The sequence below is a fragment of the Neopsephotus bourkii genome, unplaced genomic scaffold (genome assembly GCF_033783945.1).
Source record: "Neopsephotus bourkii isolate Nb327-2 ecotype Australia unplaced genomic scaffold, CSIRO-AGI_Nbou_v1 NB_196, whole genome shotgun sequence".
In the NCBI taxonomy this organism is placed as follows: Eukaryota; Metazoa; Chordata; class Aves; order Psittaciformes; family Psittacidae; genus Neopsephotus; species Neopsephotus bourkii.
In genome coordinates, this window is record NW_026900709.1 from 4,113,969 (window position 1) to 4,402,326 (window position 288,358).

General features: G+C 42.8%; 1 protein-coding gene and 2 long non-coding RNA genes across 5 annotated transcripts; 2 read left to right on the plus strand and 1 right to left on the minus strand.

Moving 5' to 3' along the window:
* Positions 1 to 5,250: 5,250 nt before the first annotated feature.
* LOC133224281 (uncharacterized) lies at positions 5,251 to 8,946 on the minus strand. Its single transcript, XR_009728822.1, has 3 exons — positions 8,815 to 8,946; positions 6,391 to 6,548; positions 5,251 to 5,433 (listed from the first exon to the last, which is right to left on the minus strand). It is a non-coding gene; the product is annotated as an uncharacterized LOC133224281 (long non-coding RNA).
* A 4,590-nt stretch (positions 8,947 to 13,536) lies between these two features.
* Positions 13,537 to 217,266, plus strand: PLCL1 (phospholipase C like 1 (inactive)). Of its 3 annotated transcripts, none has more exons than XM_061377410.1 (6): positions 13,537 to 13,998; positions 174,012 to 176,483; positions 178,616 to 178,819; positions 188,695 to 188,770; positions 192,481 to 192,590; positions 215,528 to 217,266. In XM_061377410.1, the coding sequence occupies exons 1-6, from the start codon at positions 13,726 to 13,728 to the stop codon at positions 215,708 to 215,710; spliced, it is 3,318 nt and encodes a 1,105-aa protein (XP_061233394.1). In that variant the 5' UTR covers positions 13,537 to 13,725; the 3' UTR covers positions 215,711 to 217,266. The 3 variants fall into 3 exon arrangements, with proteins under 3 accessions (XP_061233394.1, XP_061233408.1, XP_061233400.1); XM_061377416.1 differs by lacking the exon at positions 13,537 to 13,998 and adding an exon at positions 144,376 to 144,520; XM_061377424.1 differs by lacking the exons at positions 192,481 to 192,590; positions 215,528 to 217,266 and adding an exon at positions 188,876 to 189,519.
* A 30,409-nt stretch (positions 217,267 to 247,675) lies between these two features.
* Positions 247,676 to 256,654, plus strand: LOC133225100 (uncharacterized). The gene is made up of 3 exons (XR_009729024.1): positions 247,676 to 247,982; positions 250,763 to 251,546; positions 253,834 to 256,654. It is a non-coding gene; the product is annotated as an uncharacterized LOC133225100 (long non-coding RNA).
* The last annotated feature ends 31,704 nt before the right edge of the window (positions 256,655 to 288,358 follow it).

The following is a 288,358-nucleotide window of genomic DNA, read 5'->3' on the forward strand; positions in this document are numbered from 1 at the left end:
ATGGCCTTAGGGGTGTAATTCGGGGTCAGCCAGAGGGCTAGAAAACACCTTTGTGACCACTCAGAATATTCCGACTTTTTTCAGCCCTTGCCAACTGGAGGAGAAGCACCAATAGTAACACCCGTGTCAGCTGTACTTCTGTGGTCACTTAATGAACAGCATTACAACCTGTTCCTGTTCCTTACTTCCATCCTGTTTGCAAATGCAGATTGCCCTGAAAATAGCTCTGCTGATAAACAGGTCTGGAAAAAACGAGCGATCCAAATGTCAAGCTCATAATCAATGTAGTTACAAGGTACAGCCTGAAAAAACTCCTTGATTTGACAAAAGCAAGAGCTGGAATGCAGACGGATGTGTGCTGGGAGAACCACCCCAGTGGGAAAGCTGTTTTCAAAGTAATCAAACATTCACAGGTTTAGTAACAGTAGCTCAATGCTGAGATGCAATGTTAGGTTCACTGTAGGGTCAATTTATCACTGGCTACTCTCCTGGTTTACTTTTTTGGGTACTTTAAATACTTCAAAGATTATTTTGATGTCTACAGTAAAATATGTTTAGTTGAACTAAGATCTTTGTGTCTTGCTTAAGTTTGCTCTGTGCAAGTTATATTGACCCAGCCTAACCCCACAGCACTTCTGAAATGACATCATTTAAGTCTCAGTGAGCACAGGCAAGGGCACAGACCTGGAGTCCTTACAGGACCCTACACTGCTCTGCACTTCTCTGGTGTTGCTTCAACATCTACCAGCTTCCACAACATTACTGTGACCACAGGGAATAAGATCACCTCCAAAAAACTAAAATAATTTCTAATAATTCTCTGCTGGTATTATACAGCAATATAATGCTTAAGTCTTAGGAGTGATTTTTATAGCTGGCTGCGAAAACTGTATAAAAGGCAATTTTAGCAGAGCTGATGATATTTTTTAGAAACAGTTATTTTGCAAGATTAAAGAACTCTGCTGAATTGCATTCATTGACTTCTATGAATATTTATCAGAGAGCAACAAAGCTTACCCTAAGAACAGCACTACGTTTTAATAATGTGAAAGGCAGAACAGGCCAAGCCTTTCACATGCTTCATAGCTTGATTTGGGGAATTCTAAGTCAGAACAGCTGAAAGAAGACAGAAACATTCAGAAACATGAAAGTGTATTTTACATAGCCTTAATGGTTAGATCTTCTACATTACACCTCCTCCTCAAGACAAAAAACCCCCCACCAAATCTAAATTTGGGATATTTACATTTAAAATAAGGCAATAGTGACAAAAATAGGCCTTTTTCAAAGAAATGAGAAAGATTGAGCTATTTTTGATTCTGATACTTTAAAACCTGAAAACCTTAAAATCCAACACATCTATAAATTTAAGATCATTGTCAGAGCTGGCAAAAATATGTTGCTATGCATACAGGATTTAAATATTACAACAAAAGTTGCTGGGCAGCCCTAGCAGTTTGTGGCTGCCTCATTAAGGGAACAGTATCCTGGCTGACAGAGCCACTCTCAAAGGAAGTCAGGAGTGTGCGTGTTTTTCCTGACTCTGCATGTCAGCAATATACACAGCATGCAATGATCTCTCCTACTGTTCTCTCCCACAAATTAAAAGGCAGTGCTGGACAAAGACAAGAGTCTGACTGTGCTGGTTCCTGTAGGCTCTTGCCTTTTGTCCTTTTTTATAGGATCAGAAGAAGTCTGAAGGTTAAGTGAGGAAAGATAAACTGGAAAAAGCAAAAGAGAAAAACGGAGGGAAAAAAATTACTTGGGAGGAGAAAACAGGAAAGGAATTCTCTAGGCAGAAAAAGACAAGGACAATTTTAAGAGTAATACATGGGCCTGGCAACAGAATGCTGTTTCACTGATTCCCTGACCTTGGAAAATACATGCTACCTTTTTTTGTTTGTAGGACTTATCTGTAGATAATAATGCTAGCTTTCCTCCCAGCATTTTCAGATCCTTTCATGGAAATATGAGCATTCATAGATCTTTGCCAGTGGTCAGACAGGGAGAGCCAGACTGTACCTGATGACAGATTACTTCCTGCTCTCAATTTCATAAAAATGTCTCTAGGGATGTTACTAAAAGATTGACTTCTGCCTCTGTTGTACAGACTACAACTGTATTTAAAATAATATCTATAATTTATGAAGGTGTACACAGTGATTTCTCTTGTGAATGGATTCTCTACACCTTGAGCCTTAACCAGAACAAATCAGAAAGCTAAGAGCTTTTATGTATTCAAGGACTTTGAAGAGACCTTCGGAGAGTTAGCAGTGCTTAGAGCCATATGATGGTGGTGACCTAAGGAGCAAAAAAATTATGGTCAGTGCCATGTGAAAAATGCAGGAAATTACTTATTTCTGAGAGGTTTTCCATTTACTTAAATGGGTGTGCATATTTCTCCAGTACGTTTCCATCTTACAGGCCTTTTTCCACATTATTCCTCTTGTTGGGTTAGGTGGGCAAATCTCCTTTCTAGATGAGCCATGACTCCTCAGCCCATCCCAATTTCCACCATTCTCTCTGTTCTTTGTGTCTACCTGCTGAGAATACTCTTGCTCACTTCCTCTTGTCTCTGTCACCCTTTCCTCATAATGGCTGTACTTGTACCCACTACCCCATTAACCCTTGCAGTTAACTTACAGGCAAGGTACTGGGTACTGAGGGTACTGCAGGACTCTATAATACTCTTGGGAGGGCTCTCACAGGTATATGAGTGTATGGGTGCTTCAAGGGGTACTGTGTTCATTGGGGAGGTACTGGGTAGCACAGGGGTCTATTTGGAGCACTGCAGGGAACTTGGGGGCTCTAGTGGAGTCTGGGGGGTTCTTAGGGCTGAGTACTGGGGTGGGTGAATGGGGTGCACACAGCTTCCCATGGCTGCATCAGGCGGAGCTGTTCTACTCCTATCCAAGTTCCACATTTTCCCCACCCTCGGCAATGGATAAGCCAGAGGAAAAAAAGACTTGAATGGGAAGTACATTGCATTACTCTCCCAATGCTGTTTTCACAGGGTTTTGTTACTACATAATGAAAGCATCCTCATTCAGTCCATCCTTGCAAATCATTAACATTATTAGGGATGATTTCTAGTCAAAATGTGTCAGGGCAATGAGTGATTTCTTTCAGATTTGAAGATACAATTAGATTTTATAGCTTAGTTTAAAAAAACTTATTTTCCGAAAGTAACGGTTGGCATGACATAGATTATTGGAACTAAATTGCTACATAAGACTGACTTGTTTTGTGTCTCGCTTTACAGTTCAGAGTATATATGCTTTATTTATAATGGCATCTGTGTGCATTTTGTTTTACATGTGCTTAAGCAGGAAAAAACTCTGTGGAAACTGCTGCATGAAAGTTCCATTGCTGATGGAACTTGTCACAAGTAAAAGATGAAAGATACTATTCAAAGTAACAGAACTGGAAAAGTACTTAGAAATGTAGTACCGTCTGAGTGAAATTGTAAAGCTTATCAGTACTTAATAAGTGTCCCTAGCAAATAGAAGAATTGTATTACAATCCCTTGTAAATCTGATAATGTGGTTATTGATAGGAAATACTAAATAGGTCTACTGAGAAATCTGATTCCTTTATGTATTATAAAAACATAGTCCTCTGCAAAACACTACAGATAAGTGTTCCATGGAAATATTAATAGACCTCCATTTTGGTGAGTGAAGAGAAAATTATTAGACTCCTCATTAACTTAGTGTGGCAGCCTTTACTGGCTTTGCCTCTCATTTTTCCCCCTACTATGTCTTCTTTAGTCAAACAAAAATTTAATGATTATGCTGAGTTTGATAAAATTTAGGGTTTTGATATTCTTTGCAGCTGTCATAATATTATATTTTACATGTTTCACTGAACTAAATATAAAAGTCTGCAGACAGAAATAAATGAGTAGAAAAGACTATAAGCAATGAAACACAGGTGGGAAAAAATAAAGTAATAGGCTTTGCTTGCTCTGAAAGTATAGCACTACATGGATATAAGTGCAATTTAATAATACCTATATGCTGCCATGATGTTAAAGGCTCTTTGTAAGGTAAACAGGTTCTTTCTTTCCCAATTAATTTGACTGTCATCTAAGAAAATGGCTCTGGGTTCTAATCTCTCATGGTTTAAATCCAGTCAGCCATAAATCAGCCACGCAGTCTCTCTCTCACTCCCCCCCTTTTCTTCCCCCTGCTCTCAGAGGGATGGGAAGAGAATCAAAAGAATGTAACTCCCACAGGTTGAGATAAGAACAGTTTAGTAACTAAGGTATAACATAAATCGCTACCGCTACCACCAATAATAATAAAGGAAATAACAAGGGAAGGGAACACAATACCACCCACTGACTGATAATACCCAGCCTGACCGAGCACCGACCGATACCGGGTGAACCCTGCAGTGAACTAGCCCTTCCAGGTAACTGCCCCCAGTTCTACATCCTGGGCATGATGTGCCGTAGTATGGAATACCTCTTTGGCTAGTTTGGGTCAGTTGTCCTGTCTGCTTCCTCCCTGCTTCCCCTCCTCCCTGGCAGAGCATGAGGCTCAGAAAGTCCTTGGTCAGCCTAAACATTTGAGCAGTAACTAAAAACATCGGTGTTATCAGCACTGTTCCCAGGCTGAAAGTCAAAAACACACCACTGCACCAGCTACTAAGAAGGAGAAAAAATGACTGCTACTGCTGAACCCAGGACATACTACTACCTTCGACAACTTGATTCTTCAAATGTCATTATATGTATAGCTATTGATTCCAAATTAAAAAATAAAAAAGGAAGTTGAGAAGAATCTCACTGAAGATAGGATGTTGCTTATCTATTCCACATGCTTGGGTAAATTTTAGATGTTGTATTTTTATTTATTGTATTTTAGGTCCAGTAGTCCCCAAAGCTTTTCTCTCTATTAACTTCAGTGATTTGAAGTAGAATAGCATGCAAACACAGTAAAAGAACCAAGCCATTCTAATGTTGCCCATTGCAATGTTTTTGTTTCTTTTTTCATGCACATGGTAATTTACTCCATACACACAGTTTTTCAGATTCACACAAGACAGCTATTTATGTTTTAATGGTTGTCTCATTTATGGGGGAATACTTGTGTATATCCCTACACATTTCTGTTGCTTCTCTAGCTAGTATCTGCTACTCAAAACTTGTAAAGTGAAAAAGAAGTATAACACGATTGCTATTGCTTAGAAACACTATTCTGAGTGGTTGAACGTAGTAAAATCACTTGGTTTTGTTCTTTCCCACAATGTACTGTATAGAATTGCATGGAGCAGTATAACAACGTACCATCTACCTTTCTCCTGCGAGTGAAGAGCCTCTATAGCTGCAGCCCCAACTGGCATCAATTTAGAATGGTTATGAAGATACCAAATATATTGAGAAGTGTTGTCTTCTCCAGTGTTTTCCTTCCTCCCTCACATGAGTACCTAATAGGAGTCAAAAGAGAACTGAAGTAGGATGAAGGCAGCCAAGTACAGGAAGAAAAGTTTATGCTCGGTCTTATATGCATTATGGTTTGATTTGCTTTCCATGTCAGTTGATTAAAATAAATATGGAATTTAATGGTAAAAAGGAAAATTGCAAATGTAAAATACTGGTTGCAGAGATGAAAGCACTGTGTTTCACAGCCTCAGACTTTGGTATCCTTTTTTAGGTACTGACACTGGTTTCTGATACTTACCAGAGAAATAAGCCTTGCAAACTTCAATGGACAACACTTCATAATAACCTACTTGTGTAATGAAATAGTGTATTTCATCTGGAGGTTTGAAATAGCTATACAATGAAGGCCCCTTCCTCTGAAAATTTCTATTATTTAAATATTATCGAATATGTAGGAAGAACAAGAACTCAAACCTGTGATTTTTAAAAAGATTTGTGAATCATTGCCTTCTTAGCGCTAAATTTATTTTTATGTAACATGAAGAGATTTTTCCATATGTTTCCATATGTTAGAGATGTTTCCATATGTTAGAATCTAGCTTTATAAGGTAACTTATCTTGCCTGTGTGAATGATTAGAGGATTCTCCTTTATCTTATAATTGTTATTACTTTTTTTGCTAAATTCGCAATTCACTTTTTTCCTGCATATACAGAATTTGTGAGCTCTGAGATATTATTTACCTTTTGCCTTCCATTCAAATCAAAGGTTTCTATGTATTTGGACCAATAGGTAATTTAATTTTTTATTATTATTATTTGTAGTGTCTTATAGGAAGTAATTAAACTATTCTATGATTCTATGATTTTGGCCACTACAGACCCACAGATTTACAAAACGAGACATCATTCTTCCTTTCATTTTCCCTGTCATCCCCCAAATCACAAACCTTTGAGAAGTGCTGCTCAAGTGCGGTTCACTGAGCCTCATTATGCTTAATACCTGCTCATAAAAACACTTCTTGGCATCTCTGGACATCACAATTGCAGAGCACATATGGCTAAAATCCTGCTGAATTTTAACAGCAGCATAGCCTGGAGTGTTAAATGCATTTCAGTTTTTCACCTTCCCAAATCTTGCCACTGAATCTGACACTACATCTGTGATGAGATGAAGAGAGGGTAACTGGTTAGAATTAGAGGATTCTTCCAAACCATAATGTAAATACCTGTCTTTCTAAGTTTGTCCAACACAGGTGGAATTTTTCACTTTTATTGTGGATTTGTTTATAAATCTCTGCATTTGGGCATAAAACTCTCCTGGCCTTTTATTTGCAGAATGCTTCACTTTCGCTAATCCTGTTGATACAGTGGGAGTTAGTGTAGGCTACGAATTTTAACTACCAGCTTATTTAACCCCACTCAGAAAAGATACAAACAGTGCTTAACAATGCTTTCAATTTATGCACATTAGTACTCCCACAGTGGCAAATTTCAAGAAAATAAGCTTACATAGTTTAGTCGTTAGCCTTTCTTTTCCACGACCTCAGAATATCTTCTAACCTGACATTAAGGAGTAAGAGATTTTGCAATAAAAGATTAAACATCCTCCATCCCTAATGGAAAGTATTTTGAATCTTCTTAAAATTCTGTTCAATTAATGCCAGAGGGATCCAAGTAATTTTGAGGATTGCATTTAATCATAATTAGAGACATTTTAATCTTTTTTTTTTTTTTTTTTTAATTTGAGATGACTTTTCCTAATCAATTCAGAGAGATGGGCTAAATTTGCATGCATGCGAAACAACAAGACATAAATGTTTGTAGCAGGTTTTCAAACCTATCTACTTAACTGCATGTAAGGTTGTATTTAGAAGTGGTATCGGGACTAGGACAAAGTCTGCTTATAACTTTAGTTCCCATACAAAAAGGCTACATTTTACATGGTACCTGTTCTCTGCTCGCATCTATTACCTCTTTAAGCCAGTGTAGAAGCTCTCAAAAACATTGCTGGGAAACACTGCTCTGACTTTTTTTCATAGGAAACCAGCTTTCTTTAAAATGAATCAGGTATGGGTATAGCTCTTCACACTCTTTCTTTGGGTAGCCAGTCAGGCACAGATAGCAATGTACTGCTAACACTGACATACTTTGGGTGTATCTGGTGGGGGTTACTTGGACTGAACTAAGGCTTTTCCCAAGTAACCCCCCCACAAAATGCCTATGGTATGGACATCATGCTCTCAGGACCAATGCTCTGCCTATAGAGATCTACTCCTATTAGATTATTTGATACTTTTTCCATTGTCAGGAGCCCCCATATATAATTCACAAGTAGTCTTTTCTCCTGATGGAGGGGGCTAGTGCATATAGCCTCAGTGGTCCAGGCTGCACCTGATTAATTTGTTTATAACCCAACCTAATTAAGCAATGAAAAATCTTTCAGAGAGCACACATTAAGAAGGAGGTTGCATGTCTGATTATCAGTCAGAATAGCCTACATCCCATGCTTGGTATACGACCAGGTTTCCTCCGAAGCTTTTAACTGCCTGAAAGGTAGCAACAACTACAATTAGATTTCTATGCATGTGTCACAGCCAAAGAAATACTAAGAGGAACAATCAGAGGAGTTAAGAAAAGCTATGTGAAAATAATGGTCATTGGTAAATGTTCTCATTAAGTAGAATTACCACCTACCTTAAACAAGAGCCATTATTATTAAGTATAATTAGACTTGAATAAGAACTCATATTTAAGACTCCCCCAAATCCTCACAATAATTTCTGTTATAATATACAAAATATGCCTTCTCTTCCCTCCCCCAAACTTGAGCAAGTAGCGACTAAGCATGGGAACTTGAGATAGCTTCACTAGTTGCACAAATTCTATGTATCACAGTATCACAGTATGTTAGAGATTGGAAGGGACCTCAGAAGATCATCTAGTCCAATCCCCCTGCCGGAGCAGGAACACCTAGATAAGGTTAAATGTATGTTTTGCCTAGGTTGTAGCACTACTTCTGAGATTATCTGATGCTATTAAAAACCTTATTTTCAATTATTTAACTTCCTGAACTTTGATCACTTTGGCCAAAAATTTGGAGACAGGTGTATGACTCATGTTGTGACTCTTCATGTAGGGGAAATGAATTGTCAAGCATCTACCCTTGAAAATCAGACTAGGAAAAAAAGCATGCTTTGATTATTTACAAATCCAAACCAACATGTAACATTTTACCATCCTTCCCTAGAAAAAACTGATTTACCTGACACTGAATTTGGTATACGAATCACTTCCTTATCAGGGGGGTGTTCTTTCCTGCCTACAAAATTTGTTTCAAATACTGCTACTTGTTATGCTTCTGAAAAATTTGTTCACAGAATCTCTGTATCTCAGATTTTACTCCTCTGTTCATGCCAAGCATTACCTAGCCCGAGATCCGTTCAGTCTTCTCTGCAGCTGTGGAGCAGTTTTGCTGTATCATTGTCAAAGTCAGCCAGCAGAGCCATGAGCAGTGATGTTCTCCTTCCTCCTTGCAGTGACCATCACTATGCCCAGGCTGGGTTGAAGGAAACTCAGTTGAATGCACAGTGGCAAGAGCTGAGCCTGCTGGAGAGGGAGCAAATGGGTAAGGCAAGTCCATAGCAGGAGCAATGAAAGAAGTACTGCGAGTGGTGGCAAAAATGCCACAGCCATTCTGGCAAGGGTGTCCAGCAGTCCTCTGAGGTCTCCTGTGCTGAGTGGTCCATGGCAGCTGGCGAGCAACAGATAGAAGTAGGAACTGGGAGGATCCAGTTAGGAGGAGGGAGAAGAGACTTAAGCGCCAGAACACCTTGCTACAGCTTGGAGGAAGGTGAGAAGAACTGGGATAGGACTCAAGGTGAGGAAAGTGGTCTCATTCAGAGGTCTCATGCAGTGAGAGAAGCCCTACTATAGCATTTTACATGACTGCAATGTTTGCACCAAAGGATGTTAAACTGCACTGAGACCATGAACCTTCACTCTGGTGTTGGCTAATTTTTGGGTGTCTCTTTGCAGTGTTACTATTTTATTTTTTTTTTATGCACTGACCTCCATATAGAGGTCAATACATTCCACTCCAAGGCCTGTGTCTTTATAGCAAAAAGCGGCTGTAAAACAGGATTAAACATGACCTAACAGATCCTGATTTTACCCTTTCTCATACTTAATTGGTGTATCTGTTAAGGCAAACAACACTGCTAAAATAAAGGATTGTTCCTTGGAGGTAAAAATTGGCAGGAATCTTCCATAACCAGAGTGTTCTAATTACTAAAAACACATAAATAGCCTGGAAGTACTATCAGACAGAGAAAAGAATTCATCAGTGACTTCAGCTGGAACAAGAACATCATTAAGATAGAGGCATATCACAAAAGTACTTCTCACTAAGTTAAAGAAGACACAACACTTATACTATCTAAAAAAACCATAAGATGCCTAAGTTCAGTTAGGTTCATTCCACAAAGGAGGGAAGAAAGAATTAGCAAAAAAAATTAGGAGGCATTGACTCAAGCAGTGTAAATATTTTTTTTAAATCTAACAAAAATTGAAAACACACTGTATGTTTTAAATGAAAGATTATGAACTTTTGACTATATTTGCTTTATCCTGACTTAAATTTGCTGGGGTTCTTCCCAGTCTAAAAACTTTGTAATAGTTTTGTAGGCAAAATATGATTTGTGGTTGTCTTGCCAAAACCCGAGTGAAGCTTAGCAACGAGTGTATCCTTGTGTGAATAAATTATATCATTACTATGTGGGATTTTTTGTTGTTTTATAATACCATACTGAGGACATAATAGCACAAACAGACACAATAACCACCGACACTTAAAAAAATCATTACTTTTAAAATTACCTCATTTAATTTAAAGAATTTTCTCATCATTGCTTTGCAAGTTTCATCAATTTGAAAATGAATTATGATTTGCTATCATTGTGAATGCATACTTGAAGAAATTGCAACTTCTTCCCTATTGTTCTTTCCCAGTCTTGCACATTAGATATTCCTGACATAGGAAAAGATGTCAGTTTTCACACTTCATCAACCATGGTCAATTGGTACAGGAGCACCACTTTCAGCTCCCAGCAGAACACTTAATTTTAAAAGCTTCCCAAAATGCACTGTCTAGGTGGAAACTACTGGCTTATGTAAGCTATACTGCAGCACAGCTCCAAGACTACAGTATTTTAATCTGTTTTATGATACAAAATACACCCACCAAGGAACAGTTGGGTGCCTCGAGGATGGAGTAAGTTGAGTGTACAAAAAAGCACATTAGACAGTGCAGGCATTTGCTGACTCATATGTTAAGGCAAACACAAATAGATGTGTTTTTTGAATCTATCATCTTGCCTTTCTTAGCTTGAGTGAATTCCTTGACTGTTCTGGAAAATCTGTCCCTGTCATTAAATACATTCATCACCAAGCAACCTTAATTCTTTTTAACTTTCTATGCAAGCATTTTAGTGTAAATCTTCCTCTTGTTAACTTTTTTTTTTTTAATTAGGTGTCAAGTTGTATCAAACCAAATTGCTCTTTTCCTTCATAATTCGTGGTTCTCCACATTTACAAACAGAAGCATATCAATATAGATACATCAGAAGCATCCATACATGTGTAGTCATAAATATAGTACTAAAAATTAGTCAACCTTTTATTCTCTTCTGGAGAGAAGTGTAACTAAACTCTCTCTTAGCTGTACCATGCATAATTATAAAACCTGTGCATTTTGTGAACAAAACAAATATTATTCGTGTTTCCTGGAGGCTTGATGCTTATGAAACTTGAAATCTGTAGCTTCCTTATAGACCCTTTCAGTTAATGGCTTCACATGTCAAGGTTGTAATTTAAGGTGAGAATTAAATGATCTTAATTTTTTTTTATTTCAGCAGCCAAATGCATTTAATGACAAAAAACTAATTTGAAATGTTTAAGACATTTAATCTTTAACTATAACATCTTTAGTATGTTATATGCATGTGCCACTGCAACATGCTACAAATAGTTTCTAGGGGATGCAGCATATTCCAGCAATGAGGGTACTTCGCTGTTCCCAAATAATTAAACTGGCGATTAAACTTCATACGATTTCACAAAATATATTAAAAAGCTGCAACATATTTCTACATGATGTATACTCTCTAATAATATATGGCATGGTAATTACCTTTCCTGTTGTCTTTAAATTAGTCTTCTTAGGTCAGGCTGTGTGACAGTATGTAGAGATACAGCTAAAAGCTTTTATTAGTTCTTCCTCCCCTCCTTTTGTTGCAATAACTTAATATCTTGTACTCTCTCTTGTACAATGCAGGCTGGGGTTGAGTCCTCTATTCTCTTACCAGTCTTTTCTTTCCAGTATTTTTTAAGGTGAATGTTTCTTCGATGCAATATTAGTTATTTTCTGGTCTTTTTAACTGAAAAAAACCCTCCCAACAAGAAAACTGTTGTATACATGTTTCATGACATTGCTTACATCAAATTTAGATGGAAGCTCATGGGAAAAAGAAAGTTCATTGTTATTTAGATCTGTCTCTCAATCAGCTTTTTTTTTTTTGAGTTGAATATGGTAAGTGCCTCTGTAACCTTGACAGAAGTTCTGGGATTTGGTATGGAATTGTATTATACATTGTGTATATATAGAAAAATTCACATCCTTTAAGTGGCAGTTATATCCTGTAGCTAGGCATTTGATAGTTGCTAATGACTGGCTGGGGTAAGGAGGTTCTTACTCTTTCCTATTTAATGATTGACTGCCAACAGGTGCCCAACACCTTCATTGTGAAATTACTTTAGAAACCAAACAGAAAGGAATTTTTCCACTAAGTCTTACTGCCTTTAAAGCCGGTAGCTAATTTTGAGTAGACTTATGCCTCCAGTGACTATTAGCACGCCCAGCCCTATCCCTCTTATTTTCCATCCTTCAATATAATCCGTGTTTCTCAGCTGCCTTTCCTGCTTTCCCTTCCCCACACTTTTACCCTTACTGCAGTCCCCTCTACCCCATCTTTCCCGAGATGCTCGCGTAGATAACCTCATTATAACGAAACCCCACCTGGAGAGCTGTGAAGTGCAGCACCACGCTCGCACTCACTCTTGACGGCTCACCACAGCTCATGGCCTGGCTGCCGGGAGAAAGATAACCCTTACTGGACGGCTCCTCCCGCCTCCCGCCCGGGACCGCGCTGCTGGGCCGGGTATTCCGGCCCGGCCGCTTCGTGCCGCCAGGGGGCGGTGTTGGCTCTGTAACGGCGGGCGCAGCGCACCGGCCACCTGGAGGGGCTCGGAGCTGAGGGGCGCGGCGGTGCAAGCGCTGCCCCGGGCCGGCGGCCGTGAGGGGAGCGCCCTGAGAGGAGCAGGTGGCCAAGCCGCAGCCCGCCTTGTTTCGGGTTCATTTTCAAGCGCCGGAGGGTCCCAATGTGAGTCCTCGCTGCCTTTTGTGAGGCGCCCCTCACGCCTCATCCCGCTCTGCTGGCCCACCCGCAGCAATCGGGGCCTGGGCGCGGACTCCTCCCCCTCCGCCAGCAGCCCTGGGGGGCAGCGCTCACTCGTAACCGCGCGCTGCCAGCCCGGCACCGTCCCTTCGTCTCCTCGGCTGCGCTCCCAATGCGAGTACCTCCAGGGGAACACCGCGGTTGCGCGGGCTTGAAGCGGGGTTAACCTAGTCCCCTTTTCCTCACAGGCTGTTTCAGCCCTGACAGGGGTGCTGCCTCAAAATGCGCGAAGCATTGACTCGGCTGTCCCGGCACGCACACGCGCTCCCCACAGACGGGAGGGTGAGAGGAAGAACAAAACGGTCCCTCCCGCTCCCTTTCTCTCGGCGCCGCGGTGGATGCCATCAAGTCCCACAGCTCGCCCTGCTCGCTCACCCCCAGCCCTACCTGCCCCTCAGCCGCTCGCCGCCGCGCACCGCCCAGAACGCCCATCCAGGCGTCCCGCGGACACGCCCCTCACGAAGCCCATTGGGCAGCCCGGCGCCCCTCGGGGGGCCGCGGCAGCGCTGAGTGGCTCAGCGCCCCGTCCGTCACCGCCGCCTGTCAAAACACGCCCGACCGCTGTCACAACACAGCGGTGCCGCCGCCGCGGCGGCACTTCCTGCGCTCGCCGCTCGCGCGGCGCTTTCCCGCGGCCGCTCCGTTCTCCGTGTCCCCTGCACCGGGGGTGCTGCGGAGTCTGTGGGGAACGAGCATGGCTCCACCGGAGAAAGTTGCCGCCGCCGTAGTGCTGTGAGGGGAGCGCCGCCGGACGCCGTCCGTGTGCGTGTCCTCCCACCCCGCCTTCACAGCGCCTGGAGAAGTTGACACCGCTCGGCGGGGCGATGGCAGAGGCTGCTAGCAGCAGAGAGCAACCGGCAGCCGGCCGGGCTCCCCCTGACGCCGCTCATCGTGCCGAGGAGGAGTCCGAGTCGGCTTCGCTGGACGCCCCGGCGGCAGCCGCAGGCAGGAGGCGGGAGCGCCGCAGCGGTGTCTCGGCCGTCGGTACCGCCGAGCGCTTCCCCGGCGGCAGCCTGGGGCTGCCGGCAGCATCCGACCCTGATACCTCCCTGCTGGAAGCGGCCAAGGCCACCCCACGGAGGAGCAGCATCATCAAGGTGAGGGTGGGACGCCCCGGCCGCGAAGTTTCCGCTGGTCCCGTCGCCGGGTTGCCCCGGCTGAGGTCGCCCTCTGGGCTCCGCGGTGCGGCTGTGGCCGGCAGGGCGGGAGCCGGGCTGGGCGGGGGTGTGGAGGGTGGCGCGCAGGGCGGTGCGCAGCTGCCCTGCCGGCACAGAATAGGGGCGACGGGGCTGCGGCGTTGTCTCCCCGGAGCCCTTCGGGAGAAAGGGGCGTCTCCTGATCGAGTGGTTCCTAGAGGGGGTCGCGGAGCAGGTCCTGGAGGTGGTGTGTGGCGGGGAGCTGCGCCTGCCACTGCTGAGGGGTGCCGAGGTCCCTTCCGCATCCCTGAGTGCCCCGTGAATTTCGCAGCGGGGCAGTTCCCCGCAGAGTTGTGAAGTTTTTTGTGTAGCAGCTCGTAGCTGCTCTTACTTAATATTCATGAGGCACCTGGAGGCAGAATGAATTGCTTCTACTGTGATGGTTTTCTTTGCTCTTGAGCTGCAAAATATGCAGTGTCACAAATTAACAGAAGGCGTGTTAGGAGGCTGACTGTGGTACAGATTGCTGTGGAGCAGCGCCGTGTGCTTAACACCCTTTATGTGACATTAACAGGTCGGGCGTGATCTTAAAAGCCTGTGCCTTTGTTATAAGCTGCTGAAGAAAATGGCTTTATGATTGTATTTATCTGTGGGCTTTTTGTTTGTTTGCTTGTTTGTTATTTGCTTGGTTCTTCTTCCAGTTTAATTTTTAAGAACAAGCTACTTGGTTTCCAATCAAATGGCATCTCCTTGCAGGTACCGTAGACTAATTACTAGTTTCTGGGGAGATGATGAATGAAGTCTCCTGGGCAAACTTAATTTAACATATGGTCACACGTGATCCTCATGTAGTGATTTGCACTTGGAAGGCACCGGGAGAGCTGTGGAAAAGAAGCTTTCACTTCTGCAAATGTGTGAAGGTACTGGGCAGAGCTCTAGCTCAAGGCAAGAAGCAAAGAACACATGCTTAGCTCTCAAAGCTTAGTATCTCCATTCAAAGGAGGAATAGATAAACGAAATATTTGTGTTTTGCATTTTAAAGCTTTACTGTTCAGAGGGGACAGAGGTAGTTAAGTGCAAAAGAGCCTTCAGGATCCTTCTTAAGTTTCACCTTGAGATATTAACCCAGTAAGCCCAACAAAGCATTGAAGTGTTGTTTTAGTCTCCTAAAGGCATCCATTGGGTGTGATGCATCTGCAACTTCCAATCTGAAGTTACCTAAATGCATAAATGCTTTACTGAATCAGGACCAAAGTTCTGTAAGTGTCCTGGTACAGAATGGCATTTTTCTCTTGGAATTGTGTGAAGGTTTAAAAAATTGAAAATACACTATCTTGGATTTAAATTAAAGAACATTGTTTTTACAGATTATGCCAGTTTTAAGTTGTAATGACTGGGTAGCATTTTTACTACAGGTTGATGATTTAGCAATACTGGTGAGAGTGATAATGATCTGTCTTACAAGTGGAGGAAATTTCTTGAAATACATTCTGAGATGATGTTTCTCAGCAGAGAGATTTCTGATAGAGATAAGGAAGTATTAATGTGATCTAAGGAGCTGGCCTTATCTGAAATACTGGATAAACTCAGTTTCCTGTGCTTAGGAATGGTGTATTCAAACTGGAGCACATTCGAAGAAGGGTAACTAGGATGGGCTTATAAGGTCAATGAATTGAATACTGTATGAGGGAAAATTTGATTTCTAGGACAGCATTGCCTTTAGAATTAAGGATGCCTATGAAGACATCCTGTCTGAAAACTAGAGCATTATTCTGATCACTGTAAGGGTCTGGAATGGTTTTATGATAGAAATGGAATGAAAAATACTATAATTCATCTTAAATTTAGTTGCTAAACTGATGAATTAGATTAGATAGCATGGTTGTGTCTGATATCAAGTATTTAAACTTGAGGATTTGCAGGCTACACATCTCTAAGACATGCTGTTGGGACCCCATGCAGAGCATTATGTTTATTTTCCCACAAGGTTGTCTTGGTGGCGTATAAAAGTCTTCTGAATCACAATTCTCTTCTGGCATTATTCCATTGGAATGGAAATACTTTTAACTTGAAATAGGAATTAAATAATTTGTCTGCATCTTTCAGGAACTTCTGATGTCCTGGGAAATGTTCATCAGGTGTTGAATGCAAATTTCAGATGGAATTAAGGTTACCCCCCCCCCCAACTTATTTTACCTTCTTTTTTCCAGGACTTTTATGTTGCAGGAATTCTGTTTAAGCATTGTATGCTTTTCAGGAGAATGAATTTTACAGTGTGTATTTTACTCTAAAAGGTCTATATGGTCATATAAATGTATAGTTGGAATAGTATTCCATTGCTTTCTTTAAGCTGATATTAGCAGCTGAAACAGGGGGTTTAGAAAAGCCAGCTAAGTTGTTCAGTGAGGGCAGGCTCTTACTCTGCAGGAATTGAGTGCTCTTGCCCTATTTTCCCTTTTCTCTACCAATTATTTAAAGGTGTCCTTTAAGCATGAGTGGTCTCACTGAATTAGCAAAAATTTGAAACTCTGTAGATTTAGATGATCAAAGGAAATTTCTAACAGCATTTTTTCCTATCTGTCTTCTAGAGCTCTGCACGTTTCAAGGTTAGCATCTGAGAAGGCAATTCCAGTGGAAGCCAGACTTGCTTATGTTGGAGTGTTTTGGCATCCACAGTATAACTGTGAAGTAAAAAGCACTGAACAGGGACTTGCTTTAAAAACCTTTCCTGCAGCAAATTACATTTGGTGTACACAGCAAGTAAAATATGAACCCTTCTAGATAATCTTCAGTGCATTCGTGTGCTCTATATTTGGCTTTAGAAACAAGAGAACTCATTTATGTAAAAAGAACAAAATGTAGCTGCAATATTTTTATTCCCCTTTTGCTTTGCTAATGTTCCCAGCTTTGTAGATTGAGGTAAATTTGAAATAACATTAATGAGAAATAGTTGTATCTGCCTTTGTGCTATACAAATTTCCCCTAATACATGTGCGTTAGTTTTTAGGGGGCGTTTTTGTTTTGTTTTATTTCTCTTTTTTTTTTTTTTTTTAATGCAAGGGAAGAGATGAGTTGTTTTACTAGAGAACTGGAGCAAGAAAGGAGTTTTGCTACGAGGAGCTTGAAGTCAGTGAAGTACAATGGCTGGGAGACGAAGTTAAAGGTCAAGAGAGTGTAGAACCTGACCCGTTTTTGAAGAACTATGCATTGGGTAAATTATTTGCCAAGTGTTTTCATTTTCTCTTCTTGTGAGCAATCCATTGCCAGTTGTTTACAAATAAAGTGTTAATTCCAACCACTTTTAGGTGAGGAGAACTGAAGACAGTACTCAACAAACTGGTTTTCTTTTTTTTACATGTAGTGCATTTCAAGCCTTCCTGTGTGGGGTTCTAAACAGAGTTGACTGATGCTGTTTTCCTTCTGGCATGTTCCTTTTGACATTGCCATCTAGAAGCATTTTAATGAAGGGGTAGGAAGGCTGTGTAATTTGTTATGTAATGCCTACTGAAATATTTTGTAACTTTTAACCAAAATATTTCCCTGTCAGTTGTTCCCAGGCTTCTCTCTCTGCTTTGGTTGCATGTAATACAAACTTTTGGGACCATGTGGGTTTTTCCTTCCTGGATCTTTGTGCCAAGATACTGTTGCAGATAACGCAGCTCTGCATTATGTCAGTAGCAGCAGATCATCCCCATGAAGTGAACTTGAACTGCAGAGTCAGACTTTAACTTCAGTCACTGTAGAGCCATGAGACTGTTCACTGAAGCTCTTCCAAAGGCTATTTGCTTCTGTTTCATGTGCAGGTTTTTTTCTTTCAAAGCCAGTTGAGTTGTCCTTGCTTGTCATATACAACTAGTCTAAGAACTGCAAGAATAAGGGGTTTACAGTTGAATTCATCAGTGTAAGTGTATCAAGAGATCCTGCTGTCTTGTTCCAAGAATTTGTATTTATCCTACTGACATTTTTAGCTTTAAAAAACCCAAACCTACAACAAAAAAAGAATGAGGCTTAGTTTCTTTCAGCTTGTGTTCTGCAATGTGGTGACAGAATTTAAGTATTTTTAATAGATGGTACATCTTTCTATGCAACATGACTATTTAAGACTTTTTTCAGAATAGAGTTTTTTTTCATGACTGTAATGATTCTTCAGTAAATATTACTTAGCTTTTTGCTATGAAAGCTTACATTTAGATACTTGCTGCTTAATAATCTAAACCTATGACTATCTAAGACTCATTAAAGCTGACTAATTGTTAGCCTAATGGTGATTTTACCACAACTGCATTCTTTGGCATATTCATAAGTACCATAGGAAAAGGAAAATATTTAGGTAGAGAAGACATGAAAGAACACAATAGAGTGTAAAAAGGTATAGAGAAAGGCAAGAATTACATGCTTAGCCATGGAAAAACTGCTACAAAATGAGGTATCATCAGATTGGTCTGGAAAAATGAATCTAGCAGGTGATATTTTAATGTATGTAAATTCCAAACATTGTGGAGAGAGAAACAGGGAACTGATACCCTGTTTCACAGAATGTGAAGTGGGAAAACCCAGGGATAGTTATATAGCAGCAGGTTTAAAATAAATGAAAGCATCTTCTGACGCAGCATGGGATTGAATCATGCATTTAACAGCTACAGAAAGCTATGGCAGTCAGAAATGCAAATGGGATCAAGCAGGTTCAAAATGGCAGATTGATAGAGGAGAGTTTCACAATGCGCCGAAAGCATCTGGCTTAGAAAGCCCCTGAACTACAAGTGGTTGAACACTGGGAAACTACAGCAGAGGATTGATCACTTTGTACTTTACTGCTTATGTGCTCCCTGTGCATATACTGCTGTAGCTGGGATACCAGTGTAGATTGACCTTTATTTAACCTGGTATCTATTTGTTACGAAAAACTTAATACACCATTAAGAGACAGAGAAGACTGTTTTCCATTCTTGCTAGTGTAAAAATTCCTCAGAAGTGAGAACAATCTTCTGTGTTAATTACCTAGATTTTTTTTTTTTTTGCCAACTTTACCTAAGAGAAGCATTTTAGAGCTATTTTTTAGATTGCTGTGGCATAGCTGTTTGTAGCCTATAATATTTTTGTCACACTGCAGGATATTCCATACACTGCTTTTGCAAATAAATTCTATCCAATAGTATCCCTGAAGATGGACAGTTTTTCTATGGAACTGTTGGGTTTAGCACAAAGATATTTTCTTCTGGAGGGCAGTAAGCATTTTAGACTGGGGTTTCACTGCATCTCTTCACTGAAAACAACTCTAACATTGGAAGGTCCAGTGTGGCTGTGTCTAAGATGATAATATTGTAGTAGGGAAGATTTAGGTCTTATGGAATCTTTTTGTGTCAAGCTATCAATAATAATAGTCTGTAGTAGTGCAGACCACAATCCACTGAAGACTTGCACATATAAAATGCGTTTCAGGTGCTGTATTTAGGGATATGGGTGCTATGAAGTTGTCCTGAAGGCTCGCCTAGCTTCTTATGCCTTTCAGAGATGTAAGTTTTGCTGGAAAAGCTTCTTACAGAGATTTTTCTCTTGTACAGGTCCAGAGTCACTTACACTTGCTGCTGAGCATTCTAATATGCACCTCACACACAAGTCAATCTATAATAGGTGAAGTTTTTTTCCATTCATTTTCTTGGTATTTTCCATGTTTAATTTAGGCTTTCTGTTTTTGATGGTTGGATTTGCCACAAATACAATAATTCTGATTTCTAGCCATTGTTCCACTCAAGTAGAAGGTTTATTTAAGTTAATTTCTGCTCAAGGAGAACTTGGGGCCTGGCTGAAAGTCTCTTAAAAATCAGTGGGAGCCTTTACACTGACTTCTGTAAACTTTAATTAGTACTTCCAAAAAACACCCCATCCCAAAGCAACAAACCCCAACAACTTATTTCCAGGACAAACTGCTTCTATTAAAGTTTATAGCAAATTTGTTTGTTATGCTGGCTGCTAAATGTGGAGTAATTATCTTGTCGATTGGTTCCAAAGAGCATATAATGTAACATATGACTAGTGGTTTCATTATCCATCTCTACCCACAAGCTTAATAGCATTGTGTTTGTGGTATCTTTCCCTGCAGGACCATAATAGTAAAGATTATTTGAATATATTCCAATGACATTACCTAAACGTGACCTCTTTCAAACTGGTGAGGCAATAACCTCTCTGTAGGTTACCAGCAAGCCCTGTCATCTGCAAACAAGTTCTGGCAAGTCTTTTCAGGAAGTTATTTGATGTTTTTTAAGTAAGAGGTAGGAGCTGTTATGGTCAGTAATAAGAGATGGAGTTGGTGATACAGGTTGGTTTGTTCTTCAATTTGTTATGTGTACGAAGACTACTGTACAGAAGTACAAAACAATTAAAAATAATGTTCTTTTGGAGTGGTGGTGCTGTGGGGTGGAGCAGTGATGGAGGAATGCTTTCTACTGTTTTCCACATATGTTAAGCAGCTGTTAATAAAACTTAAGTTTCCATATCTGTACAGAGCTGCAAATCTCGTTTCTTATGATACTATTTTATTAATATTGTAGTTCCACTGATATCAACGCCATCTGTAACAAAAATGTTTTATTTGAGTTACTACTATGGGCTGGGTTTTTTTCTGACCTTCCCCACAGTAGATGTGAAAATGCAGCAGTTACTGTAGAACCAACAATACATCCTCTGTGGTGAAACATTTCGTGATCATGCTTGTAAACCTTATCAACATAGTCTTTATTTTCTTTCCAGAATGCACCTGGTAGGTGTACTTTTTGGTAATTGGTAATCACCTTGGTGATTTCTCTAAGAAATTGGGAATGACGATTAATGTAACTTTTCATTACCATGTATTCTAGCCTGTTTGTTTTTCCTTTAGCCAATGTAACTGGGAGGCTTTGACATACATGACAGTTCAGGAACTACTCAGACTTGATTAAAAAGTTCGGTTCTGCAAAAGGCGAAATGCCAAGTACTAACAAAATTGGTATCTTTGTATGTACTATTTACAATCAAAGCTTTGTTCTTAAATCTTTGTGTTATAAACGTTTTTGGTTTTGAAGCCTATTTATGTAGAATACTGTCTACTAGGAGAATCTCTTTGTGTCAAATTTGCAGGTTTAGTGATTATTGAGCCCCTTCATGAAGCGTGTTTAAATTACTGAGATTATCTGGGTTGGAACTAGATGATCTTACTGTCTTTTCCAGCCCTAACTATTCTATGATTATTGTAATGACTTCATTTGGTCATGGTTCAATGTTAACATAAGTATTTATCAAGTTGAAAGTGTCTGACCATTAAGGTTATGTGCAAGCCGTAATTTAAAAAAAACCCCAAACAACAAAACAAAACTGGGATCAAACTGAGACAAAATATTCTTGTTCCAGAGCCAGCGATCTCGACAAAATTAGTTTGGGGATTATTTTGGGCAGTATGTGTCAAGTAATGTTATTGTGACATGCTCATTTAAAAGTACATCGAAGTCTAAAAGGTAGCCGACACCCAAGTATTACTACTTTGCTACTGTACTGGGAGGATTTTGAAAAGTATCCCAGCTTGAAATGTATACTGTGAAGGCTTGATTCTCCTCCTGAGTTGCAATGCTCAGGGGAGTACTAACACTCACACCATGTCTTGGATAATCCTAGCAAAACCAACTACAAAAAACGTTAATTATATTAATACTTTATTACCCTCAGATGTTCTCCATCCTGCTGGACTTCATCCCTCTGGTTGACCTATGTCATGCTGCTTTGGTGCTTTTTCAAGTAGCAAAAGGAGTGTGTCTTTGCTGCCCAGTACTTTGTTCAGAGGTTCATACAAAGTGAAAATGAGTTTGACTACTGCAAAGTTGTTATGTATTGATTTGCATGGGTGTAAGTGACTACAGAAGCAGCAGGGTGATGGATCATTAGGAGTCCAAAATCATCTTTCTTCACTGGAAGTTTGTTTTGGTAAGAGATACATCTCGTGAATGGACAGCAAGAATCTCTGTTTGATATCTATTCAGTATGAAGAAGGCTAATTAATTACATACCTTTCAAATAAGCCTAGAACTGGCTGAACAGTAGTGCTTAGGATTTATTATTTTATGGTCTTTTGGGTTATGTTGAGCAGTGATCTTGCAGCACAACTTGGATCAAATTTCCTGTATTGTAAGCATAGTATGTTAATGCATTAAACAGTTTTGATGGATTGCTGACCTGTTTTGGTTGTAAGCTACAAAAAGTTTTTATCTTACTTAGCTTTTCAGATAGTTTGGGGGGCAAACAAAACAACAACAACAAAAAAGGAGTTGCTTAAATAAAACGCAGGGTGCATTTGTGGTTTGAGAGAAGCCTCCTGCTTATGCAAACATGGCCATATCCATCTTGTTTCTGTGCCCACTGCTGCACAAAACACTCTGTGTTTTGTGTTGTTGTCCTAGAAAACATATCTGCTTAAAAAAAAGCCAAACCAGCCAAAACCAAAAGAGCAACCAACAAAAGAAAAACTTCTGCCAGGAGTGTTGATGAGAGAGACCCCGTGAATTTAAGAAATGCTTTAACAGTGGATACTACTGCAAGGTCATTACATTTGAAGGAGTATGTGTGCTGTAGTAACTGCACAAGAATGTTAGGTACACTGTGCTTGTGAGAAAAAGATAGGAAATAAGTAGCAATGAGAAGTTAAACTCCTTGATCAGGAATCAGATGCTGCAGCTCAAGTAATTGGGAAAGCCACGGGGTAGAGCAGGGTGAGAGCATGTCTAGAAACTCAAGTGAAATTCAGAAAATTGGATTATCCATAATCCAAGCACTGCTGTGAGGAGAGGCTGTCATGGGGAGCAGGTGAACCTGAATAAAACTGGGGAGCCTGGCTGGGAGCAGGGGAATCACGAGTCAGCTGAGAGGGCACAAGCAGGGTGGGAACATGGCTAAGGGCAGTCACCAGGGCTCATTAAGAGCATGGAACACAGCCATGGGGGTCTATTTGCAGACCCAGCACTGAGCTCCCTGATGGGAAAAGTCATTCAAGGCAGAAAACCAACAGTTTGTTGCAGGAGCTGAACTGCTGTGATAAATTAGCCTTTTGGGCATGTACAGGCATAGAGGTGGGTGGGTTTTTAAGGGGTACGGAGGCTGAATGACAAAATGTTCTGGGGAGAGGGAAGGTGCCTGCAGGAGGGTGCAGGGTAGCTGCTAGGAGGCCAAAGGGTTGGTTTTTTTGCCACAAGCGCTTATGGCAGCTCTGGTGGAGGGATCAAGAGGAAGATGAGTGAGGGATGCCTTCGTCCTCCTCTTGCCAGCTTGGTGATTGAGTCTTATTTCTTGTATCCCTCTCTTCCTGAGTGAATCTTGCCACCCATTCTGGGGCAACTCCAAAGCCATTTATGCATCTCCTTTTAAGCTTTCCCCATCCCCACAGTGTTTAGGCAAACTTTACCATGGTAAGTTAATGTCAAAGTGTTCTAATTGCATTTTTGTTGTGAGGATGTATTTTTGAGAGAATAGGTATTTGTGGTGGATTCTGTCAGTTTTAGCCCACTATTGCTATTTGCGTAACAGAATAAATGCATTCCATTTTACTTAACATGAGATTTTTCTCTCAAGACACTTTCAAAATACAGTATAGGCAACTCACTGTAAATACAGATGAGTTCTGGTTTCTCGCATTAAATTGCTTTATGAGCTTGTACTTTGGTTTGGAAGAGCCGTGTGATTTCATTTTTTTGTTCTTTTTTAACAATTTTCATAAGTACCTGGTTAGAAGTTGCCTTTTGCTCAGCTCAAGTGACTGCTCATCTCTTCAAGGCTAGGGCTATCAGAAGAGAGCACTAGGAATGATTTACTGTAAGATCCATTTTTCCAAATGAGATTACGTAGGAGCTTATTAAATTAACAAATGTAATAGTTTAATAAATGAATGATACTCCATTGGAATATGACACATCTCCAGGCTGCCTCATACAAATACTGTAATAAAAAATTCTCACTGGCTAAAAAATAGGCAGTGGAATTCATCCAAGATATGGAAAAAAGACTCTGTGGAAATGCTTTGTGTTCTGCAGTAGATGGAGCCCAGTCTGGATACTGCCTTCGGTGGGAATGCTGTGCATGAGATCTGAGGTCTGTCCTCACACTCAAGCCTTGACACTGGGCTAAAGACAGGTTTGTTCTAGGAAATAATGTATGGGTATATCCTGAAGGAAGTCTTGTCTTCCAGTGTTATGTAAAATTTGTTATACTTGCCTATGATTTGGAAATGCAAGTCGTAGTATTCCCATAGCTTGTGAATTTCCTTCTCAGAGTGTTGTAATTCACAGTGGCAGTTGCTCCCTAAAGCAGTGCAGATTTTGAGTGTAAACATAGATCTGCAGTCTCTGAAATCAGTGGCATTTCTCCCATTGCCATCAGTGGAGGAAGGGTTGGGTTGAACACAAATAGCCAGTCACTGAACCCTGTTATTTTCCTTCAAGATTTTCTTTTCCAGGCTGCTAAGGACTTAAAATGTTGCTAATTTTGGTATGCTGATCCTACTTTGAGCTAGGTGAGGTTTGTTTGGCAAAAATGTATTGCTTTAAACCTGAACAGACGAATGAATTTTAGGGGATCGCTTTCAGATAACATTTGCTTTATTAAAAACACTAAGAGTAAGTTGCTATTAGACCTGAGGGGAAAATAAGATAGAGACAACTTAATAAACAAATGCACTTTCTGTAGGTTATTTGCTTGGCAGTGCTGTCATAGGGTCTGTGTTCTGAGTATCTATTAACAATTCAGATTCAATTGGTTTTATTTTTTGCTACATCTTTACAGATGAGAGGGAAGCACCTTGATGCACAGTGGCAAGATAAACAAATCTGACGGACAGGAATAGTGCTTTGAAGTAGTTCATTTCAATGGACTGATCCAAATCTCATTGAGATCAGAGCCTGTTTGTAGACTTGAGAACATTCTCCCAGTATCCTTGGTCACCATGGAGGAGGGTTCTCTGCAACACTACCTCCTGACTTTGAAGTCTTGTCTTTTTTTTTTTTTTTTAACCATTATAATTGCTTACTTTATGTTATATTCTTGTCCTGAGCATAATTACACAGAGCAGTCCAAGGGCTCAGGAGTCTTTCTGAAGAGCAGCTAGGTTGCAGTAGTACAGGGGAGAGCAAGTAAGTTTTTTTGCCTAGGAGACTGAAATGTGATCGTGCTTTGCCTAGGCTCACTAGGTGTGCGGGGAAGGCATGGGGAGCTGGTAAAGTTTAAGTGACAGGGGAAAAAAACCCACTTAATTTAATGAAAATTATTCAAGGCCAGGTTAGACAGAGCCTTAGGTGATACGGTTTAGTGCGAGGTGTACCTGCCCATGGCGGGGGGTTGGAACTTGATGATCTTAAGGTCCTTTCCAACCTAAATCATTCTATGATCTTATGAAAGCTGGGGCTTTTCAGCCTGGAGAAGGGAGGGCTGCTTGGAGAGCTCAGAGCAGCCTTCCAGTATCTGAAGGGGTCTACAAGGATACCAGAGAGGGGCTCTTCATCTGGGACTGTAGCAACAGGACAAGGGGTAATGGGTTAAAATTTAAACAGGGGAAGCTCAGGTTAGATATAAGGAAGTTCTTTACTGTGAGAATGGTGAGGCACTGGAACATGCTGCCCAAAGAAGTGGTGAATGCTCCATCCCTGGCTGTGTTCAAGGCCAGGGTCGACAGAGCCTTGGGAGACATGGTCTAGTGTGAGACATTCCTGCCCATGGCAGGGAGATTAGAACGAGGTTATCTTAAGGTCCTTTCCAACCCAAGCCATTCTGTGGTTCTGTAAAATGGGGTTAATACCCTCATTTGGTCAACGTCAGGTTTGTAAGTACCTTTCACTGTAACAATGTACCATGTGCTGTGAAATGCTGACATACAAGCACTAGTGGTGGAATCCTGTGGCTGTTGGAGAGTCAGTAGGAGGATTCCCCCTTTGCCTGAAGAACTTGCCTTCCTGAGGGCTAATGCCCAGGCTCATGTTTGGATATGACCTGATGCTGGATGGATGATCCCATTTGGCAAGAAGAGGTGGGACTGAAAGTGTGTTAAGCAGAGCAGCAGTGTTAAACAGGTACTGGGAAGCTACACCTTTTTGGTGCATGCTTATGGCAATGCCTATGATGTGTTGAGAAGAGGGCAATTTTGCTTTTCAGAGAATCAGGACTTATTTTGTATAAAGTAAAAACCCTGCAGCTTAAAAGTACATTCATATCCTATAGCAGTACCTTGCCTTCCAAACAGGAGAGGATCACACGTTTTTCTTCACTTTCTTAAGAAAATTGGCATATAGCTGGTGCCTGGCTTCCATATATCACTTCTCTGCAAAAAGGAATTGCGTATTTCCTTCAGACCAGCTTCTAACTTCTCCAAAGATACTCAGCTCTCAGCTTGAATAAGCTGTACTGTATCCTCCTGCATTTGGCATCGTTTTTAGAAATTTGAGGGCTTGAAAGGAACAGTGTGGGCACAGTGTTCCATTCACTGTGTGAGGAAAGATCCACTTTCTAACATCAAAAGGTTGCAGCATTTTCTGTCTTATTTGAAGAGTCTTGAGGCAAAAGACATGACCCTGCTGAAATGTACCATTTAAGTGGTATAGATGTGGTATAATCCAGAACTTACTTTGAAATGCCATTTACTTTGTTTACCTATCTGTACACCTACTCATGGACTGCAGGATGTCTCTGACTTGTGTTGTGGCATATCGGAGCCAGGAACCCATATTGCACAGTCCTCCAAATATCACTCGAGGAAAACACCAAAGTGTTTACATGTCTGGATATCTATATGTTCTAAAGAACATAGTGCTGCTTGCTCAGTTTGTTATCCTCCCATCCATATACTCATGTATATATTGCATATACTTTGCATGCCAATAGAAATTTAAAGAACATATTAAATTAACTTTTTAGACTAAATCTTGTATTATTACAAAAGTTTAGCAGTGGCAAATGGTAATGTTGTTTCCTTCAGTAAACCCAAGAGCTAAACTTGGTAATTATTGCAAAATACAACTTGTTTGCAGAAGGAAAAAAATACTATTTTAATTCAGCATTACAGCAGAGATATATGTATTAGAAGGCAAAGTGCGGTTTATACTGCCATATAAGTTGCCTACATTGCAAGTACTTTTTGTTATCGCCTACTCTTTTTGGCCTTTTGTTAATGCAAGTTGCAATGGTTTATCCAAAAGGGTTTTTTAAAATAAATTGTGTTTAGACAAGTCTCAATTTTCTTAAACTGACAGTCATGAGGAGTTACCTGAAATTCAAGCTGGGACTGATGCAGAGGGTTGACCAATGTACAGGGGGGTTGGAGGAATTCGATTGCTTAAGCAAAGGTATTGTCTGTACCTATCATGCCTACTAAGCAGAACAAAAGCACTAGCTATTGATAAGGAAAAGCAGACACTTGGTTCTATTGACAAGGAAGAGCAGACACCTGATTCTACCGATAAGCACCTATTGATAGGGAAAAGCAGACCCCTGAATCTGTTAAGGGGGAGAAGCACATGGTGATGGCTGGGACCAAACCCTAAGGCCATACGTGAAGACTAAAAGGTGAAAAGTTCAAGAAGAGGAAGACTCATTTACTTCATCTTGAAGACCCCTACCCACAGGAGGAAGACTCATTTACTTCATCTTGAGACCCCTGCCCATGACCAGAGGGGGCACTGCGCAGGCGCAAAGGACCTTCTAGCTCACTGAAATACGAAGCGGGGATAGGACACAAATATGTATAGGCGTATGGTGCAACCTGATAAATGTAGAGGGAAACAACACTGGGGCACGCATGACTTTGAGGAATTATCCCCGTGCGTCTCAGCACTGAATAAAAAGCATACCTACTTTACAACTTTAACGAGTTGTGGAGTCAATCCGTGCATCAGGACTGGGTTGTGTATAGCAATTTGCATTAGTTCTTAATTAAAATAAGTTTCTGTGTGAACAAAGACCATCAAGACAGATGAAAACAAGTGTCAGAATGATCAGAGAATGCAAAAGGGCCAACACTGCATGCAGGGGGTAGTGGGTTTGTTGGAAAACTGGTCTGCTTACCCTCAGCCTGAGCTGAGGGTATCAGCAAAAATCTGCTGTTTGCGATTCTAAGGAGAGAGATGCGGATGGTTTTGTGCTGCTGTGGCAAACTGCAATACAGAGCACGGCCTTGTGCCAGCAGAATTGCTCGCACAGAGGTGTTGTAGGCTGGAGTTTTCATTTATTCTTATTTAGGCCTGTTGCATCAAAGTAGGATTTGATTCATACTGTAGTTAGGTAGAGAAGAATATTCATGAGCCTTTGGCAAAACTCTTGGTATCAGAAGTGAATGTTATCTTCATGAATGCTGAACACTGGCAGTTGTAGATGGATGGCATGTGTCAGGATAGGACCAGTGAATGCCCCTGTGGAAAAATGCCTGTTCCTTGCAGTTTGGACAATGGAAATTGTTCTTTAGTCTTCTTGGCTGTGTATATACAATGTCAACTATACTGCTGAATTAGTAAAACAATGCATGACTGTTGGGGGGTGTGTGTGTGAGTTTTGTTTGGTTTTAGTGGTTGCTTGTCATGCCTGTCTGAATTTTAATGGCTGTTCAAAGTGCATTTTCTCTTCAAGAACTTTATACCTTTCTAGTTACGAATTGATATCTGAATCCATGGGCAGTGTTTGGGTATAACATTGCTTTACCCCTTTGGGTTTACTCCAGTAAAATAATTAATGGATGAATGAAAATATGGAGGTAAATGATACCTAAGAATAATATTGTAGAAAAGATGTAAACATGCTGTGTGTTTTTATAACTTCATATCACCAGTTATATCTCAGTTAGGGGTCTTGGCTGCTCACTGATCTGTACACCAGATTTAGCTCTGTTATAAAACTTGAAAGTTTCCTCCCTCTTCCATGTTCTTGAAAATGCTGTGGGGTTTGTTTGTTTTGAGTTTGTGTGGTTGGTTTTGTTGGTTGGCTGTTTTTGGTAGTGTTTTGCCACTGAATGTACAACGTGTGTTTTGGTCTCTGTATGAAAAGTTTTATTACATCAAGAAAGTATTTGGGGCACTCAGCTGTATTGGTACTGGCCGTTCAACTGCAATTATGATTTTTAAATCCCTTCTAGAAAAGCTGACTTTATGAGCATTTAAGATGCCAGACATCAGGAAAGGGATTAAGCATCCTTCTGGAAGGACATGAGATGGCTGGACACATTATAGAGCTCTTAAATGAGCTTCTAATGATGTTATATGAGCCACTAACAACCAAAGAATGACAAGCTTTTCTCTTTTTCTGTGATGATTTAGTGATCAATAGCAGTAAAATAATCCAGGCAATGCACTAGGGAGAATTGCTGTTCTTCTCAAGTGGTTGTTTAACTTTTAAGATAAGCTTAGTGGTGTTTCTACTGATAGTCATGATTAATGATTCCTTTGCTGTTGACTGCACTAGGGGTTTTTTCTTCCTAGTTCCTATACTACATGAGAAGTTTGCCACTGCCTTTTCCAGCCATGCTCAACTGCTTAATTAAGTGACTCATTATGATGATGGATTTGTATTTGGTGTTACAAATGTGAGTGCTTTCTTTCCTGGAGACTCTACTGTTTTGTTCTGAGAGGTGTGAAAAGCAAGAAGAAAAGTTGAACTGACAAATAACTGCAGCTAGAAGCAAAGCCTTAGAGGAGAACAGCATGGGAAATAACTCCCTTCTCCTGCTCCTGTATGTTTTGCCGTAGTGTGCTTTCTGTGGAAGGGCTGTTTGGCCACAGAAGAAAGCAGGGTTTGCTGAGAGTTAACGGCAGGGACCTTTCCCTTGTAATCCTATATAAATATTCTGCTGGAAAAGATGCTGCCTGTATAATTACTGTAGTGTGTGCTTGGAGCCAAAACACAGGGAGATACAGGATGCTATTAGAGTGTCTATTAATGTAGACTACAGAGGTTGCGATGGACATGCAAAATCTTTCTGTTGGACTGGAGCACAGGAAGGGGGAAATGTGTCATGGATCCAGTTCAAATTTTTGAATAACATTTCTTCTGTATTTTTTTTTTTATTGTAAGCAAGGATAATCTGTGTGTGAAAGCTTCAGCCTGTTTAGCCATACTTTGTCCATTGTGTGAAGCCAGTGTCTGGCGTTCAAAGTCAGGAATAGGTCATTGAATGTGCCTGCCAGCCCAGGGGAACAGGCTGGATGTGTAGAGCAGAGAAGCAGTGGAGAAACTTGCAGTGTGACTTAGCAGGGCCTTGACACTAAGTATTTCTAACCCTTGCCAGAGGTTGCCAGCCGTTTTAGAATAGCTGCTTCACCTCATTTTGTGGCCAGATACTTCTGCTCTTTCCTATTTTTTCAATTTTATCTTACCACTTAAAAATAGAACAGTTTATTTTATTGCAAAGCAAATGGCCATCAGTTAATGGTGAAGATCATTAATTGCAATGTCAAGTTAAAAAACAGACATCTGCAACCTTTTGCCCACATAGGGTTTTTTGTTTTGTTTTGTTTTTTTTCCTTGTATGTTGGAATTAAATCACTGGCACTTTGAAGCTGTTGGGAATGTGGTGACTGTCTTCCAAATAGCTGATGAAGCCACAGCAGTGCTGATCAACCTGTGAATTTTGACTTGGATTCTTGATTTTATTTCTTTTTTCATTCACTATCCACCATAACCTAGTTACTGCGAGCTCTGCACCTTAATTTTGATCCACAGCCTTGCCTACACTGGGAAATACTTGGGAAATGGAACACAAATTGGCTAAAGGTGTGAAAACAACACATAAAAGTCCAGATTAAATTCCATTTGGTGGCTGTTAGGAAAAACAGTGCTTTTAGTTTACCATTACTGCAATTCTCTGCTAGCAGAGGCTCAATTCTCAATAACGTATGTTTTGACTTCATGCGTTCAGCTAGTAGGTCTTATTTCTGTGCTGTGCCTGAGTAGTTCAAAGTTAAGTATTGTTCTTCCAAAGTATTGAACTTCTAAGTTCTTCCAGTGCTTTTATGGTTCTGCCTGAGACCACCTTGCCCCACAGTTACAATATCAGGGTTTGCCAAAACTCATGGGAGTGATTCACTGTGGTGCTAGTGAGAGCAGCAATATTAGGTTGTCAGCAGACTTGTTGCAGTATTGGTCTGGGGTTTTTTTGTGTTTTTTTTTTTTAATCATGCTTTTTAAAATTTGTGTTTTATTTGAGAAAAGTAGGGAACTGTTATTACTCTTTCTATAGGAGGCTCGCCCAGACCAGTGTTCCCAGGATTTCAGAATACAGAATGATAGTTTCTGCATGGAAACTAACTTTGTGTTATATAGGAATTACTCTGTCAATTCCTTTTACCCCTATAGTACTCTTTAAACCTATATTATTTTTCTTGCCATAATAATGTAGCACTGAGTCTTTAGTTCAAGTGTGTAACAATAATTTGAGAGATGTAAACCTCTTGCTTTGCCTTTTTGGGAAGGAATACCAGGTGTTGGACAAAGAAAATAAAATGCTTTCTGTGCATTTAACTTTAAGATTGATGGTAAAAGAAATACAGGCAGACACTCTAATTTTAACCTTTACAAGGACAAGAAGCAGCACAAAGAGAGTGTTTTGTTTTGGGTTTTTTTAATAAGCTTCTTCCCAAAAGGCAGCATGGTTACAACACTGAAGAAGGTTGGAGAAAGAAATAAGAAGGCACAGAAAAGGCAGCAAAGAGATTCATTTATTGGATGAGAAAGGAGTGTCTGTGATGAAAGAACATCACTCTCCAGAAGGATGAGACTTTTAAACACCTGTATTAGAAGATAAATTGAATTATTGTTTTCCTCTCCATCCAGCATCACATTTTTCTCTCTTGTATTTGCCAACAGTGTGGTTAAAGAGGATGCAGTGTCTCTTGTGCTGGCTTGCTTGGCTGCAGACCCAGCCTGTCATGGCCAGTCTCCCTGCTGGCCATGGCTGTCCAATCCGTGTGACTGGAGGGAGAAGAGCATTGCTCCCTTCAGAATTGCTTTTACTGAAACTGATGTTAACACCTTTGTCACAAATATGACAAGTACTGCTTGTGTGACAAATTGTTAGTTACTCTTGCAGCAAGAGTTGGTTTTAAATCTTAGTGTACTTAATGTCTTGTATCTTTCCGTAAGTGATTCTTCCTTTCTGAATATAAGGATGGAGGATATATATATATACACATACACCTCTCTCCCAACTAACATGAAAAGCTGAGGAGTCTTGGATACTGATCCTAGTTAGTATTCAGTATTCATGTTTTTCTGACCTATGTCCTGAAGCTATTTAGGTTTCTTACTTTTCCAGACTGAATCCCTTTATCCCCAGAAGTTTCCTTTTTCAGTGGAATAATGACATTTTCTCAGCTTCTTTGTTCTCCACTCTTTCTGTGAAGTCAGTTACTGGAAATACTTTTGGCAAGGCTGAAGCAAGTTTCACCTTGGGATTTGGTCAGCTCTGCTGGAATCTGTATGTTCTTGCCAGGTTGGATACCTTCCCTTTGGCCTTCCTCCCCTCCTTCTGGAGTTGCTGGATACAGTGTGGCAGGGTGACAATCCAGGCAGTTCATAAATAACTCTTGAGAGAGGCCTTGCTACAAACTTAATTTCTTGGCATTTGGGGAATCCTTTACATGGAGAACCAATCCTCTTCCTGTCCCATGGTTTTCATTCTATTTATCCAGTCTTAATTGCTCAGTTCGCTGCTTTTAAAGGAAGCCTCCCCCTCCCCTTTACTTTTTTAGTTATTATAATGCCAGTGTAAAATCCCCCTGTCTCTGATGGAAGAAGGCTTCTGTGGATGGGCTTAAAACCACCCAAGGAAAGGATGGAACTGAGGGGAAAAAGACATTTCACACACACAGTCTTGACTGGCAGTTTCTTAAATGAAGACCTCCGGCTGCAGTGTAGGGAATCAGAAATGCAGCAGTTTCATTCTTTTCTGCTTCCATTCCCTTTGAATTTGCCAGCACTGTTAATACCCCATTATTTTGGAAAGAAGCCTCCAAATTGTGTTATTTTATGGGTCCCGTAAATTGTAATTTCTGACTATTAAGAAAAATACTGGGTTGAAAATATTTTCAGTTTTAAATTACCCATACTTAAATGGATGAGGAGAATAAGTGAAGGATACAGGTAGTGTGATGCTAATGGGTTTTGTAGGAAAAACAATGGCAAGAACTGCAGTGATTTGAACAATGTAATGGGTTATTTGAATAACGTGTTTGACAAGTGATAAAAAAATCTCAAGCTGCAGTTTTTAGGAGGGGAAGTAAACTTTCCTAATAGGTCTACTTTGGGTACAGATTGAAAGGGATTTCAGAATCATCTCTTCTTCAGCCAAGCAAAGATAGTGTTCCTTAGGGGCTACTGTTACCAAAAGTCAGCAAGTTATTACTCTACTTAAAGTTTGTGTAGTTCTGTTTTATTTTTCATATATATCTTGTTTTATAAGCTTACAACCGTGGGAATGGAAATCTGCTGTCTGTGAAATAGCTATTCCTGATGCTTTTGCAAAATACTTTGACATATGTGTTTCTATAGAAAAGGTGGATTGCTTTCTCAAAACTCTCGAGACTTGCAGGGTGGTGAAACCTCCTCCTCCCATAAGAGAGACAGACCATCAAGAGAAATATGCTTGGTGTAGGGCAACAATTGACTGTTATTGTGAATGCTGCATATTATGTACTGGATATAAATGTATATATTGCCAGAATATACAGATTATGAATTGGTAACCTGTATGAGAGGGTCTGATAATCTAAATAAGATCTCATTGAAAAATCATCTCATTAAAAGGTGTAATTACCAGGTGTATGAAAAGCACTGGGAGGACTCTGAGTTAGTGTAGTCCAGGTTTCAGTGGGGTTTGAATGCTGAAGTGACACTTCCATTGCATGAACTGCTTGATGAAATAACTATAGAAATAACTATGAATTGTATTATTTCATGGGTGTAAGTTTACTTCAGACCCATTACTGCTGTGATCCTGTCAACCCACCATTTTCCTGCTATGTTATCAGCAAGACCCTTAATAATGGCAAGTGAAGTGTACATGTAATTAATTACAGGACAGTGGTTGAACATTGCTGTGAGCCAGATTGTGCATGGGCCCCCTGGAGAGAGGAAGGATTCAGTACAGCGCTTTTCCTTGTATTGCTCCTTCCCACAGCATATATGGGAGAAATACACAGTCTGGCTGCTCTGCCTGAAGCCTCTAGAACATACAAAAGGGGGAATGAAGCACCACACAATGCACTGTGCTTACCTTATCTTCTCATCTGGACTTGTTTGTAGCAGAAGTGTTGACCAGGGCCCATAGAACTAAGCACTGAAACATTTTTACTTAACAACCTAATTATCTGTATTTATCACCTTGCTTTGCAGGTTTATTTCAGGTATAGATGGCCTTCAGTAGCAAGTCATCCCTTATATGGAGGCAGTAAACCAGCATGCAGAGATGTTTAAGCCTACATGCATTTGCAGCACATGTTCTATTTTCCTAAATAAATTAAACCCCAGGTCTGGAGGCTATCATTTGGTGTGAGTAGTAGTCAGAATTGAAAATTCTGCAGTTGAGCCTGGTTTAATTTCTTCCTCACACTCATTCTCCTGAATGTTTCTGGATGTAAAAGCTCTGATTTCTTTTTTAAAAGGTGAAGAAATACAAGCAAAAATAGCTGCCTCCCCAAAACACTCCCCCAAGTCTATTCCAGTAGTGACATGTAACTAGTAAAAATACCAAGTAAATCTCCCAGTTCCTTTTTCCTTTGAAGATGCAAATGGTGTAGGTTTGAGTTTAGAGCATATAAAAAAAGTTTTAGCTGCTAGTTTAATTTGACAGAGCCATAACTGTCACTTCTTATGAAGATGAGTTATTCATAACTAACTTCCTATTGCTATTTTTTGCCATCAATGCATTGTTTAAGACCAAGAAATGTTCAAGTCCTATCTGTAATTTCTGATTACCAATTGATAATCTATTTTTTTTTAGGTGGCCACTAGAAAAATTCAGGTAATTTTTCTGAAGGCTTTCATTTTGGGAACTGTGTTTTCTCATTTCTAATTACTGTACTGGGACCATGTAAGGAAAAAGCTGTGCAAGATGTGTATTGCTTAACATTGTAAGCAGGACTTGCTTGCCAAAGTGCAGTTGCTAACACTATGACTGTCCTTGTGAACTCACTGCTGATGCACAGAGGCGGATGCTGTGGAGCTTGTAACTTCTGGCAGAGTCCCTGTGGCTCCCCACTTGGGTGGGGATGCTGTCTAGGGAGCTCTGCTCTCCCTGCTGTAGCGGGATAGTCAGCCCTGCTGGGTGGGAGGGGGTATGGCAGGGAGTTGAGGGTAACTGAGGAGCAAGTTGGGGCTCTCAGGCAAAGGCAGTTGCAGTTGTAAGCAAAGAAGGATGTGGAGGCTGAGGATGTTGCTGTGGGGTATGAGGCAAGGCATACAGGACACTTGGCTGTGTGCATTCCTCAAAGTTTTTTGTTCTGCACAATGACTTAAGTGCCTTCCACCTCTAATTTTTTGGAGGATGTTTATTCAAAAGTGTCACTTCTTATCTTTCTCACACTAATTTATTTTGCAGTGCCTTATAATGACTATCCCAATTGCCTTCATTTTCTTCTTGCTATGGAGCTGCTATGTTTGGCCTCGCCACAGTTTATGCTCTGAAGAGGCCTTTTACTCACTGTCCCTCCAGATGCTCTGTTTTACGATAGCTATTTTCTGATGATCAAAGCCTTTGAATAGTTGAATCTGTAAATATTTTTATTGCATCTTTGTTAAGCAAGATATTACTGCAGAACATTTTATGGGAGTCTTTGAATTCTAACTAAAGGAAGCTAGCATGCTTTCCCTTTTAGCCTGGGAGCTACAAAATTTTGGATGTCAAATGTACTTCCTACTGTAAAGCAATATCAGAAAGCAATGTACTGCTTTCCTTACTAGTGTGACCATTAATTTAACCAAGGGGGGTGGTTCAGAACAAACGTTGTCCCTTGGGTTAGTTTATTGGTAATTCCTTTCCTGTCCAATAGAAACCGGTTAGTTTATTGGTAATTCCTTTCCTGTCCAATAGAAACCATTGGGTCATATTAAGTTTAGATGCAACTAACAGTTGTCTTATACAGTTACAATTTGGGTAAAATGTATTTTAGCTTATTATTTCATAAGAAGGTATTTTAAAAATCTGAGTAACTGAAAACACAAAATGTTTTATTTCTCCATTTACCTTGTAAAAATCAGTGGAAACTAAGGGCTTTGTTTTATTCAGCTCTGCTTTTAGAGAGGTTGAAGAGGCCAGCTTTTCTTGTGCTGGGTGGGACCTTCCTCTAAATACTGTCTCAGTGATTCTTCCAAGGCCTAGAGAACTCTCAAAGCTGATGGATGAATTATTATTTCCTTTTCCTTTCTTAGTTTTGTCAATTTTGTTCTGGAAGTAGGAAGTAGGGATAACAGCAGGCTTGGTTACAAATGAAATCCTTCAGGCTTTTCATGGGTGGTGTTTGTATTAAAATACTCATATTTAGCAAAACCTTGGTTTTGGGCTCTTAATCCAAGAAAGATGTTTAAATAATTAGTTGGGCCTTATGCGAGTGCTTTAACAAAATGTTTGTGTGCTTTGATCAAGATAAATTAGAGATCGGGTTTAAAGGATTCTCTGGCATCAGTGAAGGATAACTTCTAACTATAGCTACCTATAGCAGATGTATAGGTAACTAGCTGTGGAAGAAACTGCTGGAACCTCTCATTGTAATATGCTTCTGATGGGCTTTTAGTCTCCTTTTCACTTTCTCAACAGTGGTAAAGCTAACAGGTTAAAGGTGTGAAACAATATAAGGTAGCAAAGACCTCACTGCATTGCAGATAATTGTAGGCCCTTCTGTAGTAGCAATGTCTAGGCTTGGAAAGAAAGCTAAGCCTGGGCTACTAAATTGTGTTATTATTACATAAGTTTCTATAAAAGTCAATCTGAAGGATGAATTTGGACCAGATAAACCTTTCTGGGGAGGCAACTATATTATAAAAAGAAGGTGATACATTCTCCCAAATGGTACTTCTCTGCTGAAAAATGTTGGTCCCACATAGATTTAGAATTTGTCACGGCTGTGCATGTGAAGAAGAAAACATTGTCATTGAGACACAGAGGTGTTTGTAAATACAAAAATAGCTCATAAATACTTTTATTCCTACCCAAGCAATTCATGTAATATAAACTGAAGCTTAGTGTGTTCTAATATGGAGTGATACAATAAGGACTAGAGCACTTTGAGAAATGAGAGTTTTATCTCTTGGATTATTCATTCTAATCGTGGCAATGGACTTTTAAAGCACCACTTGTGAATGCGTGGGTCTGTTCTTTGCTCTCAGTGTCAACCAGACAACCTCTGACTGAATTTGTGATGTAAATTGCTATGGAAGAGAACTGAGCCAGACAGTGCCTTCCTTTATCCACTGCAAACTTGTGCATGGGGCTTCACAGATATTATCAGAGGCAGCTTTTAAGGTAACAGAGACACAGGGCATTGGAACATGCCCACATGGACCCTTAATGTCACCTTTAGGTTGCTTACATCTCAAGTGTCTTTGGGCAGTTTGACTGATAGATTCTAATGTTGGATTAGAAACAGTTGGTAAGCCTGTGGCTCTTGTGTCGTGATGGATCATATTGAAAGAAGAGTCCTCTCTGCCAGTGTTAAAAAAAAAAGGTCTTTGTGCAGATACTGCATACTCGGTGGTGTTTGAATACAGATCTTATCCTTGTGTGCTGCATCCTCTGTTAACATTTGTAAAGATCGTGTTTACATATGTCACCTTTGAAAATCTCATGTCACTATTGCTAGAGGCTAATGAAGTCAACTTCGATGTATGCAGTCAGTAGCAAACACTGTGGATTCAGTAAAGCTGGTTTATGCTGGTCTGTTACAATCTTCCCTGTGATCTAAAGCCTCTATATATATAAAAAAGAAGTGAAAGGACTGCCCCTGTTGTGTGCAGTTCCTTTCAGAAAGGGGAAATAGCAAAGATGGGACCAACTTCTTTTCTATTTGTCATAGTGGGAATGAAAAATCTTTGCACTTGTTTTATAAAACTATATTGCGATTCCAATTTATTATTACAGTATTATTAAAGTTGGACTTGATGATCTTAAAGGTTTTTTCCAGCCCAAATGATTCTGTGGTTCTATTTAGACCTATCTTTGTGAAACTAACTTTTTGAGTTGGCAATTTTCTTGATTGGTCGAAAAAGTCACTGTATGTTGGGCAAATATGTACAGAAAATGCCATGGAAAGGATAAAGCTATACGTGCTTTCATGCAGGCTTACCGACTTGATCTTGCATGTATTTGGCAAGAAGCCTGTTTTTCTTGAGGTTAAAAGTACATTATATGCTCCATCAGATTATGAGTTATTCTCAGAATAAAAACCACAACACTTTGTGTGAATTTAGCTACATACAGCAGACATTCAGCAGTGAAGCTGTTCTGTATGTGTGGTGATTATTTAGGACGTGCAATAACTAAAGAAAGGGTGTGAGATTGATCTGCCCTACACAAACGTACCTTTAAAGCCCAATGTATTTAGATGTAACCCGAGCAGCTGCATTTGTTTAGCCCTTTCTTGATATTGACACAAACAAGTGACATAACAGAAAACAGAAATGTGAAATGTTGTATGATCTAAAATTGTCTTTGACATCACTTGGGTCAGGACTTTGCTTGGAGTCTCTGTGTTGTGAGCCCAGGTGTAGCAGATCATCTGTTAGTGATTCTTCACACATCTGAAGTCAAATGGCTCCTCAGTATGAGACTAAATGAATGAATGTGAAGAGACTTGATCAGCACTGCAGAAATTGGTGCTCTGGATACACAGACTGCATAGGTACCTTGGGCCCAGCTTTCAGGGTGTACTTGGGCCTCTTGCTCTTTCACTGAATGAAAAGACAAGCAGAAGACATTCGCTGTAATTTTGGGTGGCGGTGGAAGGGTGTGTTACCTTTAGCCTTTTAATGAGGCTTTGCAACAGGCAAGAGATGTAAGAGAAGTAACTTTTTCTTTACAAATAACAAATTACAGAAATTTACAAATAACTAATTACAAAAAAATGCTTCAGTCTTAGCTGTTTTCCACTGAGTGTTAGTGGTCTGAAGTGTGGAATAGGCTTGGTAAGGATATTCAGGCTTATGAAAAGTTACTTTGCTCGTTGAAAAGAAAAAAGTTTCTAAATCTGTTTCACTGCACACTCTGTAGCCTGCAGACAGCTTTTAAGCTCACGATTTAGTATTGAATTTGAAAAATTCAGAGTCATTCCTGGGAAAGGAGTGTAATTTTGTGGGCAATAACTTGATTTTGTGAAGAAGTGGTATAGCTTTTAACAATAAGCAGCAGGTTGGAATTTGAATTAAAGGAAAATCTATTTGAGGACTGAACTATTTTGCTCATCTCCATATCAATTGCCATTGCATGTCTTTGTCCAATTTTCATACAAATAGGATAAAAAGGGTGAAGTACTGCAAGAGCAGCAGTTCTGCAGCTCATCAGAAAATGGGAGTACCAGGCAGATGTCAGTAGATTTCACAAAGTAGATTTCTTCTTTAGCCTCAAATCAGGGGATTCATCACAATACAGAAGCTGTACCTGGGTGCATGCTTCAGCACCTGACCTTCAGCATTGCTGAGGTCACTGACTAGCACAGATGTCAAAACCTGAATGGTAACCCACCACAGCAGATGCACTGCTGATAAGGATATTGCATAATACCTGGAGAAAATGATTTTCATTGATGTTAATAATTATGGTGATAGGAAAATTGTTGACTAGAGTTTAGCAGTAGCTGCCAGAAAGCGTGATTTGTAGCTTTCTCTCCATTTGTGGGAACTGTAAAATAAACTGGCTTGTATGCAAGGCTTGTGGTTCAGCAGCTAAGTTACTGTAGTGCTAGCAGGGAAGACCTGCTAGAAACTGCCAGTAGCTCTTGAGAAAGCTCAAGGTTTCATATATGTTGCAAAGCTAAGGAGAGATGCCCGTAAAACTGTTATTTATGGAACATGCAGTTAATCCTAATACTTCTGTTCCTCAGGCTGTCCTCCAGACGTACCAGTGGGGGAGCAAATCATTCTTGTCTCTTACAGGTCAAGGAGAACGTGCTGGGCTATACCCTGGTGAGAAGAATGGTGGCTTGACTTTCTGTTATCCTCCAGCTCGGTCTCTATGGGTCCAAGAGAGAAAAGTCACTGGAGCTTAAGACTGCTCAGAAAGAGCCATGTCTGAAATTGAGAAGACTCTCTGGCTTTAGTTTCTGTTACCCTCCTGCTCTTTTTGCTGGACCTCCCAGCTCAGGAGGTGACCTGTGGCTGTCCTAATGCAGAGGAGTGTTCTACGTGAACAGTTTCTGCCATAGTGCAAACCTGATCATAGAGTGACCACAGTATTGATAATAAGTGATAATTCCAGGCTTTGCCTGCCTGCTCCATGCACGTTTGCAAATAATCCACTTCTGCAGCAGGATTTGGATGCGTCCACAGAGAGACTATTTGTTTTTAACAACATAAATACAAAGAATTGAACACCTTTTGCTATTATAACAGCTTTAAGTCTACAATCCATTATGGAAAGTTTATTTGCTACTTTTATCATGTTTCCAGAGCAAATTGACAATTAAAAATTAAAGCTGACACAGTAAATCCTGCTCTGTGACAAGCTTGCAAAATTCCACTCTCCCACTCAGCAACAGTGAGTAATGGGTTTTGGTAGGTGTGTGATACATCATTAGGGATGTTTTTTTTCCCTTTACTATCACTGTAGGGGTGTGCTCTGAGCTTGGATCAGTAAGTTTTTCTACCTTTCAGTAGATGTTGCTTTACTGTTAGTTATAATTCTTACTTAAGAGAACCTGCTTTTTTATGGCATTAATTACAGCAGTCAGGGCCCCTTTGTTTAGTGTTATTAATTTCCACTGGCAAAGGCTTTATTTCCCTTGTCTGATTTTAGATATGGTTTTTGCTATCACAGGTATATGAACCAGTTCAAAGTTACAGCCTCTGAAGAGTGCTTTGCTTTGCCTCTGGCTGGGTAAGTCAGAACAGGTGGTGCACGGCCACAGACAACCTGTTCAGTGCTTCATCCTCAAGTATTAGGAAACCCTATCTTTATCTTCTCTTGGACGAAAGGAAGAGTTCAGTGACTGCCATGCCAGCCTGAACCTCTTGAAGGTTTGGTTGAAGAAAATGCCTAATGTATTGGACTTTTGCAGAGATCCTACTGCTGTGGGTGTGCAACTGTTCCTGTAGGCAGATATTTATGGTCTGCAGCTATAGGACCAAATTGCAGCAGGCACCCTTGACTGCAGAGCTATCCTCCTGTGGGAAATGTGCTGACGTAGGCACCATGTATGCTGGGCACTATTTGGCAAAGTGTTGTGCTGTGTTCTTTCACTGGGTATGGTATGTCATGTTCTGCCTTGCTCTTTCTCTTCTGCTCACCCAGGTGCAGGTGCTTTCCCACACTTGACCCTGTTTTCTTTGGTTAACCTAGTTGCTGTATAGTGCTAATGTAGCCAGCAGTGGAGCTGGTGAGATGCTGCCATGGCAGGGAACAGAGGGAAGAGAGCTTTTACAGATGTTCTCATTCCTTTTGGAGTTATGGGAGGTGATATATATAAAAGCCAATGGGGCGTTTATAACAAGGAGCCCTTCTTGCAGTACTGTATGTTACAACGAAGGCTATCTCCAGAAAAGCATTTTCATGCATTCTATTGTGTTTACAGGACATACCAAAGATTAAGTAACAGGAGTAGTGGAATGTGGTTATTTCAACATAATACTAGTCTTTAATGGTAAGTCAGAAGGATATTATTATGATAGAAGCTACAGCTGTGATTAAGATTTCACGGAAACCACTTTGATAACACTGTCAGCAGTTGCTGGTGCTGCTGGATGAGAGTTTGGTGCAGACTGCATAGTGAAGGAAAAATGGTAGGGGAGTTGCTTCTCATTTGCCATTAGATTCATTCAGCCAAAAAGCTCTTACCATTTTATTTCAGATCTGGAAGCAGATATATCTGCAACAGATTTCATACAAGGACCCTTGCTGTCATTAGGCTTTTGTGCAATATTTCCTTTTACATGTGTATGTGCAGACTGTTTCGTTGAACATCATGGCAAGAGTTTAGGAATCAAAATTTATAGTACAAATTAAATACATTTTGGGAAGCTGACACTTGAAATGGAAATAGTGGAGGAAAATGAACATATTGAACCACCCACTTACTGCTTACTCACTCTGTTTCTTGACACACTCAGCTTCTGCTGGGTTTGCTACAGCATAAGGATTAAGAGGGCTGATTCTTCCCTTCCTTGTCCCTTGCATTGCTGTTCATGCTTGGAGAGAATATTGTTTCATGTTGATGATCTTGGAAGACTGCAGGGAAGGGTGATTGTTGGAGGTGGACTCCTCTTTGCGTTTTCTGGCCGTGGGTAGGTATCAGTTGTGTAACATGAATAACCAGGGAGTTCTTTAGCTCTTGTCTGTATGCCTGATAAACTTTTTTCCAACAGAAACAAATGTCAGAAAGAGAAGAAAGCTCCAGGGCCTGATTCTTACAAAGTTTCTAAAAGTGACTGCCTGCATGTCCACTAATATGGGAAAAGACAACTTTCAAGAGCAGCCACATACGCTTTTTACATTGAAACTACAAGTTAAGGTGAGCTAAATTGGTACATCACTCCTCATCTAATAGTACATTACATGCAAAAAACTTTGAAATGTACTTTGGGTAAGGTTGCCAAGTCAGGCACTTGAAGTGTAGATCCTTGGGTGCAGTTAGGTTTTTTGAAGATTCTCCTGGCCTCTCCTCAAATACTGCAAGGCAACGTTTTTTTTCCTAGCTTTGGTCTTGGAACTGCTGTATTATTTTGATACTTCCAAATTTTTCTCTTCTTTAAAGGCAGGCACCTGATATGGAAAACTTGAGCTCAGAGAGCTGAGAGCTGGCAAGCAACTGAGAAAAGGCAGGTTCTTGTTGATGAGCAAAATTAGCAATAGACGGTTTCATCAGTTTGGCCTTCAATGTGCATGACTTCTGAACATACAGCTCAAAGAGAGCTAAAAACATTTCCTCAACACTCTATATTTAGGCAGCATTTACCTAACAGCAGTCTAATCTGCTAAAAAAATCTATATGACAGTTTCAAGAAAGTTAGCATCCGTTTGTTTTCTCTTTCGTTTTGCTCACAGCATGTGTAGGTCAGGCTGATACCCTTCGATTCTCACTTTCATGAGTAAGGTAATTGCATTGATATCATAAAGCTTTTACATAATGAAAAGAGTAGGAAATAAAAGGCATCTATGTCCCACTCTGAAAAGCCCCTCCATCATCTCAGCATTAGGAAATGAACTGTGCCTCCATTCAGTCTTGTTGTCTCTGAAAAACTGTTTTCTACTGAAGTTATAAGGGTGAGCAGTGTAGCAATTTGGCTCCCATTCATACGTGATTTTGCTATTCCTATACAGATTGCTATTCTGTTGGCAGCCAACTGGAGAAAACTTCTCTGTGTGAAAGAAAACATGTTGTCATGGTTGTAAAGTCATCTTGGTCTTCTAGCCCTTTTCTGGGAGCTATGGCTCTGCCACCAACAAGCTCTGGTTTACTGGGTCAAATGAATGTAGAGCTGCAAATGCAGCATCACTGGGAAGCTGGGTTGCTCTGGTGGCAGTGAGAATCAGAATGATACATAGGCACAGTTCAGTTCTCTGTTCACAGTAGAGAGTGTTGCTCTGTAGAGTGGTCTTCCCCTTAAAGATAGAGTTGTTTCTTTTTATGGTTTGGTATCAAAAATAAGACTCTTATACAGTTCCTTGTCCCTACCCACTCAGCATATCCCAAGGGTAATGTATTTTCACAAGTACAGATTGTTCAGGTGAAATAGAGGTAAAGTTCTTAGAGAATTTTCAGAACCTATAGCAGAGGTAACTAACATGAAGACAATGAATCTTCTTAGCATTATCACCTTTCCACAAACTTAAGCAGCTTGGAATAAAAAATAAGGGAGACTGCATTAACTTTTTCCCTCTTCTCAAAGCCCGAATGGTTTGGTTAAAAACCCTGACAACTTTGGCCAATATTTCTTCACCTAGATAAATGCTGTGCTTTGTTGGACTTGAATGAAACAACAGCTTCCTGTGGGTGCATCAATGTTAGCTTTTCAGCTCAAGGCAGGAGTGAGTGTGTTCTTGAATATAGCCCTCTGATTGGGTGTGCCCTGTTACTGAGCCTTGGATCTCACTGCAGAGTGGTTTGAGGGAGTGCCTCCTTGTCTGGAGAGGCTGGGGGTGCACAGGATGTTGTGCTCCCAGTTGAGCGTCCAGCCTGGGGCCAGGTTAGAGCTAGTCCCAGCAAAGCCCTTGCTGTGTGTATGTGGGGTGGGAGGTCAAGGCCTCAACACCAACTGTTTTGCTCTTCAAACCCATTCCAGTTGGACCATGCTGCTTTGCTGATGTACAGACAGCTTATGTTTGCATGTCTAAAGGGTTTTAAAGATTGGCAGAACTAAAAGAGTCAAGTGTGTACAACACGTAAAGGAAAACCTTCAAATGATGCTTGTGGTAGTGTTTTGGTTTTGTGTGTATAATTATTTGCAAGAAGCTATTTTTGCTTTTCAGCATAGATGCTTTGTAATAATTATTGGTATTTTAAGGAATTAAATTGCACTTTCACTAGTAATAAAAATCTAAGTAATTTGCCAGAGTGCTGCTGAACAGCTCATTTTTCAGACTTAGTCATTTAAGTGTAATGTAGCTATTGGTTCTTCAATTAAGAAGCCTGAGTTATGCGAAGTTTTGTTTTAAAATGGTGTTTATTAATAGATTGGGTTGCTCTCTTTGACTTAATGCAACTGATTAGGCTGGCTTTAGGCTGTTAACAAAGAAGACAAAACTATTTTGGATTGCAGTACTGCTTGAAGAGATCTGAGACAAGTCATGCAAAGTTAAGGATACCTTGGGGACTTTAATGCTTTTCAGGATATGGCTGTTGTGTAGTAGTGTCTTGAAAAGAATCACCACCAGGAAACCCAAAATACTGGGAGCTTTACTCCATACCGAAGTTCAGTAAGGAAAGGATAATCAGGTGTTGAACTTCCTGGCTTGGGAATTGGTCCCTGGGTCCTGGGCAGTCACCAAGGTCTGAACTGGAGCAACTGTGTGAGCTTAGTTTGACTATGAAGATTTCCACATAGAAGTGTTTCATTTGCTGTCCTCACTGCAGGAGCTCTGGGGAAATACATGCCACCCTCTCCTCTGCTTGAGGCATCAGTAGGATTTTGCATGGTCAGTTGTGTCAGTATCAGACTGCCTTGCTGTAGCTGAGGCTGGGCAGCCGGGTATGTCAAAGCAGCTGCTGAGACAGGGCTTGAGGATAAACCCTGTCCCTGTGCTGCACCTTGCAAGGCAGCTAGGAGCACTGAGAGCCTCTCTTTTACAGGCTATAGTTCTGCCCACCCCAACAAGCCTTGAAGACAGTAGTAGGGTGTTGCCTTGTCTGGATATGTGCTTTCTCCACTGGCCTTTTCTTTCCTGATAAGAGGGGACCCCCCCCCCCCATTAATTCCACTCTTCTGCTGCTCTTCCTTTTAAAACCTAGTTGTACTCCTACCTCCATGCCCTATGTCTTCAGACTGTTTCTTAGGTAGTGACTAGTTAACTGATTAAGAGATTCATGAGGTGGCTGCAATAGTCTGTTTTGTGATGTGTAAGAAATATATTTTCAGTGTCAGGGGACTCCTGCATGTACCTGAGGTCATGTGCCAAAGGAGGAGAAGGAGGTGGATGGTGAAGTGAGGAAAAACCATCCCAAAAATCTAAATGAAGAGAGCTTGATTTTTCTTGTATGTAAGGGGGGAGGTAACTAACTGCTTTGTGCAGATAGCAGATGGTCTATTAGGTACTTTTGTTCATTCTGCAATGCTTCATCATCACAGTAGATTTTAAATAAGAATTTGTTATAGTGGCTTAAGTGCTAACATGGCATAAACCTGTCTTTTGGTAATATTCATTCTGCTGAGTTACTGGTACATGCTGGCGAGAAAGCTTTTTAGTCAAGTACTTTCTGAGTGACCTTGATGGAGGGGAAAAAGAGCCTTTAAGAGACCTATTTACTTTTACTGTTCTTGGCCTGTCTTACTACTTTCTTACCCTTTAAAAGTGCTGGGATAGAAACAAATTGGCATATTGCAGTGTATTGTCAGGGGACATACATAACCAAAAAGAAATAAAAAGGTAAAACGTCTAAGTTATTCCCTCTGATTTTTGTGGCTTTTCTTGCAATCACTTAGTCTCATTTGAAAATATTTTTCCTGCCTGCAAGCTGTGTGAAAAATCCATACGGAGGAATGGAAATTGATTAATGCTCCTCAGGGGAACAGTTCTGGCTATGAACTAACTATTGTCAAATGTAGAATGTAAACAAACTGCAAATTTAAGCTTTCCAACTGCCTAATCGTTCTTTGATGGTAGTATTGGAAGAAAATGTGATAATCACTGAGAGCATTCCCAAAAGAGGTGGGAGTTTGAAGTCGATACAGCACTGTCTCCTATCAGTGCTGCACTAGAATCCTGTTTTCTTACTCCGCCAGGTTATATATTACACCGTGGTTATTATAAAGTTGGTAGGATGCTGCATGGCCTGGGAGAATTTACTGGGGTAGTGCTGCTGCTTTCTCCTGGGAACAGCAGAGTTCAGGTCTTCCTGCATCTTCATAAGGACTTGGTAGTGGCTAGTAGGCTGGGTGTACTCCAGGGATCTAAAATGTAATGTAGTTATACTTCAGTAGTGTTTGGAGGGAGGGAGTGAGCTTTGCTCCATCCTTACAGCAATGTGGAATTGTGGACAGGCCACCAGAGCTCTGTGCAAATGTGTTCCTGTGTCTGGCACCAGCTCTGCCAGCTTTTGGACATGATGAGGGCTTCCTAACACAGCAGCACACCTGCTCTTGTTTGATCTTTGGATTCTTCTCAGCTGTGAAGGCTGAAGTATTAGTATTTTGCTTGTTTGCAGCCTGGCAGAGGGAGCACGGCGATTGAAGCGTGGTGGTTTAGGACTGGCTCCAACCTGAGTGCAATAACTGTCCTTAATAGTTTTTTGTGGTTTTGTTCAGGATGTCTGAGGTAAGACCATGGTTAAACCCCAGTCAGAGATCCATAGAAAGCATTTCCAGCTCTGTTTGTCAAATCAGTTCTGTTCCCTTTCAGTTCTAGTTTTGCTTCCTTTCTTGAGGGCAGCAAACACACCAAAGGAGAATGATGAACAGTCCTTCCCTGGAGCTGCTATTTTCTTCCTTGGGTCATTTGGCAGAGAAGATGTATTGACCAAGTGGTGGATACTTGCAGAAGTACCTTGAAGCCAGTGGGGCTCAGGAAACAGCAGCTGTGAGATGGTGTTGGCTTCTGAGCTTCTGCCTACCTGACTGTGTACCCCAGACACCATATTGGCTCTAGCACAAGGATTAACCTTAGAGTGGAGACTGTTGGGCTGATGGTGGAAGCATCACAGAGTTTGGATGTGCAGAAGCACTGCCACATGAAGTTCCACAGCATGGTACTGATGTGCCCACTGGGTGAACCTGTATCATCAATTAAGTTGTTTGTTGAAAATATCTCTTAAAGCAACTCTTAAGACAAAATGCAGCTGTCATGTATGTATTCCTAAGGAGCAAAGTAATCACTGTATGCTTATGAGGTGCTGTTTCTCTCTTCAATTTAAGTTGAACTGTGAAGGACAAAGAAAGCTTTTGCTTGGGGTGTGATTGTTTGGTGCTTTTTTCATCTTGCGTAAAGGAAATACCATTTGTAAACATTTCTTTTTTGTTCCATTAAAAAATATAAATACAAAAGAAACAGCGTGGCACTGTCACTTCTGCACTCGTGACTTCATCCCATACATGCAAAGGACAGGATTCAAATCTGTATTGCTTTATTAATTACAGTGGAGGCAGTCAGCAGGAGCTGATCTGGACCGTTCTTGGTGGTGAGGAAGATGAATGGAAACTGAGAATCCTTTTGTGGTTTCTTTGCTCCTCAGAATTGTAGAGGCTGTTTGAATACTGAGTGCTTCCTAATGACTTCTGCCTTTCCCATTCTTCCTCCTAGGATTTAAAATATTTAACTTGCTGAAAGACTTCGGTTTGAAATCCTCTAAGTGGGAAAGCACTGATTGTTGAGTGAGTTCAAGTGTAAAATTGGTTGTAAGTACTCGTGGGGGACCAGTGCAATGGAGCTGAACATTCACTGAAAATGAGAGTATTCAGAATACATTTGGTGTTTGATATTCACTGCTGGTTTCTAAGAGCACAGCCAGTAAATATTGAATCCAAAGGCCATTTAAGTCAATCAAAATGATCTCCTTGTGATTAATTTGGGATGGATTTTGAATGAATTTCTTCTTCGAAGGTACTTTACCTGAAATTTCTATTGTAAGATGCAGATCACTTTTGCTTGGCTGTTTTATGAACATGATTGGTGTAGTGGTTTTACATGGCTGAGGTGAATCAGACTCAGATATGTATCTTAACCACTAATTAATATAAGCTATGGGAATCTGTAATTAAGTAATTTTGATTGTCACAAAAGAACAGGTTAAAGTGCATTCTTTTTTCTTCTTTTTTTTCTTCATTTACACATATTTAAAATAACTTTCTAAGAAGCTTAAAAAGAGGGATTAAAACCAATGTTTTGGGAAAGCTGAAAGTAAAGTTAATATTGCTGCTTAGGGCTTGCTTTTGCCTGCTGAGGATTACCAAATGCTCAAAGTAATTTCATTTATTGCCTAAGCTTTGTCTGACCCCTCTTTAGAGGTGAGGGTTAATCCCCTGAAAAAATGACTGTTCTGTATTGTGTGCCATTAAAACTTGCAGAACTCGATTGGGTCATTGGTTATATTCCATCATTCCTGTTACATTAATTAAAAGAAAAGCAGTATTTGAGGTATACAGTGGAGCTGTCTGATGCTGTGCCCCATGTACATCATACTGTACAGCATCGGGGCATTTTGCTATTTACTTAGAGCTGTGCTGGGAGCTCTGTCTTGCAGTGCTGGAAGCTTGTGTAAGTGCTGCTGCTTTGTCCACCCTATGAGCAGGTCCACTGCTTGGCCTGGCTTGGAGGGGGATGCTGTGCTGGGCAGGGTCCTCCAGGGCTGGTCTATGGCTGCAGAGCAAGCATGATCATTGTTCCTGTTTGCTCAGGGAGGCAGTTAGCCTCAGGGAGGGCTGGGACATGGGGAATTTTGCCATGTGTGCTTCTTTTCTTTAAAACCCTCCTAAAGAAAGGAGGACTGATGTGTTTTCCTTAGTCTCACAAACATGCAGCCTTCCCTATTTTAAAAGACAGTCAGAAGGGTGATAAAGTCAGCTTTCAAAAGAGAGAAAATAGCAGATTTAAGGTTGCCCAGGTAGTCACACTGTGGCTTACCATGTGCATACATTTTAATGCTCTCCTTTATGGTCACATTGCCCACATGCAGTGTTTTCTCTGAGACTCTTACTTCTTCAGCATTCAGGAGGGACTCTTTGCCTAATGATTAGCTCATCACTGTTTTGTCATTGTTGTGCGTGTACCCCGGGCTGTATTTACTACATGCTGTTGAAGTGATGCTTTCAGGAGAGGATTATTAACTAACTCATGAGCTTTTTCCTTGGTTCTCATTAGTATAATAGCTTAGCGTTGCTCAGGCAATAATTACCTTGCTTTTCTCACCTGCAAACTGAGGGCATATCTTTAATTTTATAGACAGACTGAGACATGGAGAAAAAGATGTTAGAATACAATAGAATAGTTACTAGGAATGTTACTAGGAGTGTTACTAGGAATGCCTAATTTAAGAGACTTTTATTTTGCAGAGTCCTTAGTGTTACTTATCTTCAGGAATGGATCAGAGTCATCGCATTTTTCTGTCACATGATGACAAGGACAGTTTGGTTTTTTTCCTTCTAAAGTCATTCTTATAAGTTGCAGACCTGTCTGATTTGAAATTCAGCTGGTGAAAGATGGTATTTAATTTAAAAAAGGTCAGTGTCGAGTGTGTTAAGTAACCTGAAAAGTAATCCGTCTCATCAGCGATTAAGTCTTTGTTTTATCAGGAAGATGTCTGCCCTTTCTCTGCTGTTTGTCTGCTCTGAGCCAGTCTTGTTCTGCATGCTCACTTGAGGCTGTGGAAGGAGATGGTTGCTACCTCCTCCATGCCAACTCAGGCCAGTATTCCAATCACTGTAGCAATGAAAGTCCAAGAAGTGTCATCCCACTGTTCCCTCCTCCAACCTTTGTGGGAGCTCCTTGGGCTTTTTGGATGCACAGCGCCAAGCAAGGCTGGCTCAGCCTGTGGTGTGGGAGTGGATGCCCAGGACACATCCTGGGCAGCCTGAGGGTCCCAGAGTGTGGTGCAGGATGGCCCCAATAGCTGGTGTTCCTCTGAGCCACACTGCAGGAGGAATTACGTTGCTGCCTTGTTCCATGAGATCTCATACTGATTTTTCAGCTCAGTCAGTCAATATTAGCAATTTTGCATTGTTTTCATGGGACCTAAAGTAAAATGGTAATAGCTACATTTGATTCTGGGGTTTTTCCTTATTTTATTTTATTTTAAAGGGCATAAGGACTCAGTGGTGTATGGCTGTCTCGGTCCAGCCTGGTGACTGTGATGCTGTCAAAATGGATGTTTGCATGTGGATATAAAGCAGTTAGTTGGGGACCAGTTAGATTTACAGTTGCTTTAATTTTTCTTTTTGGTGCCAGAAGAATGTAAAAGGCTTTAGTCTAAGGAGAGCCAGGGCAAAAGTGATCTCCCTTGCCTGGTTGTGAATGCTTTCTGACTACAGTACAATACCCGTCCAATGCAGAAACATAAATCATAGTCCTCCTCAGTGAGCCATGTTGCAAAGGCCAGTGGATATATGACTGTATTAGCATATGTCCTTGTGAGTAAATTGAGAGATACGCATTGCCATGATGTAAGAATGATTTTTTGTATGTTTTAATGTATTAATCTTTCATATTAAGTGGGCAGGTAAGGAAGGCTGCTTGCAGGGCAAAACAAATAATGTATATTTGTTTTGTTCATAAATTTCCTTGCTTATATTCTTGATATTTGTATCTCATCAAGACTTCACAGTACCTCTATCTATGCAACCGTGTTGTATGTGTACTTAGCATCTGTTTATTCAGTGCTAGTTTTTGTAACTCTGACATTTGTTCTTTCTATTCCTTTTTAAGCAATGAATAGTGAAAAATAAATTGAAAATACCACAAATGTCAAGAAAAAGTACAAAACTCGAAGGAAAGAGGCTCTAACGTAAAAATGGAAGCAAAAAAAGAGGAAGCAATGAGGAAAGGGAGTGATGAGTGATGTTTTTTTCAGTATACTATTTTCTTTTATGGTCCATCCACTGTTTGAGAAGAAATAGATTAAACCAAGTGTGAACTCGATGTATCTTGTTTTGTTGTCAGTGGCAAGGCTGGCCCTGATGGATATCTGAAGAAGTGTCCTGTTTTGGACTCCAAAGCTATTTCATTATGGATCCCAGAGCAAAAAAGCAGCAGATGTGCATAGTGCAGATCCTGGTGGAGGGCGCCTTTCTGTAGTGCTCAGTTCTGTCTAGGACAGCAGCATAGAAAGCATGTACAGTGGTGGGCACTGGTGAGCACTGACATTTGGTTAAACTGATGGCTCTGTCTGCAGTCACTCTTGTTAAGGTTGGAAGATGTGTCTCCTGTTGGGAGCTTTCTTCCAAAACTGATTTAAGCAGTTGTCCAGGTGGTGATGTACATTAGGTTTTATGACAGAAGAAATAGTAAATTAAACATTATTAGGTAGTCTTTTAACACCGTAGATTTGGATTTGTTGCTCTGTTATTCTGCTCCTGCCTGCATGGGTATCTCAGTGTTAGCTTCTAGTACAGGATAGTGAAATTGGGGTATAGAGGAAAACCGTTATTGGACCACAGTCGCATGGTAACTATTTCACATGGCTGAAAGTGGGAAAGACATGAACTACCTACCTACAGATTTCTGTATCAGCAAAACATGGTATTTTCTGTAAATGCATGATTTTTTGGCACAAAAAAATTACTTCTCAAGTGCTGTGGAGGGTGAGATAGGGGTGTATTAAAGTATGACCTTATCTGGTGTTTCCTCTAAGCTTTTTGTGCACTCTAAGTGGCATTTCTGTTCAGCGTTGCAAAAGCTTTGCTGACCTTGACAAGGAAACCCAAGGAAAAAAACCCAAAATGTGTTAATGCAAAATGTAGGCTCTCTGGCCTGACGGGTAGAGTGAATAACAGAATCCAGGGAATTTAAAAGATCATGAACGAGTCAGCTGTGCAGTGTTAGTGGGGCTTAAAAGAAGGGGAATTTTCCTCTGGGTATTAGTAGGAGTTGTGTATGTAGAATTCAGGTGTAGCTCTATGTGTAGCACTGATAAAATCTCACCAGAGAGTTCAAGTTTTGCATAGGATGGGTTAAGAAAGAAGATGATTGATTGAAAGTGGCTGAAAAAGGGATGCTTGAGGGGACTGGAAGACTGGATTGTGAAGGAAATGGGAAAATCGCTGGGTTTGAGTTATCTTTGTCTTGAGCCTTGTTTGCTTTTGGCATCCAGTGACCTGGGAGCTGGAAGGCTGCTGCTTTGTCGCCAAGGATTACATTTCCCTGGCCTTTGTAAAGATGCCTGTGGGAGGTCAAACCACCTTTTCTGCCTGAGGAGCTGTTTGGAGAGCTGAGACACTCCTCTACCTGTACACCTGGGAGGCCTCTCTGTGAATCACTGAATTTTTAAGGTATTGAACCGTTGGTAAGAGCAGTGTTTCTGCAGTCACAGGCACCTTGCTGTGAAGCATTTGGGAGCCCCAGTTTGGTGTCTTTCTTCATGGCACTGCTCACTGTCACTCACTGCACACTGTATTTTCTCTTAGCAGGCAGGATTAAAGCTCTTCACTGAATCACATCACTCATCTGCATAAATGCAGCTCCTCTTGGTAATCACAAAAGACAAATAAATTGCAGATCTAAGTACCAAAATGAAACAAAATTCATGAATACTCTCCTGTGGCTGCTGATCTTAATTGTAATTTACAGTTGGTTTTTTTAAGTTCCCACTCCACCTGCCTAGTCCTCAGGGTTACAATTCCCTCATGGCCCCAGCTCAAGAAAGCAGTTAAATATTGGTCTTAAGGATATTGTTATTCAGGACAAGCCTTTTAATATTTTCCTAGTGTTAAACCCTATGAGAACTGGACTTAATCCTCTGTTTGAACTTTAGCATGTCCTTTTCTATTCTGAATATGGATGCGTTTTAAATTGAAGCCTGACTGGGTAACTGTCTGGGGCAGAAATACTTCTTTAGACCTCATCTGGCATTTTCTTGTATAAAGAGGGGGAAAAGTAACCTTTAACAAGAAGGCTATTTTCCCCATTTCCCACTTTTACTACTTTATTACTCACGATGTTGGTCTGTTGAGTACCAGAGATCTTTGCAGTACAGGCGGAGGTTACAACGCTAAAGCACAATGCACACAGATGAGTATGCTTTATCCTTCTCCCAAGAAATCCCTTCTGATCCCCTTCTGGGCACAGGTGAGAGGCAGCAGGGCTAGCTGGGTAGGTGCACAGTGGAGGCGGGTGGCAGGAGCTGCTGCCCCACTCCAGCCATGCACCCCCAGGCAGTCTGTGCTCCCCCCAGCTCCCTAGGGCTGCCCTCCCCTTGGGGCAGGAGGGCTGCTGTAGGCCAAGATCACGTTTCCCACCTCCTTTACATCTGCTCTGCCCTGTTAGTATTCAAGTCACTAGCTGCTCTGACTGGTTTTCTGATTTAAATAGGAGCCCTCTGAGAGTTAAGTGGAGACCCTTGGTTTCCAGTGCAGCTTAAGCTAGGTCCTCTATTGGTAACTGGGAAGGATGCTCTGTTGGCTCCCAAATAACTGTCTGTTAATCAGGTGGGTTAACAGTTGCAAATGCTCTCTGGTCCTTCTGCCTGCTCTGTTTTTTTTGCAATTAAAGAAGTATTTGCAATACTTTTCCAAAGTTACTGATTATACAACAGGGCTGCAGACAGTTCTGTTGGTTTGTGCACCAGATCAAGTGAACCAAAAGCATGTAGCTACACCATTTTGTTACTATTCATTGCCGTTAGGGTTTGAAGATCTTGCATACAGGTAGGCAATGGCTGTGCAGTTGCGGATGTTTTGATTAATGTAGATATCTGGCTGGAATGATTTTTGCTGCCTTGTTTTTGCGCTGCTTCCCTTTTATGTTAGACTCAAATACCCAAATCAGAAAAGATGCACTGGAGTTCCTGTGACTCCTGTGCCATGTGTTGTGTATTTCAAGTGTGGAAGAGCAATGAGGATAGACTGTGTTTTACTCTGCTGCTGTCACCCCCTCAGGCATGCTGTGTGGGCAGAAGGAAACTGTCCCTGCAGATTTTAAGCACCCTTATGTTTCATTTGTAATTTTCAGTGATTCTGTTTCTCAGAAGAGGGGGCAAGGAAAATCAAGGAAGAGGTGAGAGGGTGTTGGAAAAGCAGGGGAAGGGGGGCAACTGATAAAGCATTTGTTCTGTTAAGGTACTAAGAAGGCCCGTCAGAATGGCACATAGAGCTTTTGGTGAGGGTGGAGAGCTCAGCGTCTTATTGTAGGTGTCCTGTCATCTGAAATAAGGAGGTGCTCAGCTGGGTGCTGGTAGCCTAAAACTGCTTGCAATATGGAGTCAGTGTGAGAGCAGCTTTGGAGAGAGATCTGAGTACAAAGGTAAAATAAGGCCAGTACCCTGAAACCTAAATTGAGTTGCTGCTGCCCAAAGAAAAGAGGAGATTGTAGCAAGGAAAGGGTATGCAGAAAGATACATGACAAGGATAGTCGGGAGAAATGAAAATAATATGGCAATACAGCTATGGGAATTAACTCTTGGAGATTTGGTACGTAGGGATGAAGGAAAGCATTACAAAACAAGTAAGTTGGATTTACTGATTGACAGATTTTTACCTCATGTCCCTTTAAGTTCTACAAGTCTTGCAAGAAGGAAATCCAGAGGCAAGTTGGCTTGTTACAAGGAAGACCATGAATAAATGCACATCACCCTCTCTAAACAATTTGTTTTTCAGAGGGAAAAATTCAAGATGCATTTGGTTTGTAATCTTCAGAGAAGGCGGTTGTCAGTGAAGACCTTGATAATGCTCTCACTAGTGTAATAGGCAAACTATGTATTCATCATCCAGGGAATCAGTGCCTAGAATCTACACTAAATGAGGCTTTTGCTCACTTTAGAGACTACTAAGGCTGTGACAAACTGGCAATTAATGTCATTAATGATTAATGTTTGATTGTGTTAGAAGCTGTATTTAATGATTAATAGCAACATCAGTGTCTATTTATAAAAGAAGTTAATGGCTGTAGAACAATTTACTGGCTGAGGAGAAAATTGGTTGCTTCCTGTTAAATACCAAGTTAATGCTGCTTTAGTCAGAGAGGCATTTGTAAGTAGGCAGCATTGTTTACTTGTAAGATGAACATAACGTTGAGAAATTGCCATAAACACATTTCACAAAGTTAAAGCCAGATAAATGGAGCTGAAAGAGAACCTGAAATTTTTGTATTGTTTCTCGATATCTGTAAGTGAACTTTGTTTTGTACTGATGTTTTTCTCAACCTTATCGCGGCTCAATGAAAATGAGCATTAAAGCGTTCAGTAAGAGGGGAAAACTGTTTTTAAGTCAAACACTCCCAAGTGTTTTGCTGATCTGTAGTGAAGAAAGACAAACACACTGATCTGTGCTTTCTCAGCCCATGCAATTGCATGCTAGTTTCTTTCACATAACTTAAACCGTAGATATACAACCCAGATTCTTTTTTTATTCAGATAAAGTTTATTCACCTGAGTATTATTCTTTGATTGTGCAACACAAAATGAATGAAATCATCCATGTTTTGAGCTGATTTCTCAAAGCTGTCATTCCAATAATCAGAATAGGACTGCTGCCCAAGGGACCCTGAGAAGCACAACTCTGTGCAAGAGCAGAAGGTCCCATGGTGAAGATAATATTCTGTTTGCATACTTGTTTAGCTTTTCAATAGACACTCTTATCACAGACAAAAGTAGTGTCTCCAGACATGTCTGCCTTGTTTAGCTTGGAAGGACAGGGCTTCTATTACAGACACTCTAAAAACTAGATGGAGAGATCACCTTTTTGTTATTTAGCTTTAAGCAGGATGAAACAGTCTGTAAGACTTGAGTGTTATGATGAATTTGAGCCTGTATAGGAAGCTGCTGTAGGTACAGTGACTGCCTTTGGTTGTAATTATTCTGAGCTGTGTAAGAGCAGCTCTTCTCTACATCACTCCCCCATGTTGGCAACTGAATATTGCATTTCAGCCGTGCCAGTGGAAGGGACCAGTTTGATTTTTCTCTAAATTTATTGGATATAGCCTTAGCATCTGGCATATTTCTTCAGGAACAGTTTCCCAGGGAAGGCTTTTAGGCTTAGCATGGGCTAGTGCATGGGAAGCACAACGCATAGTCTTTGTCTTGGGCTCTTCCAGTAAGTTCAGATAACCTTGGATAAGTTGTTTAGTATCTTCATGCTTTTGTTTCTTCTCCTGCTCTTTGCTCTTGTTGTTTGTTTAGTTGGGATGATATCTTTTACTGAGCACAATGGAAAGCTCATGTTAGATTGGTCATCAGTGTTATCTTTATGCAAATGAAAAAGAGCAATTTTTTCCTCTTCAGTTGTAGAATATTGACCATGAAAGGCAATGGCATTTTTTGTTTTCCTTGTTAGTTTTTTATCTACTAATCTTTCTTTTGTTGGGGTTTTGTCTTTACTTTGGATCAGAAAGCATCTACTTTATGTAAATGCCTGATTATTTCCAGTCATTGATCAAAGTGGAAGAAGGAAAAAGTGAGGTTGGGTTTCTCTGATTCATGTTCAAAGATAGTCTTTTACTGAAATGAAGGGAAAAGAAAAATTTCATTTTATGTCAAATGCAGTGTTTGTGATGTGTCAAAATAGTTTATTCTGATGTATCTGAAGCTAATTGTGTTAAAGTGCAAAAATGTGTTGGTTTCCCTTTCCAAGGGAAAGTGAAGGTCTTGGAACAGGGCCAGGAGCTACGTTCCACTTTGCAAGAGGGCTGAGTTCGTTTCAGTTGAGGGCACTGTTTGGGGTTATCATTCCTGTTGCAGGGGCTGTAAAGCCAGTTCCCAGTGCTCAGATGCAGCCCACTGAGCAGCCACCATCCTTATCTGTCTCAGAGCAGGGTTTCAAAGATTCCTCATGTGGGAGGTGAGAGCCGTGTGAGATGGACAGAGTGGATCGTCCACAGTTGGTGAGGGGCCACGGTTACTGTGTAAAAGGGAACAGTAGTTTGCAAATCTAACATGAATTTGGGGGTGGGCAGGTGTTTACTACAGCTTGAAACATTTATGTTGTGGAAATGTCAGTATAGTTTATTCTGGAACTGCTGGAATAAACTGTTTTGGTTTTTCTTTTGTAATGTTTTACTGATCCTGAACCAAATAAGCCCAACATTTTGAACACGTTATTTCTTATGTGGCAGCCAAATATATTGGCCAAAATTCACCTGAATATACCTGTTGTTTCAGTTACCCAGTCAGTTAAAGTACCAGCCCTGACAAAATGAACTGTCTAAAGAGAAAGCTAAAAAATGTTGGCTGGTCTCATAGGGCAAATGTCTTTTCTACGGGCTATGCATTTTATAAATTAATTCAGTGGTTACAGGAATTAGAAAGAAGACTGACTGTTAGCATAAAGCTTGGTGATAACATAAAAACCACCTTTTCATCCTCATTGCATTTCCTTGGTTGTAGTACACACAGCACAGTAGTCATTGAACAGTAACCAGTAGTGAGCTGGTTATCATTTAAAAAGTAGATGAAACTGGAAAGTTAGAAATACGGAGTGGGAATGACATTTATAGTGTTGGCTGTGAAATACATGGAAATCCAATTCTTTCATAAATATTAATTTGACATTGGTTTAGCATTTAGTAAGAGGAATTGCTCAAGATGATAGAGATGCTTTATTGCATCTGGATAGCCTTAGGAAACACTTCTGTCTGCCATTTAAAAAAAGGTATGAAAAAGATATGAAAAGGTTTTAAATTATGAAGAGCAAAAAAGGGTTGAATGTCAAGTTAATTGGGGTTAGAGTATAGAGAGAAGGGCCAAATTCTTCTCTCCATTTACATAAATGGAGTCAAACCCCACTCTGAATGAAAAGCGAATGCAGCTTGATTGCTTTTTGAGTTTGTCAAATGTCTTCAAGGCATCATTGCCCCGAGTTTGAAAATGCCCATGTGGAAATACAGGCTTTATTTTATTGTAGCGCACATAAAACTATCTCAATTGAGAGACCAAAATGAATTGGGGGTAACCTTTTCATTCCTTGACTGCTTTAAAGGCAAGTTACAGAATCACACAATTGTCTAGGTTGGACAAGACCTCTAAGGTTATTGAGTCCCACTCTTAATCTAGCACTGCCAGGTCCACCACTAAACCATGTCTCTAATTGCCACATCTACACATCTTTTAAACACCTCCAGGGATGGTGATTCCACCACTTTTCCTGTGCAGCCTGTTCCAATGTCTGGTCACCCTTTCGGTGAAGAATCTTTTTATAATATATAATTTAAACCTCCACTGGTACAGCTTGAGGCAATTTTTCCTTGTCTTATAGCTTGTTATCTGGGAGAAAAGACTGACCCCCACCTCACTGCAGCCTCCTTTCAGGTAGCTGTAGAGAGTGATAAGGTCCCCCTTGAGCCTTCTCCAGACTAAACAGTCCCAGTTTCCTCAGCTGCTCCTCACAAGACTTCAGACCCCTCACCAGCTTCCTGTCCCTTCTCTGGGCATGGTCTGTCACCTCAGTGTCTCTCTTGTAGTGAGGGGCCCAAAACTGAACACAGGATTCCAGGTGCGGCCTCACTAGTGCTGAGTAGAGGGGGATGATGGCTTCCCATGTCCTGCTGCATTATATACAAGCCAGGATGCCATTGGCTTTCTTGGCTGCCTGGGCACAAGCTGGCTCATGTTCAGTGGCTGTCAACCAACACCTTCAGGTCTTTTTCTGCCAGGCAGCTTTCCAGCCACTCTTCCCCAAGCCTGGAGCATTGCATGGGGTTGTTGTGACCCAAGCGCAAGTCCTGGCACTGAGCCTTGTGAACCTTATATAACTGGCCTCAACCCAACAACCCAGCACATCCAGATCCCTCTGTAGAGCCTTCCTGCCCTCAGGCAATATCAGCACTCTTGCTCATCCCCATATTGGATGCTGCAGTAAGCAGTCAAAACTGTTGGTTATTTGTGTTGCTGTTAACAGTTCTCATTATAAGGTAGACTACAATAGTAAGTGATACTATTTTGTTTTATGCCTAAGAGTGAAACAGACAGTTACCACCGCTAATGGACTGCTGATAGAGGACCTAAGAGCATTTAAGAAATGTTAAACTGAGTTACGTGTGTCTTTAATCATTCTTGTGTGCAGAATAATCACAGTACATGAGTGGTGCAAGCATAAGGGTCTTAGGCCATGAAAAAAAATAAAACCAAGAAAGAACATTAAGGGCAGAGTAATAGTATATAAGGGTGGTGAGGCACTGGAATAGGTTGTCCAGGGAGGTTGTTCAAGGCCAGGTTGGACGAGACCTTGGGTGATATGATTTAGAGTGAGGTGTCCCTGCCCATGGCAGGGGGATTGGAACTTGATGATCTTAAGGTCCTTTCCAACCCTAACTATTCTATGATTCTATTCTACTGTAGTTTCAATACTCACAGCATTCCAGAAACGTTATCTTTGTAAGCTCCAGGGATACAGCTTGAAGTAACGCTTTCCCCATTTTCAAAGGAAGGGGACATTTTGACTGCCATTCTGTTCTACCTGATGGATCCCTTGTTCTGAGCAGCAACACAAAGTAGTGTGAACTTCCTTTGGTGACTTACGTGGTTTCCCTCCCTGTTCCAGCAGAATCAGAACTGCTCTTTCAGAGGTTTTGCTTGCACTGTTGAGAAGTGCAAGCCTGATCTGGGGTGAAATCTTGATCTGTACTTGGAGTCTCTCTGAGAACTTTAATGAAGTCTCTTCTTTTTTGTTTCCTTGTTAAGTGAATCTGCAGATTTCCTGAAGAAGGAGTATTTCCAGAGAGAGGAATGCTTCCAGAATAGTCCTTCATTGTTTCCTTTTGTTGCTCTTTCTTGCCACATTACTTTATGGTATTCTCCAGGTCATGGGTTTGTTGTCATAGTGATGATACTAATCGTTGTAAAATAATAAAATGATTTAATTTTTTGACAGCAGGAAGAGAAAATAGATCAAGTTGTTGATATGCAGTATTATGAGCATTCTTGGCAGGAAATTTGTACAGATGAGAGGTCTAACAAAAACCAGACTTTTATCTTCATGGGGAGATTTTAATCAAGTTTTTGACTAATAGAGGTTAAGGCTGTTTAAAGCTGTTGTTTACTTGTCTGTTCTAAAGCCATGCCTTTTATTTTAAGGCACATGGTACTACATTTCCTTCAAAGTATAAAAGCCCAACAAATAAAAACAAACCACAGCAAACCAAACAATCCCTAAAAATCAGACGTTAAAAAATGTTCCTGCAGTGTTCCTCGGTTGCTATTTTGGTTTGATGTTTTAATGATAGCCGAGAGGCCTCAAGGTCACTTTAAACCTAGTACCTCTATATAGTGGAGAATTGTCTTTACTCCCAATAGCTTGTGGTTAACGAAAACAAAGAAAATGTTTAAAGCAAAGTCTGGGGTCCCTTCAGCTGAACCTGCACACTTAAAGCTCCAGTACTGGCTTGTTTCACAGCTTCCTACTAGTTCAGGGTGCAGCTGGTCCTGTTACAGATACTGTTGTTTCATATGAGTTAGTCTGTTCACTGTACAAGCCAGCCAAAGCTGGCTCCACCAGGAGATAAATTTGTCTCAAAATTCATTACTGTCTTCTTGTCTCTTAGTTATATAGATTTGCTTTTGTCTAAACTGCAACCTCTTGTGTTCAGTTTCTTCTTGCTGGGATCATATTGAAGGCCAAAGACATTTAAGAAAAGAATTTACTCAAAGTCCCAAGTAAAATAGCTCAATCTTGTGAGAATGCACAGGAGAGGTAACAGCTGCAGGTTGCTCCATGAGAAAGATCCTTCCAGCTATCCCAGGACACTTCTAGTAGGATGGGAATGCCTAGAGAGGCATTCTACAAAGAGAGTCCTTTTTGGCTTGTGAATTTATAACCCCCTTTCACTTCTGACGTATAATAGCTGGGAAAAGTTGATGTTCTGTAAAACCCTGGGGAGATTCCCCTAACAAGGTAAGAAATGTAATGATGGGAGCCTCGCTGGGAAATTGCAATTAAAGACAAGCCATTTACGTCACCATGGATTGCAGCTACTAAGTTAGTCCTGAACACTTTCCTTAATCTACCTTGAAATAAAACTAGTGTTGATTTGTCTCCACAAACATCACCTTTCAGGAAAACACACATTTGTGGTCAGTGAATAACAGTGGTCATTTCCTCTTCCACTGCAGAGCGAGGGTGTGCTGTACTGCAACACCCAGGTCATTGCACTAACTTCTCCCTGAAAGCATTTAACCAGTGAGTTCCAGTTGCTGTGTTGCCTCTTTACCCTTGAGGATAGTATTTATTGTTACTATAAGAGTAGTTCTAGTTATAGGACATCATCTTGGCATGAAAATAAAAGTAGAAGCTGTTCAGAGGTAAATGTGGCCAAACTGTAGTTTAACTAAGCTTGATTATATGCCCTTGAAAATACAAGAGTTGTCAACTACTCATTCTTTTTCATACCATCACTATTCAAATGTTAATGTGCTACCATGATTTTGAGTGGGAGAGAAATACTCATATCCCTCTCAGATTGTCCAAGACTGCTATATATAATTAATGGTTTTCTTTAGTTGGGTTGAGGACAGGAGGTGGCAACAGGTGGGTAATTCCTTGCTTGGCCAAGGTATAAAAATAACCACAACTGCTTGTTCTCCTGGTTTAAATATATTGTTAAATGATGTATTTATTGTCCTTTTCATGAGCTACTTAAGATACGCATGACTGAATTATTTACAAGAGGAAGACCCCAGGGACAGTGTGGCTCAGAAGTAGGCCTTTTATCTCTAGGTTGAAAGTTCAAATTCAAACCAGTTTGCAAGGCTGTTTTAGCATATGGTAAACTGGATAGTTAATGCTCTTACACAGCTGAAGCTTAGACTTCCAGCAGGGTTCCCAGGCATCCAAGAGAGAGCTACGGGTGGTTGGGGCACTGAATGCTTTGCTTCTCTTTTTACTTAGGGTATATTGCCCTGGAAATGAGACTGGAGGAGTATTTTGGACAATTCCATCTGCTGTAGCAGTGTGTCTTGATTATCAGTCCAGTCAGAGCCCAGCAGCTGGAGGAGAAAGAGAGGCTCTAGGTGTGATCACATTCACCCAATCCTTGTTTTCATAAAGTAGCAAAAGGGTGCTTTAACCATAACTGAAGGTAGGTTTTGCCTTCCCAGTTGTACTGCTCTACTTTCCAGCCTGCAGGTTAGTCTTAAAAGTGAAGTCTGAACATGAAACTACCTTTCAAGGGCCTCCCTCTTCAGGTAACTTGGTTGAGTGCTATGTTCATGCAGGATGCTTTTAGTTTTGTCCCAGATAAGGCTGTTTTGTTTGGTTGGGGTTTTTTGAGTGTGGTAGTCTTTGTGGAGGCAAAGTATATTGAGAAGTGGCAGCAAGTGACTGTTTAGTATTAAACTTCTGGTTAATAGTTAAAATAATAGGGAAAACCAATTGAAATAAAAACTTACTTTTCTTCCAGTTATGACTAGATAAAACTTGCAGCAGTATCAAGCAGTAAACTACCGCATTCAGACCTTAACCACTTATCAAGATAAAGCTTTATTATAACTCATATTGATTTGCCATCTGCTAGATTTTAATCTCTAGGTGTTCACAAGCCATCAAAAATTTGGCAGTACACTTGTGATTACAGGGTTAGGTCTCTCGTTTCTCCTTTTTGTTGCAAATTTAGCTCCTTCAAAATAAAACCTAATTAAAGTAATGCTGGGGTACTAATCCAGTAATATCTTCTGACACTTCACTATCAGATTAAAGTATAGTAATGGATTAAGTTTCTGGATTTTACAGTCGATACAACACATACTGGTTTCCATTCATGCATGCTTTATGAATTTGATGCTGTGCATGTTAATGGGTTCACATCATTGTCCCTCTTTTTCAAATCAGGAATGCTAGGATTTGCTACATTTGAAGGACTACTGCCTTAAAATTAAGACCCAATAAATCAGCAATTTAATTTAAAAAAAGACAAATGCATTATAATTGCGTTTAAACTTTAAAAATGTGAAGTGCCAGATTATGATAAAAAGTGTTTTCTTCATTCTTCTTGTTCTGCTTTTAAATGAAGTAGGCAAGAAAGTGGACTAAAACATTTGCTCAGCTCTTAAACAAAACCCAACCAAACACATGCCCTTTGTCCCCTTTTCTCTTCTCCTCCAAAGACCCCAAATCTTTTGCAGGCTTTCTGGAGACTACTGCTGTTTGTGGCTGGAGACCAGAGAAGAGCAAAGTACCTGGTAACACATCTCAGACAACCCATATCTTGAACTTGAATTAAAATGTTAGTCTTGAGATCTTGTGCATTTTGAAAACCACATTAATAGAAAAAAGTGGCTTGAGTCATGCGCACAGCTTGTGTGATTTCAAATTCCATGTGCCTGTTAAAACAGCTGAGAATGAAGAGGCAGGGATTTACCCAGGCCAAAAGGGCCACTAAATAGAAAAGCGCTGGCTTTCCTTGCTGTAGAGCTGGAAAATGGTAGTGTTGATGTAAAAGGAGTTTACCTACTGCTGGTTTTGCAAGTGAAGATTTATTGACTTTTCACAGACATCAAATAAGCATTCACTTGCTTTTAAATTTATTGTCCCACTGATGAGCTGAAGGTGCCTTTATGTCTCAGTGTGGAGCCCAGGCAGCTGAGTGCCCAGCAGTGCTAGGCTCAGTCAGCAGATGCAGCCAGCCTGATTAGAAGCCCAGTTATTCAAAATACAGCAATGGGCTTGGGCTGCAGAACCTGCAGACTGCTCCAGGAAGGCCAGTTAAGGTGGGGACAGGGCTTCGGTGCTCAGTGGAACTCCAGACTTGGTAAAGAGATTGGCATTTGTCCTCACCATGTGTATGAGCTTTGAGATCAGTAAGTACTTGCATGCTTTTGCTATTGAAATATTTTTGCATTTCTCAATACCAGTAGATTACTAATGCTCTTAATCATAGAATCAACTAGGTTGTAAAAGACTTCCAAGCTCAAGTCCAACTGTTACACCAGGACTGCCAAGTCCACCACTAAACCATGTCACTGAGGACCTCATCTACATGGTTTTTGAACACTTCCAGTAATGGTGATTCCACCACTGTCCTGGGCAGCCTGTTCCAATGCCTGAGCATCCTCTCTGTGAAGAAAGATTTCCTAATATTCAATTTATACCTCCTCTGGTGCAGCTTGAGGCAGTTACCTCTTGTCCTGTCACTTCTTACTTGGGAGAAGAGACCAGCCACCTCCTCTTGTTTTGCTTAGGAAGGTAATTCGTCAACATCCATTAGGTAAGTCTGTCTTAGCAAAAAATGATATTAGGAAGGTATTGTTTCTAAGAGTTCTTTTACGCATTTGAAAGGAAGGAAGTGGAGACCAAGGTAGTCTCCTTGGCACAATGATGGCCTTACTTTTGCAGCTACAGTGATCTGGTCCCATGAGCTACCTCTTTTGGTGAAACCACGCACTATGCTGGCACTTGCCCAGCTCTTTGCAACTAGTATAAACCACGTATAGAGGAGGGCTAGTCAGAAATGTTGCAAGTAATCTTACTGCTGCACTTTATCGACAAACTTACCTTGTGTGGAACTGACCCTGATGGTTCTGGGAGAACACAAGGCTGAGACATTTCTCAGAAATGTGTGTGCATTCAGTTGCATATATGGAGACCTCTATCAAATGGGATTTCAATGTCTGGTGATGGAGTTTCTGCCAGGCCATTTGGCACACGTTTAATCAGGGATCTGAACAGAAAGGAACTGTCCTTGAAAAAACTTAAGCAGTTAGAAAAGACTTTGAAGTTACATTGCTGTTGCTTTCTTCTTTGATCTCCAGATGTACCAGTCATTTTTATTCCCATGCATGCAGTTATTAATTGGTTTAATATTTAATGTTTTAAGGGGAGCACTGTTTTACCTGTAATCAGGAATAAAAGTGCTGTGATCCCATCAGTTTGCTCTGGAACAATAGAACTTACTCTGGTAATAAGATAATGAGCTTTAGGTTTTTCCTAGAGGATTGTGGCCCTTTAGCTGACACTTGTAATAGTGAATCCTCAGCTTACGTCCTGTTCCTTTTCCAAGGTTTTAACCTTAAGATTGTACATTACACTACCTCACTGTAAAATATTACATTTGTATTTCTTTTATCTATGGCAGGGGCTTTCCCACAGCAAAAGAAAACTATGGAAATAGCCAAATTCTCCATGTACAGTTAAAAAGAGGTATGTGTGTGCAAGTTGTTATTCATGCCCTCTGCTACAGTGATTTGTTTCCTGGATCCATACTTGCAGCGTAATTCTGAAGTATTGGCCATGTAAAAGGATTTGCACAAAGAGTTTAGCACGAAGGCCAGTTCTAGAAACCAGACCACCAAAGTGAAATCTAATTATTGTTTCAGTCTGAGCACTGTGTTCTGTAGAAATGGGCCCATCTGGAGAAGAAAATGGAGCTGCTGTCCAACCCCGTAAAATCATTGAGAGGCTTGTGTTTTGCAAGACTCGCCACTGTCATCCAAAATACTGACTCAAAGAAATACTGACAGATACGAATACACAGTGCCTTTAGCTCTACCTGGAACCACTTTGGAGTGTCTGTGGACTTAGGCACATGTTGTTGTAGGGGTTACACGTGGGTCACACCTGCAGATTTGCTAGTTTGGGGGCTGCAACATCATTTCTGTAACTTAACACTAAGATCTTTTTATTGTCTTTCAAGTCATCACATCACTTAAGGAGCTGTGCTTAGATTTGGGCCTCTTCCTCTCAATTTATAGCTCTTTGAAGTAATTCCTCTCCTATGTGGAATAAAAATGAAGTGGTCTAAGAATACTTTTGGTAACATTTTTTATGCAAGCAATGCAGTTCACTTTGGATGTGGTGCTTTAAAGCCAGTGGCTTTTCTTCACGACTGCAGAATGCAGCAGTTGGGGCTGTTTGCCCTGAATTATAACACAGACTGCATGACTCGATAAGAAGGCACCATGTGGGAGTAAGATAGAATTATATCCTTGGGATTATACTAAAAATACATTGGTGAAAGCAAGTGTTTTTGTGGCATGGTTTGATTTAACCTGTCCGTGAAGACAGCACACCTCTTGTTGCCTGATACTGGTTTATCTTGCTTCACAGACGACATACGGGGGAAACAAAGCACAGTAATAATGGTCAGTGTCCTGTGTATCTGAAGCTTTGCAAGCAGCAGTTGCACACTGTGTTTATAACCTCAGGCGCTGCATGTTTTTTATACTTATCCTTGCTTGTCAGACCAGCATTCCCACTGGTACAAGGGCTTGTTTGGACTTCTCTCATTGGAGCAATAGAGGAAATGATGTCTGTTTTTCGGAGTGCCTTGCTGGAGCATTGCCTCTATATCTGCAGTCTAGAAATGCTCAAAATGAAGATAATGTTCTGAAAGCAAACAGGTACAGGAGCACTCCAAAATAAACATGGCTTTTGTTTTGCATTAAAAAAGTTTATGAGAATATTTGCTGCTTGGAGCTTCATGTAAAAATATTAGTACGAAAGATTTGACTTCTTTCATCATAAATCAAGGTGCAAAGACTGCTTACTCTCTTATATTCACCATTATGCTCAGGCTGTTGAGTCCTGTGTATCTTAAGTCTTTCCCCGGGTCTTTGGGCTTGTGTGAATTTGCTTATGAACATTGAGCCATAAGATCCAGCTAGTCTGGGAGGGGGGGAGGAGAAGTCAACACATGTTGCTCTGGTTTTACATCTCTGGAACATCTTGTATATCCAGGTTACATTGTTTTCCTTGGTCAGAAAGGAATCATATTGTTGTTTTTAAAGTATCCAAATTCAGCTCAGTGCCTGGAACTGAATTACTCTCAGTTGAGCAAAGGGCTCAGTCCCCTAAGTGTGGTTTGTCATTGCAGTCACAACCCGGACTACCAGGTTGGATGAAGCCTTGGGTGAGATGGTTTAGTGTGACGTGTTCCCGCCCATGGCAGGGGGACTGGAACTTGATGAGCTTAAGGTCCTTTCCAACCCTAACTGTTCTATGATTCTATTCTATGATTCTATGAAAGCAGGAAAAAAGCACCAGAAATGTTTATGTTTCCAAGGGTGTGCTGAAGCATGCTTGTGGTAAAGATGCTGCTGCTTCTGGTTATGCTGTTGTTGCATGTTTGTCTCTTCAAGGCATCGTGTAACCCACTCTGTGAGCTGACAAACTGGGGACACTTGATGTTTTACTGCAAAACTCTCTTTTTGTAGGATAGTATTTGACTTTATCTTCTTGTCAGCTAGTAACATTGTTAGCATTTTTTGTGAGTGAAGCTCTGTTGCTGTTTAAATACTTCTGCAATGCGAATACTCTTTCCGAGTAGGATTTGGTGGTGAATCCCTTTTCCAGCTTGATTTTCAGTTATTCCCTGTTTGTATTCATCATCCTTTCACTTCTGCCAGTAACCATGAAACACTCTGTACAAAATGAAAATTAAAGATTAGAGAGATCAGTAGGCAGCAGTTATCCAAAGCCTTTCTATGAGAGCTGTAATAAAACTGAAAGTCTTTTATGTAATGCTCTGCATCCACTGAAGTTATTCTTTTAAATAAGGAAGTGGGGTATTACTGTCAGCATTTGTTGTGCATGGTGAGATGCTGTGAATTTGGATGAGTCCAAATGGGCAAGTCTGTGACGCACAGCTACTCTCAGGGCTATAAAACTCATGAGAACTCTATAGAACAGATCTCTAAATGTTGTCTGAGAGTGAGTAGAGCACATATTCGTTAGGTGGAGATGGAAACGGACCTTTCAAACATTTAGGGTAAACTATGTAAGAAGCAAATATTCCTGGTTTTGCCACCTCCAGAGTACCCTGGGTTCCAAGTTGTGGTGGCAGTAGCCATGTGGAATGAAGGGGCTGGGGGGGCTGCAGTGATCAGGTTTGAGCAGGGCAGGGTGTTGGAGAGATAGTGGCAGGCTGGGAGCTACCTTCAGCTTTTCCAAAAGGACAGAACAAATTTGGGGTAAGGGACAGTCCATCTTTTTGTTGCCTCCTTCCAGCTTTTTCTCTTTGCTTCTGTAGGTGAATGAGTTGCTTAGAGTGAAGACCTGATTTCAGCCAGGACAGCTTACGGTTCCTGGACTACTTCTAAGGGACCTATTGAAAGGAAAAGCAAGTTTCCTACTTGGATGTAAATATGCTTCAGAGCGCTTCACACTGCCACTAGAAAAAGTATAGGAGTCTAGACATTAAACAAAAGTTTGAAACCCACTGTTTATACGCAGCTGTTTCACCTGGTGCTTTCCTATCAACATCCTACAAGTTCCCTTTTCTGCTTCAATGAGACACGTGTCTGTGGGACAGGAGTGGCTGTGCCATTTCTGCATGTTCCCTGATACTTGTCATCTGAATAAATCCATTCCTCTTGCTGAGGGACTGAGTGAGGCACATGCCAAGCTGCAGTCTGATTTTGCTGCTTGGAATAAAAGATCAATCTGACTCAGCATTTTTGTTTCTCATGATGTACTGGCTGTCTTCATTCCCCCAGGCATCTGGTGTATGCTGTAAGGAATGTGATAGCTCATATTTAGGTTTAAGTTTTGTGCTACTTAATACAGCATTTAAAGATGTTTTTGAGCACCTATTCCAAACATGAACTTACTCCACAGGCTAAAATTGACTAGATTGTAGATGTGGTTGGAGCTGCTGGCACTGCTTTTGCTTCCCTGCAGAAAGGTCATTCAAATGCTACAGTAAATGTTGAGAAGAGGCCTGAACTTTAATTCCTGATAGACTTGTTCCTCCTACATTCCATGCCTTTTGAGATTCTGGTTTTGCTACAAGGTATGGTTATTTAAAAGATACTTGTATTCACACCAGGAAGCAGCAGGTGAATTGAAGTCAGAACGTGGTTGCATTCAGAGCTCTGTCCTGATCCTCCAGAGTCATATCCTAGCACATCTTGTCATGTTGGAGGCAGTGCCTGGCTCCTCACGCTGCCAGATGGCAATCACTCAGGAGCTCTGAAGTGTGCAGTGCTCCTGAGAAACAGGTTGCTTGTCCAGGATCCTATTTTAAGTTTTTAAAACATCCTGTCCTTATCCTAAATGATGTTACTGAATCCTGGGATGAAGGTGAATTTCTGTCAGTATCTTCTCTGCACTGTAACAGAAGAGCCAAAGGCATCTGTAAGTGACCAGCAGTTTTTTGTCTTTTGTTGGTATTGTTGGTTATCTTCAAGCAAGCAGAGCCTTTTCAGAGAAGGTTCAAAATTAATGTAGGTGGTTAGTTTATACTCTGTGTGTGTATATACACATATACATATGTGTGTGTGTATATATATATATATATATATATATACACCCACTAGTTTATAATGGTGCAACTTTTACTTTCTACTTGTCTGACTTCCTCATTGTCTTGCTGGGTTGGTTGTCTTGTTTTTGCAGTTTCACAATACAGTAACCTAGAATGATGCCATTCAATGTTTACTTGGTTATAACAACAGTTTGTCTTTCCTTCCAAAATCCCCATTGTACCATAATATGCAACAGAGTGTCTGCAGAAGAATTAATCATGACAAGAGGGAGGCAAACCCAAAAGCCCCGGAGTACGCAACAGGCCTGATCAATCCATGGTGTGGTTTTTCTTTGCTATTTTTTTTTCTGCATTTATTTCCTCTGTGCTTTCATTATTTTCTCCTTGTGGTTTGTCAGAAGATGCTAGGATGGGAAGGATCCAATTTTGACAGAGGTCTATTTAATAGCCTCCTCTGAATTGTTGCCAAGGCAGTTGTAAGTATAGTGTGGCCAGCACTTGTGGTATACTTTACACAAACGCAGTACCAACTGTGTCTTTGTTAGTGTACTAGCTTTTGTTTTTTGGTCTGCCTCCTTTCCTGGCACTGCTGGTTTCATTTCACAGGCTTTATTAAAACCTTTTTTTGTTTAGAGATATCTTAAGGGCTTAAAATATTTCTGTGTTATAATTCTACTATACATCTTCTGAATAATGCATCTCTGACACAGGATTGTCCAGATTTGTCTTTGGAAGCAATCACAAATCCACATTTCTTTTTTAAGAGCTCTTCTAGTCTAGTTTAAACAGTGTACATAGTAATTCAGCATCTCACGGAATTATGTGCAATCATGTAGGTGAAGCTGTTTCTCTTGTGTGTATTTTCCACAGCCCTCTGGATGTTTTTTCCTTAGAAAATCTGCCTCATTGTTCATTTGCAATTGCAAATAGCTCCACTGCAATAGCACCCAGAGGTGCTTTAATAAAACCAATAGCAGCTTATTAAAAGATGACCATAAATCAGTAGGTCTCCAGAGTAGACTTAGTGGTCTGGATATATTCCAACTGAAATTAAAATCACAGTATTGCCATTAAGTTTATTAGGAAAGTATGTTTTGGAGATGAGAGGGGAAAAAAAAAAAAAAGAAAAAGAGGAATACATAAAATGCAGCCAAGATATGAGAAACTGCTATTATTAAAACATAAATACTTTACGTCCTACGTTGGTAAGTAATTATTCCCCAAAAATGAAGTGCCAGAGGCTTCTACTAAATGCACCTACTAAATGCACATAGGGGCTTTCCTAGCATTGATTTTTTGCATGATACTCAGCTACTGCAGTAAGGAGTGACTGTAGGACAGAGGGAGGAAAGGTAATGCAGGTATTGTGTGACATGTGGATTGCTGAGCATTTAGGAGTATAATACAAGAGGTACCGCTGCAGGCAGCACTCTGCTTCAGCCCAAGCCCTGGGTGCACATGCTCCTGGGCTGGACTAATTAATTTCCTTACCAAACTGTTACCATTCTGAGGAGCAGATCCTCAGCTGCTTGGTCCACTGGAGTCTAGATGGGATTCTATCCATGCTGAAAGCAGTGAGGAATAGTGATGGTGGCAGACACAAGGTATTGTTCAGCACAGGCAATGGAGAGCTGTGGGTGCTCACAACAGTCTGAGAGAACACAGCTGTGTGCTGAGCAGCAGTGAAACCCAGGCATCGTATATTCCTTGGTGCTAGCTTGCACTGGCAGAGCTATGCAGAATGATGGATGCTGCTGATGTGGGCTGAGATTCACAGCACTGGTAAATGAGGAAATCTGGGAAAGCACAGCAAAATCATTGTGGAGGATTTAACGTTTTAGTGTTGTAAAGAATTCATCTGCTTGCACTTGGGAAGCAGATGAATCCTACTGAGCTCACTGTAGTGATACAAGTGCCTCAGGAGGAGGGCAGGAGAATTCAAATTGTTGGAACTATCGTCCTTGGGATACATCATACAGATACCACTGAGGAGGTGTTACCGCAGTACAGGACTTCTGCAGAAGTCAGGCTGGAGAAGAGGTAACCTACTGGTGGTGAGAGCAAGAGGAATGTTCTAAGCTGAGAATGACTGCCAGCCTCCATATGTGATGCTTGATCTGTGCTGGAAGGAAATTAAGATATCTAGAGTGGGAAGAAGCTGTTGTGTACCTTCTCCAGGCCCTCAGTCTGGCTGAGGTTTCCCACAAAGTCTCGAGCATGGAGACTTGTCTTTCAGGCTGGTGCATGAGAAACAAGAGGGCTTGCAGACTGTAGCATATTGAATTGCCAGTGTGTTTAAAGATGGATAAAACAGCAAAATAGGGCAGCTCATGATATGAGAAACACGACTAAGAAAGAATGAAATTCAGCTTCATATGTAAGCAAGCGTATTGGGTGGAAATAAACCAAAGCAGACATTTAACTGGGGCAGGACACCTGGCAAGCAACAGGCATGAAGGAGGCTTAGGTGGCAGTTAAATGAATCTGCCTGTAGGTTACAGACTACTTTGTAAAGCTGTGGTGCTTGCATTTAAAATGCTGTTTTACCTCTGTGCTTTTTCAGTGTCAGAATGACACAGACTAACTGGAAGGACTTTAGATAAGAGAGCAATAAATAATTAAAACGCTGGAGGGGAGCCTGAAGAAAGAAGCAAGTAGAGATTAAGTTTGGCAAAGCGTAGACTATAGAAAGCTATAAATCTACACTCCTATGAGAGTAATAGCAAGGAAGAGAGTACCTTGCTGTTGGGTGTGTGTGAGTGGATTCTTCTGGCCGTTGGGTATGGTGGAGCTCTGTAGGCCTGGGTCTGCAGGGCTCTGCCTAAGCATGCCTAACCAGGGGCAAAGCTCAGGGGATACCAGCTGCTAGGGAGTAAAATGATTCCACTGGTTTAGCTTAGAATTAGGCTAGTTTGGAGCAAACTACAAACATTCAATCTTGAGTCATGTGGAGGGGATGAAGATGAAATACAAAAAACCCCTAGAAACTGGGAAATCCAGGAGGTGGACTGTAGCCTTTCTTTTTACTCTTCTGCGTGGAGACATGGCAGATATAGCCCCTGGTACTATAGGAAATGTTTTGGGGTATAAGGGATGTTTTGGGTTGGGTCGGTTTTTTTGGGGGGGTGTTTTTGTTTGTTTTTTTTTTTTCTTTTGGTTTTGTGTTTTTTACAAGCTGGAAAATAGAGCTAGATTGAATGTACAGAGCTGCAGTTTCATTACTGAAATGTGCTGTGCTCCCGCAGACTGAATGGGCTTTTCCTTAGGAAAGTAATTAAGCAAAGAAACAGACTTGATAAAATGGCACTGATTTAAATCTGCTTTTAAAAACTATTATGTTGCAGTAAATCTTGATTGAAATTAGCAGTGTAAGTAATTCTGATGTTAAAACTCATTCTGCTGTGGAGGCTCTGCGTCTCGAGCTAGTCTGAGAGGTTTCCTCTGTTTTGTATGAAGTTTGCCACTAGTAATGTTTTTACTTGTTTCCTAACAAAACAAAGAAATTAGAAATCCAGATCCAGAGCAAACAAGCTTCCCTGCCAGCTCCAAAGACGTGTGTTGGCTGCACTGATGCCTGCCTAGGGTAGAGCCAAAGGCTGCCTGTGCCTTGCCTGGGGAATCCCACAGGGCTCTGCCTGCACCCACCCAGCTGTCAGCCAGATGCCTGCAGCCCCTGCCTTTAATGGAGCTGGGTGACAGCCACATCATGCCTCCTTCCTGCAAGGCATGGGGCTGGCAAGGTCCTGAACATGGTACCCACATGGCAAAGGCACCCACGGCTTCAGTAGGAGAGAAAGCAAGATGTCCTCCATGATCTTCATTATAACCTGTGGTGTTTTATTGTGTGCATGGATGGTGCTACCCTGCTCTTATTTATTATCTGATTGTAAAGAGAAACAAAACCAGTGCAATAATCTTTGGTGTGCTAATACTCAACAGGGCTTAAGTAATTCTGCCTCCCTGTAGACAGCTGCACAGCTCTTCAGAAGGATATGCTAAGCTCAGAGAACTCACCTCTCTCTTGCAGTCAGGGCTGTCCTAGGCTGGGATGGAGCTGGTAAAAGCACGGCTTGAAGTCTGTTTTCTTACCAAAGGCACTGACCCTGGGCTGAGCTACCACACAAGAAAAGGTTGAGTCAAAGCCTGTCCATTTTTTGAGCAACTTCAGCACTGGTCAGTCAGTCTGTCTGCCACAACCCCTGTACTGTTGGCATCAGTAAGCAATAAAAGGAAACAGAAAGAGAAAAGCATCATTTTGGTAAAACTGAGAGAAGCTGTGTGAATCTGAACACCCACACTGAGTGCTGCACAGCCTGAGATTCTGTCAGCTGTATGTAGAAATGAGACTTAATATTGTGTATTTACCGCTTCAACTAAAAAGCATGCAGTCACTGCTACTTGGGTACTCGGCTGGGTGAAGAAGGAGCAGAATTACTGACTTCGGTCCGTGTCTCTTTGCTGAGGCTGTGAAGGGGGTTCTGGTTTTTCTAGTCTTGACCTATATAAACTGAAGTAGTATTACCACTGCCCTAGGATAGCAGCACTTGTGGGATTAATCTGGTGGCAGTGTGCATGGGATGTTTAAAACTGATGCTACCTCAACACCCACCCTTCTGGAAAGGCTTCCCAGGGAGTGTCACGAACTAAAATGCCCCCTCTTCAGACCAAAAAATGAGTCTGCCCCCAAAATGCTGCATTGTTTTAATGCTATTAGCCACTGGGGACTAATGTTCTGTGTGTTTTGGGTCTGGAGGGAGCTTGGTGGGAAACCACCTCTAGGTGACCCATGGATGTCTTACGTGTCTGTGATGAGTACAGTGAGTGATGACAGGGTAAGAGCGAAGGGAAGGGCACCTTGAGCACAGTGGGACACGGCTGCTGTAAATCTCAAGCACCTCAGCATATTTGTGGAAAGATTGGCAAAATCTGAAGAACATTACTTGCTGCTAGTGATTCACAAGAGAGTCATTGCTTCTGAGTTAGGTTGAATCAGATCCTCATGACTTACAAACCAACACAACTCTTGGCTATAGCACAACATGCGGATCCAGTAGTCCATGAAGTTCACTTGTCGTTTATGCACAGAGAACTCCATTTTCCTTTTCTGAAAGTTGCTTGTTTTTCTGACCTCCAGATTTAACAGTTTTCCACTTTTCTTTGCTTATTTTGAAATACCAGTAGCAGTAATTATTATGCACACAGAGATTCAACAACGGGGGTCTTGCAGAACTGTGTATCATTTATGCTGATAAATGCTGCCTCATCAATGTCTTGGGTTAGAAGAGTTTATGTTGCAGGGTTTTCCCACTTTTTAAGACAAGCAGCATATGTGTGGTATACTGGAGGTACTCCTGCTGTTTGTTCATACATTTTCTTCACATTCCTCAAAAATGGAGCAGTTACATGACCTCAGGATGTTATTTCACCCAGAAAGACTCAGCCGAGACTTGCAAATGTGTATTGCTATTTGGCAAGCTCTGGCTTGTTTAGTGGGTGTAAAAAGTTCAAACTGATGAAACTGCCAAGAATAAACTCAAGATCCTGAACGTTTTTGTTTACTGTAACTTCCCATGTTGGGATCAGCTTTGTTCAATTTGATCTGCTGCATATTGCCAAGGAGAAATCTAGGGATGCTGGAGTGTGTGTGCAGTGTGTATTTGGAGGAGTTGTGTTCCAGAAAGGTTAGGTATTTATAACAGATGTTTGTGTTTCAGAGCATAAAAAGATTAACATGCTTTTCATTTAAATACTTTCTTCAGTGGAAGCAAAATAACAAAGGAAGATAATGTTGGCATAGATGAGAAGTGGACAGGGTTGTATCACATCAGCTGGATTCGCTGCCTAAACAAATAATTGGAATGAAAAAAACCTTGTGCCTTTTGGAACAGTGTCTGTTCAGGCCAATTTTGGATTTGCAAGGTGATTGAAGGGAAGCAGGAAGAAATGGTTGTGTACTCAATTTTACAGTTGGTTCTACAGTTACTGGAGAGTACAGGAAAAAACTTCAATCAAAAGCTTAGGAATTTTGCCCAAAGCAACTCCCACAGGAAATATTCCATGTGTGTAGAGGCATAGGCATAGATATTCATGCCTTGATCCAATAAGCTAAGCATGTGCAGAGTTTCAAAACTGTTGTAGAGTGTTTTAAAATCATGTGTATGCTGAAGGAATCTGCTGGACTGGGGATTTCTGCAAACACAGAGTATTGACGGAGGCCGCATGGGGTGCAGCCCACCCACTGCTCTGCATTTGTGTAAGGGGAGCCACAGTCCAAATCCTTGCATGTGTGGCTGCAGACCCCCCAAAAGTCTGAAGAAAAGGCACTCTAATGAGAACAAGTTATGAGAACAAGCTTGCCATGACATTTGCAGGATCCCAGTATATTTTGCACACAGCCAGGGCTGTTCACTGTGGCTGAACGCTTTGGAGCTGTTGGAGGCCGTCTCCTTGGAGAACAGCTCCAAGGCTCGCTCAAGGATTAGCCCTTTCTGTCCTTCAGCTGGGGCTGTTAGCATTAAAAATCACAGCAAATCTCTTGCTCATGGTGCCAGGTTGCAAAGGATAATTTATTAGCACTCATTATTCTTTAATAAAGGGAATGTATTAGTTCACACTCTGAATTTGAATAATTCAAATTCTGCTTGTTGCTGAGATATTTCTTATGATGTAGGTTTATTTTAATTAGCGGTATTAAGTCAGAGCTCAGTGGCCTGAAGGCAGGAGCAGTTACCACATTTATTTGTTGCTTTGGAAATGTCAAGCAGAAATGATGGCTGTTTAACTTCATGAGTGTGGTTTGGTTTTTTTTTCCTCTTCCTGAAGCAGTAAGATTTTGTAGTTGTTGCAGGAATTCATAGGGATGTGTATGATTTCCTGTGAGTCTCTTAAAATAGTGTAGTCACCAGAATTTTTTATATAGGCTTATATTCCCTTTCAGTGGATGTAACTTTTAAGTGTAATATTCAAGTTATCATTAACAGGTTACAGGGAAATGAGTGGTGATGCATTATTGAAAGAAACACAAGTGTTTCTTTGTAGGTGAACATATAATTAGTTAACTGCAAGCCATTGCTTCAGTTACTTACTGCTGGGAAAGGTAATAAAGATGCTCATTAGCACTGAACCTTTAAAAAGATTCAAGTGGCTGAAATTCATGTTTCTGGGATGGTTTACAGAGATGCTCTTCCTTGTTTAAGCCTAGAGAAAAGCTATGCCTGGGGGTAGTAAAGCTGTTCCAAACACCACAGCTTAGGGGTCAGGATAACTCCTTCCACAAGACAGCTATGAAATGTAAAATTATTGTTTCAAAAGGAAATGTGAGTGATTTCCATCACGTAAAGGATTGGTGCTAAGTAAAACTGCACAGGAGCCTTTACTCTCTCAGCTAACTATAACTCGGCAAAGAAAAGTCCCTTTTCATCCAAGACAATGCCATGGGTAGATGTTACTTTGTTGATATTATGGTTAAAATTAAATCCTCTGTCTTGGAGACATCTCACTTTTGTAGAATAAGGCTTAATTTTTCTAGCCTAGCTTGCAGCTCCAAGCCTGACTACTGCACAGTGACAGAGTAGATGCTTCAAGGTGGAATAAGGTGCAGCTGAACCCATGCGAGAGCTGTGGCTGTGTTGCTGAAGCTGTGCAGGGAGCTGCAGTGCTACAGTGCTGCACTGCAGGAGCGCTGGTGGCTCACGGCTGCTTGGCCTCTGGGTGCTCCCTGCTCTGTTAGGCAGCAGAAATCCAGGTGAAGCAAAGCTGACAGAGGGTCCGAATGGGTTTCAGCACAGAGGGTGATGTGTTAGTTGGGTTTTCAGTCCCAAAATTAGCGCGAAAGAGAGTAATGCGTGGCAATGAAATGATTTTTGCCCTAACTGCATAGGTTTGAGAAGGCATTTGACAGTTTCTATTGCAATTTGCTCTGGCACATTTCAATGTGTTAGGGTATGCCAAGAAAAAATAATTAACAACACTGAGGCTTTAAATCAGGTTGTAACTTCTCCATTTAAATAAGTCACTCAAATCTGTGTTTACTTTAGCATAAACACTGGTGTCAAAAAATAAAAGAAGCAGCCTCCTTTCACCCTCTTGTTTAATACTGCTCTTGACTCTATTGTTGAAAATCCTAGACAGACACAGCACATTTGTCACATAGCTTAAAAATGGTGCTAGAAGATATCTGTTTTGCTGATGGCACAGTCCTCTTATGGGGCAACTCAACCACTGTGAAAGACACATGCTCCCAGTGGGAATGGGGAAGACCAACAACTCCTAGAGATTAAAAGAAGTGTAAGGCAGGACATGTTTCTGTCTTCCTGCAGCACTGGGATTCTCTAAGCTAAACATTGTGTCTTCCCCATTGTGTTTGATATCTTCTGTGAACGTGCCTGATCACTTTTGAATCCTTTTATGCTTAGTGATCTAAGAGCACCCAGGCAGGGTTACTGAAAAGCAGGGAGAGAGGAGCTGACTCTCATACTTTCCAAGTGACTTTTCAACAACAGGAGGTAGTTATAAGAAATAATACCACTGACTGGCATTCACTGATTGGGCAGCAATCCATCTGTGGTGCTGTCTTCGTTCTAAGATATGAATGAGTGAAAAATGAAAGTCCCAAAAGGAGAAGGTAATGTTTAGATCTGTCAGAGCTGAGACCTCAGATACACAAGGTAAAAGGTGAATTGGCTTATGTTTTTGTAAAGAACGTTTCTAGGATGCGTGGGTAAAAGGCAGAATGTTATCTTAATAATAATCCTTCACATTTCCAAGGGTAAGTCTACTCTTAAAAACAGAGGGCAGTGGATGAGATTTTAGGAAAACGCTTCTTTCCACACATACCCTTCTACAACAGAACAGCTCAGCAGTGGTGAGGTATAGTAGGTACAGAAGGGTTTCTTCTAGAAGCTGATGGTGCTTACTTTTAGCTTTCTTGAACTTTGAAGAAGACGTAAGTTACAAATGTTTTCAGGAAGTTAAAGAATCTTTAAAACCAGTGTATGCTGAATGAATTTCGTGCTGAAGCACAGAGCCACCGTGATGCTGCCTGTAGTGCAAAGAGCTCATTCAATTTTAGAAGCTTTAGGTATGTATACAACTGTCTTGTTCATAGGATTTTCCCCATAACCTCTTGGCTGTGGAAACTTGATTATTGAAAAGTCTTTTTCTGCATGTTTTCAGCTATTTTTAAACAGCTGAGCAACTGCATCCAAGTAGTTCTGTTTGTGGAAAAGTTTATACAAGTGAAGCTGTTGCTATTGTTATATGGTAAATCCAGTACACGGCTTAACTTAAAAATGGGTTCTCTGTTCCTGAAGCCCCCAACATTGCCTTATGGTGACTTCAGAGGAGTTGCAGAGTGTGGAGTGGAGGTGTCTTCTCCTCACTGTGCCGGACCTAACGTGTACTCATGCACTGAAAACCAAAGTGCACTGCTACCCCCTGGCCTAGGCATCAAGCCTGGGTCTCCTGGAGCACCCCATGTCCTGCTGGCTGGGCTGCATTCCCTGGATTTGGTGGGGTTAGCAAGCCACCTTCTCTCTAATGCCCCGTGTTGTTCAGTGGGCCCTCTGGGAGATGAGTAAAATTAAAAACAATTAGGCTTCAATAACGACTAGGAGACCTGCTGTCAATGCTATTGCTTGCTGGATTAAAAAGCAAATTAATAAATACAATAGCAAGGCTGATGTGATCACCAAATTTATTCTGCCCAGTTTATCTGATGAAGTATTTGAAGTATTTGTTTAGTTATTCTTCCTTAGCAGTTATTTGTGGCATACCGCACAGTGCCATAATAAAGGCAAGCTCACTCTTTGTTTGTCTGCTTTATTGAAGCTATCAGACTGACAGCTTATCACAGCTGTGAATGCAGCAGTGTCTGCTAGCTCCATTTAGATGAATCCCAGAACAGAAAACCCTGCAGAACAAGGTTTCTAAGAGGTATTTTGGGGTCTTCTTGCCCAGTTCAGCCTTGCCCTGTATCATTCCCGTGCTCCCATTGCTGAGAGTTGCCTCTCCTGGCAGGACTGCCAGCGGAGGGCTGTGCCAGCAGCTGAGCTCTCTGTGGCCTGTCTGGGAGGCCCATCACAGAGAGCTGGATACCATGATAACCATGATGTGGACTGGCTTGAGACTCTCTTAGTTTCAACATGCCCTGTAGACTTTATCTGTGAGTGCCTCTTAACTAGCAAAGCATGGGTTAATGCAATAGCTATGACTGAAATTCATGTCATGATCTTGCTGAGGTTCTCCAAGCATATACAGGTACTTGGCTATTCCTACTCAAGAGCTTACTACTTTGTTCTCCTTTAAGCATTTATTATATAAAACACGGAGAAAGATGCTTACCTGAGTAGTGGTTTTCTGAACAGTGTTTGAATTGAAATGCCCTGAAGGCAAAACGATAACGTTTGAAGAAGAAAATCCAGGTCAGCATACGTGCGCTGAATGCATCGCTAGAGCAGATTGGGCTCTTGTGTGGTACACTCGACACTGTAAGCATAGACTATTCATGCAGTGCTGTTTCTGTATTTTAAAAAAGGGAAAAAAGGAGAAAGAATGCTGCTGTAGTAACTAACTTTCTATTTTGTATTTGTATTGACAGTATTTAAAAGTGCATTTGGAACTGAGCCTAAGTGTTCACGTTTTTGTTACTTTCTGATTTGTGGTCCTTGCAGGTACTTGTTGATTTCTTCTCTGTGCTCCCAGTGATTTGATTTATGCATGAAACTGCAATTAAATACTTATGCTAGTGCCCACAGGGCAGAGCTTGGCTTACAGGAGAAGCGCAAAAATTAGCTCCATTTTATTTTTAAAGGCTTTCAGTTTCATTTCTTCTTCAAGTCTCAAGTGTTAAACATGGAATGCAGCCACTGAAATAAAGAAGAACAGTTTCTTCTAGCTTTGCCTTTACCCTACATATTTTACTTGTAGACTCCCTGAATAATTACTTATCCACTTGATGTGTGGTATCTCATTCCAATGACATTGTTTAAAGATGTGAATTCTTGTTTATGGCATATTTCATTCTGACAGGAGTTTACAGGAACTTCTTATAGATATTTATCAGGAAACATTGACATATAGAGGTGAAACAGCTTCTGTCAGCAATTCTTTGCCCCACTGAGTATTATGCATTGTTCTAGTTGTTCCTTGCTTATGAAATTGCATGCTCTACTGTATCAAGAAGCATGATGCATTTCTGGGGTATGTGCTTCGTGGCTGTTTCCCTGACAATAGGGTTTTTCGTCATCCTCTTTTTGCCCCCTTCCAGCAGGCTGTGTTGTAAAGGATGAACTGGGGAGGAGAGGATCTTCCCACCCATGTGGCCCTTCCTTTTTTTCCTTACCTCCTGGGAAGATGACCCTATTGCCTCTGGTGCACTAACAGCTAATGACAGGCCCTGATGCTGACAGAAGCAGCATGATTCCCAGACTGCAGTGCCAGCTGCTTTAGAGTTGGAAAAAAATCCAGTTGCTCAGAGCAGCCTGTTTTGCAACAGCAGCAGTAGTATTGGATTGTTTTGGGGTCTGTGTGCAATAGAGGCTCAACTATGTTGTTGGGTTAATCTGAAATGTCTAGAGGTAAGAGGGTCAGCATGTCCATTCCCATCTCTCTGGCTTGTCAGCAGTTGCTTGAATGTGGTAGGTGGTCTTATGATAACTGGACATCGATAAAGTTCAGTTTTCCACATTTCAGTTTCTAATTTGGAGCACCCCAGAACTGCAGGTTGCTTATTCAACATGCAGCCTTCTGCAGAGGCAAACTGGATCTGCAGTTTTTTCCCAGATGCACGTGGAACCAGCTCTGGAAACCAGCATCCAAAGTAAGAAGGTATCACGCTGGCTTGCTGACATGCAGTGCTCCTGTGTTGATGATGACTGTGGCTGAGAGGTTATTAAATTAATGAAAAGCTACCCAAGAATTAGCTGAGAATTGGCGAACCGTGTCCATTAACATTATTTGTGTGATCAGAAGTTTCCTGGCACACAGGTTGGATTCCTGGATTGTGTAGTGTCTATCACAGGGTAGGAGGCAAGAGACTCTCTTCACAGAGAAGCAGGGAAAGGGAAGGTTGCACGCAGCCGTCTCAGTAGGGTTGTCAGGTGGCAAGGTGATGACAAATTATGTTTTGTTACCTTGTGGTGACTCATGTCACGCATATCACATCATACTGCAACAGTGAAGGGCACAGAGGGGCATGCTGTACATCATTGCTTTGCCTTCTGTACTGAACTGGATGTGAATTCACCTCTGGTAGTCCAAAATGTTCTCCAAAAAGGGGTCAAAAATGTTCCCTTTATTTGAGGGTGGTGGGAGCAGCTCTGTAGCTTGGTCCATGTTTGATAGCTGTGAGATGGTGGTGTAGCTTATGCCTGAGAAGCAGAGATAATAGGCTACGCATGGGGATGTCTGAGTTCCAAGTGGCTGTGATTGTAGGTTTTGTGTACCCCTAAACTGTCACCTCCACTGACTTTCATATTTTTCCAAGAGATGACATCATTTTATAGTGCATCTTACTGCCAAGTGAAACAGTTGAGGCTAATGAAATGATTGCATAATGCCATTGAGAATGTGCTGCACATACTTGGAAGACATGCCAAAAAATGAGCAGTTCATTGTGACTAACTCGTGGAGCAAGAGTATTGGTTATTTAAAACAAAACAACAAACCCACAAAACAAAAAGAAGGCAACCCCACAGAACTTCCTTTGAGTTAATAAACAATACACACAAAAGAATAGGAAATCTAAACAACTGAAATGTTAAGGGGGCTTTTGGTAGCTGTAAAACTCCAGCAGCCTGCAGGAGGGTAGAGTAATTGGAAAAGTGATGGTTGTAGCTCTGCCGTGAAGGGCATATACAAGTTTAGGCTTAAATCTATTTGAAAACATACATGATTGCCATGGTATTGGTTTTGAGGTGGAGAAGAGATTGTATCTTCCTCATCTGCAACTAGCTTTAACCACAAACAACACACTTGAACAAGAGCTTCTGTTTCCTACCAGAACCCAGGTGCTTCTATGAAGATGAATTTAGATCATATGTCAGTTTGTGTTTGGAAGAGCAGCAGCGCTGAGTGCTTCTGGAGCAAGACAGAAGGGCAGAACCTGCAAGCAAATGATTGCTGAAGAAGAGTGGGTTTTGCTTTGCCACGTTGCAGTGCTGTGTGTTTCAGCTTGCTTTGTGAACAGACAGAAGCACTGCCTCAGGCTTGCGTTTGTCAACGTGGGGTTTATCCTCTAGCAGAGCTGTGGGAAAGTTTAAAGGATTTCACAAAGTGTTTAAATGGATGAGGACAGAACAGACTGTTGTTAATTGGCTTCATCTGCTCCTTCTGGTCGGAGCTGGGGAGAACCTGCACTTGCAGCTCATAATTACGGGTGGCTTTGAGTTCCCTGCTCTGGAGGAACTGAGCTGCTGCCAGCTCTTCTGAGCTAAGGGAAAGGAAAAAGCAGTTGCACAGGGCAAGGAGTGGCTCAGGGGCAGAAGAGCATGTGATCACACAGTTATTTGGAGTGATGTTTGGTGTCGGGACAGGCATTTACAACAACCATTGGATTGTAAGTTTTTTTTGGGCTTGACATAGTAGTTGCATTTATACCTTGGGGCAAAGGTGTATTTGCTTGGTTTGGTTCCTTCCTTTTAAAAGCTGTTCTTACTCCCTGTCAGTAAGCTTGTCTGACAAGATAAACAGATAGTAGGTGGAATGAATTTATGGGTGGTTTACTGAGCATCTGAAGAGAGTAACTAGTCATGAGATCATTAGTAATTATACTGGCTTTGATGAAATAATTCCTTTTCAAGTTAGCTACTATCAGCAGCCATAAATTGTTAGATTGAACCTTGTGATTCAGATAAGTGTGGATTAGAAGAAGTTAATATTCCAGGGAAAATATGGAACAACTGTATTTATATGGAAATGGTAACATTTCATTGGATCCACTTCACTGTACAGCATAAGCCAACAAATGTAGTTTTCATATGTTTGTAGAAGAAAATGACCGTAACAGATGCTGTGAGTTAACTCTGAGAAAGCTATATGATCAATAGAGCTATGTGAGAGGATTGAGATGATTAGGACATGTGATTCATTTTAACAGTGATAATGCATTTCTCCATGCTGTTTTGGTGTGATTAATCCAAAGCAATATCCAGTAACAGCCAAAATATATAGCACAGCTAATGTGGGAATTCTAGGTGGAGTTAAACTGTATAGCTCCGTTGGTTTTTCCTGGGGATATGCCAACTTTCTGCACTTGAGTATGTGGCCAGCGATTTTCTCAGGAACAAAATAGAGCTCCCTAAAGATGGCTTTTGTGAAGAAAATACATATTCTGTACTAATTTTGGTCTCGAAAGGTGCTACAAGGTAACTGTGGAAAATAGCCCAGCTATTTGTTGAAACAGTCCAGCTACTAGTTCAAAAACTTTTGTTTGAAAATTACGTTATCGTTTACTTAAACTGATAAATGAGTCTTGGCAAGAGGGGACGTTGAGGGCTGAGCTTAGAGACACGCAAATGGTTCTTGTTCTCAGCAGAGCCGCAACTGGCAAGGCAAGAATGGTGTGGTGCTCCCTGCGGTTAACACAAAGCGTTACTGGCATTGAGCAGTCTTCCATGACCTTGTTAATCAGGAAAAATGAAAATGCGACAGAGAGATCATACTAGCCTCACACTGACTTGACAGAATGAGACACGCTGAATTAGTACTCAGGTTTGGGGAGTATTTTGTGACATTACTGCCGGAATTGTCCTTTGCAGGGTTTGTAATTTCTCTTACTGGTTTAGTATCTTTTTTGGCTTAGCGAGCACTTTTAACCCTCTAAACAAGGTCACTTTTCCTGTAACTACATGAACAATAGCACTCATTGTCATCAGGAGGATTTATGTGCACAGTGAGTATAAAAGTTTACATTTTAGAGTCTTTCCCACACACAGAGAAAGTTTTAACCAACCTAAAAAAATAAAGAAAGAATCCCCAGCACAGCAGAAAGTAGTAAAAGTTATCACTGTCTCCCAGCGGAGTTACACTGTGAACTGAGCTCAGAAAAACTCTACCAGAGGGCCTCCTTTTGCCAACAGTATGAGCCAGGTTTTAAGCAATATGCACTATTTGGGAAGAAGGCTCTGGGCTATTTCACCAGCAATGCAAAGGAAATTTGGCCTACCTATAGAAAATTACCTATAAAAATCATTAGCTCCCAGTGGTGTGCTGCCTGGAAGGACAGGGATGTGGTGTGGGATGCAGATCCAGAGGCATTGTGTCTTCCCGGGAGACATGGGTGTAGGGAATGGGGGAGTGCAGGCAGCTTTCATGAGCCCCAGTTTCCTACTACTGGGCTGGAGTTGAAGAGCAGTGTTGAGGGAGGGCATAGCCCAGCAATGGCTTAGCAGTTAGCTCCAGTGAGTAGGGGTGACATCTATTTTCTCACTCTTCACACATGCCAAGGGGCAGTTTTGTGCCTTAAGTGCAGCAGCTTCAAAGGAGCTGTTAACAGGCCCTTGAATGATCCATAACCTAATAACATAGACTGGAGAACAGCTCCTTTCAAAAACATGGAAAAAATTGCATTAAGGAGCTATGTCTCAGAAATGAGTGTTAAATGACACTTAATACATAGAGCCAGATGAGAGCTGGGTGAGAAGGAAGAGATGCTCAGAAAGGAGGATCTTGGCAGGGGGAAATAAAATCAACAGGCCTCAGAGTCATGGCATAACGTATAGCTCTGTAGCATTGAGACAGTTTCTTGGCTCTGAGGTTGGAGGGGAAGTCTGGAGAAGATCAGGGAGCAATAAACAGGAACAGTTTATAAAGGACATATTCTGCAGGCAGATTTGATCAAAACTTTAGATCAAATTACACAAGTAGGCAATGAAGTACTTGCTTTGTCTTAGGAAAGGATGCAAGTGTATTGTAGTGAAGGGATAGCCTTGCAGAAGCTTCTTGCCATAGCCTTCAGGTTAAGTTGTACGTGGGTGTATGTATTACCCCGAGCTGTGAGGTGAACGGGGCCAAGGGCAGCTCAAGGGAAGGAGTGGGGAAGAGCAATAAGCAGGACTGGAGGAGTATTCCAGGAATCAGGTTTTGCATAAGGGCTCAGCTGGGGAAAATAAAAGTTGATTCTGCACTGAGGCTGTCAGACATGTAAACTGAGGAGCCTCCTTCCCAGAGTGACCAGCCTGTGTTGTGTGCCAAGTCCTGAACTGGACTAATGGTGGTTTCATAACACGCCATGTGCTGTTTAACACTGTCACCCTGTAAAGGCAGAGGTGAGCTGCAGAGGTGCTTAAGCTCAGCAGTGGAATTAATATGCTCACACTGCTTGGCAAGTCAGAGGAATAATGTAAATGGGAGAAAGTTTCTGGAGGACTTAAAAATACACTCAAGAAATAAAATGAGATTCAAAGTGGAAAAATAGAAGCTGGCACATTTTGGGGGGGCAATAATCCAAAACGCAGATATTCCATGAAGGCAAAGGAGCCTTGGAAAGCAGCAGTGCTGGAAAGGCCCTGGAGTTGATCATGGAGATTAATAGGAGTTTGTTGTGTGACAGGAAAGGCAAGCCAGCATTGCTGTCACATTGCCTGCAGGACTCTGGATGACTCTGCTGTAAGCTGGACCCAAGGTGAGCAAAGAAGTATGATTTTTAAAATTAGGATTTTGCATATTTGGAACTGCTTTTTGATGAGTGGGCTGTTGGTAGAAAAGTTATATTGGCTCTGTTGAAAACACATTTTATTAACAAGTTGGTTTGTTTTGTGGCTTTATTTATTTTTGTCTTTTAGTGACAGCTTCTAGGCTGTAGAATCAGAATGTCAGGAGTGGAAGAGTAAGCTTTTGCCTTAAAACTAGCCTAATTGAGGCAACTGAAATACAGATGTCTTAAGGCAACTCTTTCGGCACTGTGTTTGGCGCATGGCAGTCCAAGCTCAGCATCCTTAAGTAGGCTGGTATGTGTGAGGAGCTGTGTGGGTAAGGGTCTCTAAAGTTCAGCTACTGATCCATTTGCAGACTAAGTAAAGAAAGCTTTCTAAGTTCTTATTTTTATAATAGATCTTATTTCTTTTGGAGACGTGTCTGGTGTACAGTGTGTGCTGTCTTTGAGGAAAGGGCCGCAGCTATGTTAAGCATAGCAAAGAAAAAAATAGTGGGTACTTGGTGTTTTTGCATCCAAATTGCATATTATGTGGTTAGTGTGAAACAGGCATTAAACTAAAAGCATCAAGTAGTTAAAAACTTCAGAAGCTTCCACTTGAAAGACTCTTGTTATTTTTAAAGCTGTAGCAATTCTAATTAGCAGACTTGTCCTTCACAGAGAATAATATATCCAAAGGGCATGGCTGCAATCCAGCTGTAATTGCAAATGTTTCTTATATTCAGCAATCACAACTGTTGCCATTGGGAAGCAGAGAATGCTTTCACCATTCAGGGAGGAGGAACCTAAGGAACACCCCTCCAAATAACTAATTTTACTACTCAGTGTTAAGCAACCTGTGCACATGCATTTTCAAGGCTTGGGCACTTAGCAGCAGGAGGCAGGGGCGGTGCTGACCTTCCCCCAGCAATCTCTGTGCAGAAAACAGCGTTCTGCCTCAGTGGTCCCCCAAACTCTAGTGAAGTTTATGAAGAAAGACACATCATCGAACAACAAATATTGTACTTTATTTTTATATTGTTTGGGGGTATTCCCGGTGTAGTGGATTTCCTTCTCAACATACTGGTATGGTTGTTTCAGCTTTGCAGTTGATAGTGATGGGGGCTTCTGTTCAGCAGCCCAAGCCAAATATTTGCACCAGTAACTGCCTGCTGTTCTTTCTGCTGAGAGAGCGAAGGGTCTTCCACATGCAAACTGGGGAATGCCACTGCTGGGTACAGCAACCTCACAGGGACTGCTCTTGCTGAGCGCAGTCATTTAGGAATAAAGAGTGATAATCTGCACTTTTTTCCACCCCTGTTGCTTTCTCACAGGAAAGAATCTGCCTCCTGCCCATGATCTGCTTTTGGAAATGAGTGGTTCAGCCCAAGCAGGATAGTATCTGCATTTTTTTGGATTGTCACTTAGAACAGTTTCATCATCTTCCAGCAGCTTTTATGAGTGTGCATACAGTTGGAGAGTGTTTTCAGAGGAACATGATGCAACTCAAGTTATAAAACATCTTCAAGCCAAATTTTTAGACATGGCAATAAAAGAATGTAGTTTTTCTTTTTGAGGGACTAAACGTGACTTGAGGGCACAGAACAGGGAGGTCCATTATCAGTATGAACAGGCATCTAAGTTTAGAAACCCAAACCGATGATCTGCAATGTAGCAGGATGGGAGTTGCTGTATGCTGAGGCAGGTGTTTCAATTGCTTTCACTTTGTCCTTGGTGCTGAGAAGGAAATTGCCTTAAACTATTGTTGAAGGATGCTCTTGCCAGCCAGTGTGCTGATGCTGGAAATCTGTTGCAACTTTACTCCTAGTAGTGAAGTTGCAGACTTATGTAACCATGGAACTGAACCATACCCACAGTTCAGGTACTGCTGCAGTGTGTTTCACAGTATCACAGTATCACAGTATGTTAGAGATTGGAAGGGACCTCAAAAGATCATCTAGTCCAATCCCCCTGCCGGAGCAGGAACACCTAGATAAGGTTACACAGGAACGTGTCCAGGCGGGTTTTGAATGTCTCCAAAGAAGGAGATTCCACAACCTCCCTGGGCAGCCTGTTCCAGTGTTCCGTCACCCTCACTGAGAAGAAGTTTCTTCTCAAGTTTAAGTGGAACCTCTTGTGTTCCAGTTTGTACCCATTGCCCCTTGTCCTTTCATTGTTTGCCACTGAGAAGAGCCTGGCTCCATCCTCGTGACACTCCCCCTTTATATATTTATATACACTAATAAGGTCACCCCTCAATCTCCTCTTCTCCAAACTATAGAGACCCAGCTCCCTCAGTCTTTCCTCATAAGGGAGATGCTCCACTCCCTTAATCATCTTAGTTGCCCTGCGCTGGACTCTCTCCAGCAGGTCCCTGTCCTTCTTAAACTGAGGGGCCCAGAACTGGACACAATATTCCAGATGAGGTCTCACCAGGGCAGAGTAGAGGGGAAGGAGGACCTCTCTCGACCTACTAACCACCCCCCTTCTAATACACCCCAGGATGCCATTGGCCTTCTTGGCCACAAGGGCACAGTGTCGGCTCATGGTCACCCTGTCGTCCACCAGGACCCCCAGGTCCCTCTCCCCTACACTGCTCTCTAACAGGTCGTTCCCCAACCTATACTGGAACCTGGGGTTGTTCCTGCCCAGATGCAGGACTCTACACTTTCCCTTGTTATATTTCATCAAGTTATTCCCCGCCCAACTCTCCAGCCTGTCCAGGTCTCGCTGGATGGCAGCACAGCCTTCTGGCGTGTCGGCCACTCCTCCCAGCTTAGTGTCATCAGCAAACTTGCTGATAGTACACTCAATTCCCTCATCTAAATCATTGATGAATATATTAAATAATACTGGTCCCAGTACCGACCCTTGAGGCACTCCACTAGATACAGGCCTCCAACTAGACTCCGCCCCATAGACTACAACTCTCTGGCTTCTCTCCTTCAGCCAGTTCACAGTCCACCTCACTACCCGATCATCCAGACCACACTTCCTCAATTTAGCCGCAAGGATGCTGTGGGAGACTGTGTCAAACGCTTTGCTGAAGTCAAGGTAGACCACATCCACCGCTCTACCATCATCCATCCACCGTGTTATTTCCTCATAAAAGGCTATGAGATTGGTCAAGCATGACTTCCCCTTGGTGAAGCCATGTTGACTGCCCCTCACAACCCTCTTATCCTTGATATGCCTTAAGATGGCATAAGTGTTTGCTAACTATCTCGAGCTTTATTAGAGAAAAGAGTTTGTGGAAATGACAATATTAGGGTATCCAGAGCTCTCCTTTGGTATCTGTGTATTTGGCACACACAGGTTTTGTAGTGACGCTTCTGTTCCTAGAGGCCTGTAGCTCCCCTTGTTTTATACCCACAGATTTTAGATCCTAGTGTCAGCCTACGCCTAGAAAGGCTTCACCTTGGCATAGTTGGTGGACCCTAGTGTGATTAGAAGAGGATAAATACAGGCAAAATTGGTCCTTGTGATCAAAACAAATTGGTCCTTGTGATCAAGCTTAGTTCTGCAAGGCTTTTGAGCAAAGAAATTAATTACGATGGCCTTGGTACGTACTACTTGGAAAATGTTTATAATATTGAGATGGAGACTGATAATTCCCATAAGTATGGGAATAATCCTACCCCAGGTAACTGAACAGCTCAAACGCCTGCTAAGGAGCCTCTCAAAATATGGAGGGAACATCTCAGGTTTTTCAGGTTTATATTTCTAATAAAATCAAAGAGAACATCCCATATTTCTCTTTAATCCTCAAACCTCAGTCTGTGTTTTCCTACTCACATGTATTATAAGTGATTGTCTTTTCAGGCAAGTGTTTTACATCTGTCATTTAGGGCTGATGGTTTAAATGACATGAAATGGAAAAAGAGTAATTCCATCTATTGACTCTGTGCAGCATTTTATCACACTCATTGGAACTGAATTCACCATCTGTGCCTTTTTGTCAGGGTCATTATAGTGTTTCCTAAGCATTTATTTGTTAGAGGGCTCTATTTTCTGGGCAAGGTAAGTAACCTTAATACATGTGCCAATGTTCAATTTGAGCAAAATTACGGGGTAGTTGCTGCATTTTTTAAAAGGCAGGTTTACTTTTTGCTTCTAGCTCTTTCTTTGCAAAGAAGTTAAACTGATTTTGTGAATGAGTGACTCTCATCTCATCTAACCATCTTTTCTTTGCTTCTGTGCTATCTGAGAGAGATTATTCCCTTGTGCATTGTGAGGCTTTCTTTAATAGACTTTGTTAAAACCGGTAAACCAAAAATGTCACTTAGAAGATATACTGTGGGCTAGAGACACCTTTAATTGGAGCACCATGTCTCATGTTTACATCAGAAACAGGGTACAGCTCTCTCGTGGAGTACTAAAAAAGACAATTTCAGATTGTGTTGTGCATTAATTTACCCCTGCTTGAATTTGACAGTCTTAAAAAAGGCATCGGTTACTTTTGGTCCCTGCCAAAATAGCTCCCTCTGGCGCTGCGGGTAGCATTTAGCCCTAGCTATACCTGTCAAAGTTACACTTTCTCCTTCACTGCCTCCTTTAAAACTCTTTTTACTGTAATCTCTTTGATGGATTTCATGCCACCCCTCTCCTGCACCTTCTCCCAGTTTTGGGACAGATCTGGGTCTCCTTGAGGAGCAGATGCTTCTGATGAACTTCAGGAAAAAGAATTTCTCTGGTCAGGCTCCTCCTCCCCAGCTCCAGCCAGATCTGGCTGCTGCTCTTGCTCATTAGAGCAAGGATGCAAACAGCAGCAGATGCCTGTTGGTGGTAATTAGATAAAAGAAATGAGTACTGTGAATGCTGCAGTGAGAGGGGAGGTGCTTCCCAGGCAGGTTGAAGAGGGATCATTCTGACTTTGAAGGGCCGTTGCTAGACTTCCCATAACCCTGCTTTCATAACTGCTTAGCTAATTAAGCAAATGCACCTTCTATGTTCTGTCCTTCTAGTTTCTTTCTGTCTCTTTCTGACTTACAAGTCCTTCATTCAATTTTCATTTGACATGGCTCTACTAGTTGGTTTTGGTTATTGGTAATATGCACTCCTGTGTAGTGACAGTCACTTGGAAACACTGGTTTCTGCCTGGCTTTTATTTCCCAGAGTGTGGCCTCAGCTGCCTGGGGACACAGAGGGGTAAGTGACCTTTACTGCAGCTTCAGCTGCAATAGCTGTGTATGAGTGGTTCAGCTGCAAGCTTGTGGGCTGGCCCTGGCTTTAGAGATAGGTTGTCTCCTCCTGTGACTGGAGGAGAGGTGGGAGATAGCTGCACAGAGCAGCATGGGGCAGAGAGCTAGAATGGGGAAGTTGCTGGTTAAGAAGCAGCAAAGGATGAGCTGCTTTACAGTAGTTGCTGTGCTTGGCTCAGGGAGGGCAATGGGCCTGGATATTCTCCTCTTTACATCCTCAGCCACAGAAAAGTCATCCTTAGATGTGGAGAGGCAGTGGACAAATGAACCTGGGAAGGGGAAGGTCATGGTGACTTGTTTTCTAGGCCAGCACTTTGAGTGACCTGGTAGGCTGAAAATAGGCAGAGGTAGCTCTAAATGGCAGGAAGACTGTTCTGGTAGGGCCACAGGAAGAGATGCCACAAACACTGGGGAGCCTCAAAAGCATCCTCTTGTGCTTTATCCAGACTGACACTTTAGGTACTGGCAGGCTTCCACCCTACTGTATTCCTATCTCAGGATGAGATGTGAATAGCTTGCAGTTAAGATGCTCTATGTCTTGGGGTTTTTTTTTAACAATAAGCTGCAAGTAAGTGCTCCATTGTGTATTAACACCCACAGTTCTTTGAAAACTGTGAACATGGTGCAAACTCCTTTTATGTTTAGCAGAGTGTGTGAAGCTTCTAGCCAGCTGGCTTTGTGTTTCGCTATTACTTTGTGAGGTTCTTGGCTGTCAAGTGGACGTTATCAGCAGCTATGTGTGATTGCAGTGTCATTCCAGGTGTGGCAAGCTCTCCTAATAAGCGTTTTTGCATGGTGCTCAATCTAGGGTTTTCCTCTTGTGCTCTCTTGCTGTACAGGTTGGACATCTACACAATCAGTTGACTATTCCAGTAGCCAGAAGGAAATAGAGATACTTATTTATGAAGTTTCAGGGGTACAACCCTTTTAAAGGGGGGGTAAAGAGAAATCAAAAGTCTGCACAGCAATCTTGTTACCTACTTTTCTATTTGGGTTAGCTCTCTGGGCTCCTCCTTGCAGCATGTTCGAGGCGTCCTGGTGAAGACTTTTATGTTCTTTATTTTCATCCAGGCATTGTGCTTGCAGAAGATGATCTGGATCAGGGGAGCCTTGGCTCCTTTCTAGGCTTCCAACCCAGCTGTGGGGTTTTCTTCAGATGCAAAACCTTCCCTCAGGAATGTCTTAATCCTTACTTTGATTGGGAAGATATTTTGGTGTGCCTCACATAGTTAATTGGTTGTCCTTCTTTCTTTTGGAAATTATGAAGTCCCTCAGACATGGCTGGATGAGATAAGAGAGTGCCTAGACAGTTGAATTGAATCCGTTCAGTGTTCAGCCAAGCAGAAGAGCCCTTCTTAGCAAATGAAGCAGAATGACAATAACTCTTTCTTTCCAGGCTGTACAGGGACCAGCTCTCGGAGTATACTGGGTTTGTGTTATGAATCCTTTGGCCCCTGTAAACACTTCACCTGCTAATGTCATTTTAGGCAGCTCTGTAACTGAGCTGAACAGGGGCAGCTTGCTCTTATGTGGGGAAAAAGCAGTAGAAATCAGTATGTTGTGAGCTCTAAGAAAATCAGTTACATCTTTCAAGGAGACTAATATAGAAACACTGTTCAGTGATTGATTGGTCTGATGTATTTGATGTAGAGTTCAGTAAAGAAAGATGTTAAGTAGGATGGCGTATCATTTCCAGTGATAATAATAAACCAGTCCAGTGAATTCTTTCTGGGCTCTAATGCTGTACTTGGCTTGCAATACCCTCCCCTCATGTTATTTCCTTACTTTCCACAGTAAAGCACAAAGTGCTGGTTGTCACGGAGGAGTTAGATCTTCCCACAGACTGGCTTAGGGAAATGTTTTACTACATCTGTGGCTGTATCCTTGACCGGCTCTCCTGATGCTATCATTTGAAAGCAGATGACAGCTGCAGATAAAATGTATGACATAGCATATGATTCGCGTGGGAATGGAAGCAGAACCTCTGGGAAATATACTCCCTCTTCAGAGAGAAACATCAACATGTACAGTTGAGTATGTCACTTAATGAGCTTCCTTGGTCTGCAGGTCAGACCTGACATTAACCAAAGTGACTTGGAATAATTTTGCTCGGATGGCTTAAAAGGTCACATGTAAATTGAGTTTTGTGGTTGCAGATGACTTTCTAATGGATTACAAGCTTTATCATGAAAGCATTGGGTACAATCAGTTTATACTTACAGGGGGCTCTGACTAAGACTGATTAGGTGAAATTAAAAAGAGCAGAAAGCCAGGTTGAATTTCTTTTAGGGTTCACGGGACTTGTTTCTTCTTAGACACTGGGACCCCCTCAGTTTGGGGATTATCTCCCAAGGAAAATAATCACATTCCATCTAGGGGCATCTGAAACTAAACTGGATGAAGTACTGGGAAAAAACCTGTCAAGAGCAATCCAGCACTAGTAGTAAAATGGGCTGAATAACCTCAGACTGTTTGAAAAGGCCATGTTTACCATGTCAGCAGAGAGTACACTGCAAATTCTGGCATATCATAATTATTTTGCTCCTCGTGTACAAAAATACTGCAATGCCTCCGATAGCTCCTGAGAAAAACTGACAATGGCAGTCTACATTTCTGTCCCTTGGACTTCATATTAATGTAGAGGGAGACCATTCTCGCCCTGTATTTTTAGCTTCCAGCTACCTCAGCACTGAGATACTCTAGCCAGTTGTACATCTGAGGAGGACATGGGGACTTGTTTTCTTTGAGCAGAAAACGACACTCTTTTTCATGTTTGAAACCTATTTTATTAGGATATGCACAAATCTCTTCCTTCTCACCACTAGCACAATTAAGGGAAAAGAAGTGTTTAGACAGACAAGTGTAGTGTTGAAAGTGTAAAAAAGGACATGCAATAAAATTCTGTGGAAGGGCTGCAGAACTTGATGGGTGGTCATAAACATTTTACATGCATGTTAATCCCACAGATGCTGCTGGTTGGTTAGCTGCTCACATCTTTGAAACGGGATGCTTGTGGAGGGAGTAACTGTGGTGCTGTGGTGGATTTGCAGGCAGTTGTTTTATGAAAGTTCATACATGGGAATGTAGCTGCTCTTGAGGATCCAGCTAATGTATTCTTATAGACCAGGGAATGAACATAGCACCAACTTGAGTGGAGAACTGTGTCCTTGAAAGTCAAACCTGAACCTGGTTCCCTTTGAAGCTGTTTTAAATTCGTATTTTCAGTTTTCAGTGTTGACAGTCCTTGTTCAGTTGCCTTATTTGAGCCTGTAGATCCTCCTGGGTTGGCAGGCTATATAAAAGCACAGATGTGCACTCGGAGTTTAGTCTGCAACTGCTGAAATAATTGCTCAATGTATGTATTTCATGTATTTATTCAGATATGATATTTTTGTTTTACTCTTTCTGCAGCATATAGATGTGAATTAAAATGACTTCATAATTGGCTTACGTTAGTAGACAGTGATGAGATGTGGGAACAGCTATATTTCAATCTAGAGAGTATTTGGGTAATGTCATTTTAAGAGCAAACATTTCTTAGCTCTCACTTTTGGAACAAAAGAGCTACCTCACGTTCATTTGAAAGTGATTTTCATTTGTAATGGTAGGTCATGTTGCGTAGTGTGACACTATGACTCAAGGTTTTATATATGATATCTGTATGGCTGACTTGTTTTGAGAAACAGTTTGAAAAATACAATGGGCCAAAGCATAAGTCTGTATTGCTCCTTTTCCCATCTTGTGCAGAGGAGTGTGCTTGTTTCTGGAATGCCTTTAATTGCAACTTAGAATCAAATGTGCAAAAGGCTGCGTGTTGTTTATGCATTGTAATGGGGGTGAGTATTGGGAAGTGTGAACCAGACACTGAGAGCAAGCTGTTTATGTAGAGGCTGATCATGGATGGTGAGCTTGCATTAGGAAACGCATTTGACCTTAGAGAATAATTGCAGGATAGTCAGTTAATGTTCCAGTCTTCCCACGTGGAGTACTCATAGGTCTGGCTGCTGGATATTTACTGACAGTGTTGGGATAATAGAGCATAGCAAATGGGGAGATTAATTAGGGAGATGATCCAATGAAACTGTAAAAAAATTATGATGAGAAAAGCAAACATCTTTCTAATATGCTTTTCACACTAGACAATAGACATCTGCTTTTGACTGCCTGAATCGCTGTTATCATAAAGGTGAGGAGCTGCAAAGTGCTGCCTGGGGCATGGGGTGGGGAAGATGTTTGCCAGTCTTTGGGTGAGCATCTTTAGAAGTAAAATAACTTTTTGCTTGAGTAGATGTTCTTGGGTGAAAGAGCCCATCTGTGACAAAACACGGGGGATGTTCTTTGTTATGTTTTTATCCCCATCACGTTTATTTAAGAGATGAATTCTCTGTAGCCCGAGAACCAGACTGTTAAGCATTTGGTCCTCAAGGACTGAAAAAATTTATCCATGAAAATCTGTGTAATTCTGCCAAGCAAGCGTTCAGCATAAAAGATTCATTTCTAGATTCTTTGAAATTCACTACTCAGTAGTGAATGCATAGTGGATATAGTAGATGTCCAGCCATACCTAGGCATGAGCATGGAATAACATGTATGAACCTGGGGGTGGGTGCTTTAACCACTGGAGAGACATGCTGAGGGAGGACCCATCAGTGGGTCCCTATAAGGACCCTATAAGCAGGAGACTGGGTATGAAGTGCCAGCCTCTGGGGCCTGGAGAGCAGCAGCCTTGCCATCCCAGGGCAGAGCAGAGGCCTGGACACTTGGCATGCTGCTACACAAAGTAAGGGTCTTAAACTAACTGCCTTGCTTTGGGCTTTGCGTTAGGGTTGAAATGTAGAACAGTTTGGCACTTTCCTGTTGCGTGTAACTCTTAAAAGCAGGCTCTAAAATGTTTTTGCTGTTCTCTTTTAAAAATAAAGGAGACTGCAGGAGATAGAATACAGCAGTAGCAGAGCTTCCTATAGGCAAATATGTTTGCCAGTCTGACCTTCAGTCACAGGATTCATTTATCACAGTGGTGGGAGGGCTGGTTTCACCTCACCTTGTGGGATCCTTCAGACATTCATCTTACTGCAGGTAGTGCAAGCCATAATAAATGCTTCTGGATTACAGGTCCCATAGTAATTGCTCATAATCTGCATATGGTGTGAAAGTCAAGATGCCTTCCTGAGCTGTCAAGCAGTGAGGGAGAAAACAAAGCACAGTAGCAAACAAAGGTTGAAGAGAGCCAGCAAGCACAGCCTGCAGATGGGTCTGTGCGGGTGGCTCCCCTGTTGGGCTGCATGTCAGTTTGACCTGGTTTAGGGATGGAGAATTTACGACCATTTTCAGGTTGTGGTGCTGCCCATCTCTTGCTGTAGAAATCTCATGTGTTAAAAAAGAGACAACACGGAAATAGCAGGGACATTATAATGAAATCATTATAAAGATTGACAAGCAGACTTTCCATCAATTAGGTGTCCTGTCTTACACACTTTAGCTTTTCTGTCCATTACCTTGCATTAGTTGGTCCATGGTCTGTTAGATTGGGCTATGGGGGAATTGAAATCTATGTTTATTACACTGAAAACAGCTAAACTAGGCCAATAAGGTAGAGGCTGACTCCAATAAAACCTGCAATTTTATATGATGTCAGCAGTGGAAAACAATCCCCTTTTAATTGCAGACTAAAGAAACGTTCTTATTTCTGTCTTTTCAATTATGTAAAATAATGTCCCAATTTTCCATGTCACGAATGTGACAAAGTGGGGGAACTTGGAATATTTTATGCATGTTGCAAGGTTGGTTTGTTTTACATGGAAAAAATATCTACAGTTTCTGTAGTGGCAGTTTATATTCCTGCAAGACTGCTGTTTAGATGAGGAGTCACAGTTCTGCTTGGAAGTGGAAGCAGGGTCTTGAACTGCTGGAACATACTCTTTGTATTCCTCTTATGTTTGATTTATCTGTAGTACCACATTTAGGGATTTAGGCGCAATGTAGATCTAACAAGGGCTTCAGTAAGGATATGGAGTCTAATCCATTAAGAGTTTCATATAAGGCTTCCATTATTTTTATGGTGTTTCCATACATAACAAGCAGAGAGGAACGAGGAAGTAGGGATCTGGTCATTTGGCAATTCAGTTGTATCCCCCCCAGGATGAGGCATTGAATCTTTGGGGGGCACTTTTGTTAGCTGAGGCTGGAGGCAACATGGGAAATGGGTCTTGGTCTTTTTCTGCCCCATTCCTTCCTGGAAAACAGGCAGGACTTGGGAGTTTGGGTTCCTTGTGTGCCTGTTTACCACAGCTGGGCTGGGGGTTTGAAGGGAAAAGGTGCCAAACGCATGGCTAATTTTACTACTAGTGAGGATGAGAGAGACATTAATCCCAGTTTTAATTCTTGAAAGGAGGGTTGTGCATCCAGGAACAAAAGGCTTTCCTTGTGCTGGTCTGAGGTGGTACAACCAGGCTGTCTCCTGTAGTACATTTGCTAAGATTTTAAAGGATGTTATTTTCCTTCTAAAATAAAATTATCCAGAAAAGCTTACGTGAGGAAGAGGGACTCAAATTGCCTTTGCAGAAATGACTCACTGACCGATTTAAAGCCTAGTGCTGTCTCTCAACAACTGGATTTAGTCTTAACAGAGAGAGAAAATATGGTTTCTGATTTACTGTGTTTTCAGCTGAGACTGAGCAGTAATGGGGAGCTGATTTACAGTGGTGAGGTTTGAGGAGAACTCATGCTCTGTAGAAAACAACCCTCTGTGTGCAGAGAAGGTGCTGTGTGGCTTGTGCTCATTTGAGGGAGCAGCTGTAGGTGGGGATGGCATTTACAAAGATATATGAAAAGTGAACTGTTGTTTCAAATTAAACTGGGGGGAAAGGGAGCGAATGTCTGATTAAAATGATGGCTTTAAAAAGCTGGTTTTGGGGAAACCAAACTCCCTTGAACTGGAATAAACACTGTTTTAGTAAAGGATTGTACTATAGTGGGGAAAAAAAAAGACTTACCATATGGAATTGTCCATTTAAGTTTCCTCACTTCATAATTATCTAAGGTTGGTTGGCCCACTAGGAAAACTCTTCTTCAGTATTGTCTTTTGGATAGGCTGTTAAGTCTTTCAAGTAAGAGAAATGGGCAATTTAACGTAGAAGGAAGAGAAATAAATTAGTGGTGCAAATATATTAGTCTCAGTACAGATGGCACAAAAAGGTATCATTAAATTGATCCTGGTGAGTAAAACACTTCTGTTTTAGTGCATCTTTCAATATCTGGCAATATTGTGAGCACTGAGGCTGTATTGCTCTCTAGTTGCTAGTGTTTATTCATCCATGTTGCTGCTGTTGGGTACATGAGGACTGTTGGGATACCTGCTGTTGCTGGAGGGCCTGGCTGTTGTTCAAGAGGGCGCTCAGTATGTGGCTAAATTTCAGATGCCAAAAAGGAATTTGGCACCTTGAATTTGGAATAAGCTTCCAAATTCCCCACCCTCCCCAACCCCAGTGTTCTAAGGCAAGCAGCAAGTGCTCAGGTTTTGCTATTAAGACCATGGAACAAAATTAAGGGGCTTAAAACTAGCCCTTTTTTCTCCCGATAATATAGTCAGGAGCAGGAAAAACAAAGATGAGACTGGGTCAAAGAATTTCCTGACCTCTGTCCTTATGAGCATGCAAGGCCATGGTGTAACCTCTCTAAACAAGGTAACAGTCTAAACATCTGTTAGTGTGGTTGAGAGGCAAACGTGGTGGAAACATTTTGGAGCTACAGTTGTGTGCTGGAGGTTTCCATCAGGATGTGTATAAAGGCAAACCTCATTTGAAATAAGTGTTACTTCCTCCTTCAATTCAAAAGTGCCGTCTGTTGCAAAAATGCTCTTTTCTCAAAAAACTCTTTAATGTTAGAGCATCTCCTTTCTGTTCTTCCTCCTTCCCCTCTCTCCCACTTTTAGCTGTGCAGTGGGTTGCACAGCTGGCCAAGCATAAGGAAGAAGGAAAATAAGGACGATGCTTTCTGGTGGATTTATTTGTGTACAAGTCCCAGTGGACCGAAGTATTAAATTGCTTCCATGTTTTTTAAGTTCTTGTGAGTATCCAGAAGACTGAGCACACATCACAAAAGCTGGATTTAGGGTTTTTTTAGTAGATAAAGTGGATTTTGGTCTTAAAGTGGATTTTAGTAGATGCTTATAAATGGCTGAACTTGAGATTCTGAAAAGCATAACATACTGAGGGGGAAAAAGCAAATGTTGGTCAAGTAGGAAATAACGTTTAAAAATAAATCTTGGAGCTGCCATTGAGACTAGCAGATACAAATTACCTCTACCTATTAGTTTTTACACAAAGAAGTGTTTGAACAGATGATGCAAAGTACTGTTGGCTATAAAACCTGCCTGTCTTGTGAACAAGTGAAAGTCGATGTGCCAGAACCCTGATAGTTAATACCCCTCTGAAAAGCATTTCTCTGCTAACCCTCCATTATAAGCTTTGGCTGTCTGCTAAATGTCAGGAGGAACAGACTGATCAGAAAGAGGCCAAAGAGGTCGCCTCACACCAGAGTAGGCTATTACTTTGATTTTTTACTTCTTGTTTTGTTTTCATTGGTGGCAACTGCCCATCTATTGTAGGGAGAGAGGGAGGTGTCTTCATCTCCAGTTGCTTACAGCTCCATTTAAAATGCAGTCACCGTCTATATGCATTCTAATACAAAAATGTCCCAGCTGAAAACTTGGCTGAAAGCAGTATGTTTGCATGCAGAACACTGAAGATGGGACCCGAACCTTTAAATGTAAAGAGCTACTCAGTATTTCTGGCATTTTTGCGGTTAATGAATTACCTTTGCCAGTGAGTGACTGTTTAGGATGCTGTGGAATTGCAGCTACATGGGAGGAACGGCATGTGTTAGGTAAGCGTGGGTGCCCTGGGGTTGCAATTTAGGTGTTTTAACTTCCTCCTTCAGCTATTGGAGAGGAGGAGGAAATGATCCCTCTTTTCACTGCTTTTACACGTTGACCTTGTAGTCTCCATCCATGGTAATTTATTGTGTGTTTGGGTTATTTCTAGCTCATTGTACAGTTACATAAATGCTTGTGCAGGAAGAGTGCAAGGGGTGGGAATAGGTTGCTAGAGGGCTGGGGGCAAAGCAGAGGTCCTTTCCTTCTCCCCCTCCTCACAGCAGTACCAACTTCAGCCAGAGTTGGTTTGAGCCCTAGAGTTTGGGGAAAGGTGCTACTCTTCCTACCTTTTCCTTTTGCAGTGTTTCATCTGCCATCATCTACTGCATGGTGTTCCTGCAAGCAGTGGGTTAAATTTGATGTGTTCTCTGTTTATTTCTGTCTTCCCTTCCACCCCCCACCCCCCAGTATGACTGGAACCTGACAGATCTGAATTGTAACCATCCCAGTTTTAGTCTGTTGACAAGGTGACAGGCAGCACTGGAGGTACCAGACACACCAACCGTCTCTGGAAGGATCCCAGTATTCGTTAACATTTGGAAATTGCCTGCTTTTTGCCCACCAAAATTGTTAACTCATGTTTTGCAGAAAGAGTTTAGATTCTGCAGAAATAAACAAAGAAAGAGGCTGGCTTGCTAAAGGAAGCTTCCCAGGCATAGGTAATTGATAAAGTGGGTTTTTTCCATGCTTAAGGAATGCTTCTATTCAAAGGGAACTTCCTTGAACACATGGCCTTTCTTTGTAGTCCACTTTGTGTATTTTTCACTGTGAGATACATTTACAGTTTAATCTCAAACTGATGCTTGACAGAGTAAGTTACTGTAATTGAAATCACCTGTCAGTAACTTAAAGAAGACACTGCAGTCTTGTCTTTCTGGGCAACTTCATGAACTGAGGCATGAAAGCATCATCTAGTGGTGTCTAAATATAGAAAATAACTTCTTTAGAACTGCAGATGCTGATACCCTCTGGAGATGTGCTTGGTTATTGTCAAGTTGTTGTACGCATGTACGAGCATATAGGCAGCTTGGTTTCTGTATTACATCTACAGTGTTCTCTCATATTCCTCTAGTTCAAGATGGAGGCATATACACAGAGGAAACTGGAAACAATGATATATAGATTTTTGCCTTCTTGTTGCAGAAAAAGTCTGATTTGGAGCAGGGAGAATGAAAAGACTTCCTGAAAAATCAACAGAGCAGGTAGCATAGTATGCTCTATGTGTGAAGTTAAAGTGCTTTGAACACAGAAGGGGAAGTTTTAAGTGCCTGGTGATGCCCAGACGGAAAGGAATTGGCCCCACAGCTTTGTAAATGGGTTAATGTCTTTGGGTATCAATTCAAAGAAATCGGTCAGCCCTTTAAGAAATGGGGAATGAGCAGTGTGTTTGGTGGGACTGAAGGTGGAGCATATGAGAGGCAAGTGACCAGCCCCAGCTCCAGAAAAGCACTGTGTGGATTCAGTGCCTGTGAGAATGAAGGTGGATTTTGTGGTCACCTTAATAACAAACTATAAAATAAACCCTGCAGGCCACTGAAGAATGGAAAACAGTTGTAAAGGATGTGCTAATCTTTATTTATAAATATATTCAAGTACATTCTATTCAAACTTTAATTTTAAGACATGCTGATAAAAATGAAATAATTCATGAAATAATCTGGAAAATATTTGTCTGTAACTGAATCGTCTTTTTATTATGTGTGTGTTTCCATATGTGTGCATGACACATACTGGGAAGCATGATCTGTTTGCATGTATGCCTTATGCTGTTAAAAATCACAGCAACTTGTGACTTAAAAAAGAGTGATTCACTACATAAAGAAGCCTTTTGTCCCAGTAACTACTTTTTGAAGTTTAAAAAGGTTGTTTGTTTTAACAGAACAACTTGATTCAGAATGATCGTTTTGCACAGCTAAAGTGTAAGTATGCTCAGACCTTGGCTACTAATTAGGTCTTCTCATTATCAGATAGGTAACTTGCCTGGGGACCCGGGGCACTAAATTGACATAATTACCGTGTGGTATGGTAATAGATATGTATTTGTTTTTCCACAGACTTACCTTTCATGTTGTTTAAAACTATCGATCTATTTCCAGAGAAAGAACACGAGAAAGAGCAGAGAAATCAGATGGCATGGGGCTCTACAACCAGATAATAAAAGGTCAGGTCAAGGAGTCTGAACTCTCAATACTGTTCATTTTCACTGAGTGACTCCCAGGGTCATGATGCAGGATAGTGGCAGGGCAGGAGGAAGAAGGAATAAGATGCTATGTAGAATTTGTAGTGATGCTTGTTTGTATTTAGTGAAAGCAATTGAAGCCAACAGGGCTGTAAAGCTACAGTGTATGCGGCCTTTACGTTCTTACTGAGAGACAGCAAGCAGAGCTCCAGTACAGAGGACTGTGAAATGATTAAAATTCTCGCATGGTGCTTAATATGCTTATCATTGGCGTCCTTATTTGAGCTTCATGACTGTTAATCACCAGAGGCTGCATCATGATTAAGCCTACTGCATTGGTCATGAATAGCTCTCCTGCTTGAAATGGGAGGAGACAAAAAGGCATGAGAGGATAGCTGGCTGGAAAACGTAGCTGGCAGAGTGATGAGGTGACAATTGAAGAGTCAAACTTGGTTTATCCAGGCAGGCACAGAATTAGATTGTAGTCCTGAGGAAAGTCAAGTGAATTGTTAGCATGGCTGAGTGCCAGGCTGCTTCTTTTCTTCTTGCTTCTAAAACCATGGTGAACTTGGAAACATGAGTGAAATGTTAAGACCCGTGAATAAAATCTCATTATTTCAGCCCCTATGTAGCTGGAATTTCTCATCTGGAATCAGAATGAATAGGTGAATGGTTATTAATATGTAATGAGATCTTATGGAAACAATAGCAATGCAGACTAAGGAAAAGAGGGACTTAGAGAAGGGAACCATTCATGTGAAAGTTAGGCTTGCCAGGCTGATATGTTAGTGATAGTAGGGCAGGCATGGTCCTGAAGGCTTGTGCCAGTGTTTTGAAAGATGGAAAGAGCAGGATTCTTGGACCATGAAGGCAGCCACCCTCCTGACATTATGCTGTATCAATTCTCTTGTTCCACTGCCCTGACTTTACCATGTTTTCTCATTCCACTATAAACTGCTTGGGGCAGGGGTCATGTCTTTTATTTGTCTATAAAGTGCTGCTACTTGTGAGGAGCATGTTTAGTTGATGCTGGAGGAACAAGAGCGCCGATAGCGGGTCCCTGCATGCAAGATTCTTTTAAGCCTCTGCAAAGATGCCTTTTTCCCAATCTGTGTGCGAACCTGTAACCCCTCCATTTCTGAAAGCTGAGTTGTAACCTTATCTAGGTATTCCTGCTCCAGCAGGGGGATTGGACTAGATGATCTTTTGAGGTCCCTTCCAATCTCTAACATACTGTGATACACTAGAGAATGGTTCAGTCTGTGTTCAGAGCTGTGTCTGGGCTGGATGGGTCTTGCATTTGACCCATTCACTGTCCTCGTGCTTTGTCACATTGTCAGAGCAATCCTATTAGAGCTTGAGTTCCTCCTGAGTGAGAGAAATGCTCCTCACTCCATGGGAAAGCACTTTTCAGTGATTACAGAGTGTTCTACTCTCCTACTTACTGCATAGCTCCACAACTTTGACTCAGTCACCAGGGAATTTAGAGGCTGGCCGTTTCTGATGGAGCTCACGCTTACTGTAGCAACATGCACCTTGTGCTTCAATATGCAAATAACAATGCATTGTGGCTTTGTTTATTGGAAGATGGAGAATGAATATTTTCTAGTTTAACACCATTTTTCCCAAGCTTTTATCAGAGGGACTGTACTGTGATGGAACTTGAACCTGCTGTGCCCAGTCTTAAAAGGATACTGTTTCCTAATAGCGGCTGAACAAAATCAAAACAGCCATCAAAAGAAATAATAAATCAAGTAAGAAGATCTAAAAAGCGCATCATGTAAAAACAGATATGAGGCTATCAGTGCACATAGTTCCAGGTCAGTATTTACACAGAACAGCAAAAAGTGCATCTGGTCACACTGGGTTTTCAAGTCAGGGTGAAAACAGTAGAGATGCCACAGCAAGACATGGAGCGATATTCTGGGCCTGCCCCTACTGGGGTGTGAAGAGGTCCAGAGGTGATGTTTTGTCACAAAACTGAGAAGTCTGAGGCCCTCTCACCCTTCCTTGTGCAGACATCCATAACAAGTCATGAGTAATGCTTTGAGGAAAACACCCAAGGGTTTTTGCAACCTCTTTTCATGTGTGATTCTCAGTGGCTTTTGTTGGTGTGCCACAGTGCTGGCTTGACTTACAGATTGTCCAAGTGAAAATCTTGTGTGAGGAAGTTGCAAAGGGTAAGCAAATGAAGACAGGCAATTTAAGTTGTTAGGCATTAAGCTTAGGATATAAAATGGTTAGGGTCACTTCTTAGTTCTCCAGGCTTGCTTAGATGGTTTTGCCATGCAAGCTTTTCCTTTGCTGTTTCATCAGCAGCATCAGGCAGCATCTGGGCTATTTGCAGACTGTGTTATATTTGGTTTCTAAACACCATTTGCTGGTCCAGTATGGACAGAAATAGCCAACTAATATATACGTGGGAGAATATGATGATGGTACTCTTAATTGCCTCTTAACAGTAAGTTGCCGCTTTACTTGTGGGACGCCTTTAATTCTTCCAACACCTTCATGGTGTCTGCCTTGTTCCCAGTTTGCAGGGTGGCACTTGCCTTGCACACCTGAACCATCTGTGTGAGGGGGGTACTGGAGGCTGAACAGAACAGCAAGTAGCCAGGAGCTCTAAATCCATGTCCAAATAGAAAGGGTAGAGAAAAGGCACACATATGCACAAAACCAAGCATTCCTTTGATACAGCTCTTAGATTTCAGCTTCTCTGCCCTCCTCCTATCAATGTGTTACCTTTCAAGTTTGCATGAGCTTCCAGGGTCATTTCTACTTCTAAGATCAAAAGACTTTTCATGGTTGCTGAGATGAAGCTGTGGTGGGTTTCAGGTATTTCAGAAAAGCTTTATGAAAGGGTTTTTAAGAGCTGGATCATAAATACAACTGAACAGAACACATATGAAGGTTGTAGGCTGGCTCTTCAAAGTGTTGATGTGTGTGTCTCGCACCCAAAACAGCATGTGAAACAGATTCATGAATTAAAATGCACAGTGTATGCTCAGAAGTGGAGGAAATATAGCTATATAACTGCGTAATGAGGACTGCTTTGTGGAAACAGTGCGGCATGAGGGCAGAGCTGCTAATTCCGCATGCAAATTGAATTTGCAAGGATTTCAGAGCAGGGAAGACACCTGAAAGCATGATTTTTCAGGAAAGTAACATGAATGATTTGCCTTTATTAGTTATCAGGATGCCTTTAAGAATTTAGATTTAGGAGAGTTCAGGGTGTTTTAGGATCAGAAGGGGATGTGCCAGAGGTAAAGTGACAGGCTGAACCCAGGACACAGGCTCTTAGTCCTTTCTGAAAGGGCAGATCTGTCCTACACACTCTGAGTTTAAAAAAGTAAAAGCATTTAAAAAACTCTGGTTTTCAAATTTATTTTTTATTTCCAATGAAACATTTATGACTTAGTTGGTGATTGACCTTCTAGTTCTCACTCTGATTTGTGCTTTGCCAGACTGTTAAAGGATTGTTGCTCATCTGATGGTGACTTGCATGAAGCTCTAATTGTGAGCTCTAGCTAAAGCCAGGGATGCTCACACACCCCACCTGTATATTAAAGGAATCACAGCACTTACAACTTTCTGAAGGCTGTCGGCAAGTAGGAGAGTCTCAGCCATAGTGATCTGTCGCTGCTGTTATCTTCGCATTGGTACAGAGCTGTGAGAGAGGGCTATTAATCATCCTGCCAAAGGCCTGGGAGCATGTGGAAATGCACAGAGAATTTCCATAGCTTCTAAACACTGTCAGGCTCTGACAGTTGCTCCCTGCTTTAGGTTTAAAGTAATGATGAATTCATCAGTCTCTGTGTTTTCTTTCTCTGGCCCCCTTTTTTCCTTCTAGGCTGGTGTCAGAGCTGCCACATTTTCTTCCCTTGAGAAGATAAGATGACAATCAATTTCTTGATGAATTCTCCCCAGGAGCACTTAGTGTGGCACCAGAGCTACTTCTGCCAGGAGGGACTTCAGGGTATTAGGTTTGTTGTAGATGTGGGCTTTGAGGCAGTGGTGATGAGGGAGGAACAGAAGGTGAGATGAGAGCTGTTGCTGGTGGCGGATGTGCCAGTTTACCTTCAGCATAGCTGCTGGTGATCTGAGTACCTTAAGGCTGGAGTTACAGTTTATTAAGGTTAAGTTTGGAAAACAGAAGAGTGAGATTTTGTGTTTCTTGGTAAATTTTCTGTGGTTCTCAGCTTCAGGTTACAGGTTGAATTGGGAAGAAGAAATGCATTAAATTTTCTTAGTGAAGTAAGCAACCATTAGTGTTTTGGGCATTTACTACATTTGGCATTATTGTTAGTGCTAGGGCTTGTTAAAAGAGGATGAGCAAGCGTAAAAGTAGCAGATCCCAGAGCTGTGGTGTGGGCTGGCTTTGGCATGTTCAAATAAGCTTTATTTCAGGGTGTTGATGGTGTATTTTTTTCCAGGTAATAATCACTTGATTGTGTTTAATGTCAGAAAACTTTTTTTGTACCATTTTGGGTGAGAGAATTGTTCGGTTTCTGTTCAAGTCTTACACTGTATGCTGGGGTGGGTGAGGCAGCCATCAATATCACCTATATATGTGAATAGCATTTGTTTTCTTGTTCCAGGCAAGACTTGGAGTTGTAGTTGAGAAGATGAGGGTTTGTGGGATATAAAAAGATAAGCAGTTCAATGTAATTTTGAATCCTGTATGGATCACATTGGTAATGTGAACGCTGATGGCATCAAATAGACATGCCTTAAGTATCGTTTTGCAGAGGTATTGGTGATTTAAGTGTAGTTAGGAGTAAGATTCACAATCAAGGAAAAGTTGTGATAAAAGAAGTAAGGTGAGGTTTATGTTTTTGGATAAACTTATGGTTCACAGGGCCAGGTTTGGGGGTGCTGTTGGCAGTGTTGAGTTTGCTTGTGCACAGGCCTGATGTTGGGTGTGACCTGCAGGGGGACAGCTGGATTAGGATTGTATGAAAATACAGGTTATCACAGGGTGCTGAGGGGGTGATGGATTTGGAATGATTTAATCTGGTGCAGGTCTCGCTGCAATCATAGAATCATAGAATAGTTGGGGTTGGAAAGGACCTTAAGATCAAGTTCCAATCCCTCTGCCATGGGCAGGGACACTTCACACTAAGCCATGTCACCCAAGGCTCTGTCCAACCTGGCCTTGAGCACTGCCAGGGATGGGGCATTCAGAACTTCCCTGGGCAACCTATTCCAGTGCCTCACCACCCTTACAGTAAAGAACTTTTTCCTGATATCTAACCTGAACTTCCCCTGTTTAGGAAAAGAGAGATTATATGAGTGCATGTTCTTGTTAAACCCTGAATTAGCAAAACCGCGTTTTGTTGTCAAAACCCTGTAGATTATGATTAATTTTGTTGCAGGTTTTGTATCACCTATTTGATGGAAAGACAACAGAGTCCATAGTGAAGTCCCAGTTTCTAAAACGTAGACCTGCATACTGTCAGTTGTGCATTATGAACAGGATTTCACCAGTCCTGGAAGAATTGAAAAGATATGAACTCCTATTAAACGGCAGAAACTGTAATACAAATATAAGCTTTACAAACTGTAGATTAAAGGCCCCAGGAATATGAGGAATTATTATTAAACTTCAGCATATTTATGTTTCTGTCTGTTCTGAATTGTTCATATGGTTGATATCCATGAAGATCTATACTTCATATAAACTTTTGCTGTAAATTGCTTTTTCATAAACAGTTTTCATTCCTGGCAACCAAGGATACATCAGAAGCTTTCTCATAAAAGCAAATTTATTACTTTTCATACTGCAGTATTGGCTTAAAGAGATTAAAAGTGACTACATGACATGATTAACAATTTAATTGCATGTAATAGGAAGCCTGATGCTTTCTAGATCCTGGCCTCATTGCTTCTTGCTCTTGTGCTTTGCAGGCTTTTTAGTTAGTATTGTAAAGATCAAATCATACTATTGTTTCAGCAATATCCATTAATTTTGCTTGTATGAAAGCTTAAAAATATGAAGTCTTAATTAATGTGTTGAAGTGAAATACTGTGGACTGCTTTCAGGGCCGTACTCAAAGAATTACTCATGCTGTTTTTTTAATAGAGCAGATTTTTGCAGCATTAGTGCACAACTATTTGTGCTTTGTTTATGTAGATATGATATTTGTCTGTATGTGGTGTCTTACTTCCATCGGGCAGCATAGACAAATGTCTGCTTTAAAGGCCATGACTTTAATACGTACAAATCAGAGGACAATATCCCTATTGTGGTGCAGGGTTTCAGAAAAGGAATATGCAGACTTCTCCCTATCCTTTTATGTCCTTCAGAAAGTCTCCTTCAGTGCCAACTAGGCTCCTTCTCCAGTTTGTCTGGAAAATCCATGTTGTTTTGCTGTTAATGAAATAAACTTTAAGTGCTAGAAATTTTTGAAACACTTGCCAGAAGCTTTTCCATACCAACCTGATGAGCTGGGAGCTCCAGTCTTCTTCCCTCATTTTGGGGAAGTCTGCTCCAGCACTAAACTGGGCTGCAATACCCAAACTTCCTCAGGGTGTTCAGTAAGCTGTTCTTAAACCCACAAATGATGAGAAACTCTATTTGAGCTAGGCTGTAGTGAAACCTGCCCATGCACATGCCTGGGCATTCTCATGTGTTTTTCTGCAGGGAGAGACAGCATCTCACCTTGAGGTTGCTAGAACTACAGTTTTCTGTCTCTCACAACATAATTTGGTGAGATTCAAGACCTTGGTCTGCTCTGTAATGTAAACACGTAAAATGACCTTTCTGGCATTTCTGTCTTACAGCATGATATACAGTGCAGCACAGAATAAGAGAAGCTTTGTCTCTATAGAGCCTTTGGCACTTTTCTGTAAAGTAACAGAATCTATGTGCTGAATGCGAAAACTGCCAAGAATTATGGCAGTTCTTCCTCTGGCTCTGAGCTATGCCTTTTGGCACCTTCATTGTTAAGGGATATGCAAGTGCTGGCTGGAAATGCAGAAAAATCATCACAACTTATCCTCCTCACAGGATATGTGAAGCCTTACACTTGGCTGGTTGATTCCAGCAGAGTTGAAAGTTCGCATGTCCATGCAGAGTGCACAGGTAGTGCTGGAGGTTTAAGTTCAGGGATATGGGTTCAAGGTTTAAGGGGTATGGGCCATACAGCAACAGCACAGGAGGGGAGGTGGGTGTGTTGTACATGCATTAATACAGCACGCTGGATCATGACTGCAGAGAGGTAAGTTGGATTACTTTGCATCTTCCATTGAAGAAGCAGTTGATTTTATTCTCCTGAATGCAAACATTTCATGGTGTTTCTGGTTGATAGGTCTCAATTTTTGTGTTGTGGGAGATGAAGGAACCAAAAAGGTGTCTGCTTTGGTTACAGGCAAGGCAGAAAGGCTTTGCTCTAACAAGACACTGGTTTTCACCACTGGAGATTTCTGGGCGGAGTGAGCAGGACCTTTCACACTCCTGCTACCTACTAAAGCACTGATGGCAGATGAACATCTGCTGTTTGTTCAGCAGCTCTTGCAGGTTAGTGTGAGGCAGTGGGGGAAAGATAGTTATGGGTAAGTTCTTTCTTGAAGAGGCTTTAGCTTTCTCAAGTAGAAGGTGTTAGGTATTCAGCTCTGTGCATGCAGTACCCAGGGCTTCTGGAACGCCTTCTGCAAAGCCTACCCATTACTTCCAGACAAGTGCTGATTTTTGGTCATTCCTAGTCTGCAAAACAGTAGTTGGCAGACAGAGCTTTTGAAAAGGAGGCTTTGGAAGGTCCTTGTCCTATTAAATCAGCCTAGGTTCCAATGTGGGATCATGTTGAAATGCAGTGTGGTGTGAGTTGACACTTCTTTCTATGCTGAGGCTCGCTATTGCAAATCCTCCTCTGCAGAGTGGCTTAACTGTTATGCTTGTGAATCTGGTAGAGTATGGTATCTTCCTGGAGCTATTCTGCTCTGCTACTGTATGTATATTTTGGTTTTGTTTTTAATGAGGGCTGTGGATTTGGAAATCTATGGTGCCAGAGTAGCTTCTACTTAACTGAGGTTAAGGCAGGGCATTGGTATATCTGACAATTTCCTTATAGCATTGCAAAAACTAGGCTGCAATTGCTTTGTAAGATTTCTTCAGCTGGTGTCAGTCCTGATAGAAATGGTTATTGTAGGTGTTCCTGACTTTTGTATTTTAGCTAAATTAAGGGGTAATGGGTTCAAACTTTAACAGGGGAAGTTTAGGTATAAGGAAGATGTTCATTACTGTGAGGGTCAGGCAAAGCACTGGAACAGATTACCCAAGGAACTGACAAATGCTTCATCCCTGGCAGTGTTCAAGGCCAGGCTGGACAGAGTCCTGGGTGACATGGGTTAGTGTGAGGTGTCCCTGTCCATGGCAGGGGGGTTGGAGCTTGATGATCTTAAGGTCCTTTCCCACCCTAACTATTCTATGATTCTATGGCTTAATGGAGGAAAACAGCTGTGTAAGTGTCCTGGGTTCAGTAAGCAACTGGAAATTGGAAAGGGTCTGAGCAGTTTGGAAAGTGAAAATATTTGAGTACTGGATTTTGCTTTGTTGCAGGCAAATCATGTAATTTCACTGGTATTTCCTAGCTTATAAAGACAAAGTACAGTGGAGGAGCTAATCGATATTTGATGACTACCCACGTATAAGAATGTTTGTTTGAGTGAATGTGAGTGCATTTACTGAGATGGAAACCGTATGGAAGCGACTGTGTTATTAGGGCTGTCATTATTAATAAGACTGCTGACTAGAACTGCCCTTTCTGATGATCTGCTCCTTATCCAAAAAGAAGGTTTTAACTGGAAAGCATGAAAAAAATCGGGATTTATATCCACAGAAGTATAATAGCAGCAACTTTAAAGAAATATTGTCGAATTCCGGGCAGGCAGCATTGCCTGTATACACAGGCTGTTTGGGGAACATAAGGCCATTAAATTCTGCAATTACTCCAGAGATCGTGTTGCAGAGGCAATGCTCAGCCTCCGCAAGGCATCTATCATGGTTACAATTGGAAAAAAGCAAAAGAAGTCTTGCTGTCTCTGAGTTATTATGGAAATTAGGGAAGGGGAGGCACTGAGACTGAGGCTGACAAGAGAGTACTAGCTCTTCCTATACCAAATCCTGCAGTACTCGGGCAAAGATCCCTCCTAAAAAAGAGGATGAAATAATGATCCCATTGGAGTCAAGGGCAGATCTCCCACCAACACTGGGGGAGGCAAGATTTGACCTTGTGGCTATAGAAATACTTGGAAGTGTCTATAGGGAAATGTAGGAAGGAAGAAGGGAAGGAACAGTGCTTGTAATTAGGAAGTTGTACTGCATGGAAGATAGTAATACCTACCTATTCTCTGTGCAGAAAATCTGTATTACCAATAGATGTGACTGTAATGGAGGGCTTTTTCTTCTATGCTGCAGGACCTACCTTTTCCCAGGCAATGCCAATGACAGTGTACTGGGTAGTATTATGCTGCTTCAGCTCTGGGTGACTTCATGCAGACACCCTAAAACATGAGACAGGTTCTCAATCCTTTTCAGTTTTCAGACATACAACATCTCTCCAGTGGAGAGGCAGATGTGGCTAGTGCTGGTGAGCTGCCTGCATAAGGCTTACTTGTCCTATAACCTCTAGTGGACTCACAAGAAGTAGCCCACGAGATCTGCGGAGGATGCATAGAGTGGCACACTGAGCTTCCATAGCTAGTCCCTCATGTGCCAAGCGCGCCCCTGAAATGGATTCTCAGATGTGTTATGGCCCAAAGCTGTAACACCAAATCTAAATAAAGGAGTATTAAATTATGTTAGCATTGCTGCTTTTAAGACAGAATTATCAATTACGTCTATGCAGTTCCTCAATTCAGGTTTTCCTTCATTTGTGCAAGCAGGAAACTTTAAATAAACTGCTAAATTGGACATGTATGCTATTCCATGTGTACATGATTTAGCCATGTTAGCATGCCATCAAGTAACTGAAGTGTGAAAGAATGATTTTTATGCCACTCTGAATATTTGCAATTTGAACAGGAATATATTATTTTGAAAGAGAGAACCTTGTCTCTTCCAAAAGATAATAGCCTTTTGTAATAGCCTTGCATAACTTGGCTATAAAAGAGGAAATAGGCTTGTGACAAAGTCACGTTCACAGTGCATGAGCATACTAAGCAGTCACCTGTCTTCCTAGCGTGTCTTTTCATTTACAAGTAATAACACAAAAAACCCAGAGAAATTTTCATTTTTAGTGGTTCATCTATGCTATGGAGGGCATGACTTAATTTTGGTTCTTAAATGGCAGGTTTTATCAGTGTCAGTGCCTGGTGGAAGGTGACTAGACTGAGATTTTGGTTGTGGATACTGTCACAGAAGTATTGGTGGTATCTACATGTCTTGCACATCACCATGTGAATGTTGTCTGCAGGGATAAGCAGGAATAATGCAAATGTAGCTCAGGTGGATTGGAGGAATCAGAGGTCCTTATGCAAGGACATCGGTGTTTCATACTTGAAGGTGCAACTTCTTTTTCTGAACACAGTCACCATCCACAGGTCCTGCCAAGGAGAACTGCACACTTGAGCAGTGTTTTCCTTGGCCAGTTTTTCCAGCATGACAGCTCATCACAGCATTGAATTTATCACATTATAATGGTTAGACCCATTTTATCCAGTGGAAATTCCAAGGGAAAGTTAAGAACTGCAGTTGTTCCACCCCACAAACATCTGCTGTGAAGTCCGAAATGACGGATTTGGTTGAGTTTTCTTTATGCTTGCTGGGTCAAATCCTCAGCTGCTGTTTTAATTTTAAACACGGTTGTCTAAAACCAGAACTGTGCCTTCTGCATAGGTGCCACCAGCTTTAATTCACTCCAAATGTGCTTTAGTGTGCTCCAAGGTTCATTGGTATTAATTGCAGAACATTTACTACCCAGCAAGAGCTATTATAAAGTTCTTTATTATTTACTATTACAAAACTCCTGTTGATTTTCATGGGAATATCAATAGGCCCAGATGACTGAAATCCTCATTCGAGACTCATACAGCAGAACTTCGTGTATCTGGACCACTCTCCTCATCCTGAATATATCTGAAATGAGGAAGGCTATTGACATGCATACATTTTTGTATATTGGTGTCTCAGTATTTTTTTGTTTTGTTTTGAATCCAGCAAAAATTCCCAGTGGATTGAAGTGAATGAGAATTAGTGGGTGGTGCTCAAGAACGCTGGGGCATCACCCTGAGGAGGTAATAGGGATGGTGGTGGTTGGCTCCACAGGGTCAGGCTGCAGCAGAACCCATTGCATGTGTTGATAGGAGTTTCTGTTTTAAATCTGGTGGAAGGGTTTCACCTACAGGAATGAAATAGTGTTCTAAAAAGCTGCTTTAAAGCCTTCCAGTGTTTGATGGAGAGTGTTGCTCTGCCAGCCATCGAGTGCAGTGTTGTAGAGCTCTGCTGGCTGGATTAGGTTTTCTTTAAGCGCTTTTTTAGGAGGTTATCATGCACTGTTAAATTCTCTGGGGTTTTTCTGTTCTGGGAGGGCTGCAGATTCTGATCCAGTCTTCATTAAAAGGAAGCGTGTTAGTTCATGACTTGGAACTGGTCTTGCATTTCCACAGAAATAATTTCAGTTGCGCATTATTTGGATCCTTTTAAAAGCCATGGAAGGACAAATTAAACGGACTTATTTTCCTGAACATATTTGGAAAACAGAGGGAAGTGATATATGAATTTTTAAATTTGAAGCAATATGACAAGAATCTTGAACTTTCAATAAATCAGTCATGTAATTAAGTTTCTCCCCGCTCCATAATTTTCTATTGTACACTTGTTACCTTTTTTGTCATATCTATTTGCATCTTCACAAATCCAAACCTCCACTATTTGAATAAAACAGAAGCCTATTCATGCTTGTACTATTCATGCGGTTTAATTGGTTTGCAAAATAGAAATGTTCTTTGAGAGAAACTGATTTGATTTTGAGGGGTTGGTAGCTGTCCTTAGTATGTGGTCCTTCTGCTCACAAAAACAAAGGAACAGAACTCAACATAAATGGGCTTGCTTGGACTCGCTTTGGTTTTTATGCCTGTTTTGGCTGGGCTCTCACTGTTGCTCAGTGAATACAGTAGGAAAATATTGGGGTTGTAGCTAATTGCACAAATGAAAATAGTTTCCCCCATGTGGAGTTTTAAAAGGAGAACTGAGATACTTTTGAAATGCTCCACTTTCCCATTCTAGGTAATATCAGAATGACCTGAAGGACTGCAAAATTCATTATGCTCTTGGAACATCTGAGTGGACTGTATACAGTGACATATACCAATGTCAGTCAGAGTTAGAATGAGGTTTCAGATTAGTTTGATGTTTATGTGATATGTAAGAGAGAGCGAATAGCTGGGAAAAGATAGTATGTTCTTGCATTCCAAATTAATTGCATTAATTAAATTTGATTTTAATTAGAAGTAAGAATTAGTTGAAATTAATTTCTGGTATGTTGTAAAGAATTATCCATTAAGTAATGATTTGTAAATGTGGACCAAGATTTTTCACCCCACAGGTCTTAGTAAAGGCCATATAGAGCGGGTGATACAGGTGAGTAGTGGGAGGCACTCCTGTCTCGCTGATGTGGTCTGGGGGTACTGCAGTGCTTGAGCACAGAGGTAGGAGCTGTGCTGGGTGACTGCCGGAGTAGCAGAGACTTAGCAGGAATAAACTTCAATAGGGCTAATGGAAACTGAGTTTGAAAATCTGGCCAGATGGTAACTCCTTGTCTAGGTGTAGGTTTCTGTTTTGGAAAATCAGTGTCTTGGTGTGTCTGAATATCATCATTGTGATCATAGTTTAGTGATGCCATGGCAGATGTGTTTCTGGTTGAGGGTAACACTTAGCCCTCAGAATACGCTCCTTGGCCAGCCGCAGGGCATCCTATCATGTGGTGGTCCTGTAAGCAGGACCTGAGCCTCTGCACCAGTTCCCAGGCATCGTGCCTGGGCACCCAGCCTCCTCTGGAAGCTGGGAAGGTATTCCTCTTCCTATGTCTGCCCTGGTTATTATCTGGCACAGATCTCTGCAGTATCATTTCTGCACGTGCAGGAGGAGCAGCCCTCATTGTCTTTCTGTAACACCTCTTCCTCAGCCAGAAGAGCAAAATGTTCTTTCTCTTGATCTCCACTCCTAGCTGAGCAGTCAGTCCTTGGGCACCTGGGAAAAGGAGGAAAGGGAGGCAGCCCAGCAGGCTTTTCCCTCAAGGGTGGCACCTTCTAGCAGTAGCTATGTAACAACAACAGGCTGAGCACCTCAGTGTGCAGGATGTCTGATATGATTTACATACAAAAGAAGGAGTTAATGTAGAAAAATACTCGTCAACTCATGAAATGATCCAGGGGATTATCTGGAGAATTATATATTCTTCTGCAGGAAGAACAGCATTTTATGGTATGACTAGTTACTAGTCCTTTTTACATCTGTTCTGTGTTCTCCAATGCAACCATGCAGGGACCATCCGCTGAATAATCTTCATATTGTATCTGGGGTTCATCTGAGAGTGCGGGAACATACACAGAGTATTTCAGGAGGAGGCTGCCTGCCACTGTAGCATCTTTAGTGGCGTCAGCTCCTCATCTGTGTGCCTTCATGAGACTATACCCAACATTCACAGGCTAAGCTCAGGAAGGGAAACATGGGGAGATGTCAGTCAAGTCTCTCTAGCTGTCAGTATAGTTTATGTTTAAGCACAGACTGAAAGGCACAGAAGGGGCATTACTAGCAAAATAAATCAAATCATAGTTGGCAACAGGTTGAAGTGCAGGAGAGAACCGAGAATGGATGGGCAAGAGAATTCCAAAGCAGAGGGAAGCATCTGAAGCATACAGAGATCATAAAAATGGAAAACACTGGTTACTGGCAGCAATAATCTGAACCCATACTGTGTTACCTCAATGCAAAAATGTTTGCATGTCAAAAGGAAGTTTTATGCACAGCCTAATGTGGTGGTAACAGGGAAAAAAAAGAAAAATACAGTTGCACTGTCAGTTGTTGCTCTGTATCTGCACGAGTTCTGAGGCTGCTTTAAAGAAAATGCTACCTCTCCTGAGCTACAGATTAATTAGTCAAGCTAATAAATAATCAAAGGCTTGAATTTACCCAAAACATTCCTTCTCGATTTAGATACTTTGCTAATACGAAAAGCGAAGACCAGCTTCTTGTTGCAATTTGAAGTTTTTCAAAGCAGCAGCCTCACTTTAGGCTTTGTGAAGATGAACTAGATTAGGAATTCATGGTAATGAATATAGCAACCTGCTGTTGAATAGACAGCCATTTACCATGTAGTGCTTTTGTTGTATGAGAGATTCATTAGCTGAACCTCGTTTAAGTTGTTTATCTCTTGATTTTCACAGAAGAAAAAAGATGTAACAAGTTATTTTTTACTTTTTCTTTCAGTTCTGTTTGTCTTGTAAAGCAGCTTACTTTATCTTTTCTCTTATACAAAGCAGAAATCAGCCTGGAATACTTGATCAGTATAGGTTATTTTACAGTGATGGAAGTAGAGTCACTTACTTGATATTTACTGATTGTAGGAAGAGCTGTAATAAAGAGCAGTAATAAATACTGTGCATGCTGATGGAAGAAGTGGAAGGGAAGCAGGTTTGAGCCCAACCCAGGGATGCTGAGAAGGCTCTGCATTACTCAGCTGCTGTCAGCTGCTGATAATCTCTGAGAACCTTTGTGTCTTTTTTCCCTTCACATGCTGCTAATTCACATGAGCGTAAGAGACAGTGAGTCAGGAGGCCAGTGCTTTCGGGGTGAGTCAGTGGCCTGTCTACCCTTGAGGGCTGACCTTGGGACATATCCCTGTCCTTGATATATGTCCCTGTCAGCACACTTCAGTAGGTGGTGAAGAAGGGGCTCTAGGTCCTTTTCTTGTGGTTGTGAGTAAGGCTGCTATGCCTTTTGATGGGAAAAAGAAATGGGAAGGTGGGAAAAAAAGATCAGAATCAGCTCAAATACCCTGGCTGCTGGATAGCACATCTAGGACCTTCTTGATCCATGGAGGCTTTGATGACTTGAACCTCTGGTTATCTTCTGAGAGAGATAATGAGTGTAATCGGTAATTCATGTAATCAAATAATTCTGTCCCTTGACCACTTCTGTGCCATCTTTTCTGCAGAGCAAGAAACCTCAGAGCCCAGTGTGTGGCTAGACCCAGCTACTGCACAAGTTTATCCTGCAATAGATAGAGATGGCTGGCACTGGTGGGACGACTTTAAAGTATTGATCTGGAGGGTAAATCTTGCTTCTCAAAAGCTGGTAACCACTCTGGCTTCAATGGTAACTTGATGAGCGCAGCTTTTTGGGGGGTGAGGAGAGGACTTTGGTGGTTGGAGCGGGCTGATGAAAAACTCTCTGCCACTTCTCTGAATGTAGCTTGTACAGAGTAGTGCTCTGCAGAGCAGAAAGGAATTGGCTTTATACATCTGAATTGGGTTTGACCAGTGAAAAATGGTTAATAATAGTGTCACTGCTCAGTCTTCTGTAAGACCATTCGGAGCCATCTTCCAAAAGCCCTTTCCTGATGCAGGCAGATTTGCAGGAACATAAGATATTCTTGTTCCCTAGAGGTTTTCCTCCACCTGCTTAGGTATAGTCCTCTGATGTTATACAGTTGCTATGGAAATAAATGACATCACTGTCTGGGGAACATGGCTTCATATGAGAAATCAATAAACCAGGGCAAATGAATTGTCAGACAGCTGTGTTTCCCCCCTGTCATATTAACATGGGAAAAGGGAGGTGGATGGATAATGAGAAAGTGGTAAGCTTTTTTTCCTGAGGAAGTATGCATTTTCTAAGCCAAATTTGTGTCAGTTCTTTCAGGCTTCAGAAGAGCTATCAGTAATCCCCTGAAAGACATACAGGGATTTCAAGTCAGGGTGTTGGTAATTTCCCATAGTTACATCATATCTTGTGTTCCAATTATTTCCATTTCATTTTCTGTTTTGGGTACCAGTTGAACAGTAGAATACCGTTAAAAGGATCTGGGAGAGATGTAGACAACTGACCATGGGAGATAATTGGGACTCCTGTAAATAGACCATCACCTCCATCTTTCAGCCTGTCTCCCATTCCCTTACTGGCTGTCCTCCCCTCATTAGACGCCTTTGTCACTGCATTTGCCATCAGCTTCCAGGCAGCATGGGGAGGGTATGCACAGAACTTGCCCGCAGAAAGCCAGGTACCACTGTGCCACCCCTCTTAACCAGGGAATTCAGTACAGCCCTGGCTGAACCTGAGATGTGGGAGATATGTGATGCTTGGCAGCTCCAAGAGAGTGCAGATCAGTTATCGTGGTTGTTTTACACATGAGGTTATCTCTTCCTAGAAGTGAGCAGGCCTTGCGTGTTCCAGGGGTAATTATGGGTGGATTGCTGGAAATATATGAGAGCAGGTAGAATCTGTGCTGTGGTGTCATGTAGGTAGTGCCAGTGCAATAGTCCTCAGGAAGAACACAACTGAGTGAATGTCCTAACAAAAAACATGTGCCCTGAATAACTACTTCTGACAAGGCTCATAATTTAAAGAAATTTAATTTCAAGTGTTTTAGCTACCACCAAAAAAGCTTCTAGAGTACATGTTGATTTTAGTAGTTAAAATAAAACTCCAAAATCCTAGAAAAATTCTAGTCTGTGTTGTTTATCAAAACAGCAGTTATCATCAGAAGTAAAGGAACTAACATTTTACCAGTGACATGTGGACGAGAGTCTTAAAAGGATTAGCAGCAAATTCACTCCTTCCCAGGAAGGTTGAACAGGGCTGTGTAGTGAATTTGCTGTCACTTTCTGAGGAATTAGCCAGCTCTTGTGACTGGAGTGCATTTGAATCCTTGGATAATTTCTGAATGAATCAGCTGTGCAGGGTCAGCACTTTAAGAGGTGGGGTATCCTCATGTATGTACCCATCTGTGCAGCAGTGGGCTGTTTTCCAATATTTACTTACACAAAAAAGCAGGCCTGAACTAAACCATACATAGAGAGGGAGTCCAGCTCCAACAGGATGTAGCATTGCAACTGAGTTGTCAAGTGTTGTGGTTTATGGCTGAAAGGAGCAGTTCAGCACTGCCTATTCTGTAGTTCATCTCTTTGTAATCATTAGGTTTATCACTTATCACTTGTACAGATGCAAAGGAAGCAGTAAGAGTATTACCCAAGCATGTCCGTTGCAGCATCCTGAGCTGGCTGTAAAAAGGAGATGTTGTGTACATGTAGTTTTGAACTAAGACATTTGAAAAACTGCCACGTGTTACTTATGTGTGAAGTCATGTGTGTGTGCAAGGCACAGTGGAATGAGGGGTTGGTGTAAAACCTGTTTCTTGTTTCTTTGCAGTTTCCCTTTTTACATTCACTTCCCACGCAGTGTCCCAGCACAGCAATGGCTGCTGTTCATTAGCCCGGAACTGGTAGTAGCAGGCCAACATGCGAAGGTTGAATTTGTAGTGTTCTCCTATTTTAAGCATTGGGAAGAAAAACAACATTGGGAGAAATTTATCTGCACAAAACAGGTGCTGAGATGTGATAGAAACATTTTGGTAAGAAAAAAGTCTTATGATTTACTGTCGTCTTCTGGCTCTCTTTTTTAGGGTTGTATAAGATAGGAGGAACTGGGGTTCTTTTACTGTCTTTCTGCTTACACTACTATTACTTTGTGTGAGATCACCAAAGTATCAAAAGCAGCCTGCAGGGGCATGGCATGTAGTTATTGACAGAGGTCAAGTCCTGTCTGCTTCGCACAAATAGTTCTGTTGAAGCCAATAAAACTGTTTGTGTGACCAAGGCAAGCAAGATTTGGCTCACTTGGGAGATAGCTTTTAATAGCAGATGTTCACTTAAGAAGCAATGATCCTGTTGTCTACAGATGTCCTTAGTAATAAAGAAGAGAACAGAAGCAGAGGAAAGGTCTTGAGGCTCAGAATAACTCCCAAAGTAAATGTTTTTAATGAAACATCAATTATTTATGAGGGTGTTTGTAGCATCCAGCTATTCCAGATGAGGAGCACTCATGCAAATATGATCAGTGAGTTCAGAGAAACTGCCTAAATAAATAAAACAGGCACAGTTTTGCTTATTAAATACTGTCTGGTTTTCAGCTTTACTCCAGCCCATCAGGGACTTACAGTGTGAGAGGAAGGAAAATAATAGATAAGGGTGGAAAGTGAGAAGTATCAGACGCCACAGATTTAGGTAATGATAGCAGTAGGTGCAGGCTGCTTGCCATTTTGGAAATGACATACAAATATCCCTATGTTTGCAGGTTAGTGTAATGATTTAGAGAGTTTGTGCTGCCACTCTTGAAATTTAATTGTATACTCCTGGCTATTCTGGAGCGTGGAAGAAAGACTGGAAGTTCTCTGGAACAAGAAAGGAGTCTTGTTACTTGCATAATGCAAAAGATGGGTCTGAAATAGAATACATTATTTACTGTATTTATTCCTGTGCCTCTGTAAAACTAACAGGAAGTCATCTGTCGCCCCTTCTAGATGCCTTTTAAACACTTTTTTAGATCACAGATGACCATTAAAGACATCAGGCAACAACATCTGTGAGCATATATAGCAGTAGCTAGTGCATCTGTACCCAAGGGAGGAGGCAGAAGCAGCTCCAAATAGTTGGGCAGTCAGCTCCCACTTAGCTGGGCAATGTCCTCCATCACCCAGGGCAGATCAGTCTCCAGTCTTGTGCCGGGTCAGCTTTGCTGTGATACGCCAGCCAAGGTAAGCCAGCACAAATAGGCCTGGCAAAGATGCAGTGATTGCAGTGCAGTGATTTTATGTTCTTTATTGAGTTACTGGTAATGCATGCAAATTCTTCTGTAGGGTACGTGTGTATATACATGCACACACAGAGATTCAAGCTATCTTGTGCAGAGAGAAGCTTTTGGATGTGATGGCAAGAGGAAGTGATGTGTGGAAGGGATGTTAATTAAATGTCACATTTTGGAAAAAAATAGATGTCAAGTCATGGAGTTAAAATACTGGTGCTGTGCAAAACAGAAAGCAGGAGTCTCAGTTATTTCTAGAAACATTATCTTTATAATTTGTTTATATTCTGGTAGTTTCTGGGAGCCCCAGTGAGGATGCAAACTGCATTATGCTAAGTACGTTGGTAAGTACTTCAAAGCGGTCCCTTATTTAATGAGTGTCGAGTTAATCTCTCTTCCATATCCATATGTGAGAAGCCACAATTATGTGTTCATGTATGCATAGAACTATATATGCACTCGCATATTTATTTGCCTACACAAGAAGATAATGTGCCACTACACAAGTAGCTGTTTCTGTGAGGTAGTGTTTATGAAAGTTATGTATTTAAAACTGTTTTACCTGCTGCATATTTAAGTGAACACAAGATGGAGATGAGGATTTGTTACAAGCCTCTCAATATCAGGAGAGAACAGGCTAAATGGCAATTTCCAGAAAGCTAATCAACATGTAGAGGGAGATGCTTGGTATAATTATACAATAATAATAATGGTACAGAAGCAGCAGTGATGTTCTGGGATTGGGCACACATGCTGAGGAGAGGGATGTCTCCCCTTGTGTGGTGGGGTGTGTGGAAAGGGAAGGTGGTTCTGTGTGGGAGCAGAGGTGGTGAGGCAGTGTCTGCTCAGGTGTTTTGAAAGTCTTCATTGCTGAGCAGTAACTCCCAGGAGAGCTCAGGAAGCTGGCTGCAGCACTCTCTGAAACAGTAATGTTGGTTTTTAACAAAACTTGGAAAACGGGGTTGATTCTGTAAGGCTTATTGGACTTTCAGCCCCTTCCAGTGTTTAAAAAGGGCCCCAAAAGCATAGCCCTAGTTAGTTGACCTGATGCCCTAGGTCAGGTTGTTTTGATGTTCTGATGTTAGCTATAGGCTGACAGGGGACAATTTGTTTGGGGGCTTTGTATTAAGTTAATACTTGAAAGTATTAAAGGCTAAAAATATAATTCCTACTTAGTATGGTTTAACCACTGGTAAATTTGTCAGTTTGGGCTTTTTGTTTTGATAGTGTTATATGCTTTCATGATAAAAAAAAACAAAACAAACCCAAAGAGTTATTATATAATATGCTTGGATTTCTCTAAATCATTTGAGCTAGTAATTTGTTTCTTTTTGATTAAAAGCAAAATCCGGAAAACTCGCATTGTAGTGAATTAACCTGCTAAGTGGATTTAAAATCAGACATTTTGAAATGAATTGGTTAACATGTATGTATGAACAATGAGACCTGTTCCTATCTTCCCCTACCTATTGTTGATAGTGCAGGGTTTTGTTGGTAGAGTTTGCATATGGAAGTGCAGACAAGTAACGAGGATCTCAGCTTACAGAATGATGTAAATCACTTTTGTTTTTATTCAGCCAAAAGTAAGGTAATATTATAAGGAAGTAAAATCCCCACTTATACATAAATAAGTTAAGAAATCCTGTAATTGTTCTGTAGTGATATTCACCAAGCAGGTTTTAGGTCTAGCTTGATCTATTGTAGAAAATCTGCTCCAACCAATCCAGCAAGTGAAGCCAGAAGTGCAAACCTAAATGGAGGGAGACAGGTACTGAGATACCATATGGAAATGCAACAGTATGGAGAACTGTGCCAGCCAATCCTAATATGTAAGGGGTTCAATTTTATCCCCTCCTTAAAGCAGCAATTGGATTGTGAAGACCACAGCAGCACAAGCAGCATGGTCTCACACTGTGTAGAAGATAGCGGTTGGCAGTGCAGTAGTGGGTGACAAGTTAAGGATTGCTTCACCTCCCCACCATGGCTCCAGAGGGATTCTGACCTGTGAGGCTGTGTTTTGTGAATAAAATAGCTGTGAGAGAGGGCAAAACACATTGTTCTTTAGGTGAACACACTCAGCTTTCATGGGTTGAAACGCTTCACTTTGTGCACAAACTCTGGGGAAAGTGTTTTGGGGTGTTTTTTGTAGATCTGCTGGCTGGGGACATGTGTGAAGAGTGTATGTCAGTGCCTGCTCCAGAACAACTATGTGGGCCAGTCAGCAGTGCAGCGAGGAGATGTTTGGGAGGCTCTTCCCATCCCATTCACCTGGTTTGGCAGCTGTATGACACCATGGACAGCGATGGGATTTCAGTCTTGGGAAGCCAGTTTAAGAGAATGCAGGGCGCAGCATGCTGGTGAGCTGTCTTGGATGTAGTTGCAGCTCAGTGGGTGCCTGGCTGTCAAATCAAATCTGCAATTCCTGGACTCAGTGATATCAAAACTAAAAATTAAGTAGAGAGAGAGTGAAGAAAAAAGTGATCATTTCACGCTGTCATTACAACTGCATTGGGCACTGAAGTAATAAGATGTGCAAATGCTCTTTTCAGGAATGAAGCTTTTAGTCAGTAGCCCTCTAAGAAATCGTTAAACAGATTTCAAAGGGTGGGTTTTTGTGGGTGTCATTAATTGAGGGGAAGCTTTAGATTGGAAGGGGAATGTGGCCCTCAGGTGCTGGTGGATGCTGATGACTTCCAGCTATTAGTAATGGCCATAAGGCACTTGCTAAATGTTGCTTTGAGGAATGTGAAGTGAGTTTTCAATCCTCATTGTGCTTTAAAGTCTTCCTAAGCAGTGACTCAGTCTGTGACCATAGCTGGCCACCTCATCTTAGCCAGGTTGGTCTTGTCTTAGTGGTACTGGAAGGGCACAGTGTGGGGTGACAGAAACAGCCCCAGGTATGGGATGACTTCTAATCACCTACAGACTTACAAGGGGAAGGTTCTTCATCCTGGAAAAGAAACTACAGATGCAGAGCTCTACATACTGTGAGCATCATGAACAAAGTACATTGGAAACAGCCACTTTTGCTCATAATAAAGCTAAGGTACCTCAGGTGGCAGTTTCAGGACCAAGGAACATACATTTTTTCATACAAGAAGTATTTAAGCAATAGTACATTGCCAAATATATTTTGGTAGGAGTTTCAAAAGCGGAGCTGGTTCCGAAACAGCAAAATCAGATGAAAACTGATTTGGAGCTATTAAACACAAAAATGCAGCCGATGGCCCAGCAGCAGAGTATCTGTCATATATACCTGTAAGCTGTCTAGAGAGCCTGTAGCAGAATGTCACTGGCCACTGCTTAATGCTCTCCTGTAAGTCTCCTGTGTTAGTTAGCAGCTATCAAAGAAAGCACAGCAGGTACATGGACCTTTTGTTTAACCTGCTTTGGCCATTGTGTTGTGGTCATGCAATGGTTTATGAGTACTTGAGAAGCTGAGGTAAGACTTCTTTTTCTTTGCTATTGACTTTTCCCTCCTGGATGTGCAGTGTTAATTAGAGAAGGACATACTCTGTTTGTTCGTGTGGGCCTACACAGACATGAAAAACGAAATTCATCCTGAGGTGTAGGCATCCTGCCCTCTGGAGAAATCCTTCTCTCTTGTGAGGCCTCCCACTGACTTCAGTGTGATGATTGTCATGACTAATGACTTAAAAGCAAACTGAGCAGTACATGGATATTGGAGGTTGAAGAGGATGCATCTGAACAAAGCACGTTATGTTTTTTGCCCTACCATTACAAATGTTTTGATCACTACAGGTGGCCTGAAAAAAAAAGGCTCAATCCTGGGAGGGGAGCATTTAGTTCATTGAAGGGAGAAAACAGAAAGCATGACACCAGAGAAATTTGGTATGGTGGTTCTTCTTTTAACACTGGCTCAGGTTTATGGTGTTTTTTCCTGGCTGCATGCTTTTAGAGAGGAATATATCCTCCCCTGTTGTGGAGCTGTATTAGTTTCTCAACAAAAGGCACAAGGGGCCTGACAGCGTGCAGATAAAATCATACTGAGTTGTGCTTCCTGGAATGTGGCTCATCAAACAGGGCTTTGTGGGGTGGTTGAAGAGCCTGTTTGGTTCGGATGCTATTTTAACAGAATGCATTGTTTTCAAAGATCCTGGGAATTATGCCCATAAAATACATTCAGCAGTTACATTTATGAGGCTCAGTTCAGTACTGGTAGGGATTTTGTCTGGGGACCTTTAAAGGCCAGACATGAAAGCAGCACCGTAATCCTGACGTTGAATCTCATCTGTTGTACTAGGCTGTCCCTTTTGGTGCAGCACGTCCACTGCTGTGCATAGAGGCCTGGGGGTGGGCAGGGGTGCAGGAAGCCCCCATCACCTGCGTCTTGCTGCTGAAGGGAGGGAGCCTGTGCTGTTTAGCAGGTTGGCTGGGAGCTGAGGGGTGGTGGGTTGTGCTGGACCCAGCCAGAGGAGAGGCTGCAGTGGTGGAGAGGGACAGAGGCTGTCCCCCCTGAACAGGGTAAGCTGACATGTAAGGCACCAGCCAGCACTGCAGCCCTCTATTTTGGCTGGTGCTCCAGGCGCAGTGCCTGGAACCTGGGGCTAAAGGCAGTAGGTCTTTCTGAAGCTGTCACCCAGTTAGACAGCTGGTGCTGTGTAGTGTTGGGTGGATGGTGGTAAACCTGACCAGCAGCGCCAGTGCCTGGGCAGAGAAGAGGAAGAAAGATACTAGTCTTATATTTGATTCAGAGTAGGCTCTGCCTTTATGGATGGTATTTTCCATAGAAATTCTCTCTGCTATCCTCACTGCCTTCTTCCCTAGCCTGTGATGGGGTTTGGTTGAGGGTACCAGTGTAATGTTTCTGTAGAGCACTTTATAACAATATTTATAATTAAGCCATATATACTTGTGCAGCACGACACAAATATTATATAGTGTTACACATGTTCTGTGTTGTAGCAGTGCAGATCCTTCCTCCTTTACTTTGCCTACAGGCTCTGGTGAAATGAGAGACATAGCTCCAAGTGCTATGCAGAATTACTTCTATATTCCCTATCACCATATCTGAAAGATGACAGTAGCAATATTTGACTGCTTTAGGGATGGAGTCCATTGATAAACACTGGCAATGTGTTTCGTGAGTCTGCGTAAGCAGGAAGATAATTCAAATACAGATGAACAATTCCTGTAACTCCTAAAGCAGTTTTGTTGGTCTTTGGGGTAAAGTGGCCCCTGATACTTCTTCAGGGATGTTGCTGACTCTTATGTACAAGTTTGCACCATCAATAATTACATATATTTTAGCACACACTAAACTGCCAAAGATGGGCTTTCAGCTGGATTTGTTCCCTGCTTCACTGTGTTGCTGTAGGATTGCACTGGTGACAGGAGGGTGGAGCTGGGGAGATACAGGCATGAGAACACCTATGTGGGAGGAGGTTGGGCTCAGTTCCAGTTTAAGTTAACCCTGGAATTGCACCCTCTGCCTCTATACTGTGGCCTCTCCTGTCAGGCATCACCATCTGTTCAGAGCTTGAGGAGAATAAAGCCTTTCCTTCTTCTCTCCCAACATTTCAGAGCCTCTGAAGTCTGGGGAAGCTCAGAACTGAAGAGCATTGCAGGTCTCTGAAATTAATTACAGTTTCTTCCTGGGTTATGAGTGAAATAGAAAACTAGCAGTATGCGCTAATGTATTTCTTACAATAGTTTGAGTATATGGGTTTGGTTATGTAGTAGATTTATAAACCCTTTCTGTATTGCAGCCGTTGGTTACATATGTAATAATTTTCTTTTTTATATATTTTGACTGGTAAAACTAATGAATAAAATATTTAGCTAGTGGAGCTATGCTTTCATGTTAAAAACAAAGTTATCTTGAGCCTGGTGTAGATTTCTTCATTACCTGAACTGATACAAGCCACACTAGCTTGCAGCTGAATGCTTCAGCCAGAAGTGCTGGCAGAGGTGTTTCCCCGGTGTACACAGCATATAAGTTATCCTTATCTCTCTGTATCTGTGCAGTCTCCCCCCATGATTTGACTAAAGTACGTGTCTTCCTCCTTATGTTTCTTATGACTGTTTTGGGGGGTGTTTATTGTAGGCAGGTGATATAGTATAAAACCTTAGGATTTCAAACCTATACAGCCAATTCCTTTATCAGTGGTGAGAAGTATATTTTTGGCAGGGTGAGTGCTCTTTGAGCTCTGATACCTGGAGCTGCTCTGTGTCAGGGCATAGTTTTCCTATGAGGTGTATGCTGTGAAAGGCTGCAGCCTTTGGTGGACACTAAGGATTTAGTACCTGTGCTCAGCAAAAAGAGGAGGATAGCTCTCGGGATGCCACACTCTGGAGCACAAGGTAGGCTTGTTGTATGGTGCCTCGAGCTAGCTTCCATGTTCAGAGCTGCACAGCTGAGAAGGAAACAAGTTGGCTGGGACTTGAAGATGAGCACATGGTGCTTGGCATAGTGCATCCCATGCTCTCCAGTGTGACCTGGAGCTTTGGCTGGCTGTTTTGAGTCATGGCAGCAAGGGATCTCCTGGAGGGATGGAATGTCATGAAAATCAGGCCCACCCAGGGTGTGGCAGGGAGGGTATCTTAAAATGAACCCCAACTTGCCTGTCACTTTTGAAGTTAAGGAACTTTAATCAGCTTATGTTAATTTGACCCACTTCTTTCGATGTCTAAGGATGTGCATAAACACATTGTTATGAGAAGCCTTAAAGCTAAAACTAGGCACGGTGTCTTGTAGTGCTAATTGGTGAATGGTAGCATGGAAGAGCTGTGTCTTGTCACATCTTAATTCTGGTTTTACAGTAGAGTCTCCTGCCTTTTCTGCTGGTTGCCTTCAGATGGTGGGGGGGAAATACCTCCTTCTCCCATCTGACTCTGTGGTCAGATGGATTTGAGATCAAGCTTGAGATTAGGCCAACTTTGGATGTGAATCATATCTGGGAGCTGCCTGGAGGTGCTAAGCACTGTTATAACTCTTGGCCTATTGTGACATGAACACAGGCTGAAATACTGAAGTCTTTCTAAGTGGTTCCTCATGGCACTGTTGTTAGTCCTACCACATTAAATGACATCTCTTACATAGAAATCTTGTAAAATAACTAGCTACAAAATACTTGGAAACTTCGCAGTCTCTTTACTGCCAGTGGCCCAACACAATGCTTCTGTCTGTCTGTTTTGAGCTGGGAAGTAAAAACCTATATAGTAAGATGGAATCCTGTAAACTATAGCAAATAGGTGTTAGGGAAAATGAGTGAAGTCTACAGAAATTCTGAATGAAAGCAGTGGAAGAGTATATTTACCACTGGAACTGTACTGGGCCAAATGGATTAAGCGTCAGGTTAATAACTTGCTTTCCAGAAGACCTTAGTCTCAGGGTTGTTTGTTCAGGGGTTTTGTTTCAGTGCTGTACTTGGGGTCAGTGTTGCTTCATGTTAAGTGTGTAATTTTAGACCTTCTCAGCAGTTTGTTCTGTCCTTTTGGCTAATAGAAACAAAATGATTCATCTTTATCTATTTTAGCAATGCTTTCTCTATCTCAGCTAATGAGATTTCCAGGTAGCTAATTCTTTAATTAGTTAGCAGTGTTTACAAGCCACAGACCTGGGTTGGACACCTGAGAAGATAATGAGAGGAAAAGGAGAAGACCAATGTACTGAAAGGGAGATTAAACAGCTCGGTGTGTTTTGCAACACATGCATAGAATGGTCTTTACAGCAAAGCATCTTATGGGCATAAGGAGGGCCTGTAACACAGGCCCTCTGCAGTTATACATTATGGTACTCTCATTTTTTTCAGTAGAAATCTCACTTTTTCTTTTCTCTATCTTGTAGTTTTATACTGATTCTTGTTGGTTTAATACTTTACTGTATGCTGTGGTGCTAATGGTGGTACAAGCAGTGATTGTGTGACTTTGGATAAACAAATTAATTCCTCTCTGGCTCAGAGAAGTTATGTTTCTCAGTAGTGTGATGGAGTTTACTTGAAAGAGCGCTCTCGGAGGGATTGTCACAAGCTTACTGTCACCTGTGCGTGGAATGTGGACATCTGGAGCAGCGCGAGGCACCAGTCTGTGCACAAAACCTCTCAGCTTTGCTGTGGAGAAATGAGAGGTGGACCCTGGTCTGATTTGCTTTGCTGGAGGAACTTAAATTGCATAAGGAGATGGTGACGCCTTGTGCCTTGCATGCAACAGACTTTCTTAATTAGAAGTAGAATCTATTAGCATAGGGATGCCAGGAGAAAACAAAGTTATTTTTAAATCTTCCTTCCATTCAGAAACTATTTTTGAAATGCTAATGGTGGTGTATTTGCCTTGTGCTGCTGTATCATAAGCAACATTTGCAAATGCTTAAATGCTATCCCTATTTTGACACTTGGCAACTTCAGCTGAAATTCTGCTGACATGTTTTTACAGCTTGTTACTACACGCATTGAAGCTCCAGCCTGGTTAAATACTTAGCATCATGAATGCACAGGCATTTAGTATATGAAGTGTCTCTTTAGAGCCCAACAGAATGGTTCAGTTGTCACCGAAGCAAGATGCCTGCGGAGCGTCTGCAGTTGGACTTTTAGCAGAGGACCACTGGGCTGTGCCCTGCCGTGTTTGTTCTGAGAGCAATTAAAAGGCGTTATGTTGAATTTTAGCCTGGAAGAAGATTTATAAAGATGCAGTGATTATTTTAAGAGGTTTTTGTGCACTGCTGAATTTGGGCTGAATACAGAGGTCACTGTGAACTAGAACAACCTAAGTCCCTCTGGATTTATGCGTGCTTTGAAGTGAGCTGTTTTACCAAGGTGGTGACTTCTGCACCAGGGAATGTGAAGTCCTCAAAAGGGAAGTTCTGCTGCCTCTTTTAGTGTCTTTATTGGAGAATCTTTCCCTGATAAAACCAGGAAGTCTTTGGTCTCTATGAGTCTGGGTGAAAAAGAGTTTTACTCCCCCTTTGCTCTGGAAGTTAGGGGCTGTTTCTGCAGAAGCACTAACTTTCAGGAGAGCAAGCAGCCTACTGAATTGCAAGAGGCTGAGTGCACAAGTACTTTACTGAGTTTGGGCTTACAGAGCCCTGAGTTGGAAAACAAGGTACATTGACTCTCTTACCTGCAGTTGCTACAGTCTGCTGATTTTGAATTTGCACAGTTGAGGCTTCCATTTGAATGGCAAGAAAATGATGAGCTTTTAGCATCCTATTAACCTCCCAACACTGGCACACAAATATGTCTTCTGTTTTTAACTGTCCTCTGCTCAGTGCCTGGTAATTTTTATGACATTACTGCCAGCATTTAAGCCTTTTTCACCATGAAAATGCACAGACAGATGTGTTGTTCATGTTCTCCCAGCTCTCACAGCCTTCTCTACCACAGAGCTGAAGTCTTTGGAAGAGGATAAGCAGAAAAATAGCTAAAAATGATGGTAATTTGATGATAATAGTAAGTCAGTCTGTAGTTCAATTTGTTTGTGCAAATCAGAGTTACCCCGAGAACATATCTAGTCTGATCTATCTAATGTCAACAGGAAGCTTTAGCAGAGGAAAAAAATAGCATTTCTGCCATGCCTATCTGTTGTAAATGGTGCAGGCACTTCCAGTGAACAGATACACATCTGGCCTGGAGACTTACCTTTACCTGGCAACTCAGATACCTACCATCTTTGGCTATAGTTGGGTTCTGCCAGTTAATTCAGTAACAGTAATACAGTAAAAATTGCATGTGGAGTTAAGGGATGACATGGTGATGGGGAGCCCAAGCATGGCTTAGCTGATAGAGCAGTGCTATAGTTACAGGGGCTTTTATTGTATAAATCAGTTGGGTTGTCTTCATACTCTCTAAGGAGCAGCTGCTGAATGCCTTCTGTGTCTGTCCCAGGGACCTTGGGCTGTGAGGTGTTTGTATCCCATCCCTGGGTCTTTCCAGCTTCCCTCTCACAGTAGTGACAGCTTAAAACTCTGTGAAATTATAGAATCACAGAATGGTTTTGGTTGGAAGGGACCTTAAAGCTCAACCAGTTCCAGCTCCCTGCTGTGGGCAGGGACACCTTTCTCTAGAGCAGGTTGCTCCAAACCCCATCCAACCTGGCCTTGAACACTGCCAGGGATGGGGCAGCCACAGCTTCTGTGGGCAACCTGTGCCAGCGCCTCAGCACCCTTATAATAAGGAATTTCTTCCTAATGTCTAATCTAATCCTAATGTCTAATCTGTAAATGTTTAACTGTGCAGTGCTTATGCACATAAGCAATTGTTGAGCATTTTGCAGACATAAAAACTCAAGTAGGTGGGGGAATGGTCTGAGCATTCCTGAGCTGAGGTTGAAAAGGGCCCACAGAAGATTTTGTATGTTAAACTTCAGTAAGTTTTGTGGAAACCTGGGAGAGCCGGGCTGTGTTGCTGTGTGCCAATGGATGTGGGAAAGGCAGAGGAGTATCAAGTGGGCTGGGTAGAGGAACAAAGAGAATTAAGTGCTTTGCTGAATTTCCTAATGTGTGTAAGATCTAAGGAAAAGCGTGGTACAAATGAAGTGATGGGGAGGCAAAGAAAGATACAAAAGTCACTCAAGCCTTTGTTGAGATGATAGTCCTCTGTGGAAAACCAAAGGTTTTTTTATCTTCTTAGTTAAAATATGTAATTATTCAAAATTCAGACTGCCACTAGAAGGTGAGTCATAAGGTAATTGCTGTTGATCCACAGGGTAGCTAACATTTTAATATAAGCAAAGGATCCTGCCACCTTCTATTGCTTTCCAGTGCAATGAAATGTACAACCTGTGCAGTCTGACCAGCCTTTCCAGCTGTGATAAGGCATACATACTTCTCGTATGAACACCATTGAAAGGCAGGGGTCCTTTGGCTTTGCATCTCCCCAGGTACGTTCCCTGCACTGTTCCCCCAAAGAGTGAGGGGCTCCTTCTGTCTGAGCAGCAGAGAGGAGCAAAATACCCTATAGTGTCTACTTGTTCTGAAAGCCCTTGCCTGCTTGCATGCTGAAATAAAAATAGCTCTCACTTGTATGAGCACAGTAGCATCTGCCTGCCACAGATAGAACCAGCATCTGAATGGCTGTGAGCACTCATTTGTCGGGGTGGAAGAATAACTTCAAATGCTCTTAATGTACGTAATGTAAATACAGAGGAAGGCTTGTGGATGGTCAGGAGAGCACAGAACCGCTAGGGATGACAGTTTGAAAAATGGGGGGTTGGGGGTGGGGGGGTGAGGTTCTGGAGCGAAGCTCTGTTTGTAATAAACTGCAGAGTGAAAAGCTCAGGAAAAGATGAATGAGAAGGGTTTAGCATCAGGATGCTTTGTCAATGATTAATGGAACTTGGCTACTTTTGCTACTTGGCAGTTTTACCTCTGTGCGGTGCCTGTTTTCCTGTGGACCATCTATAATTGCATTGTCTGGAGCTGTTTGGACCCACAGCACGAACCAAGACAGAGCAAACAATTCTGGTGTCCCGCTGGTTGGTCAACTTTTTAATCAAGTATGTACTCACTATGACGGAGAAGCAGACATTTTTCAGGGTTTTGACTAAAAAAGGCCTCCTTTGGGAGGTGCAGCATCCTTTTGGGCTGTTATTAATCAGTTGTCATAATGTCATTATCTTTGAAATGAGTTTTGGAGTTCAGCTTCATCTCCCCGAAGGACACTTTGTTATTATTACCCTGAAGCTTACCTCCAGTTTTAGCCTCGTGTCAGTCCTGGTTAAATAGTGGGAACTGCAATGGCTTCATTCAAGTTGGGCAAACCTCCAGGGGAGCGTTTTGAAGAAGCCTGCAGCAGGATGTGTGAGCCATTGGGGTGCTTGTCAGTGTGCTGGAGAGGCACGCTGGCTGGTGCCTGGGTGCAGGCAGAAAGTGCCAAGAAAACCTGAGGTGCCTGAAAGCTTGGTCGTAGCTTTCCCACAGCTTCCTTGTGGGAAGGATGCAGACTGTCCATGCTGCTGGACCTGCCTGCTCTCGCTTCTGCCAGGGGAGGAGCGATGCTGGCTACCAGCTGGCCGGGGAAGCTTGGGGTATAACAGCAGAGAGCCTAATAGCTATCAGAAGGAGCCATGGCAACATCGTCTGCCAGAAATCATTTTCTTGGGAAATAGGGATTCCCCAGTAATGATGATGGGGTAATCCCATGCTTCTGCATCCCCACCTGCTTGTGGGGCTTCCCTGAGTTCTGTTGCTCTCACTTAGTCCTTGCCAGTCATGACTGCCAAGTGTACAGAGGAAGCCTGATGTTAGCATCATTTCTTGACAAACTTTTCCAGGTCATAAAAGAATCACTCTTTTCTCAAGATTTCTGGCCTTAGTTACCAGAAGCAGTGGCAGCGTGTGAAGGAACAGTTGGATTTTGCCTGGTCTGAAACAAAAGCAGCATTTTTGCAGGCATGCATCTGTGGAACCAGCTGTATTTGTGCTAGGAGAGAGCGTTTTCCCTCCTTGTCTGCTGACCCCAGCAAAGCTTTCTGTAGCTCTGCCAGCCCTTGCAGCAGAGGAGAGGCAGCCACTGGCAGGCTGGTTCCAGAGGTTGCAGGGATGCTCCTGATACCTTGGTAGGGTGGCTGGGAACCAGAGTGGGCATTGCTGGTTGTTCCTGGTATGTGCCAGAGTAAGTCTCTCTGCAAGTTTGGGGTTGCATGGTCTCCACGGCTTAAAAAATGTTACAGTTCCTGTGGACTAACAAAAAATGTGTATAATGAGGATAACTGGAGGAGAAAAAAGTAACTGCCTGCCATAGTGCCTTGCAGGATGCTTCGCAAGTTATGCTTATGTTAAGAGAGCACCTGGAATTGGAGGGGACAAGCACCCACATCTGCCAACACACCTCAGCACCAGCCAGGGAACCAAAATGGGTCAGCATTGCATTGTCCTTGCCAAACACCAGTGTTTTGTCCAGATGCTGGAGGTGGTGTCTTAGGCATTGCAGTCCTTTAGGGGAAGTTTGTGTCTTTCATGCTCCCTGTGTCTTATATGCCTGGGAGCTACATTTTGCATTCTCCTTATTCAACATATATAATGACAAGGTTTAAACAGTGTATCAGATAATTAGCTCCGAATGCATAATTTAGCTCCACCGCTCTGAGTATGAGAAAGTGCCTTGCCCTTGCTTAGTTTGATAGGTGAAACGAAATGTGTTAAACTCAGCATGGTGAAATAGATGTCTTAGTTCAGGATCATACAAATGTTCCTTAGAGCTTGCTCTGCTGTTACTGCCAGTGTGTACCATACTGGTTAGAACAGATTTTGCTGCAAAAGGTCCTGTACAAAAGGAATAGCAGATCAAAGTCCTGGTCAGGGCTCAGTGGTTCCAGTTGCTGCCTGTGGTAGTCTGAATGGCAGTAATGGCAGTAGATCTATCAGCGTGCATAAATTACAAAGAGCCATCATGCAATATTGAATGGTTTGTCTAGGAGAGGGTGCTGGCATAGGGTCAAGTGTATGAGGTGTGTCTGTGCCTGCGGCACTGGTGTGGTGGAGCCTAAATGTGACGCTACTGGCTCTACTGACAGGCTAAGGAGCAGCTTGGTGATAATTTCCTCCCATTGCCCTGGTGGCTGAGTAGTTCCCTGTAACATCATTTGTTTCGGGTTCAAAGTGCTACTGTTTGTTCAGTGATGCAAGACAGTGAGAAAATACTCCTCTGCTTTGTTTCTAAGCTGATTAAAGACATAGGGGAGAGGCTATTCCCTTCTGGTTTTGGCAGTTCCAGAAGTAACCCTGGTTGAAATCTGCATGACTTTCATGTTAACTCTTTGAGGTTGAGTTGAGAGAAATAAAAACGATGCCAGGGAGTAAGCTTGGCTGAATATGAATAGTTGTTCTTCCTAGCCATGGTGGCACACGTCTCCTTTCTGATGAGAAATGCAGCTATTGTGCAACGTGGAGCTTCACTCGTGTGTTTTTCAAGCCAGGTTGATGTGTTTTTTTTGGGTTTCTTTTTACTCCTAAAGCTCTAGACACAATAGGTCCTCTTGCCTGGTTTACCAGTTTAGAGGTGGCAGGGTTTAATTTGCTGCCATTTGAGTCAAAAGCTATCCTGACCTCCGTGAGAAGAGGATCCTGTTCTGTACAGCTTTGCACTTCAGTGGGATAAATACATCATTCAGGCACTTGCGGAACATACAAATCCTATCAGTTTTCTTTGTGAATGAACAACATGCTGGTTCTTTGTTTCAGGGCCAGAGTAGCTAAAATAGCATTTATTGTATTTACAAAGGGGCTCTGCTGTCTTCATCAACAATAATAAGTTACCCTTTACTGCTGTAGGCAATTTTCTCATTAGGTGTTTTAATGAACACAGAGAGGTTTAAATTTATTCTTACTTCTAGCATTCTTGTGTTAAATGCTGCTCCTAGATAGAGAGGAACCATGGCTTCTAGAGCAGGTTTTGTTTTTTAATGTAGGCTGCATTAACGAGTGTAGGAATTACAATACCAGACGCATCAGTTAAACTAAAATACCACGTACTAAATGGAAAAGGTCTTTATTTCTAAAGCTTCTTAAAACAAAACCAAATAAAAGAGTTATGTAGCTAAGGGATGTCATAGGGATTTGTGGTTAACAGGGTGATTACAGTATCAGAACAGGCTTGGCATCTGCTCTGCTGCCATGCTGAAAAAAGTCTGTTGCTTCACCGTGCCTGGGGGACAGATCTTTAGGGGGTGTGCTTTGGGTTACAGGGAAGATCCCCTCCTATTGTGTTGACAAATTAAGTTCCTTTCCATTAAAAGAAGGTTTTTGCTGTCTCCCATATTTCTTTTTAGAACATCTTCCTTCCTTTCCATATTCAGTTATTCCCCGTCTTCCATATTGGAATTCGAGCCAAAGTTTTCTGGGGGAAATTAATGGAAATCCCATAAATTCTGAGATTTTCTGAGGAATAAATTGCTATCTTCCAATGCCTTGGTGGTTTCCATGCCTCTGAGCCAAAGGATAGTATTGAGATTCTCCAGATGAGAGCCCCAGAAGGAGGTAATGGGAAGGACCTCCACAGCATTATCTCTTCACCTGTGGTTTATTTTTTGTTTACAGGGAGATAATTGTGGGGTTTTTTAATGCAATTAGTGGTTGGCTGTCCTTTCTCCGTGCTCACTCTCCTTCCATGCACTTCTTTTGGTGTCCTCTAATGTCATTGTGATTCTTCTTCCACTCTTCCAGTTCTGCCTTCTCTTCTCTCACTGCTGCTCTTTCACTTCCCTCCCACTACTCTAGGACTTCCATGCTGCTGGGGTGGATGTGGGAAGGTGGAGGTGTTAGGGTTAAATACCTGATGTGCTGATTTGTTGTAGCAGGGAATGGGATTCTGTGACCTGAAGGAACCTGTAGAACCCTATGTTCTTAGCTTCACCCAACATATGGGGAGAAATGCTCAGGAAAGTGCCCTGAAGATTAATTTCTTAGACCATGTTAATGTGTTGTGTTTTTTTTTCAGGGAAAAACTAAGCTACATTGTGTTGGCTGGAATGTAACTCTGATGTTTGGTACACGTTACTCCTAGCACAGTCTCCATTTGTGCTCTGCTACTGTCAGCTGTGGTGCTGCTCAGTGCTGTTGGCTGTGGTGCACTACACAATGAGACTAGTGGTGTTTTATCATTTTGGTTCTCCCAACTGAGAAAGAGTTGTGTGCTCTTTCTTAGTGTTCATTTAAACACCTCTGCCTAATGCAACTTACTGTTAATCAGCTGGCTTCATTCATTTACTCTTAATCCAACTGAAATGCTTTTGAACCCTGCAATTTCACTTAATTTCTGCAGGAGATGAACAGCTTGCTCTTACTTCTTGTCAGCTGGGTAAGCTGAAAAGACAGATCCTGTCAACCCTCTGCACTCCACTGAGAGTTTCCTTGCCTTTCAGTACAGCATCAAACTTGGTCTGGTTTGCAAAGGTATGTGTGAGTTCATTCTGTCCTACCTCTGCACTACCTTTTCTGCTCACTTACCTCCTTGGTACTGCTGTCATCGTCCACCAGAGCAAGAGCCATCCCTGTGCCACTCCTGCCAGCAGGAGATGGGATTTCTGTATCGCAGACAACTTGATTGCAAACTGTGTTGTCCAAACAACAGTGCATAACCATAATGTGCTGACTTTGCTGCTGCACTAGGAACTGCCTGGTCTGTCTCTCGATGATGACTGCTTGGCTGCATGGGCTGTGAGCAGCCTTTGTCCTTGTGTGATCTTCACTGCTGAGACTAAAGTCAGCAGCAGTTTGGCCAAAATTAGGTTTGGAACTTGATTGCTGAACTTCATGCCTGGGCAAGGCTTTCTTTCAGTGCAGAGCATCAGGGCATTGCAGGTCGACTGGGAAAGGGAATTGGTCCTTCCTACGTTTAGTGTCTTCAGTTTTTCATTTGTATCAGATGAAAGTTAATGTTGCTGACAGTGAAGGGAGGTGGACCAGTTAAGAGGAGAACAGTGTCTTTATTGCCATTTTGCATCCTTTCTTTTGCTGCCTTCCCGCTGGTGGAGAGAAGGGGAAGTTGCATGGCTTTATTTCTGCTGAAGAGTGATAACAACATTGCAGGTGATGGCTGCTAAACACAGAAGTTACATCTCAGAGATAAACTCGGTACTTTAGTATCGCTAAAATTCCTGTGGCAATTTCAACATACAATATATGCAGAATTGGTAAAGTGTATGCATTTCATCTTCATTTTAACAGAATATATTTCTGCTACTGTACTTCCAAAGTGATGGGACAAGAGGAAATGGCCTCAAGCTGTACCAGGGAAGATTTAGATCTGATATTAGGAAAAATTTCTGCCCCAAAAGGGTGGTCAGCACTGGAACAGGCTGCCCAGTGCAGTGGTGGAATCACCGTCCCTGGGAGTGTTCACAAACTGTGTAGACAAGGCCCTCAGTGGTGGACTTTGTAGCGCTAGGGTAAGGTTGGACTTGATCTTAAAGATTGTTTCCAACCGACTTAATTTCGTGATGATTTGAATACAGCACCATGAGAAGGTGTGGCTGTCCCTTCTGCTGTTACTTACAGTGTCTGGGGGATCACTTAATCAGCATTGCTTGGGCACCTCATGGTGTAATGGACCTTCAAGGCTCATATTACCATTATTTATTCTACCTTTTTGGGCTGTTTTTAGCAGGGGGAGGTGATGGTCACTGAACAGGAGCCTCATTATGCCCCTGGTGATAAAGACACAGAGGTTTTTAGACGAGATGCAGACAATGAGAGTTCACTTTTTCAAGAGACAACATCAGAAATAAAGTCAGTGCCCCCACTGTTGCCTCGCAGATCCTGTTGAAGAGTTACCTCCTGGATGTCCTGGAATCCACTGCGAATCTTCTGCTGGTTTCAGTGAGGTCAGAGCTGCACCTCAGTACTAATGGGAATTTCTGCCATAATCAGGCATGTGATTTGTGAGTCATCTGAAGGCCCAGTCTTAGCTTTTTGTCACACCTTCTGCCTTTGCTGTGATTGTAGAGGGTGGCTGGAGCAGAACTGAGCTCTACAGATTGAGGTAGTTTCTGTTTCCAGCTGATTTGTCTTGTTAACGTAGTAAAAAAGTCTTTTCTTTAGGCCAGAAGAAACCATCAGGTACCTGTCAACTGCTGAATTACTTACTAGTAACTCTTTAATGGCACACTTTTGTTTACCAAGTGGTGCTAAGAGTATATTGCTATAAAAAGTGAGTACATTTTAAATCATGGATCTCTACTGACAGGGGCTTTTGTTTCCTTCCACCACCAGAGGCTGGACGCCCAGTTAGGACTGCAGATTTCAATTGTCTTCATGCTATCCCCGTAAGGACTGGCTTTGCGCATTGCTGTTGGGAGATACCTAAAAAGCCTCCTTACCATGAATAGGTGAGGTGCTACGCTGGTTTGTAGGCAGATGCATGGCTTTAATGGGTTATTAAAAGTGGTTTAAAAAGCTTCCACTGAGGGAGGGAAAGGTAAAACGTGAGAGCAACACCCTGGAGAGGTTGCTGGACCATGATACTTTCCTGGTGGTGTGCAGAGGGCAAAGGAAATTGGCAACGTTAACCCTCTCTTCTTTTCCTTATGTAGCATTCCTTTAGCTGAATGTATTAACTGATGCTCCTATAGATAAAGCCTCTGTGAGGCTCTAGTAAATGAGAGTTTGCGTAGGTAGCTGCAGGGGGGAGCAAAGATATTTGTTATATGGTGAGCTTAAACTATGCAGTAAGCTGGGGTAGCAGTGAATACAGAACAAGAGGTATGAGCCTGGTGTGTCCTTGTGCACCAAACGGTGTCTGTCTCTTCAGCCAGGTTTATTTCAGGAGGCTCTTGCTGCTGCTGACAGTGAATACATGGCATAGTAGCCATTCATTTTCAGAAGATTCCTGTATTAAGTTCAATTTTCAGTATGAACTTATATACTTGATGTACCTGAATTATGGTGTTTCTTGGCTGTTCTCAAAGGTTTTGTTCAGGTGTTTTTCTAGAACCTAAACCCATTTTTAAATGCCTGTACCTTTTTGTCCTATTTTAGGGTACATATGCACTGCTTTCAACCTGTTTTTATGAACAGAACTTAAGAAAACAGTTCTTACGGCTTCTACGTAGCAATCAGTTTAGGTATCAGAGAGGCTTGGGGATTGCTGTGCTGTGGGGGATGACTCCCACTATTTCAACACAATGACATGAAAATTTAGGAATGCTGAAAGAAGCAATGAAATATTGTCAGTCTTTTCCCTGGCAAAATTAGAAATCAGCTGGCATTTTGGAAATGTCAGCTTCATGTTACAACTAGATTATTTCCTTTTGTTTATGTTGAAAATCAGGTATTTAACCTCAAATGAAATTTGGAAGAAATCCTTCACTAGAGCATCAATCACCATGCTACCTTAGATAAGGCTTATAAGTTAGCCTTATGTTTTATGCCAGAGTGTAACCATTTCTTGCTCCTGGATGGATTTGCCATGGAATGGACAGATTTGAATTGTCCTCTATTAGGTTTGTGAGCAGAGACTGAAGTAAAATCGAATCTTATCTGAAACAGGATTTTAACACTCTGAAGTGCTGTGCAGCTTTGGTAAACCACTTTAAAAGGGGGTTTATAACATGAAAATGTGAAAATTTGGCTCTGTGACTAAGTGACCCGATTTCTTAAGGCTCTTAGTATTTGTAGCTCCAGTTGTAGACTGTGGTTTTAGTATGGACATACAAAGTGGACTAGAATGCATGGGTTTGGCTTTCAAATGTGACAATGTCCATCTTAACTCCTTCTGCATTTGTGTAGAGGTCACATGAATGAGCATGGGAGAACAGGCATTTTCTAGTCTTCCTTTTACCCTGTGTGTGTGTTAATCTGTTCTAGAAGCAGCCCAGTAACAGCCCATTTTAATTCTCATCTGCTCGGTAGAAGCTGCAGATGTCAAGGAGGTCCTATCCACCCCAGTCAGGGTGGGGAGCCTATCTGCGAGTGTGGCTGGCTGCATACTGGTGACCCTGAAGACACTCGTTTTACATACAAGAGCTGCATGTACCTTGTGTTTAGTCTGTGTGCTGCCACATCTGCATTCGCCTGCATCCGAGTCCTCCATGGTGGCTAATGCTTATGACCATTTGCCTATATTTTGTAGCAAATGCTTGGCTTATTTTATACAAATGTTTATTATGCATCCATTAACCTATAGGAAGTTCCTACAGATCCAAACTAGGAAAAAAAGATCGTGCAGAATGAGCAGCATGTATCTAATCAAGGATTCTGTGCAAGGTTTTACAGCAAGCACATTTTCCCCAAAATAATATACTTGCAAGTAATGAAATTCTTGGAAAGAAATATTAATGCTGTACTGCCGAGGGAAGCTCTGTGTGTGTGTGCTTTGCAGAAGTGAGAACAGTCTTTCTGAATCTTCCTTTCCTTGGAAATCAAAACCATTTCAATGCCTGACAACTTGAGCTCAAGCAGAATTGAAGTAGGTGAATGTGTCTCAGAGTCAGCAGTTGTGAGAAGGAGTAAAAGAGCAAGAGAGATGAATCTGTGTAGTTCTGAGCTAGCGCTGATGTGAGGAATGGTTGCCAACCCCCCCGTTCACATGAAGGAACGCTTTTCTTTCTCTCTCCTACAGATGCATCCTGGAGGGTGCTTTCAGTGAGCAAGGGGAACCTGCAGCAATAATAGCACACAGGGAGACAGTTCTGGCACACAGAAAACACTAGGTGGTTGTTGTTTCCTGTAAAGATAAAAATGGAGGGATAATGTGCAGTAAGAGTAGGGAGGAAAACACCCAAACCACATTTAACCAGATTTTGTGTGTGCTCACATACACACAGGAAAATCAGTTTTCATGGTTTGGGTTCAGGAGTATTTTAATACTTCATATTCTCCTGTCTTTGAGAAGTAGGCTATTGGAGCAAGTTCATTCTAATCAGCGAACATGTGGAAAATGATCCTATGAATATATAGCTTAAGGGTAGTATGATGGCATCTTGCAGTGTAGATATTGGCAAGAATTAGATAAAATAATTGTAAAAGCTTACACTACTTGGAAGTATTAGGTGTCTTTGTTGTCTGCCATATGGGTGTGCAGTAACAGGGCACAAATGTGGTACAAGATTCATACATCGGAGTGACTTTTGCCTTCACGCTACCATGGCAGCATCACGAGAGGAAGGGGAGCAGCAGCAGCCCCTGAGGCCAGGCCACAGCGCTTCTGAGGTGGGAGGGTGGGAGAAGGGGCCTCCTTCCAGGGAGCTGGAGCAGCAACATGAGCAAGCTGAGCTCTGGAGGGAGCCACAGCTTCCTTCTTCTCTTTCTGGCTCTGAAGAAGGTTTCTTGGAGATGAAGGCTGAAGATAGGCATAGGAAAGGAAAATGTGAACCTAAGCAGAGATCCCCCGAATCTTGATTTTCTGTGAGATACTGAGTACAGGTCAGAGGTTCTGGGAAGAAACGTCCAGTGTTTGACCAGGAACTGAAATACAGTTTGTTTGTGGCTGTTGTTTCATTTCCTGTTTTTGAGATTACGAAGGGATTTGCAGTTAGGAGGTGCATATTCCAGCTCACTGCGTGACTTTAGGCTCGTGGTGCTCGAGGTAGGCTGTTTACACAACTGCAGTTGACCTCTTTTGAATAAACTAAGAGGACTGGAAATGTATTTCTGGCTTGCACAGTTCAGGATGAACCCATCTATAACATGCAGTCACTTGAGCAGCCTAACAGTTGTAGCAATAGCTGTTGTTTTCCAGCTTGCAGTAGGCATGTTCTTTTGAAAAGGGTTTTTGAGGGAAGCTGGACCTGCAGAACCTGCTCATGCAACAAAAACCCAATGAAAACAGCAGCAAACCATTACTTGCAAAGTTTATGCCTCAAACCCAAGTGTCCCAAGTTTGAAGTGGTTGAGGACAGATGTCAGTTTTGTGTTCTCTTCTCAGCCTGTGTGCATGTGTCCAGGACCTACAGGTTTCAGCTGTGGGCTGATACCACCCTTGTTCTCACAAGGCTATAGAAGTGGGGTGGATGTAGCCAGCCTACGTGTTTCATGTCTTACCCCTTTACAAAATGAGGACCTAGAGTAAGGCTGTTGACAGCATGTGCTGCTTCTGCCCTGTGTGTTAAAAACTGCATCTGGAGATAGAGGCAGCTGTGTCTCAGCAGAGCTTGCATGTGTGTGCTGTGAGTGCTGAAGGTGTCTGCTCTGTTTTGAGCTAAAGGGGACACGGCAGAGAGGGAGACATGTCCTAGAGCATCTCTGTGTGTCAGAAGCTTATGGTTGTGATAACCAAAGCAGACCCTTTGGCAGGGAGGGGAATGGCCCATGGGAAGCTGCAGGGTCACTGATGGCATTTCAGTGGCTCCCATCCACCTGCAAGTGCTGCACAGGCTGTGGGAGGAATGCACCGAGCAGTGCTGAGGTGTGAACCCTGTTTCACAGAGTGCCCTTAGGCCTCTCTTCCCTGACCCAGGTGGAGGTTGAGGTAGCAGGATCTTGTTTGATGTTGGCTCCTTGGTTTTCCTCCTCTTTCAGTGCAGTTCTTCTAATGAAGTTTCTGTGAGGTCCTCCTTACTCTGTAGCTTTTCCTTTGTGAATAGCCTGTGTCAGAAATTAGCTTGTGGTTAAGAAAGTTTCCTGTTTTGCTTGATGTTGGCTTCCCTGGTCTCCTGTTCCCTCTGTGCTGGTCAGAGGTGCAAAACCATCTGGTTTAAAGAGCTTTCAGAGAATGGACTTTAGTTTTCCATAGCTGGTAGGAGTTATCTCTTTAGCAAACTATTAAGTGGATGTGTAGTTCATTGAGGTAATTGTTGAGTTCCCCCTCCATTAAGTGTTTCCGGATGAAAAATGACTTTGTGTAAAGTTGTAAAAATATTAGTAAGTCACCTGACAGGAGTTACTTGTTAGGAAAATGTAAGTGGTGGGTTTTATTTTGCTAGAAGCAAAGCAAATAACTCTGAATTTTGACTGCCATTGGCTTTCTGAGGCTGCTGTCACCCTCACATCTTGGGGTTTGGGGTTATTTTTAGCAAAACCCCTGAATGTTTGGTGCAAGAAGATTAAATCTGCCCCAAATCTTGAAATAAGGGACTTGAAGATGTATTTTTACTTAACTCTTTCTCACTGACAAGTGAAACATGAAATTTTGCTGTATGTTGGTTTGTTAAAAGCAGCAGAACTATGAAGATGCTCACCAGCTTAGAAATGGAGCATTTCCTCAATGCCTTTTTAATTGCCAACTCTTATAATTGTATATACTTTTTTTATTGGAAGGGAACCTTTCATTTCAAGGTGTATGCAAAGACTTTGTGTGGACAGATAAATAATCTAAAGTCACCTGGTATTTCTGCTAGTGACATTTTACTTAACAGCTTCCCACATTAGAGAGAAAAATGGTGTGTTGCCTGCAGATGAACAATTTCTTTCCACTCCCATTAAATTCTGTGCGGAGGTGTGAATATATATAATTAGATACTTGGGACAGGCTGTGAAACAGAAAATGAGAGAGGAAAACTTCATTTCCGAAACCATTTCGATGTTATCCACTAATTAAAGCGACCTCCTTGTACACGGGATGCTTTGCAGCTGTGGAAGCATGGCAGCAGCTCCACATAACCATGGAACAGTTTCTGCTTTTAGCTCTCACAGGAATGGAGTGCTGGAGGATGCACGATTCGGGAGTTGCTACGGCTGGTTTCATATATTTAGTAAGTATATTAATAACATTATAGCTCTTCCCAGAGGGTGCAGCTGAGGTGAAGTGCATGCCAGAAGATGATGGTGTTAAGCAGCCCGTTATTGTTGTGGGGTGAGGCTAAATCTGTTGTGTCACACCTGTGCAGTTCAACAAATAACTGATTGCTTTTTATGAAAGTGTATTTGTCTGCAAACTGTGTTGAGATCTTTGTTTCAAACCAGCAGGAATGTGCTTAACAAACTAAATAAAGCATGAACGGCCACCTGACAGCTGAGAAAGGCTCCTCTGCTCTGTGTTTAATTGTTATATAGGCTCCTGGTGGATGCTGATGCTTTCTGTTGTGCATGATCTCGAAGTAAATTTACTAACCTGACTTTAGGGCTCAGATGTTGTACTTAACTGTCACGTGGCAGAAGTCTGAACCAGATTGAGAGATTAAAGTTTCTATACAGAGAACAAAGTTGAGAGTTACGATCTGTAAAGAACTTTCAGTAAATGCAACCCCAGGTGTAAACATGTTGAGGCACCACACAGGGGTATAGTAAGCAGCAGTTACAGTACAGATGCTGTAGATAGGAGAACGTAGATTATCTTGCTGTTCTCTTGAGACTCTTGGTGCAGTAACAGAAACCTCAGACTGTGCTAAAGGAAGTAGGGATTCTTGGGGACTATACAGCAGGTATTTTCAATGCATTGGAGATAGTAACCTGTCAGTTACTCAGCTTGGAAATTCAAACTGAATACTTAGGATGAGAATCTTGTTTTTCATGATTACACCGCATATCCCTAGAAATGTCAACTAACACCCACAAAATCTTGACTCATTAAGAAGCTGGTTAACTGGAGTGATAGTGTTTCTGTCCTGCTGTGGTTACTGGTATGAAGCACAACATGGATGTTAGGCACATGGATGTGAGAGCAGGTGTGCATGCTATTGCAGACTTCTATCCTCTAAAAATTCCTGTGCAGATCCATACCTGAGGCTCAGTCAGTGGATTCCTTTTGCGAGGCAGCCAAGTGTTTATTGTTGATGTAGACATCATCTGGGTGGTGCTCTCCAAACCTTAGGAAAAAGCACAGCCAATATGGGCTTCAGGTACAGTATCACTTTGCTCTCTTTTGTCTCTGAGGGAGAGGTTTAAGAGATACTGAGCCTTGGGGAGCTAGCTTTGCCCTTCTTGGAGAAGATGGGGATGCTGACATGATAGCTGACCATCCCTGGAGCTTACGTGTGTTGTGGCTGTCCTTGGAGGAAAGGAGCATTATCTTGCAGAATCTCCATCTATTGTTCTCACTTTTCAGCTGCATCTTCTGGCTTCCATGTTGCATTATTGACAAAGTTTAAGGCACGTTGCTAACGCTTGTCTCATGCTCCCTCATCAAAGCCACTTTTGCAAGGAGCAGAGAGTATCTCCCATTCCTATGGACCTCCACAATCAGCCTGGATAGATTCTCTAAATGCCACGGAAATGATTGTTCAGTTGTGTGACAACTAAATGCTTTTTTATTATCTTCATAATCACTCATTTACATTTGCATTGCAGCCTATGCATGTGTGTCTGCTGCAGCAGGAAGCACGCTTATCCAGTAGGAATGGTCCAGTGCCAGGAGGGTGAGCACAGAGGAGGGATGTGTGGCCTTTCTGGCTGTGTCCCTCTTCATTCTGGTTGTGGCTTTCCCATGCCTCCCAATAAGGCCAATTTACAGCTTCCTCCACTGAGTGGAGGAAGGCAGAAATTAATCTGGAGGGGAAATTGTTCTGCCTGAGCAGGCAAATAGAAGGAAACTGTCTCACTGACTGTGTTGCTTTAATCTCTTTTTATGAGCTACCTGGAGCGCAGAGCTCTTTATCTGACCCACCATCAGAGCTGGCAGGGGCCCAGCAGGATCTCAGCTAGCTCGAGCTGAAGGATTTGCTAGCTTTTGCCAACTGCCTTCCCCTTGGCAAATCTCCCCATGAGCAGAACCAGGAGCAGGGTGTCTTGGTGCGTGCAGCAGCTGTGAGCAGCGTGCTGCACAGAGGCAGGATCCTGCTTTTCCTTTTGGTCTTGAAGACCCTGTGTGCTCCATGGCAGATGGGTGGGAGCGATGCCCACCTTTCCCAAAGGTGCAATCCTGCAGACCCTTCTGTGGGCCAGGTGTTGCCTTCCCCTTACTGCACACTGGCGATGTGCCTGGCCTGGTGGAACTGCTTTGCATGTGGGCTGTGTTTAATCCCATATGAGGGGAAATGATGCATCCTTGTCTACATTTCAACTCCTTCTGGCCTCCTGCAATTGCTCCCTCATCACTATTGACCTGCACAGCCCTTTGGCTGGGACTTGCCATCGATCTAGCAGGGGTATTCCTGCTGCAGCACAAGCTAGCAAGGTCCTTCCCTTTCTTAGCCTCACTGGATTTGTATGTTTCCTAGTCCTTCCCTTGTCTTTTCAAGGCATGGGAAAGAGGCTTGGGTGTCTTTTCTTGCAATAGCCACCTTATCATCTTTGGCCATAACCACTGATTTATAGTGTGTGCCTAAGCTGTGCTGTTTAACACACCTCCATGCGTGCCTGGGTGAAGACTTTCTGACTACCTGAGAGACTGACTGTGGGCCACAGCTGACTTGCTGAAGAGACTGAGTTTTAGTCAAAAATGTCTCCTCCTATGAAGATGGACTGAGAGAGCTGGGCTTGTTCAGCCTGGAGAAGGCTCAGGGGAGACCTAGTAACAGTCTTCCAGCTCATAAAGGAGGCCTACAATAAATCTGGAGAGGGAGCTCTTACAAGGGTTTGTAGTGGTAGGAGGAGGGAGAATGGTTTTAAACTGAAAGACAGGAGATTTAGATTAGGTATGAGGAAGAAGTTCTTCCCTGTGAGGGTGGTGAGACTGGCACAGGTTTCACAGAGAAGCTGGGACATGCACCCTTCATGAAACCCTGGTGGGTTTGTTACTCTTCCTGCAGAAACCTTGAACCTTTTGTTCAGAGTACATCAGTGGGAAGTTTAGAGGCACTTGAAACAGCTTCTCGCCCACTTTCCATTTTTGTTGCTGATAAGAATGACAGATGAAGGGAGCCTGAAAAAATTAGTTGACTCAATGCACGTCTTGAGTCCATTTTGCAATTAAATGTACTTTCATTCTTCACAGACTCTTTCCCAGTTCAGTTTAAAAATTACTCTTGGATAGCACAGGAAATGTCTTAAACATTTCACCCCATCCAACAAGCTGTGCATGTAGTAATATGGTGTGCATGTAGTAATATGGACAAGAAAACCACTGCAATTATTAGGCATTTTCTCATGCAGTGTAATTTACTATTATTACTGTAATTTTTATTTATTAATAAGATAGCATTTATTTTTAGTTGTTATTAACACAGTTATTCTGTGTTAATAGCCTAACTGATGAGACAATGTGTTCCGAGTGCCCTTTGAAATCTGCTTCTGAGTAAAAAGTGGGAATAATACAAGCAATATTAACAGTCAACCCTTTAGGCCAGCTCTTGTCATTCATTACGTACCCAGTGCTGTCCAACATCCCTGTTGTGACATCTAGTTGCTGCTATCACACACTTATTTACCAACCACTAATAGTAACAGTAAGCGATAGGAAAAGAAAGGGTTAAGTGTGCTGTGTTGGTATTTTGGAGGATAACTGGCTGTTTTTGTTTCCTTCTGCTCCTGTAGTTGCATCTTTGCTAACTTGCACCCCAGTGTGTTCTGCCCAAGGTTGTTTATTTCTCCCATGCTGGTGTCTTGTCACTCTGTGGTTAGTGTTATTTGTCTGAGGACAGGGCTGTAAAAGCATTTTGAATTGGACAGCTCTAGGAGACAGAACTCCCACATATAAGTAGTGGTCCTTAAATAAATGAAGATTTGGGTTTGAACACCAACCGTTATTTGATTGTGGTTTTGTTTTTAAACGTGGAAATCAATGAAACTTTAGTAGTAAATTTTGTTACTGTCCGTTTTTGTAGCAGGCAAGAGCTCCTTAACAACGGAATGCTTCCTCCTCACACAGCATCCCCCAAATCCCTTGGGGGCTCAGTAATGTAAAGATGGGATTTGCACTTGACTTGTTAAATATCAGTTTGACTTACATAGTACAAAGAGACGTTCATGTGCTGGCACAGCTGATTTGGGAGTTGCTTGATAGGCGAGTTTCCCTTTCTGCCATATGTAAACAGCCAAGATAATGTATATCATGGAAGTTGCAGAGGAGTTCTGCAAGTGCCTATACAAGCTCAGGTGTTGAGTGCAGGCCTTTTCTGATAGTGATCTGTTGATTGCTATCACACTGTTTACTGCATAAGCACATGCTGTGGTTAAAACATGCCTGTGAGACAACAGCAACCCAGCTGTGATCCCCAGAGGAATAACAGATCAACCATGGTTTCTAGCAGTGGCAGCTACAATGATGTTATGCTGCACTGGTGCATCCAACCCTGTAGCTGTAGACCTGGAGTGAATCTTCCTGTGGAAGTTGAAGGGCACAGGACTGTGCTCAAGTCCTGAGCTGTCATGCATCTCTCTTCCATCTTTCTTCTTAGTATTTTTATAGGAGAGAAGGACTTGCCAGAAACACTTTCCTTACAAAGAGTACTGATGAGTAACATCATGTGCTTTCAAATGGGGCATAAAATGTCCTCACTGATCAATTTTCTAGCCTTATGAAGTCTCTCAGAGGTGAGTTCAAGGAAAAAAAGATGGAAAGAGCTTGAAAACGAATTCTCTTTATTTACAACAACAAAAACCATCCGAATACTGAGAAAGGCTGAAACTCAGTGGCTTGAGAGGTGGAGGGCAGACTCATTTACCATAATGTTGTGCAGCTGCACTCCACATGTATTATTTTCACTTTACTGTCAGATATTTAATGTCTGTGGGTAGCCAGTGTTCTCTTTTCGCTTGTTCTAAATATTTCATGTGTGTAATTGCAGTATAAGACGTTGTTCCTAGTTATTACAACAGAGCAGAGATTGATAGATCTTAAAACCCACCTATCAGTGTTTGCACACACTACAAATTTAATGACAGATGCAGACTAATGCTAGAAAATGTATTCCTGTAATTAAAAAAAGCAACCAAACTCGTACTTTGAAGCTGGAATTACAGTTTAAGAAAAAAAATAACCTCATAATGGCAATCCACTTGAGTTAATTAGTTGTCTGGACTTTTAGACCAAATTTGCATGAAATGCACAAGGTGAATCATTTTCTCTTGTTCCTGGATACACACATGAGGCTATTTCTGTGTTGTGTTTCTGGAGATTACAGGGTTGCACAAAATAGCATCTTTCTAGCTTGCAGCCAGCAAGCTCCTGGCTTTTCTTATCTCCTAGAGGTTCAGAGATGAAGCTCTGAAACTCATTTTTCACTATACAGGGTACTCTGGGGCCCCAGGGTATTGCATGAGTTTAGGAGCTTGAAGGGAGGTTAATCTACATTGCTCCCTGTTTGAGGTGAGGCTCAGTTTTTGGATTTGAGCTCACGGTGAGACAAACAGAAAGAACGTTAATGCACAGCTGTATATTATCAGTATGTTTCCCATTTACCTGACAGATGAAGCTATGCTGGTGAAGTTTAATGAATTAATGAATTAATCGTGCATTATCTGTGATGTGGTTCTAGTGAGAGAGAGAGGACATAAATCTACAAACTGCATCAAGGAGGGTGGGTGAAGGAAAGCACTCAGATAATTCCGCTGGTTTTCGACAGTGCTGTACTATTTGCTGTTTCATTCTTCTATAGTGTTAAAGATACAACCTTTGTTAAAACATTTATTTGTCCATCAGCAGTTTCTTATGTTTGCTGGTATCTCAGAAAGCATGTAAGATAATGATAAATGTTGAGTTTAGGAAAGAACAGTTCACTTTCATGCAGTCTATTACCTGTATTTTGACACACATAGAAGACATTCATTTCACTCTTCCTTCTTGTTTAGGATTTTCGCAGAGCAAGAGGGGAAGGGCTAAATACTGGAGGGGAAAAACAGACAATGGGATAAAGCATCCTTTATAATGTTTGCTGTTGGGGAAGGATAAAAGGGTTCACTATGAAAAGCCCCGATTAGATATACACTATTGCATGAGCTGTTTAGTTTTAGTTGATTGTTTTCATCAGGAAGTACTTTCACTATTCTTAATTGTCAGTGTGAAGAGGCTTCTTGGGCTCTGCTGGCAGAAGGCATCAGCCACACACCAGTCCTCAGGGCCTGGGAAGAAGGACAGGAGGACCCTGGTCTGCTGACTGCACAGGCATTTGGAGATGAGTTATGGTTACCTGAGACTGTCTCAATCGTGGCAGGGATGAGAACAAGCCCTGTCCATCTCCAGCACCCAGGACCCAGTTAGGAAGAAGCACAGTCATCTTTGCTCATTTCTTTGCTCTTTATCGAGTTCAGGTCTCCCTAATCTTGAAATGGCACCTCAAAATACAGGTTACAGGTTAGGCCCACTCAGTGATCACGTTTTTTCTTTGTCAGTCAGCAAGGTAAGGGGCAACTGAATTGATCCTTAGGCTCTACGTGCCGAGAAAGGTCTACACCTTCCCTTGTCTTCTTCCTCAGTAGGCCTGTGGAGGGAGATCAGTGACTATATCAGGGAGGAGTAGGACTTTCTGTGTCAGAAGAGTTGGTGGTGTTATAGCACAGTGGGAAGGTGAATGCCATCTTACAGCTAGCTCCTTGCTGCATGTTCTTTGTTAGGAGCTAGCAGTTTGATCTGTGGGATGTTTACGTGCAACTTACACATATGAAGGTGCACACAGGAAGCCATTTGCATTGGGAAGACAAGTACAAGTTAAACACATTCATTTCTCCGTATGCTTCATTGTGAATATGCACAGAATAACACTGCTTCTAGATAATGCTGCTTTTTGGTTACAGTAAGTATCTCCATGTTTGTTGGAGCTCAGAAACTAAGTAATTCTAAACACTGATTAAAATCAGAGATAGCTGAAGCAGTTTAACGCGTAGATTGTGATTTGACTCTCTAGTCTTTGTCTTCTCACCCAGTTCTGTCCATTGCAGCTGATAAGGGCCGCTGTGGTGCACTGTGCACTCTTTGTCTAGGCCCTGAAGATGCTGACTTCTTCCCTTGGTCATTAGTGCTGATGAAATTAGAGGTTTATAACTTTAGGTCCAAGTCATTATTCCTAATCTAATCAATGCATTTGAAAATGTTTCCTCTAATAAAATTGTAACGACTTTACATGATTTGTCGTGCTTATCAAAAACATGGTTTTAACATTTTCATATTTAAAGGCACTGAGCTTCTGGAGAGGAGTATACATTAATACATCATTGCTGAGCTTATTTCCTGCCTCTCCATCTCTCCAGTCAGTAAATCAGAATAACCCAGTCAGTGTAATCACAGTGATGTACAGCCAGCGTGGCACTGGAGTCAGGCTTTGCAAACATCTTACAGTCCTGGGAGAGGTCCCTTGTGCCAGCAGGATTGCTTCTCTGCCGCCACCTTCATCATTCAGCTGTGTGCTTTGCTTCTGTATGAAATAGACTATTAGCAGGCTTATGATAAAGGAGAAAATAACGCTCTATAATGTAGAGGTTTGACTGGAGAAATGGCTTTTATATTGTAAAGGGAATAAGATAAATAACCCCCCACAGTGGGAACTGATTTACTAAGGCAAAGCGAATGCAGCAGTGTAACAGCAGAGCTGGGTGTTTGTTCAGAGGCTTTTGAATCAAATTAATCCAAATGTTTGGTTTTTAGGAATGTTCCTGGAATGTGTTAAGGCTACTATTTAATTCAAATTAGCTCTGTTTTTAAAACAGTCTGCTGTATGCATTTGGGTTCAGGCAGGTGAAGAAGGACCAGAGGACATGAATTTACTAGTGCCACATGTATTTAGCCCCCTGTTTGAACACAGAGCCCCTGTCTGAACACAGAGCTGATGCTGTTTCATGCACTGCTCCCCCTGCTCGGCTTCTGCAGGGCTAGGCGGGGGTGGAAATCATGGGTGTGATTTTTGATCTTGCAGGTGACAAACTGATGCAAGGAGGGAGAATTTGGCTGTGCCTAAGGTCTGCAGGAGGACTGACATTTTTATTAGCTCACAGAGGCCTTGCTTAGTGTCCAAAAAGCTGGGTGGAGGAGATGCAGGGGCGGATGCAATGATGATGGAGGGGCTGGTGCTAGGCAGAGGGATATCAACTCACTGGGATTCCCCACTTGGACTTTGTGGGGGGAGGGTGTTGGTGCTTCTCATTGCTCCAAAAGGGAAGAAACTACCTGAATGGCAATGCTTGCAATACAAATGACTGAGTCCTCCTGCCCTCTGCCTCTAACCCTAAGCCACTTGTTCCTCCTCAGGCAACAGCCCAAAAACCGTGTGGGTGAATACACCAAGAGGTTTTTGTCTGCACTATAGTAGCGCAGCGGCAGCAGCATCGTGGCTAGTGATACAGCAGCGTAACTGGCAAACTGCAGTAGGCAGATGGCAGGTCTCGCACTAAAAGAGGATGTGTAAACGACCAAAGATAGGTTCTTACAGTCTTTCTCAAAGCCAGAAGTTTGTCACTGTGTGAGCTCTCAGTCTAAACATCCCTGTGAAATTTCAAGCCTGAAGTCTACTACTGGTTTATTAAATAATTCTGGCATCTGAAGTGGATGCTGTGAATCACTGTGTGTGCCTGAGTGCGGGGTGTCTTGGATGTGTCACACATTTGCTGTACAGCACAGACCAGCCAGGCTGTGCTGCCCTCTACACTGGCTGCTGGGCTCCCCTCAGCCGGCCAACCCATGTTTCATCTACAAAGGATGAGTGGTAGGAGAACCAAGCTGGGAAACAGTCACACACAACATGCTTGGATTTGTTGACAGGTTAAGGCAGAGCCATTGCTTGTGAAGTGGTGGCATGTAGGGTGTTGCTGTGCTGCCAGGTCTCTGCCACACACTGCTGGAGGTGTTGGTTCAGTTTGGCCTTTGGTCTCATGGGTGAGAACTGCTGGTGGCCTTCTGCATCCCCCATGTTACATCCCCTCAGGTTAGATATAAGGGAGAAGTTCTTTACTATGAGGGTGCTGAGGCACTGGCACAGGTTGCACAGAGAAGCTGTGGCTGCCCCATCCCTGGCAGTGTTCAAGGCCAGGCTGGACGGGGATTTGAGCAACCTGCTCTAGTGGAAGGTGTCTCTGGAATGGCAGGGGGTTGGAACTGGATGAGCTTTGAGGACCCTTCCAACCCAAACCATTCTGTGATTCTGTCTTTGCTGAGCGTGGTTGCATGATGCATATCACATCCCACTGACTGGAGGGGTTAGTGGGGATGTGCCTGCACTCTGCAGACAGCTGAGAAGATAAGGCTGGCTTTTCTTCCATTCCAACCTTTCTTTTCTCTTGCTGATCTGTTTTAACAGGAAGACTCAGTTAAGGAGAACAGTATTTCCTGTGCAGTGCAAACTGTGTGCAAATATGTAATGTAATTCAGCTCTGTGGAGCTGCCATATCCTGTGTGAACAGCAGTGCTGGAGTTGCCCATTAGTAATACCCATTTTCTTTTCTCGGCCTTTTTAATAGTGAAGAGAGATAATTCTCAGTTCCCAGCACCTGACAGATCCAGTAACGTCAGATACCTCAGCAGCGAGGAAAGGGAGATAAATGCAGTCACTGAGAACACAATTTATCAGAAAATGAGGCTCAAACTGTTAGCAGCTTGAGCAGCAGGTCCTCATCAAATCAGCAGCACTCCAAAACTAGCTCTAGTGATTAAACTACGCTCCTTTGTAGACATCAGTAGTGCAACTCTCGGTAACATTTGTTGAGAAGTAAACGTGCTCCTCAAAGGATGGAGTTTTTCTTTTTCAGGTGTTCTTATAATGAGGATGGAAAGTTGAACTGAGCAAGGTCTCATAGAATAATTAGGGTTGGGAAGGACCTGAAGATCATCTCCTTCCAACTGCTCTGCCATGGACAGGGACACCTCCCATAAAAAGCTCTATTAGCTTGGTTCCTTCTGAAGTGTGCTGCCCATGCCTGAGAGCCACTTCTACATGGACCTCTGTTTATGACTTTTCTCTCTGTCTATAATTTCTTCACCCCCTCCATGTATCAGTATCCTTTTTCCTTTTTCTTAATTCGACTTGCTCGCTGTGAGTCATGCTTTAATTTTTATGTTCCTGCTCTGCCTAAGGGCTCCCCATTCACTGTAAGAGTACATTGCAGTATGCAGCGTTTTATTGACTCGCTTATTTAATTTGTAGCCAGAAAATGAAGTTAAGCCATGGAATGGGCTTTATTTGTGGAACTGGAGAAAGTGTTTCTGCAAATGGCCAGGAGCATCAGCAGGCCAGATTGCATATGATGCTGGGCCCAGCCAAACTGCATATGATCTGTGAAATTCAGGAAGAACCCAGTTGGAGACGGATGAACAAAGTTTGTATCTATCTCTGCGCTGTGTGGCTCTTCCGTTATCACCTTGCCCAGTGAAACTCACTGGTGAATGTTTTTGGAGAGGTGGAAGGCAGTGCTCATTGCATTTGTGTTTCACCCAGATGCGGGTCTGCAGTGCCTCGGCTGGGGAGAAGCTGAGGCACAGCGGTGTGTGTCTGCTGGGGTGGTGTACCAGAGGTGGAGTGCAAGGATTTGGTTTTGCTAAGGGGCCTTCTTTTGTCTTATGAGTGAAGAAGTTTGGCATTTCCTAAGTCATGCATCACACACATCCCGTGCTGATACACTGCATTTAGGAGCTATTTGCTTTTCTGTTCCCCTGCTATTTAAATAATAGAGGTTAGCTGAGTAGTTCCTGATTCTGCAAGCATGTAACGGGGAGCAAGAGGTATGTTTAGAAAGAAGGTACAACCACCCTGGGACTTAATTTAATGGTGCTCAGTCCCTGGTTCTGGCTGAGCAGAGTATCGCTTTAAACTCTCGCTCTCAGGTATTTCCTCAGTTTTTAGTTTACGTTAGGGGGAAGATAAATCTCTTCAGCAGCATCTGTGCGTCACCACTGACATTTTAATTTTTGGATCAAAGATTTTAATTAAAATCTGACATAATTTGTGGTAAAAAATGAGAATGAATTGGAATTATATATGCAGTCTGAACTAATGTGAATTTATGTATCAGTTTCAAGAATGGCTGTGTCTGATTAATCCAAGCAATAGCAATGTATGCTTGATGAGGCTTTTGTTGCTCCTTTTGTATAATACAGCCATTACTCTTCCAATATAATGACAAGAAGAGAAGTTTTGTGCTGGCTTTCCCAGTTTCTCTCTGCTGGAGTTCTACTCTCATTCTGCCTCTCTTCCCCATTCTGGATGCTGTGTAATCATCCTGGCAAGACATGATTGCTCTCTGCACTTCATCTAGATATTTGTGAGGGAGAAAATGTTTGTTCTCATGATGGCTCAGAGTTTTACAGCTTGCACTTGGAAAGGGGGTGGTGAAATCCCTTCACAGCTCCATCTCAGGTGTGTGTCAGGGCTTCCCGACTATTCTCACGCCTGTGTGCTCATACCCGTGTGTCCTGTCTCAATCCACAGCTTAATGCAGCTTTATGCTCAATTCCCTCTGTTATTCACAAGTGGAGTATAAACATGTCCAGGATGTGTATTTAAAATGCTGTTATTTGGCAGACATTGTCTGTTACTCTGCACGGGCTTCAGTGGGAAAACAAGGAAAGATTTTCCAGGCTTTCTAGTCCCATTCTTCCCTGTAGCATAAACACCTGCCATATCATAGACTTAAGAGACATTTTCTGTCTCTGAGAATTCTAGTTAAAGTGTAGGCAGAGTGTCATTTTCTTAGTGAGACTGTGCATATGGACTGCTCATGACCCCGGTTTTGCTTTGGCATTGGACTGTCTCTGCACAAAACTCTGCTGAGGTAAACATTTTTCATGTCATCACTGCTTAAGTGTATAGAAAGGAAATGGCAGAGGTAGTGGGGCACTTCTGTGTATTTTCTCTGCTATTGCATGAACAAGAACACTCAAATACAAAAGAAGAAAAACAATTATGCTATAATTTGTAAGACACCAACATTCAGTATTACCCAAACTGCGCCATTTATTACATCTTGCTTAATTACTAGGGAACTCATGGTTAAAGAGATATGGTTTACATTAAGAGATTTCAAGTTAATTTCTCCTACCTGCCCTCTGATGATGTTTATGGTCAGAAATGAAAAGGATTATCTGTCAGGTTTGTAGTCTGTGTTTTCTGAAGATATCCCAAGCAGTCTAGTTGGAAAAACATTCAGGGATGGTGTGCAGTGTCTTTTCTGCACTTACAAAGAAATGCCTTAGTTAACTAAGACAACTCTTTAACTTATTTTTACTGCATGCTGATATATTCCTACCAGATGTGATTCATCAAACATGTAGGTTTAACGCAGAGCAATGTCTGAAAGCAGAGGGGTAGTTGTGTGGCTCAGTATAACAGCGTGTCAGCAGTGTTCACATCTCCTCTGTCCTCTCTTGCATGACCATGGGTGAGTCTGAGATCAGCCAAGTGCTAAAATGTCTTTTAAGTTTCACTGAGTACAGTAGATCTGTGTTTAAACATTTCACTGACTCAGCAAAACCTGGGGACGTATCATCAGCTCTATGCTTCACGCAAAGCGAAGTAATGAACTTCTGCTTAAGTAAATGTTGCCCTGGAGCCAGATCTGTTGCTTCAGTGGTTGATATATAAGTACCTCTAACCATACATAACAATGATATGCGATAGCTGTACTTGAGCTTTTCAGAAATATAAGGAAAAACAGCTTTATACCCAGTCTTGTATATTCTTCTACTTGGATTTCAGAACTCAGTTTCAAGCCGTGTATTTTCAGGCAGCAGAGAAAGGAAAAGCTCTCCAAGTTTAGCATTAAGGTACTCAGACTGTGTGTGCCACCAAAAGTAAGCTATAAATCCTGGAAGGTAACAGCTCAGCTCAGTTAATACTCTATAAATGTTCTACCCTTCAGTTCTTTGCAGGGTTAGTTACATCCCTTCTAATGCTTCTAATAGCCATGTTGACCCTGAAACCTAAGGATTCATTTAGACCCCTCCCAAATGTATCCTTTGTAATTTAGTATGTTGGCTGATTTCTGGGTGGTGTGGTTTTCATAGTTTCATATCCTTTCTGCTGTTGCATGTGAGTTTATTCTGGGGCGTGCTGTTATTGATAGGAGAAAATTATGCTTTCTGTCAGGGTTTAGGAAGGAACTGATGCCTGAGGTTGGGTTGTGCCAGCCTTTTAACACAGAAGCAGCACAACCAAAATCTCTCCATGTCAGTGTGGTACAGCACTTGCCAAATAACTGCACTTCATTTGGAGCGCTTAGGCTAGTGTTTGCATTTTCAGATCCTAGCAAATGGTTGCAGGATGAAGCATCCATTTTTCATGAGGGCAATAATGCCTTTGCCGTTTGCTGAGCTACAACAGTGTGCTTTGATCAATAGAGAACATTTAGCCATTAGAGTCTCTGACATGCCTCAATTTACCTAGGTGCTGAAGAACTCATTGGCAGATAATTTAATTGGCAAATCTGGAAAATGACTTAGAAATGTATTACTTCCCAGAGTACATAGTTAAAATATGTTTGCCACTTCACTGCATATGGAGAGTTGATTATTTTTTCTTCTCTCAGTTAATAATGACCCCAGGTGAAAACACTGCCTGGAAAAAAAACTTTAATTCATTGTGTTCATATATAGGCAGAAAGAGGAAAATATAAGCTTCAATATTGATTCAGAATCGGAAAACAGCAGAGGAAAAACCCTATGAAATTAATGAGCTGTGGAGTTTGCTGTCTGTGGTAATTTGCATAGATTTCATCTTTTTTTTAATCTTCCTGTAAATTATCTAGTGCTATTTACAGTATTTTGTACTGTTCTCCTGACTCCAAATATTACCTTTAAAGAATGTAGGCAGAAAATATGGTACAATTAAGAATGGGATTTCCAAGAACCGCATACATTGCTCCTGTGGGCTAGATTCTGCTTTCAGTACATCCAGGTAAGTGAAGAACAGTTGTGTTGTGTGAACTAAGAGAATTTAATCTGATTCAGATCAGTAATAGCATTAGGGCATTTGTATTTTACTGCTGTCCTTGCTGAACTACAAGACTGAAGCATGTACATACAATTCAGTCTATACAATGACATTGTCCAGACTGTTTTCTATGTTTTCTATATTTTTGCCTTAAGAAGCATCATGATGGTGTTAGGAACTGCACTGAAAAGTAGTGTATGCCGTGTGCAATAAGTAGAGCTGTTATGCAATTACATAAGGTAGTTCAGATGAAAGAGTCACTATGTTCAGCATCTGAGAGAGGAGACTTAATTAAGACAGACAAATTCTCTTGGGTAAAACAAAGCAGTTCTCTGGATACAGCCCTGATTATACTGTAGTTCTTTTAAATGCATTACGAAAGTCTTAATTATTATAATTAAACAGATAGAAAATGCCTGCCCTTCATTGCATAAATCTTTGCTTTGGGGTTAAAACTGAAAATTTCCTGAAGAGCTTTAAAATTGAAAGTTAACAGGCAAAGCAAATGAACTGTACAATTTTCTGGAAACTATCATTTTTAATTATCATTCTTTTTAGTCTTCCATTAAAAGACAGACACATTGCAAAAAAAGCTAAATGGCATATTTACAGCAATGTGATTTCCCTGCAGCCACCAGCTGGAAAAAGAATAGCATTAGGTAAAAAACAGAGCTCAAAAGTTGGCTTGTCCTAGGTCTGCTGGATTTGGAGCAGTCCAGCCTGAGAATGACTGTGTCCCCTGTTCCCCAGGCTGTGGGGCACTCACTGCTGACAGCTGCGTACCAGGGGACTTTCTTGCCCATTGCTGGTCTCTGCAGCTAAATGGGGGTATATTCTCTTATCTTGGAGCAACATGCTGGGGAGTGTTCATTGCTCATATGCCCACCTAAAGGAACTGATGAAAAATATCAAGAAAGAAGAAAAGAGGGGCCTAATTCCTTTAGAGCAAGAAAATGGCTTTTCCTTAACAATTATCTTTTCACTGTATCTGCTTATGTAAAAACCACACTGATAAAAGTAGAATCTGTATTTCCTTGGTGGGAGGGAATACCTCTACAAGTCTTGGAATCATAGGATGGTTAAGGTTGGAAAGCCAAAAAGGACTTGAGGAGATGTTGGATGAACAAATGCATGGACACACCTGTTTTGTGCTGAGTAGGACGAATGGTGTGATCATGGGCACTGAGTGTGTGTGTAAGTGTTCATAAGACTAAATCTTAAAATGAGCATCTGCTAAATCCCACAGTTTTTGCAAATCATAATCTATTTTAAAGGGCCCATTGAATGGGCTGTGAGTTCTGAACTGATTTTTGTCTGTGGAAAAGTGGTTCCTAGTGGTTAGCAGCATTTTCCCATGAACACCTTTCCTTCAGGGTTTTTGTTCTTCTTGTAAGTAGCTTCCATCCTTGTTAGGACTCTGAAGTAATGTACAAAGTGTCAGGTTTGCTTGGCAGGCATGGCTTCTGCTTAATTGTCTGCAGTATAATTATAAGTCACACATTTTTGTCCTGGCTTTTGAGCCATGGCTCACTTATGCCATGCTCCTGCCACCATTTGTTTGTGCACACTTGTAAAATTAAACATTGCCAGTATTGAACAGATGTTATTTAGGTCCTTCTTGACTTCCTTTGGGGAACATGCCTGATGCTGTTAATGATAACTGTGCAAGATGATACAGGAAGCTTGTAGTTTAGCAATGGGGCCTGTTGCTTTTCATCCTCAAGAGGGTAGATACAAAACTTTTGACTTCCCAAAACAAAAAGCTGCCTAAAGCCAATGGCCCATCTGATGCCATCCCTGCTACTAGATTCCCCCTTTTTTTCCATGCATATGACCCCCAGGCAAGAGAAAAGATGGAGACCCTGACAGAGGTTGTCTTGCATTTGAACGTACTGAGATTTGCGCTCCAGAAACGTGTTTGAGTCTTATGGAAATCATGAGCCCAAATCCAGAGCAGACAGGGTTTCCTAAGGGGCTTTCTCAGGGTCACGAGCAGAACTAGAATCCAAGCGGGTTCCCACTTTTCTGGTTGCAAACCCAATGTTTTTCTACTTGCTCAGTGTTTTCTAAACATTGAAGTATACACATCTATTGGAAATTTGAGTTGTGAATTTCTTCTCATAAAATACCAAGTTATATTGCAGTTACAGTATAATAGTACTGTGGTTACATTATTTGTTTTTCTGTAATACCTCTATTGACACTAATTCATAATGTTTAAGCATTAGCTGGATGGAAGCAATTATACCAGGTTGGTGATATACTTAAGCTGTAAAAATGCATGTGCCATGTGAAACTCAGGAGACTGTAATATTCAGACATGCAGCTGATTTAATTGTGAGAAAAAGGAATAATAATTATTTAGCCAAATATATTACCAGAATAAAATTGCACTGCAGCTGAAGCCATGCATTTATTAACAAACGACTGCTTTTTTTCTCCCAAAAACTTGAGCTCTAGGAAGTAGGGGAGCTCTGCCCTTGAAGGTGGATAGTTTTGAAGAAATGTGATAAAAATTATCATCGCCATAGCAAGTCAGTTATTCCTTAAATAGGATGTTTATGATGCTGCAGTTTGTGGCCAGCATCATTAACTCCTGATTTTGATGAGTAATGCAAATACTCAGTGTCTGCGTTGGTAAAAATTTGGCATATGCCTACTTATTAGATTCACATAATATGATTTAATGAGGTTACTGCAGCTGTCTCTTGAGTATGTATTTCCTTTGTATTAATGGGGAAATTTGTGTTTTGCTTTTAAAGGAGATGTTGAGACATTTAATTTGTTATACTGTTGCTAAGTAGACCACTGAAATCTGTTTCGCTTGTATGTTGGTTTTAGCCTTGTCAACTCCTTTATCAGAGCAGCAGCATGTTTCATGGCTTGACGCAGTCTGTTCTTATATCAGCATCATAATTTATACCTACAACCTAGTTTTTCAGCCTAAGGATGTTGAAGGTGAATACACTGTATGCACTGTGTGCATAGTTGCAAAGCTAAAAAGCTGTAGTTGGGAGTAAAATGCATCAGAAATTTGGGGGTATGTGTACACATACAGACGTGCCTCGATACCCATTTGTACACTTTGTAGAGGAGCAGTTGGAAAGCTTTCCCTGATCCTGTTTTTGTGATGAAGCTTGTTGGCAAGGTACAGTAAAGCACAAACAGGACAACACAAGTCCATGGGTGTGCCACATGTGTAGGGAGGTGGACCACACACTCAATGTGCCTGGGGAGTGCTAGGGCTGCTGCATGGATGTCTTGTGGGTTCCCATGGAGGTGGTGCCTGTACCACTGCAGAGAGACCAGCTGTACAAACTCCTACTCCTCAAGGATGCTTTCCTAAACTGATACCCAACAAATGCATTCACTCCTCATGGAAGTTGTTTATGCTGAAAGTTGCTTTTCTATCTCACAGAAAGCTGGGGCCTTCAGACAGCACGCTTGAGGCAAAATTTCACCCCGAAGAGCTAAAACAATTCTGCTATCTTGCCCACATTGTTCATATTTGGCTTTATGCCATATTTGGCTTTATGTATTCTATCTCAACCTATTTAATAATTCGATTATGAGTGAAAATCAGAATTAAAAAATTTCCCATTAAACTAGTTTCACTGCTTTAATAATTTTCATAACTTCTCCCTAAATTTAAGGATTGGGGTTGATCTGAATCAGCATAAATGTGATTAATGAAGAAATAATTTAAGTTGATTAAAAAGGGCTTAAAATAATGTGATTAGACTATGGAGATTTGGGTGGTTTATTGGATTACATATTTTATTCCTGGAGGATTGTTGAAAGATTCAGAATGAAATTAAATTAGTCATCCTATTTGGGGCCCCAGTGCTGGTAATCTCCAGTGCCATGATAGCAGGCCAAGGGCACAATCGTTCACCGGTTTTCTCTGGCAAAATATGGGATTGAATTTTTCAGCTAATACCTAAATAATCTGTCCAGAAAATATCTCTGGAATCTGGTCCACCCTCCATTATATAAGGCTTGAATGAAATTACATTTGATCTCATAAGGTCATCTTTTTGGAAGGAATGAGGTGCTGCTTGAATGCCTTTTGTGATGGAGACTTCTCTGCCATTCTTGGGAGATTGTGACCATTGTTTTGTTTTGGGGATTTTTTGGTGGGTTTTTAGGTTTTGCCTTTTTTTGTTTTGTTTTCTTAAAGCCTTAGCTTTATTTTGACTTCCAGCTGTTGAAAGTACCCAGCAGGTCTGATCTTTATGTAATAATCTGTAATCTGTGACAGCATCAGTCTGCAGCTTCAGTTTCTGTGGGGTCCATAAGGAAACCTAATTTGAAGGACCTCTTAAAATACATTGATTCACACTTAGTTAAACTGCTCAATTGAAACCATTACATTCTGAATGAAAGTGCTCAGATATGCCTTTATTAGGGCAAAAGAAGTTTCCTATAAAGTTATTCCTTATATCGTTTTGGGCTTCTGCAGTTGTTCATGGCCAGACATCATCTTCTAAAACAATCTGGAAACTATGAAATGTGTTTTCCAAAATCTTCCAGATTCTTGTGACTCTTGTGAGCTCTCTCCAGTTTTCAAGGTAATTTCTAAACTGAAAACGTCACATGATGGGTAAATATAAAGAGATTTGAGCTTTTCTGTCCTGGCTAGGTGCTATGTTTATACAACCAAGAATACCACTGTAATCTTTTTGCTATATCCTGTGCTGATTATCTGCAATGACAACATTGGATTTTTTTCCAAGATGATTGTTTCCTGGATGAGAGTCCTGTAAATAAGGCCTCGGCTTTGTGTTTCTAGATTTATGACCTCATATTTTGGTCCTCATTGGAATATGTTTGGGGTTTTTTGAATGCTTGTCAGTCTTTAACTTTTGATCATTGACCCCTCTTCTTTGTTATTCATTGCTATTCATATCTTGGTTTTGTATCATCTCCAGACTCCATGTATATTGATTTTATGCTTTCTTCCAGGTCACTCTAAAAATGCTAAATAGCATTGGACTGTGAACGGGTCCCTGCAGGATCCAATTTGAAGCACATCTACATTATGAGTGTTTCATATTCACTGTTGCATTTGAAACATATCATTTATCTTATGTTTGATCCATTTAATGTCTTCTGAGTTTATTTTTATTGCTATACTTTCCTAATCAAAATCTCATTCAGTACCAAGTGAAATGCATTGCAGAAACCATAATATATTACAGCATCTTAAGTATATTACATTGACTTTATTATGTGTTTCAACTAAACTTTTATTCTTGTAAAAGAAGAGATACCAGGTTAGTCTGACAAGCTCTGTTTTCCACAAAGTTGGAAATAGTTAATGCTAGTCATCTTCTTATCCTTTCTTAATCAAACATCTTTTCAGCTTTTCCCTTATTTTGACAATGAAAAGTACCCATTCATGGGTATAATGCAAATCCAGCATTTAGCGATGTAATGAAGGGGAGTACCAGGCGGCAAGCTCTTTCCTTAGCCATGTCTTTCTAAACATCGTTTTTCCTCTTGAGTTACTGCTGGAATTCTCTTACTATCATTTAGTCAATAAATGCTCTTTTGTACATTAACACCACCAGTTCTCCTGCTGGTGGGATTCAGCCTCTGCCTTATATTTTCAGATAAACTGCCTGAACCTTCTCTGCTGAGACTGAAACTTGTGCCCAAACCCTCCTCCTGCTCGTATGAGCTCCCTGCTTGCTGTCTCCTCCTCTGGCTATGTTCTTCTTGTACTAATTTTCTAATTTTATTTATCACATACACCAACAACTTATTTTCGGTTTGTAATGTATTGCTTTCTTGTGGCTCATTTTCTTTCCCATTTAGGAGACAATGTTTTTAACCAGCATAACCTTCTTTCTGGCTTGCCTGGCTCAGGTAGTGTATTCCATTCGCTGACGAAAGTTTAGATTGTTTAACTACGGGTCATCCGCTGCTGTTAGGTTTTAAGGAGGACTTCCAGCAGATGAAATGGAGGTCTCTTTAAAAAGACCCCAAACAGCAAAACAACCAAAACCCATCTGACCTTTTAAGTTCAGATAGGTCAGATTCTTGCAATTCTCCCTCAGTGAAATTCCTCAACCTTAATTGTGGTTTTAATTGTTTGTTATGGTGCATGATGCTGTTTACCCATCAAATTTGGAAATAGAAAGTCCATCTTCTATAGTTTCAAAGGCTTCAAGTCCAGTAGGTTCTTTCTGTTTTCAATGCTAGCATCACTGGGGTTACTGCCATGGTTTATTCTGCAGAGGGAGTACAGCCTGTGCAATCACACTGGCACTTGGGTATCATGAGGAGTGTGGCCATGGCAGCATGCACAGCAAGCTATGGTTTTCCTACTCGCAGGACCATGGATGAGGACCCTGAAGCTGGGTCAGGTATCTCTGCACTAGCTTTCAGGCATAGGTTTGACTGCATCTACCCCTGTGCTAATGTATGGAGCAGCTTCTAAATCTTCTTAAACTGGGGACAGTGGGAAGCTGCTCCAGTCTCTGTGTTTTGGAAGGATGTTGTAGCAGCAGAGCTCACTACAGAGCTGTCATATCTCTAACCAGCAGAAAAGATGAACGTTATGCTGAGATGTGCAGATATTGCACTGCTCATTTTCCCATTCCCTGGGGCCATGGCAGCCCTTATGTCAGGGTAATGCTGTAACTCTCAGTGAGCCTGCACAGTGTTTGATAGCAGTGTTTTAGAGTTCTCCTGGTCCTGGTGTTCAGAGCTGTCAGGAATATGCTGAGACTCCAAATCTTTGGTTTTGCCAGCTCTTGATCTTGCATTTTCTTCATTTTTCTTCTACTGCAGGTTCAGGCTGGTTACACGACTTGTGCATGTGTAATGGCTTTGCTGCATGTCTGCATACAGAGCGGATGGAGCATGGCTTCCCATCTATCCTTCTGTGTGGTATCTGGCTTTTTTCTCCAGATGTAGCTCTCTACCGTGGTCCATGCCTTGGTCAGTACAAGGCCCAGTCGTTGCAGTCACCTTTGTAACCCTGAAGTAAATGCAGAAGTTCTAAGTTTTAATAGATGAGGGAAATTCAAGTTGCCTGAACTTCAATTGCTCTTAGTGCTGGCTTGTCTTGAAGGTTGGATTTAAGGCACACATTTCATCTATTACATCTAAGTAACATGGGGCTTTCCAACCTGAGAGACTCTTTTGCTGTGCCACATAGTAGGAGTGGTGGTAAGCTCAAATACTCAAAATGGGTACACAGTAAAGACCCCTGGTTTGGTTACTTGCCTTTTCCTCCCTGGGCTGAAACAGTACTATCTGCTGGACTCTGGTATGGGCTCCTCAGTACAGCTTCCTTATCTGCTGATGAGGGCTGACAGGAGCAGTGGTTGCTTTGCCTTGAGAGAAAGGCTGTGTAAGGCAGGTCTGTGATTGCTGTAGGATTAGTTGCTTTAAGTACACACCTCTCTTGAGTGCTGCAGCCAAGATCTCATTTCCCCATGGCTTGCTGCCGCTTCTGCTTGAAGACACAAGTGTCTTTCTCAGGTTTATATTCCCTAGAGTACAGGGATAAATTCAATCCATGTCCAAGATACCCTGGGAGACTCATAAGCGTTACGGCCTGCAGGCAACCAAGTACTTGGAAATAACAGAGCATTTGGGAGTAGCAGTGGCTGGAAACATTGGTGGGCTGTGAGTCTCTTCCAAACTAAAAATCTTCTCCCAGCTGGAAGCAGATCTGGCACTTGGAGTGTCATAAGTAAAGGTTTAGTTCCACAGGAAGAATTAAGAGCATCCATGAAAAATCTTACGTATTGATGGGGTCTTCCATAGGGTTATGTCGAGGTGCTGCATGTATGTGTTGAAATGTCAAACAGGAAATTATTTTTCACTGTAGATGGTGCTTAATAATAATAGGATTGATTAATAATAAAATAATAATGGGTTGCTTAACAATAAAGGGAGCTTGCAGCTTTATTGAAGGACTGTTCTTGTGGAAACCAGTTGGATGTTGAAGTGTAAAGAGAAAAGGAACAATGATGGCAGAAGGAGCTGTGAAGTGCTAGCCTCGTTACAGGCTTTCATGTTCTCATGCTCTTGGAAGCTACTTGAATTTGGTTTCATGGCCCAAATTATAAAACACAGTAGAAGCAGTGACTTCAGTTCTGTACCATGCCAGAAAATAAACCCTTATTGCATTGCGTGGTTTCCATTTCCAAAGTGTTTTCAGATGGAGTCTTTATGTGCTGCCACTTTTTATTTTTGCTCTTATTTTTCATTTGAGCAGCAAAGGTGAATTTTCTTAAAGGTATAATTGAATAAATTTCGCAATCCTAGTATTAAAAAAAGAAAAGAAAAAAGCAAACACACAACAAAGCATTCCTTGAGCAGCAAATCATTTTGGGTCAGATGTTTCTCTCAAAGATCTCCTCCAGACAGTCTTATCTGTCTCTCTCCAGCCTTATGCTAGTATTTGAAAGGGATTTTTACTACTGGAAGGAAAGAGGAAAGCAGATAAGCCATTGTAATCTTGCCTCCTCCTGAACTTCTCTAGTGGGGACTAGCAGTATCCTAGCATAGTTAAGCTATTGTCTTCACTCTGTTTTCCTGCCCTTGGGGTGTCTATTTTGTGGCGTGACATTTTGATGAGAAGCTGTCAAGTCATTATTGTAGGTCTTGGTGGCAGGCCCCTGCCCATACCTGATGTCTAGGAAATCCCATGGAGTTGATAAAAGCCCGCTATAAATGCTGATGTTACTGTTCCCCATGGCACTTTTCCTCCCCCTGTGTCTGAGATCCCTTAGTCACTGCTTTCTCATGAATGACAATAGTGCTTTAGGCTTCTGTGTGAAGCATGAGCCTAACTTAAACTGCTAGTTAGTGACAACTAACTGGATGTGCAGACATGCCGGCGTGACTATTTTGGTATTTGGAAAATTGCTGGACACTGAGTTCTGAAGCTATTTCTTGTGTATTGTATCTGTCCATGTCGTATTTTTAGTCTGCCTTAATTTTTCTGTTTATTCCATTACGTGTGTATCCCAGGTTCTTAAGAGCACCTGTGTTAAACTCTGGATCCAGTCCTTATTCCACATGTGCTCAAATCCCTGAATTAGTTTTATCTTGAAGAGGATACTGGGGTTGATTATATGCCATTAACATCTGCTCTCACAATCTGTTAGCTGTGTGGTTAGCCCAAGTGTGACAGGCAGCATCCCTGTGGCTGCCTGCACCAGCAATGAGGTTCAGCCCCTGTGCAAAGGTAGCTGCTTTGTGCCATGAGTTGTCAGCCTGGATGAATTTTGAGTGGGTAACCTTTCCCTTGTTTTTCTGTGAGTTGTCACAGTGGATATCTGATACTTATACCCTGCAGGCCTTGCCAAGACACATTAGAGGGAGTTCAACTCATTAATTTGTTCTGATAGCACAGGCTGTGAGAACCAATAAAATCTGCAAAATAGGCAGTCCTGGGTTGCTCTCTGAGGATGGCCAAGAACATGGCTGAGATTTACAGAAGAAAGTTGTGTGCTAATAATGAAAACCAGTTTCCAATGATTATTGCTGCCTGTAGTAATCATATACTGTCACTGTGGGTTCAAGCTTTGAGCCACATCTCTGATCAGGTAGACTAAGTGCATGACATCTGGTTGCAGTCCTGGCCTCAGCATTGGCTTTCTATATTCTCTTGGTTAGTTTACATAAACCTTCCCTGCTCTGACTTAATTTGTTAAAGAAAGATTACACCATCATTTGTCAACCTGCTGCCTGGTGCTTTGAGTGCCACTAGTGTCTCACTGACTTCTTTATTTAACGTTTAAAGGGACATCTTCCCACGACAAGTTCTGTAAAGCTCAGAGATTGTCAAGGATTGGGATTCTGTCTGTGTATAACTGAAATATTTAGAAGCATCCCAGAAAACCTCACCCACTAGAGCTAATTATTTTCTCTTGGAAAAAAATCTCAAGGTAATTGTTGGCCAATTAAGTGGATCATCTGGAGTTTCCAGAGCAGATAGCTTTTAGGATGTACCGTTTATCACAATCTATTTGAGAGGACAGATTAAGCTGCCTGTTATTGATTTCTTAGTGCTAGGTTCATGGAAATGGCAAAGATCATAATAAAGCTTCTCTTTTAGCAACGGTGATGCTCACTGTTGAAAATGTGAATTGGTTTTGAGGAAATGGCTCTTAGCTGCACTTAACAAGTTTAGCTCTTAGCATCGTTACTGAATTTGACATCCTTTCACAGAAGCCCTGCAGCTCTTTAAGGGCTTTTGGTGTCTTGGCATAGGTGATGCTATTTGCCCTTCTTATCCTCCTTAGCAGAATCCTGGAAGACTGTCAATGCTTTAGAAGCCCTTCAGATAACTGTTTCAGACAAATAACTCCTGATCTTGGCCTCTGTGTGCAGGGTTGCTATACAGTTCTTATTATTGCCCTGTTTCTTAGCTTCAGATCAACAATTTATGTCCTATAGTTTTGACAGACGGGGTGGGTTGAGGTGGAGAACATGTTTGCTCATGCTCTTTTAATCCCATGTATTTATTTCTGTTAGCTCTTTGATTTAAACAGCAGAAGATGGAGTGGTCAAAGGTCAGGATGGATGGGGTGGAGTTTTCCCACAACTGCTGATGGCTTACTGATCCCACTGTTTACACATCCAGTCCCTCTGATGAGGACGATGTGTTCAACAGGAGAGCTGCTCCTATTTTGGGATCGTGCTTAGGCTGGGATTCTGAATCCCTCCTTTAGAAACGTTTAGAAAATGTTAGGATGCAGTCAGACCAGCATTTTGTCTTCTTGGTGTTAACCATTTTCGAAGCAGCTCTGTGTACACTGAAAGCTAAGCACTGAAAGCTAGGCACATGTCAGAGTCGTCTTGTCGTTAAGGTCTTGAGGTATTTTTGCATAATGGATATTATTTAGGCTTAGGAGCAGGAGATGGAGTCAGCCAGTTACAGCACCTTATAGGGGATGGCCAAAGAACTGAGGGAAACTGTAGGCTGAGGCACTTTGAAAGAAGGGCCTTGCCTTGGAAAGCACAGGTTTTGCCATATAAGTAGGGATTTTCTTTTTGTACATGTACACTGCATGCAAACTGGTTGTGTTTGTTTCCAATAGCAGTGTTTGGCACAGAGCTAGGGGATCACTAGAGAAGGTCTTAGGGTGGAAAATCCCCAAGTTAGTTGCTTGTTTTCATACTGTTGTAGGTTTTTTTGGCAAACATCATCCTTCTTTCATTGCCACAATAAATTCAGTGTCATCAGCACAAGTGACCGAGGACAAAGGGCAGTCCTGGGCCAGTTACTGTGTGGTAAGATCAATTCTGATGGACCTATCATCCTGGAGAAAGGTAGACTTTTTACCTCCAAGATTCATCGATACATCTCATTGTGCTTTGCGATTGCTTTGGCTAATGAAAGGGGGAGCAAGTGCTGTTGTGGGGGTGAATACCATAGAGGGGGTTTTTAATTTGTGTGCATGTTTTTGGCAGGTAGCACAAGAGAGCAAGTTTGCTACTTATTCACAGAAGATGTTGGCAGCTTTTAGTTTGATAGGTGACTATACTTTTTCCTGTTCTTGGTATCCATGTAAAGATAAAAGGGAGCAGGAATTTAGACACTGGAAACACTGCAGCACAGAAGTACTTTTAGCTGGATGTCTTTTCTTCGGAGAACAATGTGTCACAATTGGATTAAGGTAGAGACTTAAAGAAAGACAATAGCTAAACTAAAATTAGCAACCTCAGTCTGTAGGCTCAGCTGAACTAAGCTCAGCGTAAGATCAGTGAGGAGGCAGAGTGTATTTAAATTGTCTTCTCCAGGCTCTGATGTGAGTGGACCCCAGTGGAGGGAGGATACTTCAGGAAAACAATCCTCTGCTCCCAGGGTGACAGCTTGGACCTGGAGGTGTGTGGCATGGCTAAACCATGGTGTTAGGATCTAGAGATGCATATTCAAGCAAGGCAGAACGTGGCAGATCAAAGATGAGTGCATGGCTTGTCAGGCTGGTAAGACATCATTTGAGTTTACAGAAACACATTTGAGTTTTTGCAACACTAGAATAAACAACTTCATGATACTTATGAATGAAAACTGTCACGTTAAATCTAAATTAGAAGCTCTCACTTTGAGAGACTGAGATGTTTCTATTACATAGAGACCAAGAGGGGAATAACTGATGTAGTTATAAGCTCAGTTAGCAATTGCAGTTTTGCAGGGTTTGTGTGTATTATACAGTATATTGGGGAGATTGTTAGTTAACTAATCCTATTAATGTCAGCAATACTCAAGTCTTGTTAGTTTTAGGTAATTAGTTCATGGATTAGGCTTCCATTAAATTGATTAGAAGATGTGGGGAAGTCCTATTCAGAGACGGAAAAACTGCTGTCGTACAATTCCAATGTTCCTTACATACCACTAAATATGAAACCAGAAGTATCCATCGAAAATAAAAGCAGGGAACTGTTGGAGCAAGTTCAGAGGAGGGCCACGAGGATGATCAGGGGACTGGAGCACCTCCCATATGAAGATAGGCTGAGAAAATTGGGGCTGTTCAGCCTGGAGAAGGCTGCGTGGAGACCTTATAGCAGCATTCCAGCATCTGAAGGGGTCTTATAAGGATGCTGGAGAGGGACTCTTCATTAGGGACTGTAGTGATAGGACAAGGGGTAATGGGTTAAAACTTAAACAGGGGAAGTTTAGATTAGATTTAAGGAAGAAATTCCTTATTGTAAGGGTGGTGAGGCACTGGAATGGGTTGCCCAGGGAGGTTGTGAATGCTCCATCCCTGGCAGCGTTCAAGGCCAGGTTGGACAGAGCCTTGGGTGGCATGGTTTAGTGTGGGATGTCCCTGCCCATGGCAGGGGGGTTGGAACTTGATGATCTTAAGGTCGTTTCCAACCCCAACTATTCTATGATTCTATGAAAGAGGATACAGAGGATAACCTAATTCCATCCAAATCCCTTAGAGGTTAAGATCGTTAAAAGACAACTTCGTTGATTCTCCATGAGGCAAATTAGGGGTTTTCCCACCCTGATTAATTCTGTGGCTTATTTTCATCGAAAATCACTGGTATCTTGGAACTAAAAATAAATGGCTTTTATTTTTCTGCAGAAAAAAATAGTCACAAACCAATTTCCACCTCTCTAGCAAAGACAAAATGGGGTAGACATGTAGCTAAATCAGTTATGCTGCTCTGATGAGCTTTCCAGATCTGGCCCTGAGGAACCACTCACTGTGAATCAATGAATCACTGTAGATTCAAAGGCCATTAATACATCTTCCCATATGAGAAAAATAATCTTATTAAATCATCAATCTTAAATCCAAATATTGCTTCTATAAACCTAGAACCTATAGGGTGATTTGTATTCATTAGCATCTGTTGCTTGAAGATTTTCACGGCCATAGCTGTGTATTAAAACACAGGATCGTAATGTAGGAACAGAGTATTTTAGCAGAAAATGAGTTTAAAAACTAGCTGACCCGAGGCACTTGCTTCATTGACTTTCTTCCTGTTTTTTTAAGGCCAATTCTCATGTACTTATGTATTAGAATAAATGGCTAGAGTAATTATTCTTGTCAGTAGAAGTCTCTGTATCAGTTTAATGGGAAATCTTTAGCATAAGAAGCTTAAAAGTTTATTTCTTTTCCAGCAGATCCCATACCTTTAAACCCAATTGTTGAGCAGCTGGGGTTTTGGAAGCACATTACATGTTATTGAATGGAGTGAATGACAATAATAATTTTGTAGCAACATTTATACTAATCTGATGAAAAGATATATGCAAGCATACAAACAATGAGGGGGGATGTTCCTACAAGCACCAAGACTCATTGTTCTGTGTCTGGGACAGCTACACAGGGTCCTGCTCAAATACAGATAACACAGAGCAGGGGTTGCATTTAGGATTTTCAGGAGAATATGACTTGAGGAAGGATGGATAACACAGCATATGAATGGGCACTGCGGGGAATCAGCTCCTGGGGCAGTGGAGGGCAGTCCAAGCTGCAAAGGGTTTGGGAGTCAGGGGTTTTGGTGTCTCAAAAGAGTTCTCCAGGGGCTGCAAGGAAGCTGGTCCCTGGTGCGCATCTCATGGCTGGGCCTGAGGGCAGCAGGGTGGGGGGATGTGTGCCTAAACCAAACATTTCCTCACCCTGGGACTCCTCTTCTACTCAAAATCCAAGCAGCAAAAGTCCCTCCAACAGCAGAAGGCAAAGAAGTGTGAAAGTATTGCTGGTGGCTGGGGAAATGGGAGGGAAAGCAATTTCAACAGGTGTTCCACTATTAATTACAGCCTTGAATGATGTTTTAAAATATTTTTGATAGCTGACAGATAATTTATATACCAGGGGAGTAGGTGAAAATCGTGCAAAGCAAGAAGAATGATGTGCGATTTATAATTATTGTGAAATGGTTTGAGTTGATAATACGGGGGAAAAGGTTTAAATTTAGGTGCTGTGCTAAAATTACAAAAAGCTTTGCAGGCAGCTGGGTTTACATCCAGCAGCAAGTAGGTAATTGGTACTGAAAAGACAGTCACACATCTAGCTAAGTATTTTCTGAAGAGAAGTTGGAATAGATGCCCTAAAGAAAAATGCTTTGGGTTCCGTGGCTGGTTGTCCATTTTCCCACAGCGCTTTGTGGTTCTGGTACACAGAAATTACCAGAATAGCTACTTTTCAAAGCAAATGGGGATGCAAGGGAGTATAAAGTACGTTAGGGCTGAGGAGAGGGATAGTTGGAGCTCCCACAAGAGCAGCTATGAGGTTCATGCAGTTGTACATGCAGCAGAGATGGCCTTCTCAGCCTAATGAGAATGTCCTTTGCCAAAGGACACTGGAACACACAAATAAGAAAGCCCAAACTCTCCTGGGTGTGTATCTCAGAGGTCTGACTCATTACTGTTGCTTGGTTTTGTTTTAGTTTTGCTTGAGGTGTCCAAGGTTCCAAAAAGAGGCAGAATTGAGGCAGGACGCTCATCTGCTGAGCACCAAGCTGTCACGTGTGCCCCATGGGCATGCTGACCCATCCCAGGCTCTCCTCCCAGCACTGCTTAGGAGACTTCTTTCCCTTCTCCTCCCACATAAGCTTACTCCTTTCTCTGCCTTTTTATCCCAAAGTTCTTCCTTTATTCTGTATCTCTTAAATCCTGGTGAGATCATCTCCACTTGTGATTTAGGCAGACCTTAACCAGGTGCTGGAGCTTCCCATGAAACCCCTCTTCTGTATATATCTGCTTTGAAAATGTACATTACACAACTGGATAGCACCTCCTCACAGCTGGAGCAAGTTGATGAAATCTGGAAGGCAGTTTAATAGCTGCAAATGTCACTCATGAAAACTTGGTCTCTCTAATGCTGTAATCAATCAAGTCACTGTATATCTCAGTGTAGTTTATAGCTCTTTAGGGAACTGAATTGTGGGAAGGGATAATATGTTTTGTTTTGAGGTTCAGAAGAACATGGATTATCTTTACATAAACATATCTGTTCTATTATTTATGTGCTCGTGGGATGGCCAAAGAAAACTTACTCTTTTTTTTTTTTTTAATGTAATTATTCCACAGGATCCTTCAAACCAAAAATGTGGAAGAAAGAAAACCGTGTCCTTCAGCAGCATGCCATCAGAGAAGAAAATAAGCAGCGCTAGCGACTGTATCAGCTTTATGCAGGCTGGGTGTGAATTGAAGAAAGTTCGTCCAAATTCCCGGATTTATAACCGTTTTTTTACTCTGGATCCTGACCTGCAGGCTCTTCGTTGGGAGCCTTCCAAGAAGGACCTTGAGAAAGCCAAGCTTGATATTTCTGCTATAAAAGAAATCAGACTAGGGAAGAACACAGAAACGTTCAGAAATAATGGGCTTGCAGACCAGATTTCGGAGGACTGTGCGCTGTCAATAATTCATGGTGAGAACTACGAGTCCCTTGACTTGGTTGCCAATTCAGCTGATGTGGCCAATATTTGGGTATCAGGATTAAGGTACTTGGTTTCTCGTAGCAAGCAACCCCTGGATTTGATGGAAAGCAGCCATAATACCCCACGGTTTGCCTGGCTAAAAACTGTATTCGAAGCAGCAGATGTTGATGGTAACGGCATAATGTTAGAAGATACCTCTGTGGAGCTAATAAAGAAACTCAACCCCACCTTAAAGGAATCAAAGATTAGATTAAAATTTAAGGAAATCCAGAAGAGCAAAGAGAAACTTACAACCCGTGTAACAAAAGAAGAATTTTGTGAAGCATTCAGTGAACTTTGCACAAGACCTGAAGTTTATTTCTTACTTGTGCAGATATCTAAAAATAAAGAGTATCTAGATGCCAATGACCTCATGCTGTTTTTAGAGGCTGAGCAAGGAGTGACCCACATAACAGAAGAAATGTGTCTGGATATCATACGCAGGTACGAGCTTTCTCAAGAAGGGCGGTTGAAAGGGTTTCTTGCAATTGATGGATTTACTCAATACTTGTTGTCCCCAGAATGTGATATTTTTGACCCAGAGCACAAAAAAATTGTCCAAGACATGACACAGCCTTTATCACATTACTACATCAATGCATCCCACAACACATATCTAATAGAAGACCAGCTGAGAGGGCCAGCTGATATCAATGGGTATGTCAGAGCTTTAAAGATGAGTTGTCGGAGTATTGAACTAGACGTCTGTGACGGCCCAGATAATGAACCCATTATTTGTAACCGTAACAACATGACATCCCCACTTGCCTTTCGAAATGTTATTGAGGTAATAAATAAATTGGCCTTCTTTGCTTCAGAATACCCCCTTATCCTCTGCTTGGGGAACCACTGCTCAGTCCAACAGCAGAAGGTAGTGGTACAACACATGAGAAGGATCTTTGGAAACAAGCTATACACAGAGACACCCTTATCCTCAGAAGCCTACCTCCCATCACCCGAGAAACTGAAAATGAAGATCATTGTGAAGGGGAAGAAGCTGCCCTGTGACCAGGATATATTAGAAGGAGAAGTCACGGATGAAGATGAAGAGGCTGAAATATCCCGGAGACTGTCAGAGAATTTCTCAAGGGAACCAAAGCTGATCTGGCTCTGCAGGGAATTGTCTGACTTGGTGTCCCTGTGCAAATCTGTCCAGTACAAGGACTTTGAGACATCCATGAAAGCTCAAAATTACTGGGAAATGTGCTCCTTCAGTGAGGCAGAAGCCAGTCGAATTGCAAATGAATACCCTGAAGACTTTGTCAACTACAACAAAAAGTTCCTGTCCAGGGTGTACCCAAGTGCTATGAGGATAGACTCCAGTAACTTAAATCCTCAAGATTTTTGGAATTGTGGTTGCCAGATAGTGGCCATGAACTATCAGACCCCGGGGCCCATGATGGACCTACACACTGGATGGTTTCTACAGAATGGGGGATGTGGGTATGTTCTCAGGCCTTCAGTGATGCGTGATGAAGTGTCTTACTTCAGCGCTAATACCAAGGGCATTGTCCCAGGGGTCTCTCCCCAAGTCCTCCATGTCAAAATAATAAGTGGTCAGAACTTTCCAAAGCCCAAGGGTGCATGTGCGAAGGGGGATGTCATAGATCCCTATGTCTGCATAGAAATACATGGGATTCCTGCAGACTGCACTGAACAAAGAACTAAAACTGTGCAGCAAAACAGTGATAACCCCATTTTTGATGAAAGCTTTGAGTTCCAGATCAATCTACCAGAGCTGGCCATGATCCGTTTTGTTGTTTTGGATGATGACTACATTGGGGATGAGTTCATAGGGCAATACACCATCCCACTGGAGTGCTTACAGCCTGGGTATAGGCATATACCACTGAGGTCTTTTGTTGGTGATATCATGGAGCACGTTACCCTCTTTGTTCACATTGCAATAACCAACCGAAGTGGAGGTGGGAAGGCCCAAAAGCGCAGCCTCTCTGTGAGGATAGGAAAGAAAGCAAGGGAGTACACCATGCTGAGGAACACCGGGCTCAAGACGATCGATGACATCTTTAAGCTGGCAGTGCATCCACTACGAGAAGCTACTGACATGAGAGAAAATATGCAGGTATGACACTTGTGTGTGTTGGTATGTCCTGAATGTGGAAGGGAAGGTCCTGATGTGAGCTGCTGGTAGGGCAAACATGTTGTAGCCGGTGGAAGCTGGTGAAGTTTCAGGCTGCATGGCTGTTATTAACCTTTAACTGCGTATCAGAAGGCTGATAATTACAGGTGCTAACTAGAAAGTGAATTTGGGATTAGGCAGAAATGTTTTAAATATCACTGTGCCCTCTCCAGTTGCATGCTTTACTGGTTAGCTTTGACAAAGCAGAACTGAGGGAACAGTTGTGTCCCCAGGGCTCGCGTCTCAAAAACTTCATTTCCTCCATGGTCCTGAACAAGTCAGTAAGCTTTTGTTTTGCTAACTGAGTGAGGGTTCTGCTCTTCACTTCCTTTGTTTGGGTGAGCATACCACATGGTGCAAGTGTCATTCAAGGCTTGTCTACACCAGAAAAACCCACTGTGCAAAGAGCAGCCCATTTCCCCGAGCGCGTGTTGCCACCATTCGCCCAAGGGTACATTCAGTGTTGGTACTGAATGCCACTTGAATTGCAGCGGAAGCTAAAGAGAATGGTCTCTGCTGGCTGAGTGCCTTTTGGCTCAGGGGGTCTCCTGGCAGCGTGGCCTCCTGCCCATGCTGCTCTGAAAGCAGCTGAAGCCCTCTGTGGCTGGTGGTGCTGGTGCCCAGGTACTCAGCACCATCACAGCTGCCAATGCTGTACCTTCCTGGTTGGCAGGAGATGAAGTGGCATCAAGGACAAACAAGAACCAGGCTGTCTGGTGTGCTCCTCTGCCGGTTGATTAAGAGCCAGCTCAATACAGAGGTCCAAATGCTGCCTAGAAACAAAACTGAGTAGCATTAAACAGTGAGTTTTCTTTCACAGCTGAAATCAGCCATAGCTATCTCCTTGGTAAAGAGGCAGAAACAATTCATTTTTCTCTCTGAAAAACAGGAGAAAAATGCATAGCGCTTCATTGACCCCTCTCTGCTGGACAGAGTCTAAAGCAAATGAAATGTTGGCAGCTGGAAGTTTACAGGATGACATAAGTTTTAAATCACTCCCAAAGGAATAGTCTGAGCATATTTTTAAGAATGGGAAACTCTTCCCAGCCTTTCCTTTCCTGCAGGCCTTGAAAAGTAGCTAGTTTAAACTGCTGACTCCACCTTCTGTCTAGGTCAGGCACTATATGTGAACTATGTAAAAGAAAATACTCAGAATCTGACTCAGAAACAGCATTAAGGGGCCTTCCAAGCAAAATTTCAGTACAAGATCTTGTTTTAGAGAATGCTTTGTAAACACACAGTCGTTAGCTTTAACTGCATGCTAATGTATTTAATTAATGAGAAAAAGCCTCTTTTAATTAACTGGGCATTTTCTGATGACTTTTTTTTTCAGCAAGATGGGAGGGGGGGAACATCCACAAGGTATGGATTGTTAAAATACTCTCTAAATTAGGTTTTGTGCATCTTGGTCACTGTTGAAGCTAAATGACGGGGGCATGTCAGCTGTACATCCCCTGACTTGATAAATAGATAAACCCTGACATGTTAGTTTGGGTTGACCTGCATATCCAGTATTGATTTTCTTACATGTGGCCTGTGAAGGGGAAAGAGTGTTCGGGTTTTTTTATGATGTGGTAATGCAAGGCTGAAAACAAAGTGGATTTTTCCTGCTTGCAATTCCCATGGGGAATACCAGGTCTGTCAAACTTGTTCTTGCTGGAGGATGATAATGATGGGAGAAGAGGTGATTACAGCATCAAAAGCAATTTGAGTCTGTATAGTTGGGAAGAGAAATAGCATTTTAAGATGATAGTTTTAATATGCTGGGGACCAGAGCTTGTCCCTGTCGGGACTGGATTTGCAATGCAAAGTAGCCACAGAGCTGGCAACTAGGATACCTGGGCCTGGAGGAAAGCTGGAGCTAGCATTAGGCTTGGGGAGTCAAGAATGGGGCAGTCTGGGAGCTCTTGTGTGTGTTGGCACCCCATGGGGTGCCCAGGGATGGCAAGCAGCAGGGTAGCACTGCCCTACATCAGAAGGGAGAAGCAGGCAGGAACTGATGAGGTGCTGGAGGGCAGGAGGGACCAAGTGGAAAGGGACAACATGCACTCAAGTGTTTGTTTTCCTTACTCCAGAATGCCATGGTGTCTGTCAAGGAGCTGTGTGGGCTGCCGCCCATCGCCAGCCTGAAGCAGTGCATCCTGACCCTGTCCTCGCGGCTTGTGAGCAGCGACAACGCACCCTCTGTCACCCTCTCCATGAAGGACGCGTTTCCTTACCTAGAGCCTCTGGGGACCATGCCGGACGTGCAGAAAAAGGTCCTGGCAGCGTATGACCTGGTAGGTGCTTACCACTGCTACCTCTGTCTTTTCTAGCTTTGGGAATGCAGCAGGCGATGCTTACTGTTCTTCACATGCCCAAACAATTGAGTTAAATGAACAAGGCTTTTCAAATGGTTTAGGCTTAGCAAAATTGTCCTTTAATCACCAAAATACCACACTGGGCTTTTTGTTGTTTCTTTCTTTTTAGGCATAGTTGTGACTATCACAGGTTGGCACTTGAAGAGGACTTTGTTTACAAAAATAGCAGCAATTCAGCATGTACTGGGGACTGTTAGTTGTTGTCCTTGGGAAGGGGCAAGATTTGTGTGCTGCCCTTAGCTGGCCTCCCCACAGCACAGGGCAAGGCCATTAAAGAGGGAGCTGCGGTGTGAGAATTCCTAGGCAAAGCTGAGCCATCCACTTCCCAACGCCTTTCAGTAGCACTGTTAAATAGTACCCATGTCCCTGCCAGGCCAAGTCAGTGCTGGCTCTTGGGGAGGGCATGTAAGAGTTGGAAGTTTAAAAGCCCCCATTTTCCTCTTGCACAGGGAGAGGTCAGTGTGATACAGGAATGCTTATAATACTTATAAAAAGGTAGAGAGACAAAGTGAAGGTGTTGCAGGTGAATGCTGCTGCTCACCCTTGTATGGCATACGTCACTGCTATTGGTGACTTCCAGCAGCAGAAATCACATTGCATCTATGAAACTATCCTTATTAGATGTTCTGCAGCAACCCATAGCAAGCTGCATAGTTTTGCAGACCTTGACTTAAATACTACACTACGGCAACCTGACTAAATCACAGTGCATGTTCAGTGCACGGCAGTTATTTCTGCAGCTTATGTTCATAAGGAATGAAATGGTGAATAACTTTAGAGGTATCAAATGGCTTCCAGAGACCCTGAAGTGTTGTGGAGAATGATTGCAGCTTTGGCCAGCTGTTCTATGTGCCAAATGCTCTATTCTTGTTCCATCTCATTTTTTGCTGTTATAACACACTTTTCAGGAGAAGATCAGCTTTGGGGGAAGAGGGAGACACTGACACTGATTAAAAGAGAAATACTAAAAATACTCTGAAATAACCTTTGGGTTCCTTCCAAAGTAGTTTATATTACTTGGAGGTGATTAAGTTGTGGAAATAAACCCCCAGCTGTAACAATACCAGAACAAGGATTTGCAAATCCAGTTGATTGCTGTATTTTAGGTTGGACTTTCTCGCATAGATTTTTTTGTATGGTGTGGTGTCTGACTGAAAGAGCAAATACCACATAAATAAGGGATTTTTCTGTCTTTGGAGGCCTGCCTAATGGAGTTTTACCAAAATGAATGTGTCACCTCTTATCTCTGTAATTATATACTGAAGAGCACACATGGGACATTTCAAGGCCTCCTTGTGCTATGGAAACAGTTTTTCAATTTAAATAGGTGAAAGGCCTCTTTAGAAGGCAGACAAAAACACTTGTATAACTGCTTTAAATAATGTTTGTTCTCACATTCATCTCTGATGGGGAGAGATGTACCTTAAATGTCAAGAGAAAGCAAAAGGGTTTAAAATCTGAGAAAGAAGGGAATTCTTCCATGCCTCTGTAAGGGTTGATTTGAGATGTAATTCTGGTTAATGAGAACATGACGCTTTATATTATTTTTACCCATTTTGTCTGGCTGGGACTGCTTCTTACTTTGCTGAAACTTGCTTCTGAAAAAGCAAAAGCTGGGTTTAATGAATGTTTTTGCTGCATTTTGGATATTTGCCATTTGAGGCAATGCCAGCTGCAGAATATTGAAATCTATTTTGCCTTTTCTTTGTTTGCAGTTTTGATGTTGAGACAGGGCTCTTCCTTAATATGGTGTTTGTAATGACGTGATATAATCCAGGGTATATTTCTTTTTAATAATACTTTTTTGCACAATTAAGAACACAAGGAGCTGTTGGTGGAAAGCAAGATAAAATAATTTAGCTTTTTATTCATTTATTTTTATCCAAGATATACTACAGTTCAGTCTTTTAAGGTGTTGATAAATACGGCTTCAAGGAACTGGATCCACAAGTGCTTGCTCCATGTCTTTGACTCCTCAGAAACGTCTCTTCGCTTCAAAGCACTTTTTGGGTGAATAGGTCTGAGAGCAATTTTAAATGCATAAAATAAAAGCTGTTGATGTTGGCCTCTATCTTGTATGAATGGGCTGTACTTCTTAATGCCTTTCATGGTTAAACAGAAAACAGTTTGACACTAAGCCTCTTGGTGTGATTGTGGGTCTGCCTCACCCACGGGCTCCACAGCACAGGTGGTGTGAGTGCTGGGCAAACCCTTCCTTGCCACCTCCAAACCCACCACATATCTCACGTTCTTCAGAAGGTCTGCTTTGGGAATAATCTCTGATGAAAACAGCCCTAATGTGGTAGATTTTTTTTCCCTTACAGGAAATTGCCAACTGAACATACCTTTTTGTTTTTTTTCCACTGAAATTATACACTCTGTGTGTTAAATGGGGCATAGACAGGGCTGCCAGTCCAGGCAAACGGAGGTGCAAATGGTTGGAGACCTGCCACAACGATCTGGAAAACAATTAACTGTCTGTTCCCTCCTGCTCAGCCTTTGTCAGTAGGCTTCATAGACAAAGACTGGTTTGTGCAGTTTGTTTGTTTTTTTCCCGGGCAATTAATTTTACCATTGTGTTCCTCATTAAATATTTTCGTTTGAGAGAAGCCTTCTTAGAATAAAAAATTCATCTGCTTTGTGTAAGGAACTGGAATGAATTTCAGGATTCTATTTATATGTTTTCTTTTATGGTCACATTGCAGTGGTTTAGTGGAACTTGACTGTTGCTGTGCCTCATGCAGGAATAGGCTTCACTGTTGATTCTGAGTTGTACGGGAGCTTCTGCAGAGGAGGGCAGGGAATGGGATTTGCCAAAACCATGAAAATACAGTTTAGAATTGCTTATTTCAACTTACAACTTTGGTTGATACCATATATAAGGGTACAATGAATGGATTCTGGTAATGTTGTCATAGATGCCCACAGATACACCCTGTTATAACATATCACAGAGCTGTTCTTCAGCCCTTTCCTATGAGGAAAGACTCTCCCTCTCCCCTTCTACCTGTATGCACCCCTTTGCCAGTGGCTGAGCATGGGAAGATGCTCGCTCAGGTGGGCAGCACATGCAGTGTGCCCTGTAACCTGTCAAATAGATGTTGGTGTTCACTGATCACACCTAAAAAAAGGAGTTATTCAATGTGCAGAGAAGGGATGGGGCCCAGCTGGACTTGACAGATGGTTGAATTATTCATTGCAAACAGTTATCCTGTGAAGTTAGGAATTTTTTTGGTTGAGAATTGTTCGGAAACAGATTGTGGTCTCTGTCTGCACGATATATTCATGTGCTGAAGCAAGCATGCATGAACTCAGGGATACTTGTGCACTTTGCTTTTCAGCTGTTGGTTCAGCATTATTATTTTCCTCCAAGATCAAATGATTGAATACTTTTCAAATCAGAAGCAATAAACAAGTGATAATAAATGTTCTTGGTTTTACCCAAGAAGCTCCCCAACTATCTTTACATGTTTTCAAATCATAAGCAACACAAAGTGTAAAAAATGTTGAACAGAGAAGCTTTTTGTAATATAAACTCATGCTGACATTAATGTTTTGTTCTGTATTCAAGCCTTTTCAGTGGCATTCATCTTGTTATTTTAGAGCAGGCAGGTAGGGAAGGACAGCATGTCTTTACATACTTTTGAGAGGTGGCAAGTTAGTTAAGAATGTCTCTGCCAGTACATAGTTGGATTGAGCATTTATGAGAAGTAATATTTGTGATGCTGCTGGGGAAGTTGATGTATTTAATGGCAGTGTTTTTGTTGACACTGGTAGTGGTCCATGCACACTAGTAGAAGTCTGCTGAGGTGTCTGTAGAGATGAACTGCTCTTTGTCTGCTGTTCGTTCAAATTCAGTCTTTTTGGGTTTCTTTGTGTTGATGCTGGTGTGACAGCTCTGTATTCCCCAGGAGAAAGTCCATTTTCCCAGTTCATGTAAATGCAAAATGACCAAATAGATTTTTGTGAGCTTTTCCAGTGAAATTCATACTTCAGCTGGGACAGAGTCATCCCCAAAGGAACGTTCTTCACAATTCTCTGAGCAGATGAAGACAAGGGATATTGCAGAGCAAAGCATCCACTGCCAAGAAAGTGTCATAATGCATTGACGTCAAACACAGTCCAGCACATGGACATTGTCTTAAATTTGTATCCGTTTTAAAGAGTTTTCTGTCCAAAATTGGACACAGACTGGGAAAGCGATTATGCCGTTTCTTTCTCCACTTCTTTCAATTCTCTGATTTACCCACCACTCACAGTTTCCCTCCCTGGTACCCCATGTCCCTTAGTCCCTTCTAAAATAGGACCTGAAAATGATCAGATCAGAACTCTTCTTGAAGAATGAAGTTCCATTTGGGTACTTTAGTTACTCTGTTTTAGATAAGCATATTGAAAGATGATGCCTCCCTCTGTTCCTCCACTGCCTCTGTTGTTTTATAGAGGAGATTGGTCTACATGCACCGAATCACATTCTGTAACACTCCTGACACCTTATTTCCACGGAAATGTTTGTAAGCAAAAACACAAGATCAGAATTGAAGGTGAATTTTATTCAGTTCCTTCTGCAGTTTGTGTCAGTAAGGTATTTCAGATGTTTCCAGCTGATGGAACCATCCCTGATACCTGTTCCTCTTACTGGGCTGTTGCAGGTAAAGCCTCAGATACAGAAACCTGGCTTGGAGCATAATGGGACAGCAACAGGGTGGACTGATAGCCAGTGTTCCCTTCCATGCCCTGGCACCACGTGCCCATCCTTCCTGGTTTGCAAGACTTGCTGTCACACAATTGATTGCTTGGTTGTTTCTTGTCCCAGATGTCTACAAGAAATGCTCAGTGCTAAAGCGGGAAGCCTGTTCAAATGGTTGCAAGTTCAGTTTGTACTTCAGCTGTTTTTCCAAATCAGTTGTAATTCTGTAGCTTTTTTTTGTCTGTTTGGTGGTGGGGTTTGCAGGGAGGGGTTGCCTGTGTTGCTTGGAGCTCTTTTAGCAATAGAGGCACAATAGGGTACTCCTTACCCAGGCAAAACTCTTCATTGTCGAAGAAAGGCATAGGAGATTGGAAGAATGGCCATGAGGATACACCTTCTTTTTCATTTGATGTTCGGGCAGTTTCTGTTCTAAAATTTAGAATATTTATGAGATGATTCTTTGAACTGTCCCTTTTGTATCATTTATCTTCCCAGCAGGAGCAGTGCTTTAATTTGCCACCAGGAGTTTTTCCTTTCTTTTTTTTTGTCTTGGTGAGACTGCTGTGTTAATTTCCTCTTCCCTTTTCAGTCTGTAGAATAGTTGGTAATGAAAAGAAGAAACTGGCTCCTAGCACAGGAGTTCATTAAAGTAAAAAAAAACCACATGATTCTTCAGTTTGTACTAATCCTCTGGTTAAACTGCCTTTAGTACAGCCAATAAATAAGCCTGTTTCGTATGAATAGAAATATGCTGTCCTCAGTGTAAAGATATTTTAAATTCCACTTAAAATTTATTTATCTTTGTAATTAACACGTAATACATGTGACAAAGTAAAGAGTCATTCTTTCCACAAAGCAACGGGATTTAAAATTAGATATTGCATGCTATCACTTTAATGATACAGGTCAGTTATGTTTTCAGCACGTGGTCTGCTCCACTTGCTGGGTCTCATATACAGGACAAGAGAGAGTGCCCAGGTTTGTGCCAGCTCTTTCTGGCATGATTGTAACAGGGTGCTTCAGGTAGGCCAAGATAAATCAAGTTCAGGCTTCTTGCTTTAAGCATTGCATAAGAATATTTAAATTAAACGAGCTATTTTCCAGAAACCCCCCTAACCTATGCAGATGAGCCTTTATATTCCTCATTCCCATTAGTTTATTAAACGTGACATGTACTTCTGGGACTCGTGCCATATGCATCTTTTGTCAGTCTGAACAACCCCTCATTCACTTGTGAGAGCATTTGTGGTGCTGCAGCCTCTGCAGGAGGGTTAGCACCTCCAGGACTTGCAAAAGTCTTTGTGTCCCTGCTCCCATGGAAACGTGGCAGGGGTCCCCGAGGGGAGGAGCGGCGCCATCCTTTGTTCCTGCAGAGCTCTACACTGCTGCAGCATCTGCCATGTGAGTGCAGAAGGGACCCTGCGCCCTCCCCGCGGGTCTCAGTCCTCGGGACACAGGGAGCAATGCTGAAATTAGCAGCATCTCAAATGATGTCAAGGTGTGTGGTAGTTTATCCCATTCGTCCTTTTCCCTTCTGTTTAGTATATACTGTTGGTCAGCAAGGTAGCTTTTTTAAGTCCCTCCCTAAATCAGAATTGGGGTTTGCGTGTTTTCATTCCTATTTTTGTCCTGTTTTTCCCTTGTAGCTATGTTAAAGCACATTACTGAATATCGCTTATCACCTTTTTGACAGAGGAAAATGCAAGCTGTCCTGAGCAACCCTGCCAGTGTCAGCAGCTGCTAAAAATCTCCTCACTGGCTCCAAGTGGACCCAGATACCAGCATCCATCCTCCAAAAATTGCTTTTCAGTATATGCTGCTTGGAGGGTAATCTCTTGAGCTCCGTGTTCAGGAGTTAACACTCTGGTGGAGCGAGTTTCCTGCGGGAGTAGGACATCTCTTGCTCTTTGAGTCACTCACCGAAGCGAGTTACCTTTGGGGAGCTGACATTAAACAGCAGCCTGATGGGCATCCTGGCAGATGGCTGGGACTTACACAACTGCCTGAGAACGCTGCTCAGTACAGGTCTGACCAGAGTAAAGACGCATGGAAATTCACATTGTAAACAGCAGAAGCTCACTCGTAATGCTTGAGACAGGTTGGTGGATTTTGAAACATTACTGTCAAAATTGGGATTGAAAATCTCAGTCTCTCATGTGATAGCTCAAGCACAAGTATAGGCTGGTGGGATAATGGATTGAGATGAGGCCTGAGGAGGAAGACTTAGGGCTGTTAGTTGACCAGAAGCTCAACATGACCCAGCAAAATGTGCTTCCAGCCCAGACACTAACTGTGTCCTGGGCTGCATCAAAGGGAGTGTAGGCAGCAGACCAAGGGAGGTGATTCTCCCCCTCTACTCTGCTCCAGTGAGCCCTCACCAGTACAGTTCTGGTATCCTCAACATAAGAAGGACATGGAGCTGTTGGAGCAAGTCTGTAGGAGGGCCATGAGGATGATCAGAGGGCTGAAGGACCCCTTCCGCTAGACCAGGTTTGCTCAGAGTCCTGTCCAACCTGGCTGTGAGCACTTCCAGGGATGGGGCATCCACAACTTCCCTGTTCAGTCTGTGCCAGTGCCTCACCACCCTCACAGTAAAGAGCTTCTTCCTCATATCTAATCTAGATCTGCACTCTTTCAGTTTAAAAGGGCACTCCCTAACCCCGGTCACTGAGCTGAGGAACTCTGAATCCACTCTCAGGATTTGTCATGGGGCAAAAGTTACTTATTTTTGTTAAGGTTACTGCTGAGCATTAAGACAGGAATAGGTTAAATTCTGCTATATAACTGTTTTTAATTGTTCTTGCTGAGCGGGGAGCAGTGAGACTTTGATGTCAGCATCAAAGGAGCAGAGGGCTGCTCTACCTACTCTGCAGAAAGGGAAAACTGACATCCTATTGCCACTTCTCTCTTAAAAAATGAATATAATACCTTCATATCTGAGAACACTAAAACAAGCATGCCAGGAACTCCTGGGAGCGGGCCCAGTAGTTGGAGGAAGATATGGTCAAATTTAGATTACCAAATTGCATCATTCTCAAGCTTGCTTTTTTTTTGTGTGTGGTAGGATGATTTCCTGTGGATATGTATATATATGTGTGTGTGTGTGTGTGTATATAAATATATATATAAGACTCTCACAAGTTAAGTTCTGTTTCAGAGATCTGAGCACAGCAGAGTCAGGCACTTTGGGTATCCTGTCCCAGCTTAGCTGCACTGACCTTGCTGGGCCAAACCTTGCTGCTGGGTAGCAAGTACAGACACAGACCCAAGGAGGGGTAAGCTCAGGGTGATGGGTGCATGGGATGCAGCAGTCATGGAGATGGTGGCAGTGCCTGGCTGGACTGAGCAGTATGAGCACTGGTTTATAGGCCCTGTATCTGCATGTGGAAGAGATGCACGTTTGTGTTCTGGCTGCCTTTGTAGTGCCTTGCAGGTTTTTTCAGGAGTTCTCTTTACTGCTCAGACCAACTTTAGCATTTGCAGTTGGCATCTAAACGGCTCCTTCAGCACAAAATGACTGTGTGCTGTTCTTTCTAGATGACAAGCAAAGATATCAAAGACGAAAAAATCAACATGATGCATGAACAAGCAAGTAATAAGAATGAAAGGCAAATGATACTATTGAAAGTAATTTCAATCTCAGCCATATGCACTGGGCATGTTCTGCTAAAAGAACAATTTTACACCCTGTAGATGTATCAGGCTTTTTTCTCTCTGCTTGTGTAGCTGGTAATGGAATTTGTTTTTCTCATGTTTTTTTTCTTACCAAAGCAAAGGCATAGGTATTCTTATTAACTGCCATCTTAACAGGTTTCGTTAGAAATGAAGATGGCATGAGGAGCAAAATTTGGATCAGAATTTGGAAGTTCGGGTGTGACAAGTGGCAGCATCTCCTCCTCCCTAGTATCTAATTAAAACAATAAGATATGCTAATTTGCAGATGTTAATTTAATACTGTCTTCCACTAAAATCATTAAAATCTCCTAGTTGTGTTTTCATATTTAGTGTGTTTGAAATAGGAAGGCTTTTAGCAGTTGTAGCGTTTTGGCAGAGCTTTCAGATGGCGGCTTCTGCAGTTTGAGGATGTAACATTAGGCAGTATTCAGTTTCCTTCATTTCTAATTGGCACTGCTCTCATGCTGCTTGGATTTGATTGGGGTTTGTAGTGTGTGTCCCAGGAGAGTGAGATTATTCTCAGGCATTGTTTGTTATACAGCATGTTCGTGCCTTCTGGAATGTGCCACCTTTTGCAGTTTTGCAAAATACAGCATTGGAACAATTTGCTTGCAGGCCTAGGCTTCTGAAGGGTTTTGGAAGGCTTGTTGGCATCATAGGAGATATCATTTTCAAGTAGGAAGGCTCAGGAAACTTGTCATGTACTGGACCCTTCATCTGTTCGCTATTAATTGTAGAATAGAATCACAGGATTGTTAGGGTTGGAAAGCACCTTAAGATCATCAGGTTCCAACCCCCTTGCATGGGCTACTCTAGGAAGATGCATAAGTAGGGATACCTCTTGAAACTTGTGAGTAGGCCTGTTTTGGGTTTAGTTTTTCTTTCTTTTAAATTTCAACAGAAATGTTGATGACAGGCTAGGATTGGATCTGGATTTCTCCAAAGGGAAACTCCTGTAGGTGACTGAACTGCTGTAGTGCATGGAGTTCAGCACAGGCTTAAGTACCCCTTGAAAGTTACCGCTATTCATAACTTAGTGGCGTTTTTGATAACCGTTCATGTCAAGAACTATGCTTATATCTCCTTCTGTTTCAAGAAAGGTACTAACTAGAGCTTAGTTTCACATAGAATGAGTTTTGTTTGTCTGCTATAACTCTGCTTTCCTCTGAAATCATGTGTGTGTTTCCTTCATGTTATTTGCAGTGGTGTCTCACTGATGTAAACCAGCTGTTCCTTAGCTTCTGGGGCAAAACATGAAGCATTTCCTGAGCGACTGTCACTTAGCTTGATACAGATCTGGGAGCCCTGGTATGAAGGGATGATCCAATCTTTGTAGTGTTGCTTGCAATTTGAATCTTTATACTTTTCAGTGAAGTAGATGTTGCGGAAAACCCCAGTAATGCTGCTTTTTTCCCCTTTTATTTTGTGACAGATGATTCAAGAGAGCAGGGTTCTCATTGAGACGGCAGACATCACTCACGACAAGATTGTTCAGTGCCAGAAAGCAGGTAATCCTTCTTTACTGTGCGATTCTGGATGGGAGATGGGAAATGATGTGCCAGAATTTACTTATAGTTTGTGACTAACGCAGCATCTTTCACCTGGTATGTCAGAAAGCATCCCAGTCTTTCTGTGGCAGAATCCAGCATGCTGAAGGCTCACCCTCCAGTAACAATGCAGGCATGGGATTAGGAAAGGATCCTCAGCTTTCACCTTGAAAGCTGTTTGCTCCATTTGCTCTACAGCTCTGAAATGTCTGACAGCATTTAAATTGGTCCAATGAACTAAAAAGGCATTCAGTTAACAAGAGGGAGTGAGAAAGCACACTGCCTTTACAGAGATATATTCTCTGTCACAATCATTTTCTTAAACATGGACAAGGCAACAGGTTTTGAAACCCACAAGACCAAGCTTGTTTGCCTACCTTTATGTTTGCTGTTTAGGTTTGTTTTAGGCCTTGGAAATTTATGCCAATATAATTCCATTGTATCACAGTGAATCTGTGTGGCTATACATTAATGTACATCAGGTGTATGGGCGTAAACCACTGTAACTAGGCTCAAAGTAGATCATATGTCGCTGGGGTATTGTACTGGATGTCTTTATCGGGACAGCAGGCTAGACTCAGAACTGGGACATGTCTTCTGTAGTTTCCACTGACACACAAGAGTAAGCCCTCCTAGAGAGATGAGTCTACATTTGGCGATGGAAATCCTCTACAACTGTATCCATTGGCTTTCATGTATCAGAACCCATGCTGAATCACAGAATCATAGAATAGTTAGGGTTGGAAAGGACCTTAAGATCATCTAGCTCCAACCCCCCTGCCATGGGCAGGGACACCTCACACTAAACCATGCCACCTAAGGCTCTGTTAAATAAATGCAGTGTGTTTCTACTAGGGGTTTACACTGCATAAATTAAATCTGTTTTCAGTTCATTTAGCTGTACAGCTGCACCTTTCCTATCCTGCAGCAAGCGTTGAAGGTCAGTAATGCAAATGCTTGCAACTGTATTTAATTTGCATTCTTAGCCAGAGTCTTCTGGGACCACAACAATCATAAGTACTATTGTTTCTGATGGGTGTTTTTGGATTTGGCAAATGATGCAGGCTGCAACCATTTGCTTCTATAAATGTAAATAATGAATGAAGCTGATGTTTTGTAGTAAATCCTTTAATTCAGCTTTTTCATTAGAGGTAATTTGGAAATGGTTTCAACAACAGCATTGAACTGATTTTTATGTGGTGCAAGAGCAGGGTGGAACCTAGGCCTTTGAAATTCAGAGCTCTGGAGCCATGCTGGCACTGTGGTAGCAAAGGGAAAAGAGGCAAGCAGTTATGTCTTGCTGGCTTTCATGGGCCTCATCTTGTGTCATGCCTTGGCTTTTGTGTATCTGCATAAGCAGCATAAACATCCTCAGCCAAAGCCTTCATCAGGTGCAGAGGGTTTAGGAATGGGACAGTGACGGGGAAATGCAGCACCAGGGGCTCTTTCTAGAACGTATAATTTAAAAGCAACACTTTGCACTAAATGATGCAGACCCTCAGCATCATCAGCCATCTTTCTGCCCACCCTGTGCCTGCAGAAAAGAACCCACAACACTTGCCTGGCACTGGTATCCTTGCGAACAAGGGGCTGTAGATGAGTGGGGAGAACATAACGCAGGACCATGCCACCGTGCTGATGTCCAGAGTTCCATCCAGTTCCCCTCCCCTTCCTTCCCTGGCAGAAAGATTAACTTCTCAAGTTTCTTCTCTTTGCTGTTGCAGCTACTTGTATTTTCATTTATTTTGCTTTGTTAACCTAAAAATATCATTTCTGACTGAGAAGGAGGCTGGGGAGATGTGAAGTGCTCTTCTGAAGCCTCAGGATTTAGACAGAGGAAAAGAGTAGTAGAGAGAGGATCCCTCACCATGCTCAATTGCCAGTTAGTTTGCTGCAAATATTATTCAGGCAAATTAACTATCATTTTCAATGTGGCAAGATGAAGCACTCAACATTAAGAGGTTTCAGAGGTGCTATTGTCTGTGACATTGTCGTTTACCTCACCCTGCTCCCTTCGGACATGTGTTCCCATCAGATCTCTGCTTCACATCACAGCCATTTTTGATCCAGGCTCCCTGTGCCACAGGGTTCTGTCATCCCTCAGATGGCTTCTTGGATGGCTGGTTTTGGTTCTTTTCATGTGAAGTCTCATCCCAACGCATAGTGATCAGCAGCAGCTTGGAGGATGCTTTCATTGTCGCTCCTACCTGCAGACTAACAAATGTTTGTGGCTCCTCTTTCGGGGGCAGCACTGTCTCCAACTTATGGCTCAGGTAAAGAGGTCCAGAGGGGAAGATAACTACAAGGATGCTGCACAAAGGCAGGGCTCACCACATGGAGCTGAGCACCATGAACCTTCCTATTTTTTTTGCAGGACAAAATGAGTCATTTGAAAGTTTTCTTTCACTTACTGAAGTGAAATGATTTGTAAGTCAGTTGGCAAAAGGAACACCTGCATGGGAATCTTGCTTGGTCTGCAGTTATTTAGGCTGTTTCCCAAAGGAAGTTCTGCAGGAACTCTGTTACCCTTGACAGGCAAAACCTGCAGAACAATAGAGAAATCCTGCCTTGTGTGGGGTAGAGCTGCCTCAGTGTTACCGAGCTTCTGGAGCTGTTGCAAGGCAAGAAGAAACCTATTGTTAATCTTCCAGGAGTGCTTTGGGCAAGCTACGCTGAGTGCAAGCCTGCCTTGGGCTGTTGAAGGACTGACTCCCTCTGTGTCTGCTCCGAGCAGGTGTTCTCTCGATGGGTATTTCTCCAATGTCATTTCAATGAAGCTCAAATTTGCAAGTGACATTTGCCTTAAAATGTTAGGGGAAAGCTGTGAAACAACTGGAGATGGACTTGGTTTGCTCAGCCAGGACTGGCTTCAGATGTTTTGGAGTGATTTAGTGCCAATATGACTTCCATAAGGTACAAATTGAGGGACAAGAAGCTCTCTCTCGATTTTATCTCTTAATCCATCCCAGATTTGGAGAAATGTTTGCAAACACTGCAAATATTGTGGAATTGGTGAGCTAATTGGGCTCATTAGGTTTTTAATCTGCTCCCAGATTTTCTGAATCCTTGTATCCAGCAACAGATTTGCAGATATTTGCCACAGAAATTAGCAATGAAATGTAACAATTCCCAGGGCTGTGACTGGAAGTCTCAGTTCTCCAGACTGCAGGAATAGCTATCCAGTCATTAGTAGTGTGCGTTCCTGACATAATTTATCAGCGTGAAATACAAGAGCTTTTCTGTATGACTGTGATTAAGATTAATGAGGAGCTCTGCATTAGAGTCTGTATTTGCTGTGCTGAACAGGTACTCTCCTTGTCTGTCAAGCTACCTTCTGAGGTACAAAATATCTGTTCAAGGAGGGGGATGGCAGTTGCCTTTTGTCGCAGTATTGCCAGCAATGCAGACTGCAGGCAGAAGTGGTGGATTAGTGCCTGTGTGGGACCCCAGCAGTGGAAAGGAGACTTACATACAAAGTGGAAGCACAATCACAAGACTGTATGACCTTCTTATTCTGGATTATGCTCTCCAGGATGGAGTCATAACAGGAAATGGGTTCAAACACAGAACAAGGTTAGGGGAAGTACCAGCTGCAGGACTTAAACACTCACTGAACACTATATAAGGAAGATCAATCATGCACTGGGTGACATAACAATCTGTGTTTTTAGGAATGGAATTCCATGAAGAGCTCCATAACCTAGGTACAAAGGAAGGTTTGAAAGGAAGAAAATTAAGCAAAGCCATTGAGAGTTTTGCGTGGAATATCACAGTACTGAAGGTAAGCACAGAAAGCACCACCTTGTGTTCTGTTTAACTTTATAAGCAAACCTTTGCTCTTTCAGCTCATCTATTTGTACTCTTTTACTAATACTGAAACAACATTTTGTTTTTTTTATGGGATGTAGATGCCATTACAGACATTACCCCCGATTACTGAAATTTATCAAATATAGATGTAATTAGATATACTGTTTGGAAGCTGTTGAAGGGTGTTTATCTAAGACTAATCAAAAGATGGGCTGTGGTTTCCATGCTCAGAGACATGAGTTTGGTTGTCTATTCTGCTCCATTCACCCTGAACATGACCTGTCTGAGGTCATGGTGTCTCAGATACTTGTTTTGTAAAATGAGAACTAGAGCATCTCCTTGGGAAGGGAAGGGGTGTGGGTGCTGTCAAGGAAAACAATGAGGAATATTGTAGATCCTGCAGGAATGTCATGGTTATGTTTCAAAACTGGGGCCTTATCCAAACAGATAAAAAAAGGATTTTAATCCTTCTGCCCTGGCTGTGCAGTGACACACTGCACAGTGGTCACATTACTCACCAGGCTTTATGTAGTGGTTCATCACTAACCAGACACAAATTGTCATGGGAGCTAGATAACTGAGCCTGGGTGAAGTTACCCAGGGACAGCTGAAGATGGAAGGAGGATAAGATCTGGTGCAGCCACAGCAGGCAGCAAGTAGAGGACCTGAGTCAAGCATTCAGATTGTTAGCATTCAGCTCATGCCTTCTTTCAGAGCCTCATTTCCCACCTTGCTCTGGCAGATCACACTTTGATTTCCTCCCTTTCTCTCTCCGTTGCTCCTTCCCTTAAGCTCCCATTAAGCAGGTTTCCCTGTCTGACAGCATCTTCCTATGACCCTGCAGTGCCTTTCCTTTAGCTGGCATCCTAGGACAAGCCAGCTGATGAGAAGAAATATTTACAAAACTCCTCTTCAAGTGTACACCTAAATGTAACATGCAGCAGTGGTAGCAAGAGTCATAGGAGGTGCATGCTTCAGTGTCGTGGAGATGGAAGCAGTGTTAACAGGTCCTGTTACTGAGCAGGAGAGGGGAAAAGGTGTTTGGAACAGAGAGGCTGAAGGGTAAAAATGGGTGGGAGAGGTTGCTGGTAGCAGAGAAGGTTTAGAAAAGACTGGGGGGGGGCACTTGTGGTTCCTTGCGTACCTTGATTCACTGTGAGAGAGGGAAAATGAGTAATGGAGTCAATGTAGGCTCAGTTAATAGGACCTCTGATTAGAGAAAAGGCAACCAATTTAAATGTAATGGAAGGGACTGACCTATTCCATGCAGCATAACTGAGGCAAGTAGCTAAACAGGAAAAAAGAAAAACCCCAAACCCAAAGCACTAGGCAATTCTGAACATGAATCTGAACAACTTGAGCTGTGTTAGGTAAAAATGCCTCACACTCAGAGTTGCTCTAAAACACAGGGTTGCTCTGAACTTTCCCATTTTTACGTGTTCATCAAAGGAGATGTCCACACCTCTGAGTGTGACCCATGATTAATGAAGGCATAAGTAGGGAATTAGAGAAGTATTTTCCTTGAGAAATAATTGCTGCCTAGTATGGATTGTCAACATACTGAAGAGCATTTCAAACATCTAGCCAAGGTCAAGGAATAACTGACATGTTTCATTTCTAAGCCACAACTTCTTTTTTACCTTTCTCACATCATAAAATATTAACAGAGTTTGTGGCAACTACCCGTGAGTGTAAATGCAAATGAAACACTTTTTCATTGTGACTGAAGGCCAGCTGAATAACGACATTAGAAAACTGGGAATGTGGTTATTCAGGTGTCTGATATGAGACCATCAGTCACTGGTACATCTCATGTTTGGCATTGACTCTCCTCGCTGTGCTGGTGAGAGCTCCCCAGAAGGATTTAGTGAGGCGAGACCAACCAGCCTACCCCACTCAGGGGATTGGTGTCCTTTGTATGTCTAGTGTCAGGGTGGTCACTACAAATGTATTTCACTAGATGTTGTTGTAGTGATGGAGGACAAGAAGAAAATCGCCCATAACAAATGCAAATGCATCAGCTCCTTTACAGTAGATGAGGTGAATAAACGGCACAACACCAACAGAAGAAGAGCTCTTTGTGTGCTCCAGGTTGTTGAAGGCAATTATATCATGCAGCAGTAGTCAGTTTGTATGAGGTGCCCATGAGCAATAGCAGGTATTATATCAGTGCTTGTGCCTGTGAGATGATTAATAGTCTTTTCCTAGGCTAGTGAAGCCAAGGCATATTTAATTAATGTATTTTTTATAAAGACTCACTGCAGTAGGTGAGCTTTGAATACAAAGAGAAGATGCAATAAGAAATTGCTACTGGCAAAATCATTAATTACTTACATATTGCAAGATTAAAGTATATTTTATAAAAACCGTAACTGTGGGCATTCTTCATGTTTAAAAATGCCTGGGGGTACTTTTAAGATGTACTTAGTGAGAATGAATCAAAATAATACGTCATTTTCTTCCTTGGTTTGTAGAAACTTAATTACATATTAGTAATACCCACTTTAAGGATAAACTGTTTGCCAGAACATAAAAATGTTAGTAAGACGCAGCCGTTCTAGCTTGGGAACAGTCTAACAAGTCAACTGTGAAGTTGATGCTTTTAGCATATCTTCCTATTTGGTCCTGTGTCACGTAAAATACTGGTCCCCTGTCCAGTGATACAGTAATACTGTGGGGCACAACATAAGTACCCGGGACAGAAGAATCATGTTCTCACGGTGACATTATGGTTCTGATCCCAAATTTAGTCTCGCTTTCATTTTTATTTCCATGCAGCACCATCTCTATGCTTCTGTTTTCCTGTCTGTATTTAGTTAAGAGTAATTGCAAAGACAGCAAAACAAATTCTGTGTTTACCACTTCCCAGGGACCACAGTGTTAGGAGCCATTCACAGGCATGTGGAATTGCTTGGCTCGGCCAAGGTAACCATTCTGGTCTGACCCTCTCTTTTGCTGCAGAAGTTCAGGATTCAATGTCATGAAATATTTCTTGTTTTGAAAATGGTAGCTATCCATTTCCCTGAGTGGAAGGCCTCAGATGGGTGCATGGGCTGGTGCTTGTTTCTCCCCACATGCTGGTGTTCCTCCTGCCTTTCCCTGTTGAGGTCACCCCCCCTCTGGCACGATTGACTGCTTTGTAGGCAGGCACGAGCTGCTCCTTCCTCTGCTTGGAGAGAGCAGGGCACCAGGATGAGTGAGGTAGAAGCTGAGAAGCCTCATTAGGACAGTTCTGGCCTTGAGCTAACAAGTTCTTCTGAGAGCTGGGACATAACCACTTGCACTGAGTGCCACCATAGAGCACTGGATGGCTTTCGGGTCAGGTACGCTCACTTATGTATGAGTGATGTGTAAGCAGAGCCAGCTTGGGTCTGCTCCCAGCCCTCTTGGCATGCGACAGTGCAGACTGCTGCCTCTTCTTGGGCCCTTCCGTATGCTGCGTGTGCCTCTCCCACGGCACCTAATACCAAGTATTTTCTAGTAACTGAGGCACTCTCAGCATCTATCATGTGCAACCACTGATTTAATGACTGCTTTATGAGGTTTTGAGAATGTTTGGGGAAAAAAAGTTGTTGCTTGCAAAACTGCTCTCCTTGCTGAGGCAAAACTGTCATGGACTATCAGGAGGTGTTTACTCAGGCAAAGAAGTTGGGATTCGCCTGAGTCCCAAGAGCCTGGCAAGTAAGCCAAGCAAAGTTTGAGTGTGTTGACTGTGGTTCAGATTTACTGCTCTCCCATGGACATGCTTTGTCTGTCTGCATGCATATTTTCCTGGGCTATCTGTGCTTTGATGGATCAGCCCATACAATGTCTAGGAGTAGTACCACCAGATACTTGCCTGCATGTTGATAGTAAATACATAAATAATTAATATACCAACATGCTGACTTATTTATAGACAAAACATGGGAAGACAAAGATAAACCAGCATTTACTGTTTTAAGTCTTCTACTGATTTCTGCTAGATTCAGACACCCAAATGCTGGAATCTAATCTAAAATGTGTTCATGGTGGGGGGTTAAATCCTTTTTTTGGTGCCCATGATAAGATTTCACGTCTGCTACCATGTGTTGTGTCGTACTAGGACTCCAACTGCTAGTGCACGCTACAAGACATCAAGTAGTTAAATTTTCAGGGATCATTTCAGCACCCATCCATGAGTGTATCTGCTAATTATCCTGCATTTAAATTAATGCTGATTAGTTTTAGAAAGAGAGAGGTTTTTGAATACAGAAGGCACACAATTATTAAATTGCTAATGCAGTTCACTCTTTGGGGGAGAAATCCACAATTTTATGATCTAGGTGGGATCAGTGCTAGCTCTGGTATAAGTGGCTTTGTGCAGTGAAACTGTGCACAAAGAGCTTTTGGAGGATGATTGCCACAGATGACCTGTTTATTCATCACAGTCATTTGTGACAATCGGCCTTAAGTTGCTTGGGAGACATGCAAGATCCAGACCTCTCACCTGGGTGGCAGAGCCCCATATGCACACTTTGAGGCTATTTGGAGCGGTAAAAGCCAGTTTTCTGAAAGATGTACGTACAGACTCTCTGGCTTCACCTCAACTGAGATGAATTTGGCACCACTACAAGGTATTTGTTTTCTCTAGGAAAGAAAGCAGCACGTTATCATGTTGGGACATAATGCTTGTGAGCGTGGAGCAGGTGACCCTTGAACAGTGACTATTATTGTAAAGCACCTTATGTGCAGTGGTGCCACGCAGACTTTCCACTGATCTTTGAAAGAGCTAGGTCCATTCACAGCTTTAAGTTAAGGATTATTATAGTGGGATTATTATATATGGGAATGACTTTAATGGATACTCTGCAATACTCTAAAACCATCCTGTAAGTAAGATTTATTCAGGTCCTTTCACATCAATCCTTTTTCCTGCAGTTGGGCAAGAATCATGGCTTTGCTCCTTTGCATGCTACATAGTGGACAACAGAGCAGCATGGCAGAATCTTACAGATATTTCATGTAATAAAGCACAACAATAACAACATATTCTACTGCATGGCATATAATTTCTGCCAAAGGATTTGCATCTCTAGGTCTTAAGTGAGAGCATGGTGAATCCACAGTCCCCTGTAAAGCTGCAGCACTCCATGTACCATTTATTTCTTTCCATGTAAGTGTTAGTTAGGCTTCCCATGCCCCCCGGAAAAATTCCTCAGATATTATGTCCCTCCTTTTCCCAGCGTATCTCTGCTGACATATGCACATCGGTGCTCAATTTGTGAAACTGCAAAAAACAGATGCAATATAAGCCATAGTGTCTTAGCAACAAATTCTTGTGATTTGCTGTCCTCTCCTGACAGTAATAGTCCATCAAGAGCAGTAGGTAGGGATGATTTATGAGGCATGGAGACTTCATGCTTGCCTTTAAATCTGGGGCTCACTGTATTATTCCATGTCTACTTGTTTCCAGGTCTCCCTAGGTAAGTGTTTTGAATGTGGCTACCCCAAAGGCTCTTTTTCCTGAGAGGCTAAATGTCTCTCCTGGTGTCTAGTTCCCACATTGTTTGCATCTCCTTTGTTGATGCACTTCAGAGTGGTGTTTCTCACTTCTAAACCTTTGCAGACAGTGTTCTGTAGTGGCTTTTGGAGGCTCTGCTGCCTCACTTCCAGACCAGCTCAGCTACAGCCAAGATTGGCTGAGCCAGTCAGTCTGCAATTGAGGGACAGGTTTTACAAGCATATGAGGAAATGCAGAGCTTCTCTAATTACCTAGTTATTTGATCAGATTGGTCTCATACACATGAACTGAAGGACAAAAAGCTAAGGCATAACAGGAAGCTGCTGGCTTTCTGAGAGAGCACTGAAGAGAAGGTGAAATGGTTCAGCAAGGTCAACATCCCCTTAGTCTTGTAAATACCAACCTGCTTAGCTGGAAGCAGTTTATATAAAGTAGAGGGAAAGGTGAGGAAGGAGATAGGTTTAGGTTGTTTCTTACTGAGCATGTGAAGAGCCTGGAGGGGACGCATGGGAGTGCAACTTGCTCCTGGGCTCTTGGCATACTCTGAATGCAGCGGTGAGTGTGATGAAGGCTCCCAGCTTCTGAACTCCTTTGGAGGACAAAGCTGTGCTCCTGGCTTTCAGGCTGTGCCATGGAGCTGTCTGTGTCTGACTATGCACCTGCATTTCACGATTTTTCTGAAATAGGGGGATTTAGAGTCCTTTAAATGATATTGAGTTACAAGATAAGGAGGTAAAAGCATGTGATTCACATGCAGAGCTGTTTTGATTAGTGTATTTTGTAAACCAAGGGAACAAAACATGTAAATATTGGGTAGGTGGATCCTTCTTGTGCATGCTTATTGTAGGGGGGTTGGACTAGATGACAATGGACCAGATGACCTTTGAAAGTCTCTTCCAACCCAAACTATTCTATGATTCTATAGCAGAGTGCTGTTTTCTGCTAATTTGGTTGGCAGATGCTTCCTGAAACTCTGCCCCATGCTGCTCATAGCACTGGCTTTTGTCTTTCTTGTCCAAGCCTGAAGGCAGGAATCAGAGCTCTTTAAAAGACACCTAGCCTTGGTGGATTTTGTCAGTTGTATCTGGTGATGGGAACTTCTCAATTTACTTCAACAACGTGTACCAGGGTAAAAAGAGTGTAATCCCACTCTCTCAGCAGTACTAGTTAATCAGCTGGAATATCCTGTTTTTCTTGGCTGTCAGCCATGCTGCCAGAGCATTGCTCCTGGGAGGATGTAGTGAGAAGTCTCAAACAAGTACAGCACAGCCTCAGTGGGTACCTGGCTGTTCTCTATGAGTGGTTTTGAAGTCTTAATGGTGTTCCTGACAAGGTCTCTGTTTTCTTGGCCAAGGAAAATTTCAAGACATGAATTGGATTTAGAGCAAATTAAATATTCATATGTGTTTAAAATATACATGAAGGCCACCCAGGCAATCTTAAATCTGCAAATAACGAATGCTACAGGGGTGGCTACTGGGGGAAGGGAGAGCAGTGATTCCCAGGCTTCACAGCTCTTTCTCCATGATACTGTGAGTTTCTGAAGAGATGTGTTAAGGCATGGACTTGATGATCTTAAATGTCTTTCTCAACCTAGCTGATTCCATGATTCTATGGGGTCCTGGGATGGCCTGACAAAGAGGAGAGGCTTTTTCCCATGTTAGTTATCCATGGGGTTTTGTCCAGTAATGTCACAGCCGGAGTGTTTCATTGACTGGCAAGAAGCATTTGTCCAGCACTTTCAGATCAGGCAGATCTGGTGCTTTAATCATCCAGGCACAGGGATCACCTGCACTTGCACTTGCCTGCCTGCAGCTCTGGTGCTTGTGATGAGCAGCACTCGCCTCCTCACCTCAAGTGGCCCATGCAGAACCAAGCCCAGTTAATAGTTTCTGTTCATTCAGGGAGCATGCACCTTTTTATGACTTTCCTCCAGCCTTTAACAGCTATTTCGGTGCATAGGAAACAGGACTGAAAGGGCCTGTTGAGAGGCTTCATTGGGGTTCCTCCTGCTGCCCTAATGCAGGATTCAAATAACATTTAGCTGCTGTGGATATGAGCCCTGCTCAGATATTTGGCATGAAAAGTGCTTGGTATGAGGCTGTGTTGTTCTACATCTTGACATCCAGTGTCCAGGGTGACAAGTGACCCAGGGATCTGGAGTCACTTGGCATTGGCGCCTGGGGAAAGAGCTGATAGCCAGAGTCATCTGAGCAGGAATGTGCATTTCTGCCATTTTTATCACTTCTCTCTTCCTCCTTCAATATCAGGGCTCTGCTCCCACAGGTGTTTCACCACAATGGATTTAGGGACAAGATCCTCTTGCAGTCAGTGTGGGACCCAAGTGTAGGACAGACTGAAAACAGAGGGTCACCAAAGTTCATCCAGAAAATAAGTGCTGTGAGCTGCCCTCCTGTAGTGTAAACCTTTTAGCATTTTCCTGCAATCCAAAGGTCTGCATTTCAGATGTAAATATTATTTCTTCAGTTTCACTGGGATAGGTTTGTATGTCTGCACACATACATGCATGTGTGTGTATTTATATATTTTTTTATATATAGAATCATAGAATAGTTAGGGTTGGAAAGGACCTCAAGATCATCAAGCTCCAACGCCCCTGCCGTGGGCAGGGACTCCTCGCTCTAAACCATATTACCCAAGCCCTCATCCAACCTGGCCTTGAACACTGCCTGGGATGGAGCATTCACAACCTCCTGGGCAACCTATTCCAGTGCCTCACCACCCTAACAGGAAAGAATTTCCTCCTTATATCCAATCTAAACTTTCCCTGTTTAAGTTTTAACGCATTACCCCTTGTCCTATCACTATAGTTCCTAATGAAGAGTGCCTCCCCCAGCATCCTTATATGCCCCCTTCAGATACTGGAAGGCTGCTATGAGGTCTCCACGCATCCTTCTCTTCTCCAGGCTGAACAGCCCCAACTTTCTCAGCCTATCTTCATATGGGAGGTGCTCCAGTCCCCTGATCATCCTCGTGGCCCTCCCTCTGGACTTATTCCAACAGATCCATGTCCTTTTTATGTTGAGGACACCAGAACTGCACACAATACTCCAGGTGAGGTCTCACAAGAGCAGAGTAAAGGGGCAGGATCACCTCCTTCGACCTGCTGGTCACGCTCCTTTTGATGCAGCCCAGGATACGGTTGGCTTTCTGGGCTGTGAGCACACACAGAAGCCGGCTCATGTTCATTTTCTCATCGACCAGCACCCCCAAGTCCTTCTCCGCAGGGCTGCTCTGAATCTCTTCTCTGCCCAGCCTGTAGCTGTGCCTGGGATTGCTCTGACCCAGGTGCAGGACCTTGCACTTGGCATGGTTAAACTTCATGAGTTTGGCATCAGCCCACCTCACAAGCGTGTCAGGGTCCCTCTGGATGGCATTCCTTCCCTCCAGCGTATCAACCCAACCACACAGCTTGGTGTCATCGGCAAACTTGCTGAGGGCACACTCAATCCCACTTTCCATGTCAGTGACAAAGATGTAGAACAAGACCGGTCCCAACACTGATCCCTGAGGGACACCACTCGTAACTGGTCTCCAGCTGGACATTGAGCCATTGACCACAAGTCTTTGTGTGAAGAAAGACAGGCCATTGAATATGCAGAACAACAGTAACTTTGGGACAAAAAGAACAGACTAGAGAAATGAAAGATTGTATGAAAAAATTCAAGTGATATCTTGCTTATCCCATTTTCCTTGTGTTTGACTAAAATAAGCCAGAGGTAGATGGCAAGCAATCTTGTGATGTGCCTTTTGAGTGATGTGACAAATTGCCAAAAGCCATGGATCCAATGCCAAGCTGACACCGTGCATGCAGGGTGAGGTACATTGCAGCAATGGTGGTGTGAGACAGGGCCAGGAGCATGTGGGGTCATGTGCCTCTTGTGCCAAGGCCACCTTGGCAGCATGGGCTTTGAGCCCAGTAGAGGGTTGGCATGCTGAGGTGCTGTGTGTAAGAAACCAATTTTAGCGTCACTTCACAAATTGAGGCTTGTCAAGATGTTTAAATAGAGCTAGTCTGCCAAAATAGATGTCTCCCTCCTTGTGCAGGCTGCCAGCCCAGTGAAGCCCATGCTTGGTTGGCTGTTCTGCCTCAGCTACCCCTCTGTGCCTCACTGTCATGTCTCTTGTCCCCAGCCTCAAATCCCCCTTTCCTCTGTGTTGCCCTAGTTGTATGTATCATCTCAATCATGCTTGGAGCAGTGGGAGAACCACCACACTCTTTGTCTTACATGTGTATCCAGTTCACCCTCATCCTTGATCCTGCACATATGTGTGCCTGTGCAGAACTGAGCTGGAAGATGGGTAGTACTGTGGGGACTGTGTTGGGGAGTGGAAAGATGACTGAATGGAATAATATTTGTAGATGGTTCCCCACTAAAGGAGGATTTCTTTGGTCTGAAAACTGGGTCAGTGTCGTCTCCCATCCCTTGAAGGAGAAGACAGTGAAGGCAGGAACTAAAAGTGGCACAGGAACTTCAGCAACTTCTGCCACCATCCCCTCTCCTACAACGGTGACATTTTCAGCTGAGACATGGATATCAAAGACTGCCATACCCAGCAGTGGAGTTAATTAACACAACCTGGAAGACGTGGAAGTTGGGAATCTTGTTTGTGCCAGTCTGACAACATGACCTCATTCAGAGGAACTAAAAGGGCTGTAATGAAAGTATAAGTTTCAGCAGAAATTCACACATTTCTTGCTTTTATCTGTCAGTGGCTGTACTAACAAAGAAAGAAAATGAGCAGCTGCCTCTGTGAGGTGTTAAAGATTGCATTATAACCCAAGCCGAGCTGCCAGCCCTGCTCAAGCAGTGAGGCAGTGTGCTAGAGGTATGGGAGCCATTCCTTTCCAAGCTTATGGCGTGGCACTGGGCTTGTGCCCCAGCAGCGCTCCAGCCCCAGTGTCTGCCACTAGTGAGAGGTTTGGGGAGACCTTTTCCTTCCCAGGTTGACAGCATCACACAGATCATTACACACAACACTGGAGAGCTTATTGGTGTTTTCCTTTGCTCCCTTGCGCTCACTGTTGATGTTGTTCCAGGGTGGTCAGTTGAACAGTGTGGTATTTCTCATGTGCCGAGACACACAAAATGAATGTATTTTTTTTTTACTCAGGGACTGACTATGGTTTAGAAAACTCCAGTTATCTCTTTATGCAGCTTGGAGGATTGTTTCTTAAGTAATACATAAGCAGATAGATTCAGTTGCATGGTTATTTATTATTGAAAAGACATTACATTTTTAAATCATTTCAGTTGTATTTTAATCTTCATTATTTCCATCCCTGGCAGTGTTCAAGACCAGGTTGGACGAGGCCTTGGGTGACATGGTGTAGTGTGAGGTGTCCCTGCCCATGACAGGGGAGTTGGAACTTGATGATCTTAAGGCCCTTTCCAACCCTAACTGTTCTATGATTCTATGATTCTATTATTTAACAAATTCACTTTACAACCTAGAATTTGCTTTTGCTGTGCTCATCTCATCCCTCCCCAGCTAGCACATGCTGCTGTTCCTGGCCCATGTAAAGATGACGCTGGTGGTTCCTGCCAGGGTGTTTTGTCTTCCTCCTGTTTTAAGCTGTTGAATAGTGCGGTTGTGACTCAGTGTCCTGTATCCTGGTAAAGATCTGTCAGAGCTGTGATTGCTTCAGGGCTAACGAAATATGATGGGGAGAAAACTCCCTTTGTTTTACTCCAAACGTGGAGCTCCATGTGTCAGCTCAGCGCCCTGCCCGAGTCAGGGTAACCCACAGCCTTTGGGAGGAGTTGTACCCAAAGCAGCCGTGTTCCTACGCTGTTAAATCCCCTGGGTCATTCAGACACAGGTCTTTGTGCCACTGGGAGCTTCTCCTTTCCACAGCCTGCGTGCGCATTGCTGTTGTATGAGGGAGCATGAGTCTGAGTGCAGTGCTCCATTCTAGGTGGTCAGTGGCAGGAGAGAGCAAAGGGAGCTTCTGCCTGAAGCCTCCCTCCACAGGCATACTTTTCTGGATTTGTGTAGAGCTGTTAAGTGTCAGGAGTAGACCAGGATACTGAGCAGTGCATGGTGGAATGTTAAAGAGAGAATTGCTTGTATGTTGTTTTTTCTCCTGCGTTTGCTTATTGCTCAGTCTGAATTGTGCTGTTCTCTGGGAGCTGTAAACTGATGCTAGTCTGAAACGGTTATGTTTGAATGTCAGCTTTGGTGTATGCCAAGAGGATTAACATCTTCTAAAAATTACCTTTGTGGTATATTTTGAGCTCGTTACAGCTACTTCCAGTGGATCACGTACAGTTTACCAGTGCTTATAAATGGTGGAATTTGACTGCCCCTTTTGTTCTGTGAATGATGTGCCAGCATCTATGAAACCTCACTCCCTGTGGGGAAACGGGTGTCTAATTTAAGCTAATTCCCTGGGGGAGCTCGGGAGGTGATGAAAGCTGCCGGTTGCTCCATTGAAACTTCCTCCTCTGCCGTTGCTGAAGATGATGTTTGGGTTTTCCCTGGCCTCAGTCAAATCTGGTAACAGACTTTATAACTGAGTTTTCTGAAGCTTAGGGGCATATCTCTTTATGAGTGCCAAGTCCTTCCTCTTTCCCTCCTGAGCATAGATAGGAATTCTCTCTCCATGTGTTGGGATGTGCATAACGCCATTGCTAGCCAGGACCTTTGATGAATTCTACACTTGTGTGAGTATGGAACTCAGGGGAGCTGACTTCTGAATCCAGCAGGCAGCAAATTGCTGGTGTGACCTTCCCTGTTTCATTGTGCCAGTCCAGCTTCCACTGCTGCCTTCTGACACTGAAAAGAGGAAGTGTTCACTGCTTACATATTCTGAGGGCTGCGGTTAAAGTAAAACACTATTTAACTCAACTATGGTATTGATTCATTTTTGTAGTCTCGGGCCACCAGCAGGAGCAGGCTGCGGAGTAAAGACTTCAGTGTTAGTATGTATGATTATTGGGAACATGAATCTGCAGGGAGGGTTTGGACAGTTAGTCAAAAACCATAAACGGCATTAAGCAAAAGTTGCATGTGTTCAGTGAGACCAGGCATTTCCTTTGCAGTTATTCTTCCCCAGCAACACTGCTGCATCCCAGAAGCCCTAAATGTGGCAGGTGTTCTCAAAGGTTTGCAGAGGAGCTAGGGAAATATGAGGCCCAAGTGCATGTAGGTATGAACAGCAGAATGGGAAACTGTATTGTATCCTTGACAGCTATAGTCTTCTTTTACCTGGGTCAGTTGAAATCAAGTGCAAGGTAATGAACCCTGCAGGAGGCAAAGGACCCTTTCCTATATGTCATTTCCCCAGGTACAGGTAGGATGCGTTTGGGGAGGAATGCTGAATCAAAAGCAGCAGTTCCGTTGCTTGTGGCAGCTGTTGTTTATTTTCAGATCACAAAAAGAAAAAGATGGCCTTGCTTGTGTCAGGCTGTGAACATGAGAGAGCAGAATAAAAAGACGCATTCATAGCTTTTCATCCTTTCCAACACTCGCCAGTAACTGTGGAGGTATTACTACAGCCCTCTGTCAGGCCAAAAGGCCTCTTGCAATCTGTGGCATGGCATCATAATGAGCTGGAAATTACGCTTGTTCTGTTTCCCTTGTTGACATTTTGGGGCAGTGAATGTGTAAATAAATATTACATTCAGGTCACCATCCTGCACCACTTACTTTTGGGCTTGGCTCACTCTGTTTGCTTTGTGTCTCCATTCCCATTCTTCATGGAGAATTCTCACGTCCAGCTGTACCTGTTTCTGACCCCTCCCAATTTTATTCTCTGCTCCCAGTTGCTGTGTTTTGGTAGCTCTCTTGTCTGCTGGGGCAGTGTGCTGCTTACGGCAATAACCATACCTGCTCCTGGTTGTATTTGGCTTCTCATCTGCACAGGGAAGGCAAGGGTGGGATTCTCCCAAGGGCCCTGTTAGCATGTGGGATCTATGGCTGCTGTGCCTACAGGACCCTCTTTGACCTCTGGCTGGGTGAATGCAAGCAAAGACGGTGGCTTAGCTCTGCTTTTACTCAACTCGCTGGTCAGTCTCACTAGCAAACCCGCCTTTGACTGCAGGTCCCTGGACAGGGAATGTCCCAGACAACAGGGATGAGGTGGGTAAGCGTTTGCTTAGAGACCTTCTAAAAGCCTGTTCCCTCCTGGCAGTTATACAGCAGTTTGTGTCATTTTGTTCTTTCTTCAGTTAACCTTTCATGTGATTTGAAGTTTTTGGTCTCATCTTAAAGCTTTCTGCTTTAGCATAAAGTTCTTTCTGGTATGTGCTGCTTGTGAACAGGTTGGAAACTGACTGCCCTTAGCACCTTGCATGAGGGGAGGAGAGTAGCCAAACCAGAGGGGTGTCATGTCCCCTCTCAACGAGTAGGCATGGGGAGCTCGGGGTTTTCTGCAGATGCCTGCGCCCCCAATCAGCTGGTGATGTTTGCCAGAGCCACTGCAGCAGGAGGATTTGCAAACCATAGAGTTGCTAAGATATATTAGTGTCTGTGCCAGATGGTTACTCAGAGGCAAGGAGAGCGCAAGGAGCTGTAGGCAGAAACAAGCACTGCATGAGTATGCTCTGTTACCTGTCCAGAAACGCAGTGCTCTGACGGGTGTAATTTCATTTCATCCTGATTAGATTATCTCAGTTAGCATTAAGCACAGCTGCAGGTATTATTTTTAGCTGTTGTCCTAAGCAGCAGTCTGAGGAGAGCCATGAGGGTTTGTGCTGAATCAACTCTAGCACTCCCTTCCCACCAAAAGACACCAAAACCAGCACAGGTGGCTGTTGGCTTCAGTCAAACCAGAATCAGCTCAGGGATGGTCTATAAACCCCTCCCCATTTCTGGTGGGCTTACGGGGCATTTTGCTGTCAGCACTTGTGATGAAGGACATGATTTTGATGCTAGCTGGGCAGCTGTGAGTCAGTGCAAAGGGCGCTGGGAAGTGGGGAGCTGGGGAGGTGCCAGCTATTCCCAGACAAGTGCTCAGGGCTTGCTTTGCGCAGTGTTTTGTTAGCTGCAGAGCATTGCTTTTCCTGCACCTGGGCCTTTCACTTGGAAAAATGAAATGCAAGAAAATTGTGTGCTTTCTGCCTCATTTTTCTTCCCCTTGTTTTGTTTTTCTGGGGCTCTCTGGACTTCATTGGATGTACCAGCTGGTGCATGTGGGGAGCTGGGTTTTGTGAGCAAAGGAGGCCTAAGAAATGAATGCCTGGACATACAGCTTTGACTTCCATCTCACGGCTGTGTATCAAAAATAAATAGTGCCCCAATCTCTCCAGTGATACGGGGTTTTCTTAGTATTGATTGTGCACTCCTGGGCTCCCAGCCAGCCCTTTCATTTCAAAGTTATCATCAGAAATAAAGGCTGGCTCCCAGTGTGGAGGGGTTGACAGCGAGAGTCCGTACATTTGTGGCTGTGCTTGCAAACTGGTAGGTGTAGCGCCTGAGAGACACACACAAGCAGCTGAAGTGCTCCGCACATGGCTAACATCAAATTAATGCCATTATTTCTGAAAGCAAATTCCTGCTGCAACACAGTTACAGACAATCGATGTTCACATTCATTCCTTTTGACAGCCTGATAAAAGGTAATTTGATTTAAATGTCCAGATGAGAGAGAAGCAAGAGGCACTTCTTAAAAAATGAAAATAAAAGCCCACTCTCTTCATACATAAAATGCCTGCTTGAAGGAACGGATTAGCAGCCATACAGTGCAATTGATTTGCAAGAGCCGACGGATTTCAGTGGAGAGCTCTGTTTAAAGATCAGTAGGGAACGTTACAGCATGAGTGTTTTTGCCACTTAGGTATTCAAGCAACTGCTTGATGTTAATTCCTTCTCAGGCTTTGGTCTAGGGCCAGTAGGGTTTGGAAGGGCATTTGACTGGGTTTCAGAGAGCAAGCTGGCTGTGTATGACTTTGCCTTTACTTCATTAGGGAAATCCTGTAAGAGAATGACAAATACAGACCCTCTTTCCAAAGTTGCCATGGCTGCAAAGGCAGCAATGTACACACACTGGCAAGGCCAGCAGCCAGAATCAGAAGTTTTACTAAGTCTTTGCTTCTTTGCTAATGACATGACCTTTTTGAGGTTCTCCATGTATGATGGAAGTGTTTGTTCATTTCCACCTCCCAGGCTGCCCTCGAGGTCTGTGTTTGGCTGTGTTGCAGGATTTGGGAACGTACAAGTGGTGGGCTGGCACTGGTGAGACTTGCCCAGTGCACAGTCTCTCAGTATCCAGCACCACCATTTACATTTTAACTGCACCTTTCCAACAGCTGCAAAAGAAGGCAAAACATGCCATGGGTGTTTTTCAGTGGAGTGCCATACTGGCAGAGGGCTGGTGTTCTGTCTTCCCAACCACTTACATCGCTGCTTGTGTTCTGGGATTGACTTCTTGGCTGTGCAACTGTCACTAGCCTCCTAGAAAACTAACCAGGCTAACATGGAACACCAGTGTAGATCTGTTTTTAATCATTCTCTACAGTGCAGACTTTTGGGGTGAGACCCAAAGGGCAGCTGAAATGAGTTTAAAAGCTTTGGGCTTTGCATGGGGCAATATTGTTCTTAACATACCACAGTTATAATTTTGCTATCAGGCTCCATCCTGGGTACCCGCCAGCAGTCACAAAATCATTGGATGTGTTAAAGGAGTAGTCTTAGCCCATGGCTAGAGCCACCAACGAGGTTAGGATTTGATCTGTGTTACAAGTTGGAGCCGTTCTGAATCTTACTTTGATATTTATTTATTCCATTTCTTATAATTTATCTATTAATTTCTTCTGTTTCCCTTTACTATGGTATTTGAACAACTCCTATGGTTGCAGAGATCTGTGCCTCAAAGAGGACTGGACTAATACACTGGAACCTGCTGGGTGCTCAGGGCAAGCCAGGACTGAATGGGTTCTGTGGGGTGGGTGTAATCCAGATTGCTGCCTGCTTTCTGTTGAACTGCTGAGAACCCCTTCTTATACAAGGAAACCCTGGCTGGGATGCTTTGGAGTAGCTGTGTAAATTTTACCAACCACCTGGAGTAATGCTGGGCTTGTTCTCTTGCTCTTACAACTGGCTGCAGTGGAAAAGAGACTGCATTGCAGATAGTAGTCACAGAGGTGGTTACCCCTTAGCTCTTCACTCAGCAGTTGTCCTAAGTTAGGTGCTTGCTGGCAGGAGGCTGCTCGCTGGGATATACCACTTAAGGGCTGTTGTATCTTGGCAAGTTGGTAGGGGTCCTCGAGGCTGCCAGTCTTCCTTGAAGGTGTGGTTCCGTTTCAAGACTTGTACATATATCAACTGTAAACAGGATGTTTTTCTGCATAAGTAGTAAAGCAGCTGGGAAACAGAGTGTAGCCAAGTCTTGTTCTGCGCTCCCAGTGCTTTTCCTGTTGAAATGAGCTTGAGTTCTAGTGCTGCTTGAACCAACTCAGCCCCTTGTTTAACAGACAGGTGGGAAAGCCAGCATCCATTCATAAAAGAAATGGAGAAAGGATGAAATAAAGAGTAATCTGGGTTAGTTTCAGAATACTAGGAATTGCTCCTTTGAATTCTCCTCCTCTCTATCATTTTCTCATCCTTGCTCTCTTAGGTGTCCCAGCTGCTGTCAATGATGCATTGAGCAGATCAGCACTAGAGCTTCTGACCTTGTTGTGGCATAACCTTTGATTCACTTTTAACACTCATCTAAAATCTCATGTTTATAGTGTTTTTAATCATGTAACCTTGCGTTAAAGCTGCACGCAACAATCTGTTCCACAGTAGTTTCTCTTTCCTGCTCTTGCTTACAGAGATTGAATGCTTCATAATGGTGGCTGCCTTTCCCTGGGTGGATATTTTCTTTCTCATACATCTCTATGTGATATAATTGATTCTCAGCTGTGTTTCCTTCTTGCAAATTTTTGCTAGACCCCGCTTTGGGAAATGGGAGGGAAGGTCTCTGTCTGTCAGTAACACATGGATACACCAAAACGAGATGCTCAGTTTGAAGTCTGAAAATTACTAGCAACTGAGAAACATGGCGACTCAGGCTACAGTGAGGGCTTGGCTGGATTGCCCAATTTACTCAGTGGCAAAGCTGTTGCTGATTTCAGCCGGGTAGAAACAAGCCTTTGCATTTGGTTCAGAATTGGGTATGTGGGAAGCTACCCCAAACCCCAGGCCTTAAATGATACCCAGTAGCCCTGTAAGTAAGTGCCATTTTATATATGCATGGCCTTTTTATTTTCCTGACAGGAAGTGAATTTCTGCTATGCAAGGGTTTAAAATACACTGGCAAGTAATGTTTGGTCCCTGCTTTTCCTCTGGGTAACTCATTTTTGCAATCCTTTATTTTCCAGTAAGAAATGATTATACGCTTTGTGTATAGTCTTTCTGTACAGTAATTTTTCATGATGACATGTGCATTATGGTCTCTATCACAGAGAATAAAGCAAAGCTCTTGACATCTGCAGTAATAATGAAAAGGGTGGGTTTTTAAAGTCTGCGTTGATACAGAAATAGTCTGTATTTTTGGAGTACACAGTTCTGAAATGTGGATGTATCATAATCAAATTCATATCAATTGTTCCCACATTTAGCTTTGAAGGAGCCATGGAAAAATATCTGCTTTTTGTAATAAGTTTAACATAGCAGTCTAATCATTTCATTAATGATTTCCTCCTCAGGATCACATTTTCAAAGCCATGTACAATCATTTAATTGTGTGCCTCCTTATTAATATTAAACACAATTAAAATCCCACTATGCCACTTTGAAAATGCACCCCTTGTGGTAAGTGCAGCTTCCACGCAGAGTATCTGAGTATCACAGCAGCTCTTCAGCATTTCTGCTTTCCGAGTCCTGGGGCACGGACTGTCAGTGCTGTTACCTTACCCATGTTACCTCTGAAATGCAGAATGACACAATATTTGTGGTTGTTTTATTTGGCCATATCTGGCTTTTTCAGCCAACCACTGTCAGCCACTGGAGGTTTTCCTTTGTGATTAAATAATAATCCAAGAGGGTGTTTGTTTGAGAAGAAGTTAAAAAATAACAGCAGTATCATGAGCATGATGTGGTACGGGCGGTAAGACCTCTGTTATTTATCGTTTGTTTATTCATCCCTCGAGGAGCGGAGAGGAAAGCTCCCATAATGTGCTGTCAGAGAATGTGTCTGCCAGGAGATAAGCAACCGTCTGCTTTAGCAAGCAGCAGATTACAAAATGGCCTTCGCAGCCACTGTTTCAGCCTCCCTGAAAACACAGCCAGTTTTGATCTCCAGGAAAGCCCTACTGCACAACATATGATTTTCTACTTCACCAGCAGTAAAGGAAGATGCTTATGTGGGGCAGCCTGCCAGTCCAGTTCACTTCTGCACAGGCTTGCGTGGTGGCATTTCAGCATCCTCCTGCAGCCCCTTAATGCTGGTGTAGGCAGCTGCCAACGTGGGGATTACAGGTCCTGCCTGTGCGTTACCTGGGGTCCCAGTACTGATGAGTGCCCAGAATGAGCAGTGTGCCATGACCTGCATGTCACAGGGTGTTCCCTAGAAAGCATAGGAATAGAAATAGTAATTATTAATGTACATACCTATGCCCATATGTTTATATTTATGTAGAAAATGTATATGAATGTATATGAAAAGATAATACCATGGAGTTGAGCACAAAATGGTGCCACTTGCCTAACCCACCTTCTCTTCCCATTTCCCCAGCCTCAGAGTCTGGGTTGTTGCTGGATATAATGAGCTGTCATCTTGGTTCTGTAGAAACTTAGGAGTTTGGTTTGACAAAAAATCCCAAATTAGTAAAACAACATACAGAATTCATCCCATCTGTGGCCATTGCCAGTGCCTGTCTAAAACTGCTTGTGCAGTTCTTTCATGGCTTGTCACTGAAATTGTGCAATATTTAAAGCCATGTCAGATTATCCCTGTTTTCTAAGTAGCATTAACCTGTCAAGGTAAAGGCATATAATCTTACAGTTGCCTGACAAGCTGCATTATTCGTACTGTAATGTTAATTTGTGCTGAGGCTCCATGGTTAGTTGTAGCTAGGTGTATGAAACCTGACAATGTTCCGTAACTCCAAATAAAAACAGGCTCCTTGATCAGTTTTTCACATAGAACACTTGATTCATCTCTTCTGACTTAGTTTAGTGACAAATGTTGAGTTTAACCTTCTCACAAGTATTTGTTTTCAGGAAGGCTGATGATATCAATAGCAGAAGGGAGATGGATGGATGGATAGATGCTGAAGTGGACTGTCATGATTTCTCTTTGTCTGGATGAGAGATGCTTTGTTTGTAAGGGCAAAGAGGATTGTTCTGTGGGCAGAGATGATCACAATGACTGATTTATGAAGGTTGTTTCAAGGCAATCATACTTACAGAGTTTACTGCAGCTTCGATCCAGTATTTAGTTCGTTAAGGTGTTGACACAATTTTGCTGACGCTTTTCTTAAGTGGATTCTGTTCACAGCCAGTTTTTCAAAGCAAACAGATGGCTTTTCAAACAGAGCATGCCCACAGATTGTTTTTCCTGTGGTCTCTACAAGTATGGCAGTTTTGTCAGAGGGGGCTGGTTTGTCCTTAATTTTCCTGTGACAGATGATCCAAAATAATTGTTGTTCCTTAAACCAGCTGTTTAGAAAGAAAGAATACAAGTTGTCTAAGACATAGATCAGTTGGTCTGTACATGAATGGAGCTGCACTGTTTGGATAAGTCCATTTCTGTTTTTAGATCACTGAAAATAAGAATGTCTTCAAAATATTGGAAGTGTGCTCAGGAGGAGTGTTTTTCTTCTTGGAACCCAAAGACACATTGTGCATTTCCACAGCTGAAATCTGTACTCGGAATTGCCTGGTTACTGAAATGTGAAATCAGAATATGCATAAGGGAGGGTGGGTGGCTGAGCACCCTCACAGGGGTGTGAAGTCCCTTGGCTTCTGGGGACTTCAGATACAAGTCTTGGCAGAGCAGGCTCAGGCTGTTATCCTTCAAGTGAGGATGTATCAAATGTAGCTTCCCTTAAATGAGTGTCTTGGAGAGTCCCCTAGGCAAAGACATAGCTGGTGGGCTACTCTGAGAGAAATTCCTGTGCTTTGCCCTCACCCTGAGAAGGACAAGGAGATATAAAGTCAGGGACATAGACTCAGCTGAAGCTGGTTTTGTGTCAGCTTATGGAGCTGTATTCATCTTGTGCAGCTGCATGGGAAATCCTCTGTGCATAGTGTGGGTGAGATAGATAGTGAGTTGTGGCCATGCCAGAGCAGAAGCTTTTCCTCATACACCACAACTAAGGGGAGACCAGGTGCTTCAGGGTTTTGGGTTTTCACTGTCATCATTTTACCTCTCTGTTGCACTGGCTCTCCCAGGTTTTAGGCTTAGTTGTTCTTGGTGCTGTAAGGGTGTCTGCTTTGAGTTGCTTCTTGTGCCAAGGGGATTTTTCTGTCCTTCTGCATGAGTACATAGTGCCAGGGTTTGACTTGGAAAAGTTAAGGCTGTAAAGCATCATCACATCGATTTTTGTCTGCTTGCCGGTGCAGCCTTCACTGTCTTCAGTCCCATGTGCATAATAAGAAATAAGCAGCAGCCCACTGCAGCCAGGTCTATTTCATCCTAAATCCAAACTGAAACTTCATTTGTGTATCTACCACCCTCACTTCATTCATGATACTCCTGTTGGATCTCTTTGCTTATGCTGCAGTGTGTTGTCCCTGTCACTACAGCACTAATGGCACAATTCCTCTGCTATTTGCAGACAGTAAAGGAGACAGGAGCATGCCGGGTGCTTGGGACAGCTATAGGACTCTTGAATTCCTGCCTTTAGTCATAAGCTCAACCACTGTCCTGAAAGCAGGATCACAGCTATGTGCAATATATGCTGTGTAAATTATTCTTGGTTTGCTTTTTTTCAAACCGTGTCTCCTCGGTGGATCCCAAGCTATTTGTCTGTGTATTCCCATGACTCTCATGCTGCCAAGATACAAATCTCTTCAAAAGAGCTTCATACCAAATAGCACTGAGACACTCGAGCAGTCCCAATGCTTTTTGTTATTCTCACATTGGGTTGGATTCGCAGCATCTGGATAGTAATTTACATTGTTCAGCAGGGACAGATTCATGTCACCAGGAGGTGAGGCAATCACGCACTCAGGCGCGGGCTGCCGTCCCTGGGTGACGTGGTTTCCCACGTGGTGTTTACCAGTGCAGTGGGACTTGCAAGCCACCATTGTTTCTTCATTGTGAACACTGTTTGTGGGGGCTCCGGCACTGCGAGTCCAGTGCCAGGCACTGGTGAAGAGGGAGCTGTGCTCATCCTTCCTCCTAGCTCTGGGGAAAGGGAGAGCAGAGAGATGCCGCCACTGCTGGAAGGTGGCGTGCTGTGACTCATACAGCACATCTGGTCAGTGATCAGTCACCCCTCCAGCGTGTCCCAGGTCCTGCTGTAGTACCTGTTGTCTCCCCCAAGACCCCGTGAAGTGTCTGTGGTTTCCAGGAGGTCAGGTTAGCTTGCAGGGATGCAAATGTGACATTTTGCTCAGTGGAGGTATTCCTTCTCAATACGCATATAACCAGCTGCAGTGGGTGGTGTACTTCAAGCTGTACTTGGGGTGATATTAGAAGAAGAGCAGCTCAAGTTCTTAGTGATACTGAATTTTAATAACCAGATGCATCTCCTGGCTCCTACTTATTTGTATCTTCTAGTACCAGAATCTTGTTACTTCGTGGCACTTGAGGTATCAATATTGCATAAATATTCATTTTGGCATTTCTGAACACCAACTCCTTAATACAAACTTCATATAACATGTTTTTCCTGATAGTTACATCCTGTCAGTCAACTCACCTTTACGTGCTCTGAGAAGATACAGAAGCAGACCTCTGCTCATGAAGTCTCTCATTCCCATTTGCCTGCTCAGAGGTCCCAAACAAAATGGTTCAGTTGGCTTTAATGCTAAAAGATGCTGTGTTTCATACAGGTGTGCAATGTGGCCTGCCTCTGCTAAAGGACGGCCCAAGGCAAATTTGGGTGCAACAAGGTGTAGGTAGCAAGCTCATATGGGACCCTCAGCTTGAGACACACAGCAATTGCCATGTGGGGTCTGATGCCAGGACACAAGGATGGAGCAGGGGCTCCCATGGGCCATCACTGCCCTGTCTCTGGCGGGTCCTCACTGTTGACTGTGGAAGGGGAAATGCCTTCACCCACAGGTTCCTTGTCCTGCTCACCCTGCCCACTGTGCTGGCTGCTGCCTTACTCAGTGAGCTACATGTTGGGCTGAAGAAGGAGCAGTCCCTTCCCAGGGACTGGCATTCTTGGGAAAGAGGGAATTTGAGACAGGACTTGAGACAACCGCAGGGCAGAGACACAAGAGCAGTATTGCCGCCTTCGGTCCTGAGTGTTGTGTGTGATCCCTGACTCTCTCCTGCATGTCTGTCTGTGCATCCTTAGGGCCAAGGAGATCTCCTGAAGAACGCCAAGAACGAAGCCCTGGAGAACATGAAGCAGATCCAGCTGGCGTGCCTGTCGTGTGGACTGAGCAAAGCTGGGAGCGGGCACATGGACGCCAAGTCCAAACGGTGCCTGGAGGCAATACAGGAGAAGGATATGGGAGATGAGAACGGGAGGCTGTGAGGGGAGGCAGAGCTGTTGCATTTGTCACAGATTTCAATAACTAAACTATTTTTTTAAGCATTTAAAACTTCACACAGGAGTGCCCTCTACAGGGTGTCGATAGTATTAAAATCCTCACAGCGTCAGTATTTTAATGCAGTTAATTTATCTAAGTTAAACTCTGGTAGTGAGATTTCTAATGAAGCCGAGCTGTCTGTGTGCAAGTGCGCGCATGTGTGTGCACATGCAAATCCTGTAGGCGCCCTTTCATGCATTACATTAGCCATTTGCTAGTTTATTCCTTTGTCATCTTTGAGTAGGCTTGTTCATTCTGAAGATCAAAACAAATAGGGAGTACTTGTATCAGTTTTGTGCTTTATTTTACTCTCCAGTTTTTATCATTGAACTTATTAAAGGTTACATTACTGTTAGGCTGTTCAAACAAGCAAATGCAACCAATATCACCAACAGCTGTTTTTGTGAGGGCAAAACCAGTGGTTTGCTGCAGACCCTGAACGTGATTTTTGGTGAGTGGTTCAAATGAAGTAAATGAGATATTAAATGCTCAGAGTTGCTGGATACGTTATGGTTAGATCTGAGGTGTATATTTCACCGAGCTTTAGCAAGCTGCTCTGCAGGATACACCCAAATAGCACATATTAATGTAAGAACTAGCTGATTTATTTCATTTTGGTAAATCATTGCTACCTTGTAGACCTGCAAGACAGCTACAGCCATTGCTGATAGGCATTAACTTGTGCAGTAAGGAGCATAGCTAGGCAGCCCTGTAGTTAGGAGGAGAGCTGTGAATGCCCTTCGGTGATCATGAACTCTGACGGTGAGCTTCAGGCTGACCTGAAACACCCAGTGGTGCCAGTATTGGAAAGAAGGTTTTATAGATCTCACAAACTGTGAGCTTTACTGACAGAGGTGCGAGAGGGCAGACCCTGCTTGCTGCCTTCGGCTGAAGATACTAAAGTCAGTTGGATGAAGCGAGTAGGAGCTGGCCTTATTTTGCCCTAGAAATTTGAAGCAAGGCTGCAGGACTGCTGCAGATGTAGTGAAGAGAAATAGCTTGGGGGAAAAAACAGGGTACCAACATTTTTGTGCAGCAGCTACAAATATCCTGACACATGTCTTATGTTGAGGGTCATTCTAAGGTTGGATGCCTCTTTGTGCCGCTATAGAAAAGAGACGGAGAATGTCATGAAGCAATGCATCCTCATCCCTCCCAGTGTCCTGCTCATGTATGCTCACAACATTCATTTCAATCGTTTTAAGTACTGTGCCCAAGTGTAGTATTTGTGTTACCTTTAACAGGACTAAGTGTTTTATGGTTATAAAAAAAAGACTATATTTATTTAAAGCATTGCTTTTATTTTGAAAAGCTACTTTTTAAATTAATTTGATTAACAAATATGCTAATTTTTCTGAACTTAACAAAAAGTAATTGCTGAAAGTTTGGCTGTTGGAGAATCTTATATAGCTATTGTGTTAAGTTATTTTTGACTTCTTAATAACACTATTATGTTCATGTTGCACATTACTGAGAGAGTAAAGCTATGAAACAACTTTGACCCATGTTTTTAAAGTGATTTAACACTGAAGGTAGCAAGTGAGGTTTGTATAAAGGTGGGTTAGAGTGGGTAACTTGCTTGAGAGACTGTCCTGCTCTAATAGGAACTGTATTATTGCAAAGGTTAACTCAGGTGCCATAAATACCATTTCAGTAAAACTTGCAATACTTGCTCAGATCCATCCCTAAATCCTCTGTTTATCCTGCCCTTGGATTATGTATGTGTCTTCAGCCTTCATTGAGGTCTGGAGAGGGGTGTCTCTTGTGTTTCAGGCAGGGCATGAAGCCCAGATCAATGGTCTAAACGTGCTTGTTGACGTTTTTCTCCCCTCGTTTACCTTCCTGATTTCATCATGGGCTGTGTTTATATGAAAAACAGCACATGGCCTGCAGTATTCACAGTTACAGAGGGTGGAAACTGTTAACTTCACACCACCAAATGTGAAGGATCAGCCTTTGGAAAGCATCTCTCCTGGGAGAGGTTGCTTCAGGAAGGGTGAGTGGCTTTACCTGGTGCTTCATTTTAACCTAGAAATAGCTTGATTCTTGTCAGTTTAAAAGGCTATCCTAATGCCTGAACTGCTGGCAGGATACCTTCTAGTCCCCCTTCCTTCCTGGATGTTATAAACAAATTAATGTAAAATTACACAGAGAAAGGCTTGCTTGCTTTCTGTGCTTACATGGAAAGCAGCATCACATAGTTCTCACTCTAGATGTATTTGCAGAACCAGAAGAAAGCAGCTGGACAGGAGCCCCACAGCATGCATGCACACAGCTTTCATGCCATGTTTAGTATTCATCTTGTATCCAGTGTCAGGGTCACGCTGCAGGGCTGTGTATGTCAAAATACAGGGAATATAAGACCTCAGGCACTCTGGATTGTCCTATGGAGCTGGGGTTGCTCCAGGCACTGGTGCCCATGCTTCTGCAGCCGGAGCAGCTTCACCCTTCCTCCTGCATGAAGAGAGGGCTGGCAGCAAAACCAGCTGTATCCTGGGCTGCATCAAAAGGAGCGTAGCCAGCAGGTCGAAGGATGTGATCCTGCCCCTCCGCTCTTGTGAGACCCCACCTGAAGTACTGCGTTCAGCGCTGGAGCCCTCAACACAAGTGATGTGGAGCTGTTGGAATGAGTCCAGAGGGTCACAAAAATGGTCCCAGAGCTGGGGACATCTCTGCTCTGGAGACAGGCTGAGAGAGCTGGGCTTGTTCAGGCCGGAGAAAAGGCTCCAGGGAGACCTTAGAGCAGCTTCCAGTGCCTAAAGGGGGTGTACAGGAAACCTAGAGAGGGACTTTCTACAAAGGCCTGTAGGGACAGGACAAGGGGGAATGGTTTTAAACTGACAGAGGGTTGATTTAGATATAAGGCAGAGGCTCTTTCCTGTGAGGGTGCTGAGGCGCTGGCACAGGGTGCCCAGAGAAGCTGTGGCTGCCCCATCCCTGGCAGTGCTCAGGGCCAGGTTGGACACAGGGGCTTGGCGCAACCTGATCTGGTGGAAGGTGTCTCTGGAGATGGCAGGGGGGTTTGCAACCGGATGAGCTTTAAGGTCCCTTCCAACCCAAACCCTTCTGTGGCCACCACCACACAAGGGACCGATGCCTGGCCTTTCAGGAAGTGTTTTGTGATATGGCCAGCTTCTCGCACAGTCTCAGCAACCTTCTCTGCGCCCTGTGCTGGTACCATTTGCCTGATGTCCCATCTGAATGGGTGAATATTATCACACCAGTTCTGGGGAAGTGATGTCAGGAAAGGGTTACGGGTATTTGCCATTGTTTACAGTGTGCTGTAGGAACTAGAAATCAGAGAAGCTTTCTGGGATGTGGGGAAGCATCTGCCAGAGGGAGTACAAGAGCAAATCTACCCAGGTTCTCATTCCAGCTCTGCCACCGAGTCCTTCATCTCTGCAGTGTTCATTTTCCCTGTGTCAGCCTCTCACCTCTAAGGTAAGAATGATGTTTTCCTTTCCAAGCAGAGGTTAGGTTACCCATTTCTGAAGCCCCTTTGTACTGATGCTCTCAGGAGAACACCCAGGCACTGTGTTAGGGCTGGATGTTTGCTGGTGAGCGAAGGTGAGCCAGCATATGCAAGGAGGGCCAAGTTATCACCTGCTTCCTTATCCTGAGGGCATCACTTCCTCTAGTGCTTAGGGATATGTTGTCCATGCGCTTGTGTGCCTGGGTCCTACCGAACTGCACCTTCCCTGGGGCACGAGGCTGCAGTGTGACCTCTACCTGTGTGTTAAGGAAAGGTGGATGCAAAGGTCTCACTTGGGTTTAGTGTCCTGTGTGCACGAAGGAATGCAGCCATGCAGTACAGGAAGAAGCTGAATTAGTCCAGCTATTCAGACCTGTTAAGACCTGATTAGTCTTAAATCAGCAGGAATAGTTCTTACCAAATTTCACATGCTCGCATGACAGCAGGACTGACTCCTTCCCCCTCCCTCTCCTGAGCTCAGCATGAGCTAAAGCACCACACTGTTCTGCTGCTTTCTCTATTATTTTTCATGCGTTCTATTCCCTGTTTTTAAAGGGATGATGCAGCTTCCCAGTGCAAACAAGGTGAGAGTTTTGCATGTTCCTCCTTCTGAGAGTCATCTCCCAGAATAGACCATTATCATCAGGTAATTGCATGCACAGAGGGAACTTTCCTGTATAATAATGCTTCTCTTCCATCTATTAGTTCAGATTAAAACATTAGGTCATAGCCTCCTTGGCCATGTCCCATTCCTATAGCTATAGACAGCAGCCTTGTGGAGGGCTAATTCAGGAAGCTTCAGAAAAGAAAAAGGTGAGAGGGTCACAGGAGCAATCTCTTCTTGCCTCCACTGCTTGCTGTGGGACCAAGAGTGGTGGCCCTAGCTCATACTGCAGTAGCAGCAGGTGATGTACATGCTCAATAAAACAGGTATTTCCTTCTTGTAATGTGCAGTGCTTGGCAGGGGAAAGGTGATGGTGAAGGATGAAAGCATCTGGGCACATTGAATATGCACTTGGGAATGGACATCCAGCTGTGGACATCAGGCACCCAAACGCCCTCTCGCCTCCCTGGGCAGGCATGAAATATCCAAAGGTTTCCATGATGTTGTACCTGTACAATTGCCTTCAAATTGCCACACCAAGCACAAGGCCATGTTTCCCCAGGCAGCTGGTGAGTACTGCTGGGATGTGTTTCCCAGGTCCAGAGCGTGACTGCAGTTTGAGGTTGTTGTGGCGTGTCCCAGGCTGAGCAGCCTTCCATTTGCTTCCCACAGCTGGTCCCTGGAAAAATGTTTCCTTTCTGAAACAACATTGAGGGATATGTGAGTTCAGTGACCGAGATGTGAGTGACCAGGCCAGAAATGGGATGCAAGCACTGTCCCACCAGCTGTTCCTCTGCAACAGAGAGTCCTGTGTGACCCTGCCCCAGGTCCTGTTTTAATGAGCATTTTGTACTTTCTTTGATTGGTTGAAGCAGTTTATGAATAAATTGCTTTTTCAGAAAATATTCATGGAGTAATTTCAAGAAAATGTGCAGAAATCCAAATCTCGTCAGGCAATACGTGAGCAGGAGGAAGCGTTATGTTTGACAGCTGCTTTCTGTCCACAGTCCACACCGCCCTGCTCTGGAAACTGAAATAAAAAGAATGATTCCAAAGGTGGGTATGAGCTATGGGTGGTGTTAGAAGTATTTTCCCTGTTAAACCACACAGCGGGGACTCCTTCATTTATTAACACATGAATATAGTAGGGGTAGGAAGTAAATGTCATATTTGAGGCCAAATGAAAGTGAGCATGGAGAGGAGGTTGTGTGACAGCATGTCATGTGTGGGGAGGGATGCTGGACTATGGGGGTCTGTGTGGGTGAGTGAGCGTTATGGCTGAGTGTGCCCAGGAGAAGCCACTGCCCTCCCTGCAGTGTGAAGGGCTGTTTGGGCAGGTTGGTAACCAGTGGGGCTGGTTTCCACCAGCAGAAGTTTGCACAGACCTCAGCGAGGGCTAAGGCCATGGTAGTCATGGTGACTGGTCCCAGCCGTGCATTTGTGTGGCTGCAGGGTGGCTGTGGCAGAAACCCTTAGTGGATGGGAGAGTCCATGGCTGTGTCCCTGGGACCAAGCGGCATTCCCACCATTGGAGTCCTGCTGGAGCTGGGTGGGTTTGCAGTGGCTGAGGCTGAAGCACTGATGGGCTGTGTGCAAGCAGCTTGTTGCTGTAGCCTGGTGGATAGGAGTGCCGTTCGGTGTGGTTTCTAGCTGCAGATGTCAATCAGTTTTAAGTGACATCTCATTAAATCACCTCATTTGACTCTGGCATGCAAATACAAAATTGCTGTACTGCAGTGATATGATGTGTCACCAACAGCATTGTAGATATTTCTGCTTGCTGTAATGGATCAGGTGTTATTATTTTGTAAGTCAAAACTGGTCATCTTTTTTTTGATCCCAAAATATTAGTCCTCAGAGTTAGCCTGACTGAATACCTATAGTTCATCCTCAGTCTCTGAAGTGTATTTAATCAAGAGTTTAGAATATGGGAAGGAATTGGATATGCCAGGTGAAGCATTAATTTTGGATGGCAGCTGAAAATGCAGCTAAATAAAATACAAGGTGCGCAGGATGGAGATTAGAAGTAGACAAACACTGGTACTAATCCGACTTGTCTGGGAGCATGTATGGGATGAATGGAAGAATACAGATGACTTATTTGTATGCTGCTTCAGATAGGGTCTGCTGGGCCAGCTAAACAGAACACAATTAGAAATGAGACACAAATTATGATTCAGAGAGTGGGAGCCGCTAGGATTGTTTATCATGCTGAGGGATGGAGAAGGGCACTGGCAGCCGCAGCGTTAACGTGCTTGCACAGGGGAGTGGGTGAGGAGCGCTGCTGCTCCTTGTAAAGCAAATAGGCTGAAGTATTGAGTGTGGCTGCGCTTTGTAGCTGGGTTCTCCCATAGTGAAAAATGAAGAAACAGAGTGTGCTGGAGAGCCAGAAGCAAAGTATTGAAGAACACACTGATATTGGCAAGTCCGTTGCTTGCTGGTGTTGATGTGCCGTTATTCCTACCTTTGCCTTTGGGATTCACAGGCCTTGACTCAGCTGTGCACTGCTAGTCCACTGATTCCTACTGAGGCCAGTCCCAGCCTCCCAGTGTTTGCTGCCTTGCCAAGGCAACTGGTACGTTGTCCCAGCTCCTGGGGGGAGGGCAATGCTGTTACAGGACTGCCATTGGGCTGTGGTTTGGAAACAGAGTTAGTCTGAGATAACTGATGCGTTGGCCAAGAAAACAGCATAGAGGTATACAGCAACGGGCAGCTGATGACATGGCAGGGTACCCCCTTCTCAGACTAGCCAAAACACTTTGGAAGTGATTGAGTGTGGAGTTCGGAGCTATCATCAGAATAAACCCAAAACACCAACTCTGTGAAACTGGCTCAAATGGATGTTCTGAGGTTGGCTGGGGCTTGCTCAAAGGCAAATGTGTCCCTTACAGCAAGCAGGAGCTGATCCTGTGTTTCTGGAAAGCCTGCTGCACTATTTAGGGTCTGATCAGAGGCAGGATGTGTGTGAGCAATGCAGCTGGCTGGGGGTTCAGCAAACCCAGGTGTATCTGTGGGTCAGGAGCCACCCAAACTTTGAGCACTGCCACACTCTTCTCTTCTGTGGTGTTTCAGACCCATGCCTTATTGCCCATCTTGCAGAGGAAAGGTTTTCCCTGGCCAATGTTGTCTGCAGAGCTCAGCCTCTTTGTGTCTTGCCAGCCATCATGCTGGGATGGAGCTGTTACCTGGAGCGAGCTGTTACCTGTTACAGCGAACTGGGCACCGTCTGTTGCCACAGTTGACCACTGAGATATAGAAAACCACAGATTGACTTGCATCTAAATTGTTTGCTGTTTGATACTTGCATTTCTCGGCATGGCCTTGTTGGCCCCTGCCACTGGGTGCTTAGAAAACACAGTGACTTTTATTTCAGCAATGTTCTCCCATCATGGGATGTGTTAGAAGAGCTACAATGAGTGCAGAGAATTAATGCCATTGAATGCTACTGAGCGTGATGGTTCTGCTAGTGCTGCAGTGTGTCAGTTCCATAGAAAAGATCTTTTTGTTGTTTTGGTTATTGATTCTAACCTGATATTTCCTGGCAGGGTGATTGCAGTGAACCTGTATCTGTGATTCAACTGGGATTGTCTCTCCCGGGTCTTGAGGAGATGTGCTATGTGAAAACTGACACCGTGGTCTGTCACACTCACTTTGTGCAGAGGAGCTGTTGCCAGGGGATTTTTTTGTTAACGCTTAAAGGTCATAATTAACATCAAATGAACGCAAATGTCCTCAGGAAAAATGTTTCTACCAGGCATCAAATTAAAGACAGATGAAAGTCGCTCAAGTCAGACAATGGCATTAACGAAGACAGAATGGCACCAGTTTTGATTTCTCCCATTATTTATATGAATTGGATGTGAAAATTGACTAAATAGTATTTAATAATGATGTGGATATGAAAGAGCCTTAGGCCTGGTGAAGATTTTTTGTTGCTGTAGCCTCCCAGCTGTCCAGAAAGAAAAACCAGCTCATGTGTCCCTAAACCCTCTCCCTTGTCAGTGCTGAAACCGGTATTTTTAGGCAGTGGTTTGTCCTACCTGTTCTAGCTGTGTGCTTTAGGAGGTGATTAGCTTTATGCTAACAGTGCCTTCTTTGCACCACACCTTACAAGTATTTGTGGTAGAAAGCCTTGAAGACAAACCAAGCCTTTATCAGCTGGCTGTGACAGCCTATCACAAGGTGTACACTTGTACAAGGCCAAGTGATGTCTCTCTTTGGTCATTGTTGCATTCTTGAGTATTAAAATCCAAGAAAGATGATGGTGGGGTTGTGGGGATTCAGGTTATGTCTTTACTAGAAAGAGGGACTGATGCTGCTGTTGTTTGCTAAGAACAGTTTGTGATGCTAAATGGTTTGAATTCTCACATCTGCAAAAACCAAAGGATGAGGAGAAAGGGTGGATTTCAGCTCCACAGACCTTGTGCTCACTGCCTGAGGCACTGGGACCTGTGGTGGACCATGGCCCTGACACTGTGTGACCCCACCAGACACCCCTGTCCTGAGCAGAGAAGCATTTCTGGCAGGAGCAAAGCCACAGGGAGGAGATGGAGACCTGTGAGGAAGGCAAAGCACCACTGCTTGTTTCATATGGCACTAACTTTGTAACCTGATGGGAAAATGAAGATGAACTTCAGGAGACTGAAGCAGACACAAGGACAGTGTCATGAAATCTGGAAGCAGCATCAGGCATCCTAGGGTGTCTCTGCTGCTCCCACATAACAGAGTTTCAGCCCTCTCAGTGAGGCAAATCAGCCTTTTCTCTGAGACGGGTTTGCCATCACGAATCCTCTGTTTCCTCCTGCACTGAAAACAGTTGCCTTTCCCTTCTTTCCCTTCTCCTGGGAAAGGCAAATTGATTGTAGGGAGTTCAAAGAGCGAAAGCTGAGCAGGTGGCTTTCTAGATTATACACTTTTCTTGGCAAGAGCTACTTCTCTGAGCAATGTGCCTGCCTGCAAGAGAGAAACACAGAGAGTGCTTTAATTCCCTGGAATGGGAGCAGCGGCGGCTGGAGAGTGAAGGCTCTGCAGAGTGAAGCTGAAAGGATGAATCTGTTTAACTGCACACGCTATTAAAACAGGCGGCTGGACAGAAAATTGCCTCTAATGGCATCCAGAACAGCTGAGACGTCAGATGGGGATTTAGTGCCGTTGCGTGTTTGGTTATGTCTGCCTGAGAGATGCAGTGCAAAGCACAGCCGTGCCCCTGCCTTCTGCTGTGGTGGAGCACCAACCCCTGGGCACGGGCAGAGCAGGGCAGGGGGGCCTGGCATGTGCCCTGCTCAGCACAGGCTGCGAGGACACAGGGTGATGGGGAGGAAGATGTGAAGCCTCTGCTCTCATGCTGTGTTATAGGAGGTGAATATCTTCCTCTCAGAGAGGGCACCTCAGTCCTGTGAGGCCCCTGCTGAGTGGTTGGTTTGTGGCAAATGGCAGGGGAATAGGCCATGAAACCACCATCATTTTTAATGCCCGTTCAAGGAGTGGTGATCATCTTTCCCTGGAGGGGCTCCCATGGGATTTCTGGTCTCCTGGGGCTGTGACTGTCATTATTTTAACACTATTGCACCTGCGATATTTCTGCTATCCATGTCCATCAGGAAAGGTGGTGTACCCTCAATGGACACATGAGGGACATGGAGACAGAAAGTGCAGGGGATCAGCTAATGGGGACCTAAGCTCCATGATGGAGCAGGGAACCAAACTTCTCCCTAGGATTGCAGTGCAGCCCTCACCTTCCCTATGCAAGCTACAACTCCACAAACTCTGTGCATCACTAAGTCCAAGGAAAACTTGTAACTGGGGAGGTTAAGCTTTTCTTCCAGACAGATGAGTGAGAAATGATGAAGGATAAAGGTAATTAAAGGCATCAGATGTCTTTTGAATGTAGGTTATTTTGTAAGCGATTGAACAGAAACTTTTGAAAGCAGAGTTTAAGCAGGCATGAGATTAGGCAAGATTAGTAGGGATTTCTGCCTGGTAGCCTAACTCTAATGTCTGTCAGTCAGTAATCCTTCTTTCAGGTCAGTGAATCTTCATGTAAGAAGGAAAAAAATATAGGTTATATGAGAGAGTTCAGGGGTTTTACTTATCATGTGAAAGGGATTTAGAGCTCTTTTCAGCACCTGAACTGCACCCAACATTTAAGGGTGGTTGGACTCTCAGAGGAAGGTGCAAAGACGTCTTCTCTTGTGCTATGTTGATGCTTAAATGGAGAGTTGCCCAAAATGCTTCAGTCACAGAATTTTATTGGTCCCTTCATATAATGATATCTGAGCCTGTCATTTAGGACAAGAGATATTTTTTCTTCCTCAGAGACTGTTTTACTTGGAAACCATGGTCTGCATAGCGTGAGCACGGGCTTCAATACGGTAATATCTGTGAGGGCCAAGCAACCCCTTTGCTTCAGTGAAACTACCCGTGTATCACACTGATGGTGAAAGTTTTGTACTGAAGGGGAGCATAGAAGAACCAAGGTTTACTGCAACCGAAACACTTTCCCTCTGCCACCCCAGGCAGGACTTCCCTATGCGGGCTCTGCATTGGCAACAGCGAGCTGTGAGCTGGGCTACACCCGCTGCATTCACACCTTGGTGGGGGCTGAGAGGTCTCTGTATTGTGCCTGGCTGAAAGACGTACAGCACATCCTTGCTGTGAAGCTGCATCTCACCATCCCTGCTGGTTTTGTTTAACCACCTTCTTTCTTCTCATGGGTTGCAATGGGTTTTGAGCAATCAAACCTCTTTTGGCCATGCTGGTGCAGGCTTGTCCTTGGCTGTTTCTTTCAGCTAGGATGAGCAGAGGCCTCCCCAAGGAACCTCATTCTGCTTGTTGCTGTTGTGCCATAATCTTCTACCTTGTTTCTGGTTCTTCCAGGGAACAGTAACCACTGCAAAAACCAAAGGACACCAGCAAATGCTGAGCAAAGTGATCATGGGAAGATTCCCAATGAGCAAGTCGGATCTCTTCAGTGTGCTCAGCTATCTCTGCTTGCGCTTGGATTGGCTTGAAGAGCCAAAGGCATTTTAAGTCTCTTCTGTCATTAACTTCAGGCACTGCAGTGCACCTGGTCACTGCATTAAAAATCCTTTAAAATGCTGTATGAGGGGGGAAACAAAGCCTATGCTGTAACAACTGCAGGTGCTGCAGCAGCAGGACAACTAAATTGGTTGGATAAAGCAGATAGCACCTGCTTTGCTGGTCTGTCCTTTTCAGGTGCGTTTGTGCTAAAACTGCTCCCTTTGGCTGCACAGCCTGAGCAGAGGGTGAGAGCTGCGCCCATCCTTGCAGGCAGGGCCAGTGTGTCTGAGAAAGTGATGAAGGCTTTTCCCCTAATGCCTGGGGCACCTTTGAGTGCCTGTGTGTGTGAGAGACCACTTACAAACTGCCACACTTGCATTTAATCATTGTCATGCTGAGGCTGAGAATGCCTCCATGTGATAGATGTGTGAGGTCCCATGTGTGCGGCTGTGGTGGTATGGCAGAGTGGCCCATTCCGGGGGGAGGAGGTGAGCCAAAGCCTGATGTCACATGGACACTGGCTGCATGGAGAAGAGGCTTGTTTGATGGAGATGAAGTGATCCCAGGCTGACTTTGCTTGACTGAGACATGAGTGTCCTTTCCATGGAGCATACACGTTTTTTCATCATGTAGGCTTTTACTAGGGCCATTTCTCTATTCATCCTACATTTCTCTTTTCATCAAATTCAGCTATTTCCAAGAGCTGAGCTGATGCTGAAGGTGCTCCTGCCCCACAGCAGCCATGAGTCAAAGCCTTTATTTAAACCTCAGGGGGAAACATTTGTGTTAACATGCCAGATGTCATGTTTGTGAAGGGCTACAGTGTGAGCACGACTGTAACAGTGTGACTCACCTGGTATGCTGTATCTTGGTTGTCTGTACCCCTAGAAAAGATCTGATTCAATTTCCCAGTGGTTGACTGGTGTTAAACATATGTGAACAGCTAAAATGGCCTAGATTTAAAAGTTAATTAAGATCAAGCAAATTTGCCTTAAATTCAGACTATTAGTTAATGTAGACTAAAGTTCTTGTTTGACAAGCACTGAGCTGCAGAACCACCCATGGATTCAGGACAGCTCCCAGTGGGTTAATGCACGGCTGCTGCTCTGTGCTTGAGAACTGGCCATGAGGTGAGAAAACAGACACTTAACCAAGAAGCTCTGAGGTAAAGAAACCCCATCCTGTGAGGCCATGTTCTGTCATTATAATCCCTCCTGCTTTGGCTGAGCCATATGGCAGTACTTCTTTCACAGCTCATCCCTGGGGAGCAGGTGATGCCAGTCTCCTGCTTGTAGATTAGCCGGTGCATTGTTAAACTGGACAGCAGTGTGGGCTGCAGCAGATCACTGCACTCCCCAGCAGTCAGTGTGGTACCCAGCTTCCATCACTCTTATCTTGCCAAACAGAAGGGAGCACAGGGGTGCTGGCTGTGGTCAGGACTGTCTATGTTCACCCTGCTCCTGCCCTCTGAGGAGACCCTGCCCAAGCCTGGCTCCCACTGAAGGGCAGTGTCTCTCCTCACAGCAAAGTACCCACTGAGGAGGCTGGAGCAGCAAGGATGCAGCCTGGGACTTGATTCAGCCCATGGTCATGTCAAGGCATGTGACTACTTTGGGCTCTTCGCCTCCTCTGGCACCAAGGTGAGGGCAATATCTTCCATACCTTCATGTCAAGGGAAAAGCTTTTCTTGCCTTTTTCTTGCCGCCTTTGTCTTGGAGGGAGGTTGGGGATAGTATAGACACACCATAGCCTCAGAAACCTCTAGGTTTCAGGGGAATCACATTGTTCATCCTGGAGTTTCTAGGTTTCGTGTGCTGTTCAGCCTGGAGGAAGTCTCTGACCCACTGCTAACCTGGCAGCCTGTCCTCTGTATGAACAGCTGAGATTTTCTGTGCTGAGTGAATGCCGTCATAGCTTGGAAGGGGCTGTACTCTTAATTCCTCTGCTTGGCTAAGCTTCTGCACTTGCGTCTTCTGAAATCACAAGAGTTCAGTGGTGCAAACCACTCTGTCACTGTAACTGGAACTTGGGCAAGCTAGAGAGCCCACACCACATCCACAGGTAAAGTTTTAAAATGAGCCCTATTATCTGTGCGAAGAGAAGTCCCTAGGAATTATCTTCCACTCTTCCCTTCAAATCATTAGGGCACATAAAAGACTGCTGACTAACAGAGGGGAGATAAGTAGGTACAGGAGTCTCCTGGAGGCCAGGAGCAAGCACAGTATGTTTCCATTTCTGTGGGGAATAAGTTCTTGTGCTGTGACTGTGTGGGGAAACAAGGAGAACTGTTCATCTTGACCTCCAGATTGTACAGAATGAAGCCTTCCTGGATGAGGGAAAGCTGAACAAACGTGCTTGCTTTGAATTAAAGCTGGCTTTTTGCAAACGTGAAAAAAGTTGCACAGCTTTGGTATGATCCTTGGCCTGCTGGTTTTCAATATTGATTTTACATTGTTTCAGATGTACATTTGTAAGTATATTTTATTTACTTGGCATCTTTATTTGAGCTTAATTTTCATCTGTGGCATGAGTAAAATGAATATTTCAGGCCTCGTATTACATATGTAAGCACTGCTGGCATCTTGAGCTTAAAGACCTTGGTGCTGTTATTGGAGCCTCACATGTTTTTGGTGTCTCCTAGCAAAAGATGGGGATGTTCTGCTGGAGAGCAGTGCCTGGCTGCAGCACACCCTGTGCCGCAGGGTGTGGATGGGGACCCTGGTGGAGGTGCCCCCACGTTGAGAGCTTAAGAACCTCCTTCTCAGACACCAGCCGTGAGCCCTTTGCTTTTGCCCTTCAGCAGCAGTGACTGCGCTTCTCCTCTCCCACCTCTGCTTCCCCTTTGTTGTGATTTTCTTCCTGCTAAGTCCTTCCACCATCCCCACCCTCCCACACCCCCCCCAGGGTGAGCATGGTGCAGCTCCCTGGCAGTTGCCATAGAGATAACAGAGCCTTATCTCCACCTCTGCTTTCTCTCCCACTGAAAGGTGCTCCTGCCCCTCTGTAGCTTGGCTGGCTGAGCCAGCTGCATCATCCCAAATGAGTCAGCCTGCCCTGCTCCCTGCCGCATGAGTCCTGCAGACTGATGAGCTGCGTACCCCTGCCCTGGGGTGGATGGATGAGCCATTATATTGTGCTTCAGGCTCCCAGTAGGAGGCACTGATCTGTGCACAGGAATGGAGGATGCTGAATATCCAAGTAGCCCCATGGCGCAACTGGACTCGATGGTCCTGCTGGTGCTTCCTAGCTCTTGCCCCTAAATCTCAGTCCACCTTCTACTTTCAAGCTGCCAGGGACCCTGGTCCTCTTTGTGTGCAACAGCTGGAGCAATGAGAGTGTCAGTGCTTATGAACACCAGGATGCCACGAACCCCTGCTCCCTGGCTGGGATGTGTAGGAGAGGCAAGTGGACAAAGAAGGGACTTCACCGCAGTCAGCCCTTTCATTTCCCTCCCTCTGTGCCCTGGGTGTGACTTCAGGTTCCTGCAATCTAACTCAGTAGCAGTATAGTGATATTCAGTGCTGATGACTGGCTGGGAGATGAGAGGTAACTGGTTCTTTTCCTGATCTAATCTTACACCCCGGGGGAACGAGATCATGTGGAAACTAAGCAAAGTGCTGAGCGTTAGTGTCCTCTGCTGACCTCATGAATATGATTATCTGTAAGGGTGAACTTTTACTTGGCAGCTTTGTACATGCTGTTCCAGAGCTATTATCTCGTACGTTGATTCAATATGATCAATATGCCTTCCAGAAGCTTGTCCTAAATCCATCTGACAAATTATTAATAGAAGTCATTTGAGCAGTTGGGCTATTCAGAAAACTGAGGCTCCTTACTTGTTCAGAAGCGTGGCTGCTGGGAATGCAGGAGGCAAAATGCTAATTGTGCTTTGCACTTTCCTAAGGAGAATTTCTGACAGAAGAGGAGCCTCGTTCTTTTGAAGTGCAGCAGAAACAGCAACACGACTGCTCCGAACTCAGACGCTACATTTGATCAGATGCAGAGAGAGGTACCCTGAGCCTGTATTTTCCTCCTATGTTTGCAGACATTTAAAGGAGCTGTTGTGTCTTTATATGGCAAAAAATGAACAGAACAGCAGAGAACTTAGGAAAGTTTAGAAAAGGAAATGTATTTGAACAGTTTCTGAAGCACTGCAGGATAAAACCTGTCCTGCTTCCACCTAAACTGGAGCGGAGGAGAGAGGTTATGAACTAGATGATACTCCTAATGTACAGTACCAGTTAACTGTTGGATGATACACAAAATACTATCTTCATCATCTTCAGCAGGACACAGGGGATTTGGCTAGAGGCAGAACCACAGAGAGATGACTCTGTCTTCCCTGCAGAGACTCAGATGGAAAGATGCTTTGACGGGATAAATTGAATGCAGGACAAAGACTTTCTGACCGCAGCTGGTTTCAGTGGGATTATTTTAATGGGAAAACTCTGAGGTGAGGGCAAAACCCACTGATGGCTCAGAGCTGAGCAATAAAGGAGTTGTAGGGGTTTTATTTTCAGTACTTTTGAGATTTCCTGTTCCCTGCTGACACCACTACTAAAAGGTGTGAAGGGATGGGGAGCAGCCTAATTGCAGTGTTTGCTTTCCTGCTGAGTGGACACTGGCAGGGATATTCTAGCAATAGGTCAGAACCCAAAGAAAATTGCTGCAACTTCCAGAAATCTGCTTCTGTCATTCAAAAGAGGAAGATTTGGCTGTAAAGAAGGTGCTGACTTGGCCCTCTGAAACTGAGTGTGAGACATCCCGAGTTGTTTTGGGAAAGTGCCTAATCCTTGTACGCTTCTTTCCTAGTAAGGCTGGACTCTTCCTGTCACAAGCTGTTCTCTGGCAGCGACAACACTGTATATTCAAGGTCCTGCCACTGCAGGATCCTGATCTTGTCTGGAGGCAGATAGTTACCCAACTGAAGGATAGCTATAAAAGTCAAAATGCAGCATGTGGAAAGTGCAAAACTAGATCATATAAAATCAGATCCTGTCATCACATTACTCACCAGTGCATTGGATTGTGGGCCAAGGTTATTCAGCCATGTGCCAGCTGACACTACCACTGGATTTCAGGCTTTTACTGCTTTTGACGTTTCCTGCTTGTCTTATGGCTCATGGATGAGTGTTTTAGACCTCAAAACTGTCCCAGTCACACTTCAGAGCCACTGGGATTATAACTATGAAATAGTAAAATGAAAAAAATCACTACTTTCTCCCCATGCTGGCTCAAGAAAACAGATCAAACAGATAGTGGGTTTGAGACAACCCAGCTTCCCCAAGAACTGGAGCCTTCATATGTTTATGATTGTAACAGCTGTACATGTGCATGTCCCCTCTAGCATGGCCAGCCTGCTGTCCGGCAGAAGCAGCCACTGACTCAAGCAGCCTCCCTGGCACCCGGTGCACTGGCTGCTGCAGCAACACCTGGGGAGGGAGTGACAGGTTTAATATTGTTATAGCTCTGCTGAATGATGTTGCTGGAGCTGCAATAAAGCTGCAGCAGCTGAAGCCAGGGCTCTGCTGGCAGGGTGAGGGATGTTCCAGCCTTACCAATCACTGCGGAGTTTCCAGAAATACATCTGCATTTCTTCTCCCAGAGTGTTCTGAAGGAAGCTGCAGGGCAGCAGCAAGGGACACAGGTGGCCAACAGCTCCAGCACAGCCCCAGGCACTGTCCTAAGGGCAAAACTAGTCTAAACGTGTGAAAGCCTGTCTGTGCGCATCTGTATGAGGAGCACACTGAGTTTTTCACTTCTTCCTCATGCTCCTGAGCCAGAGGGGTGCTGCCTGCTTGCCTGCCTCACCATGAGCACCAGGCGAGCCTCTGGGCAGCCTGAACACCAGCTTCTTGAGAGCTCATTTGGGAGGCTAGTGGTGACCTTGCCTTTGCAGGTTGCCTGGTTATTTGTGCCTGTGGTGTCTTCATTGCCGCCACCTTGTAGTGCTCATGAGTATAGCCCAGCACAGCTGTCTGTGGTACTGTTATGCTGGCTGGATGAGGATGCACAGTATCCGCTTCTTCCAGAGACAGTTCAAGCAAACAAGATAAATATGTCCCATATTAACACATCATCAGTAACCGAGTGTACAAAGGAAGATGATGGTAGCCTCCATGGAAATCATCTGTGTGAAGCCAAAGGTGCTTCTAAATTTCCATTACTTCTTGCCAAGATATTCTCTGCAAAAAAAAGTTATATTTTGAAATAAACTGTGCCTTGCTTTAGGGTTGGAGAATTCTGGGATTGCTTTTCATTTGTTTCTTTGCTTCTATTTGCACTTCTATTTCCTGGCTGTTCCTGCTTGAAAGCTTGACTGGACAATGACTGAATCCTTTTGTCTTCCCTGCCAAACAAAGCAGTTCGTCACAAGCGAAGCATTTAATACATCGGGTTTTGCAGACAAACCGGAAAAGAGCTTGGATGCTTCACTTTGAATGTGCTGCCAGATCTCATGGGCTGTCATATTCAAGCTCTATGGCAAAAGATTGCTTTGTAGTAACCCCACAGGCGCCTGACTCAACTATCTTTAATACAGCCCGGGCCATTCTCTGAGCAGTAACCTGAGTTGTGCTGCCTTTGTGCACAAGGTTGTGGTGCTTCTCTTTCATGAAAGGCCCCACAAAGTTCAGAGGGATTATCTGGTGAGTAGACAGGTTTGTGTGACTGCGTGTCTTTGGGTTGTCACAGTTTCAAGCGGAACCTGCTTTAATTACAATGATCCATAAAATCTTCATGTTTGCTAGTAGGCATTGCCATGCTGTCAGATAGGTCACCACAATGTCTAAACCTGCTCTCTCAGCCATGCTTGCTCACTGCCTTCCTAGAGCAGTGGAGGTCTTCTCCTGAGGTCTAGGCCTCTCTGGAGCCCTGAATGTGTTTGAAATCAGCCAGGTTTAGTTTTGTCTATGGCTGGGCAGGGATGTGGTCTGGGCAGTCCCATCTGCTGGCAAGTATCCTTAGCTCAGCTCTCGCTAAATGGAGTGTGTGCCCTTGTGACCACAGGAGAGCTGGGCTACTAGCCATTGGTGTGGGCAGAAAGCAGGCAAGCTCTAAGGCTCAGTAAGCTCAGATACGCTTTTGAGACCGCTCTTCATCCCAGAGCATATGCAAGGCATCACCTGGGTGTTACAAAGGCCTGCTGCCCCTGCCTCCACGCTCCATGCAGGGTGGAGGTGTTTGAGTTTTGAGACCACTGGAATTTGAGGCTGGTTCGTCAAAGGTGACGGCTTTTCTTAGCTTGAGTTCAAAGCTTTTGTGCAAATTCTCTAGGTAAAATTTCACTGGAAAGTCTAAGTGCAGATCAGCAGAGGTGGTAAAAGGGAGTGGGTAGGAAAGAAACTTGCTCTGCTTGAAACAGTCTGTTTTAATTATATGTTGTGAAACAAGGGGGCTCTAAGTATGCCAGCCAAGTATTCTCAGAAGAATAGAGCTATCTGCGTGTTGTATCTTCACTAAGACCAGGTTTTTGCTTCACGGTGGGTTTTTTCCATTATCTTTCCTTCTTTCTTTTTATTTGTTTTCTATAGGGAATTCAGCTGCCTGTATTCCCTGTAGTTGATTGAGGTGGTGTGTGCCTGTGTCCCAAATTCTCACTGGAGGGGAGTAGTTATGTAAGTGGCAGGAGGAGATGAAAATTCTCACTATGTCGGGCTCACTCAGTAAAAACAGTATCAGGAGAATAGACATGCCAAAGTAGGCTTAAATAAATAGAGCAGAGGCAATGGACCTGAATGATATATGGGAAGGTTATGGAGAAGGAGACAGTAGTTTTAGTTGTGATTTAGGAGTTTAAAGTGCCAATGGAAGATTGAGGGTAAAACCAGTTTTCATCTGTATATCACAAGCAGCTGATTATTTTCACTGAAAAGTGTTTTTCCTTGACTTTTGTTTTTCAATCCAATCTTAGCTGTCCTGTGTGAAATCTGTCAGTCTGTGTAGGATCAGAGCCCATTCCCACTGAAACCGGTGTAAGGGCTTCCACAGGCTTGTCGGTTCTCCAGGGTCATGTTAGCTTTGCAGGTATTTCATTAACTGTAGACACTTTCACAGCAACTGATTCTAAATCATTGAAGTTCTCTTTTGGAACATATAAGATTTGTTATCAGATAGCATTCTGATGACCACCAGCCTGCTAAATACCAAGCGTAAAGGAAAGAACAAAGTGGTGTTTGATTTTGAGTGCTAAGAACAAAAAATACTGTCTCTGTTTGGCTTGAAACAGAGCCATGCACATGCTTGTAGAGTCCTGTGTAGCCTTTGCAGTTCTGCAGTGTTTTCCCACCATGCATGCAGCCTTTATACAGGCAGTGCGTGTATGCGCACATGTATATATCTATATATATATGTATACATTTGCTTCCCACAGGGGTTCACATTGCTCACCTTCCCCCCCCACCCCAGTCCTGTTGTAAACATAGATGGGTTGTAGCTCCTTTCTAACAAAATATGTTTGGTTTTAAGGCATTTAAAGAGTTTTGTCTGCAAAACAAAAGAGGGAAACTATAGCCTCAACTATTATTATTGTTCACATATTATTGCTCACTCATGTGCACTCTGCTTCCTTGCTTTCTCAGAACTTGGTGTAACAGAGCCACATTTTCATTGCTCATATGCCCCTTTCTTCCTTAAGCTTAATAAAAGCCAGCTATAAAGCAGCCATATAGTGCTTTCACAGTGCTAGGGCATACCCAGAGAGGAGGTCTGATGGGCAAGTTGGTAAAAGCCAGACTAACTTGAAGGAATTCCAAGCTTAATAAAGACCCTTCAGCAAATTTCAGTTGGGCTCTGAAGAGGTTAGAGCAGGGTATGTGAAGGACAAAATCATCTCTCAGTGCTCAATAGGAGCAGAAGGTCTATAAACCCTGGAGGTTCATTGACATTTCTTGCTCTTTGCCTCTTATTTCTGATCTGAAAATCATCAAAGCCCCAGTCTCTTCAGAGCTTTATCCCTGTAGAAGGTACTCTTCCCTGACAGCCTCAGCTGGCTTTGGAATAGGAAGATCCCCTGGAAATGCCCCTTGTGCACCTCAGTGGTGATACATTATTACACACCAATCCCGATTTCTTTATATCCCTTGCAAAAATGAGAAAACGCTCAGCTTCATTAGATGTGAATGTTTTCAGAGAGACAGAAAGAGATACCAAAGGATGGGGGAAGATGGAAATGAGAATGTCGCTCACTTTTCCTCTTGGGGTTGGCATGGCTGAGTCTCACAGAGCTCTTCTGACTCCTGTCTCTCTGCTTGGTAATGAAAATGGTGGAAATGATGGAAATGATGGCTTAGCTAGAGCAACTCAGCAGCTGGGATCTGCTCATTACAAACAGCCTGTGCCAAAATGGAGTTGTGGAAAATCTCTTCTACCTTACAAGTGCTCCTTATTTTCCTTCCCTCCCTTCTGCACACACTTGCAGCCTGCTGCTAGCAGGTTCTGTGCATACTGCTTTGTGTTTGGCTTCCTACTCCTGGTCCTTGGCTGTCCATCAGCTGTTTTCAGACAACCTTTTGTGCCAATCTAATAAACACTGGACATCTCATTTTAGAGAAAGAACGATCCTAGATGCTTTTCTGGTTAGTACTGTAATACATATTTCTTAAACAGAAGTTTTGTTCTTAATCTTCCAAAAATGATATAGTGCTTGGAGAGCCAGCCATGTCTGGGCTTCCCTTACCTGCTGTTTCTCATTTCCATGAAGACAATTATGAGTAAAATTATATGACAAGGTCTTTAATCACAATATGGTTAATACCAAGGGCTTATGCTGAGCATTTCCCTCAAAGCTTAGCAGAAATACTTGATTTCCATGCATGTTACAATTGATATACCAGCTATTGCCAGGTTATTATTGGCTTTATGATAAAGAATCACATGGTTGGAGATGAAGTTGAACTGTGCTGTGGCAATACATCAATGTGGAGTTGTGTAGGAGGAACCTTATAGAAAGCCCTGTTCATTTATGTAAATATTCTCAAAATTCACTTTAGGAGATATTCCTGTTTTTTTTTATGAGGAATTTGCACAGGAACTGGTTCTCAGCGTCATAAATATTTACATCTCAAGTAAAAGGAAACTGGTAATTGGCTGAAGGGTTGCATATGGCAGGAACAGAGCTGTGTGATGTGCCTGGTTGATGGTGTAAGAGTGGGACAACTCAGCTCTGCAAGGCTTTCAGTTCAGCTGGGCAAGTGCTTTCAAGCAGGAATGGTCTTTAGTTCTTTTATGCCTCACTAAGCACAAAGGGATCCCAGACCTAAGGATGCTAGTGCAATAGCAATAGACGTGACCACAAGCAACAGTTAAAGCAAAGGTTTTTAAATGTATTTGTTGTGCGATTGTCTGGCTTTGCTTCTAGGGTCTACATGAGCACAAGTCCTAACCCACTACTATGTTGTTTGAAAACAGCCACTAGAGACTCTCCTGTGTGGACATGAAGAAAGTAAAGAATGTGACGCCATGAGACGAAGGTATGATGCAAGTGTTGTTTTGGTACTGTGCATGTGTCTGATAATGAATGCTGGGGGTTTGCCTTGCTTAACCATAGGCTAAAGTGGAGTTCACCTCATCAGAACTTGATACATCTTCTTCAAAGTCTTCTTTGTTTTTCCCTCTGAACACCAACATGCAATGGTGGTGTAACACTATGAAGTTTTAACTCCTCTGTACAGCAGTTTTTACTCCACATCAGTAACAATTTTAGAGCCACCACCAAACAGAGCATACCACTTTCATGTTCAATGAGGCAAAAGGTTTCAGCAGCTGGGAAAAGCACACCCAGTTGGCACTTCATGTGTAGTATGAAATGGTGCTAACTACTGTGATAGCCAATGCAATAGTGATAACATGGAGGAATGGGTTACAATAAGCAGAAATTAACTGGCTTTTTTGATGGTTGCACACATGCATCATCTGTTGGATGTAAAGGATTAGTTGCTAGTAACTGCTGAACATCTAACTTCTACCTGTGTCTGAGGTACCAAGACGTTCTGTAACAACTAACCCTCAACAAAATGGAGAATGCAGTTAGAAACTTGCTGGGTAACGGCTCTTTGTATTTGTTCTTGTCAGACAGAAATGTGAGGCTAAGATCTCTCAAGAGTGATGATTTCATCCTTTGGATACCAAAGCTGAATATTCCAATTTTTGGGGACCCCCCCCCCCAAATTTCACCATTTTATAGCTGCATGGGATGTAATTGGTGCTTTTTTGTCTCCTACCTGAACTCATGCACCTAAGGATTATGTTTCTGTCCTTGACTCCTTTTTCTCAGCTGAACTTAGATCGTCTGTGCTGAGCCCTCATGGCTTGCTCCAAAACCAGCACAAAAGGATAAAACATTTTTAGAGAACTTCTTTATTTTAATGTCTGTGGTGTCTTTTCACAGAAAATTTGCAATGATTTAATAGCATTCTTGTAACTAGCATGATCTAGTCAGCTTTGTAGAGTAACGGAAAGACAAAATTGCATAGTCTTGGAGAAAAAAAAATAAAGAGAGGCTCTCAAATACACAAGAAGGCTGGGAAAAATCTGTTTCTTCCCATTATATCAGCTGGTTTAATAAGACACATAGCTTCTCTCTGCAACCTCTGTCTTGAATATAATCACTGCAGTTTTGGCAGAAGACATATTTCTAGTAGGATGTCTTGGAGCATCCCTTTTGTGTTTCTTTCCAGAACTAGAATTTCCAATTCTTTGATCATAGGCAGTATCCTTGGGAAAGAAGCCAGACCTTCATTTATAAACTAACCATTGATGAAGCGTCTGAGCAATAGTTGAAAAAAAGGAATAGAAAAAGGCACAGTGCATATTTTGATGGCTAGTCAAACAGCAAATACAAAAGAGTCGCTCTGGCCAGGTGTGTGTCACTCTAATCTCACTCTGCTGTCACCCCAAAGAATCAGTTGTGTTTGCAAACATACACATGTACCAGGTGGTGACAGATTCTCTTACAACATACAGCCCCTCTAATCTTTTTGTTCTCAGTACCTGCCAGGCAGGATCAGCAGGGCACAACAAGCCCTTTCGTTGCCTTCATTTTTCTCTGCCATTACAGGGTCCTCTTTTAAGCCTTTTTTGGTGTTGCTGTAATGTGAAACTAATTCTATTATAAGTCAAAATATTGACAGGCGTATGCTTCCTCTGTAGGTTTAGAGTTGTGGGTGAATAGCATGTCTGTACCACATTTAGCTTTGTGCTTTGCTGAAACACACTCTTCCAACACGTCAATTTTCTCTCCCCTAGACCTCACCTTTCTGCCCATATGAAATGCAAGCTGCTTGCTATTTCATATCTTGCTCCTGTATAATGACTAATTCTCCTACACTGTCTTCCTTCTACTGTCATATCTTTTCTACATCACACTGATCCTTCTTCAAGCAGGAAATGGCTCTCACAGCCAAGTGCTGTGATTGATTGCTGCTGCGTATTTAGGGTGACTATGGCAGTCTAGTGGCCTGGAGTCTCTGGAAGAGACCATGGAAGGAGTGGTCATAGTTCCCAGGGAACTGAGAGACACTGGATCTACATCCTCTGTTTTGGAGACAAATTCTGGAAGGAGATTCTAGACATTTCCGAATGTCTCTGTTTTCTTGTAAGCAAGACCTACAGTTACCATGGGTATGTGTTGTGATCTCAAACGAAAGGGGAAGTGGATGAAAAGGCACGTGCCATGGTGCAGTCTGTGCATTTAGACAGCAGTCATTCCAGTCTGTTGTAGCCAGTTAGACCCAAACTCAGCCATGTGAAGTCCAGACACATCTGCTACCTGGACAAACAGAAAACAAGGACTGGCCAAGCGTGATTCATGAGTGCCAGTCAGGAGCGAACACAGCTCCGTGAACAGTGGGACTGCTGCTCAGCAGCAACAGACAGAGCTGCTTCCATAACCATTCTGTGCAGCCTGGGAGCAGACCCCGGTCAAACACTTTGAATCTTGCCCAGTGTGTGCTGCTGCTGAAACAGAGCACAGGGGTGTAAAGTGAAACAGCACAGCTGAATTTCCTCTCCCTATTTATAGTTCCGCTCTGAGGGACAGAACATTTTTCCTGGAAGAGGACCATCTTGAATGTGTTGGGTGGAATATGAAAAGTGCGCATCCACTTTCCAAACTGACAGCCAGTGCTGATGTCGGAAGTGGATTTGCACTAAAAACACCCAGGAATTTAATTTTTGGCTGGCAAAAGGCAGCCACCTGAGAGAAAACATAGGTAGGTAGGGCTTTTGAAGGAGTGTCTGCAGACTTGATTGAGAGGAGGTTTGTGCAGCTGGCTGAACCATCAGAGGTCTATAGGTTGCTTCAGTTTTGCCAGTAGCACAAGACTTTTCAGTGCTTAGTGCTCTTTTGTAACGGTGTTTATAGTTGATGTTCTTGGAATGAAGTGTTCTTTGAAGAGTTAGACCTGCACATCTTTAAGTATGCTTTCAGGTATTGAATGAGTGCTTGTGTAAATGGCCATGATTCTTTTCTTAACGGGTTTATTGATGTACTAAGAGTTGAAGAGTTTTCCTGTTTTCTCCACAGAATGCATCTCTTTGTCTAATTTATTGTCCAGGTACCTGCCTTGCCTGTTCTCTTTGTGCTCTGAATTGGAACACACATCTGCAGGAAGCACAGTTTTATACAGAAGAAGTCATTGATGCAGGTGTTTTCTGAGAACTAGGTTCATATTCATGTTCTTAAAACTAAGAGATAAAGGCTTTGGGGTTTTTATCTTCCTAAGCATTAAATGAAGCATTTACTTCTCACATTTCTTTCTTTTGTGAAGAGCAAAATGTCCATAGGATTTGCAATCATCCTCTTCTTTCAGTGGTGTTTGATACCCTGTGAGAATTTCTGGCTTTGATAAGATCAGTGATGGTCTCCCAGTCTTCAATGACAGTGGGATTTACTGTGTTGGGACTTTCAGATGCTCTCTTGATAAACACATTGTGTAATTCTGAGTTGCCCACGCTCTTGCTACTAGAGAAACAGCTTCGTGTCCCAACAGTTGTACCTTTTCCTTTTCTGGACTCCTGTGGATGAATAGTGAGACCTGGCAGGAACATCCCATGGCAACTGGTCTGGCTCCAGCTTCCTAACACAGCCTTCAAAGCTGTGGCAGTTGGCCTGGAAAGCCTGTCCTCAGTGTCTTGGTGAGATCTATTTTTCAAGTGAGTGGATACCATTTCACCTGAGATGCCCCAGTGCCAATGAGGGCTCCTTGATTTGGAGGGTGTTGGATGTGAGCACGGGTTTCAGATCGCTCCATCAGATTTCTCTATTTTAATTTGGAATAGTGCCTCCTTTGGCACCAGGCATTACAAAAGACAACTTTCTGTTAGAGACACAAGCTGGCCCTAGTGCACTCTCCTACAACTGTGCTCTCAGCATGCTGATCTGTCTTCTCTTCTTACGTTACCTTGGATATTTGGCAGTCCCTTGAAACCTCTGGGCATTCACTCATCAACCTCTCCTGGAACAGTACTTCTTTTAGGGTTGTGGTGCTTTGGAAAGGACCAAAGCACCGAGGGATCCTATAGACACCATGTGTCCCTATCCCTTTCCATCTCCCCAGTGTCCTTCCAACCTCACCATGTCCCTGTGCTCATCTTGGCCATGCAAAGGTGATGCTGAGGCAGGGCTCACCCTGCAACAGCGAGTGCAGCCACAACTGGGTCAGTACCTCTGGCATCACTACGATGTCCTGGAGGCAAGGACCCTGATGACTGGGAAGGCTGAGGGGCCTGGAAACTGGGGTACTGCTGACCCATGAAGAGTGCCAGGACTGAGGGATTTGGAGCTGCCAGGGACTCTACCTGCTGGGGCACTCATAAACCCATAGGGACCCCATCATCTGTGGCACGCTTCCCACCCCTGGGACTCAGGTGTGCAGCTCATCTTTAACAGTGTGTTTTCTTATAGGAAAACTTGATATTGCAAAGAAAGAAGGGATATTAGTAAATACTGAGTTAAGTAATGCTTGTGTGCCACAGGCAGTGTTGTATTTAAATTGACTCACTGCAGTCAGTAACAAGTTTTGCCAGCAAATGGACAAAGTCTTCTGTGTGAAATAGTTCAGTTCTGATAGTTAAAGTTCTGTCAGATTTCCATCATATGAATAGTTATTAAATTAAGCCAGGGTATATGCACTGAGCTATTTAATATAGAATGAAACTTGTTTGATGAATATGTGAGCTGAGATTAAGGCTGCTAATTTAATCACTGACAACAGAGTCTCTGTTGTCTCTGTATACATTCCATACATATGTCTCTGTATACTTTCCATACAGAGTCTCTGTATGGAAAATAACGCTTTTGTATAGAAAATTCCATTGCTGCTAATTTTACCATGTGTTATTACACAAGCAGGGATCCGAAAAAGGCCATTTTCCTATAGACAGAAATGAAACTGCAAGTGCATTAGAGGCTGTTGGGCAGAGAGACACGGGTCTGAACTGTGCTGACGGATAAAAGTGATTTTGGAGGGAAGCAGCCTGTGACTTTTTATTGGAAAGATCAGTCAGGTGGAAAACCTTGATCAGTCATTCCCAGTGGAATTGCCTCAATTGGTTCTGACTATCTTATTTCCCAACTCCCAGTACCAGTTTCAGGTGTTTGGGGGATAACTCCAGTTCCTTGCTAGAAAACGGATGACTGTCATGGTGCTGCTGGCTGGTCCTCCACCCCCAGCACACTGATAGCTTCTTAAAATCACTGCTGGTTTCTCTGGAACAGATTGTATGGGTTTGTATGAGTGCTGCATCTGCTGAATACTAAATAAATGTTGCGTGCACTGGTGTCAGGAGACAATAAGTAGTCCCTAAGCAGACAGGAGGCTATATTTAGGTCTAGGCCGAGTATGCCCTCTGCCTTCCAAGTGCAAAAAAACGCCAAAGCAAAATGTCTCTTCATTTCCTGCTGGAGAGTTATGTGTATTCTTTCTTCATTGTGTTTTAAAACTTTCCAATATGGATACAGTCTAGTGTCCGGCAGCTGCATGGTCCTTCCTCTGTGACAGCCCCAACAGCACATGGTGTCACTTCAATGCTGTCAGGACCATGGGCACTAATACAGGCCCTCAGCTGTCCCTGCCCAGCCTCTCCTCACCCCTGCCTATGGCACATGACCCCACTTCAGTCCCTGCCCCAGCGGTACCATAGGAGGCTGATCTGCCACAGCCATGCTCTGCCTGGCCATGGCTCTACCAAGCCTGTGCTGACCTGCATGCTGACATCCTGGCCCGGCCTCAGCCCATTTCCATCCCCAGTGTCCTGCCTGGCCATCCCAGGGCTGTGTCTGATCCTGGTTCCCTGCACCAGGCTTGAACCTGACCCCCACCCGTGGGGTTATGTCCTGTACTGGCCTTGTCCACTCCCATCCCCAGGGAGTTGCTGATGTCTGGGAATGCCCCCAGGCTCCCCTGGCCCCTGGTTGGGGTGTTAGGAGAGGCCCTAGCTGTGCAGCCCTATTCCTCTATCCCTGGGAAGCCCCTGCTCTTCCTGGCCTTGAGAATGCTCTGATATGCATGTGGTATCCAGTCTTCCAAACAGCACCACTGTAATACCCATTTCAGCTACTATGAAAGATTAATACACTAAAGTCTCAGGCTGAAGGGAACATAAAGGACCGCTGTGACTCCTGTTTTATGACCTTTTTGTCAAAAGCACAAGACTCCGTTTTAAAGAGGCATTGTGCATTAGGTACAAAGCCTGGTGGGTGTGCCTGTATTGCAGTGGAGTATAGAGGTTCCTGAGCTAGTTTTAAATGAAGTGTGCTGGATATCACAGAGCAATCCAGCCGTGGGACTCAGCATGGGCTAAATTTACACTGCTTCTCTGCGCTGCGGCCGTACTCTGGTTTAGAGGTTTGACTAATGGTCTGCAGGTCTGAAAACTTCAGGAACAGCCTGGCATTCATCCCAGGTTCAAATAGGAAGCAAAGAGTGCCAAGAGACTTTGGAAAAAGAAAAAGAGCTGCTTGTCACCAGCACTTAGAAGATGTTAGCCCTTCAAGAGGAGATTCTGAGCTCCTGATGAGAGCAGTCATAAACTGCTTTCCAGTTTTACAGTTGTACAGCCAGGCTGGATCTTTTGTTCCCAGCACTTCTGAAGTTGCTAAAAAAAACCCAAGACAGTGATTGAAAGTCTCTTTTTCTCCTCCATTTTTGCTAGACTGACTCTCATAAGTAATGCTGGGCCTGTGCACACTGTTCTGTCTGGAACGAAACAGCCCCTTATCATGCAATGGAAAATCACAGTGGACACCTTTTGGGAAGACAGTTGGATAGATAGGAGAGCAAATCTTATTTTCTGCTAAAGCTTTTTTAGAGCAGACTGCCATCCCTGATTTTCCCTTCTACATATTGCTTTGTTCCGTGTGCCGATTATGCATAGATATGAGTGGAGAACCAACAGCTCCATGAGCCCAGAGTGTTTTGGAACACACAGGCTTGCATGAAAGTCAGGTTGCTCAGGTCCCGCTTAGAGCTCAACACGAATTAATGCTTCATGACCTGCTGTTTCAGGAAGTGACAGTTCTATTTTAAACCTCTTAGAACATGGTTATGACTCACTGGGTCATCTATGTTTTGAATGCAGCAGATTCTGTTGTGTGGGTACATGTATGTGTGATGTACATACCAGTGAGAAAAGGTAGGGTTGACTAACTCCTTCTACTTCTCAGTTCTATGAACTAGAGATCTTTATAGTTGCTTAACCTGAAGCTAAGAATGCAGTAAATACTGGATGGTAGGATTAGGAGCTTTCTGTGCAATCCACTGAAGAAGTAACAAGGAAATTTTGCACAACCAAATGCTTATTTCTGGTACCCAGCAGAACACAAGTCTCATTGCTGAACCATGAATTCAAAATTGACCATGAATGACCAAGGAAATTATAAAATTTCTTTAGCCAGCCAGGTAGAACATTCAAGTCTTTGATCCTGGTTTGCAGTAAAAATGCTGTTCTGATTAAATTGCCACTTAAATGGATATAAATCAGGAATAGCTTGTGTAAATCTTACATCTGTACTTTGCGTTCTGGTAAGTCTCATGGGCTCGACATTGATGTGATCTAATTGAAAGTGTCATTGAGTATTTATTCAGAATGAGTTTTGCAAGAGTACTCTGGGACACTTCTTTATTTAAGAAGAGAAAGTATGTTAAAAGAAAGGTAATTTACGAGGAAAAGTCAAGGCAACAATGCCCAGTATGAGGGCCTGGTTAGACACCTGGCAATGTTTAAGCCTTACTGTTCCTAATCCTTCAAGCCAGGCTTGCAACACTGGGAGCTTTTCTGTTCTTGCTCTTGGATATACTGACTGCTTAGAGGACAGAACCAGTCCCAACCTCTTCATTTTGTATTGGCTTAATAGGAGCAGTGTAAAGGACAATATGCAGCATACGTTAAAAGTACATGCCTGTGGGCTACATACATCATGCGGCTCGAAGGCTGCTGCCTTATAAAAGTAATATGGCCAAGAGACAACCATTATGATCAGGCATGTGGGCAGCCAAGTGTATCATGCTGCCAGGGGAAATGCCTACAGTGCAGCAGTTGGGAAATACTGATTAAGAAGTCCTAAAGTGGCTGCTTGCCCGTGACGAGTCATTTCTGCTGAAGCAGGCATCTTTCCAGGCTGATGGTTTCTAAATGCACTTTCAGGCTTGTGCGTTTTGGATGTGTTTAGCTGAAGCTGGTTTGTTCTTCCTATCTGTATCTGCAATGTCTCCTATCATAGCCATCATTTCAGCTTATCATCACCCTCCTGGGAATCTTCAGTTCCTCAACAGAACTGGCTGGAAACCTCCCCTCATACATCATTTCCTGAAGAATTCAATCAGCTTAGCAAGAAAGGCATAAGGCCAAAAGCTACAAATAAATAAGCTAAACTTTATGTTGGTAAAGGGAACACTAAATGTATCTGCTGCTTTCCTTCTCTTTTTCTTCCTTTTACTTTTTTTCCTCCTCAACCTCATTGTATGTGAAAGGTGAGGATGAAATTTGCCTCAGGCATGGGATGCTGTCATAATTAGACATGTTTCTAGTAAGATGTTTTGGTGTGTGTGTGATGAGGGTTTTTTATATTACAGTTAAGAATATATTAATGTCAGATTGCTGGCAATCTGATCAAAGCTATCACTCTGCAATTTTTCAATCTCCTGCTCTCTGTTTTGGGTTTATTTTTTCATTACAGGATTACATTGTTGCTCAGACATTTTATTTCTTATTTTAAATAAACTCTTCTACAGTAGTACCAGCAACCTAAGAATAAAGCAAGAGTCAACAATGAATATATTATCAATTTATTTCATTTGTCCAGTATTAGAGCTTTATCACAGATCTTGGCTGTATCTCATTCAGCACAATCATATCCTTGAGGTGTAATATTTCTGTGGGCTCCTGAGAGATGTTTTGTTGCACACAAGAGTACTGGTGCTAGTTCTGCCCACAGTCTGCTCGGCCCCTCACTACCAGAAGTGTCTGTGAGACTTATTTTGGCATGTATGTGACCTTTTGAGGTCTCCACTTAAAGGAAGTGTTAAATCTACATGATATTCTTAGCTGTTGACAGCGACGAGATGTTTTCCTAATCAAAAGAGGCAAGATTATGGTTGGTTTTGATGCTGTTCTTTTTTAAACTTCCTCATGGTGATTGTGCCAAATGATTCAAAGGCGAAGGAGCTGATGAAGTTAAATTCCGAGATTGCTTTGTCATCATAGAAGGATAACGACTGACTGCAAATGTTCTTCATGAAAAACAAGCTAAAGGCCCAAGTTTCTTCTCCCTGGTTCTGCTTGAGTGGAGACAGTCCCAGTGCACAGTGGCAGGCATGAGAGAAGGGCATACCTTAGGCAAGAATCCGAGGGAAGATGTATACCAGCACTTAAAAATGAAATAGCTGAGAGTTGGTTCCTCCTCACAGAGACCTAAGGCTGGAAGTTAGTGCCAGTTAGTTTTGAAAGCCACTCTTCCCCCAAGCAGCAACAGTGCCCTGCTTAATTTATGTCTTTACTGACATTTCCCTATTTGGCTTTGTCAAGTGTCTCTTCTGGAATCTGAATAACACTACAGCAGACAACTGCTAATATATTCTACTCTGTGCAAAAACCTCTTCTTGTTCCACTCTTGAGGTTTCAGATTGGAGATTTTCTAAGATGAGAGCACCAAGTTTTAAAGTAATGTATATATGTTACTGTGTATATCACTACACCCATGCATATAGATTTATATACGCATATAAACACAGAGTCATGTGTTATTAATGTTCTTGTGGTTGTGAATGCTTGATGATTCAGGAAGGCTTAATATGACCTTATAAAAAACATTTATTGGTGCATGGTAAAGTACAAGCTCCCCTTGCAACTCATTTATTTGATAGTTAACAAATTTGAGTTTCCCAGACACAGAGGGGAATTAGTGAGGTTTAACTGTACTTTGATTTTTGGTTGTTTAAAGATTTCCCTCATTAATGTCTTCATTATAAGCATCAGATGGTCTTCAAAGTTAGCTTCTGTAACATGGCACTGAGAGCAACTGAATCTGATCACTGGAGCCAAAGATCCTAGACTTCCTACACATCTTCAGCGTGTATCTACTGCTTTGAAGCATAGGTACCTGCAATTGTGTGGCTTTCACTGAAAGGTATATAACAAATCTGATGGGGTTTTTAATATTATGGGCTCAGTTTCCTTCGGGGGGATTTACAGTGTTGATCTCAGCAGAGTTTATGCAATATTGGACAGAAATGAGAAGTATCCTGACTCGGAGATTCAGCTGTCAAATGCTCTGAAAGCTGTTCTGCTGGGTGTGGGTACCACTGCTGGAACTTTGTGCTAGGAACTATGCAATCTTTAGTCAGCCTTTTTTTGTAGCTACACCATGATCTAGAGCTTGCTCAGTTGCTGTGTAAACTCATGAGTGGGTTGGCATTGTAGTAGGAAGTCTTTTTTTGAGGTCAAAACATTACAGTGTACTCTAGAATAGCCCCTGGCTAAAGCCATTTCAAATGAGAGTATGAATGAGATTTACAGCAAAAGTCTTTTCTTTATACACCAATGAAGGGTGAGAGCCTCATTCTGCCTGCCTGTGTGAGCTTGGCTGTTGATCTGCATAGCAGCAGGATCTGGGGTTCCTTGCAAGGTAAGGGCTTTGAAGCTCTTTAAGCTGTTGAATGCACATGTTTGTCCACAGAAAAGGGGGTAATTGTATGTCTGACAGAATAGTCTCAGTGTCAAGAACCATGATGTGTGACAGAGATGAAAGACGGGAGAAAGGGAAAATGGAGACAGGCCCGTAAAAGAGTGACCACAAAGTCTCTTTTGAGTAAACATCTTACGATGATATGGTGCTTCCTATCAGAACGGTGAAACTTCAACCTCTGCCTCTTCAGGAAATGATTTCCATTCATATCCCAGCATTTGATTGTGCTAATGGGACCTCTTTGTATGGAATAGCTGCTTCTGGAGAGCAGGATATGTTGTCACAGGCACAAGGCATAAGAAGAACCAATTTATGCTACCAGAGCAAAGAGTTAAGCTCTGGATTACAATGACAGGGACACTGTTTACTGAAGAAAAACACACAAATGAGGAAACTCGAACTTTAAGTACATCTGGCACTTATCCCTCGGTTTAGAGAATATCTGAAGCATCTCTCACTTCAGAAATCTCAAGAGACCAATTCAGAACTTCTCCAAGATGGTATTTTTCAGTGGGCTTCCATCCACTTCTCACCATTCTTTGGGACAGAAGGGTGTTCTTCTTTTTGTTGAGTAGCAATCAAGCTTTAAAATTCCTAATTCAGAACAGTAAAAAATAAGTGGCCACCAAAGTAAGAATGCTACTGACAGCTCTGTGGCCATTGGAGAACATGTCTGTATTCTGCACATTCTGCAAATGTTGTAGCTGAGAAAGATGGACCCCCTTTTTCAGCCCTATCTATCAAGCTGTTACCTGTTATGTAAAGGTAAAGACAGCACAGTTTAATATCTGGGAGGTTTTAGATAGGCTTGTCCTTCTAAAAAGCCATGATATCAGTTGCCATTATTAGTGGAAATCTTATCTTTTGCACAAGAAAAGCCACAGGGTTTAAGCTTATACTGAAATCCTGCAAGTATTCTCTGTGAACTCCTGAAGGGTAATACTCTCAACTGTCTTATAACTAAAATCTCCTGTGCTTGGTGGATGCAAGAAGGACAAACTGGTTACAGAGATCTTACAAAAATAGCTTGTCTTCCCCGTAAACCGTTAGGCAGTCCAGTATCATCTTTAAATCATAAAATACACATACGTGCTTGTAGATTCTATGCATTGCTTACACATCTTATGCTACAACTAATATGCCTTAGTTATTTGATGTTATGTGACTCCTTATTCTTGCATTCAATGCCACCAATATCACACTGTTAAAGATTAACTTGGCAACTATTTTGATAAACACACCCTGACTTCATTAACCTCTTGCAAGGACACTTGATGTTAAAATATGCCATTATTTAGTTCTAAGCATAACATGGGATGCACTTCATGCTTTATTGCTCTTAATGCTCTATTAGGAGATATAATTCACTCTCTCTTATAGTAAATGAAATCATTATATATTTATTTGACTCTTGGGCCTGAGGTCCAGGTACTCTGCTGTTTATTATAGAAGCTAACAAAATGTCTTGGTAGGCCTTTAAAACCTTAATTGCTTTCTGTTTAGAGATGGCCATTAGCCATTGCTGCTGAAAATGCTAAAATACCAACAATACTTCCATACTCCCAGGAGACCAAAGCTGGGCAGTTCCCTGTGTTTCTTTCTAATATTCAGAAGAGGCCCCCTCTCCCATAGTATGTTCTCGTGAATAATTGGTCTCAGCTGCCCAGTTTGGCCTCTTAATGATTTCAAAGGTTTTATGATTTAATAAGAGAAATTAATAAGATAAGCTTAATACCAGTTTCAGCCTAGGGCTTTCTTTTCCTCACCGTGCACCAGTAGTGAAGATGATTGCTTTTCTAGCAGTGATATTCTTCCTAGGCATCTGTTGTAGGGAGTGCTGTAGAGTTTATCGCTGTGCTCTGGATTCCTCTTATTTGTCTAGGGACTTTGGGTTTTGTGGGGTTTTTGTTTTGTTTTGTTTTTCTTTTGGTTCTTGCAAGACCTTAGCTCTAGGCTAAAGCCATATTAAAAAGAAAGGGAAATTACTGGGGTCCTGTCTCTCAAAGTAATTTTACTTTATTAATATTTGGTGCTGATGGAATTCCAAGCAACTTATTATTTGGTCAGTTGAGGGGAAGAAGGAAGAGGTAAAGAAGAGGCACCAGCTGTCAGATGAAGAGCATTTCCAAAAATCCTTAGACCAACTTAAAGGAATAGGCAATGTAGACAAGAACAGTAATTCCCAGGTGTTGTTCTTTGATCTTTCCTGAGATGTTTCCTATGAGAAGAGTTTGCAAGAAATTATTCTGCTGTCAGTTGTCAAAACTGGATCTGAACAATGAAATGGAGAGGGAAAACTCTCATCTTGCTGCTTATCTGTATCTTTTTCTTTTTCCTGCAACTCTTGTGATTCGGCTGTGTCAAGAAGGATCTTGCTTTGAAATCATTAGATAAATCAGATTCAAATCATGCTGATAGTTCTGTAACATACCTAAATCTTTCTCTTCCCTTGCCCTCTTCTTCAAAGGGAAATGTCCTGAATTAGAATAATAGCCTTTTGCTTAAACTGGAATAATAATACACAGACCTATTTCTTTTCAGTGTAGTTGTGAGATGCTATCTCTGGACTGGAACACCAGTTCCACTACCTGATATGTGACTGCAGCACACAAACAATAGATGTTTTTATGAATCTAATTCCATGATTGTTCCTTTTATCTTCTAGTATTTAATGATGGGAAAGCTTTTATTCTTTCATGCATATGCTACAATGTTTGCAGGTCACTGATGTGAAACAGAGTGAAACTTCCAGTGATGTAGTACATTGGTGTGTCTGGATTCTTCCAGGAATATGCATGTTTTCTGGGTATTATTCTACAGGTAAGAAATCAGGGCATTACACCTGCCTTCTTTGTTCACCCATTTCCCAGTGTATTACCATATAACACAGCACAGGCCAAAGTAACCCAGGCTGATCAGGAGCCAGTGGCCAACCTCTGCTATGGGTATGGACTTTCAGAGGAGCTCCCCAGTCCCTGCTAGCAGCAGTGATGTGTGTGAAAGCAGAGATTGCTGCCAGTTCTGGGCAGGTTGACAGCTACATCGGTGACAAACAGAAATCTCAGAGTGCCACTTCAGGTACAAACCTTGCTTAGGGAACAATTCTCAGCATACTGAGCTCACAAACCATTCAAGATTGAGACAGTAGAAATAACTTGTACACCTCCAGCTCCCATTGCCAAGAAGGATTCCAGCTTTCTGAGGAACTCTCAGAACTGATCCAGATCCAGATCTGGGCAAGCAGAGAAGGTGAATGGTGTTGGCAGCCAGGCAGAGAGCCAGCGAGCTGTTCTCTTGCAGGCTTGCACGGCTGCACAGAGCAGAACGTCTCCCTCTACCACTTAGTAAATTCATGACATCACCAGCTGTTACCAGGGAAACACAGAAATTACCGATTTGGATCTTGGCAGCTAGGTGTGTAGAGGAAATATCTTGCTCTTTTGTGGGTCAAAAAGGAAAGCTGAAACAAATTCCAGGACAGCTTTGAATTGGAACGAAGTAGGGGTAGGTTAATAATGCCAAACCAAACAATTATAGCTGCTGAAGTGCCAGTGTGGTCCCCATTATGTCATTTACAGAAAACAAACATGGGAGATCAAGTGCAGGACTTCTAACTCCATGAAGCTTAAACATATCCTTCAGACATCAGACTGTTACCACTGACTTACAACTTCAGTTCTGACCAGTGGGTTTAACAAGTTGATTTTAGAGGTGTGCTATCTTCTGAGCAGTGATTTTTCAGAAAGTGCTAATGCTTGCTGCTTCTTGAGGAAGAGTTTACTTGCGTTTCACAGCAAAGGAAGTATGTAGCGTTGAGTTTTGATAGAATTGTGTGCAAATACCGTTGTTGTTGTGATGAAATATGTGCTTTTTATAGCTTTTAAAAATGTGCAGGGTTTGTGAGAACTGAGGACTTTAGGAATGTATTTTATGGCTTTGAAGTGCTTGGGATTTTTGAAGTTACAGAAATCACGTTTTTGTCATTTAGTAACATTACCTGATATTTTATTTATGTTGCATGTTTAAATGAAAACACTGCCTTTTAAATGGATTATTATTAAAGTATTGGATAGTTGAGAGACAGCTAATATTAGCTCTTGCACAGTCCTGTTTGATTTCCTTCACATTGCACAAGATTTATAGGTTTGGTACATGAGTTATGACAAATGCATGCATCTTCCCTGCAAAGGCAGATGGAACAAAGTTGAGTGAATACTCAAGCTGAGCTCAGGTGTGGAATTGTAACAGCTACCCCATTTGTGCCTGCAAGGCTTTGGGCTGTGTGTGGCTGTACTTCCACCTGGAGATCCCAAGTCAGAAAGGCAGAGGTTGTTATGCTCACCAGATGTGGGAGAGATCTGAGACAATCTGTATGGAGTGTTAAAGAACTAAGGACTCGCCCTATTTGTCTGTGTCTCCACTAAGGAGCAAAATTCTGCATTAAAAGTCCCCATGCTGCTAGTCTGATGTCAAATGTATCCATGATGAAGGTTCTTACATGGACACTGAGCAGCATTTCTAACACTGCTCTATAACTCTCGTAAACAGCACAGGAACATGTTTAATCTGATTTGTGTTCTCCATATTAAAACCCAGACAAGTTCTGCTTGCCAAACAATCAGTCTGTCTTTCCCCCATTCTGTTGGTGGCCTTGGATCCTGGGATTTCTCTGCCACAAGAGAGCAGTTTGCATACCGTCTGGGTCTTGTTATCTGGGGCATGGTTCAGTGTTCCCTGTTGTGCGTTGTTTCAGTGGGATAATGACCAAGGAAACTGCTGAGCCATGGACGGATTGCAGGGATATGTCATGAGAAAGCCGCCCAGAGTTGTCTGCCCACATGCTGTGATGCTGGCTTACATTTCCAAAGCAGAGCTGCAGACAGAGGAGACCGTAAGTGCTCCAAAGGACTTAGCTATCTATGCAAGCTCCTTTTTTTATCCTTTGCACTAAGTCACTTTGAAAGGCTCCTTTTTTGGTTCTCTTTAGTTAGACTGCTGGTTCCTTTTGCTCGTGTGCCCCGTCACAGCCCTGAGACTTGTGACTGGGGCTACAACAGCTATTGGATCTGTTGTCATGTTTTTTCTCTCTGGAATGGTGGAAATGGCATCCTTCCCCACTTTTCTTTAAGGATATGGAAGATGCTTCTGAAGAGGAAGTAATTTACTTCTTGGGAAGAGTCACATACAACCAGGATGGGTCCTCCATGCAGACTTCCAGCTTGGAGGTATGCTCTGGAATTCCCGTGGGGAGGAGGACGTTTTCATTTGTGTGTTGAATTCATGGTGTTTGCAATCCTTGCCATGGTTTTAGAACTAGTTGCACTCCTGTGGCCTGCACATCCATCCCAAGTACACTCTCCAAATGTCTGAATGCTGGTTTCTCTGGAGCTACTCTGAAGTACCCAGAAGGGATCAGAAGGAAATACTGTGTCACTGCATGAGCCCCACACAAGCCTTCAGGAAAATAAATGGTTATGTCAAGTGTGCATTAATCAGACCAATGTATGGCATCTCTTATTTAATATACATTGGCACTTGTAATTGTAAATTACTACAGGACACTTTCACATTTGTGCTGATGTTCTTATATGTGGTGAGGTGGAAAAGGAGGGGCAGTTTAATGGGGTGTACAGGGACAGGAAGAAAAAGAGCTCCTATCTGATGTTCTCTTCACCATAACCATGTTGACTCCTGGATTCAGAGAAAGGGAGAGTGAAGGGAACTCAGTGAAGAATATCCTTATACGCTAAACTAATTGTCTTTCTTGTGTTTTCATCTTCCTTTTTCTCAGGAGACAAATGGAAAGAATTTTCCACACCAAAACCTGAGTCATTCATCCTACACATGTATTTATTGAATTGAACTGGTTGGAGCCCTGTCCCCTGAAAGAATGCAGCTGTGAAGAGCCATAAAATAGATCATTGCATCTGGTAACTGCATTAATGTGAGCTGGTAACAGAAACGGATGCAGAGTGATTCTTTCTAGTCCTGCATTGCACTGTGATGGGAAGGATGATAAAGAAAATTTCTGCTGTGCTGATTGTCATTATGATAGATGAAAGCCCCTCTAAAGAAGATAATTTCTTGTCTCTTTCTTGACCTTCACACACATGTTGAGTCTTAGCTGCTGACTAAAGGTGGCAATAAAGATAATCAAATGTTTAAAGGCCCTAATTAAAATCTAATAGCAACATGAAGGGAAGCTGAGGTCTGTTCTTTTTGTACTAGCTCATCACTAATGGAATTGGTACCACATTTTTCCTGTTAAACAGCTAATTCTGCAGTAGGGCTGAAAAAAGGATCTGGGTTGACTTTCACGCTCCAGTGGACTTACCATTACAAAGAAAACCTTCCTACTATCTTCATTAGGAAGAGAGGGACATGGTGTGAGAGACAACTCATCTTCAGCTCCGTGTTGAGGGATTTGGCGGCCTGCAGCTAGAGATACATTCGGAAATGGGATGCACTGTCTGAGACCTGGCACTGGCCAGTTTTGATTTACTACACTCCCCAAAAGAGACTTTGCCAAAAAAGGAGAAAAATTCATCACCTATTAGAGCGTATCTTGGCTGTACTATGCAAGCAATTTAGTAGCCTCTGTATATGAGTACTGGCAGTCTTTGAGACAAAAGAAGTAGGGTTGCTTTGTGTGCACTGAAGAAGTTTTGCTTTTGACCTCACTGGAGCCATGATTCTTCACCAGATCCATAACCTGAAGGTCTAAAGTGCCCATAAAAGGGCTACTGCAAATCTGTAAAGTCATAATCATCACAGTCCTCAGTTGACCTGACAACCAACACCACTCCTGCTTAGGATCTAGCCTTGCAAACCTGTAACCCTCTGTGTGTGCCACAGTCAGTACTCACTCGTGAGACTGCTTTGTCCCCACCTTTTATTTTACTGGAACTTTTTTGACGATAAAGACCATCTTTTTTAGGAAAAAATAAAGAAGTGTTTGAAGGCAAATTATCCTCCTGGGAACTTGGTGCTCCAGTGTTTGGGCTTTAAACATTCTGGGACATGCTGATTTTGTTTAATAGCTACAGCCCTTGCTGGAATGTTTTTAAATTGTGTAAACATTCCTACTAGTTTTATGGGTTTATAAACTGGGTTTTTTTTTATGTGGGTACAAATTCAAGTTGACAGTGTACTTTCCAAGCTTCCATTAAATAGGGACAACTTGCTATTGATAGAGGAACATCTCTGAAATAACTTTATGATGTCTTGCAATGGAAGACTTTTCATTAACTTTGGTTAGAAAAACAACCTGCCATGTGTTTGTACGGCTTTTACCAGTTCTTACTGTGCCCTAATGTCTGTGAGACTCCTGCTGGTGGGAAGTGAAAAAGTCCAAGGATAATTGAAAGGAGAAAGGAATGTATTTTAATTGTACACTGTGTTTGCCAGTGACTGTTATCATGCAGCCATCAAAGTGCTTTGAAACTTCGCACTTAAAGGTAGCAGTATGATGGTGCATTCCTTACATACACTGTTTTACCTCTCTTCAAGTGTGTCAGCGCTGCTTTAAAAGATCACTATAGAAAACCTCTGCAACTACACCGTCTGGTTTCAGCTTACCTTAATTTAGTGTCAGCCAAGCTCCTATAGTCCACATGATTAAAAGGGACAGAGGTATACCTGCCACATTTTGGGGATTTAAGCCTACATTTTCCCCCTGTAAATTTTGACCTTATCAAAATAAACTTCTCCAACTTCCCCTGAAACTGGAAGATAAAGCAAATATTTGCTACTATTATTGGAAATTAGTGGATGTTTGTGACTGTTGTTAAACCTCCTGACTGGAGTAGTTTCCTGTTGAGGAACGTTGTGCTTGTGTTACTCCCCATGGTGGGGTTCTCTAGCTTGCCCCATGCTGAGCCTGCTTCTTGAAGGCTCTAAAGAGGGAGCAGGGACAGCTTCCATCCCTTCTGCTGAGTAGCTCCATGAGGAAAGAGAATGTACTGTCCATAAAGAATCGTGTAACCATTGTCTGATGGTGTGCTTGACTCTGGGACTGAAGGGAGTTGGGGTGGGTACTGGTGTGTGCCATGTATACTTGTTTCCTCTGTTCCCAGAAGTGACTCAGCCTTGGGAACAGCTCCTTAGTGAGCTGGTTGGGAGGCTTGATGAGCTGCTGAATTCCTCCTTGTCTAGTTTCCCCTATCCAGCTTGCCTCAGATTGTCACTGAGCTTTATTGTTTCTACACACACACACCACGTTTAAAACCATACAGATGACACTTCTCACACTGCAAATGCAGTTACACACTGCTCATGCTTTGCAGCTGGTTGAGCACCAATGAAACAAATTAACTCGGTAACTGAGCTGGGAAAGTGCACGGAAATACAGTTTCTAATGCTTTCTTACAGATATTCCCATTGGACCATGCGAAGAACTCTTCCCATCTACACTGTGAAAGAAACACCAGAATATAACTTTTCTTTTTTTTTTTTTTTTTTAAAAAAGCCTTTTAAAATTAAAACCTTTGAGAACTTAAATTAAATGCACTGTGAGAAAAACGTGCCCTTCGCTTATGACTATTGACTTGAGGTTTATACGTTATTGCCAAGTCCTGGAATGAATAAAGCTTTAATGTTGAAATCAGGAACAATTGTTTTGTGCATTTTTTCATGCTGAGGCAATAAGAAAATATATGCTTAGATTCCATGTAGTATATACTGGAAAGGAGGGGTTTGGATTGCAAGCAGTGAAGCTGACTTGTTTAGAACTTCCAGTCCCCTTAGGAGACATTTTCCAATAGGTCCCTTGAAAATTCAGGAATTTTCCAGGATCGTGGGGAATGAGCATAAAGAGAGAAAAATCTTCTTAAACCTACATTTTGGTTGGAAACCTGAAACACATAGTTGAGATGTGGGCATTTCAGCCTCGCTTGTGCTGAATGCTGCCTTTCTGTTCTGCAGAATACATGCTGCTGGATTGTGCAGGAGGCAGATGCTTTAGTGGAACTTTGATGCCTCATAATGTGCATATTTCCTCTCATTTCCAACTGTAGCACGCCTGCTTGTCCGCTCACTTTTATCTGTTTGCTTTATACCTGCACATCCTAAGCGCTCATTCTGAGGAGGAAGCCCCCCTCCACTGATCACTTGCACGTTCTTAGCAGCGTGTTTCCCCGCGGGATTCATACGTTAATCCCATGTTAGCAGGGAACCCCCTCCCTTTCCAGGGCAGCTCCCTGCTCTACCAGGCGGCCGCAGGTGCTTGCCTCGCCTGCCCTCTGGCGGCGGCGGCTAGCAACAGCAGAGTGCCGGCAGCGGCAGCTTGTAGGGGTCTTGATGGAGCCACTCGTGTTCGAGGGCAGAAGAGAGTAGGGAAGTCTGATAACTCATTTCTCACGTGCAATAGCATGTTTGCTCTTCTTTTGTGACCAGCACAGGTTCTTTTACTGACAAGTGTAGTTTTACTACCTCATGCAGTGTTACCCCCAGGACCACCACACCTCCGGCAGCTGGTACATGGGACTTCACAGAACATCCTGTTGGTGGGGAGTAGCAGAGGTAAGAACTGAGTACATGCAAAAAGGAGCTGCAGAGGAGCAGCGCCCAGAAATGCAGGTACTGCTCCTGTCATGCAGGCAGAGAAGACATGAAGTAGATGGGAACCAGAAATACTTCAAAGAGGAACAAAACTACTGGTGAACTCTTCTGCAACTCCAGACAGGGGGAGATATTTTCAAAGCAAGGGGGGCATAAGAAGAAAGCTGAGCACTCTAGTTCTGAGATGTGGCTCAGGGAACATTACACAATAGCCCCAGACTGAGACAGAAGATATATTATTGCATGTAATGAGAGGGGCTGGGAAGAAAAACTGAACAAAGACAGAAAAACATAGCCAGAGAGCTAGGACAAACAAAAATCTCCAAGGAGAACATCACAAAGACTGACCTCATGGTGGCCTTTGGTAGGACTCAGAGCTGGGAAGATCTGGCAAAACCATTTCTTTCTGAACTCTGAGGTTCTGTATGTAACCATTACATTGGGAATGTTGTATTTTTGTTTAACCCAAAATTGATTATAAACACTGCTTTGATTAACATTTAAAATGATTGCTATTGTGCTTTGATTTTCCAGGCAATTCTGTCTATTTCAGAACACAGTTTTGGGTGCCTGTATTTCATGTGGGTTGTAGATAGATGTGCACATTCTGGGCATGCACACTGTAGGTCCTTAACCCGTCCTGTGTTAACTCATTATAAAGACACACACAGAGATACTACATTCATGACCTGTGCTTGTTCTTTAGGACTGTGCCTGTTTGTTCGTCGCTAATAAAACCTGGTGTCTTTCTTTGAGCACTGAGCTCTATGCATACATGTCACTGATATAGATGGCTTGGATTTTCAACGTTATTTTTCCTATTTTAGAGCTATACCTCTATGAGGAAAAATACACTTGAGTGCTCAGCATCACTCGTGCTAGTTCTCTTTGTCATTACTTGAAAGAGAAGAATGTGTAGGTATATATTCCGGGTACATTCCCAGCAGCACTTTCTGTGAGTAAGCAACCTGGAAGGAATATATGTCTCTTTCTGAAGAAAACGTGTTTTCTGTCACTAGTATGCCATCAGTTTGTCCTTCCCAGTTCCTTTTCCTGTGCCTGTTTGTCTTGGATGTCTTAAAAATTTCCAGTGATTTTAAATCTCTAGCAAAGAGATTTGGGCAAAGCTGGTGGGGAAGAGCTGACCTCAGCAAGCCTGTGCCACTAAGGTGAGCAGAAAAGGTAGAGTGAGGAAGAGCTGTTCTCTAGGCTATGGGGCCTTGCTTTGGTAAGTCTGTTCCCAAAAGCTGTCTGCCACAGAAAACTTCAGTGCTTTGGTCTAATGCTCCTTGGTGTATGATGGCAGGAAGCTCTCAGGAGTGGAGGGTCAGTGGGTGGGATGGTACTGTTAATTTTATGAGGGATACAGGAGTGTCAAACAGTTCCTGGTGCTTTTAGGAATGAAGAACCAGTGCCTGGGAAAATACATTTTGCTGGTCTCTGTTCCTTGCTACTGTGGACTAAATCTTCAGATACTTTTCTTGAAATTAACTTATTTTAGCTAACTTTGTTACGCTTTCTCTTTGTTTTAAGCATTCCAGTTCTTTGAATTCATGGTTCACCTAAGAGGACAGATTACAAGACAGAGAATGTGAACTGCCTGGCTTTCTCTCAGGGGACAAAAGAGGTGGAAAGCACAAGAACTGTGCTTGAACAAGTAGTGTGGGGATCATTCAGGCTGCGTTACACAAATGTGGCTTTCAGACAAGATATGACAATGTAGGCACCTTTGGGCAGCCTCTTGGAATTTGTAAGGCTCCAGAGTGTGGCTTCACCCCAGTGGGCACGTTGAAGTGGGAATGTCATTCAGGAGTCCAAGGTCCTGAAAGAGTTCACAGAGACTTTTCCACTCCTAACCCTGCAAACCACTGACATTATTCTCCAAATATTCCTTTGTAGGCAGAAGAGTATTTGTGATTCCTTTGTTTTGCTCATTCTCCGCTCGGTGCAAGAGGATTCCATGTCAAGCAACACTCACCTTATGACCTGCTGCTGTGGGGTTCTGTGCACCTGTAATACTCTGAGCACCTTCAGTTTCTATTGACATCTCTGAGAGTTTCAGGCTGTCAGAAATGTTGGGGCTCAGAGCCCACCCAAGTCCTCATTTGAAGGCAGCACATGATGCCTCAGTCTCTCTCAGCAAAGCAGCGTGTGTTATGCCAACAAGAGCTACTGCATTTGTTCCATGGACATCACCAGGGAGACATTCTTCCTTTATCATTTACTTACCATTAGCTCAAATTTCAACCACAAAAGGAGAAGCTCCCTTCCTGGGAAAAGTTCTCAGCTAGCCTGCAGTCTGTCTGCTAAACTGTGCTACGTTTTTCTGCTTCTCCCCATGTTGTGACTTTCTATGGCCAGTTTTGGCTAGAATTATACTATGCAAGATGAAGAAGAGCTCCCAGCCTCCAGCTCACACCCTCTCAACGTCTGTTTTTCTGGGTGTTTATGGTAAGGCTTTGCTTTGCTACCTGCTGCAGGGTGTCGTGATTCCTAGCACTGCACAACACTTGTGTTTTCCTGCTCGCAGAGTTCTCTGCTTAGGCTGAATTTTAATCACACCTGTGTGCTTGTGTGTTCATGTGTATGCACACATGCATGCATGTGTGGGCACATGTGTATGCATGCATGTGCTCCTGCTCATGTGCCTATGTGTGATTTTAATTAGTCACACTAGCTTCAAAGCCATATGAAATACTTTTCCACTGATAAAGTGGTTTTGATCACCGTGAAGGGGAGAAGACAAAACAGTAAGGATTGGGCAGCAGAGTTGGGCACAAAACTGGAATGAAAAGGTAGCTATAAAGACAGGATTTCCCTGGTAAAGGGGGAATAAGTCAACATCATGATTCAATAAATCTGGGAAAAGGTTCCAGTATGGGATCAATTTCTAAGGTCCATGTCGATAAGGCTTTTAATTGGTGGGCTAACTTGATGGTGTTCATGGTTTTCAGCATGAATTCACCTCCAAACACACACCAAAAAAATAGCAGGAAGGAGAGTGGCATAAAATACAGATTGATTTGTCCAACCAGGGCAACTGGACTTTTGAAAAGACTTCATCCCTTTAGGAAAAAAATGTCTCCTGTAGTGTAGCTCCATTAGATGGAGGAAGTCTGGCAAGGAGGAGTTTGACTATTTGTTTCTGCGCACTGACCTTGCATCAGGGAATCAAATCTGCTCCATTTGTGTCTTCTGAATACCTAAGGAGAGGTACCCGGCTCTCATAGGCTCCACCAAAGCTCTAACTTCTGGCCCCTGTGGAAAGTCCCTGCTTTCAGGTGCTGCAGGGATTTTAGCTGAGAGGAGCACCAACGGCTATGGAAGGTGTGAGAGGCAGATGGGAGGCATCCTGAGAGCTCACCACAGGGACATAAACCCATATGAGCAGAGGCTCTTACAGGGAATGGCAGCTTGAGCCAGTGCGTCTGAGAGGACTGGCATGTAACAGGATGACATGAAGTAGTCTTATTTTTGCTACCTGGAGGTGAGGCCTAGGGAAAGACAGAATAAGGTTGCTAAGGCAGGGTCCCAAAAGTGGTCAAAATCTGAATTCCCTACCGACTACTACAGTGCGAGCCCTTGTGTTGTTACACCTCATTGCAGCCAGTATGAACCAAGGGGTTAGCATTTCTGAGGTGAAGGTTGGGCAAGTTTGTGGGGATGTCACTTCCTCCCTTAGAGCCTTGGGAAAGAGATGAGATTTGCCAGATGTGTTTTGATATGTTGGATCCATTGGACCTACTTCTAGTAGCCCTCTGCCAGGCAATCCATAGATGTAACGGCACAGGTTGCACCCAAGGCTAGGTTACTCTATTGGCAGACTGGAGCCAAGGCTGGTTGGGAGTGAGTGAAAGAGAGCCTGCCTCCAAGCTGCAATCGATGGGGAGGCCACAATAGCTCAGATCCCTCCAGTGATGACAAGCTGTGCAGAGGAGACATAGGAGTACTTCTCATCCTTGGGGATCACAGCTTAGAGAGTGTGTGTTGGGGTGTTCGGTCTCTGAATTTCAGGGACTTGACTAGGTCGTGGCAGTGAAGCTGAGTGGAGTCTGAACACTCATCTGCTGATGTGCTACATGATGAACTCACAAACCATTAAAGTGACTCAGGTTCCCTGCCAAAGGGGTTTTGTTCAGTGCATAAATAGTAAGTTCATTTGTCATGCTCTTCCTAGGCAGGAAGGCTTTGTGTCCAGACTGGTCAGTGTTGGGACCACTTTGTCAGCTTGCAGTTAGTCTGTATTTATGATTCCTGTGCTTCCTGGATTCCTGGAGTAGGAAAGCCAGCATTGCAGAAGCATGCATATCAGTGAATACCCAGAAGTACCATGAAGACCCTTCAGCATGGCAGTATTTTGCAATGGAAAACACTGTATTTCTAAGCTTGCTGTGACTCAATTTGATTACAGAAATGATACACTTATGTGCATCAGTGCATGCCGTGTTCAAGTGAGCTGCTGCTGCAGAGAGTCTGTGTGTACCTAGCTAGAGCTCCAGACAATCACAGCTACCTCACTCTTAGCACCTGGGCTGTGATGGCACACTGGAGAGCATTGAAATCAGCCCCATCCTGATGCAGAAATAAATGGAATGCCCTCAAGTTCTACACTGACCAAACAAGTAAACACAGGCAGGACAAAAAATTGTAACAAACCACTACCAGTTCTTACAATGCAATGTTTTTTGCCATAGTCCTAGCTCATGGCAGAAGTGGATGAGATTTAGATGCTAAGATATAGCGTGTCCTTCTTGTTCCTCCAAGCAATAAAATCATACAGTTGTGCTTTGTCACTTGGAGGCGAACGCTCCCAGGGTAAGAGCAGGCATTAGACCAGGCAGGAGCAGTAGCAAGTTTTACCATACTCAAAAAATGAAATAAAATAAGCTAGAAACACTCGGTGTGTTCAGTGCTGGGCTACAGCTGGAGACAGTCATAGGAGGTAATGCCACAGTTTCACTAAACAACACTGGGACAACTTCACTTCTACTGCCTGTAACAGTGCCCCAAGCGCATTGCGTACCCACGTGGGAAACCCACAGTAGAGTGGCAGAGCTGTGTGATTCACTTCTGGTGGGTTTACCTGTGGAAAAGATGGCTCATGTGCAGTCGTTCGACGTCACAGGTTTGGATAGTGATGTTTCAGAAGGAGGATTTCCAGGCTTTTCCACCAGGTTGAGTGAAAATCATAAAAAAACTTAGTCCTTTTTTGGGTCGGTTTTGTGTTGGGTTTTTTTTGGCAACTCTACCTGTTGCCTAGGTGTAGTTGGCATAGAGGATGCTGAATTTTTAACTATACTGCACAGTTATTGGGTAACGTCTTTCACTAGAAGGAGTAGTAAAAAGTGATGAAATTATCGATATCTGGCTGTAGTGGCCATGGTGCAATGCTCTGTAACAATGTGTTTGCCAGTGTGAGTGCTCAGCAGTGTTACCCACACAGTGAAACCTTGAAGAGATCTCTTCTACCCCGATTAATCCCACCCAAACCAAGGTCAACCAGAGACCGAGCAGTTCTACTGCTGCTGCCCGGCAGGGGGCACCAAACCCCTTCGGGAGCGCAGCGGGCCTGACGCTACTGCGGCGACCGGGTGCGGCGGCGCTTGCGGGCGCTCCGCACCCCCGGAGCCGTCACCACCGGAGTTCCGGCTCCTGCCCTATGCTCCCTCCTGCCCCGCAAATAACCGCGGCCCGCACCGTGCGTGTGTAGCGGGGGGGAGCAAACCGCTCAGGCAGACGCACCGGGGCTGTCCGTCACCCTTCTTTCCCCGCTGTAAATCAGCGCTGCTGCTCTGTCAGTGAGACCCCTGCGGGGAAAGTGCGGGCTGGGGCTTTGCAGGCCGGGACGCCGCTGTGCTGAGGCTGCTGGCTAGGGGAGGTGAGAGGGGGGATCGGCACACGGCTGCTCCTCCATTTCCTGGTGCTACAATAGGCCGGGATGGGGTGGGATGGGAGCAGAGCAGTGCGGGACCAGACCCGCTCACCACACCTGAAACCTGCCTCTGAACCACGCTCCCAATGAATCAATTCTCCCTAGAGCCAGGCCTTGTCCCCCAGGTCAGAGCTGGTTTGAGGAGGGAGGCCGGAAGGTGGCAGCCTTGCCCGGCGGCTGGCGCTCCTCTGCTCCCGTGTTCCTGTCCCAGGACCGGTAACCCCCGGCTCCCTTGTGCTCCCGTGCGTGTCAGCACCGACCGCGGGCTGCCAACACGCGGGGTTTCGGCTGTCTCCACAACACGTTGTAGAGACTTTGTGGAGGTTTAAACTCTGGCGTTAAAAGAGTATCCTATGGGAAACTGCTCTTTCTGCCGAACAGTCTTGCCCTACCGCCCCCAGTTAACTGCGCAGCAATCAGCTGATAACGTGCCCATAATTTGACATTTTTGTTTCCTGACAAGCTCCCATGTCTTTTTAGTAGGTTTTGGTTTTAGAGGTATTTATTGTCTCTTCTAACCCAAGTACGACGTGTAATGCTGTGTAATACATATTGTGAATAAGCAGAACTTGTTAGCTTGTTAAAATGAAATGATCCCTAGTTAGCCCGGGATATAATCCCATTCTTAGGGTTCTGTCTCTCGTTTATTTGGCAGCACAACTTATTATCTTGGACGCACATCTTCAGTGCTACAAATTAATCTTTGAGGTGAGACACCGTGTTGCTGCTGGCAAAAAAACCTTGCTTTTGTAGTAGTAGTGACTAATTTACACGCCTGCCCCCGCTCTCTCTCTAGCCTTCTATTCATAAGCAATATATCAAGGGTGGACGAATGCCAGCAGAACAGCCTGTCTTCAGGAAAGATACTAGCTTTTTTTTTCACCCTTGCTTGACTCTCTACTTGTGCTGGCACTGAAAGCCTGTCAGTACAACCTCCATCGTTACCTTATTTTTCCTTGTTTCCTTTCCTCCTACTCCAGGTCCCTCCAACCCTTCAACTTCTTCCTGATAAATATCTTGACGCTTGAGGAAGGTGCTAACAGGAGTTTGTGTGTGTTTTAATTTAGGACTCATGCTTTCTGAGCTGGGTTTCGAGGAAGCAGAAGTCTCTTTGTAGCTGTCACCTGAATATTTCACATCTGATAGAACTGCCTAGTCTTTTTTGCTCAGGTTCCTTACAAGCTGCCCTGTAGCCAGGGAATCTTCTTGCTGAAATCGCACCCAGCCATCACTTTCTGCAAGGGGAGAGAAAAGGAGGTCTGCAAGAGTTCATGTTAATAATGACTCCAAGTGCCCATTTCCCACACATCTTTGCTAGCACAAACAACGAAAATAGTCCACTTGCAGAGAATCTGATTCAGCTTTCTTGCATTCCGCAATAACAGATGGATTGCTAGACTGTTTACTGTTGCTTCCCACAAACTTCCTGTTAGTAAACTCCTGTATTATTTATGAAACAGAAAAATTACAAAGAAGTATCCGAGCTGATTACTGCCTGCTGGTGAGCCGCTGCCAGGGAAACTTTTTAAACAAATATGTATATGGGAGCAAAGATCACCCCCGCTGCAGGCTTCTTTCGGTATTGTTTTTACAATTGTTTGTTTCACAATATGCCGTGACCCTGTTGTGAGCAGGTATTTCCTGCACCCAGACATCTACAGTTGAGTGAAGGTATCTGTGAACGTGTGAAGGAGTGAGGGGGATTACAAACAAAAGCATGCATGCACATTACAGGGATCAGCTGTGACTAAGAAACGTTTAAAGCCTTTTTGTTTTACAGTGTGAATGATGAATGCGATGTTACTAATGTGATATTAATCTCTGCTGACCTAGCTTAGGAAGCTGGCTATCATGGAGCTGTTCTGTTGGCAGAAAATAGAGAGAATAGTGCTGTATCAATCACCTTCATGCTACTTCTGACGTGAGTAGACAGAAAATGTGGAGAAACTTTATTTTCCTCTCAGTTTGACTGTTCAACTCCATTGAACACACAAGCTGAGAAGAGCACTTTGTTTGCACTGCATACCGTACGTTAGGCTGAGCTCTGACTCTCAGTGGTGGGAGAAGCGGTCAGTGTAAAATCTGTTTGTACAATTATATCAACAGAGCCAGTGAAGTTTGAAAATACTCTGTAATTAAAAAGAGCAAAATCTAAAGCAGAAACATGAATCTGGTGTATTCCCAACAGCACTTCTAGTGATCTCAGAAATAATGCTTGACCCAACATAGTCATTCTGTTTTATAAATAGTTGCTATTATATTTCCCTGAGTTTCTATTCTATTTATGTATTCTGTATGAATGAATTGGCTCTTCCACCTGATATCAAATATGCATTGTACATACATACAGAACCAGAATGAAGATTTTCCTGATCTGAGCCACAGATAAATCTTCTTGGAGATTTTTGTGTTTGATTCCCTAAACTGAAATCAAAATTCAAAACAGCACTGCAGATTGAGCACTTTCTAATGTTAGCCCTGCTGCCACGGATCATTCATTGCGTAAAGTTTTACACAAAAAAGCTGCTGTGCATTGTAGGCAACTGCAGGATACTGATTAAATCGTCATATACCTTTGTAAGATCTGTATTTGCGAAGAACTGATATCAGATGTAACAGCACATTTGCTGATCCTGGGGCAGAGCCCATTTCTGAGCGCTTGTGTGAGACAGCATCACTTAACCAATAGGTCATTTCAACTAATAGTAAAGATATGTCTTCTCTGATCAAATTCTCTCTTTTCTTTGCCTCCTTAAACACCCTCACTCAGAGCTCCTATTGACAGCGAAAGAGTTCTGTGTTATTAAGGGCAGACGGCAGATCAACGGCAGTATCTCCTGATGCTTCAATCCACCGACAAGAATCTTGTGACAGATGTTTCTGCACTTTATGCAAATAGGAACTTCATGGATCAGTTTTCCCTTCCTCCATGGAATATATGCAGCTGGAAAATAGAAATCCAGCTCTGCGGCATGAAGGGGGGGGGGAATCATGCTACTGACCAAACAGGCAGCTGAGAGAAAGGAAGCCGTAGATATGAAATCAAAGTACACTGCTGGTTCTTAGGATCACTTCTGGGCATCTTAATTGATGATACAGGTTTTGTGGGCTTTCTCTGTGACAACACTGTTGCTCACAAGACATTTCTGAAAGGGGAAAAAAATTCTTTCATGGGTTGGGTATAATGTTTCTTCACAAATAGGGTTTTTTTTTCCCCCCATTTCTGGTACTCTGCTTTCATTCTCACAGTAGTTGTGGATATCTGTATTAGATACAGTACAGAAGTGTGTTAAAAATAGTGCATGTGAGTTTGCACAAGAAGAAAGGATTCCAGCTTCTTATATAGAATAAATAGGGTATTGACATTTATACAGACTCTATGGGTTTAGTCCTGTTCTTTTATAATAGCACAGAAAGCTGTATGTAAAAAAAGATTGATAAAAGAAGATGGAAAATTTCCTTCATATTTATTAAAAGAAAAAAAATCCCCAATCCTTAAACTTAGTGAATTATTGGAAGTTGAAAAGAAATTGTTTTGCAGATAACTGGATAATATATAAAAGAACATTTTTATTTAATAATTTCTATTAAGTAAATTATATCATGCAATAAGGATGAGTTTTGTAATCTCATTTATTATTACCCTATAAAATCATGACAGGTGCTGATACTAAATGCAATTATGTTTAAAATGCAATTTTATTGCTATCATTAAATAAAATTAATTTTGTTATTTATAATTCTATATACTCCTTTCAAGATTTCTGTGCAAGTATTTTTTACCATCAGACATCAGAACACGAATTGTTAGTCAGCATAGCTGCACCTTATTTTCTTGGTGAGGCTTTTGTTAATCTTTTCTATTTCAGCTGTTTTATAAACTATTGTGGGTCACAATTACCCCCCCCCCCCCCAAGTATTTTAATTTAGAATTTAACTCAAAGCCTGTACTGGTACTGTGCAAGCATTCAGTCGGGAACTATGTTACATTTCCTTTACATAAACAGAAAGCATGGTTTTGTATCAGGGTATTGTGTAGAATCTTGTCTCCATTTCATGACAAGTCAAATGCTGGGAAGAGATCTTTATTCAGTTCAGATATACTGCATAATTTTGTTCAAAAGTCCCTTTCTGTACTTCTTTTTTCCTAGTTAATTTTACAATAAATGTTACTGACTTTATGTAGATTTATTTTAATTGAGATCCTTAAAAAAACCCCAACACCCTAAGATGTAGTGCTAGTACAAGAGGAAAGAAAGAGGCTACATGTGTAAATGACTATCATACTATATTGAACCTAATTCAGATGAACAGCAAATAATTGGCAATGTATTCGTGCATATTATATTATGTCTGCTTTTGCAACTAGCCCTTCAGCTAGCGATGTTCTGTGAGTAAGGTACAGTTTCAGAGAAGACCTGTGTCTGAAGAGTCAAATACAATTCTAGAATCAAGTATTAATAGAATAAACTTAATTTTAGGTGTTTTTTTTTCATAAGTGCAGCTGCATTTTCTATTTAATTACAGGTTCCCACAGTAGTAATTTTTCCATGACCTGCTCAATCTCAAAAGTCAGAAAATTGCTTCTTTTTTAAAGCTGACAATAGCACGGTATGTTTCCAAAAGAAAAAGACAAATTACAGAAAATCATTACTTTAAGCATATTTAAATAGCCAGGAAGAAATCCTAATTGAAAAGTTTGCTAAAATGTGAAAAAGTTGGCAGTCCCTTTTTTTTTTTCCCTTTTTCTTTTAAAAAAGAAGATTATTGTCATGTTGTTTGTAGCTTTACAAGCTGCTTAGGATACGATGCCTTCACTTTCTCTGCTTGCCTTTTACCCCGCTCTTTCCTGTCTGATAACATTAGACAACACATTTTTTAGGAAGCAAAGATTTTAACTGGAATGTACTTAATTTTGTAGGTGTGTTTAATAATCTAAATCGATTATTCCTTGGGAAGCTGATACAAAGGTAATGAGAATCTTTGTATTTCTTTGCATGGGCTTCAGAGCAGTCTGTGAACCTTTATTTACCAGTAGCAGCTAGTTTCCCTAGTATTTTAGCAGAATTTTGTAACCATATAATTATTGTAATACATGTATAGGGGATGTGGTAGCATATTTATGTTAAACTTTAACATGATTCAAGTCAATAAATGACCTAGAAATTAGCAATGTTAAAGTAATGCCTGAACAAGTATGTGTTTAATGAAGTTGCTTGGCTCACAGGGTAGAGCATGAGACCTGATGAAGGCATGCAGTGGAGCTCTCCTTCCGTGTGCCATCCTGCTGTGTTTGTGGGATGCCATGGGATCTATGAACACTGTTTGCAGGGGAGTTAGGCGCTGTTGTGAGGAACCCAGTGCTGCTGTTTGCAGTCCCAGGATGGGGCTGTGAGGTGACTGCAGCTGTTGGCTGCCAGTTCCTGTTTTGGCCCTGAAAAGGGGGTGTTTGGGCAAAGCCACCCAGCACATGGCACAGGGTGCACCCTGGGGTGGGCAAGGCAAAGAGCACCACTGTGCACTCTGTGCCCCTCACCATCCTGGCCAGCTGCCCATGTAGTTGCCAGTTACTAGTCTTTAATTGCATTACTGCCAATTACAGTGTTTCTAACCGCAGTTGTTCAGAAAGGAAAAAAAAGAGGTATCAAAATATGCTTTACCACAATGAATTGCACCCCGTTCCCTCTGGACACCTCCTCAACAAACCTTTGCTCTTCTCCCATTCCCACTGGTTCTTCTCCTGCCGTTTCCCACCTTCAAGCCTTCCCCCACTGCAAGAGGGCTCAGTCCCTTTCCCTGACAGTCCCTCAAGGCTGTGGCAGGGTTTTTGGAAGCTCATCTCTGGGGTTTCAATGTAGAGCAGCTCCCAGGGAGCAGAGGCCCTGCAGTCCCAGGTCCATACTGGATTTTGGAAGGGCCGGTGAGTGCAGACCCAGTGGGAGGAGGTGGGCTGGTTAGCATCTCCTCATGGAAGAGAGAAGAAGAAAGTCCTCAGTGGGGTCCCTTCTGCTACCACAAACTATCTGGGAAAAAAGAAAAGGGTTGTCTGCCAAGGTAGGTAGCCATGGTAATGTGTCTTCAGTTTCCCCAAGGGAGCATACAGATTGAGATGCTCTCCTTTATCTGCTGAAGCACTCAAGCTCTTTTGCATCCCTCTGTTCTCTGTTTCCCATGTCTCAATGACTGTAGCTCCTACAATTGGGCCCAGACCACAGTTCTGGGGGAGAAAGCAGTGTCCCACAGCTGTTCAGAGCAGGGATCCCTTCGCTGGTCTGTTCTCCATCCATTCTGGTTTGCATGTCAAAGGAGCTGTGTGCAAAAACATTTGGCACCGAAGGATTGCTTTGGTCAGTGGTGCTTTTCATTTGTAGTCAAATGAAAAAAGGTAAAGTTTGTGACACTTGCCTCATACTTTTGCTTTCTGCCTCTTTGTTTCTGTCTTCACTGGTGTGAAAAAATGGGAGTTTACGTATAGGAGGTGTGTGTATCTATCTTTCTTACTTTCTTTTTTGTTGGCCTAATTTTTCAGTCATTTATCAGACTATGCTGTTGTGTTTTCTGACCCAACAGGGGATTGGAGAACTCAATGTAAGGACCTTGACCCTCCAGCCAGCATCTCTTGGGGGATTCTCTTTATTGGGTGCTTTCAGGCTGTGGCCTCCCCCAAAGACAAAGGTGATTTCTATTTGCCAAAGCGGGGAGACAACAGGAGGAAGAATGAAGACAAAAGTGTAAGCAGTCAGCTGAACTTGTTCAGGGTGATACCAGCCAGCGGTATTCAGACGGCAGCAAACCCAAGGTTTCCCTAACCTTGGCAGAAGTGCGGAAAACAGTTGCAGAAGGATGAAGTGTTCTTGAACTGTTTCTCTAAGGTATCAAGCACAAGCAGGCTTTGCTTCAGTATTAAGCACGTGCCTCTCTTTTCTTCCCCTTTAAAGAAACTTTTTATTGTAGATCATAAGGGGGGGGGGGGGCAGAAAATTAATCTCTGTGTGTGGACCCCTGTGCTGCCTCTACACTATCCAAGGACAAAGATGGAAATCAGAACCTCCCCTGTATAATAGCATTAATAAGGCAAATTTCTTGCTCAAGTCTTAAAGTAAAAGCAGAAGGTTAAAAGAAATAGCTGTGCTCGAGTGTCATTTTAAACAAAAAAAGAGAAAAATAATTAACCACATTCTTAAAAGCATCAGCCAGAGCTTCCCTGGAAGCATCAAAAACAGCATTCCAGATAAAAGCAGCATGATGTGAAAAGACCTGATCAGCAACAGATTGATGTCTGGGCTTGGGGACTAATGTAAGAACTTAAAGACTTGGCTAGAGAATGTATCTTGAGAAGCATAAACATATAAGAGGATGCCAAACCATGAAAGGCTTCCTTTGCACTGAGAATTCAGAAATCGGCGTGTTGACAAGCAGGGAAGCCAATGCTGCAAGCAAAGCACATAGGGTGATGAATAAACTCAGCCTTTGGGAACTAGGATGAGATCTAGGAAGGGCCAACCTATTTAGCCACAATTTTAAGTCTCTACACGCCACATTTAGGTGCTGTCAAGCCTCAGACCTCCCCACCCAGTTGTTGATGCTGACGTCCTATGGGTTGGGGCAGCCGGGTTAGATTCAGAAAGTGTGTGCTTGTGTTACGTTTTAAGAGGGAATGGAGAGACTTCCAAGAGATTGACTTTATAGCAGGCTGGTCGAGCCATTTGTTGAGGCAATGGGAGAGTCAGGCTTAATTTCCTGCTCAAATGTGCTGCGTTTTCTGGCCGTCGACTTAGCAGTAGGCTCCTGGAGTGCTTCCCCGGAGGCCAGATATACCTCCTCCTGTGTACCGGGTGAGAGCCTGGAGGCTGTGTGGGGTCTGAGCTGTTCTTCGGCTGGCACAGCACGTCGGAGACAGATGTATTCCTCTGTAACTGTGATCTCCACAGTTAGCTTTAAACACTTGAGCAACGGGCAAAGCAAGGGAACAGATACTTCTCATGCGGCTCTTCAACATGAGATCTGGTCACCCTTTATTGAATCGGGAGTCTCTCTGGGATGCTAGAAGTGAAGCAGTATTCTTCTCCAGCTGTACTACAAATTGGATAGTTCGACACCTAGCCTTGAAATAACAGATTTACATATGAAGCAAGAAGGCTATGTAAAAGCAGTTATTAAGGAATTAAATAGGTCCTAGCTAGTATGCAGTCTGTGGTGTTGGTGGATAAGCTCAATTTAAAAGCTATATTCTAAGAAAAATAGACATACCTGCAAAAACATGGGAGGTGTGTATGGAAAGGAAAAAAAATAAACTTTTTACTTATAAGAGCACTCTGAGAGGGCAAAACATAGGAGAAAATGCCAATGGCTTAATCTTTTGCATTTAGCAAAACCCTACCATGCGGCCACCCAGGCTAAACCCTGCTTTTCTCAGGTTTGGAATAGATCTTGAAAGTCCTTTAAACTTGTTGACTTGATCCACTTTTGCTGGGCCTTCCTGCATAAGCACACTGGTCCAAGCGCAATCATCCCTTGAGACGTACTCATGTTATTGTCAGGTGTCTCTTGGAGACTGAACACCTGCCCAGGAAGGATGCTGGTAGGCACTGCAGGCACCTCTTCTTTCAGCAAAGCGATTAATGACTATGTGGCTGATGGCTCTCACTCTTGTTCAGTTGGCAAGGATGGTATCACTAAACTTGAGCTCACTTGTCACAATGGCAATAGAGTTGGAATTCAATTATCTGCTGGAGAGAAGCCCTGACAGCTGTGGCGTAGGTTTTTCAATGTGGATGTTGCCTGGATCGCAAGAAAAATATCAAGGGCTGGTGAGAACAGCCATGTTCTAAAAGAATCTCTGCCTGGGTTAGACCACTGCCTACCAAAGAGGTATGTGCGATTATCCTCAAGCTATTTTATCGACTGTTGTGTCAGATTGTGGTTAAAGTTTATCTTTACTGAAAGTTGTCCTCAGGAATCCTTTTACTTCATGAAAAGTTACTTTTCTTTTCCAGGGTTTAGGTTAGAAGCACAGTGTTTGGTTACCACGTTACCCCAGGTTTGCCTCTGGCTTATGCTTCCTGGAGGAAAGGCGATGGGTCTGCTGCTGGTTCCTAAAACAGTGCCAGTCTGTGATGGCCTTCTGGTGGTGAAACCAGTTTAGAAGCAGCAGCATCAGGTAAGACTTCATCAGTTTTTCATGGTGATGGTTATCACTGGTAAACTAAGGAAATGTTAGCTGGAAAAAAAGGGCAACTGTTCTAGGGGAAGGGGTGTTTTATATGCAACATTCCCTTACCTTGTTATGATGCTCTCTCCTGGGTATCAGAACCAGGCCACTGGGAGTTTGTTTTTTTCTTGTTGCCAAACAATTACTCATACCAGTAGCCTTCTGAAGTCACTGATGTGCTCTGAGATGCTGAAGGCATTTCATAATGATTTCTATTATTTTTCACAAGTAAAGGGCTCATACTGTGAACAGGAAGTTTCCTCATTTGTCATTTGGTTGCCCCACTGCCAGTCTTGGAGGAGCACCCCGTTGCTCAGAGGAGCACACCTTTGGGAGCTCTAAAAGCAGGCTAAGATTTGCCTCCTGATTTGCATCCCTGAATCTGCTTACCTCCCATCATCCAGAAATGTCATCCCGCAAAGACTGGAGAAGGAGCCCCTTTTTTATGGGTCTATGTCCATGGCCCTGCTTTCCTTCTCACATCCCAGAGCTACCACGTGTGTCTCCTGGGACCTCCTGGCCATATCCCCCTGGCTGCAGGTGAGCTCACCCTAAATCCTGGGGTATGCAGCTGCAGTCATTTCCTTCCCCTCCTGGGACCTAAGCAGAAAGCACACTTCAAGTGGTGGAAGAGAGGCACTTTCTAACCTCCATTTAAATAAGGGTGAGGCCTTCTTTGGCTCCGAAGATGTTTTTCTGCTACAGACTGTTCTGTTTGGAGTCTTTCTCTGTATTTAAAGTTTAGGTGAACCAGAGTTGCTTCTGCACTCTTCAGGCCGCTGTCAAATTATACCATGTTTAATACAAGCTGGGTTTTTTTTGTGCCTGTCACCCTGGAGCTTCCTGGGCTAAACCTGAAGGTTAGACCACATTGCTTGGGTACCACACAGGGCAGGGATACTGCCCGCCTGTGCCCTGCCAGGCGAGGGGTGAGCTGGTGAGGTGCCTCTGTAAGGCTCTGTGCTGCTAAATGGAGGACCTGCCTCAAAGAGAGCTTTGGGAAGGACTTCATTCTCCAGCAAGTATGTGTGTTGTAATCTGTTTATGTTACACACTAGCAGTTCTTGCTGACTGCTATTAGGATTAGAAAAAACCTGGGAATTCTGGAGTTAAAACTTTACAAGCTGCATGAAGATGATACTTAATAAACACGGATACATGGTAGGGCTTTTTTTTTTTCCATCATCTTTATATGACTTTTAGACTTACAAGCTTTTATCTTATTTTATGAGGCCATGTGAAATAAATTAAATGTAATACAAGATGCTGTTAAAAAAGATTTTATGACATCAAGAACTGGTTCTATATTAGGACCAGACCTTACATAGGCTCATGAATGTGAGTAATTTTGCTCCCATAGATAAGCTATTGAATCAACCATGGCTAACCGTTTAAACGTTCAAGACCAGGCCCTCATTTTGGATGCACTTTTCATTGTTAAATCAATGTGAAAGTGAAATCTGTCTCCTCTCAAAAGGAAATTGCCAAGACTTTCTACACTGAGATTTGGGATCTGTGGAAAATGAAGCCTTTTTATTTTTTCTTCCCTCCAATAATCTGTTCAGTGAACAAGCTGTGAAAAATAGTTCTATATTTTTTCCATGTGATGCAGCAGACGGTAAATTTCCATTTAAAAGAATGATCAGAGTAGCTGCTGGCACTGAACTCTGTTGTCTTAGTCAAATCTACTTACAAAGAGTTTACAGCAATACAATAGTTTATTATTTCACTCAACCAGAAATCAGATGAAAAAGGCAAAGGGGAAGCCTGAAGTAGGTTCATGGTCAGAATTCTTTTCTTTCTTAACATCTTGGTTTTTTACGTGCAGGAGTTGAGATCAGTAGTTTTATGTGTAAGGAGGAGAGTATTTCTTTTCACCTCTACTTTTGTGTGCTGTGAAATAATCAGACTTCACACTTCTATAGTGCCTTTCTTCTGGGGATCTGAAAGCACTTTACAAACATTAATTAAAGTCTCACAACACCCATGTGGAGGTAAAGAAGCATTGTTTGTGCATCTAATGCAGAGTGATTAACCTGATTCTTTAAGTACTATACAAGGACTACAGTAAAATAGTGGAATAGCCAAAACAAAAGCAAATCAATCTAACTGAATTGCTAGGAGTGCGTATGTGCATATGTGTGTATGTATCATAGAATCCTAGAATCCTCGAATCACAGAATGGTTTGGGTTGAAAGGGACCTCAAAACTCATCCAGTTCCACCCCCCTGCCACAGACAGGGACACCTTCCACTAGAGCAGGTTGCTCCAAGCCCCATCCAACCTGGCCTTGAACACACCAGAGCTGGGGAAGCCACAGCTTCTCTATGCAACCTGTGCCAGAGTCTCACCACACTCAATAGTGAAGAACTTCCTAATGTCTAATCTAACTCTACCCTCTTCCAGTTTAAAACCATTCCACCTTGTCCTACCACTACATATCCCTGTAAAATGTACTCATATGTGTTCGTGCGTGCATGTTTGCATGCACATGTCTGCAGATCTATATATTGCTATATGCCTTAGACTACACTTCATATGCCTTGCGCATCCTGCCCATTGTTGTCTCAGGTTATATGGTGAGTGCTGGTGTTTCTCTCTGCATGATGCTCAGGTCCATCTACAGATGTATTTCTTCCAGGAAACGTGGGGATATGTCTCATCATCACTGTTTAGGCTAGGATTAGTTTTAACAAATTTAAAAGAAGAAATATTCTTTCTCTTGATCACCAGGTTTGTGAAGGACAATAATAGGTGGTCAGTGGGCACCCAAAAGGGGTTTCTGCTCCCTGAGCTGAGGGGCCCAGAGCATCTCCCCTCTACATCTGCCTCTTGCTGTTCCCACGCCTTGGTAGCCTTGCCCTTGTTGCTGCCACATTCACAGTCCCACCCCATCCCTGGGGGTTTGGGGTATGGGCCCTGTGGCACTGCAGCAGGCTCCCTCCATATCCAGGAGAAGGGTGCTCTCCTACAGTGGCTTAACATTGGGCTTGACTACCCAAGATGTTAACGAAGTCTGCATTAAGATATATTAAATTACTTCACAGTAATTAAGGGGTGTTATCCCTCACAAGGTGTGTGTGGGGGGTGTTTAACATCATTTATACAGGGATGTATTCCCTGCACTTTGCAGATAGGAGCCTGCCCCATGCCCAAGCAGATAGAGTTGTGCTGGGTATCTCCATTTCTCCATTTTTGCTGCTTTGTTTTCCTAAGGCTCTGGTGCTTCACCCCACAGCTGAAGGCCAGAGCTGCCCCAGCATGTGTGTGTCTGACAGGGAAGGCTGAATTTATCGCGGCTCTCTAGTTGCACCGTCAGAAACGAAAATCAGATGAGGGAACTAAGCAAAATGGAGGGAAGCGAGGCTGATGGACAGAGCAACCTTCATTTCTGTTTCCAGTTGTGGGGCAGTGTACTGGCCTCTCTCCTGCTTGTGCAGCCTGGGATAATGCCCTACTGAACTGCTGCAGCCCAACTTCTCTTTTCTCAGACAAGTCAGGTAACAAAAGTATTTTTCTAGGGGTTACAGGGTGCCATTATTTATTTGGGCTAAAGCTGTGGGGAAATAGGTCCACATGAGTGAGTTTGAAAGGTGGTTGGCTGGTTACTAAAAGCGAAATGGGCCGTGATGCTGCTAGCTTTCCTCAGCCCTAGCCCCATGCTTTGTTACAATTAAAAAATGCTTTTGGGTCACCAACATTAGATCTATTTCCTAATCTTCCTCATGTCTTCTTTCTGCTGATTTTGCTTTCTTTGTGTGATGTAGGCTGTAAGATCTTCAGTGCAAAGAGAGCATCTTTTATCTCTGTAAAGTGTCATGAAAACTTAGGGTGGTATGTAAATATTTAATAATAATATTAGTGATGGAGCTCAGAGTCCTGGAGGAACGTACCTCCTCCTGTGCAGCTGCAGAACATTGAATGGGGATTTTGCTGTACCATTTCATTTCCCTGGTGAGAGTTTCTCTGCTCACCCACTTTCCAGTTGTCCCTGTCATTGTCTTGGTAAGGCCATTAGGGCACACTAATCCTGACTGTGAATGGCTTAATTAGAACTGGGCAAATAACTGCTTTTCATCTGAGATTTGAAAGAAACTCCCCTAAAATACAGGTTTCCCCCCTTTTTTTTTTCTTCTTTTTTTTTCCTGTTAGCAAAATAGAAGCCTGGGGAAAAGAACACCCCTTCTGATGTCTGTCTTACGGGTTTAACTACTGGGAAAAGGACATGCAATGTGACTACAAGTGATCTCCAAATCACATCTCAGGACAGGAAATGGAAAACCTTAACTTACAAAACATCAGGAAAAAACACGTTGGGTTTTCTGAAATGCTTGGTTTTGGACAATACCTGCTGTCTCCTTCAGTCCCTGCCCTTCACTAACTGTATCATCCTGAAACCACCCCAAGAAGACCATACAGTGCCTGACAACAGGCAGCGGGGTTCTCTCACAGCCTGCTGCTGGTGGTGCATGGGCTGATGGCATGCTGCCCTGCTGTGGGGCTGTGAGCAGCCAACTTGGTCTGGGGAGGAAAATGTCCAGAGGTGCCTGAACAGGGGACATCTGTGGGCTCTGATGCTGCTGGATCTGGTGGGAGAGAGGGCTGCTTGGGAATCCGTGCTGCCTGCCAGCAGCAGAGGGGCTTCAGGGCACTCAAGCCTTGGGCAGCATTGCAGGAGAGAGTCTGTGAGGAGGTCAGAGCCATCCATCCCCAGCATCCTGCTCATCAGCCCTTCTTACCTCTTTCTTTTCAGTAGCCTAAAGAATTGAAACAATGGTTTGGCTATCTAACTAGATTCATTTTACAGGAGGGGGTTTATGCTGTACCTAACTTAAATTTCCTAATGACTGTACCCAAAAGTAATTAATTTAAATTAATTAAGACAAATATACACATCAAATTGCCAAGCACAACATTTTTCTCATTCATTTATGACTTAATAGACTTCAATGTACATGTTCAGTCTTTACTAATTGCACAGTTGATAATTCTTTATGACTTCAAGGAATTCAATGTTTTCTATCTTTACTAGCTGCATCCTCTTAGCATAATCATAGTCTTAATTTTGTTCAACTTATGTTAAAGCAAAATATGAATCTAAACCACAGGAGGCAAATAAAACACGTCATTGTACAGTTCTCTACATTTTATAAAACCATTTTACAACACGAGCCATCCACCCGTTTTGTTCAATGGAGTAAATGGGATCCAACCATGCTTTAAGAACTGTGCTCATCTTTAAACTGATTAGTTTCTATCCTTATTACAAAATGCAGGCATCTATACCAGGTCTAACATCTAATTTTATATACAATTAAATGGGCAAGCCCTGCTGCTTCCAGCATAATCATTGTTGTTATTTACCTTGAAGTTCCCTGAGCAGGATCACCATTGCTTTATGCTCAATGCCACACAGCACAGGGATAGCCTCAGCTCAGAGGGGGACCTTATGGTCCTGTCTGCCATGGGCAGGATGTGATGGAGACACAGAGAAAGACCAAGCTCATGGCCTGGGTCAGTGGGAGAGCAAGGAAGACTGAGCCTCATGCCTGTTGCTGATTGGGCAGCAGGGATGGGGTGGGGTGGTGGAGGCAGGGGCTGGCATGGTGTAGGGTTGGTGGGCAGATTATTGCTGATTTGGGATGCTGTAGCAGGCTGTGCCCACATCCCTGTTGTGCCAGCTTTGGGGTATGTTGCCTGTGCTGGAAGCAGAACCTGACTAAATGCTGTGTGGATGGGGCAGCAAAGTGGGGCTAGGTGCTCACGGAGTAGCTCTGGAGGTTGGTCTGGTGCGTCTGAACACTTTGGGGCATGCTGTGAGGATACAGCACTGTGGCCACAGGCAGGAGCATTCTCCTGCCCAGGGCACCTACATGGCAATGCATCTTCCCTGCTCTGCCCCAGGCACCAGGGAAAGCAAACAGCACCTTACCCAAAAGATAATGCTTTAAAAAAAAATCCCCCAAACTCTCACAGCTCCTTATTCCCCAGAGGGAATTGCCCAGCATTACTGCTTGAGCCAGCATCCTGCCTGGGTCCCCTTGCCCCAAAGCCTCCAGGGCAGTGAGGAGATGACCAGGGCTGGCATTCAGCTCAGCAACTGGGAGCCAAAGGATGGCTGGGAGCCCATTTGCTAATAGCAGTGCCTGGTTAAAACCCCCAGCCAGCACATGGCTTTAACCAAGGGAGAGGGGCTGCCTTTGGCACGAGGGCTCTGCTCGGCCCCGTGGCTGGGAGAGGGAAGCTGTGATTTCACTGGCGGCCAGGTTTCTTTCTCTTTCTCTTGCTTGCTTTCTCTGCTTTATTTTTTTTTTCCTCCTTTCTTTCTTTTTTTTTTTTCTTCTTCTTTTTTTTTTTTTTTTTTTATGAAATCCTGTTTAACACTTGCACAATTTGGTGAAATTACAAGCCCAAGAGGACAGAGGGAGAAGCCAGTCTGTTTAAAAAATAAAAGAGGACATGATTACTTTGCCGAAGCCGTACTTTCTATTTTCTCTTCCAAAAGAGACAAAGGGAATAAATACTTAAAACCCAGTGGTGACGACAGTGAAGCAATCATGCAGTCGCTGGATACCTTTGTCTCTGGGAGGCATGTAGTCATTTTTACATGTCTGCCACTGGGTGTCAAACCTTTCTTTTCTTCCCCTTTCCATTTTGGATGGCCAAACTGATTATCTAAAATAGAAAATTAGCACACAATGGCTTTACTCTGTGATACCCCTTATGCAACTAATGGGCAAAGCTTGTTAATTGGTTGTAAATGCCAGCAGGTTGCCAAGATAATACTTCAGAAATAAGCGGGTATTCTGATAATTACAGCAATCTTCATCTATAAAAGCTTAAGTAGATGAAGTACTGGCTGGCTTAAAACCAAGATTTATCCCGCTGCACTCACATTAAAAGAAAAAATAAGATGAAAACAATAATGTAGCAAAACAATTATATAGCAGGAAGCGTTGTAGGTTTTAGAGATTGTGAAAACTCAGAAAGTAAAACAGTGCTGTAATAACCAGTTATGGAAAAATAGGCCATTTACATTTGTGTATAATTAAATAGTAGGCTATGCAATTTCACTTTTTAAAGTAAACTGCCTTTTCCTTTTTTTATAGGGCAACGTAGCCATAATTGCTGCATTAAAGCTTTAATGAAAGAAAAAAGCAGCAGATCAAGATGACATGTAACATCCACATTTGTACTGTGGCGTTCTGCTTGTTTAGTAATGGGAAGCTACTGAGGAGATTAAAATTGCAGAATTCTTCATAGGTTTTTTCCCCGAAAATTGCTATAGGAAGATGATTCAAAGTCTAAAATACATACAATTTATTTTTCTACCTTCAATCCACAAGGATTTAATGGCTTTCCTAACTCTCAGAGTGTCTGAAGAAGTACTTTCTTGCAGAAGGGGGATATTATTTCAGCTCATCAAAATTATCAAAAGTAAGCTGCTCAAACTTGAAGTGTAGAGGTCTCACCTCATGTTTAGACTATTACCGCAAATGCTGAACAGTCTTTTTTAAGTCAGTGCTGCTTTTCAGCTTTCCCGTTTTTGCCTAAAATTATCAACAGGTTGATATATAATCTTGTTATTTGGCATTTTGGTATGTTCCTTTTTACATGTTACAAATTGTGAAGTGCAATAAAAACAGGCTTGTCTGTGTTAGAGCTTCAAAATAAGGGTGCAAGCTTTCAAACCAAATTTTGTCTATGGTAGTATAATACGAGAGCTGACATTGGTAGAGGAGAAAGCCTTTGTTTTCTGTTTTTAATGATCTCAGGTGCATCACATAGACTGTGTTTAATCATCAGTGCTTCCTGTGAGCAAGCAAGGGCACATTTTGGCATATTTAGGCAGAAGCAGGAGCATGGGGCTGTGCTGGGGGGCTGCTCCACTCCAGATTAGAGGGGAAAGCAATGACAATACATGACACCCTTCCTGCTGGGTGGCTGAGCAGCCTGAGTTCCAGGCTTGCACATAACAGGACTCCACACCTGGTTTAGTGCTGCTCTGCATGGAGCCTTTGTCCATCCTTGCTGCAATGGGGTCAGACTATGCAAAGGTGCAGGGGCTGCACTGAAGCCTTTTGTGGTGGCTGAACGCGCGTGCCCCACATGGCGTTGGGTGCAAGGCACTGGCACAAGGGCAGGTCGAAAAGGTGGTGAATGTGCCATCCCTGGAGACATTCAAGGCCAGGCTGGATATGGTTCTGGGCAACCTGGTCTAGTTGAAGTTGTCCCTGCTCCTTGCAGGGGGGTTGGACTAGGTGATGTTTGAAGGTCCCTTCCAACCCAAATCATTCTATGACTTTTCTACTCATGCGAAAAATGGACTGTGACATGCCATACAATAGGGTCAGTCTGATGGGATGCTGGTGGATATGCTGACAATAAAGCTCAATTACACCATGCCATGGAAGGCTAGATGTGGATGTGTGCATTGTCTCATGATAGTCTGCTTACCAAATATTTGATGAAGGTGCCTTTCCTGTGTGTAGTCATGCAACATCAACCTGAAATCTTTTCTCACACATTATCCATTAAAAATAAAAGGAGCCCATTGGGCAAACAGGGACAACTCGCTGTGCTAACTAACCTCTTCAATTTGGGCAAATAAAGAGGTGCTTCACGTCACCTAAAACCCTCCAGGGAAACAAGGTGTGAGAGCACAGGGGCTGCTTGGGGAGAGGAGTGTGAGGCCAGCCCACAGCCCCGTGCTATGTAATGGACTTTCCTAGTTAGTACATAATATATGGCACTTGTCCGAAGTGTGGCTGCAGGAACCAGCGGAGGAAGAAATAACTTGATGAGATCCTCTAATGGATCTGCCTCCCTTGTCTTCCAGGAACAAAATAAATAGGAGACTTTTTCAACTGACGTGTATTTCCATTTATGCTTTAAAAATTCATGAGCATAGGTTTCATAGGATGGTGCAGTTACTATGGTAATTGTTTATTAATCTGGAGGAGCTTGGTAATTACCACAGCTCAGTTTATATAACTCAAACCCTGAGTTAAAGTATGGGCATGATTTCTATACACATCCATCTTTCAGACACTTTTTTCAACTTTATTTTTTTTCTATTTAACAGAATATGCATTTCCCTTTCAGTTCTACTTTTATCCAAGTGCGTACATTTCTGGAAGTGTAGAGAGAGTGTAAAAATGAGAGAAAAAAGCTTGTTCGGATTTGGCAGGCCAGGACAGATAGGAAGAAAATGCGCAGAGTTAAGTAGCAGGTGCAATTGGGATATTATTTTTAATTAAAAAATTAAATTCTTTCTATTTTTCCTGGAAGATGGCTCATTTGTGGGAGGGCAGTAAGGGGACATTGTAGGAGCCCACATGCCCTGTCATGTCAGACCACGGGGCTGAGGGCCCCACAGCTCCGGTGTTTGTGCATGGCAAGAGGAGAAAGACGAGAGCCGGGCTAAGGACAAACGTCTGTCTGGCTTTGGCATTTGTTTCTTTTTAGGGGCTAAGTGTGGTTTTGCTAATGGAAAAGGCAGGAATGGCGAGATGCCTGCCAGGTACACCACAGCCCTTCAGGAAACCATGCTGTCAGCTTTCCTCAGCCCTGCCTGCCTCCAGGGGTGTGTGCTCACCTTTCCTGGAGAAACTTCATCTAGAGACTGGGTTTGCTTGTTCAAAACCTAGTTACTTTTTGCTTTTCCAGGTAGGCACCACCAATCCTATTGCAAGGCAGTTTCTTTTACACCAGACACTGCAGTGATGCTCTTCAGAAACCCAGGAGGCACAAAATAATACAATTCTTTCTCAGGGATTTTTTTTTTTTTTCTTTATCTAAATGCCCCTTTCTCCAAGAGAATGAAAAATTTTGCTCACTGTGAATCTTTTCCTGGTGTTGATTCTAGTTAAGAGACAGTTAATTGCCATCTGTTCTGTAATGACCCATAGGAAACCTGAAGCAACCCTGTTTGAGGGTGACCCCTTCTCACACATCCCCACTTTGCTTCCTGCCGGTTCATGTGGCTGACGGGCAGGAGAAACTCCCTGCTCGGCCTGGCTTCCATTGCTGAGAGATTCACATTATTTATATGGAAAAAGTGCAGGATGCCATCTCCCCACTCGCTCTGCCTGCATAAATTGTGCGTGTTTATTATTCATCGTAACACAGCACATTCGCTGTTTCTGTGTCACTTGTCACTAATCACTTATGCATCTGATGTGCGGATCCAGAGCAGGTTCTTAAGCATTCTTGGCTTCGAAACATAAGATATGCATGGGTAAGAGTTTATCCCACCCCCAAAATAACAACTTTGATACATTTTCAAAAGGGAAAGTGCATATGTTACAGTACTCAGGAGCAGCAATAACCAAACTAGCTGAGAAGTGACATGGACTTGGGTTATTTTCTTGTTGTTTTTTTTTCTCTTTTTTTTCCTGTTTTTTTTTTTCTTTGGGTTTCTCTTTAGTATTTCATGAAAGTGTGTAAAAATCTTAACATTTGAATGCCACACGCTTCATTCCGCCTGCGAGATAAAGGACATTTCTCTAAAAGAAACATACGCTCCTTGTTCCTTGTTTTGATTCCCTGTACAGCTTGTCACAATGCATTTACATTTTGTCCATACATTTGGATCTGCAGCCCGAGCTGTGCTTTTGAGGAAGGGATGCAAACTCTCTTCTTCAACTTTCTTGGAGGCGGTTGGGCGCTGCCTGCAGCCCGCCATGCGTGGGGGAATGCACGCTGTACGCTCGCCCCGGCAGCTTCTACTGTGACCCACTGCCTCTTGCCCCAATGGCTTCTTCTTGAGCTCTGTAGGCCATCAGCCAGGGAAAGGCTTTTTCCTGGTGCTTTTCCATGCTGTCCCATCTTACTCCCTTCCCAGCCTGCCTCCTAGTTGCCAAACTTCAGGCAATGGCAGCTTTACCTCTACCCCAGTTTTTCCCCTACATCTTTTCGTCCTCCTGTAGCCTCTGGGAAATGCCAGGAATTGTTCTTACCTTGCCTGAGCTGCTCTAGGAAGCACTGAGGAAATGCTGGCAGCCCTGGAAACCTTGTGTTTAAGATCACTGCCTTTTCTTTCCCCCTTTTCATGGCACTGGATGAGCAGCAGTAATAGTGGTGATAGAGAGATAGCTGGTGATGGAGAGCCCACACAGCCCCAGCAGGGATAACTTCTGTGTGGAGAGAGCTGGCCTCATGGAGTCTGGGTGTAATGGTCATTGTGAATAATGGTCATTCAGCTGGGCAAATCCCACCTATCAAATTGAGAACATGGAAAACCTTCCTGCATTTTCTGGTAATTGACCTAACCTTTCTGTAATGCTGCAAACCTGCCATCCAAAGCCAGTGACAGATCCATCCACAGCTCTAAAGAGTGTGAGTTCCTCAGCTGGACATCTGCAATAGATGGCTATGCCGTATGTTGCTACTCACCTGCACCACATTAATCTGCAGTAGATCTGTGATATTGGCCTGGCCTTGTGGGAGAGCAATGTGCAGAGCAGCTTGTAGAACAGTAGCCTGGACGACCTATATTTACCAAAATATTTCAATTGTTTTTGCAACAAGCATCTTCAGGGCAAAAACAATTTACTGAAAAAGTCACAAAACCAGTCAAATCGTGTGATGTGAATGTTTTCTCCTCCAAGGCTGCTGCAATGGAGGACTGTTTACTGATCTCCTCAGCTGGAAACACTGGGATTTCATCTAAGGAGATGATTTTAATTATTCCTTGTTCTGCTGATATCTGATGGGAACAATCTTACTAGCGACCTCTAATTGCAAGTCCTCCTTCTTAAGTGAAGTCAGCCTTAGGATAACACCAGAGAGGCAGCTTGAAATTAGGATACAGAAAACTGATGCCAAAAATATGTCAGCTTGGAAGGTCATTAAGGATTATCCATTTGTGCATGTTCACATGCCAGCAGTACCTTAAGTGATTACCTTAGAGGGACAGATTTGTCTAATGAACATATGAATTAACAATATAAAATTGTGATTGATAAATCAAATAAGAATTTACAATTTGGCAATGAAACTGACTGGAAGGGGGAATGGAGTTTCGCTGGATGCGAATGTGAGAGGAGCTGTTGGTGTTCTTAGCTAAAAATGACTCTGGGTGGTATTTTTCCACTTCATGACACCACAGTTGTAGGTGACTGATCTAAAAACCAGCCTGCCTGTACCTCAGGCAGAGACAAGTTGTTCTGAAGATCTTGGCTCACCATTTCCAGTAGTTATTTTTTAAACTTCCCCACCTACATTTTTATTGATCTTCTTTTTTAAGCTCACCTTAGAAATTAACCTAGGCTGGTACTGGCGTGCAAACAATCGTCTTTTAAACCATGCAACACTTGGTATTACTCTCGTTAAGTATTTTTAATTTAGGCACTCAGATGAAAGCAGCTGATGTTTAACTCAGCTCTGCAGCTCTGCACTGACAGAGCTCAGGAGGGAGTTTTGATTTTGTCTCTGAAAGTTAGATTGCATCAGTAGTTTCTTGAGGCTTGGATTGTATCTTCTTTACAAAGAGTTTTGAAAGCCTAAAAAGAGCAAGACTTGAGGATTAAAAAATGTCTTGTACAGGTGGGCTCACTCTTCCTGCTCTCCTTCCACTCTTCTCCCCCAAGGCTTTGCCCTCTTAGTGGCTAAGATCAATGCAATAGACACATATTTTTTTAAAACTAAGCTCTTGCTGGCAGATGTACTTCATTTAACATTTATGATAAACTCTTAGTGATTCCTTGCTGCTTCTTCATCTTCTTGGCTTGTGTCATTTTCGGTTTGGGAACTCCTAGTGCCAAGTGAGCTCTACAAAATCCCGTCAGAGCTGCTACAGTCTAGCTCTTGTCAAACTGCATATTAAAGACCCAGATAATAAGAAAGTACCAAAGGAGTTGTTACATTTCATTACTCTGTGTGATTAATGCCTTCCTATGTGCTAATGAACCAAAGTTAGCTTATAATGGCTTGGAAGTATAAGATTATTGAGGGTTTCTTTGACTTGATATAAAGGGGCAACTTCGGCCTGTTGGGTCTGTGGTGCACTGAGTACCACTTCTGTTGCAAATTTAATATTGCTATAGTAAACTCTGCTGTTTAATTGAGGTGGAAATTTCCAGGGGTGTTTGTGCTGGATCTTGCTGTTATAATGGTTTAGGTAGTCACAAAAGGGGCAAAATCAGTTACCCTGCACATCACTAGACCAGACAGAAATTGTGTTGATCTGGGACTCCCTGGTGTTTGTCTGGCCGTGGAGTGCTGCACAAGGGCATCTCCAGTGCTGAGGCACATGCGCCGTGGGAGTCAGCCCTGCTTCTGCAGCACCTATCGAACAAAACTCAGCAGACAGCAGTGTCTCTGTTGGTAATGTTACGCAATGTCCCAGAAAGCTTCCAAAGGGGATGTTGTATGGAAAAGTGCCTTCTGACTCATAGCAGTCCTTTCTGTTTTCTTCTGTATCTGAAAAGCTGTTGAGTCAATGTTTCTGCACCAATTTTTTTTTGTCCCAGATCCGTAGCACTTTGTGTAATTTGTCACATGTAATTATTAAAGTGAGGGAATGACCTTAATGTAAAAATCATAGTAAGAATGTGGAGGCAAAAGAATCATAGAATCATTGAATCAGCTAAGTTGGAAAAGACCTTTAAGATCATCAAGTGCAACCGTTACCACAGGACTGCCAAGACCACCACTAAACTGTGCCACTGAGGGCCTCATCTACACCGTCTGTGAACGCTTCCAGGGACAGTGATTCCACCACTGTCCTGGGCAGCCTGTTCCAATGCCTCATCATCTTTTCAGTGAAGAAATTGTTCCTAATATCCAATTTAAACCTCCCCTGGTGCAGCTTGAGGCTGTTACCTCTTGTCCTACCGCTTGTTACTTTGGAGAAGAGACCCACCCCGCCTTTCAGTAAGCTGTAGAGAGCGATAAGGTCCCCCCTGACCCTTCTGCAGACTAAACCTGCCCAGGTCCCTCAGCAGTTCCTCATAAGACTTGTTCTACAGACCCTTCACCAGCTCCGTTGCCCTTCTCTGTACCTGCCCCACCACCTCAATGTCTCTCTTGCGGTGAGGGGCCCATGGCTGAACACAGGATTCAAGGTGCAGCCTCACCAGTGCTCAGTACAGAAGGAGGATCAGTGCCCTGACCCTGCTGGCCACACTATTGCTCATAGAGGCCAAGATGCTGTTGGCCTTCTTGGCTGTCTAGGCACAATCTGGCTCATGTTCACCTCCATCAATCAGCACCCTCAGTTCCTTTCCCACTGAGCAGCTTTCCAGCCACTCTTCCCCAAGACTGGAGCATTGCAGGGGGTTGTTATGGCCCAAATGCAGGACCCAGCACTTTGCCTTGTTGAACCTCATACAGTTGGTCATAGTCCATAGACCCATCCTGTCCAGATCCCTCTGCAGAGCCTTCCCTGTCCTTCAGCAGATCAACACTCCAAACCAACTTGGTGTCATCTGCAAATTTACTGAGGGTGCACTCAATCCCCTCATTCAGATAATCAATGAAGATGTTAAACAACACTGGCTCTGACACTGAGCCCTGAGGGTCACTACTAGTGACTGGTTGCAAACTAGATGTGACACCATTTACCACCACCCTTTGGGCTCGGCCATCCAGCCAGTTTCCAACACAGCAAAGAATACACCTGTCACACTGTGGGGAGAGAGTGTCAAATACTTTACTTAAGTCCAAATAGACAATGTCCGCAGCCTTTCCCTCATCAACCAGGAGGTTCACCTTATTGTAGGAGGAGATCAGGTTGGTCAAGCAGGAGCTGCCCTTCATGAACCCATGGTCGCTAGGCCTGATCCCTCTCTTTTCCCACATGTAATTTATGATATCACTTAGGATCATCTGCTCCATGACATTCTCTGGCACTGAGGTCAGGCTGACAGGCCTGTCGTTCCCAGTGTCTTCCTTCCTGATCTTTTTGTAGAGTGGCGTCACTTTGGTCAACCCTCAATCCTCTGGGACCTGCCTGCTAGACCAGTACTGCCGAGAGATGATGGAGAGTAGCTTAGCAAGCTCCTCTGCCAGCTCCTTCATCACTCTTGGGTGTAACCCATCCAGCCCCATAGACTTTTACAGGTCTAAGTGGAGCAGGATGCCGGTAACCATTTCTTCCTCAATTATGGGGACTTCAGTCAGCTCCCCATCTCTGCCATCCAATGCAGGGAACTGAATACCCTGAATATGGCTGGTGTGACCATTAAAGACTGAGGCAAAGGCAGCATTAAGTACCTCAGGCTTCTCCTCATCCTCAGTCAGTAGGTTTCCCCTAGTATCTGCTAAAGGATAGAGACTCTTCTTGGTCCTCCTTTTATTGCTAATATATTTGTAAAAGTACTCTTTATTATCTTTTATGGCAGTGGCCACATTTGGTTCCATCTATGCCTTCGCTTTTCTAACTTTCTCTCTCTATAACCTAACAACACCGTTGTACTTTTCAGAGGGTGACAGTCCCTTCTTCAAAGAACTGATGTTTGCCCTGTAACTAGAAAATAGAGCAGTAATAGAGTAGTAAGACTCACTGTATACTTAATGGATATCATTGTGCCTATGGATGTTACGGATAACATAGCAAAGCTGTATTGTACAACAGGCTTTGCAATGCGTAGGCTCCCAAAGGGTGAAAAG

Bases quoted from the DNA above. Each gene is read 5' to 3' on its own strand.
- PLCL1 (XM_061377410.1), top strand. From the start codon at position 13,726: ATGGCAGAGGCTGCTAGCAGCAGAGAGCAACCGGCAGCCGGCCGGGCT. The intron at 178,820-188,694 runs GTAGGTGCTTAC...ATTTTGTGACAG, and splicing joins TCCTGGCAGCGTATGACCTG to ATGATTCAAGAGAGCAGGGT. The intron at 188,771-192,480 runs GTAATCCTTCTT...CTGTGTTTTTAG, and splicing joins TGTTCAGTGCCAGAAAGCAG to GAATGGAATTCCATGAAGAG.